This window comes from Protomyctophum parallelum, assembly GCF_964188405.1.
Source record: "Protomyctophum parallelum genome assembly, chromosome: 3".
Taxonomy (NCBI): domain Eukaryota; kingdom Metazoa; phylum Chordata; class Actinopteri; order Myctophiformes; family Myctophidae; genus Protomyctophum; species Protomyctophum parallelum.
The window spans coordinates 57657502-57945859 of record NC_139698.1 but is presented as its reverse complement, the minus strand read 5'-3'; the positions used below and the strand labels follow the sequence as shown (position 1 = coordinate 57945859).

Sequence of the window (288358 nt, the reverse complement as noted above, 5' to 3'; positions counted from 1 at the left end):
AGCTATTCCTCATTTACCAACATGAATTAAGTATTTGTTAATAGTTAACATATGCTATTGGGACGTTATTCTAAAGTTGCAACTATTCCTCATTTATTAACAAGAGTAAATGAGGAATTGTCGCAACTTTAGAATAACGTCCCAATAGCATATATTAGCTATTAACAAATGCTTAACTAGACATTAGTAAGTGATTTACTAATGGCTTGTTCATAATCATTAAGTATTTAACTCCATTATGAATAATTATCATACCGTTGATGAGTTCACTGATAGTCTGGGGGTAACCACCAGGCATAACTAACTGTTAACAAATATTTAACAAGACATTATTAACTATTTGACTAATGCTTTATTAATTATCTATTAAATAGTTATTAGACATAGTTATGAATCCCTTTTACTATTAGCAAATTATGAACTATTAACAATGAACTATTAATAGATGCTTAACAAATCATTAATGACTTGTTTAACAGTTTATGAATGATCTATTAACAATGTATTATATATATTCTATATTCTATATGTTATATATAGTTATTAATGCTTAACTAACTATTATAAAATATTTAACAACTCATTAATAACTTATTGACTAAAAGTTAATGATCTAGTAAAACTAGTTATAACGGATAGTTATTGTAAAGTGTTACCCATTATTGTGATGTCAGAACAGGCCAGCTCCATATATGGAGTTCTAGGGGTGATCAGGTGTGATCAATTGTGACTAAATTCGACTGAGGGACTGCCATTGGATTGTTTTGAATTTTCGTTTCGTTTTCATGTCATATGAAAGCAGGGAATCATAGCTTCAAATTGACATATTGGTTGTTCAGTTTGACCCACCAGTTTTGGAGATTATAGAGCTTATAGAGTAATGTCTTGCAGAAAACATCTGTTCACTTCTGTGGTCTCTAACATAACATTACACCTAGGTATACATATTTAAGCATTTATTTCATATTTACATGTCGATTTCAGCTCTGATTTCAGACATGCTCTAGTATGTGAAGAGTCTGCCTGTGCTATAAACTCATTTTGGGGAAGAAAAAAAAATCCTCTGGAATTTGCGCGATGGCAGTCACTCAGTCAAATCTGGTCACAATTGGCAAATTTGGGCCCTGTCCAGAGCCCGGACAGATCAAGGTTTTGTGCTGGTTCTGGACGACTCAAGGCCGGGCACTGCACTCCCTGTGGTGGTGTGGAACGCGTGTGTCAAATTTGAATTTTGGTGAACGGTTCTCGAGTTACGTGGATTGCAGACACACTACTGCACCCTGCTGTATACAGCCCCCCTTATGGGTGATTTATGAAAACAGAAAGCTTGCGTAAGCTTAAAGGTATATTCAGTGATTTCACTCAAAAAACATTAGGTTTCGTTTTTGGCTGTGGGACCCAGCCTTTCGTCCAATCAGGATAGAGAGTCAAAAACGAAACCTAAGGTTGTTTGACCCCCAGGGGTTAACTGGGGACAGGGAGGAACTCCTTATATGGCCAGCACACTCTATAGTAGGGAGGATTGTCACAACAAAACAAAAAAATAAGTGATATTTGAATTAAGTGAAATCACTGAATATACCTTTAAGGTGGCTTACAATGATGCTCTCAGGATTCTCCTGAAGAAGCCTAGGGGTGGCAGTGCTAGTCAGCTATTCTGTAGCCTGGGGTCCACCTCTGCTTTCTATGGCATAGGCAGCTCCCGGCAGGATGTGACAGAGAGAGAGGTGTGTGTGTGTGTGTGTGTGTGTGTGTGTGTGTGTGTGTGTGTGTGTGTGTGTGTGTGTGCGTGGTTGTGGTTGTGTGTGTGTGTGTGTGTGTGTGTGTGTGTGTGTGTGTGTGTGTGTGTATACGGATGTGCTTGTGTGCGTCAATTTAACAAAGGTGCAGACGATCAGAAATCTGCAGTGATTTGGCTCTAAATTAATCGCGTGACTGTTGAGCGTTTAGGTGCATATACCTCCATAGATTGATAATTTTACAGTTTGCAGAAAAAGTCACAGGAACTTAGCCTACAGTTCAATACAAGGTCTGCTAACAGGATTTTATAATCCAAGAAAGCACTATGGCTTGTTTCCATTAGGGTAAGGGGTCCTTCATATTAAATTAATCTGAACATTAAAGACACAACATGTGTCACCACAACAATATAATTATTGCAATGTGTACTGTATATTTAATACACAGTACAAATTGCAATATACAGTACAAACAACAATGATATTGTTGTGGTGACTAGCTGGTGGTGGTGGTGGTGAAGTTTAAATAATTGTGCCACCTCATAATTGTAAAGTGCATTGTAAAGTGCAAATTTGTGTTTATTAATTACTTGGTTAGGTTAGCTAGTTAATATAAGCATAATCTATGTCAGAAAAAAAGGGGAAAAGAATAATATTAGTATCCGTTAAGGGAACCGTTAGGAACCGGAACCATTAAGAAGGATCCGGTAAGGATCCGGAACCGTTAAAATCCTAACGAATCCCAACCCTTGGCTGGGGACTACACATAAGCAACAGACGGACAAGTTTAATTGTTTGTTAATCCATCTTTTTATTACAAATCATAAATTTGAATTTCATAAAGTACTTTACATTCACAATGTGTATTCACATATTTACACATCAAGGTCGCTCATTACAACCATGATCAATCTTGGTCTCCTCTTTTGACTGGCAAAACAATTCACACAAACACCAATACGTGTATATCCCATAAGACTGGAATTAAAACAATCAAGTGCTTACACATGAAAACAAGTGCATGCAGCACAAGCATACTAATACAGTTATTCACCAGAGCTAGAAGAGGCACGAGAGGTCCAAGCTACACTGTGCATAATCTCTGCAATAAGCAACAGTAACATATTGGTCCATTTTACACACATTCCCACAGTGTCTGCACCATAGGCATACTGCAGATTGTTCCCTTGTTTTGAGGAATTTTAAGAAGTTTGCCTCGAACATGAATTGCTTCTACCGGAAGCCCATGAGGAGAATGTCTGAACCAATACACCACAATCCTCAATTTACCCTTTTCAGTCACATAATGTGGGACATGCCACTTTAGCTCCGTTTATAGTCCTGACAACTGACAAAAAGCATTGCCATCGTGCTCAGCTGATATACTTTGTGTCCAGGCTCTGAACCTGGGTCTTTTGGAAAGACAGCAAGATGGCGGGGCTGGCACGCAAAGCCTTCTTCAGGTTGAGCAGGCGCAGGCACTGGGAGCGAAAGCGCGCGTCAAAGAAGGCGTACAGGAAGGGGTTGAGGCAGCTGTTGACGTAGGCCAGACAGGTGGCGTAGGGGTGAGCCAGGAGGAGGAAACGTAGGAAGGCACAGGAGTCCGGGGCCAGGTTCAGATAGGAGAGAGCGTCGGCACTCTTCAGCACGTGGAAGGGAGTCCAACAGGCGGCGAACACCACCACCAGCGTGGTGATGGTCCTCAGCAGTCTCCGCTTGCGCTGCTCTTCCTTGCGCAGCAGCTGGCCGTCGAAGTGGCGCGTGACGGTGCATCCGATGAACCAGTAGCACGCCATCATGGCCAGGAAAGGTAGGAGAAACCCCAGGACTGAGGAGCAGAGGCTGAGGCCGGCCACCAGCAGGCTCTCTTTGTACTTATCCGTCACCACCAGGCTGAAGTCCATGACGCAGGAGGTCCGGTTGCTCGTCTCCTCGTGTCTGGTGGTGCGGAAGATGAGAGTGGGCGCAGCCAGTAGAGCAGACAGGAGCCACATCACTGTCAGGGACGCCCTCATGTGGCCCCGGGTACGAAGCTGTGAGCTGGACATAAGAGGACACAGAGAGGGTTGTTATAGTTAAGTAAAAGTATAGCTAAAGGAAAATAACTGAATTTGAACTAATACACATTTTATATAAACTGAAATAATATTTAAGATACCTGTAAAATGGATTGTTTGTTTACAAAACTTAAAAAAAAGAACTAATCATAGAGAAAATGTGCTTATAGTTTTCTTCTTCATTTCATTCATAAAATAAACTAAAATAACTAGGAACCCCACGTTTAAAACGTTCTATATTGAAATTGAAAATAAAAAAGTCAAAAACCCAAATCAAGATGAAAGTCAAAAACTCTAATCACCTCGAGGAGGAGCGTACGATGGCCAGGTAGCGGTCGTAGCTCATACAGGTGAGGCAGTAGACGCTGGCGTACATGTTCAGGTGGACCACGTAGCTGCTGACCTTGCACAGGGCCACTCCGAAGGGCCAGTGGTAGCCCGTGGCCGTGTACACCGCCCACAGAGGCAGGGTGAGCACGAAGGTCAGGTCGGCCGCGGCCAGGTGGCCGATGTAGACGTCGGCGGTGCGCCGCCGCTTGTCGCCCTGCCGTGCCCTCCACACGGTGAAGATGACCAGTCCGTTTCCGGACAGGCCCAGGGCGAAGATGAGCACGTAGAGCAACGGGACGACGGAGTACGAAGGTCCCCACTCTGAGTAGTCGCACGACGTCTGGTTCTCCTCGTAGTCATAGTACTCGTAGACGCTTTCGTTCTGCATCTCCATCTCCATTTTTTTGTTCCTCTCTGATGATCCCGTTCTCGTATTTTGAAATCTGTATTTTTTAGTCTGTGTGTAGGTTCAAATTAACGAAACTTCAAAAACAACGTCCCGCCGTGTGAAGCTATACTTCTGATGGACGTGATCCCAGGAGAAGTTGTCAGCACTCTGAAGTGTGTCTCACATCTGAGTGGTCTGACCCTTATATACCCCTCCTAGCCTCACCTCCAACCTAGGACATGCCCTAGTCCCATCCAAGACATGTCCAAGCCCCCTCCCTCCTGACATGCCCTAGCTCCCTCCTAGGACATGCCCTAGCCTCCTCCCTCTTAGGACATGCCCAAGCCCCCTCCCTCTTAGGACATGCCCTAGCCTCCTCCCTCTTAGGACATGCCCAAGCCCCCTCCCTCTTAGGACATGCCCTAGCCTCCTCCCTCTTAGGACATGCCCAAGCCCCCTCCCTCCTGACATGCCCAAGCTCCCTCCTAGGACATGCCCTAGCTCCCTCCTAGGACATGCCCTAGCTCCCTCCTAGGACATGCCCTAGCTCCCTCCTAGGACATGCCCTAGCCTCCTCCCTCTTAGGACATGCCCAAGCCCCCTCCCTCCTGACATGCCCAAGCTCCCTCCTAGGACATGCCCTAGCTCCCTCCTAGGACATGCCCTAGCCTCCTCCCTCTTAGGACATGCCCAAGCCCCCTCCCTCTTAGGACCCATTGTTCCTCAATTGGGGGTAACCCCAGGGGTGCACAGAGTACTACAGGGGGTACTTGAGAATAATAACAATAATGACGTAACATTCTAACAAACGTTTTAACATGCTGATCTGTAAAGTGTTAAACCCCCCCAAAACAAACTTGACCAGCACAACTGTTATTGAATTGAAAGCAATAGGCCTAATTTATTAGCCATTGTGGACAAGTCCGCGATTGTGTTCTTTTTTAACCCTTTTGTTACACCATATAAATAAACACAGGTATATTTTACCCAATGCAGAATATTCCATAAAAAATATTTCTCATTGAATTGAAAGCAATAGGCCTAATTTATTAGCCATTGTGGACAAGTCCGCTATTGTGTTCTTTTTTAACTATTTTGTTACACCATATAAATAAACACAGGTATATTTTACCCAATGCAGAATATTCCATAAAAAATATTTCTCGTCAAAATATATTGAAGTACCATCATCCGTGCCCATACCCGAGGCGGGGTTGGCGAAAGGGCCTTTCTGTGTGGAGTTTGCATGTTCTCCCCGTGTCCCCTAGGGTAGGTACCCTCACAAAAAGCATGCAGTAATCCTGGTCTCTAAACTACCTCCCCCTGGCCAGCTGGGGGGGCCCGATGGAAGGGAAAGGAACTGGTCGGAATAACGTGTTCCTTCCACGCACTACGTCCGGCCGGGGAAACTCTCCCCTGTCAGGTGAAAATAAGCAGCTTGGACTCCTCATGCATAGAAGGAAGCATGAGGTCAGTCCGCTGCCCCCCCAGGTTAGCAGAGGAAGTGTAGCGCCCAGGATTGCATTAGATAATTGACACTGCAGGTGAAAAAATGGGTTACAAAATTGTGGGATGAAACATTTTAGGAAAATATATATACAGTATTATACAGCAATACATGGCAACTTGAGATACTCTTCTTTAATATTTTGTCATGGCTTTTCACAAAAATAACAAAAAAGATAGATTTCATGGGTGGGGCTCTCATGCATGCATGCATGCAAACCCTCCATTATGGGTGGGGGTGTGGAGGGATTTATGTCAACTTCGTGCTCTACACTGGGTGCCTCACTGAAACCCTCCATTATGGGTGGGGGTGTGGAGGGATTTATGTCAACTTCGTGCTCTACACTGGGTGGCTGTGTGTGTCCTACCCTCGGGGCCAGGGAAACATTTGAGGTTACATATTGGTGGACAACAGCCCTTTCCGGCACCAAAATGTAATGGATCTTACCTTTTACAAAGTTGGCATGGGGGATCTCTACCACCACCCCGTCTATGTCGCTCTCGAAGTTTAGCAGCTGGTTTGCTTCGCTTACAGGAACACAGACGGGGTGGATGGCAACGGGATCCCCCATGCCCCTGTGCACAAAGGCTTCCACGTCCTCATATCCCTCGGTTGTGGCCAGCAAATTCTCGTTGTTGTTAAACGCCGCCTCATTGTAACTCTCCATTCTGGGTGCGGGTGTGGAGGGAATTAGGAGAATTTCTGGTGCAGCGTCGTGCTCTACACTGGGTGCCTCACTGAAACCCTCCATTATGGGTGGGGGTGTGGAGGGATTTATGTCAACTTCGTGCTCTACACTGGGTGCCTCACTGAAACCCTCCATTATGGGTGGGGGTGTGGAGGGATTTATGTCAACTTCGTGCTCTACACTGGGTGCCTCACTGAAACCCTCCATTATGGGTGGGGGTGTGGAGGGATTTATGTCAACTTCGTGCTCTACACTGGGTGGCTGTGTGTGTCCTAGGGATGTGGAGGGACATTGGTGAAAAATTTGCATATTATTTTAGATAAATTAAATTGGGAACTTCTCCTTTGGTCAACCTATTCATAATGTGTGAGAATAAAAATATATAAATATATAATACAAAATATATACAAAAATAATAATCATTTAATATACAAAAAAAACATTTAATATGCGCTTGAGTGCATTCATTCACAGAAAGAACAGTTTGCCAGGCCAAAGTTAGGATCACAAGCGTACAATAATCAAGATATCACAATGATGCCGCAAACAACATACTAATCATGTGAGATTAAATGAGGTAATGAGATTCCATGATAAAATTCACTGCACTATAATTAAACTACATGGAGCATGTTGTGTGGACATGTAAAAATGTAAAATGATCATTACACTATAATTAACAGCATATGGAGCATGTGTGGACATGTCGTTGGTTGTTCTGCCAATGAGCTGTTTAACAATGGAGTGTTCTGTCCATAATGGCTCCTTCTCACACCTCATTGAATGGACTGCGACATCATTTACATTTCAATAGTTGTTGTGTCATGGCTGCCTACTGTACTGTACATGCTAAACATGCAGGCTGCAGAACAAACTAAATGCAATGGCTTGAGCCATGGTGAACTTCTCAGCAGATATAGCAGGTTGACAATTTGAATAGAAATGTGCCGTTACCATGAATATATTTATTTGCAGAGGGCAAGAGGGTCCACTTCAGAAAGGAACAGATATATAACAGATGTATAATATATATTTTTTTATTTTTTTTACTTTACTGGGATCCAGTGGAGAGAGGGGCCAGGATATGGGGTGACAACATGAAAGTTTGAGAACCACGTGCTAAACTAAATGGAGTTAGTATAAGGGCTAATTCTGCATTAAAGGCAAGCGTGTGTGTGTGTGTGTGTGTGTGTGTGTGTGTGTGTGTGTGGGGGGGGGGGGGTCAAAATCCCCTCTAAATGTATATAAAACACCATGCTATCATCATATCAGAGTATCTATCCATCTCTATCTAAATGTATATAAAACACCATGCTATCATCATATCAGAGTATATATCCATCTATCTATCTTCTCCTTCTTTGACCAACAGTAAACCAATTAATTTAACCCTGTCAGTTAACAGCACTGAGACTTCTGAAAATATACTGCCCAGTGGCCAACCCAATCAGACATGATAAATGGTGCAGATATGTTTTGGTATTTTCTTTTTAAATATATTGTCTAAAACTAAACATCCCCCATAACCTTTTGATTGGGTTGGCAGGCTGCACATTTGTGGGTTGATTGGGTGGGCATTTGTGTCGCAATGTGACACATTGTGATATTTCCAAATACTTGTAGTGGAGTAAAAGTACAATTAGTACAAATACCTCAAAATTGTACTTAATTACAGTACTTAAGTAAATGTACTCAGTTACTTTCCTCCACTGCCTGAGGGCCAACAGGATCCTGTAAAGTAATGAGGAGACAGATCATCTGAGGTGGGATATGATGACCTCTGACCTCTAGAGGCTGTTTTATGGCTACAGGTTGAATCACTTCTGAAAATGTCTACATGAACACAAATAACTACTGTTATAGCAATACATCTTACTGTATATTTTACTAGACTTTGAAGAAATATGTGCTCTTTCACACCATAAGTGAGTTCATAAGCAGATAGTTATATAGGCTAAATGTAGATCAAATGTAACTAACTGATCATTCTTGTTTTATGTTGTTTTTAAATGGAATTTTGCACTTTATCCTCAAGAGGTCGCCATTGTCCACTTTTGTTCCGATGTTTAGAATGATCTAATTATGATCTCTGCCCCAACAACAACTCCACTTTATTGAGAACGAATTAACAGTGCCTGCATCTTAAAGGGTAAGAACACTTTTTTGATGTTTGGGTTGTGTAGTTACCTTGCCATGATGTAACTCCAGATGTGGACAAGAAATGAAAAATAATTGCTCAGTGATTAGAAATTGATAACAAATAAAACAAATAATTACAAAGAAGAAAAACAACAAAAAAGTGTTGTAACCTGCCGTTTTTTCCTACTTTCTAATTCTTTGTTTGGCCCGGAAAATTGTGTTTGTTGTCTCATGATTGGTCACGACAAGAGTTGGCTTTGTCCGCGGCGTAAACCTCTTTAAATAAATACTTTCTGAAAAGTCTATGAGAAAAATGAACGGGGATTTATTTTCCGGGTCTCTCGAGGGGGCGGTACTGCAACGCTCTATATGGGCTTGCCCACTTCCAACCCATGCAAGTTAGCCCACATGTAGACCATGTTGGAACTACATGGGCTTGCCCACTTCCAACCCATGCCCAGTTAGCCCACGTGTAGACCATGTAGGACCTTCATGGGCTTGCCCACTTCAAACCCATGCCCAGTTAGCCCATGTGTAGACCACGTGGGACCCTCATAATTTGTCCAGTTCAACCCCATTCCCACTTGGTACCCATGTATCCCGCATTGAAACCACATGGGCACCAAGTGGGCATGCTGGCTATGTGTTCGCCAACGGCTCCTGTCTTGAAGTAATCTGTTCACTCTCCTCCCCTCCATTCATCGCTGTCGTTCAACAGACTCAAACTCATTATGGAATAAAGCAGTCAGGTGGAGGGTAAAATGCCTCATTTACTAATAACGTGCATGATATTCAACTTTTTACCATCATTTTTTCCACCAAAGCAAAACATTAGCCTTGATGCAGAAACAGTGTGGACTGAAACATGAGTATGGGAAAACAGTATCAAACCCGGTATCCTTCAGCCTCTAATAATCATACTGTAGGTTCTTGGCTCTGTGCAAGGTGGACAAAAATAAAAGAAACATGTCACGGGGGGTGCAGCACAAGTGAGACTTCAAGGCAGCAACGCATCACTCAGGCCCGGACTGGGCGGTCTGGCAATACTGGCATTTGCCAGAAAGGCCGCGCAAGGTGGGGCCGGCCCAAGCGCAGAAAAAAATAAACTAAAGAAACAAACAAGAAACACCGGCCTGCTGCCGGCCGGCCCAATTTGGGCTGGCCCAGTCCACTCAGTCCATAATCTCATAGGGGGGTTGAAGTGAATATGACATTGGTGGAGGGGTGGTGGAGCCTCTGTTCCCCCTCGGCCGCTGTAGTGGTTTGCTCCGTTTTACTCTGACGTATGCTAATTCAAAAAAGGCTGGCGTGGTGAATAATAAAATAATAATAAAACTTTATTTGTATAGCACCTTTCATGACATCACATGCAGCTCAAAGTGCTTTACAGAACAATGGAGAATAAAAGAAAAGCAAGGCAACGACATTAAAAAACAAGCAGTAATGCAATACAGTGAGGACATGAATAACAAAAAATATAAGATCACTTAAAAGCAATGTTGTAGAAGTGGGTCTTGAGCTGAGCTTTAAAAATGTCTACAGAGGCTGCCTGACGAAGGTACAGAGGGAGCTTGTTCCATGCCGATGGCCCGTAGAAGCAAAAAGCTGCTTCCCCGTATTTTTTAGTTGCCATTTTTTTAGGCAAAGCGAGCAGGACATTAACAGGTAACACAGTGGAAGAAAAAGTGAATGAGAAAGTGACATTATGGATTAAAAAAAGTGTTGTTGTCGGCGATGAAACTGCAGAGGAGCCGGCCGCACTAGCTCCGGTTCCACCACCCCCACTGTGCATTGTTATCTCCGAGGAGCCCGAGCCCAAGGACTTAATTGGACCGGGGGAGGAGAATCTGAGTCAGGATGAGAATAATAATGTTACGGCTGAGGCTGAAGTGATTGAAAAAGAAGCAGGTAGGCGGCCTAATGTTAGTGAAGTTGTCGCTGATCATAATTACGCAGTGCAATGTTGGTGTGTGCGTTACAGTATTTGTTTTTGGCTGCTGCTGTGCCATGCTCTTGCCTCTTTGTCTGCGTGCAAAAGAGTAACTATTCCGTTTGCATTATGTACAGTATAGGCTATTTGATGATTATGCGTTAAGCCATGCTCAGTGGTAGCCGCAATTTGCAACTCTAGATTTTTTTACAATGGGATGAATCTTGAGTTGCAATACCCTCCATTGACTCCCCTCATCCAATTGGGTTTGTGATCTGCTTGTCTTAAATTACATTAAACTCACCAACATTGCAGCTGTAGTCCAAGCTTGAATTATCCTTACAAATCCCCTGAAGACATGTTATGAGCTACTTTCTGTCCAAAATATTCCACAAGTGATATTCCAGGCCGCCATTTTGTAATTCTGCGACAGGCCGTAAAACAAGACGTGAGGGGGAGCGCTGGTTTAAACAGTTTGACTGATTAAAACGCGTAACCTGCATGTTTAACAAATATCCTACGCTGCCGAGATTGTTGTATTACCTTTAGAGCATACGCTGAATTATTTGGGCTTTTGATCCGTGAAAATCCGGCGAAAAAAGGTTCCTCCGTTTGTTATGAACCGCTCGCACCACCCGCCATCTTGGTGCCCCGTAAGACCGCAGCACAAGACTCTCCTCCATGAGGAGTTGCAGTCCGTTCATTTGCATTGGCCTCAATCACGTCACACCCACCAACACACCCTCTTTCTATTCCTGACATATTTCGGAAGGGACAAGATGTCACACTCACAGTTAATTGATGATATTGTTTTACCTTTCCCCCTGAAAGAGGAACAAAAAATTGTGCTGTTAGACCTGTTTGACCAGAACGTATTTGCGATTTTACCAACAGGTAAATCAGCTTGTTTTGGTCTCTTTGGAGGACTGATGGACAAGGTAAATGTTGAATACATACTAAGACAGAGTAAAACAACAAAACAATTATGACATTAGCACACACTATACCATGCATCTGTATAATTATTAATAGACTTTTTTGTGACAATTCATTTTATTCTTTTTTTTACATCTGAGCAACCCATTTAAAACAGCAATTTGGTTTACCGTGTATTTATTGCCTGCATATCTGCAGAACACATGCATGTAGAATAGACATTGTACTCTGCTGAAATACATATTATATTATAACTCAGAAAGAACCAGATAAAAAGCACTATGTGCTTGTAATAAGCCCCCTAAAATCCCCAATGATGGACCAAGTCCATCAATGGAAACAATATTGAGTCACTGCTGGGGCCATCATCAAGGACGCAGACAAGGACACTCTCAAGCGCGAGTATCACTTCTGACATACTGACAAAATTAATTAATGGTTTTGGAAGATGGTTTTGGAAGACCGTTGGATTGATTGGGTGGCATCTATTCCACAAGACATCCGTCTGCTTGTCTTTGATGAAGTCCATTGCCTCGGTTACACACCGGCATTCCGACGCATCCCCCATCCGACTCCTCCCCATTTCGACACCCCCCCATTCCGACGCACCCCCATTTCGACACCCCCCCATTCCGACGCACCCCCCCCCCCCCCCCCCCCATTCCGACGCACCCCCATTCCGACCCAACACACAACCCCGCCTCCCCCAGCCCCCACCAAGCACCCCACAGTGGCCCACACACCATCCGAAACGGCGTCCGAAACATAGGCTACACAATCACCCCCCCCTCCGGAATTTAAACACCGCCATTCAACGCACAGACAAAGGCGCACGTGTGTGTGTGTGTGTGTGTGTGTGTGTGTGTGTGTGCGCGCGCGCACGCGTGCCAATTCTCATCTTTGTCGAAGCATAGGCCTATTCATCTGTCATTAATCCGACCATTTTATTACATTAAACAAAGATCTGTCTCGGCTGATGATCTGTCCATGAAAGCAAACGGCACGGTCAGGATGACATGTGACATGATCGCACGAGAGAGAAAATAATAATAATTGACTCCATACGGTAGGCTATAATGAGTCCAGGCGTCCAGCACTGCAGGACACCCGCACCCTCCATTTGCTCGTGCGTACGTGTGTGCGTGTCGTGTGTGTGTCAAAGTCAGATTTTATTTTTTTAATACAGGTCATATTTCTATCCTTTTATTAAATACAAATAAACTTATACATGATGTACATCTGTCTCGCCTGTTATTCTTGCTTTGTCTGCCATCTGGAATAGAGAGATTCCGTTTTTTTCGGAACCGGTGGGGAATGTATATGTAAAGGGAGGCTGCCTTGCGCACAGCGAGAGAGCGAGAGAGAGAGCGAGAGAGAGAGAGAGAGAGAGAGAGAGAGAGAGAGAGATGAATAATTCCGGGAAAGTGACTTCTTTATATGATTGATACTTTGATAGGACAGCCCACTTAATTTCATATATTCCCACTGTAGGCTGCATGTCAATTGAACACTGTTCAATTTGAACAGTGTATAGGCTCTATCGTTTAATGTTTAATTTTTTTAATTAATTATTTGCTTAGCAAAACTGAACTTGTATGCATATATTATGCAACTACATGCTGGACATATCTGTTGCGTGTGTGACTGTGTGTGTGTGTCTCCAATTCTTGTGCCCACGTAACCACGTTATTGCAACATAGGTAGGCCTGTAACGGACCCACAGGGAGGTTTCCATGGTCAATTTGTGTTTTCTTTGAGCTTTTATTTTGATGTGTTTTCCTGCCCCAAGTCAGTTATCCATGGCTTTCATTGTAAGGGTTTCCTGCCCACAGGGCCAAATCAGTTTAATTGCAATGATCAAGTTCACCTGTGACTGTGAGGACAACGCCCAGGATGGGGCTGCAGATAGCAGCACTTGATAAATGCCACCTGCCAACCTCAGTGGTAAGAGGTTTGAGGAACAGATACTGCCATGAGAAGGAATGGCAACACATGGAGAAGTTTGTCAAGGAAGGAACTAAGGACGGATGGCCAAAAGAGCCCTGGAACAAACTGCACATGCCACTTTATTAGCGCCTTCATGGCTGGAAGGGGAACAAGGTTAATACCTTTATTTGTCATATCTTGTATTTTCACTGCTTATGAATTTGATGGGCTTATTGTTGTTTGTCATGGTTGATACAAAGGGGTTTTTTGAGTTATGTTTCACAGTCAATTCAATTCAATTCAATTTTATTATAGTGTCAAATCACAACAAGTTGTCTCAAGACACTTTACAACCAACAAAGATCCACCCAGAGCAAGCAATATTGCGAATTTGCGACAGTAAAAGGTAAACCGTGATTAACATTGATTATGGGTTCATGTGGACATTTATGCTGTTTGTTTAGGTTTACTATATGCATATATGTCTCAACCTTTGCTGTGTTTGTTTATGGATTTATTGATTTACTTATGTTATGTATATTTATCTTTTCTCAGTTTCTACTGTGAATTTTGAAATAATGTACCAGTCAAAATCATCAGTCAGTCTTCAACCTTATTGGCCAGCTGGGTCCGCTACAAGGCCTTAGTAAATTTGACTTGCGCACCAGAAGGGAAATGAAGAAAAGGATGACCAAAGACGGCGAAAAGTGGAAGCGCTCTGTGAAGTCCTATATGTGCCACACTGTAGGCCTTTGTTTCATTATGCAGCATAAGCCTCTAAGGTGTATCAGCGATACAAAATATTTGGTTCAAAGTCTGTGTGAACTAAACGGACCAAAATGCAACATATTTAAACATTTTGGTCTCTGATCCGGACCTTCTAAGCAAACGTTTGGGTGTGGAAGATAGGCTTAAGGCTGCGCATATTAGATACTAGGCCTACTCACAAGGAAGATAACATGAAAATATTGGATTAGTAGCCTACTCACAAGGAAGATTGAAAATAACAACAATAACAAGAATCATAGCCTAGGCCTATATAACAACTAATATTATACAAATAATAATAAGATGATGACAACAATGATGATAATGATAATGTTTATAATACAATATATGTGACAAGCATTATATTATTGCGTTTTAATATTCCCACTGGGCAACACGACTACGCAGCATGCAGGCTATATAATATCTTCTCGACCATTGAAGAAGACTCGCTGTCCGGCAATCATACTCTGTCATCAGTATAATAATAATAATAATAATAATAATAATAATAATAATAATAGAGATAGAGTCTGTCTGTCAGACAGACATCTCGACTGTACGTACACGCATGCAATGTGGTGGCGGGGTAATAATAATAATAATAATAATAGTCTGTCTGTCCATCAGACAGACATCTCGACCGTACACGCACATGCACGCAGTGGGGTGGTGGGGGGGCTGGATTGATGTACGTATAGGAGGCGGGGGGGGGGGGGGGGGTCGGAGTGGCGGGGTCTTTCCCAAAGTGGAGAAACCCCGCCATTCCGATCAATAGGGTTCGGAATAGCGATGTGTTTAATCGTCGGGTTGGCGGGGTCTTTCCCAAAGGGGATAAACCCCGCCATTCCGATCAATAGAAGTCAATGATCGGAATGGCGATGCGTCGGAAAGCCGCTCTGTTCCCCATTGCCTCACAACATGGTAAGTAGATAACAGCCAGTTATTTGGGTATAGTATTGTTCAGTTCAGTCTATAAAGCAAAATGTATACTAATTTATATTTCACATTTCAGGGGTAAATCCCCAAACTAAGGAGTGTAGTAAATGCACCAGTCCTTATGTTGACTGCCACTGCCACCGTGGAGATGGTGAAAGAAATATTGGAAAGATTACGTTTAGATCCGCCAGTGACCGTGAAGATTGTTGCCGTTGTTCCAGATCGGTATGTTCTCTATCGTATCAGAGACTATCTCTCCACCCAACATATTTCATATGTATGGGGAATGTCCCCACCTCACTTGTGACGTGGATACCTCTTTAAGACACACCAGTGCACTGGCACGCACGGGTATATAAGGCCCAGGTGGTGCGTGATTACACTGCTTTTTTGATCTCCACCGAGCAGTCCAAGACGTGGTCTCCTCAACGGAAGTGCAGAGCAAGTTATCAACAATAACTGCATTTTTTAGACTTTTTGAAAAGCAACTACTCACGAGTTCTGGCAGCCGGATTAATCCACTGCTGGAGGCAGGTTAGAGAGCTGGCGTGGATCGCTCCTCTCTGGATTGCTGTCACACAGCTCGTTTGTAGGTATAGCAAACAAAAACAGGGTAACACCAGCCAAAACACCGTTACAGGCGTATTGCTGACATAGTGTTAGTTTACGCGTCCTGTGGTGTAGCCTGTCTGTCGACCTGTGGGCAGGGACACAGACAGGACCATTGGCTCTGTAATCCTGTAAAGCAGCGGAATAATCGCACTATACGTTTGTATCACTGGCTTGGTGTCAGTTAACGCATCCGTGATGCATATTCCGTGGGCTGGAGTGGACCTGCGTTTGGCGCAGCGAAACATCAGCCCCGCTATAGGCTTATCATTTAACACAGCACACTATACACTAGTGTATAGTATACAGGCGTATTGTCGCTGGGGCGGCTTCCGCGTCTTTGGTGCTGTGTTCTTTTGCTTCGCCTCGTGAGAGACAGAGCTCCCTGGGGTGTATTGCGGCTAAAGCCGTTCACACACCCTGGTGTAGACTGCGTGGTAGAACCCGTACGGACGGGGGAAGCCACGGAGCAAGCTTATCCTCCGAACCGTGGGTCCTGTCAGTCATAGACAGGACGAGCTAATTCCACAACAAACAAAGTTTGGTCTCCAGTGCACGGTGATATATCGTAGGGTAAATTGTTGCCTGGAAAGTCGAGGGAGACTCTCATAAATCCCTGTTCTAGTGGACCAAACAGTGGAAATTGGTATACGTATATACACTATATAATGCAAAACGTTTGGAGCAGAGTGTTTGTCTCCAACTCAAACACTCTGTGTCTCAGTGCAGCTAGGAAATTCAGGTGCAACCTCCTCCAGAGAGAGAGAGAGAGAGACTATAGAACTCAGCTGGCTGTTGTTTAGTTATTTTTCTATTTGGAAAGATCCCCATTAGCTGATGCCATGGCAGTCAGCTAGTCTTTGGGGTCCACATGAAACATGTTACCGAGAAAAAAAAAAAAAACAACACATGAATATCAATATGTGACTGAGAGACAGCAGTGTAAATTGCACATAGGGTAAATTGTGCCCTCACTTCTCAAGCACATTACTATACTCCCCGTTTTTTGAGCATGTTTAAGCAATTAAATTTGTATATATTTAATATAACATATTAAAATAATAGTGTATATAGGTATTGAATTAAATGGAAACAGCAGGGGTTTCTCTGGGGCTGCGTGGGGCACATATGCCCACAGAGGATGGCCATGACCAGTGGGTGACCTGTGGGTTGCCTGGTCATGCTGATAGTAGCCTGACCTAAGCAGAGACATTTCTGGTCTAGAGGGGCGGGTCGCGCCTCAGAAATGCGCACACCCTGATTGGATCTCATCGATCTGTCCGTCACCCCCGGCCCCTCCTCTCCCCCCTAGTGCAGCGCTACGTCACATAATTTAGAGCGACGCCCACCCGGAAGGGTTGACTCCCACTTTTAGACTGGTTGAGCCCACGGCTTTTTCCAGGCTTTCATCTTTCGCGCAGACGAAATGAAAGCCTGGGTATCGAGGCTATGCTGATAGCAGCTCATGAAGATCCTGACTCCTGTATGTTTTTCTTCCTCTTGCCAGTTGAGGCTAGGAGGAATGAAGGAATCCGACGGCCATATAACACACTATACAGGGGTATTGCTGGCGGGGCGCCAGTTTACGCTCCTGTGGTGTAGCCTGTCTGTCGATCTGAGTGCAGTGACACAGACAGGACCAGTGGCCCGGTAATCCTTAAAGGCAGTGGAATACAACGCACTATATGGGTGTATTATTGGCATGGCGTCAATTCACGCATCCATGCTGCATATTCTGTGGGCTGGAGGGGACCTGCGAGTGCGCAGTGAATATAGTTGTGTATATTCGTACGTCTCTAAATGTTTTGATGAATTGAAGATGGTGGGCCCTATTGTAAACAAGTGTAATGCTTTATGGTATCGCCCACTCTCTGTTAACAGTATTTGTATTGAGTTGTACTCGAAATGTACTGTAATTCTGCAAGCTGTTAGTAAATCAGTAAATCAATCAATCAAAACAACAGCCCGGCCAGGCTATAGCATTAAAACGCACTATACAGGCGTATTGTCGCTGGGGCGACTTCCGCATCTGTAGTGCCGTGTTTTTGCCTCGCCTCGTGAGAGAGAGCTCACTTGAGTGTATTGCGGCTAAAGCCGTTCACGCACTCCGGTGTAGACTGCGTGGTAGAACCCGTGTGACGGGGGACGCCACGGAGCAAGCTCATCCTCCGAACCGTGGGTTCTGTCATAGACAGGATGAGCGTATGGCTGCCGTGGCAGTCAGCTTTCCGCGTTCAGGTGTAGTAGCGCACTATACAGTGTATAGGACGTGCTGAGTCTGCCAGGAGCAAGCCCTGAAATCACAGCCATTTGCACACTACTGTATATACGGCGTATTGCTGACCGTGTCAGCTCACGCGTCCGTGATGTAGTTTCGCCAATGTTGGCAACTCGAGTGTGCCGCGGCTGTCGGGCGGAATACTCTGTACGGTGTATCACGGCAAGGCCGTTCACGCACCTATAGGTGTAAACTTGCATGGTATAATCCGGTTACCGGTTCGAAACCACAAAGTAAGCTCCTTCTCATCCCGAGAATGCACTATGGCTATCTAGGCACAGCTAGTCAACACAGGGTTATTCTGTCACTGCTTCAGCACCGGCTTATATGTGGCACTTATGTGACCATTAGGGCCCGGACCTTATTGAGGAGCTGCAGCGACTGGCTTTCAGGCTCCCCAGGCAGTGGCAGCAGGCATGCTATTGATGCCCTTTGGTGAGGTGCCGTCTGTGGCAGCCCCAGGCCAAGCTGCGATAGGAGGACAAGCTCCCCCACGCTGCCTATTGAGCCACCGGCCATGTTTGGCCAAAAGGCCAGTGCTTTGCTACAGCATCCTAAGGAGGCTGTGGAGGTGCACAGGAGGTGCAGGAATGCTCCGGCAAGGCCATGAGTAGCCTGCCTCGGTCACCCCTCAGGCTGTGCAACCCCAGTCAGGTTTGGCAGTTCCAGGGACCTACGGGTCCGGTTACAGGCCAACCGGCAGGGTATGGCTAAAATGTGCTCGGCGGGCTAAGCCCATACCTCAGTCCTGACAGTTAAGGCCCCAGACCCCACCCGCTGTCTCTCGGGACAGCGGTTGTCCTGGAAGACAATTCAGGTGGACCCCTGGGTGGGTTCCACTATGTCTTCGGGAGGGTGGGGTGCTGCTTACAGCACTCCCGGCAAGGAAGGGCTGAGGGTCTTACAGGCCATCCTCCAAGGCGACTGGCTTGCCATGCTCGACCGGGGATGCTTATTCTCAGATCCCGGGTCTGACGCACTGACCGGCTTGTCTTAGATGACAGAACCTTCGAGTCCCGTGTCCTCCCATTCGGCATATGTCTAGCCCCCCGATTGGACATAGTCCTTGGCGGGAGGGCCTTTGCATCCTAAATTGGATAACTGAATGGTGTGTGCTCGCTCAGAGGTGCAGTGCCACAAAAACGTGGCCAGGCACCTGCAGCACTTTGGGCACCTAGGCCGGCACCTCAACAAGAGGCCTTGCAGGCGTCAACTCTCACAGTCCGCAGCGCTCCTCGGCATGTGTTAGAGGGCAAAGCAGGGACTCTGTCCCTTGCTCTAGTGAGTCGGGCCACCCTCAGGTTGTGCCTCCGCCCCTTAGGGCTGAGGGCAATCATGGTGCACTTTGTGCCTCCGGCTCTTCTGAACATGCAGCCAGTGCATTATCTGTCATTCACAGTCATGCACTACGTGGGCGTATCGTTGACAGCGTCAGTTTACACGTTCCACGTTGTTCCAGCGAATTCACACTGCTGTTCACACAGCAGAATGTGACGAGACTGTCAGGGGTGAGCAGAACCACCATAAGGTTGTATTACGGCATGGCCGTTTAAACACCTGGGTGTAATTCTGTGTGTTGGAGACCGGTTGAGCTCCCTCCTCATCCAGAGGTAATCGTGTGGCTAGGCCAGGGATCTGGCAACATGGCGGGCCGCTGTCCCACACAAGGGCGACACAATAGTCACCCAGTTGGTCCTCATACCGTTCATCCCTCACACAATAGGCCAGCAGTCCCTCCTCGGGGAGTGGTATTGTCTGCCTTACGGCATGAGCCAATTAAGCCCGTGGAGACTTGGGCTGCAATGGCTTCTCACAGGACAGCATTCTTGCTGTTAGCACTGCAGTGTCAGCCACAAGAATGTCTCTGTCAGTGAGGGGTGCTGCCGCTTCCTACATGGCAATGCTTAGGTGTTGTCGCCATCAATCCCTGCATTTTGCCTACGGCCTGATCAGAGTGTGAGCCAGTCAGTCTATTGATTTTCACCCTTCCCACCCTCCTATAAGCAGGGTGGTGGAGCAGGGTAAATGGGCCTAACTGTCTTAGGCAGATAGTCTCCAAGACTGGACTTCACTCATTGGCTTGTGAAACAATCCAGCAGGCATATAGGTGGGCAGGCAGGCCAGCCCCAACGGGAACATGTGCACATTCCACACAAGGCCTCGCTGCCGCATGGGTTTACGGCGAGATGCCCTCCAATCTGAGTTTTGTGGGACAGCCTCTTGATCGATGCTGTCAGCATTTATCAGGTTCTACCATTATGTGGTATCAGTGTGGCATCCAGCACCCTTCTCACTGGGTGTGTGCTTAGCTCCGCAGCATAAACGCGATGGGAACTATGCACAAAAACGAAGGCCATCCACTTTTTACTTGTAAAACCGTGATGTGACATAAGGATCATTCCGGTTCAGAGAACAGGGCTTCAACAGTCAGCTGACCGAGTGTTCGGCAGGCTGACTTGAGCGGGAGCGCAGGCCCTGCAGACTGCAGTAACCTCGTTACAAAGAAAGGAAGAGCATTTCCTGAAGGGTGCCCTGAGGCCCAGAGGAGCTCAGGTTAGGGACCCAATCAGGCCCATCTGGGGTTAGCTCCGGAGGCTCTACGACCTTTAGTCAGTGAGCGTGACATGCTCAAGACAGCAGTCTTGTCGGTGTCACATCTGCAAGGAGAAATGGGGGAGTTGCGAGCTCTGTCAATCCATAATGAGCTCTGCAGGCCTATGCCGGATGATGGTATAGTCTTGCCCCAAACCGGCCTTTCTCCCCAATGTTTTCAAAAGGGCACGTCTCAATCAGGTGATTGAGCTCTGTCCTACCATCGTCATACAGACAGTAGACATACAGAGACGGAGTCGGTCCTCACTCTGCCCTATTGGAGCATTAGATTCGTATGCCAGGGCCACACAAGGCCCACAGAGTAACGAACCAGCTCTTTGAGTGCTTCAAGTGAGAGTGCATGGATCACAGAGGTTATCCAGCACACAAACAGGTAGGAGTACCAGTGCCGCCTGGAGGGCAGGCACACTCCACCTGGGGACGCTGTGGAAAGGTGCGTCTCTGACAGACCTGCACAGCGGCGACATAGTCTACTCCGTCTAATGTACATTCACCCGGTTATACCGGCTGAACATGCAGCATTCGCTCCCTTCGGGGAGTTGGTCTCGCATGCTACTCAGCGGTGGGTGTCATTGTCACCTTCACCAGTCAAGCCAGCCTTGCGTCTAGTGGGCTGGCTTGGGCGGCCCTTCACCCCTGTGGTCTCTGGCCTTAGCGTCTTGCAGGGCCGGGCTCTGGGTGGCGCCTAGCGCCTGAGCATTTGGCGGCGGATGGCGTCTGGCTGTCCGGCCGTTCCAGGGGTTGTAAATACATTACATTGAACATACATGATGAATCATTCCAAATTCAGTATGTGCTGGGTCGAAGCCCACTGGTGTTGTCTTTGGGGTTCTGGGACTGCTTCGCTTCCTCACGAGGTGTCTTACAGAGTTCCCCATACATATGAAATATGTTGGGTGGAGAGATAGTCTCTGATACGATAGAGAACGTGTGGTTACGTGGTAACCTATGTTCTCTGAGTGAAGAGACTATCTCTCCACCTCGATGTCGCTCAGAAGCGGTGTCGATCAAGTAAACCAGTGTAATCACGCACCACCTGGGCCTTATATACCCGTGCGTGCCAGTGCACTGGTGTGTCTTAAAGAGGTATCCACGTCACAAGTGAGGTGGGGACATTCCCCATACATATGAAATATGTTGGGTGGAGAGATAGTCTCTTCACTCAGAGAACATAGGTTACCACGTAACCACACGTTATATTCCTGTAAGTATCAATAACAGTTGTCAGTACTTTAAACAATCTGCCGTTAGGCAATATAACACTGAGAACAATACAGTTCTTTCCATGCTCTCGTCTATGGGCCTTATTTGTCAAAGAGGCCGACTAAGGTGATACGGGGCAGGTGGCCATTATGGTAAGGTGGATTGTGATGGCTGCAGTGGCAGCAATAACCGCAGTAAGGCATACCGCATTATCAAATTCATAACTCTGATTATTATTATTTTTTGATTCCATGATTTTATATTTTTCACCCGGGGCATAGCCTGACCTAAGCAGAGACATTTCTGGTCTAGAGGGGCGGGTCGCGCCTCAGAAATGCGCGCACCCTGATTGGATCTCATCGATCTGTCCGTCACCCCCAGCCCCTCCTCTCCCCCCTAGTGCAGCGCTACGTCACATAATTTAGAGCGACGCCCACCCGGAAGGGTTGACTCCCACTTTTAGACTGGTTCAGCCCACGGCTTTTTCCAGGCTTTCATCTTTCGCGCAGACAAAATGAAAGCCTGGGTATCGAGGCTACCCGGGGCACTACTCTCCCTCTGTCAATCATAGGGAGAGCCCCGAACTGACCTCATGCTTCCTTCAATGCATGAGTGAGCAGGCCACTCGCCAGGCCGCTGCGCCACGTGCCCCTTAATAGTAGTAGTAGTAGTATAACGATTATTATTATTATTTATTATATATTGTTTTAATATATAACAACTTTGTTGAGGTATCACTCAATACCACGATACCATTGGCAAATAGTGATTTCTTACCACAATAACAAAACATCCTTACCATCTATGGCGGTGGTATACAGCAGTGTCCATTTCTGGCATGGAACTTATGGAAGGCCCTTTTTATGCCATTTCCTGAGTCCCAGATGTAGCGATGGATGTGTGTCAGCCGTCTCCCACTCCTGCTTCTAGATGCCACCAGCCAGGTGCCGTGTCATTAGTCAGAAGGTTCATTGTTCCGAAATGACTATCCCTATCTCTAACCCTAACCTAAACCTAACCGCAAGCACGGGAGCAGTGCATGTTCGGACTAACGGGACTTCGGATCTATGGGTAGTTCCCCACCAGCCATGGGTTAATAGACAGAGGGTAGGACAATTGTGTGGTGACATTAGTTTCACAAGAAGGTCTTGCACAAACTCTTGCTACTTGTAGGGAAGGCCGCGTAGAGACTGCCACCTTCCAGGGAGATTAGGCACTGTGCCTCTAAGTGTCTCTAACCCCCATAAATGGCATAAAGACGTGGGGTGGCCGTGGAGAGGTGGGTGGCATTGTTGGCAGGATGGGGGTGGCAACCCCAGTGGAGAAGAGGGTAGCATTGATGAGAGTCAAGCTAAAAGGAAAATAAGGGAAATATATATCATGTATTTATTATTATTCTTTTTTTGTTGGTGACAACTGTCAATACCAATTCCTGTACTTACATTTTTCAGGCCAAACATCCACTTATGAGTGGAAAAAATGCAAATCAGAAATCTTCACAGGGGTGGTTGCCTGGGTTACACACCGGCATTCCGACGCACCCCCGTTCCGACTCCTCCCCATTTCGACACACCCCCATTCTGACCCAACACATAACCCCGCCTCCCCCAGCCCCCACCAAGCACCCCACAGTGGCCCACATACACGCTCCGAAACGGCGTCCGAAACATAGGCTACACAATCCCCCCCCACACGCACAGGCAAAGGCACACATGTGTGTGTGTGTGTGTGCGTGTGTGTGTGTGTGTGTGCGTGCGCGCACGTGTGCCAATTCTCACCTTTGTCGAAGCATAATTAATCCGACCATTTTATTACATTAAATAAAGATCTGTCTCGGCTGATGATCTGTACATGAAAACAAACGACACGGTCAGGATGACATGTGACATGACAGCGCACGAGAGCGAAAATAATAATAATAATTGACTGCATACGTTAGGCTATATAATTAATATGAGTCCAGGCGTCGAGCACTGCAGGACACCCGCACCCTCCGGGTGTTCACTCCATTTGCTTGTGCGTGTGTGTCAAAGCCAGAGGTTTAGTTTTTTTGATATGTACGTTTTAGTAGGCTACAGGTCGGGACTCGGGGAGTCTGGATGACATGAGAGAGAGAGAGAGAGAGAGAGAGAGAGAGAGAGAGACCCCACTGGGCGAAAAGAGCAAGAATCCCTAATTTCCGGTTTTAGGATTCTTCTAGAATACGGACATTTCTTATGCATATCCTGAGTTTTGTTGATATGTGGCATATTATGAAAAATATGAACTCAATATACTAGTGATCGACCGATATGGTTTTTGGCCGATATTTCCGATCACCGATTAGTGGACAAATCAAAAAGCCGATAGCCGATTATGAGCCGATTATTTAAGTTAAAAAAAAAAGTTTTTACAGTAACATAAATTCCAACACAAGAATTCCTTGAAATGCATTATTGATATTTATCGCTTATAAGAAGCACCAACATCGTTTCAGTAACACTTCCCCCCCTCCATCAAATGCAGCTTTTTTTTAAATTGCATGTACTGTAGCAGCATATATATGTATGTATCTATCTATATATTTATCTATGAATGCACCAAGTGTGTGTGTAATTGTCCAGAACCGCCCCAAAAAGGCCTCTGCCCGGGATCTGGACCGAGCCCAGACAGAACTCCACAAGCTGGCTGCCTATACTCCCTATTTGGGCATGCCTTACAAAGAACTCCATATATGGGCATAAAAGGGAGACAGACATAATTACTGGGTGGGGCATTCATTTCCAACTTGCATCGTTCCAAGTAGGTGAGTGCCCAATGGGCTGTAGAGGCACTACTAGTTTATCAAAATTGGTGATCTACAAGCCCACAGCACATTGCAGCATAACATGTTGAGAACTTGTAGATCTGCTGCCCAAACTCTCCAAAGCCATGTGACCTTGTTTGCCACTTTCAAGATCACTGGCCACTTTTTTAATGCATGTAGAATTTGTTTTTACCATTCATTTTATAGCAATAAAAGACATGTCTCAAAACACTGGCCAACAATAAAGTTATTGGCAACTAATTATAGCCAACATGCAATAATCATATTAGGCTGGTCAGGATGGGGGAAAAAAACGTTGTCCTTCAGTTGGCTGACACGCGCGCGCGCGCACACACACACACACACACACACACACACACACACACACACACACACACACACAGACACACGGACACAACAGGCAATCAATACAACGTGTTACAGCTGTTGTTTGCAGCGTTAGCAGGCAGCAGCTAGCTTGGCTAACGTAGTTCTACCACTGCTCTCTGTGACTCTGTCCCTCTCACGTGTGGATTTTATTTTGGTTAATTGAAGATGAAAACAGCAAAGCTTTTTATCGTTACAAGGTTAGTAGCCTCCTCCCTGCAGTGGCCCTCTCTCTGACTCCGTGTGTGTGTGTGTGTGTGTGTGTGTGAGAGAGAGAGAGAGAGAGGAGACGTCAGTCTGTAGAGCGGAGCTAAGCCGTGTCTACTCCTCCGGGGGTGGAGCACTGGGAGAGTCAGACACGCAGCTATACATTTCCTTACAACCGTACTCTACCGGATTTTCAATGAAAGTGGTTGTTTCACCATGTTTGCGCATTTATGAGAAATATAATAATCGGCCGTTTTTTTTCCGATTATTTGTTTTTAGCACCGATACCGATATTAATTAAAATCATGAATATCGAAGCCGATAATCGGCCAATATACACTCTGGAACAATATATTGTACTAAGATATGAGCGTAATTTTATTTTTGTCATGTATGTGTTCCGAAAATTACCTGAGGGCAAAAATAGCAAAAATCCCTAATTTCCGGTTTTAGGATTCTTCTAGAATACGAACATTTCTGATGCATATCCTGAGTTTGTTGATATGCGGCATATTATGTAAAATATGAACTCAATATACACCCTGGAACAATATATTGTACTAGGATATGAGCGTAATTTTATTTTTGTCATGTTTGTGTTCCGAAAATGACCTGAGGGCGAAAATAGCAAGAATCCCTAATTTCCGGTTTTAGGATTCTTCTAGAATACGAACATTTCTGATGCATATCCTGAGTTTGTTGAAATGCGGCATATTATGTAAAATATGAACTCAATATACACCCTGGAACAATATATTATACTAGGATATGAGCGTAATTTTATTTTTGTCATGTTTGTGTTCCGAAAATGACCTGAGGGCGAAAATAGCAAGAATCCCTAATTTCCGGTTTTAGGATTCTTCTAGAATACGAACATTTCTGATGCATATCCTGAGTTTGTTGATATGCGGCATATTATGTAAAATATGAACTCAATATACACCCTGGAACAATATATTATACTAGGATATGAGCGTAATTAAATTTGTGTCTTATATGTGTTCCGAAAATGACCTGAGGGCGAAATACATATGCTGATACATATGCCAAATTTCATCAATTACAAACCCACTATACATCACAAGGACATACATCTCTGCTGTCAGGAAGAAACCAATTATTTCTTTCAGAAAATGAAGAAAACCATTTTTTTAAAACAAAACAATACTGCCTCAAAGTTGGAATTTATATATTGTCACTTACTTGCATGAGAGGTGGTAGTTAGCTTTTAACAAACAGTTTGAGGGTCCAATTGAGTTGAGGTTTAGTTCAACTTCAAAACACCCTTTACGATTGAATTGTGTGTCAATAGCATTGATTTATGCCAAAAAAAGAAAAATTATCTAAAACCTCCAAAATGGAGTTGGGTGGTACCTCCCGACAGTAACAATACTATAAGGATACCAGCAGCTACATCTTATTTTTGTCGTGCTCCAAAAACAACATTTAATAAAAATAACAAATCAGACCCGTCTAAAGTGAGTGGTGCTGTACTGTACTGTACTGTACTGTACTGTACTGTACTGTACTGTGCAACAGTGACACTTGGTGGTGAGCAAACGCTATATATTTTCGTGCTGACACAGCCAGGGACAGACCCACACACATAGCTGTCTATAGGAGTGGTTGCACCACTCAAATATCAGATCTACAAGCTCGTAGCGCGGCACTCGGTCCCACGCTATGAGCTTGTAGATCTGATATGTTTCAATAGCAAAAGTATAACAATGCTTAAAACACCAAAAGAGGTTCCTGTCCTGAATGAGTTAATATTGAATTCAAATGGGTGAAATGGGTATACACTAAGAAAATGTCAATTCAAGTCATTAGTAACAAACTTTTAATACAATACATTTATAATATAAATACATATATACAAATTTAGTCCAGTCAGTGAGAACACACATACAACATTGTTGTACATACAACCACAAATACATCTTAAGCCATTGAAAGGGGGGGTGGCACTCTATTGTTCTGCCCAACAATTGTATAGGTTAAACCAGGGGTTAAACTGTATGGTACGTGCACCCCTTGTGGTGCGCAAAGTGGTTCCCAAAGTGGGGTATGGGGACCCCACGGGTCCTTGAGGGAGTTCCAGGGGGTCCCCAGCTAAATTATAGTTTGGAACCAAATGGACCCTTATGTCTCTGTAACTCAGAGTGTACAAATGGAACCACGTGTACACTCAATTAACATTGATTTTACAATATAAATTGGGGTCCCAGAGATGGAAATGCCATTAAATGGTCTGTAGACTAATATGCATGTCAAACTGGGGGTCCTTGAAAAAGGTTGAAATCACTGCTAGAGCCGTACATATCTTCTCTTATGGGGTTCCTGACATATCTTTTCAAATCGGAGTCCGCAGGCTAATAAATGTCAATTTGGGGTCCTTGACATGAAAACATTTGGGAACCACTGCTCTATGTTTTATGTAGTTTAAACAGTTTTTCCTTATTTTTTTTTAAGTTTTGTTCTCAATTTTTGTCTTTTCTTTCAAATCTTATTTATTTTGCTTGTAAATATATTTTTTGATTGCGTTTTTAATTTGTTTTAATTAAAAATATTTTTTTGTTCTGTTTATATAATTTCCTTTGCTTACAAATTATATTTTTTAAGACACAAATGTAACTCCATAGATGCACGGACAAAAACGTTTGTGTACGGTTAAACACATCTTGCTGAAGGTAGTGTTACCAACACATTAACAGATTCCTGTCTTGCTGTAGAAAATGCTACTTCGAAAGTGCAGCATGCACACTGGCTGGCAATTCTTTTTAGTGGAAGGAAAGATGCATATGACCATGGCACTTCGTTAGTTTCCCAGACTGTGCAATTGCTGTTTTGCCCAAAATGCCACTTATCCCCATGCTCTTTGAACCAATTCACTTTTGCTACTGCATGTTCAACCTTTGTCAAACAATCATCTCTCCATAAAAACACTAACACTTTCCATATATGCGATATCTCTCCCGGGCGCATTAGTGCATTAGGGTCAATAATGGGATCTCCTGTGCCTCCATCAACACCCAACCATTTTGCAGTCACAAATGATGATGATCCTGTCCTATAGCGAGATGTTGAAAATACATCACCAGCTAAACTATATCTGCTGCTGTACATGTACTTTAAAGATACTCTCTCAATTCTCTCATTCTGATACATCACCTTAAACATTGACAGCAGATCTGTATTGTCTGAAATTGACATTGTGCTTTGTTTAACAGGTGGAAGCAAAGTTTCAAGAGTATTATCAAGCTCAAAGTTTCCATGGGAAATCTGAGCATGAGAGAGGTCATGTAGGACATGTAACTTCTCTGCCTGGATAGCTGTGGCGGTGGGGGTCTTATGGAATAGTGTTTCGACTTCTGTATGAAATCCATCCAAAAAACCTGGGCACATTAACTGTTTGCCTGCCACCTGCCATTCAGCGAGCCATTTTCGCATCATAATCACTTCAGTGTCTCGGTTATTAGTGTGATAATCTCCTAATGTACCATTGGCACGTTCAAATGCAAAGCACCAGAATCCATGAACAGGTCCAAAGTCTTTAACACAGGACTTCAAATGCAGATGTAAATGCATATTCATAGTGCACCACTGTTTACCATATCGGTTCTCAAAGGATCTACAAAACATTTTGAGACATCTATGGGCATCCTCAAGCTGTACATCATTAATAATTCTAGAGCATAGCAATTGTGTTGCTGCAACAAAAACTCTCCACAACCTGTAGTCCTCTTCTCCTATGACTCCTTTAAGGGCAAAGGTGGAATAGACACAAACCCAGAGTTTCCACTGTGCTGCAGTAAAACCTTCAAAAGCTGACTCAATCTTTGAGGGTATACCGGAGTCAATGTTACTTGGAAGTTTCAGTGAGTTGACCCTTTCCTGTATTGTGGCAAATCCTTCCTTGGAGATTGCACCTCTTTCTTTCCAGACTTGCATCACTCTTTTGGCTGTACCCTCCAGCAAGTTATGCATCGGATCAATAACATGCATTCGAACAACATCAAAATATGGTAATTCTTGTAAACTGCTGTATCTTGCTCCATATTCAGCCTCAATCTTGCTTTTGTTAGCTTTGTTTTTTGCCCTCTTAGCTTCTCTGGCATATCTGCAGTGGTCTGCGTTACTTCTAACTGGCCATGTATCATCAAACCCGGAGTAATTTACCTTATTATCTTCAGTCCGTGGAAAGTCTTTTAGGCACTTGCTGCAACCCTTATTTGCCATATGGCCAAGAAAGCCTCCAGTTTTCCTAGCAGCTGGAATGTCACTTGCTAAAGACAACAAAGCACCACGGACAAATTCTCCATCCACATGTAACCCAGCCCACAATTGTTTCAAATCACTGACCAAAGGTTCCAAAAACCCATTTATGTGTTCCTTTGGTTCATGGGGACCAGGTATAATTCCAACAACTATAATATTGTCCTTCTTAAACCTTTCCTCCCTTGCAAGGTTCATCACTGCTAAGTACATTACACCAACAGAGTCATTAACATTTTTATAAGGCTGGAACCAGTCAACATTGAGCATAAAACAAAGATTCCCAGACTCCTGTAAAAATGGCTTGCCTTCAAAAACCTGAAAGTCCTTCCATACCTGCCCATCAAAAATGTCAGCATATACTCCCTCCTCAACATTACGCTGCCTCCACTTTTCACAGGACTCTTTGAATCCAGGTCGCTTCATCATATCACTAATAGATTTGATCAAACTCCGATAACAGAACTTTTTTTTAGGGTAAATAAACTCTTTTCCATCTTTCCCGATAACAGATCTCATTAACACAGTGTCACAAATCTTTTTTGTGAATGTCTGGGATATGACACATGGCAACATTTGTTTGACTTCTTATTGATGACCTTCCCATTTGCATCATATGTTAACATTACGGCTTCTTCAAAGGTATATACAGAATGGCACTTTGGACATACAACAAATGTTGTAAAATCATTTCCATTTACAGATATAGCCTTCCTGAACATGTATAAAGTTGCAGGGAAATCCTTTTCTAAAGGCGTTAAACTAAATGCACTACTCAGTACATGAAACAGTATTCTGAACATTTTTAAGATTGACTCAAATGCCCGGTCAGAGACTGTGAAGAACGACTTCCACTTTGATAGTAACAAAAGCAAGAATGTGATTACGGAATGTTTAACACATCTACCAGTTTCCTCTGGATTTTCTTGGCTGTCTTGCTCATTGTTCAGTGACTCTTCATTCTCACTCCAAACTTCCTGGTCCTCAGAATGTGACTAAAATGAGAAAGAAACAAAACACAAAACAATCGGATCAGCAGAAGGAAAATTAAATGTGAATTCTGCAACCAGGATGGTTAACCAGGCTATGCTGTAGGTGTAGGTACAGCTGCACCTTCAACAGAAAGATGAAAACAATGGTAATCTTAATAAGATGTAGTCAAAGATTCTACAATGTGATTTCCTCTAAAAAAGAGAGCAATCCATACTTGGTTCAAGTGAATATCCATTATTATTATTTTTACACCAAATTGCTTCATCACCCAGTACTAAGAATAACATATATTATCTGTATACAGCATAATGTATTTTGACTTGAATAGACCAAGTCTATTCATGTCAATTATAGCAAGCATGTCGTGAAATTTGCATCTCCGAAAATGAAATGATGTGAGAACAGCTCCACTCCCCAGCTAGAGTCATGCCTCTGCGTACAGTTGCTTGTACAGGCGAGGCCCGTGCAGACTGCCTGTAGAAAATAACATATCTACAACCTTATGTGTAATAGTTTTTTGGAGGGACATCAACTGTGATTTAAAATGTGGAAACAGCCCAACATTAATGAACAGTGTTAATGCATATTTAATATTTCAGTCCATGTACCTGATCATCGTCTGAGGATTTTTCAGTGTTGCTTGAAGAGGCGCTACTGGTCACCTGGAGCACAAATTATTAAGACAATAACTGGATTAATAACAGGGTTGTGCGGTATTTATACCAAGTACATAACTGGGCATTTCCCCGGCATTTTCCCATCCTAACTATTGGATGAAAGCTAAGCAACATGAATCAATTTTAAGTGCAACAACAAAACCAACATAAATTACAAATCAAGTCATTAGGACAAAAACCCAGTTTACACATGTCATGTCACACCACTGTGGGCTAATAGTGATATAGTATGTAATTCCAAGACTTCAGTTACCTGTACATTGTCTTCAGATTCACCGTCTGTGCTGTCGTTTCGGTTCTCCTATTATGCAAGGAGAGCAATAGCTGCATTAAGGCATGTATTCCTATGTATGCCCTCAACATCAACAACTCATTTCTATACCGTCATCTAAGGTCATCACTTCAATTACCTGCTGCTGTTCATCTTCTGAAGAATCTTCAATGTGGTGTAATCTTCTCATATTCTGGAGGTCAAAATACAAAGAAAATATCCAATGTTATGTAGTCATTAGGGCAAAAGACGTTTACACATACACAATGCAATATACCAGTAAGACACCTGAGGGCGAGAAGCGTGCACTGGCCATATATGGAGCATGTCTTGAGTGTACAGGGTGTGATGAGGTCAGATCAACATATGGAATGTCAGAACAGGTAATTTAGCTCCATATATGGAGATCTAAGGGTGGCAGCGAGGGAAGTGTCTTGATGAACAGGGTTTGATGAGGGCCCAGGTAGGGCCAGGCCTTAATTTTCGGGCCTGTTGAGAACTCCAGTTTTCGCTGGCTGCCGGGCGTGGTTGCACTAATAACTTTGGGGCAGGCCCGTCTAGAGTTTAAATGGGCAGGTATCAGTCAACAGGCCCGTCTAGAGTTTAAATGGACAGGTATCAGTCAACAGGCCCGTCTAGAGTTTAAATGGACAGGTATAAGTCAACAGGCCCGTCTAGAGTTTAAATGGACAGGTATCAGTCAACAGGCCCGTCTAGAGTTTAAATGGACAGGTATCAGTCAACAGGCCCGTCTAGAGTTTAAATGGGCAGGTATCAGTCAACAGGCCCGTCTAGAGTTTAAATGGACAGGTATCAGTCAACAGGCCCGTCTAGAGTTTAAATGGGCAGGTATCAGTCAACAGGCCCGTCTAGAGTTTAAATGGGCAGGTATCAGTCAACAGGCCCGTCTAGAGTTTAAATGGACAGGTATAAGTCAACAGGCCCGTCTAGAGTTTAAATGGACAGGTATCAGTCAACAGGCCCGTCTAGAGTTTAAATGGGCAGGTATCAGTCAACAGGCCCGTCTAGAGTTTAAATGGGCAGGTATCAGTCAACAGGCCCGTCTAGAGTTTAAATGGACAGACTTCAGTCGAAAGGGAGACATCGAAGATGAAGGATGGATGGGGAAGAATCACATTCCCGTATATGGCCTTAATATCCCTGATGATGTCATAGTGATGTCACGAGACCTTGGCACAATTTGGGGGCTTTTTCCATGTATGGGGATTTTAATATCATCCCTGATGATGTCATAGTGATGTCACGAGACCTGTGCACAATATTGTGAGTAACGATTGTCACAGTGACAGATTGAATGACAGGACGGGACAAAGACGCAAGGTTTCATTGTTATATGCAACCTTCGGTCGCAATAATGTGATCTCACACCACTGTGGGCTTATAGTTATGATATAGTAGTTACCTGTACATTGTCTTCAGATTCACCGTCTGTGCTGTCGTTTCGGTTCTCCTATTATGCAAGGAGAGCAATAGCTGCATTAAGGCATGTATTCCTATGTATGCCCTCAACATCAACAACTCATTTCTATACCGTCATCTAAGGTCATCACTTCAATTACCTGCTGCTGTTCATCTTCTGAAGAATCTTCAATATGGTGTAATCTTCTCATATTCTGGAGGTCAAAATACAAAGAAAATATCCAATATTATGTAGTCATTAGGACCACGTACAAATACAGTTTACACACACAGTAGTTGACTGCATAATGTATACTGTGATCATACACTGTGGCCCAACAGTAATCACTTAAACCCTATAGATTTTAGGAGAGTTTTAAATGAATGTCTTTCTAAGCATCATAGTGGAAAGAATATGCTGCACAGTGATTTGGGGTACGGGCCTTAAAACAAGGCTCCAGACATCCCAAAACAAACTGTTCAGGGCAGGCTACTTCTTGGCCTCACACCCGGAACCCACTTCACCTAACTGGCTTCCAGAAATACTACTTCACTTGGTTCTCAAGAGCACAGCGTTACTTGGCTCTCTTAAAACCTTTTGTAGCAAATATATATAGTGCACAGTATATAGATAGATATACTTAGACAAGAAATACGGTAGATAAATACTGTAGATCGATAAAAAAAAAGACTCACATTTGACAGACAGACTAGTGTCCAAGCCCTCTCAGCGGGGCTGAAGAGTTTTCAGCGCAACATTATGAATCCGGCATTGCACAGGACATAAATAATACTAGCCCACAGGCAGACAGTTTGGACATTTCCGGAGACTACGGATAATAGTGACTCTGATAATGACAAACAAGCCATAAACGTGCACCAAAAGTTTACACAGAGGTGCTATAAAAGTGACACACTGAACCATGCTTAAGCTAAATCTCTAGACAGGAGAAGTGCACGTCAATTATTTACCAAAAACATTTTGCAAATATTTGCCCATTATTATCAGAATAGGGAGTCGGGGACACATGGTCAACTGAAATGTCAACACTTAAGTTAGGCCTACCTGCTGCTGCTCATCTTCTGATGAATCATCAATGTGGTTTGAGGACAGTCTGCTCTTCTTCTAGAGGTCAAAATACAAAGCAAGTATCCAATCTTATTTATTCGTTAGGACAAAAATACAAACTGTATTTTTGTCCCGAGTGCAATATATGTCATCTCAGACCACTTTGGGCTAATAGTTATGATATGTCGCTAACTAATTCCAACACTTCACTTCAGTTACCTGTACATTGTCTTCTGATTCATCATCTGTGTTGTCTGTGCTGTGGTTTCTGTTCTCCTATTGGTTGACAACATGGAAGTACAGAAAGAGCTGCATTAGAGCGTGTATTCCTATGCATGCCCCAGGCCAAACATCCTATATCATTTGTTTTTAGACACATGCACTTATATACTGCCCCCACATCTAAATTAATATTACTAATGCAGAGTGCAGACACTCCAATGTCAACAGAAACTATAACTGTCAACTTCATCATAAAACTTTACATGAGATTCCTGCAGCATCTAGAGTAGGAACATCTGTTTACAAAGTATTCACAGGAAACTCAGCAGGAGGTACAGTACACCCATCTATGGAAGCAACTATCTACACTTATTATAGGAAACAAGGGGAAACAGTCATTTCCAAATGCACTTGCCTTATACCTACAATAAGCTTCGGCTGCCTCTGTACATTAACAAGTTACAGGTCAGCCACTAGCCAGCCACAAGGTTATCTCTCCTGTACGTACAGACAGTGTAATGCACTTCTAGAAGTCCCCGAAAAAACACTTACCATTTCTCGTCTGTATTTCCCATGGCGGTAATATGTAGAATTGGAAACAGATTCGCCACAATGACCACAAAACATCAAACCACGCTTTGCACGCTGTCTTTTACACCTCCTTTGGTCCATACTGCCACGTAGGGTAAAACGGACGAAAGGAGTCACAGTGTTCGTCGGAGAGAGACAAGAGAGAGTGCTAATAATAATTAATTTTGGCCGAAAGTTTGTAAAATACACGGTAAAACAAGGCTCCACCGCTCCACGAGTATCTGAGTTTGCTTTTTGTGTCTGTGTGTGCAGTGCATTTCCGCGCTCGCTAATGTTATTCGCTGCGCGCGGGCCCTGGAAAAGTAACGCCCACCGGAAACAGTTGATTTACAAACTCTCATCCTATTTCATTGCGACGCTTTGTGAGCTTGTAGTGTGGTGTGATTGTGGTATGAGGGGAAAGACTACAGAGTCGAGAGGCGATGACGTCACGGGGAGCGACCGGGCGGGAGTTGGGCTCGGGATAGAGAAACAGACAGACAGGTTGTTTACATGTTGAGAGAGAGTCAATAAATACTATCCACGTTAATGTACAGTCGGACTCACGCGTATGTTATTCACAAACACGACAGTAGATCGGCAGATTGCCCTGTCCCACACTCAATAACCCTTGGCAGTCGACAGACAGACAGACAGACAGACAGACAGACAGACAGACAGACAGACAGACAGACAGAGTCTCTTGCGCGAGATGAGGAACGGTGCCAGACGCACATTATAGTGTGTGTGTGTGTGTGTGTGTGTGTGTGTGTGTGTGTGTGTGTGTGTGTGTGTGTGTGTGTCGCATGCGTGCGTGCGAACTTCGTGACAGTGGTGCATTACATTGAATTTTGATTTTAAATAACTAATAAATTATTATTAACGAAAAACATCTAATACTATTTTAAATTGGTCTAGTAACTAATCAGAAGCAGCAACCATGCAGAGCTATACCAATCAGATTAAATAGGCTATAAGCCTTAAACGTTTGACAAGCAATATTCAAAATACAACTATAGTTGTATTTTGCATATTGCTTGTCAAACGTTTAACGTTTGTTTCTGATTAGTTACTAACTTTACTTTACAGATCCACAATCTCGAAAACCACCTGACGGACCGCCAAAACGGGTCCGGGGACCCCCGGGCGGCCTTCCTACATATACCTGGGGGGGTCCCCGTGGACCCTTGGGGATCAAGGGGGGCCACGGGTGTCCACGTTTGCGGAGACGCTGCCTTCATATTAGCCTACTTTAATAACAAGCAGCTGATCTACAATTGACAATTTGACTTGTCATTGCGTCGTATTCTGTCTGTCTTTCACGCACGCACGCAGACATGTCACAGTGTGTGTGTGTGTGTGTGTGTATGTGTGCTATATATGTTATAGCTCTAGAGACGCAGAGACAGAGACATATTTATTTAAAATAATCCTGTCTCGCACGGCCTATATAGAGCCAATAAACGGAGCACATCCCCCCCCCCCTCTCTCTCTCTCTCTCTCTCAGCACACGCTGTGCTGTGATATCAATCAGTCGGCAAATGATCATTGAGTAACGTTAGCTCTGACTCGCACATTATGTGAGATATAAAAGGCCTTTATAGCCACAGATCATATAGGAATAGGCTTGGGCACTACCCTACCATCTCTCTATAGTGGGGCACCGATCGACTATCTGCAAGCTCACAACGCGCTGCATGTGGACGCAACACTGGAGCTTGTAGATGCGCACCACAGATCATACAGGGCGTGTGTTCCAGCTAACCCTAGCATAACACACACACAAGCAACAGTATAGACATCTATTCATCATTATTTATTTCAAATCAAAATACAATGTAATGCTGCACCACTGTCATGAAGTTCGCACGCACGCACGCGTGCGACACACACACACACACACACACACACACCCCACACACACACACACACACACACAAGATTCTGACAGAATGCGGCGGCATGCTATAGGTGCCCAAGTTGCATCGTGCAGGCCGCTTTAGACCTATGTAGCGCGTGGTAGAGCCCTGCAGTGCATGCACGGGCCCGTGGAGTTAAGGCCCGTCCGTCCTTTATTTAGTGTAATATTCCGCAGTATTTAATTTGTTTTTATCTCCTGAGATGAATTCTGTCAGAGGAGAGGCTTAGCCTAGGCTACGTAGTACATACATATATATATATATATATATGCATATCCTGAGTTTGTTGATATGCGGCATATTATGTAAAATATGAACTCAATATACACCCTGGAACAATATATTATACTAGGATATGAGCGTAATTTTATTTTTGTCATGTTTGTGTTCCGAAAATGACCTGAGGGTGAAGATAGCAAGAAACCCTAATTTCCGGTTTTAGGATTCTTCTAGAATACGAACATTTCTGATGCATATCCTGAGTTTGTTGAAAGCTTGTAGATCGGCAGATTTCCCTGTCCCACACTCAATAACCCTTGGCAGCCAGTCGTTATATATCTAGACAGACAGACAGACAGACAGACAGACAGACAGACAGACAGACAGACATTTTCAAACCCCTCTGGGCAGGTAGGAGACTGGGATGGGATCATATTATGATGGTGCCATTTACCAAAACACAGACAGGCACCTGCACATATTTTGTATGTGCCTGTAAATTATTTTGTAGTCCACTTCCAACTCTGTGTGGTCGATCATACGTCGATCTAACTACAGACAAATGATGAGCTGCAATGTTTTGGGAAGAATGTCCTGGAAGACAGTTGAAAGATATGCCAAGTGAAGTCATGTGAATCCTCAATGCCATTTGGGTCATGGTGTCATGGGTGACCTCCGACTTTAAGCCACAAATGGCGAGGGAACTGTATGTGCAGTTGATCACGTCATTTGACCAGTACAGTCCTCCTAATACCCTTTCACTTGCCATTCCTTATTATTTTAATAGAAACCCTAGCTTAAATGCTGCTGCACACTGGTATTGGCGGCAGTGCACCAGCTGATGACCTTTCTGAAATTTGTCTATATAGCAGCTAGTCAGCTTTTGGTCATCATTTCTCACCAGCTTTGTTTAAACAGTATGACTAGAATGGTTATACATATGGAGATTAACGGAAGTCACACACACACACACACACACACACACACACACACACACACACACACACACACACACACACACACTCACAGTCAGACTTGCCTGATCAACAAAAGGTCCTAGGAATCAAACAAATTGAGCAGCAGCAGCTGCTTACTGTTCCAGTGTGGCTATACAACACCAAGCATATCAGATTCAGCGTCAAAAAGTAAGTCAGAACAAGTGTGAAACAAAATTCTTTTTTTTAAATCGGTGCAGTCCGAATGTCGTGTCTAGTCTTCGGTGGTCGACACTTAGAAGTGTCGGAGAGACACGAGACCCGTTTCATCGGATTTGGCATCCTTCAAATATGAAAAAGTGTCCTGCCTGAAACAATTTTTAAGGCCCAAAGGTCGCTTCAAAGCCTCTTGGGTGACTGTTGACCTTTAGGAGTGTCCATTTTTGAGGAGACCTATATGTTTTCTCGTTACTCTCGGCGAGCCGAATTGCATAATGTGCATAGCCTACTGTACAGATTAGGCAAGCAGGGCTCAGACTCAGAGCATTATTGGTTGAATTTGGTTCCCAGCTAGTCCCTGTTGGCTCATTGAAGTCAGTCAGAAGGAGATAAAATATGTCCTCTGCATGCTCATGAATGACTAAGACCCCTGCACATTCTGTATCCAGCCGGTTGACAGGCCACTGAAGTCATGCCTGTGTGCCGTAAACCCCTTCAAACTGTTAAAGAGCTTCTACTGTACAGTTGGTGAAGAAGCCTGCATGTATGGGGGCTGAGGTGGCCTCGGGAAACCTTGATGTTGAGGCCTCTAGCATTATGGGCTCCCATGAGTCCCATAATGTACATTTAATTCATTCACCCACACATCTTCACATAGATTGTTCATTACATTCACCCATTCACACACACATTCACACACCTTTACATGGATTGTGCATTGCATTCATCCATTCACACACACACACACACACACACACACACACACACACACACACACACACACACACACACACACACACACACACAATTCTCTCTGTCTCTCTAATTAATTAGGAAAATCTGCAGCAGGCAAATGTTGAACAAAATAACACATTCTTCTACATTCTCTAATTGTGTAAGAGTGTAACATGAAAGAGTTAAATATCTAGTATGGCCTAAATCATGTATATCCAGTATCCACAGTTTAATATTCAAACTTTGTATATATATATATATATATATATATATATATATATATATATATATATATATATATATATATATATATATATATATATATATATATCATTGTATATGCTTTCAACAATTTAATTGGATATGTGACCTATAAGGCTATTACAAAGTGTACAAATCAGCCAGCAATGCATGTTCCTTCTGGACTGGACAAGTGCAAGTTAAAACTAGATGGTTACCAGGTTCGATATTAAAAACAAAATCTCCCCCCAATAGTCCTATGTGTCTAAAATACTTTGAAATGGAAGGTGGTTTTGGCAACCCGGTAAAGACCCAGAGTGCATTGCAACAGTACAGTCCCGCCTTGTCCCGCTTTAATGTGATTGGATGTGTGGTCATACTATGATTGACTGTGTGACGTTGGTGGCAGTGATTGGCTCCTGAGTCAACAGGCACGAATATCGAACGTGTTAGCGCGCTCTTTCTTTCTTTCTTTCACTGCCGGCGCTCACCGAGTCACCGCTCACTATCGACAGCCGACATTTAGAGGTGATATTAATAATAGGCTAGCTAGCGTTATAGTCTAGATATGGACGAGGAAAGGGGTCGTGCCAGAAAAAAGACGACCAGGGCTCAGACTCGGCGGTCTCGCTCTCGCAGCAGAAGCCGTTCTACCTCCGTAACATCTCCAACAAACCCGCCCGCCCGGAGAAAGGAGCAATGGCGAACTGCAGGGACAAACCAGGAGACACCTGTCCGTGTCCGGCCACGCTCACAGGCGAACCTCAACGCCACTCCGACTCGCGCTGATGTGTGGAGGTAAATTTGTCTTTCACTAGTGTGTGCTTTTTGCTTCATTGTCCAAAATGTTTTTCTTCCATGATGTGTGCACCTGCCTGCTGTTTCATCATGCGTTAAGATGGGTGCAGGCCGCTTTAGACCGCGTGGTAGAGTCCAGAAACGAAGCCCGACATATTTTTATTTAATATTATGTAAGTGCCGCCGCCGGTCGCTCTATTGGTGCACGGCCGCGGACGCAACAGCAGCAGCCAGCTACTAATTATAACTCACAGCTGCACTATATCGCTCTGATAAACCCACATTAAGGAACAATTAAGTGGACTCACGCTGCATTATAAAACCCAAATCTAACTTTGTTTAGTGTGGTAATATTGCTCCCGCAGTATTTAATTTGTTTTTATTGCTGCGGATCTCCTGAGATGAATTCTTTCATCTTTCGGTAAGGGCCCCGTCTTACAGGTCTCTAGCGCGTGGTTCATTTTATTATTTACACTCCGCTTTGAATGTTGCCAAACTAAAATGAATATCAGAACATGCAATGGAGCAGTATGGCTTTTTCTACAGATCCTACTGTACAGCCAGTAAACCATGGTATCCACAAGCTGCACGTTTTATTGCATGTTCGTTCATCATAAAGCTATGGAATAGTTGATATGCGGTCTGGTATGCTGGCTGCAGTGGCTGGCTTGTGTGGTGGACATTTTTGTCAAAATATTTTTTTTGCCACAGCCATACAAAATGAGTGGACAATGCATTATAATCAGAATCATAAAGATGATGATGATGACCATAGACCTGTATTCAAAATACTCAATTAAAAGTACCACAGTATTGGCATCAAAGTGTACTAATAGTAAGAGTACTCTTATTGCAGAATGTCCCATTTTCCCAAGTTCTAAATGTGTACAAATCTTTTGAAAATAGCCGCTCTACAAGCTCACAATGCATCAACACATTGTGAGCTTGTAGGTCTGCTATTTTCAAATGGCCAAAAATGTGTATATAGGGTGGTTAATGTATGTTTTTTAGTCAAAATTTAAATCTCAAAAGTAACTATAATAAAGTTATCAAATGATTGTAGTGGAGTAAAAGTACACATTTTGGCTCTGAGATGTAGTGGCCGTACAAACATCTCAAAATTGTACTGAAGTACTGTACTTAGTTACTTTCCACCATTGCCAATGAGACATTTTGGGTGATATCCGATATAATTAATTGCTGTTATGGCTGCTAACCAATGTCGATATGATCTCATTCTGTATTGAAAAAATCAGACTTGTCTGAAGTGAGTGGTGCTGTACTGTACTTATACTGTAGGCTACTGTACTGTATAAGCCCTCCTCCCTGGCCTGTCTGTCTGTGTGTTAGGCTGTGCAACAGTTACACTTGGTGGTGAACAAACTATTTCCGTGCTTGGACAGACGGACCCAGGGACAGACAGACCCACGGACACTCAAAAACTTTTTGTCCATTCTGAAAAATACATGAAACGGGGTTAGGGGTTAGTACCCTTGTGTACATTAATTTTGAAGCAATGTCTTATGTGTTTCATGTTCATATGTTGCTTCATGCTCATGTTGCTTCATGGTTGAGTTCACTGACTAGTAAGTAATTAAATCCTAACTTATTTATTTTCCCCTCACATTTGTAGAGCGGTAACACATCTCACCAAGAGGGTGGACTCCTTGACGGATGCCGTCAAGGAGTTGTCCAGCGCCGTCAAGGAGGGCTTTTCAGGGGTGACTGAGAGGCTGGACAGGATGGAGGCATCCATCCTGCAAACGCCTCCTCCTGCCAGCCAAAAGATTCCCCTAGAGTTGTCGGTATGTACTTAATCTACCCATTTATCTTTATCCTCAACATTTTTCAGGCCATGAAGGACCCCTAATATCTGAGAGAAATTAAGCATGGACGCCCCACTACATATTGTGTTGCAGATTAAACTTCCATAAAGTTCAAGCTATTTAGCTCTGCTCTTTTCTTATTTTATTAGACGATCTACAAGCTTGTACAACTCTAGAACCCCTTGTATAAATGTATGGCCGTGACCCTACCCAGAATATTCATATTTTACCTGACAAGCACTTGGAATTGTAGGCGTTACATTTAGTTTGACTCTGTTCCTCAAATGTTTGAAAGTAGCTGACCTACAAGCTAGCTCACAACTGGGAGTCGTTGTGAGCTTGTAGATCGTCTTTTTTCATGTTTTCTGCTTTCTTATGTGGGTATTGAAAAGGTCTTGAAAGTCATTAAATTGTGACTTATGCAAATACCCTGTATACACTTACTGTATAGGCTACTGTACGTTGGTTTGTTTATTGTTGAGTGAGAAAACGATGTGTGCACATTGAGCTGATCTGCATGGGGGATCCTCAATCATCTATATAACAGTATGTCCAATATTATCCATGTATAATGGCATTAAGCATGTACTGATATCTATGCCCTCTCCATGAAGCATGATTAGACACCACTGTATTAATGTCCCTACAGGCCGCTGTCCGGGACACCTACCGAGAGCTGGGGGCGGACTGGCACGTCCAGCCAACTGACTTGTACGTTTTGTTTTTACCTCTGAAATGCCTCAGTTTTGTGAAATAACAAAACCTATAGCCAATGGCAATTTGTATTTAAATTATATTTCTGTATGAGCGTTATCTTAAAAGTGTCATTATCCACAGCTTCAGGAATGATCACAATGAAAAGATCACCAAGGCGGTCATTCAAGCGATCAGGGATACAGAGCCCGACTGGGGCACCCAGTTGATCAGGAGTAAGTCTAACATCACATTTATTTGGGGACTCATGCTGCATTCACATGGGATCAGGCAGACGGCAAGTTTGGCAAGTCATTTTAGTGGATGGTAGCAGAACGGTAAACGGAACAGGACGGCACGGCAGCCAGAACTGGCCACGGTAACGGCAGACTGAATCAATGTTAAAATATTTTGCTGTCTACCGCTTGCTTGATCCTGTGTGACTGCAGCATCATTAAAGTGGTAATTTTAACAATTTGGTCACCTGGCTTACCATGTGATCCTAGTTTACTGAGGCACTACACTGTCTCTGCATTCTATGTATCTTTACCTTGCTTACTGTAAATCACTCTTGATAAAGTGTCAGGTGCTAAATGCCTAAATTGTAGATTAGTGTTGATTTGACACAGTTAAAGATGGCACACTGACCATCAAATATTGCAAAATGTAATATTGGTGTGTTTTTTGGTTAAATAGGTTAGTTTTCTATTCAAATAGTAATCATGTCTGTATGCGTTTGCTAAATAATAGGGGTCTCCGTGTCTCTTCTTGCTCTCAATAAACAGAAATGTTCGTCAGAGTAACCCCATTTAGTTTGACAGTTTACATTTTGGCTGCTACTTTCTATCAGCATCCTTTTGAGATGCCTTAATATAATACATTTAGAGATCATAATGCATTTTTGTTGTCATTTGTCATTCACTAGAAGCCTGTAACAGGGCCTTTGAGAATCTGAAGCAACAGAACAAGATCGAGTTGGCCGGGACACAGGAGGAAGTCAAACGGAGGAAGCTAATGACCAGCCGACGGGATCGGGTGAGTTATTGACTTGCTCTGCTGCAGGACACAATTCAAGTACAATACAATAAAAACAGTTGAAAATGAGGAAAGAATATACAGATGGAGGGGGTACAGCATTTTGTAAACGGAGCCATGTTGCATTGTTATATACAATACATAAAGCTTTTTTCTTTAAACAAATAGAAGCAATTCTTTGCAGTCACTTTGGGACAAATGGCAGCATTCTTTTCTCAGGACTATGTAAATAGTATACAGGGAAAAAATCTGATTTAAGCTCTGTTTAAAGATAGCAGCTCTGTTAGCAGCTGGTCCAGCGGTCTACTTGGCAAATTACGTTTCTGAACGTCTCATCCTCCATATTTCCGCGTGCTACAGAAAATAGCCGATCTACAAGCTCACAACTTGTTGCGGAGGTGACACGTTGTGAGCTTGCAGATCATCCATTTGTAGCCTACAACTTGTGCATCCTCGTTCCTGTCACTCTCCGTTAACTCTCCCTGTTAACTCCTTTCTTTCAACGTTTCTCTCTGCGCAGCAGGAGGCTACGGCAGCCTGTGGGTCATGAGTGCGAGAGAGATTACGTAAATACCCTAGTTAAAGTGAAAAACGATTTGTTGATTTTCATTTTTTTACATGGAAAAAATTTTAAATTTAAATTGATTAATCGTGCAGCCCTAGTGGCAATTTGAACTATTTGGGCATAATGGAGTACCCCATGCAGTATTTAAGCTTGATTCAGTATTCAGTATTTAGATATTTGATCATTTGATCAGAACCACCCCCTCCCTATGCCAACACGTAACTAAAACTATCTTAAAGAACCACTTCATCACTTTTCAACCTATCTTTATGTAATAGGTCCTCAGTAATCATGATAAAATGGCACTTTTTTTCCCTACTCAGTCTGTCTCATAGGAGGGCTGTGGGCAGTTCAGAAACCAGTCCACCAGTGACATCGATGGGGAATACAAGCTAATAGAAACGGCAGGCTTTCTAGTCATGAAACGTTGCAATGCGAAAATGGAAGCCATCGTTCTAATGATAAGAGAAACAAAAGTGAAATATTGTTTAAAAAACAGACCAGTTTGAAGCGAGTGGTGCAACAGCACCCCCTATTGGTACTCTAAACATAGTAACATGGTCCCAAAGCTGTTCCTTGGAGTGGTTTCACCACTCAAAAAGAAAATCTGCCTAACGATGTCACTGGTGGATGGGTTTTTGAACTGCCCACAGCCCTCATATGAGCCTTTTAAAAAAGAAAAATCATGATTATTAGTGAGGACCTATTATATCAAGATAGGTTGTGAAGTGGTCCTTTAACCATGTTAGATTAATTGAAAACACTGTCCTTGGTTCTGGTGACTGATTGTTCTGCCCTGGCAAATGCGTCCTAGCAAGACTTAGACAGACGGATAACAAAATGAAGGTCCAGTCAACCGTTTTCCTCAAAGTATGGCTTTACTGGGAGGTTCTTCATTAAATTGTAAAACTGTAACACATAAACAGAAAATACATACAGTGCCTTCGGAAAGTATTCACACCCCTTCACTTTTACCACATTTTGTTTTGTTACAGCCTCATTTCAAAATGGATTAAATTTGTTTTTTTCCTCATCAATCTACACACAATACCCCATAATGATGAAGTGAAAAAGGTTTTCTCAAATATTTTGTTAATTTATAAAAAATAAGAAGCTGGAAAAACACACAAGTATTCACACTCTTGACTTAGTACTAAGTTGAGGCACCTTTGGCAGCAATTACAGCCTTAAGACTTTTTGGGAATGATCCTACAACCTTGGCACACTTGAATTTGGGGTATTCTCCCACTTTTTCTCTGCAGATCCTCTCAAGCTCTGTCAGGTTAGACGGGGAGCGTCGCTGAACAGCTATTTTCAGGTCCTTCCAGAGATGCTCAATGGGGTTCAAGTCTGGGCTCTGGCTGGGCCACTCAAGGACTTTCACAGAGTTGTCCTAAAACCAATCCTTCGTTATCTTAGCTGTGTGCTTGGGATCGTTGTCCTGTTGGAAGGTGAATCGTTGTCCAAGTCGGAGGTCCTGAGCGCTCTGGAGCAGGTTTTCATCCAGAATGTCTGTACACTGCTCCATTTATCTTTCCCTTTATCCTGACAAGTCTCCCAGTTCCTGCCGTTGAAAAACATCCCCACAGCATGATGCTGCCACCACCATGCTTCACCGTAGGGATGGTATTTGCCAGGTGATGTGTGGTGCTTGGTTTCCTCCAGACCGAAGCCTCTCCTCAATAAAAGGCATATGACAGCCGGGCGTCACAGCGCACTTGGAGTTTGCCAAAAGGCACCTAAACGACTCTCAGACCATTATTAATAAGATTATCTTGTCTGATTAAACCAAAATTGAGCTTTTTGGCCTGAATGACAAGCGTTACGTCTGGAGGAAACCAGGCACCACTCATCACCTGGCAAATACCATCCTTACGGTGAAGCATGGTGGTGGCAGCATCATGCTGTGGGGAGAACAAGTCTCCCGGGAACAGGGAGACTTGTCAGGATAGAGGGAAAGATGAATGGAGCAGTGTACAGAGACATCCTGGATGAAAACCTGCTCCAGAGCGCTCAGGACCTCCGACTTGGTCAACGATTCACCTTCCAACAGGACAACGATCCCAAGCACACAGCTAAGATAACGAAGGATTGGTTTTAGGACAACTCTGAGAAAGTCCTTGAGTGGCCCAGCCAGAGCCCAGACTTGAAACCCATTGAGCATCTCTGGAAGGACCTGAAAATAGCTGTTCAGCGACGCTCCCCGTCTAACCTGACAGAGCTTGAGAGGATCTGCAGAGAAAAAGTGGGAGAATACCCCAAATTCAAGTGTGCCAAGGTTGTAGGATCATTCCCAAAAAGTCTTAAGGCTGTAATTGCTGCCAAAGGTGCCTCAACTTAGTACTAAGTCAAGAGTGTGAATACTTATGTACATGTGTTTTTCCAGCTTCTTATTTTTAATAAATGAACAAAATATTTGAGAACCTTTTTCACTTCATCATTATGGGGTATTGTGTGTAGATTGATGAGGAAAAAAACGAATTTAATCCATTTTGAAATGAGGCTGTAACAAAACAAAATGTGGTCAAAGTGAAGGGGTGTGAATACTTTCCGAAGGCACTGTATCACTGACATTTTTACCATAATAAAATATAGTAAGTCATTTGGCATGAGTGGGAATAATGTAAATACAAATCCAATACTGTTCTACATTATATTTTCAAGAGTCCAGAAAAGACATCCACCATAGGTTATCATTACCAGCGCAGCAATGATTAAACAAATAGAGTAACTGTGAGATGTGGCAACATAAACAACAATAATTCTCTTCAGTGAAACTCAATAACTAATATTTTACACTCTGAAACAATCCACATGTGCACATGTGTATCACACTCACGAATAAATCTGCTCCAAGGTTGGGACGCAGAAAACAACTCTGGGACCTTGTACACATTGCTTGTATTCACACCATGGCTGCGTCCGAATTCATTCCCTATGCCCCATATAGTGCACTACTTTGGCGTTCCGCCATTTTGTTGTAGTGTCCGAATGTGTAGTGAGCATTTTTGCACCCTAACATAGTGGACTGAAGTATCCCACAATGCACCGGGAATTGTAGGGAGCATCCGATGGTCACTACAAAAACACAGCGAAGCAAACTGCCCCATAATGCATTGCTCAAGCTCGCTCTTGAGCGCACATGCACGCGTTTGCGCACGTGCGCTGCTTCTGCATGCATGCGCTCATTGCGCTCCAACTCAGAAGAGGCAGAAGTTGAACCAGCGAAAGAACTCAACACAAATGTACTTTATAAACTTTCGTTTTCCCTTCCCTGGCGGATCTCGAAGCTACAGATCTCGAGACAAATGATCTGTGCATTTATTTGAAATTGTTTTATTTTATTTATAAATTACTCATTTGCAATAGTATTACTGATCCATTGTATCACCCAGGCCCAGCGCATGACGTTAGGAGAGGAATCAGTTGCTTGCTGTAGAATATATTTGTGAGATTCTTTATCACAAACGTAGGCTAAATACATGCATGTGAGACACATTAATTGTGTCCGAACATATGTTTTATTAATATTCATTAATTCCTGCCATGAAAAAATATGCTATCTAACATTATTTCATTGAATTGCGATAAATACATTAAAACTTCATTATGTATGCAGTCATTTATTGGACTGCTGTTTCTGTTAACACCAAACGTCCGTATTATTATTGTGAGCAGAGCTTGTAGATCGGCTACTTTTGGTAATTCTTTACCAAAAGTAGGCCTACCCGATACAAGCTCACAACACGGACACGTTGCTTATAGATCTACTAACCTAATGGGGATTTCATGCAAATAAAATGTACATGAACCCGCGGACCTACAGCGCCCTCTACCGATATTGACGTCAGAGTCGGTGCTCCCCATACAGGGAGTATTGTCCGAAATCATCACTATAGAGTCCACTAGAGTCTGGATCCCCGTATGGGGGGTAGGGAGTAGGGAACAACCCTAGCAATTCGGATGCAGCCCATGACTCAGAAGTTAATGGAGGATAAACAGGAAGTAAACGTGTCACCTCTAGTGCAGTGAGGTCTATGAGGGAGGTATTTGTGAGTGACTGACTGCCATCTATTGACAGGATTTGGAACTGCAGTAACAGCGTCAATAATATCAACGCCCTTAATAATCACAATAATCCATTGACAAGCATTATTGTGTACATATTATGTACACAATAATGCTTGTCAATGGATTATTGCACCAAACACTAGAATGATTTAAACATAATACATATTTCGTCCCTTTGTCTGTTTCTCCTTGATATTGTCCTAATACGTATGGAGCTGTGTTTTTTTTTTCTTTTCAATTTCTGTTCAATGATTTTATTTTATTTCCCCCAAAAAAGGATGTTGTCAATTATGAATCTAAGATGGTTTAAATAAAAAGTGTCTGATAACAGTAATATAGGCTAAAATGTGTAATTTACCTAGCACATTATGTAGACAGCAGTTAGTTTACTTATAGTATCACTGTACAGATTATACTCTTGGCTCTTAGAAATAGTAATTGATGATCAAAAGTCAATTTGTATTTATGAGGTTTCTAGTTTACTGTAAATTGCTCTGGATTAAGTGTCCTAAATGTCTCAATTTGAAAATTGCTGAATCAAGAAGTCTGGGTTTCTATTTTATGCCTGAGTAAATGTTAAAATGACCCCTAGCAGCATGTTTTTTTGATTGCTTTAAAAGTCTAACCTGCTCTTTTCCTTATGTTTACCCAGCTTTACAAAAAGAGAAAAGAGGTGGGAGAGACATTCCTCAGCGCGGAGGACCTGATCCACCTTAAAGGAGCCGACGCCAACTTCGTCAGTGACGAATACAGCGACGAGGACAAGACGTCATTCAAAGCCATCAAGCCCAAGTGGCGCTCTACACGTCTGACAGCAATCATGCAGCGGTGTCAGGAAAAGCTTGAGTCCAACAGAAGGCATGGCGTAGAGCCCAAAGAGACGCGCCACCGCATACAATCTGGAGCCTTCACGCTCAGATCCCCCCCTTCTGCAGAGAGCAAAAAGCTCTATATAAAGGAAGCCCAGCAGGAGGGTGAAGAGGAAGAGACTGTAGGAGGAGGGAGTGACAGAGAGAGTGACAGAGAGAGTGACAGAGAGAGTGACAACAGAGAGAGTGACAACAGAGTGAGTGACAACAGAGTGAGTGACAACAGAGAGAGTGACAGAGTGAGTGGCATAGTGAGTGACACTGACTGAGTGTGTGTGTGTGTGTGTGTGTGTGTGTGTGTGTGTGTGTGTGTGTGTGTGTGTGTGTGTGTGTGTGTGTGTGTGAGCCCTATATATCTTGCGCCACCGCTTATCCCTAAACTTATTTGCCATTTTTAACTATTTTAAAATAGTACAAATAGCCCATCTACTGACAAGCTAACAACGTGTAGATGTAGCTAGTTGAACTATTTTAAAATGTTTTAAGATAGTAAAAAATGGCAAATAAGTTTAGGGATAAGGGGTAAGTTGCGCAAGATGGAGCCCACAGTGTCTGAGTGAGGTTTCCCCTCCTGCACTCCATGCCCTCCCTGACTTGTGTGTGTGTGACTGACTGTTGACCTTGTTCAGGAGAGACTTTGTTGTTTGTTTTATTTTGACCAAAAACCTGTATCGATCACACCCTGTCGTTTTTATTGTTTTATTCAGCTACTCGGGGACCCATCCTGTCGTTTTATTGTTTTGTTTATGTGAAAAAAGGATGTTCAGTTTGACCCACCAGTTTGGGCTTATAGAGTAATGTCTTGCAGAGAAACGGCGAGTTGAGAAAACAGGCTTGGAAGGTTCACTTCTGTGGATTCTAACATTACACCTAGTTACATGTTAAAGCATTTATTTCATATTTACATATCTTCTGTGGACTCTAACATTACACCTAGTTACATGTTTAAGCATTTATTTCATATTGGCATGTCTTCTGTGGATTCTAACATTGCACCTAGCTACGTGTTTAAGCATGTCACATGTGCATGTGGATGATAATTAAAAAAAAACTTTCTCCTGACCTGACCAATTAGTTGTGAGCCTTTTTTGATGATATGTGGTGTACAGGAAAAAAGGAGCTGTACTGGGCCTAGTATCAAGTTTTGGGTATACTGATCAATTTGTGTGTGTGTGTGTGTGTGTGTGTGTGTGTGTGTGTGTGTGTGTGTGTGTGTGTGGTCATATTCTGACACAGGATACAATTAGTGTTTGGACTTGGGACATGGTTACAGGTCATATTCAGATCATATTCTGACACAAGATACAACTAGTGTTTGGACTTGGGACATGGTTACAGGTCATATTCAGATCATATTCTGACACAAGATACAACTAGTGTTTGGACTTGGGACATGGTTACAGGTCATATTCAGATCATATTCTGACACAAGATACAACTAGTGTTTGGACTTGGGACATGGTTACAGGTCATATTCAGATCATATTCTGACACAAGATACAACTAGTGTTTGGACTTGGGACATGGTTACAGGTCATATTCAGATCATATTCTGACACAAGATACAACTAGTGTTTGGACTTGGGACATGGTTACAGGTCATATTCAGATCATATTCTGACACAAGATACAACTAGTGTTTGGACTTGGGACATGGTTTCAGATCATATTCTGACACAAGATACAACTAGTGTTTGGACTTGGGACATGGTTACAGGTCATATCCGGACAAAAATGCGCCTGGTGTTAGGACTTGAAATATGGATAGTGGACATATCTTGACATTGCATATGACATGTATATTGGATCCAATTTACTCCAAATTCTACAAGAATAAAGTGGTCCCAATCCTGAGTTTGAATATTCTCCGAACATGAAATCTATTATGTCAAGAATCTGGAGAGTATCCATATGGATATCACCAGATTTGAATCATATCTGGTAATATTCGGGCAACGGATTCTAGGGATTCTTGCTCTTTTCGCCCAGTGCCCTTAAACTGTGTTTGGTCATGGCATTTTCTTGCGCAGCTCAAATCTCATATAGTTATTTTCAAACACTAAACACAAGAAGGTCTACATACTGCTGCCTTTCTTTAAGATGAAAAGGGGTAATTAAAATATTCACCTATATAGATAATAGACCGATATATTAGGGAGAGACAGCGAAATCCCAGAACGACGGACGACGAATGTCGGGGCTTTTCTTTTTACGTCACAACGTATTTTGAAGAATACGTCGCAACGTAAATAAGAATTCGTCGCAGCGTTAAGAATACATCGTGGCGTGAGGACTCGTCGCGGCAGAACGGGACTCGTCGGGGCTATAGCTACCCGTTTGTGACGCCCGCACGTGCTCGATAATGTAATAGGTTGCCGGTGGTATTTGCCGGTGGTCCCCGTGGACCCTTGGGGATCACGGGGGTCCACGGGCTGCCTTCATTAGTGTGGTTGCCCCAAAAGGGGCAACCAGACTCTAGTAATTGTAACACTTTATTATTATTGTGGGCTCGCCACAGCGAGCACACAATAGTTCTTGTCAGTTTATATTTATTCTTCTTTATTCCACCCTTTTTTTTGCGACCTTATAACTTCCACATACTTTACACTAGAAATTTAGTTCAAACTTCAAACTGTTCAGCTCTTTGCAGTGATGTGTGCTTGTTTTTTTCTTTTTACAAAGTTTTATACTTTTTATACTTTTTAACTTTTTAACTTTTTTTTACTTTCTTTATAGTGAGAGTCGATGGAAGAAAGGTCCCATTTTTCACAGTTAACTTTTTTGAGCTCTTATTACTCCGTCATACTTTCACTTTGAAACTTCATTCAAACTTTATAATGTTCATCTATCTTTGAACTTTAATTGGTGAAAAAGTTGTTTTGAAAAAGTTTATACTTTTTAAAATATTTAACTTTATTTATAGTTTTTTCCTCCCATTGACAATGTATGGGATTGATCTCTAAATCAACCTCACTTTTGCAGCCTCATTACTCTGGCATACTTTGTCGTAGAAACGTGATTTAAACTTTAGAAAGCTCACACGACTCTGGACTTTTTCGTGGTTCAAACCGTATTCGAATACGTTAAACGTTTTTTCCGAAATCGCAGTTCAATCACAGGCCGTTTCGCCTAATTAGTGCCAAGTTAGAGTGCAGGGCTTCTTTCACTAGAGTGCGTGAACAGAAAATCTTTCCTTGAAAATTTACCAAACAAATTGCCGTCCCGGCCAAAATATTCACTTTACACGCATGTTCTTTGGTCATTTTGTAGCCACACATGTCCTCTTTCACACAATGTGACCACCAAAACACAGAGACATACAGAATGTGAACTACGGCCTTTTAAGTGACACAAATACAGTCAATCTGCTCATTGACCTCCATAGTAAAATCCTTACGAGGAAATTATCGCGATGACAATTCTTAACTCGCTCTTATAACCACATTTTCGATCGTACCAACACCACAATCGCACATGGTGTACCTCGATATCTCAGGCCACTCACAGCGAAAAAAATATTTGCATTCGACTTTTACTTTTTGCGATAGAGCAATTTGTTCGGGCATAGTTTCCCCCCATTCAGAACCATTGTAAAATAAGAGATCAAGTTGCGTCATAGTGTTTGTCATAGTGTTTGTCTTTTACACTTCCACAGCTGAGACATATAAGGGCTTAATTACAGGGCTGAAATTAAAGTTACAAGATCTCAATGAGTTGCTCTGCGATACCTTGTGGGCTTGTAGGTCTGCTATTTGTGCAATTGGATGGCCTTTACACAGATAGATCAGATAGAGATGAAAAAGTATTTTCAAAAAAGTATTCTCAAAAAAGTATTTTCAAAAAAGTATTTTCAAAAAAGTATTTTCAAAAAAGTATTTTCAAAAAAGTATTTTCAAAAAATATTTAAAAAAAAAAAAAAAAAAAAATTAAAAAAAAAAAAATTAAAAAAATTAAAAAAAATTAATTTTAAAGATAGGCCTACATGCTATTTGAACCTTCTTTTTACATGTAAAAGTATGCTATTTCTGTTTAGCTCATGAATGCTTTTATATGTATACTCCTGTATACTGGATACTGTATACTGGATTGACTCTTTTTTTTCTTCTTTACCTTTTCTTAATTCATCAAGAATACATTGTAAAGCATTATTCATACATTACAAATCATTAGTAGACAGTAATACTTTACTTACTTTATTCTGCCACTTTTTGGGCATCGTACTACTTCCACATACTTTATTCCGCTTTATGCAGTTATTTATGCTTATTCTTTTTACCAATTTTTATACATTCTTTTTTAAACTTTTCTTTCAGCTTTAATACATTTTCTACTGTACATTATATACATTGCGTCTTTTGGCGAGCCCACGCAGTTTCTGCAGGGAACTGCTTTCTAGTTATTCGTAGTGTTATTCCACTGGAGTAGTCTTTTTTTTGTCGCTTTATACCTCCCACACTGTACGCTGTACGCACTTGAGCCATATGTCAAATTCACCGGAAAAATCGGGAATCGTGTGCTTGTATTTTGTTAAGAGAAATGTTGTATAGTTTAATTGATATGAATTTATTAGTGAATTAAATTTCCCCATTGACATGAATGGGAAAAGGCAAAAAATCACATTCAAGTATTTTTTCCTCGGAGACTGTAATCACTATAGTTACAAAACTTTTAGGGATATTTCTTAATTATGACTAAAATTAATTAAAATTATAATTTTATAGGTCATGGTGGCGCTATAACAGCCCACTTTACCTTTTGGCTTATAACTCTTGAACCGTAGGTCGTAAAATAAAAATTATTTTTTCCCTGGATTCCTTGGGTCATGACGCATCTCCCCATATAGGCCACGCCCATCCGCCATGATAGATTTTCCACCATTTTGAATTTTATCCAAAACACACTTTTTGCTTTTCCTCCTACAGATTTTGTCCAAATCTCACAGAAATCGGCACACATGATCTCTGGACCTATCCGATTAAAACACCAACTGCAGAATTTTGGTAGTGCGTATCGTTCGGCCGTAATCGTCGTCCGAAGTTAGTAGAAGGGGCCTATATCACAAAAGATGCCATAAATCAAGAACGGAATGTCCAATCCATCCCAAATTTGAATCACATGTCCGGGGTGGTTCAATCGACCAAGTTCTAAAAGCAATGCGGACGTCTCTGTCGTTTATAACAAACCAAGCCATTTGAAAATCGGTTGCAGATTGAGAAAGCTATGGTTATCAAAAACTACATCTAAGATGGCCGCCACGCATACGACGTCGCCGTCCATTGGCCAGAAGCAAGTCCTGGTTCAGCTATCTGGTGACGTAAGCTGCTTTCCTATTGGCCGAATTGGTATGGTGTGATCTTTGAAGCCTCTTCGTCCCACTTCTCTCTAAACACAGAACTGTACTGTACTGTATTCTGAGCGAAGTTTACTGAATTGTTTTATCTACTCCGGTATTATTGTTTTGGTGTTTCTCGTGTGCTTTTGTCTTTTTTGTATTTGTATCGTATCTACTCGGTATTAGTAGTAGGCCTATTGCTATTGTTTGTTTCCCTGCTTTTCCCTTTTTTTTGTGTGTTCCCCCCGTTTACAGGACAAGATTTGCAGGTATGGTAAACTCCATTCTAGCCATGTAATGGTATTCCATTCATATATTTTTTATTGTAAACGAACACGGCTTCTCGGCTTCTCCATGCATTAGCATCACTAGGCTAATTCATTAGCTTACTTCTACACAATGTGCTTACTTTACACTTACTTGACACAATGTGTGGACGTAATTGTTGAGATATTGGCTCTAAACTACCGATCGACACGACTCGCGTTATTCTTACAGTAAATACCAGCCAACGTACATTCAAAATGAACTTAATATTCAAGCAGGCTAAGGATAATCAGAAGGATTGATCGGCCCCGTCTATAGACTGAAAACCATCGTATGTGGTGGTATCAGGCGTGAGGCTTAATGAAAATAATAACAATAGCATCAACAATGCTAAAAGCATTTTTTGATGAATTGAACAATGTGGACCCTGTTGTAAACAAGTGTAATGCTTAATTGGGTCGTCCACTCACAGTTGACAGTCTTTGTATTGAGTTTGTGCTTAAAATGTACTGTAAATTCTACAAACTGTTAATAAATATTTCAATCAATCAATCAAAAACATATCCCGTGAGATTATGTCAGGGACATGAAGGGCGTTACGTGGCCATCTACAGGCGGAGAAAGGGTACTGCCCGTGGAAGAATTCCTTGGCGTAATGGTCTAGGCACCTGACTGGTAATCCAGTCGCAGTGCCGCGGGGTTGACTCCCGAGCCATGCACTTTCAAAAGATGCAAAGCTACAAATATGCTGTGTGTTTTTGTCCCCTCTTGAGAACAGATATATTATTAGTGTGGTTGCCCAACCAGACTCTTGTAATTGTAACACTTTATTATAGAATAGTTTGGAATATAACGTTTTATATTAAACACTATGTGGGAACTGCACAGTACGGAGCACTCATATAGTGTCCCTGGTACTAAATTACAACTAAATTACTGTCCATAATTACAGGTGTGGACATCCCATTTCCGTTGGAAGTAGCCGTCACGTCACCACAGGTTGTGGTGACCTGACTGGTCCGTCACTGCCTCTAGGTATGTCACTCAAACAATGTTATGTAATGTTAGCTAGGACCAAATGGAAATGCACCCTTATGGGTCCATTTGTACACATAAGGGTCTGTTTGGTTCCTGTCTATGCTGCCACTGTGCGCTTGTAGATCGGCTATTTTTGGCTATTCTTGAATGCTTGGGTACCATTAACATCCTATGGTAGTCAAATGTCAAACTTTCCTTTTGCTTTAAGTAGCATGTAACATGTCAGACTAGGGGGTTTTCATGATTCTGAATACATCAATCAAGGATTGGTAATAAACGGTCACTTCACTTGCCTAAAGATATTTTTTCCTTGACAATTCACAGCTGCTGACAGACATCTAGAGATTGACCGTGGACCCGTCCCTTCCCATCCTGGTCTACTGTCTGTAGTGTTCCCACACTCAGGTTTGTTTTTGTCACATTGTTTTAACATTTGAGTCCTGACGTATACACAACACGCATGGATGAACGGCAACTCTATATTGACCAGATGGATGTCAAAATGAGCAGATCTACAAGCTCACAACCTGTCGCAGGCTTGCAGATCTGCACATTTTGACCTGTACAAAAGCTGACCCCCCCCCCCCTTAAAAGCACATATTCAATCTGAGCGAATATACTGTACTGTATATTCAAAGACTTGCGACACATTTTTCTAAAATAGCACCATGTACAAGCTCGTAGTGCGGCTTCGGTGCCGCGCTATGAGCTTGTAGATCTGCTATTTTCCAACAGCTAAAGTAGAACTGAGCTTGTAGATCTGCTATGTTTCAACAGCTAGTATTGTAGTGTAAGCACACAGTCACTGGTTACTTAGACGTCAAAATGAGCAGATCTACAAGCTCTCAACCTGTCGCAGGCTTGCAGATCTGCACATTTTGATCTGTACAAAAGCTGATCATAAGGCAGAAGCATGGGGAGAGTATGTTTTGCCGTCTGTCCATGTGTCCTTGTGCGTGACATGACAAAACACAGTGCTGATTTAGGCCATGTTATCTGCATGGTGTTGGTCTACTGACAGTGAAAACTTAACAATGGTTTCAACACATCTTTTTAGCTTCAGTATGTTGACAAGCTTTATTCATTTATAAGCTGTATTCATAATGGGGATTTAAAAGCACACATGAGGACTAACACAGGGGAAAGCCCTTTACATGTACAGTGTGTGGCAAATAATGTAGTCAAAAAGCTGATCTAAAACGACATATGATCACTCACACAGGGAAAAAGCCCTTTACATGTACAGTTTGTGGCACATGCTTTAGTCAAAAGGGTAGTCTAAAAACACATGATTACTCACACTGGGGAAAAGCTCTTTACATGTACAGTTTGTGGCAAGGGCTGTATTCATAATGGGGATTTAAAAGCACACATGAGGACTCACACAGGGGGAAAGCCCTTTACATGTACAGTGTGTGGCAAATAATGTAGTTAAAAGGTAGAGTCCCGAGGGTATGCCCAACTCATTAAGGAGCCAACCACAGACAAGAACACGCTGTTGGATCACATGTACATCGACCACAGCGATGTCTCCAGTCTGGAGTGCTACGTACATACTATAGCTACCACAATCCTGTGTATTGCGTATTATCCTCCGAACATGACTAGTGTAGTGCAGGAAAACGCTTTGAGTTGGTCTTAAACTTGTTACTTACTTACTTATCCCCATTACGCCGGCTGGCGCATAGGGCAGCAACAATGTTCCTCCACTTGTATCTGTCTTTGGCCATCTTCTCTATGGTCCCTAGCTCTGATACTGTTGTCATTTTAGGCTTGCCTTTCGTTGTATTTCCTTCTGGGGTCCAGTGTAATGTGACTCTTGGTATTGCGTTGATGTCCATTCTGAGCACATGGCCAGGTCCACCTGTGATTATTGATTATACGGTGCATGTTGTCTTATTGGGTGACGTTGAGGAGGTTTTCGTTTGAGATGGTTTTGGGCCAGAATATGTGCAGGATCTTTCGCAGGCATGATGCGTGGAAGTTGGATAGTTTGTGGATGTCATTTTCTGTTTTCCATCATTCTTGGCGGGCTAGGGTACTAATTTAAACCTTCGTGTTCCATGTTTGTGGCGGGCCTCGTGTTAAGTTTGTTCTGACCTTGTGATGTTAAATGTCATAGCAATACAAATTTGATTATAATTCATATTATGCCCTTGTTTTGTTTCTAACACTTGCAGGTCTACATGTTTGTCGCTCTGGATCAAGAGAGTGCTAAATGCCAAAATTATAGTCTAGTCCTATGGAAAACGCTTTGGGTTGGTTTTAAATGTATATTATACATACACTTAACTGTAAACGTGTACATCACCTAAAGATGGTGGACGCCAGAGATGACACAGGTTAGTAGGATGAACTTCCATGTTTGTCTTCGACGGTGGCAGGCTCTGGTGCCATCAAGCAAAGGTCATATCAAACCAGTTCTTCATGCACTTATTGGTACAAATCCTGATATGACCTACTCCCCTTGAAAAACAACCAACTCATTGCTTTCCTTGAATGTTCTATACTACAATTTAAGCATTAAGCAGACTCTTAATCCAGAGTAATTTACACTAAGCAAAAACAAAGCATGGCATGGCATACATCACAAATATAAAAGTAGTTATCAAGAACATGTGTAAGCTAAGGACGTAACAGTGGAGTATCTATATCATGAAACAATATATGTAAGTTTAATGTTTGCACCACAATGAGCCACTCTAATTGTTTTACCTTAAGTGCAGTGTTTTGTGTGTGTGTGTGTGTGTGTGTGTGTGTACCTGTACCATACTGCAGGTGTGTGTGTGTACCTGTACCATACTGCAGGTGTGTGTGTGTACCTGTACCATACTGCAGGTGTGTGTGTGTGTGTACCTGTAGCATACTTGAGTTTAATGTATTAACCCCCTAGTGGCCATTGACGTTATTTGCGTGTTAAATCAACAAATCCCTCGTGGCCATTGATGTTATTGACGTAGTAGACGTACTGCCCTGTCAGTATGTCTTATTATAACAAAATAACGGATTTTTTTATTTTATGTAATCTACCAAAAACCGGCCGAAACCCGTGCGATCGTGCACTATCGTGCACACGCGCCGTCTCTATGTGATCCGCGGCAAAAAATGTGATATTTTGGGATGTTCCTGGCCGTTTTTAAGCTTGATTTGACTAAGTTATGAAAAAGCTAATGTTAGCTTAGCACTCTGGACAGCCAAGCTATAAGCTAGGGGTCAAATTAGCTTCCTTTGTTTACCTCGTTTGACAGGAAGTGATTTAGCCAGATTTAACACTTTTGTCAAAATCAGAATAATGGAACGTTCCTGCCATCTGGTGGCACTTCTGGGTATTAATTTGAAATTGAAAGTAAAACGTCATGTATTGTATTTAGATCGCTGATCCCTCTTATTGCATTAAAATGACGAATTAAGAAATGGGGCATTGGCCAGATTTGGCGACTTTTTGAATGACATTGTGGTCATATCGCACATTATTCTATTGTCATTCAAAAAGTCGCCAGATCTGGCCCAATGCACAATAAGATGTTATTAAATCTAGCAATAAGTGGGTTAATACCTGTACGCTATAGACATTTTTATAAAGACATTTAAAAGAAATTTACTAAAACTGGACTAAATCCTTTTAGGTTTTCCTCGACTAAAATTACTAAAACAGACTAAAACCCTTAGGAGTTTTCGCAGACTAAAACTATCAACGATAGATATGACTAAGGTGAGGATATCCAATGTAATAAGGGGTGTCAGTGTTATGGTTAAAGATGATGATCTCAGTTTTATACTATACATACTATACTATGTTATATATTATACTATACATGTGTACTTTAAAGTGCTACTACTGTATTGTATGTATTGTGTTGTATGCTTGTATTGTATGCTTTCAATAAATCAATCGATCAATACTGTAATGTTGTTTTTGACCCTGTGATGTTAAATGTGCTATATCAATAAATATTTGACTTGAGAGTATAGTTCATATTATGGCCTTGTTTTGTGTTTAACACTTTTGCTTTTCAGGTGTAGATAGTAAACAATGCATTTAAATTTATGTGATGAATCGTTTACATTTGTTAGAAAACTAACACTTCTTTCTCTGTTTTTCAGAAGCTGTTGAGTGATTCTGCAGTGCTGACAGATTTTTGAATTTTTTTGCCTTTAACCTTTTATACTTTTCAGGATTTTTTTATTGTTAATTGCATTCCATTTAGGTTGCAGCTCATGAACCTGTAGTAGTCAATTTGTTATACGCTCCCATAATATTGGCCATCTCTGAATGTAATAACAAACACACACACTAACATAAAATTATTTTCTCTAACAAATACTTAACACCATTTTGCATTGTATACTGCTTGTTCATGAGCCACTACCTTCTATTTGCATGTTCATGTCATGATGTTTTTACTCCCCATTTGTTTTTAGGGCTTTATTGGACTAGTAATTTGAGATTTATAATCATAACATGGTTAAAATAATTCTAAACTTTAAATAATTTATTCATAAAATAATGGGTTAACAGAATACCTAATTATTTCTTTCAAAAAATCCTATTTGGAAATTATAGACAAATAAATTACCTTTAAATAGGCTGAAGTGCTAAATTATACTAATACATTTTCTCAATATAGTTACAACTATAGTTTTTACCTATCATTCAGAAAGTTAGATTTATTAGCTTGTTTGTAGAATATATTTTCCAGGAGCATGCTTGATCGCCTTTTTTAACAAAGGGGTCGGTGCAAGAATGTTTCCCTGTGCACTCCTAAATTGGCTGAAATAGGAGGCAGGTTTTTTGCTTCACTCTGGAAAATGTTTAATTTAGTAAATGTTAAAATATAACTTTGGATAATAGTAGTAATATTAACCATTATAACGTCAATAACATAATATATTGATAATAAAACAAACTGTTTAATGGCATAATACTTACCATTATATATAACTATAATTTGCCTAATACTATATAAAGTAGTGTTTCTTTCATTAAAGTTACAAATAATACATTCTTGTTAATAAATAGCTTAAACTATAACGGCTGTGCTTGTAGTCAAATAAATAGCCTTAAGTGCTGAATTATGCTAATACATTTTCTCAATATAGTTGCAACCCTATAGTTTTTACCTATCTTTAAGAAAGTTAAATGTATTAGCTTGTTTGTAGAATATATTTTCCAGGAGCATGCTTGATCGCCTTTTTTAACAAAGGGGTCGGTGCAAGAATTTTTCCCTGTGCACTCCTAAATTGGCTGAAATAGGAGGCAGGTTTTTTGCTTCACTCTGGAAAATGTTTAATTTAGTAAATGTTAAAATATAACTTTGGATACTAGTAGTAATATTAACCATTATAACGTCAATAACCTAATATATTGATGATAAAACAAACGGTTTAATGGCATAATACTTACCATTATATACAACTATAATTTGCCTAATAATATATAAAGTAGTGTTTCTTTTGTCGTATCTGGACTCGATAATTCTGTACTATAGCATGCTATAATCAACTCTAAGTTGATTGTCTAGTCTGTCTGTCTGCAAGTTTAAAGGCAATCACGCATAGTCAAGTACCTTGGCTGGTCAGGTGTGACAGGAATTAGCATGCTCTATTGTTTCCACCAAGAGGCCAGTCTCATACGTCACTCTATCTGCATCTCAAAGACATTCGTATGTAAAAATACCGTCTGTCCTGCCAGGAACACCTCTGTTGTAGACCACATATATATGGCTGTAAATAGAATGTTGAGTGAAGCTTGTGGGGGCAGCCTGCCCGGACGGTCAGCTCTAGGGCTCCGCGGCTCAACTCAAGGGCCGCGGAAAGCCCTCTGTCTTTGTCTGACTTACTGCAAATAAATACATCGATGGATCTTTAGTTCACCTCTCTCTGCTTGTTTCCTTTCATCCGACCGCCTGAGACTTTGATGCAGACTCTTCGTCCTTATTTTGTCTATTTTAGTCAAGTTAGATAGTGTACTTGAAGTAGGAATATTTACTTCAGTTGGAGCCTGAAACAAACTGCTTTTGGGATGGTTTTCCATTCCAGGTAAAACGAACAATGGACCAGTGGACAATTTGGACAATTTGGCGTTGGGTTGAATTTTATTTTTTCGGCGGACGGCGGGCGGCGGAACAAAGGGATGCGGGGACCAACGGCACGTGCGGGGCTCTCCAGACACGCCATGCAGCAGCGGGACAAAGCGCCTCTACAGCGCAACGACGGGCGACCTGCGGATCTCCACATCTCGGCGGGAAGCGGCGGCGATCCGACCGGGGAAGGCGACACTACAAGCGGCGAGCGGATGCGTCTCTTCACGGCAAGCAAACAGCGGCGAGGAGGGAGGCGTTCTACAAGGCCTTCAACGAGTGAGTCTTCCACCGAGGGGGGTCTCCGACCAAGCGGCGACCGAGTGCTTTCGTCACGGCGTGCGGCGAGAGGACGGCACATCAGCGGTCGAGAGCGGCGACCACGTTTTTCATTCATTCTTCAAACAGAGCGGATCTGCAAGCTCACGTGTTGCGTAGCTACACAGAGTTCATATTTTTCTTTCCAGTCATTGTGTGATATTTCATTTTCACATAGTGTCTGGAAGGGGGGAGTGTGACTGTGTGTTGGATGGGACGAAGGACAATGGACACACACGTGAGTGGCAGTGCGCGGACAAAACATTGCAACAAGGTTTCTTCATAACATGATGCAGTTCTCAGTTTGACCACGAATGCCTTCAGGTACGTCACATGTGTAAAAGGGGAATTATATTTGAGAGGATTTAAAATACAGTATGGACAGTTTCTGTGTCGGAAATGTGGGCTAAAGTAACCAGAGCGAAAATGGTGGTCAGAATAGTTAAATCTATTAACCTTACTCGGTCTGTAGGCCTAGTATGGGGCTAAAAGTAACTGTGGTGAAAAAGTAGCAGGATATTGGGTTATCGCTTCATCTTGGAGCAGTGACTGTGTTTTTACGGTAGATTGACTTTTTCTCAAACGAATAATAGATATTAAACAAGTTAAGAGACAATGTTTTGCGACACTAAAAGAGTTCATTTATAACAGATGGAAGAGTTTCAACAATCTATCTGTATTCAAAACGTTTGTGTAATGTAAGTTTATTCAACATATATGTATAGGCATGTGTTGATATGTGTTTTGTCGAAGTTTAAATTAGTTAAAAAAGTTGATTAAAGAGCCTATGGGCCTTGGAAATGATTAAATAATGTTTAGCTTTACTAAAACAATTGTATGTGGCTGTGTCAGACGGACGGGAGCGGTCCTCCCACTTACGCGTCAGTACGTAATTCGTCTTGGTATTAATAGAGCTAATTATTGTTTTCTCGTATGAAATTTAGTGTGCGAATAATATTCAACTGAAAAGGCAGTTAGGTGCCGCGACGTGCGAGGTTTTGCTGTTAATATCGAGATAATTTAGCCTGTAAAGGTGAGATAAGTTAACAGTAGCAGCGTAGGTCGATTCGTCATTTACCAGGCCTTAAAGGGGTACGGAATAGTGAAGTTGCGGCGTGCTGTTATCAAAATCGAGGCTTTCGTCAACGGGACCAATTTCAAAATATATACGGGATTATTAAGCGTGTCTGAAAAAAAAACTTGTGTGTTTAAAAATGGAAACACAGGGTAAGACAAAGTTGTGGTGTGTTTAAATGTCAGTTAATTGTGAAGTGCAAATGTCAATTTTCATATATGCATGATGCCTGGAATTATTTTTTGGGAACTTTTAAAGTGGAACGTTCTGTTGTTTCTTTCCTAATGTTTAGTATAGTACATGTGATTGGGTCAAGGGGGGTGTAATAGAATTATTGTTCCATATTTTTATGTGACCATCATCATGGTAATGGTCAAGGGGGGAATGTCGTATCTGGACTCGATAATTCTGTACTATAGCATGCTATAATCAACTCTAAGTTGATTGTCTAGTCTGTCTGTCTGCAAGTTTAAAGGCAATCACGCATAGTCAAGTACCTTGGCTGGTCAGGTGTGACAGGAATTAGCATGCTCTATTGTTTCCACCAAGAGGCCAGTCTCATACGTCACTCTATCTGCATCTCAAAGACATTCGTATGTAAAAATACCGTCTGTCCTGCCAGGAACACCTCTGTTGTAGACCACATATATATGGCTGTAAATAGAATGTTGAGTGAAGCTTGTGGGGGCAGCCTGCCCGGACGGTCAGCTCTAGGGCTCCGCGGCTCAACTCAAGGGCCGCGGAAAGCCCTCTGTCTTTGTCTGACTTACTGCAAATAAATACATCGATGGATCTTTAGTTCACCTCTCTCTGCTTGTTTCCTTTCATCCGACCGCCTGAGACTTTGATGCAGACTCTTCGTCCTTATTTTGTCTATTTTAGTCAAGTTAGATAGTGTACTTGAAGTAGGAATATTTACTTCAGTTTCATTAAAGTTACAAATAATAAATTCTTGTTAATAAACAGCTTAAACTATATCTGCTGTGCTTTGTCCAGGTGGAGCGAAATTCCTTCACGACGGACGACGTACGTCGCGACGTATATTTTTCCGTCGCAACGTATATTCGAGTACGTCCTGGCGTAAATATCAATTCGTCCCGGCAGAACGGACTCGTCGCGGCTATATCTACCCGTTTGCGACCTAATAGGTTGACTATTATTTTACGTCGCGCCAGAACGGGACTCGTCGCAGCTATATCTACCCGTTGTGGCGTGAGCTGGACTCGTCGCGGCAGAACGTGACTCGTCGCGACTATATCTACCCGTTTGCGACGTGCGCCTCGCCGGTCCGGTCTCCAGGCGAGCCTGCGTCCTTCATATATATTTTTTTCTGCTCTCGTTGGACTTAACTTTAAAAGTCCAATGGAACACCTCTTTGTAACGGGCCGCTGTAGCATAGTGGTCTAATCCCTCGCCTCTCTATTCTTTTTTGCTGAGGACGCTGGTTCAATTCCCGCTCGCGGCAGACCAAAATTATTATATTTTAGACAGACACACAGACAGACAGACAGACAGACTGCCTGTCTGCCTGCCTGTCTGCCTGCCTGCCTAATGTATTGTAAATAATGTATTCATTCCATACGGCTATTTTTTTTTAATATAAAAACTTTTGTCTTTCGCGCGATTCGAACCAGCGTCGTCAGCACCAAAACATTGAGAGGCGAGTGATTAAACCGCTAGACTACAGCGGCCATACGTTACAAAGAAGTGTTTCATTGGACTTATAAAGACAATAGCACCCAGCTGCAGTCTCGCAAGGGGAGGGACCGGAAGTGCTTTTATTTCCGGCTTCCACGTGCACAAGCGCACATACACGCACGCGAAATATAATGCGCGTGCACGACACGCACTTGCTGGTGCGCGCTTAAATGCCGGGTGTATATAGTACCATCTGTGCTTAAACATAATTACGTGGTCGGTTTGGAAAAGTTTGAAGTAGTTTGTTGTAGGTAATATTTTAATTGAAAGCTTATTAGTTGGTGGTATAAGTGTGCATATTTGAAGAAATGCAAATCTAACAATAATAAAATGATATGCAATAATAGGCTAGGCCTATATGGTCGATTATAACATAATGATATCAAGGCATTTAAGTAATGTAATAAGTTGCTATAACCCCGTACCCCTGTCCCACACACACCATGTCCAGACCATAGACCACAGACACACGACCATATGCATTTAATTTACTATGAAAACCTGCATTTCCCGTCAGTCAGTCAGTAAGTGTGTCATGTCACGCCTCGTGTCATGCCTCCATATATGGTCACGCCTCATGACACGTCACACCACCATATATGGCCGTTTCCATATGATATAAGATCCCGACACTGACCTCATCAAACCCTGGATAGCCATACATTGAAAAGACTGGATCATCACCTAGATCTCCATATATGGAGCTGAGGCGGCCAGCAACTCTACATCTGACCTCATAATGTAATAATCAGCTCATAATGTAATTAAAAGACGAGCACATAACTTAATAGATTTTTCTATAATGTAATAATGTGTTACATTAAGAACCTCCACATAGGCGACTCATACTGTAATAAAACTTCATAATGCAATAATGTCTTTATAATGTATGAGCTGATTATTACATATTGCATTATATTTCGCGTGCGTGTATGTGCGCTTGTGCACGTGGAAGCCGGAAATAAAATCACTTCCGGTCCCTCCCCTTGCGAGACTGCAGCTGGGTGCTATTGTCTTTATAAGTCCAATGAAACACTTCTTTGTAACGTATGGCCGCTGTAGTCTAGCGGTTTAATCACTCGCCTCTCAATGTTTTGGTGCTGACGACGCTGGTTCGAATCGCGCGAAAGACAAAAGTTTTTATATTAAAAAAAAATAGCCGTATGGAATGAATACATTATTTACAATACATTAGGCAGGCAGGCAGACAGGCAGGCAGACAGGCAGTCTGTCTGTCTGTCTGTCTGTCTGTGTGTCTGTCTAAAATATAATAATTTTGGTCTGCCGCGAGCGGGAATTGAACCAGCGTCCTCAGCAAAAAAGAATAGAGAGGCGAGGGATTAGACCACTATGCTACAGCGGCCCGTTACAAAGAGGTGTTCCATTGGACTTTTAAAGTTAAGTCCAACGAGAGCAGAAAAAAATATATATGAAGGACGCAGGCTCGCCTGGAGACCGGACCGGCGAGGCGCACGTCGCAAACGGGTAGATATAGTCGCGACGAGTCACGTTCTGCCGCGACGAGTCCAGCTCACGCCACAACGGGTAGATATAGCTGCGACGAGTCCCGTTCTGGCGCGACGTAAAATAATAGTCAACCTATTAGGTCGCAAACGGGTAGATATAGCCGCGACGAGTCCGTTCTGCCGGGACGAATTGATATTTACGCCAGGACGTACTCGAATATACGTTGCGACGGAAAAATATACGTTGCGACGTACGTCGTCCGTCGTGAAGGGATTTCGCTGTCTCTCGCTTTGTCTCTACTTATTTCTACTATGTGTTTGTGTTTTTTTTTTGCGGCTTACGCCTTTTATTGATTTTTGAAGGGACAGACAGTAGGCTGACAGGAAACGGGAGAGAGATGGGGGATGACATGCAGTAAAGGCCGTGTCGGGTCCGGGAGTCGAACCCGCGGCACACTGCGACTGGATTACCAGGGCCTGGGCATCTATATGTTTGGTAATTGATTGACTATTCAGCATCATGAAAACGCCTTAGATTGACATTTCACATGCTACTTAAAGCATGAAGACATTTTGAATGGTTTGCCTTCTATAGGTTGTTAATGGTATGGTCACATATATACATGCCAATTATGAAAATTGCATGTGCAAGTTAGCATCTGGCAGTTTCTACATGCTGGGGACTCGTCCTTAACATTTCTAATATAAATGCCAAGTAAGTGAACTATAATGTTATTTGTCTATGATTCAGGTTACTTATCTGGGCTAAACGTACTGTTCATGTAACTGTACATTACCATGACTCCTATTCACTATAATATATAATGCTTACAATTATAACAACCATATATATATATATATACACACACAAAGTGTAACGCTATACTACTTATTTTTACCATGGGTTTGAAAAGTGCATATATATGTTTGGTTATATGTATTTTGTCTTACATTTACCATGAAAACTCATCGCAATAACCTGAATCGGAAGGGTTGGTCACCACTTTCAGTGTGAGCTGAACTACATTTGGAAGAAATGCAACATCTTGTTAATGCATATACTGTATATATATATATATATATATGCCTACACATTATAAAACATAACAGACTAAAGTAGTTGTTATTTCTGGCTTCTATAATCTGTTTATTTACACACTTATCCACATAACAGTTTGATTCTTTAAAGATTCTAAGCTTGTAATTGAAGGTGTTTGCTGTGCCTGCTGGATGGACTACACTTCAGACCCTATACTGTGTGCAAGATGGTGAAGCGATCAACAATATATATGGATTTATCCATAACTCATGCCTAGTGAAGGCACACACTTCACACAAAGTAGTCAACTTTACACCATCAATAGTATTTATTTCCCGAAGATTTGATCATACAATACACAAAATAAGCATTAAATCCAGCCATTGACCAGCTTGACATGGATAGACAATGGTTCCACTTGTATTATAAGGTGAGACATTCACTAGTACAGTTACAGACAAAACAATGGTACATTTCCATGCATTCAATAATTCCATTGTTTGAAAGGAAGGATGTAAGGACGCATCTTAATACAGGAAGCAGCAGCATCTTAATGATCTCCCATCTAGAACTGGAAAAACAACATTCCTCACCTATAGGCCATCCTTGAGGTACTGGGGAGGGGTGCTAATGTCATTGTTGCAGTGGGCAGCTACTGTAACTAGCCTATTCAAAGAAGTAAGGACGCATCATTAATTTCATGCAATGTTCTATAGATGGGGAGGGGTGCTAATGTCATTGTGCTGGGTGTGGTCAAGTTGATTAAATGGGCAGCTTAGCTACTTACTATATTGCCCTCTTTGGGGGGGTGGGGAAGCACTCATGATTTAATAGCTTTTCCTTTGTGTATCTTCATGTGTGTTTTTAGATTACCAGTATGAGTAGCAAATTTACCAGTAGGCCTATGAGTAGCAAATTTTACACTGAAAGGACTTTTCCTGTGAGTCCTCATGTGTGCTTTTAAATCCCCATTATGAATACAGCCCTTGCCACAAACTGTACACATGAAGGGCTTTTCCCCAACGTGAGTGTTTTTAGACTACCCTTCTGACTAAAGCCAAGTTAATGGTATGGTCACATATATACATGCCAATTATAAAAATTGCATGTGCAAGTTAGCATCTGGCAGTTTCTACATGCTGGGGACTCGTCCTTAACATTTCTAATATAAATGCCAAGTAAGTGAACTATAATGTTATTTGTCTATGATTCAGGTTACTTATCTGGGCTAAACGTACTGTTCATGTAACTGTACATTACCATACATTCCCATGACTCCTATTCACTATAATATATAATGCTTACAATTATAACAACCATATATATATATACACACACACAAAGTGTAACGATAGAACCCTAAAATAGTTACATATGATAACTCAAACTATTATGATAACCTATAACAGTAATTGATAATATATAACGATATGATGGTGTTCCTTACAGTAAAGGTACCAACAATACATTGTGTTAATAAACAATTTAAACTATACGCTATACTACTTATTTTTACCATGGGTTTGAAAAGTGCATATATATGTTTGGTTATATGTATTTTGTCTTACATTTACCATGAAAACTCATCGCAATAACCTGAATCGGAAGGGTTGGTCACCACTTTCAGTGTGAGCTGAACTACATTTGGAAGAAATGCAACATCTTGTTAATGCATATACTGTATATATATATATATATATATATATATATATGCCTACACATTATAAAACATAACAGACTAAAGTAGTTGTTATTTCTGGCTTCTATAATCTGTTTATTTACACACTTATCCACATAACAGTTTGATTCTTTCAGACCCTATACTGTGTGCAAGATGGTGAAGCGATCAACAATATATATGGATTTATCCATAACTCATGCCTAGTGAAGGCACACACTTCACACAAAGTAGTCAACTTGACACCATCAATAGTATTTATTTCCCGAAGATTTGATCATACAATACACAAAATAAGCATTCAATCCAGCCATTGACCAGCTTGACATGGATATACAATGGTTCCACTTATATTATAAGGTGAGACATTCAATAGTACAGTTACAGACAAAACAATGGTACATTTCCATGCATTCAATAATTCCATTGTTTGAAAGGAAGGATGTAAGGACGCATCTTAATACAGGAAGCAGCAGCATCTTAATGATCTCCCATCTAGAACTGGAAAAACAACATTCCTCACCTATAGGCCATCCTTGAGGTACTGGGGAGGGGTGCTAATGTCATTGTTGCAGTGGGCAGCTACTGTAACTAGCCTATTCAAAGAAGTAAGGACGCATCATTAATTTCATGCAATGTTCTATAGATGGGGAGGGGTGCTAATGTCATTGTGCTGGGTGTGGTCAAGTTGATTAAATGGGCAGCTTAGCTACTTACTATATTGCCCTCTTTGGGGGGGTGGGGAAGCACTCATGATTTAATAGCTTTTCCTTTGTGTATCTTCATGTGTGTTTTTAGATTACCAGTATGAGTAGCAAATTTACCAGTATGAGTAGCAAATTTTTACACTGAAAGGACTTTTCCTGTGAGTCCTCATGTGTGCTTTTAAATCCCCATTATGAATACAGCCCTTGCCACAAACTGTACACATGAAGGGCTTTTCCCCAATGTGAGTGTTTTTAGACTACCCTTCTGACTAAAGCCTTTGCCACACACTGCAAGCAAATGGCCTTTCCCCTGAATGAATTATTGCATGCTTCTTCAGATTTCCCTTTAGGCTAAACATTTTGCCTACATTTCTTACCTGTGTGAATCCTTCATGGAGTGACTTTCTTTTGGTGATTTGAGGTCATGGAGCAGCTTGTTGCTCAAAGACAAACTATGTCCTCCCATGTGAAACACATCTAGTGTCGAACATTAACTAGTGATTGATAACATTTTGCAAATGTTGTCACAGTACGATGCACACTATAATGTATTCAACAATCACTATCATCAAACTGGGGAATTGTGAATCTTATATTTGCAAATGATAAAATAATGCTGTATTGATGTGGTACCATAGGGAGAAATAGTATATTATATAAACAGTATATTCTGTAAAAACAAATGTATGTAGCCTATTGGCCTGAATATAAGACTACATCCCCCCTCCCCCCCATGGAAATATCCTAAAAAACAGGGTCATATTATAATCAGGGACTACAGTTCTAATTTTCATTTCTTTCATTTCTTTGTATTGTCCATCACCTCAACCCTAAAGTGATGGATTTGATGGTCCAGCAGGTCTTTAAAGGGGCACCTTGACAGTGATACCTTTGAATAAATAAATTCAAATGTGGAATCACATTTTCTTTGTGTATAAGCTAATGTCTAGGTTTACATTCTTACGTTAAAATGTCTAGTATAGCAACAGCATGGGACAACATGATATATATGATATAACTTGCATTCAACTGCCCAAATGCTATTGAATAGATTCTAACCTGTAACCTGCACTGAACCTAACTGCAAACATCAACATTTGCCTAAGCCATTAAATGGAAAGTTTCAAGTATTAAACAGAGGAGAAACCAAACCTACACCAAGCCCCTTTGATTGATAGAATTAACAAATAGAACTAGCCCCCCCCCCCCCACCTGCTGCTTCCTGGATCCAGCCTTCAATAAACACCATATTAACTCTGGACTGAAACCAGTGGTTTTGCGTGGACTTGAACGATGCAAATTGAATCCGTAGTGTGGACTGAAGCGATGACAACCGTACTGGAGCGGTGGCCTCTGGTGTAAAGTAGGAAGAACAGGTGTCGCTTCCTCCAACACGGGTTCTACTGGTCTGTGACTGGACTCCCCCTGGCCATCTGAAAGGCAACCCTGCGAACCTGATGACATAAAAATGTGAAATATTAAAAGTAGGTTCATTGTCATAACTCATACATGTTGTGCATCTTGGTTTAGACAACTGAGGAACATGACAAAGGACAATAAAACGTTAATATGTAGTCAGACAATGCATTCAACTAACTAGTCTACCACTTTAGCTTGTGTTATTTCACTGACTTTATAGGCCTAATGAATTATAACCAGCCCTTTATATGCCTCTGAACTGAAACCAGTGGTTTTGCGTGGACTTGAACGATGCAAATTGAATCAGTAGTGTGGACTGAAGCGATGACAACCGTACTGGAGCGGTGGCCTCTGGTGTAAAGTAGGAAGAACAGGTGTCGCTTCCTCCAACACGGGTTCTACTGGTCTGTGACTGGACTCCCCCTGGCCATCTGAAAGGCAACCCTGCGAACCTGATGACATAAAAATGTGAAATATTAAAAGTAGGTTCATTATCAGAACTGTATATGTTGTTGAGCAATTTTCATAATATGTGACCATATCATTAACAGAATACAATGCATGATCAATAAAGGGGTTAACAATAAAGATATTTTTTGTTTTTGTTTTAAATCACCACTAAATCACCTAATCATAGCAACATGAGTTAGACTTTGATTTGACGATGATTTTTTTTATAGGTTGTTAATCGTATGGTCTCATAAAAATGATAAAAACAGCTCAACATAATATGCAAGTTAGCATCCAGCATTTTTTACATTATGGTGTATTCAACATGGAGTTAGCATACAGATTAGCATAACAAATGAAATCCCTAACACTCGTCTGCAAATCAATACAACCGTACAAATAGAAAGCACTGAAATTAACGATTGTTTTTTACTTAGTGTGAAACAAAACAACAACATACCTTCTCAGGGAATCTTGCCTCGACATGGAGTCGGCCGCGAATGACTTAAACACGCGTCGAAAAAGTGTTGCATGTATTACACTAGTATGCAATTGCAGTCTTGCACACGATCGTTGTGTATAAAATGATAGTTCACGTTTTATTAATTCACAGCAGGTCAACAATAGATAACGTGGCTTCCTCTCTTTCTCTCCTTTCTCTCTTTCCGGCTGTGGTCGTGACTCCATACACGGCATTCCATTGTAAACTGGCACTGCCACCTATTGGCAGGTGGTGGAAACACCTATGGGACTAATATATCACAGCCAGGTATACTGTGAACACAATACTTACTTTCTTTTACAGACATGACATGAACTTTTCAGGTAGAATTAAACAAGTATGATGCCATTATACACAAGTATAGCCAAGCACAATCCTTGTAGGTACTACACATGGTATCCAGTCCTTATAGCAAACATCCATAATATTCCTCTATGAATGAACTACAACTGTAGTTCTCCCCGGAAGTGAATAAGTACAAGGAGGATGTGATAAGCATGTTGTGACATCGCGTTAAAAATGTGACCAACCAATGACAAAGCCAAACATGAGTATTGCGCCAAATTTGAACACTCCCATTAACTTCCTCTAAATTTCCCGCATAACCGTCTACCATTCTACCGTCACTACCAGTGCACTGCAGAAACAACACAATCGCTCTTCAGAAGCCTTCGTTCATCTTAAAACGTAAGTAGACTTGATTAAACATGATGCATAACCATAGGCAATACTAAATGTTCACTCAATAAAAAAACAAAAACTTTGAGCACCAACTTTGCGACACGGATGGCTGCAATTCGAAACTGGCCTCTGTAAAATCTAAATCCCCCTCCCTGCCCCATTTCCCCTCACTGTATATGTATCTTTTCCCTTTATGATGAATTCCTGTTCTGTTCTTTAGCTACATAGAAGTGTCTATTTGTATGTCTCAAAATGTTTTGATGAATTAAACAATGTGGACCCTGTTGTAAACAAGTGTAATGCTTAATTGGGTCGTCCACTCACAGTTAACAGTCTTTGTATTGAGTTTGTGCTTAAAATGTACTGTAAATTCTACAAACTGTTAATAAATATTTCAATCAATCAATCAACACAAACATTAGCTGCCTAATGCTACATTCACATGGACAAATGAAACGATGCAAAGACTGGGGTTCTATTTACACGTTGGCTCACAGTGCATTATGTACGTGTGTGACCTGTCTATTTGGCAGCCCGTTATCACCACCTAGCGACATTATAGCATAATAGCACATTAGAGCATAACGTACGTTCTCGTGTAAAGGGTAAGAAAAAATGAGAACGCAACGGGACTTTGCCGTTTTATATGAACACCATTCTGTCATTCTGATTTGTGAAATACCCAGGTTTACTTTTGCAAATGCCACTATTTAGAAGCTGCAAAAAACATACCTAACCCGATTACACTTTACTTGGTATAGGCTAAATAAGAACCATCTAAATGATTCTAAAAAAGTGCTGGCAAAGTAACCTCAATATACTTCTATTTGCCATATACTATAGATATACCATGATGGATGCAACTCCAACAGCAACACCAACAACACAAGATGTTTGTCCAGAAAATAGTAAGTTTGGTGAAATGAAAATGTAATTATCTGCCAAAACATGAACATAAAATATACACTACAAAAAACACAGTAGTTAATGTTCATTAAAAATCAATTTAACATTTTGTGAAGAATAATTGTATATTGAATTATAGATTGACTATATTATTTTCAATAACTTTATGTCTCTTTTCTTAACAGAACAATCTGTTTGGATCATCGGTTCGAGTTTAGTGGCCAGAGCTCAGCCAAGGGCCCAGGAGATATTTGGCAACAATTTGGGCCTGGCTGAATTCCAGATAAAGTGGATGGGGAAAGGAGGAATGATCTGGAGGGATGTTGTTCCAACAATCAAAAAACAACTACTGACAGAACACCCTCCACAAATCCTCATAGTCCACGCAGGAGCGAATGACCTAGGGAAAACCCCAAAATGGGATCTGGCCCAAATAATGAAAAGGGACATTCGATACATAAAGGACACATGCCCAGCCACCAAGTTCATCTTCTCCGGCCTGGCCCCAAGAAAACAGTGGAGAGGAGGGTTGAAACCAACACAGCTCAACAAAGCCCGGATAGCTGTCAATCAGCTGATCCTGAAGTTCCTGCCAGAGGTCCATGGGGAGATCATCCTTCACAAAAATATCTCTACATTTCCCCATGATGGCCACTTCCTTCCCGACGGGGTTCATTTCACAATTAAAGGAAATTACCTCTTCATAAACAATCTGAAAATGGGACTTCAGTCCTGCATTTAAAAAATAAATGGCTATACTACAATACAAAACATTGTCTATTCTTAACACATACTTAATGTAACTTTAAGGACTAGTTTAATTTAGTTTTACAATACAACAACAAACTCAGAACAGTAAAAACCTACAGATGTAATCTTGCACATTTTCAGTTCTTTAAATATTATAACTGCACTGTAACCTTTCATTCCTCCAGCAGTAATCTGTGACTTTAGGAAGCCTTTTCCCTTCATTCCTCCATTAGTCAACCAGCAGTGTTGCCATGTCTGCTTAATATAATTAGTTGGCCTTGTTTCTAAAGAAAAGTAATGCATAGGTCTACTGTACCAATAACTCTACACAATTAGAGAATGTTATCTTCATAGTTTGCCTGTTATCTCTCCTTTTTTAAATAGGCTACTGTATTTATTTGGCATTTTGTAGTATGAAAAAACGCCAAAAAACTGGCAGATAAATTATGCCTATGTAAATGTTCCACATGACTACAAATAAGAGCTATTTTTGTTTTCATATACCGGGTTGCTTATTTTTCGCAGAACCTAGCAGCCCTGCAACGACAGGAACTACATTATAGCTGCATTATATTGATATCAAATGTCAATCCTGTAGCTAAACAAGTACATTATCGCACTATATTACATATCGACGGGATCTGCATTAACCTATGGCAAGTACATTCCAAAGCAACTAATAAAAATGGACCATTATGTCTGAAATTAGCCTTTATCAATGCTGCCATTAATACAATGCACATACAAGTGAATTTCACAAATGCTTTATGTCAAAAAAACACCCAAATGGGTCCATTTGGTTCCATTAGTCATTGTGTGCAATTTCTATAATGTTGCCAATAGTCAAAGATTAATACATGTGCAGTTCCCACATAGTGTTTAATATAAAACGTTATTCAGAACTATTCTATAATATATCTGTTCTCAAGAGGACACAAAAACACACAGCATATTTGTAGCTTTGCATCTTTTGAAAGTGCATAGCTCGGGAGTCGAACCCATTACGTCAAGGAACACTTCCACCGGCAGTACCCTTTCTCCGCCTGTAGATGCAGCAACGTAACGCCCTCCATGTCCCTGACCCTTCTTCTGCTGAAGGAAGCAATTTCATAGATCGACTCTGACTATATTACTTCCGGTTTAACAACGTAAACATCCGGTACTAGCTTCACCCCGAGTCACACTATTAACTGTCCGGTATGCTAAGATATGATCGTAATGGTCATAATCAAACCCAAAATATCGCAATTTACGCAATGATGCAATGCACATAAAGACCGGATTGACTGCACGTCAATCACGGCAACAGAGATGGTTTGGATGTATTGATTGAATTGAAGTGTCGTCTAAGTAACACTGCCCTCGAACATTTTCAATCTTACATGAATTACACTACTAAAAAATAAATACAGTGTATATATATATATATACAATACAAACTCAGACACAAATCAATGAAACATCTGACCAATACATTTACATATTTCCCAATATTACGTCAACATGCCTATTTTAAAAACAAATTATGGTATTTGATACTGCAGAATGTACATATGTACTAAGATACCAATAATTGGACAAACAACTTCATAGTGTACACATTTTTATTAATAGTTTTCTCCTCCCGCATCCATATCCATCACTAAATAAATACAAATAGAAAAGGTTAGAATACAGCAATTAAAAATGTGCTTATGATAATAAAAAAATAATCATAAAAGTAGAAGTCTGCTAATACCTTCTTCCAAGTCCGACGAGGCCGCGTCAAGGGCACCATCATTAGGATTGTCCACGCCTAAATTGATATAAAATATATAGAATAAAAATGTGCTTATGATAATAAAAAAAAAATCATAAAAATTAGAACCTCTAATACCTTCTTCCAAGTCAGACGAGGCGTCCAGGGCACCACCATCATGATTGTCCAAGGCTAAATTGATATAAAATATATAGAATCATATCAAATGCATTTATTAAAAATTATTATTATTATTATTATGACAGTCAAATAAGCTATGACAAAAATGCTTAGCAATAACAGCAAATATAGAAGTCAGATGGTGGCATGGAATGAGTATTTTGAGAGTCTATTCTATGCTAAGGATGTAATATAGTTTACCTTCTTGCTGGAAAGATGGCTCCATGTCCTCGTCCAATGCTGAAGTTTAATAATCATAAAATAGAATAGTGTTAAGGTTGATTAAAATGATTAATTAACAACTAACCTATTCTAGTAATTACAATTTAGGCATTTAGCAGACACTCTTAATCCAGAGCGATTTACATTAAGCAATAACAAAAAAAAGCATGGGAATAGACATTTATCAAGAAACATGCGTAATTAGAAATATAACTTACGAAACAGATCTGAACATGCCTGACAGGCCGTCGGCTGTCGAGCTGGCCTCCTCAACTGCCGAATGATGAAATTATTCGCATCTGAGATGCGCTTGATTTGTCCCCTGAAGAAATCCAGCTGACAGTTGAGGGCATTGTGGCCCATAATGGCAGCTGATGTTAAAGATCCCAGGTTGGAAAGGAGTTCCTCCTTTCCAACCTGGGAGTCTTTCACCTGGTGCTATACAAGAAACAAACAAAAAAAAATTAGACCGCCGGCGCCATATACAAGAGCTCTTGTATGAATGTATAGGCCTACATCTTAATACCATATAAGCGTGGTCAACAGTCTCATCAGAATTACTAACATATTTGAAAGCAACTTTTACAGGATAAATGTTTAAACTTACGACGAGCAGCTCGAATCTGTCTGCCAAAATAGCAGATTTGGCCCGCGCCGTCGGGCTTGATGGGAAACCTCCTGCAGCCATTTCAGTAATATACTTGTGACTTCAGTAAAAATCCCGGGATGAATGAATAGTGTAGGCTACACGGGATTGGCGGCAGTTCTGTTCAAACCAAACTGCAGATGGGTGGGTCAAATAATGCTATTGGTTGTTTGTGTCACATGGCACACATGCTACGACACAAGACAGGAACGACCAAAAACGTATAGCTATACCAATGCAACTTTTTCCAATCCTTAAAGGGACACTTCACCCTTTTTGCAAAAATATATATGTTAATGACGTTTAGAAGCTTTAGAACACTTTCCTGGAGATCTTTATGTGTGTAATATGTGGTTTTAGATATTTTAGATTGTAGCAGTGAGCCTGTTGTCTCTGATGTCATGGACACTGGGCTCACTTCCTTCCTGGACTACATGTTGTCTCAGTAAGACAGCTCTCCCCCTATCCACAAGGAGGAGCAGTGCACCAAAGAATTATGGGAATTGTAGTCCAGGAAGGTAGTGAGACCAGTGTCCATGACATCAGAGACAACAGGCTCACTGCTACAATCTAAAATAACTAAAACCACATATTACACACATAAATACCCCCAGGAAAGTGATCTAAAGCTTCTAAACGTCATTTAGAAGTGTCCCTTTAATCACAAACATCTATGCCGATAATATCTAACTTGTCCACGGGCAACAGATCTTTCAATGTATGGCATTGCAAATACGTTTGATAATCGCTACTCTGCGCAATATTGTTTTGGAAATGTCGCAAATTGCATTGCAATGAACGAGAGCAAATCACACTTACCCTGGGGTTGGTGACTCCGCCCTGAATACGCGTTTTCGTGTCAGTGTAATTCTTTCATGTTTAGAATGCGTATAAAATTCAAAAATTCAACTTACTTTATAATGCATTGGGCAACTTGGGCTGGAATAACATTGTGCAGTGACTTAAAATGTTGTTTACTCAATACAATATTATATTTCAATGTTGGATAACATTATGAGGTAAAACAAATAAATGCACAAGTCATTGAATTATTTCACATTAATTTAAGAAACGTCACATTGTTTTATAATATCAGTATATGCTATAGAACTATAGAGCAAATATGTTTACAATAATATGTTATGACCTATGTCGAAAGATGCCATGCCTGGCACTGACACCTATATATGCACCCCATATAAACCCTCTATAAAGCTATATGATCTGCAACCAACACACCCATATTACAACAGCATTCGATTGAAGATACAGTTCTTATATTTCACATGGAACATTTGCAAACCTGTGGTGTGAGACTGTGGACTAACACAGGGAATGTTATTTGCAAAGTAAAAATATATGCCTTCCTACAACACAATTCCCAGGACTGAAGTTTAATTCACAGAGCATCTGCTTTGACAACTTCTCTGCCAGAAGAAAGACCTTGAGTTGTTCTGTCTGGACCTCCAAACAGCTATAGGAAAAATGATCAAGTGCAAAATGGAAATATATGATCTTGTAAATGCTTAATTAATGCAAAATGATAAAAACAAAAATACACACAAGCACATATTTACAATGTCGCCTTCACCTTGTATGTTAACCTGTATGGTTATGACAAACACAGACAGTCACACAGAGCTGAGACTATAGTACCAAAGTGTGTCTATATATGCAGAAATACATGTATGTGAAGTAAATATATGCTGGTGAACTGTACAATACTGTACTGGCAATCATACAATGCAATAGGGAAGTAATTTACACTAGACAGATTTGACTGTCAAAAGATACAATACAAGCATCTATCATGCGACATCCTGTAGGCTACACACTCATATGTGGCTTGTGCAATTACTAATTTGTGAAAGTAAACGCATTGATGATGGTCTACGGCTCTAACCTATCATGCACGTCTTACTATTTCTAAGTAGGCTATACAGGATAACGATGAATAATAGATGATGATGATAATGATCTTGACGAGAGATTAGATCAAAGAAATCTGTCTGCCTACAGCAGTGTTGAATGTGGTGAATGAAGTCTCACATTAACCCATTGACCAGTGTTGTTTTGGCGAATCTAAACTAGCGAATATAAGACTTCGGTGGACGATCTCTTCAAAATAAGACTAGCCTAATTCCTGCAGAGCGAAGTCACTATATTTCCAAAAACATTTCATACATTCTAATACATTCTGTATTAGGTGTATAATAAATAACAGACCAGAACATAATCTTTTTTGGCTCTTTTATTTTATCAGATGTTCCCAGCCAGGTTCTCCATTGGATCTGTAAAAGTAAATAAAAGACAAAATACAGTACTTATTGTATTAAGTTTTCAGACATACATTCATTATATTTAAACAAACTCCATTTATTTTTTTTTTATATAATGTTTTATTGGGTTTTTCATTTTTTCAAATACAAGACATACAAGAAACATAGTGCACAAAACAAAACAGAACAAAACAAAACAAAAACAACAACATCCAAGACAAAACAAAACTGACAATAACACTTACCCACCCACCCACCCACCCACCCGCTAGCCCTGAGGGGAGAATAGACTTATAGAGAAATGTACGATACTAAACAATACTTGCAAAAAAAAAAAAAAAAAAAAAAAAAAAAAAAGGAAAATTAATCAATTGCAGTTAAAGAATTAATATGTAAAAGAAAAGGGTCCCAGGTTCTAGAGAAGTTATTCAATGAGCCTCTAGTTGAGAATTTAATTTTTTCTAGGTGAATAAAGGATGCCAGGTCTTTTAGCCAGGATGTCGTGGCAGGGGGGTTAGGATTTTTCCAGTGAAGCAGAATGCGGCGCCTCGCTATAAGGGAGGTGAAGGCAACTGAATCTGCCTGAAACCTACTGAATCTGCCCTCCACAGGAGACACACCGAAAATAGCAACTAGAGGACACGGAGGAACAGGAAAGCCAAAGATTGCGGAGAGAGTATCAAAAAAGTGTTTCCAAAAATGAACAAGTTTTGGGCAGAGGTAAGAGGTGTGTGTATGGTCTGCAGGTGAGTGAAGACACCTGGTGCAGGAGTCGTTGGTGTTTGGAAACATTCTGCTCAACCTGGCTTTAGTGTAGTGTGTCCTATGAACCACTTTGAATTGGATAAGACACATACGGGCGCATAGACAAGACGAGTTTATTTTAGATAGCACTACCTTCCAAAAATCCTCGGGTAGCTCCGTCGCAAGTTCCCTCTCCCATGTACCCCTTACCCCAGAGAGTGTGGTTAATTTAGAAGAGATAAGAGCGTGGTAGATGGAGGAGATGTTATTCAGGGAGTCTGAGGGTGACATTATAGATTCCAATATAGTTTTTTCAGGTAACCTGGGGAAGGGTATAAAATGAGTGGATGCAAAGTTGCGTAATTGAAAGACTCTAAAAAAGCTAGGATTTTGTAAATTATACGTGGAGGCGATGTCTCCTAAAGATCTGAACAGTCCATCAGTAGACCTATATAAGTTGCTGAAGGACACTAGGCCCTTCTCCATCCATTTAGTGTAGGTCCTATCAGAAGCGGAGGGTAGAAACAGATGATTATTACAAATAGGGGTGAGGACTGATGGTGATTTCAACTGGAAATGTTGTCTAAACTGGTTCCAAATTTTAAGAGAAGATAAGACTACAGGGTTATTGGTATACTGAGAGTAGCGTGTTGGTAGAGGAGCAAACAGTAAGGCAGGAAGAGAGGATAAAGTGCAAGAGTTTGCCTCCATACTGCACCAAATAATGTCGGGGGAGTGGCACCACTTTTTGACCATTTGGAGGTTTGCAGCCCAATAGTAAAATAGCATATTGGGTGATGCAAAGCCGCCGTCTTGCTTGGGTCTCTGAAGAGTTGATATTGGGATCCTAGGTGACTTACCAGCCCAGATGAAGGATGATAAAATGGTATCTAGGGACTTAAAAAAAGATTTGGGCAAAAAAAGAGGGAGGGTCTGAAAAAGAAAAAGAAACCGTGGTAGAATGTTCATTTTGACTGTTTCGATGCGACCTACCAATGAAAGGGGCAGCTTATTCCATTTCTGAACATCAGTTTTAATTTTATCCAGAAGATTCCCGTAGTTATCCTTGTGGATAGAGCCAAAGGAGGAGGAAATAACAACGCCTAGATATCTAAAACTCTGGGAGAGTTGGAACGGTAGTGCACCAGGGGGAATGGATTTGGCCAGACTATTGACAGGGAAACATACACTTTTTGGAATGTTCAATTTGTAACCGGAAAATTCTCCAAACGTTTTTAACAGATTTACAGTACTATGAGCGCAATTAACTGGGTCCTGGATGAATAGGAGTAGGTCATCGGCATACAAGGCCACTTTGTGTTCAATACCTCCTCTGGCGATACCTGAAAACAGTGTGGTACCTTTCAAGGCAATTGACAAAGGCTCTATGGCTAGTGCAAACAGTAAGGGTGACAAAGGGCACCCTTGTCGTGTACCGCGACTGAGTACAAAAGGAGGAGAGATTTCATGGTTAGTTTTGACACTAGCTGACGGGGCAGAGTATAGAAGGCGGATCCAAGAAATAAATTTCTGACCGAAGCCGAATCTCTGTAGGACTGAAAATAGGTACTGCCATTCGACACGGTCAAACGCTTTTTCGGCGTCGAGTGATATAATTATCTCTGGAACTTCGGCAACTGAGGGGGACAGGACAACATTCAGGAGCCTGCGAACACTAGATGACAGCTGTCGGCCTGAGACAAATCCTGTTTGGTCCTGAGAAATAATACCAGGAAGACATGAGTCGAGTCGGCTTGACAGCACCTTTGCTAATAACTTCACGTCATTATTCAACAAACTGATAGGTCTGTAGCTACCGCAGAGATTTGGGTCCTTATCTTTTTTCAGAATGAGAGAGATCAAAGCCTGGTTTAAAGTTGGTGGTAAGGCACCTAGTTCTAATGAATGGTTAAAGACATCTAAAAGTAAAGGGGCAAGTTGTGAAATAAACTTTTTATAGAAAGCAGCAGGGAAGCCATCGGGGCCTGGAGCCTTGTTGCTCTGCATCTGAAGAATGCAAGAGGTGATTTCAGGTAGGGACAATGGCATATCTAGCCGCTGGGCTAAGGCTACAGTTATAGTTGGTATGTTCAGATTGTTTAAAAAAGAGTTCATAGCCTCAGAATCAGGAGGGGGTTGTGACTTGTAGAGATCAGAGTAATATGAGGAGAATTCAGAATTAATTTTAGCAGGGTCAGTAGTCAGCGTATTGGAGGAGTCACAGATTTGTGAAATTAACTGCGAGGCTTGTTGGTGTTTAAGCTGGGAGGATAAAAGACGGCTCGACCTGTCCCCGTGTTCATAGTAAGTAGCTCTGGACTGCTGTATCTGATGTTCTGCTTTGCTTGTAGTTAATAGATTAAATTCGGTTTGTAACTGTAAACGTTTAACTGCAAGGTCTGGGGTTGGTGAGACAGCCAGCTGTCTATCAACATCTAGAATAGCATCGAGAAGCTGTTGCTGTCTTTCTCTGCTGCTTTTGGCCAAGTGTGCATTAAAAGAGATAATACGTCCACGGATGAATGCTTTAAATGTTTCCCAAAGAAGGGAAGGTGATATCTGGTCACATCTGTTAGTTTCCAAAAAAAAGTTAATGTTTTCAGAGACATAGTCACAGAACTCTGTATTGGCCAGGAGTCCTGGGCTTAATTTCCAACTCCCCTGCTGCCTGTGGGAACGAGAAGGGAGGTTAAGGTCAAGTATATGTGGGGCATGATCAGAAATTACGATGGCAGTGTATTCAGAGGATTTAATAGCTGGTATAAGGGCCTTGTCAATGAAGAAGAAATCTATACGCGAGAATGCCTTATGCACAGGGGAGAAATAAGAAAAGTCCCTAGCAATGGGGTGCTGAAAGCGCCATGGATCAATACACCCTAAGTGAGACATGAGGTCGGTGAGAGTTCTAGCCATTGCAGTTGGAGTTAGAGATTTAGGATTTGAACGATCAATTTGGGGGTTGATCACACAGTTGTGATCGCCACCGAGTATTAAATGGTGAGTATCTAAATTAGGCAAACGAGAGACCAGAGTTGACACGAAGTTGGGATTGTCAAAGTTTGGCGCGTAGACGTTAACTAATACAACAGGTGTTTGATGGAGGGTCCCTGAGACAATTATATAGCGGCCTCCAGGGTCAGAGATTAATTGGTCTGAAGTAAATTTAAGGCGTTTGTTTATTAATATGGCAGCGCCTCTGGACCTACTATTAAAGTTGGAATGGAATATTTGTCCAACCCAGGGTTTGCGGAGCCTAATGTGATCCTCAGTGCGAAGGTGTGTCTCCTGCAGAAAGGCAATGTCAGTGGAAAGACTCTTAAGATGAGAAAGTACTTTTGCACGCTTAACCTGTCCCCCCAGGCCTCGAACATTCCAGGTAACAATCCTAACGGGAAAACCCAAAATCACCATGGTAGACAATTATAGGGTTTAGGACGGTTAGAAAAAAGATGCGTTTTAAATAGAGTAAGGCCTGTCATAGCAATAGGAGAATAACAGCTTAGTAATGAACCTACATAGTAGAAAATATAGTACATAGAGTAAGGAAATAGAAAAAAGAAAGTAGACAATCTCCTCCCCCCAGGGCCTCCCCACCCCCCACAAAAAACCCCATAAAAAACAGACACACTAGTCTGACTTGACATAACACATAACAGAAAACAAGACAAAACAGTAAAAAAGAAAACCCCTGTCCATCCCGCCCCCTCCACCCCCCGTGTACCTATGCTCATCCTCCTACCCTGATGAACTGCAGGTAACAAAAAAAAAACACTAACTTCCGGAGTAAGTGAAAGACCTCTTCTAGTGCTGAGAGGCTCCCGAGTTATTTGACATTTGTTTACATATATAAACATATAGACTTAAACCTTAGTGTAACGGATGTGTTTCTCTGTGAGTAATAGCAATTAAAGAGAAACAACAACAACACCAAAAAACAGCAATAGTATATACACACATATGCATACGTATATATACACACCGTATAATATGGTATATCCCATACACAAGAACAGAAGAAGACCTACTGGGGATTCCCTCAGAGCGTCAAATGTGGATCAAGAGAGAAACAATGGTATTGTTACTTTTTTTTTTTTTATATTTCCTTTTTTCCCCCTTATTTATTTTTTATTTTCCCCTCCCTCTCACCTTTCCCCTATTCTTCCCCTTTTTAAATTATAGTTAGCCTATAGAAGTGGAGTGAAATGAAGTTGAACCACTGGCGCCCTCTTGGGGTAGAAAGAGAACAATAATAAAGTAGATCAAAATTAGACCTCTTTATAGCATCCTCTCAGATTGAGAGGGGGGAAAACAAGAAAAAAAGAAAGAAAATCCATCAGGTATTTAATATTAGTAAATTAGTTCACTTTATTAAGTTTAAACATAGTAATATAGTAAGGGGATCCAAATTGATCTCTGTTGCACCTAGCCTCTCTTGCAGGCTACTTTATTTAAATGGGGAAAACGGGGAGGGGGGGGGGGCAACAACAGAGCAATGAAATCTCAGACATGTAAAATAAAGTAGAGGCACGCAATGTAGCCTCTATACCCACACACATATAAATCATATACATATTACACAACTTGGGTTAGTGGGTTTGGTTTGTAGACAACTGCATCTGATAACTGGTTCAACTGTTAATTCATGAGAACTGGGTGCACGGCCCACTTGGAACCCATAGCCCATAGCCCATGTCAAAACCCATGTGGGGCCCAGATGGACATGTTAGCTGGGTGTCTATATGTGCATATCGCGGATGCGTAGCTGTCTGTCTGTCAATCAACGACCGTTCGCCCGTCTGTGTGCATGTGTGTTTGATTGCGTGTGTCTACGCGCGCGCGTGAAAGAAAAAGAGAGCAGAACACAGAACGGTCACTCATTATAGTTCATGTGCCAAACCTTTATGAGGTTGACACATTATCAAAGTCCTGTAAACTGGGAATAAAATGACGTGTAGGCATATTAAACTAAATCGAGCAGGCCTAGCCGCTGCATATAATAGGCCTACATAGTGTGGAAAGGCAACAGCAGATAGTATATATATAAAAAAAAACAACAAAAGAACAAATATATATATGCATTTTCCTGGTTTGACCAGTGTATTAGTTTATGTGCATGTCGTGGTTGCCTGTTTGTGCACAAATGTTCATGTCATTCGCCGTCGGTGAACGTACACTGTGTGTGTGTGTGTGTGTGTGTGTGTGTGTGTGTGTGTGTGTGTGTGTGTGTGTGTGTGTGTGTGTGTGTGTGTGTGTGTGTGTGTGTGTGTGTGTGTGTGTGTGTGTGTGTGTGTGTGAGTCCATGTGCGAGCTAGCGTGCGCGCATGTGTGTGCGCTCGTGAAACTTGGCTCTTAAGTCAATAGGCTTCTTAGACATACCTTATAGCTTGCGTGTAAAGATCGGGAGTCCGGTAAAGGTATGTCAGTGCTGGGCAGCCTGGTTTGAGTGACCCAGCCCCCCCGGGGCCTCCGCTCGTCGTCCCCGCGCCCGGGACTTCTGTCCCAAATGCAGAGAAGGTAAACGAGGGATCCGAAAGGGGCCAGATATAGAGCTCGCTGCGTGAACAAAATTCAGAGTGTGGAAAGGCAGGGCACACACCACACACACCACATAATCATGTGTGTGCCGCTGTGCGCTCTGTGCGCTCTGTGTGTTCCAAGGTGGCCATGGTTTAATCCGTAGCCGATGGGACCTCAGATTGATCCTCCGGGTCTGCAGAGAAGTGTAGATTGTAGAATGACTGGGCGTCTTCGGGGGTATGGAAGACACTTCTCTGTCCGTCGAGGACCACCCGCAGACTGCCATCGTCTTGTGTAAACATCTTGACATTCTTTTTCCAGAGGGAATGTTTCACATCCGCAAACGAGGCAATCTTTTTAGCAACGCTGGTTGGTACGTCAGGGAACAAGAGAATATTATGATCACGAAACTTGTTTTGTTCTCTTCTTCGTTTCAGTGCACGCTCTTTATCCTGGAGGTAATGAAATTTAACAATAAAGACCCGCGGGCGCGGTGTCTTATTTCCAGGCCCTGCTTTGCGGGGGGGTCCGATGCGGTGAGCGGCGTCCAAGGTCGGGGGGGTGGTGAAGCAATCCCCCAGGGCCTCCACAAATAAGTCAGCCATGAACTTGATCGGGTCCGACAGTTCTAGCATTTCTGGTATCCCGACAACACGCAAATTCCGGGCTCTGGACCTTATTTCTAAATCTAAAACCTTGAACTTGAGGTCGGCATTATCAGAACGCAGTTGAGAGCAAGTTGATTCTAGCTCGATGATACGGTCGCTGTGGTCGGACAGTGCGGTCTCCACATTTGATAGCACCTCGGCGTGGGAGGCCGTTGTTTCTTTAATCTCCGCCAGTGTGGCAGAAATAGGCTTTAATGCATCCTCAATTGTTTTTTTGAGCGTTGTGGATAAATTGCTGCTCAGCTCCTCAATTAGGACATTGCGGAGTTTCTCCAAGTCAGGAGGCAGAGGCTGCGTTTGCAGTCTAGTGTTGCGGCCAGCCATGGTAAGAAAGTAGCCTAGCCCGCAGGTTCAAGTTCACGTTCACGGACTTTTTTGTTTGTTTTTAGCCTTTGTCAGTTTCCCTTGTTAAATGCGTTCACTCGCTGAGCATTATAGTATTTGCCTCGATTAGTCCATAATAGTGTATGTCTCGTTTAGTCTGTTTTATAACAAAAATAGTAAATGTCGCTCGGGAGCGTCTCTCATTGCGTCCTCACTCACATCCTCTACCGGAAGTCAAAGAAGAAAAAACTCCATTTAAACAAGTTAGTACGCATGCTATTTTGACTCACCGAAACCACACATTGGACAAGGAGGGTTTTCCAATTTCAGCTTCTCCAGCCGGAGGTGCTTGTTCTGAACCTCCAAGGCAGCAAGCTGAACTTGGAGACCCATGAGCTCTTCCTCCTTTGCCGTACACGAGCTGATGACTCGGCCACCCACCTCCGCAATATAGTCGGCGAATCGGGGAGAAGCTCGATCTCCGAGACGATACTAAAAGAATAAAACATAATTAACTTCACGTGAATCACGTCTGTATGTATGATTGATCGATTGAAGTATATGTATTAACAATATGTAAAATGGGTACATACATTATCTTAATTATGAAAATAAGCTTGATGCATATATTCAAATCTTACTGTGTTCACGTGATTGAAAGGTTAACACATGTGGTCATTATGATGTTGTATCATTTAAGATTTCCTCATCTGACCATTCTCTGTAGATCAGTAAAATGATAATTACTTACATAGATCAACTTCATTTGCCGGCGCAAATCCTCCCCCTCCTCCGACCGTGCCTTCGGCATTTTATTTGGTGAAGCCATGATAATGTCGTGTAGTAGTGCTTATGTCGGATCTCTGACTCATCTGTCTCATCTGTCTCTCTGCTCTCTCTCGAAATTTCCGCGCGTGAGTTTAAACCAAGGCATTACTTCCGGAAGGTACTTCACTTGACGTCAGTTGCTCTTCCGGGTTCCGGGTTTAGACATTGGTTGTAGGGGAATATTAATATTTGCCCTTCAGTTTGTGGCAAGGGCTGCAGTCAAAAGGGTAGTCTAAAAGTACACATGAGGACTCATACAAGGGAAACCCCCTTTAGGTGTACAGTTTGTGGCAAGGGCTGTATTCATGTGTCATTAAAGATGCACATGACTCATACAGGGGAAAAACCATTTACATGTACAGTTTGTGAAAAAGGCTTTAATCAGAATTGCAATCTAAAAACACACATGAAGATGTGTCAAAGAGGAAAAAGCTGTTAAATGAGTGTTCTTCAAATAAGGCATTATGTTGACACGTAATGTAAATTATTCAGTTTAGTATATACATTAAACATGATGGACTATATCAATTATTTTAATCAATTTTCAACTTGCATAATGACCTACTGATATTGATATAACAATATGAGAAGCAGTGTTTTCCGACATTCTTCAGCAATTACAATGACACATTAATAACCACGGACTAGTGGTGCAATTGTAACTTGTCTCTGTGTTGACATGTGTTGTTTGGACTAACATATTCACCCACCCCCATACGGACATCTAGTTATTTGTTTGGTCCGATGACTTGTTCAAAATGTTACAACCAATGGCATTTGAGGAACTTGACCTTGTGCTTCCCGCAAGAAACTTATTTTGTTCTTAAACGTAAGTATGACATTTACCCCATGGGTTGCTGTCTGAAAAGCTTTGAATTAAAATACTATCACTTCATTTCCATAATGTTGTTATCAAATACATATTGACATGCAGGTATAACCTCATTTATGGATATGTTCCATTAACTGCAGAAGGTGCAAATGGGCCAGGAAAATGAAAATGTTGTCACATTCAAATAGTCTTTATAATGTACAATCAATTGAGTAGGTGACTTGTGTGAAATGTAATGCAATTATATGATAGTTTGGAGAATGAACTACCCGTAATTTCCGGACTATAAACCGCAACATTTTACCCATGATTTGAAGTTCAAAAGTTCAACGGTGCAGCTAATCTGGATTTTACAGCTAACACAGATCTAATGATCTAAGTTAACGTAACGGCCACTAGGGGGCCTTCTAAATCTATCTATGACCAGTCCATGCATTCAGGCTGGTTTTGCAGCTGCCGTTCTGATTGGCCAAAATTCACAACAGCTGTTGTCAAAGTTACAAATCTACACTGCCTCACGGATGGACGCCTTGTGAGCTTGTAAATCTGCTATTTTTGTTGTGCAACACGATTCTACGGAGCAGCATAGCATTAGCATGTTACGTTACTTTGGAATGGAGTTATATATTATAGGCACGGAGGAGAGGCCAGCGCTGGTTGAAAAACGATGGGATGTTATTCATTAAATTCATACAAGCATACAGCAACATTGATATGTCTGTCAAACCATGACCAAGTCCTGTGTGTGTGTGTGTGTGTATCAATACCACGCCATGACTAAAAGTATACACATTAGTGTAGCCTACAGTACAGTACACTCTGTTTAAATACATACTGCATGTATACAAATGACTACATGCAGTGCATACAGTAGATGCATCTATATAAATTACAAAGTAAATAGGATATAACAAGCAAGCAATTTACCTGGGCCCTGTTGTGATTTTATGGTGTCCTCCAATCAGTTAACAGGTTTTTGTATTAACTTGTGCTTGAAATGTACTGTAATTCTGCAAATTATTAATACATACTTCAATCAATCAAATAGACAAAAAAAATGTTTATCTTCTTGAAGAGGTAGAAGTGGTTCATACCAATCCGAGAAGGTTACCAGTATTAACCCTTTTTTTAAATACAAAGGGCTAACCTATTATGTGGAGAAAATAGCAGATATACAACCTCAATGCGTCAAAGAACTTGTACCAGGTTTCACATCAACTGCTCTGTGGAAGAGAGTCTGCAGCGCTTTGAGGAGGTGATGAAGGCTGCTAAAGGGGCTAATATGCCAGTAAGAGGGTAAGGGCCAATTGACAATATAATCTTTCAGTTGATTATCGTTTTTTTTGTTGACATTATACGTTCTAGTAAAAATGACCCATTTTTCTTATTCCTACAGCTATGTGTCATGTGTGCTAGGATGGCCATATGAAGGCAAGGTGGCACCTGAAAAAGTAGCACATATGAGTGTGTGCATGTGATACAACAATATACTTTTTACTTTTTGTTATAAATACAACTCCCTTCCTTTTTTCTTTTTTTTAAACAATATATTTATTGCGTTTTTCTTTTTTTTAACAAACAGACAATACAACAAAACAATACATAATACATCAGACAATACAATTACTTAAAATGAAAAGCAAACAAACAAAAAGCAAAACAAGAACATACAGTACATACATAAATACAGTATATTTTTACTCCTACCCTGATCACCAGGTGGCAAAGAGCCTCTATGCCATGGACTGCTATGAGATCTCTTTGAAGGACACGATAGGAGTGGGCACCCCAGAGGGCACGAGGGAAATGCTGGAGGTGGTCACCAAGAAAGTGCCAGTCAGGGCCCTCTACCATGACACCTACGGGCAAGTACCTCTGATGAGACTTGTTTTCACACGAGAAAGGGTAAGTTGCACATCCAAAATGTAAGTAGGCCAGATGCTGGATAAAATAATATGTGCGTAAAAAGATAGATTATATCCATACACAGGAGTTGTGAGCAACATTTCAACCAGATATAATTCCAAAGACTGTGTTGAAGTCAACTTCTTTGTGACTTCTATGTTTGCTTTGTGTATTTCTCTGTGTCTTTGTGCGTCTCAGGGAATAGAACTGCACAAACACAAGATCGCAGGAACATTTATTTGTGCTTCCATTAACAGGCAGTAAATACTTTTATATATATATATATATATATATATATATATATATATAAGATATACATCTCATCTAATTTCTATATATTTGTACTTCAGCATTCTTTGTCATGTTTGACAATAAACAAACTATTCCTAACATCAGTTGTCTGATTTTCTGTGCAAAATCTGCATCCTCTTAACTTGAAATATTTTAATGCAAGTGAAAGGGAGGGAGAGAGAAAAGAATGCGACCGCCTCCTTCAGAAGCAAGCATAATGGGCTTCTTCAAAAGCAAACAGTGCTGTACAATTGAATTGTTCATGTAAAATAATGGGTACCGTCATTGATTGATAGAAAAGAATATTCAAAGTGACGTGACCTTATAATTAGCTAGGAATCTTACTGCCACAACCATCATAACAACACTCTGCAACCACACTCTGCAATTTTTTTAAATTGCGAATTTTCTAGTTTTGACATGTCATTGCGAGGTATTCTGTCTGTCTGTCTGTCTGTCAGTCAGTTGAGATGTATCACATGCTCTGCTCAGTTGCTCTGCCGCGGGAAGGAGGGAGCTCTATCGCCGAAGGCTAAAAGGAGAACGTCTTTCGGCAAGAAAAGATCACGACAGTTATGTCTGGAAAAAGAAAACATCAACATTGTGAATGAGACAGGGGGTGACCTTGACCTTACAAAGCGCATCGCTAAAGAAGCTGTCACTTGGAGAGAAGTTGATAGATGAGAATGGTGGCTGTTTGTGTTCACAGCAGTGGCTTGTCATTCACATCGCGCGTTTGAACAGATGATTACAGATTTTATTTGTCCTAATTGTGCAAGGAATGGGCTTCAAATCTGTATTGATCCAGTGAATCAAGGGTTCTGCAGCTCTCTGCTCCTGAAGTGCGCTTTGTGCACGAGTGATGATAAATACAATAAAAGTGTCTATACATCCACTCGCATCCACAATGAAAAGAGGAGTGACGTGGTGCGCATGGTGCTTTTAGCTCACGAGTTGGGACTGGGTTTTGCAGCCCTCAGAAAAATGAGCATGGTTTTGGGCATCCCTGGACTCCATCTGAAGACTTATCAGAAGCACAGCAAGAGAGTAGCAGGTATGGAAACAGGATTGAGATTGAGAATAGTCTGTCTGTCTGTCTGTCTGTCTGTCTGCTTATAATGAGAAGGAATTGGATAAAATAATGACCCACCACAATACAATGCAATAGCCATTTCATTTCGTATTATAAGCCTATATTCAGTGGTTGAGATGTCCTCCTGCTGCTTAACGACTAGACTGTTTTCAAATGATTGAATAAATAGTCATGTAGCCTATCAATGCCATTATAGACTGCATTACCATTAGGCACAACAATGTCATTGTCCCATGTCCTTTCCAAAACACATAGTCCTACTTAGGGAAGTTGCATTTATACAAGGCCAGATTAACCCCCATGAGTGCCCCTGTGCAGATATTTTTTTATGCTCCCCCCCATAGCGCACGGGCGTGCACACCCCCAAACACAATATGTGACACACACAGAAAGGATTGACTTTCTTGATGTAACAATCTTCAAGGGCCCAAACTTTAACACAAATGGGAAACTAGACTTAAAAGTATTCTATAAAGAAACAGACACTCACGCCCTATTACACAAAACGTCATTCCACCCGACACACTCCTACACAGGGATAGTCAAATCACAACTACTAAGATTCCATAGGATTTTCACGCAAAGAAGTGATTTCAAAATAGCTTGTAAAACTCTATTTAATGCTCTCAGACTAAGAGGATACACTAGGACATTCCTCCGGAAAGCTCAAAATACCTTCTTAGAAATACGAGTGCAGGATCCAGGCCCTAAATTGGCCCTGATAACCAGTTATTCAACACAGAGCACACTAGCCAACAACAGAATAAAAAGGAATTTTGAGAACCGAACGGATGATCTTCTAAAAGATTATAAATTTATATCGGACTACAGAAAAAACAAAAACCTTAAAGATTATCTAGTACACAGCAAGCTAAAAGAAATCAACACACCAGCACGCCAGGGACCAGAATACTTCAACCCCAAACAATTAGTCAAAAATAGAACTACAAAACGCGTGTTGGAGATTAAACAACAAATAACAGCCAGAACCAGCAACTGCATTTATTTAATCACATGTGAAAAATGTGGTTTACAATATGTCGGAGAAACGGGTAAAACAATAGGTACAAGGCTGGGACAACACAGATACAATATTAACAATGCAAAAGATTTGTGCAACATGTCATGGCTCATGGCATTGAAGCTCTAAAATGCGCTGGACTTCAACACAATCCCAACTGGACAGTAGGACAAAGACGTTTTAATGAAAAACAGTGGATTAAGAACTTCAACACGGATTTTCCTGGAGGCTTAAACATGCCTAAAATCAGATCTTGAACACAACAAAACTTAAACTCAGGATTAAACTGGAGAAATCTAAAAGTGATTGGATCAGACTTCCTTCGGATACATGGCGAATGCATTTATTCCTTGCACTGTGCCTACACATGTTGCGACTGCAACATGTGTAGGCACAGTGCACTGAAGCACTGAACCACTGAACCACTCCACTGAACCACTCCATACACTCTCAGAAACTGCCTCACATTACCCCTCTGACCTTGAAATGACTTTGGACAATTGACTCTGACTCTGACTGCAACTTTTGGGTTGAATTTACTTTCTGGACTTTCCGTTTTAAATCTCAAATCGAAATCAGACCAGCCTCTCCTCTTTGGCGTAAATAAAAAGAACGTTTTTGCTACTCACCAAAACAAAGGTGGGTTGTGTCATTAGAAAGCCTACTTTCCTTAGTGGACGCACTCTGAGCCCCCCACCACACGTATAAACGAAAGGGATTTGTTTGCACCGGAGCAAAAAGTACAGTTATCCCTCTACCGGGAGAGGGGGATGCCTTGGATGCCGCAGGTCCTGGACCGCATCCCAGGACATCACCTCACCGGCACCGACACCCAGCAGCACAAGAGGCTCGTCAACACCCTCGCAGTGGTGGCATGTGCAGGGGTGGCGATGAACAAAGGGTTCAGCAACTTCACAAAGGTCAGTGAGCTGATGTTGGGCCGGATCCTGTGCACGAGCCAAACCCTGATCCAGTGGAAGGTATTGAGCCGGTTCACCCAGGCTACCATTAAGGACAGAGTCCTCCACTCCCTGGCCGAAGACATCCATTTCAAGGTGTCATCTCCGGAGGAACGGAAAGCCAAGCCAGGCGAGGAGAAGGAGGAGCCTGAGGCTGGAGAGGTCAGGGACATCACAGGGGCGGAGGCTATGGGTGTTGAGGTGGAGGACACAAAGCTCGTCAACCCCAATGAGGACTTTCTCCTCCTCAGGGACAGGCCCTTCTTTCTCCCAAGTGGGAGCCGTAAAAGGTGGACGGAGGAGGAGGAAGGCCTCATTGCCCTTGTGGGACACAAGGAATTTTTCAGCTGTTGGTGAGAGCCTTTGAGAAATTCATAACATATATTCATAACAATATTCGGCCCGTGGGCCGCCTATTGGGGAACCCTGCCATACTCTGTATTGCATTTTATGCTATACAAATATATTATACATTGTTTGAATTGGATCCGAATTGGTAGGCTAACCGATGCCATATTATAGTTTATATGAGGGAGAGTTTATGTGGACACCGCTGGTCCCAAGTTTTCCATCCATCTAATGTTTCAACATGGTGCCCATTTAAGTGTTCTGGGTAAAGCATTGTTAACATGTACATACTGAATTAATATCAAAATGTATTATCGTCAGGTTATATCCAAATAACATTGAATTTTCAACTAATGTAATATTATTAAAGTTTTAATAATGCAGGAAGGAGGAAGCCCTTCTGCTCGCAGCTGTCCACTGTGAGGGTCTCACCTATCACCAGCATGGATTCCTCTTCCTCTCCTTCCAGAAGGAGGAACCTACAGAAACATGTCCTATGGCCTGACATCTAAATCATATGCTTGAGCAGACAAATCCCTCTGTACACTTTATTCTGTAAATTTACCCACACATTAATTGGCAAATAAGTTGTTGAGAACACCACCATTAGCTCAATTTTAATGAGTTGTAAAGAAAAGTCTGTTTTTATAATCTGTACAACCTCATTACATTTAAAAATATGACACTAGTCAACATTCTTATATCTTTATTCTCCTGATGCATGTCCAAGCAGTGTTAATAATACATTAGAATGCATTTGTATAATCGGCCTCAGGTCTTCGAGTGTCACTAAAGAAAAGGTCCAATAACTGACATGACTTGTCGTTTAGCATTCATGTATGAGTCACATCCAAAACATGTGCTTGGCTCATTCGGATCAACAGTGTTGCCTCTATTGCAGCCTTCAGTGTCAATTCCGACTCAGGAACAGTGACTGGATGCAACGTATCGGCTGAACCAACTGGTCCGTCATAATCGATGCCGAAGTGGTCCCCTCCCGTTTCCTGTAATGACATGAGCAATGAATCAGCTTTTGTTTTGTCTCGTCTTCATACCACACACGCCCAATATGTAACATAGCAAATATATTACTCAAAATAGCCTTCTCTTCTAAAGTAGATATGTTGTATGTATGTTGTTCAGAATAAGAAAGAAAAAAAGCTAATTATTTCTTGGCAGGCAATTGCATTCATGTGAAAGTTCCAAAAACATGGTCCATATATAGTTACACACCGTTACACAACATGATTTTAGAGATGACAATTTACCTCATCAGGAAGGTATCCTTGATTCACCATGAGACCGGAAATCCACAGCTGCTCGGGAGTTCTGTTTGACTCCGATGACAGGGTGTGATTGTCCCAGATGCGTCGAAAGAGGTCAAGGTGTTTGTTGATCCTTGAAAGCATAATGTAGTGAAGGCAGATCAGATCCACTTCATTATCTGGATCTAGGGCCCCAATGGCCTCCAGGTGGCGTAAGGCAGTGTAGTAATTCCCACAGACGATGCATCATGAATCTCTCCACAGACGTTCGATTCTCTGGTTATGCACACTTTTTCCTGTGATGTGGCTCCGCCGTTCTGTGTAGGAAGACAGAAAGAATCATATCATCCCCTAAACATTAAACTAATTCTGTCAAACAAACTTCTGCTGGTATTAATAAGTGACATACTCGTGCTCATGACCACTGATACATACATAGGTATACACAGACATTGCTGGTTGCACTCAAAAATAGCCGATCCACAAGCTTTCTACAACATTGTGAGCTTGTAAATGTGGCATTAAATTTTATGGCCACAAATGCATATGACAAATGCATTTGTGTCTCCTACCGGAATCAATGGGGACAAATTTATTATAATCAAATTATTGGCTTAGGAATGTGCCAAAAAAAAAGGGGCACGGTGGCACAGTTGGTAGTGCTGTCGCCTCACAGCTAGAAGGTCCTGGGTTCCTTCCACACGCTACGTCCAACCAGGGAAACTCCCCCCTGTCAGGTGTAAAGGAGCAACTTGGACACTCAAGCATGAAGGAAGCATGAGTTAAGTCCGTTGCTCTCCCCAGGTTGGCGGAGGGTGTGTAGAGCCCAGGATCACATTAGATGATTGACACAGGGGTGAAAAATGGGTTACAAAATCGTGGGATAAAAAATATATTAAAAAAAAAGGAATGTGCCAAAAATTAAAAAGATATATCTAGAAGACACCAACAACATAAATAATAGCCCTACCTGGTCCCCTGTCTGGGTGTTCCAACATTATACCGTGCCACATCCACGTTTTCCCCACCTTAAATTAAAAATGCAATACTTCAGATATCACATTCAATGGAATCAGACAAAAAGCCTGGATGGCCGTGTTTGCATTGTGTACAATTCATAGCATACCTTTGTCGGTCCGGGTACGAATTGGCAATCCATATTGCTGAACAGCTGCCAAAAAGGCACTGAAAACCGTCGAAGCCTTGTTGTTCGTGCTGGCTTTAAGGAACATAATCTTCCGACTGTAGCCATCTATGGCAAATAATGTCAGTCTTCACTGTTAGCTTTCAAGGTGTTGACAGTTTGCACCTGAATTCAATGATACTTGATAACAGAGACTATAACCTGCTTACCGTATTAATTTGTGGTTTCCATCGATATGCCAAAGTGAGAGAGGACCAGCAACGTTGTATTGTCGTCTTGGGATGATTCGTTCCTTCAGTCCACGCACAAAGGATTGACAGCTCTGAGGCCATCCATAATTCTGAACCGTGGTACCCTGTAATGCAATCACAATGTAATTTAGCAGTCAAGTCTGATGCCATATTTTCATTGAGTTAACATCCATAAATATAATGGAAGTACAACACCATAATGTGTAGTAGTCTCCTTTTAGACATGAACGTATTTTATGCTTTAACTGTTGAAAAATAGCAGATCTACAAGCTCACAGCGCGGCACTGCAAGCTTGTAGGTCTGCCATTTATTTTTATTTTTATCTTGATTTGCAAATCTTTAAATATATATTTTTAAAAGCGAATGTTTGTAACTCAAGTATTATCTTCTGGGGGTCCCTGGAACAAGGACTCATTGGATATAGAAGTGTCTATTTGTACGTCTCTAAATGTTTTGATGAATTGAACAAGGTGGACTCTCTTACAATTTACAATTTACAATGTAGGCATTTAGCAGACGCTCTTAATCCAGAGCGACTTACATTTAAGCAAGAACAAAAGCATGGGAATACATCACATAAAAGCATTCATCATGAAACATGCGTAAGCTAATAAAGTAACAGTGTAATATCTATATAATGAAACTATACATACACTATACATATAAACTATACATATTTACTACTATGCTATACATATGTACTATGGCGTGCTATGACTATATACAATACAATTATAGTGCTGTCTACATAACATGCTATAAGTCTGTGTCAAATGCTATCTAAGCCAACATAAATGCTATCTAAGGGGTTAGGGTAAGTGCTATGGGCCATGATGGAGTCTGAAAAGGTGGGTTTTCAGGCTACGGCGGAAGATTGGGAGTGATGCTGCAGTTCTGACTGCAATGGGAAGTGTATTCCACAGTTTTGGAGCCAGAAGGGAGAAGAGTTTGGGACGTGTGGAGCGTTGTCCCGGCGTTTTTAGTGAGGGGACTTCCAGTTTCCCTGCGTTGGCTGACTACAAGTGTAATGCTTTATTGGTATTCACTGTAATATGTGAGATACAAACTTTTTAAACACACACACACACACACACACAAAAAAGTGCAATATGGCAGCGCTAGTGCAGTGTCCATGGCAGGTGGGGCGAAATACTTTCGGGGCGGAGACGTAAGTCCCGACCTATTATCTTCCGTTGTGGCTTGTGGCTTTATTATTGAGTAGGTCGTGGCTTAAATATTAATTCGTCCCGACGGTGTAATAATTCGCCCCAGCGCTTTATTTTCGGCAAGGCTATTTATGAATGCGTCGCCGTTCGCGACGTATTTTCTAATAGGTCGCGGCGGTTTGATATAATTCGCCACGACTTAATAATAATTCGTTGCAGCGTTAAGAATCCGTTGTGGCGTGAGGACTCGTCGCGCATAGAACGGGACTCGTCGCGGCTATATCTACCCGTTTGCGACGTAATAGGTTGACTTTGGTATATTTGCGGTGGTATTGCCTTTTTCTGCGCATCGTGCCCGGGGCCGCGTGCGCCTCGCCGGTCCGATTCCGTGGAGCTCTCCGCCGTCTCCAGGCGAGCCTGCGTTCCGCACGTGTGTGTGTGTGTGTGTGTGTGTGTGTGTGTGTGTGTGTGTGTGTGTGTGTGTGTGCGTGCAACGCCGTTTCTACTGTTATGTCAGAAAGGCTACATGCAGCGTTTATAAGAGAGAGAGAGAGAGACAGAGAGAGAGAGAGAGAGGGGGGGGGAGTGACCGGATGCCGCCACCGCGCAATCAATCAATCAATCAATCAATCAATCACTCACTCCACACCGATCAGCAACCCCTCTCACTTCCCCCCTCTCTCTCTCTCTCTACCCCTCTCTCTCTCTCTCTCTCTCTCTCTCTCTCTCGTTATGTTTAATAGTTAATAGTGCACATTGTATTATATATTATATATATAGTAGGCTAGTATATGTTTTTCGTTAATAATAATACATGCTAATTATTATTGAACCATTTCAAATATTTATATTTCACTATACGAATTTATGCTCCATTTTACCGATCTAGCCTGTCTGTCTGTCTGTCTGTCTGTCTGTCTGTCGGCCGGCATCTGATCTACAAGCTCACGCATCACAGCGGACAGCGGTTGATTATCGCTGGGCCGCAGCGGGTCTATATCCCGGTCCGCGGGACACGTGGCACTGGTACGCAAGAGGGGAATTCTAAGTTTTGCGTCGTTTAAAAATGTCCAATCTTTGTATCTTTAGCAGCAGCAGCTGTAGGCTATTTTGTGACGATCGCGTTAATGAAACCAAACGCTACACGCGGTTCCGGTACAGGATTATTATTTCATGTGAATCATGTCAAAATGAAAAGATGATGTTATCCAGGTAAAGTAGTGGTATTGGCACACAGCGCAGCAGCAGCACCGAGAACACAATAAGAGATATGACATTATTATTCTCCTCCTCCTCCTCCACAACTCGATAACGTTCTCATTTGTTACTCATTTTCTGAGCCATGCAAATAAACAACAACCCGCACTGACCGGAGACGGAGAGGTTCATGTGCGCTGCGCGTAAAGCTTAGCCAGAAACAGACAGTCATTGCGTCAGCATGCATGTAGCCTCGGGAACCCAGACGTTATATTTCCAGCACGGAGGTGAGGGGGATATCGTTTGGGGGTAACGTTTGCGTGCTTCTATCTGTTACTTCTCTGACACAGCGCAGTTCAAACAGACTTCAGCCAGTCTCAATAGTGGGACACCGCGCGCTGAGAGCCACATAGCCTACACAGCTGCATTTGGTTTTTAATTAAGGGTGCGTTCTGAATGCAATGAAAAAAGGAAAAAAAAAAAAAAAAAAAGCTCAACTTTCGACTCGCGCTGCTGCGAGTCGACTCGTGACTTGTTTATCGATAAATCGATAAATCGTTTTTTTGATGAATGCCCTAACACACACACACACACACACACACACACACACACCGAGTACTAAGTAAGTAGCCTATAGGCTACGGCTCTAAAAACATTAAATACTGCGGGAGCATTTATTAGCACACTAAACAAAGTTGGATTTGTACATTGCAGAAACTGCAGAATGCAGGTTTATCAGAGCGATATAGTGCAGCTGTGAGTGAGTAGCTGCTGCTGCTGAGTCCGTGCACCAATAGAGCGACCGCGGCAGCGGCACGTATGCTTGAAATATTAAATAAAAATATGTCGGGCTTCCGGGCCGGGCCAGGGCCGTTTCTGTACTGTACCAACGGGCTTAGGGCCGGACGGGCCTTAACTCCACGGGCCCCTATATTTTAGGCCCGTGCAGGGCTCTAGTGTGTGTGTGTGTGTGTGTGTGTGTGTTAAATGTGGTCATTTAAATGTAGGCCTATTATATATACACGCACCATACAAGCACCTATATTATATAATGTGTTATACAAATGGGCAATCAACATATAGCAGCACCCCCCACCAGCAGATGTATATAAACATGGAATTGCGCTATGATATTAAAATTGACTGAGCTGTGATTGCGCCGTACTGCGCCGGCCGGTGGCCACTGGCCTATTATGCTATAAATGCATATCATGCCTGTTGGTGAAATATAAACATCTAAAATGGTTCAGTAATAATTAGCATACGTTATTATTAACGAAAAACATCTAATACTATTTTAAATTGGTCTAATAAAGTTAGTAACTAATCAGAAGCAGCAACCATTTTGTTTCAAACAACTATAGACCAATAAAATAGTAAGCTAGTATTTATGTTTTTCGTTAATAATAATACATGCTAATTATTATTGAACGCAAGTACGCTGGTATGTACGCTATGGTACACTATAAGCTTGTATATCTGTTTATTTTAAGCATGCACCGCATTCTGTCAGAATCTCGTGTGTGTGTGTGTGTGTGTGTGTGTGTGTGTGTGTGTGTGTGTGTGTGTGTGTGTGTGTGCGCGCACGCACACATGTGTCACACATGATGTGTGCTATATATGTTATAGCTAGAGACGCAGAGGCAGAGACATATTTATTTAAAATCATCCTGGCACAGGCCTATAGACAACAACTCTGCGGGTGCGCAAGAGCCGAAGCACCCGCTGGCAAAATAATAAACCAATAATAATAAGTTGCGGGGCGGGTGCCTTAAAATATATAGGCTACTCTAAGGTGGGCACCCACTGTCGTTATAGGAACCTTCTGCCCTTGATGAACGGAGCGCATTTATCTCTCTCTCTCCCCCCCCCCCCCCCCCCCGAGAAGGACGATCGTAATCACATTGCCTTGCGCTGTGCGTAAAATAGTCTTTTTTTCAGTATGAGGCTATACGCAGCATCTACACAAAGTGCAAAGGGACCCCCCCCCCCAAGGGTCCACATGGGGTGGGGGGGGGGGAGGCACACGGATAGGAGCACAAGCGCTCTCAGACTGTATAGGTGCGAGAATATAGTTGCACACACACACACACACACACACAGACGGACCCCCGTGGACTACCGTGATCCCCAAGGGTCCACGGGGACCCCCCCAGGGGTCCACAGACGGGTCTTCCCGTATGTAGGAAGGCCGCCCGGGGAGCTGGTAGATCTGCTATATTTTCGGTGGGCAAAAGAGGTGACAGCTCTGGAACGCAGGGTCGCCTGGGGACGGCGAAGGGCTCCACGGAACCGGACCGGCAAGGTGCACGCGGTGGTGCCAGGCCCGGGCGCGTGGGCCGATCCCCGGGCACGATGCGCGCGGAAAAAGGCCTGCTGGAACCCCAGAGAACCACTCCACAATACGTATTTTATAATACGTCGGGGCGGCCCCGACGAAATTAAACCGCGGGGCGAATTATACGTCGAAGTATTATAAAATACGTCGGGTATTATAAAATCCGTCGTGGCGGTTTGATCATTTGAATACGTATTTAATAATACGTCGGGACGGCCCAGACGAAATTAAACCGCGGGGCGAATTATTATTTAAGCCACGAAGTATTATTCAATAAGCCACGACGCAAAATGATTCAGTCACAACCTAGGTCGTCCGCCGTGAATGGATTTCGCTGTCTCTCGTCCATGGAGAACTTTAAGCCCTGAATGTCTTATCCCGGGATACCGTAAAAGTGTTCATGTGTGGTGGTGTCCTCTACAGGAGTGCGAATCGGGGTGGGCTGGACCGTGACGACCATGCTGTCCCGACGATTGGGAAAAGGGCGGATGTAAGGCAGCCTGCCTTCAAGCCTGCCTCCTGCCTGCGCCGAGGGCGGGAGGTCAGGTTCTGGGCCCCTGGCCCCATCTTCTACCGCCCCGTCAGTCTGTGAGGCCCCGGCCCCACTTACGCGCTTCCACCTTTTGTTGACCATGAAAGTGTCTATCTTGCGGCAAAACTCACACCATTCCACCAGACTTTCCACGTTGCTCTGGACGGCCTGCCTGTCCTGCACGGCCTTCCGCGCATGGTCCGGGGCCAGGCAATGGACACATTGGCTGTGTGTGTCCATTCCTGACATCAGGTTTTCACAGCCTGGCATGTCGCACAACTTCTGCTCGAGCTTGACAGTTCCTCTACAGAGGCGGCGGGCTGCTGCCTTTGAGACCGTACCAGACCTGCTCATGGCCGTGGGGCGTCTTAAGCTCCTGATAGAGACAGAGAGAGAGAGAGAGAGAGAGAGCGAGACAGTGGGGCGTCTTTGTCCACCAACTGACACAGAGAGAGAGAAAGACAGAGCGTGGGGCGTCTTTATCCACCAACAGAAAGAGAGAGAGAGAGAGAGAGAGAGTGGGGGCGTCTCCGTCCACCGACTGAAACAGAGAGAGAGAGAGAGAGAAAAAGAAAGAGAGCGAGAGAGAGAGAGAGAGAGAGATAATTAAGTGTATTAATTCACAATCAACTACATAACTTTAGTTTAACAGTATATTTGTGACGGGACAACCTGTACGTCTTTTAATTACCTCGGCCTCACAGATCTGTTCAGGGCTCAGATAGGACACCACAGCTGGGACAGCACGCACAGCAGATGAGAATAGAACTGAGAGAGAAATTATAAATTCATTAGACAGGCCCCCTCAATTAGAATATATATATATATATATATATATATATATATATATATATATATATATATATATATATACACACACACACACACACACACACACACACACACACACACACACACACACACACACACACACACACACTTTACGGGAGAGGAAACTATATACAAAGAAAGATAAATGTTATAACAAACAAAATTTAGCATCTTTTAGTCTTTTTTAATTTTTCTATGTAATGTACCAAAAACCGCACATGCATGCACGATCGTGCACGCGTGCTGTCTTTATGTGCATCGCAGCGTAAAATGCGATATTTTAGGATGTTTTGGGGTTGATTAGACCTTCATTTGACTTATTTAATAAAAACACGATGGTAAATAGCATTCTGAACAGCTAAGCTAGCTATTGACTCACTCAGGGTTCAAACTACAACTGGATGATTACGGACTTTGAACCGGAAGTGACTTCGCCACATTTGTCTATTTGTTTAAAAGTCAGCATAATGGTGCGTTCCCGCCAGCTGGTGGCAGTGATGGATATTACACTAGCATGGCGAAAAATAAACATAGTTTGCATATCTATCGCAGAGCTTTCGATTCAAAAAGTCGCCAAAGCTGGCCCAATGCACAATAAGAGGTTATTAAGGGCAGCCATAGGAGGGTTAATTGTAAACTAGCACGCCGAGCGAATGAGTTTTGCTTAACAACCTTCCTAGCAAGCCAGTTGCATGGCTAGGCCTACTCTGCGCTGCTAGCTAGCAAATTATTATTGCCCCGACGCGCCATGCTCATATGATAATTAATATATTATTCTATGTCGCCAGCTCGAGGAGTAATGCGCGACGTAGGTGTGTCGCAACTCGAGGTTATAGTTTCTTGTATAGCAACTGCTAGCTAGCGTGGTGTTAGCATTGGCTGCTGTTGTGCTACAGGGCCTAACGCAGAGAATGCATAGCTAGTATTGGTATATGTTTTGCTTGCGTTTGAACAATATTGGAAATTTAGATTCAGATAACAGATGACAGTTAGAAACGTAAAGCATTTCGTCCTTACCTTAGCTAAATTCTGTAATTCTGTGATTGACGGACGGATTCTGTGGTTGACGGAGTTGACGGCGAAGTTCGGTCGGTCGGAAAATGGATGACTGTCTCGATGTCCCCCCCACCCCACCAAGTGAAGATTCTAAGCCTACGGCCTTCAGCCAATCAGAGTGGGTCATGTGACTCATGTTGCCCATGTAGCCACAGCCACAGCCAATCAGATTTATCTTCACTAGTTGCTCGTTTATGCTTCTAAAACTGCTGTTGTTGCATGTTGTTATTATTAAATAAGTTTGAGAAGCACTGATTCAGATTGTAATATGGTATAAAAACTCTGTTTCGGCAGAGTAATAACCTACTCCACTCGTTAGTGTGTAAACAAATAATATAACATTAATATATTACCAAGTATTAAGCAATAACAATCACCTTATGCCTTTGGACATTCAATATCCTTGCGTGATCCTGTATCCGGTAGTTGGGAATTGGACGTGATAGTCTGCTATTTCCCTTCTTAGATCATTGTCCGTAATGTCTGTGTAATTTTCCTTGATTTTTAATCCATACTGTGTCATACGTCGTCTGATGGTTCTGACACTCACGTCTAACATGCTGGCAATTTGTGGAACACTGAAATGAGACTCTATGAGGTACCGAAGCTGTTCTTCTGGTATGTGGAATGCCTGTCTGCCGTTTTCATTTGTGTGAAATGTCAGACATCTGAAAGCATTTGCATTGTATTTCAATAGATCTAAGGCTTCACACAATTTTCTAAATATCTGTTCAGCGTTTTGTAGGACTGGAAGGCCTGACAGCAACTTCAGAATGTTTTCAACAATGGCCATGGCTTGTTCGTTGCTTTCCATTTCCAGTGGAGCTGGTTGTTCACTAGATTTTCGGCCAACTGAGTCCAGTACATCGGCCACTATATCCAATATGTTTTGGCCATCAGGAATATGTGGTCTGAAATGATGGAGGGGGCAAAAAGAAGGGGAGGAAAAAAGGAAAAGGGATTAATTACATGCTTCTCTATGGTCCTTAATAAATAACTTCCCCATTCTGGTGTTAATTATTCGATTAGATGTTAATGATATTGTTAAAATATATAGTAAAACACATCATAACTTCAACCCGGGCTAACTCATTAATTCATGGGTGTTAAATAGCGGATGTGGTTCACAAAGTTACAACTGGGAACTATATTGTCAGGATAAAACAGTAACCCAAAATATCAGATCGGTAAGTTCACAAAACTGCGAACAGTGAGAGCTTGTAGTTTGGCAATTTTACTAAAAAGATATTTGTTTACAAGACCAGACCAAGTACAGAGCTTAATGTCTACTTTACTTCAAGTATTGTTTTTCCAAGCAAGCTCATTACTATTATTGTTTGTTATACGCAAAAATGTTACCAAAGAATTCGGTGACTTCGGTCTGAGCATGCACAAAATGGCGCCGTCCGTGGACATTATAGAGATGTTTGTGTTTATAAGACGATTTATAAGTGGATTTTATTGTTTATAAAGTATGATAAAGTAGGATGGTGGTGTCCAAATTGGTGACAAAATGGTGGTGTCCTGTGGATTTGTAAAATACTCGCGGTAAAAAAGTCCATAGCACCATTACATTGACCAAATTCCCCAAACAAATAACATTAAACACGAAAATAACACCGACTATCAGCAACTTAATGACCTATTAAAACTTAACATTATTAAGTCACGGAATGAATTTGTCTTTGTATTACAAAGAAATCAATTTTACCTGCTTGCCATTGTTTGATGATGCACAGACACGTTTCTCTGGCTGTTTCACCTCACCAACTTCAGCTCAGCTTCTCCGAAGAAAAATGGATGCATAATATTCAAAGCTCTTTTAACTTCCTGCCTGCTGACCGGCGTTTACGACTATTGCCCCTTGGGTGCATAGCGCCACTTACTGTTCGGGAGTAGGCCTATGTATTTTTTCATCACATCAGATTTTACAGAGGCCAGTTTCGAATTGCAGCCATCCGTAGGTGCCCTTTGAGAGCGGTTTTGAAGGAGTCAAGGGATTCACATGTCTTAATGACTGTTGGTAGGGCGTTCCACATTTTGGTGGGTGTGGACTTCGTTTACATTAAGGAAGTATTTAGACAGGTACATGGGTATCTTGGTGGTGTATCGAATCTTGTGGACCAGACCGATTGCAAGATGCTGTACTCTGTCGTCGACCCTAAGCCATCCCAGCCTGTTAAAGTGGGCAGGGGTGAGGTGGGTTCGGGGGGGGGGGGGGGGGGTGAGGCCAAGAAGGAGCCTGACCAGTTTGTTTTGGGAGGTCTGGAGCCTTGTTTTAAGGGCCTTTGAGGTGATGTGGTACCAAGAGGTGGATGCATAGTCAAAGAAACCTTGTACGAGGGCTCCAGGAGTAGGCCTATACTATACTCATTAAGTGTTAGCTTTTTTAAGATGACATCCCCTTGCACACCAATCATGATGACATATAAGAGACAGACAGATATACACAACTATACAGTTGTGTACAACTATACAGAATGTCATACAATCAGCTTACAGGTTGCTGGTATGAAGTGTGAGAAAAAAATATATATACAAGAGAAGGAAAAGGAGTAGGGGGGGGGGGGGGTTAAAAATTAGACAGGGGCCATTTTCGAATTGCAGCCTCCTGAAGCTGTATTTTTAGGGCAGTTTTGAAAGTGAGTAGGTATAAACTATATGTGACAGTGCTGAAAACAGGGCATTTAAAGTTGGACACATTCATAATATCATTTTGGACTGCAAGATGAAGCAAGGAATGGTACCACAGGCAAGTTATAAATTTTATAAGCATCTTTCAGGTGGGAATATATGCTCTATGGACATTATAGCTATAATAGCCTATATGACTGTCAGTCCATATTGTAAAATAGCGTTTATGTTTATTCATTTGTAATTTGTATGTCAATAGTCATATTTCTTCATATATAATTATATATTATGTACAATATTCGAATATATTTGAATACTAGAAACAACATTTCAAGATTTTTTTCTGGGTGACTGAAGCTCGCCAAGTCTGTGCAGCGTTTGAGCCACAGACCTCTATTTGATGACATTAAGCCGCTCAGAAGGGTCCATTGGGTTACATGTGAGCCAGGTCTCCCCATTGACTTTCAATGGGGTATTTTGTCTTGGTTTATTGCGCATTACGTTGCCACCAATATTCTAATGCTAACATGCTAACAACCTAATACTAACATGCTAACATTTTAATGCTAACATGCTAATGCTAACATGCTAATGCTAACATGCTAATGCTAACATGCTAACATGCTAATGCTAACATGCTAATGCTAACATGCTAATGCTAACATGCTAATGCTAACATGCTAATGCTAACATGCTAATGCTATCATGCTAACATGCTAATGCTAAGATGTCTGAGCTGTAAGGGTCCATTTGGTTTCGTTCAGGGGGGCGGCCCGGTTTCGGCGAGCCGCCCTGCTTCTGAAACGGTCGAGAAATGACAGAGTTACGTGTTTCCCCGATTTTCCACATTGACTTTCAATGTGTGTGTGTGCGTGCACATGTGTGCATGTGCGTGCATGTGCGTTCGTGTGTGCGCGTGTTTGAGAGTTGGTCAACTTGACCTTGAATCATTAACAAAGTATCTATTTCACCTGAGCTAGGGCTAGTCTATGCAAATGCAAACACTATTTAAAGTTAAAACCACACTGACTCAGTGAGAGAACTTATGTCTATCGCAAAAAGTAAACGTCAAATGCGATTTTTGTTTTCGCCGTGAGTGACCAGAGACATTGAGGTACGCCATGTGCGATCGTGGTATTGGTACGATAAAAAACGTGGTTATGAGAGCGAGTTAAGAAATTCTGTTTGTGATGAAAAAATTGCTGACTCATTCATGCATTTAACATGAAGTTGTATGACACATTATGATGGTACACCTGTCGCTTTCAGGGCTGTAGTTCACGTTCCGTATGAATCTGGGCTGTGGTTGTGACATTGGGTGAAAGAGGACGAGTGTGGCTACAAAATTACCGAAACCCATGCGTGTAAAGTTAATATTTTGGCCGTGATGACGATTTGTTCGGAGAATTTCGCTACAGTCTTCACAATGTCTTGTCCCTCTGACCCGCTCTCTCTCTGGCCGTGCGACACTCTAAATCGAGATTTTTGCTCAGACCACACACACTTTGAAGTGCGGTAGCGGGCAAACCGTGCAACGTATTCGAATTCCGTCTGAACCACAACAAAGTCGATGGCCTCGTGTGCTGTTTGAGGTTTAAATCGTGTTTCTACGTAACATTATGCCAGAGCAATGTGGCTCCAAAGTAACGTGTCGTTTTCTGTTTTTACCCGCGTTTCCCCATTGACTTTGCATGGGGCATTTTTCGCGTCGTTTATTGCGAATTACGTCGGCACGGTAACCCGAAACGGAAAGAAAAGCACAAGCACACCATTCCCGGCCGAGCCGCACGTTTCGATGTATATATTGTGGGGCTTTGGTAAACCGTGCGGCCGGCCATAGACGTCAAAGTTTCGCGTCTTGATTATTTATGCGATTAAGTATTGGTTGCGGATTTCAACCTGTGTTTCTGCCATTGCATGGCAGGCACCCAGAAGGCAGGCACCCAGAATAATAATAATCAAGACACGAAACTTTGACGTCTATGGCCGGCCGCACGGTTTACCAAAGCCCCACAATATATACATCGAAACGTGCGGCTCGGCCGGGAATGGTGTGCTTGTGCTTTTCTTTCCGTTTCGGGTTACCGTGCCGACGTAATTCGCAATAAACGACGCGAAAAATGCCCTATGCAAAGTCAATGGGGAAACGTGGGTAAAAACAGAAAACGACACGTTACTTTGGAGCCACATTGCTCTGGCATACTGTTACGTAGAAACACGATTTAAACCTCAAACAGCACACGAGGCCATCGACTTTATTGTGGTTCAGACGGAATTCGAATGCGTTGCACGGTTTGCCCGCTATCTCAGTTCAAAGTGTGTGTGGTCTGAGCAAAAATCTCGACTCGCAGTGTCGCACGGCCAGAGAGAGAGCGGGTCAGAGGGAGAAGCCAATGTGAAAACTGTAGCGAAATTCTCCGAACAAATCGTCCTCACAGCCAAAATATTAACTTTACACACATGGGTTTCGGTAATTTTGTAGCCACACTCGTCTTCTTTCACCCAATGTCACAACCACAGCCCAGATTCATAGGGTACGTGAACTACAGCCCTGAAAGCGACAGGTGTACCATCATAATGTGTCATAGAACTTCATGTTAACTGCTTGAATGAGTCAGCAATTTTTTCATCACAAACACAATTTCTTAACTCGCTCTTATAACCACGTTTTTTATCGTACCAATAGCACAATCGCACACGGTGTACCTTAATGTCTCGGGTCACTCACGGCGAAAACAAAAATCGCATTCGACTTTTACTTTTTGCGCTAGAGCAATTTGTTCGGACCGTATGTCTGAACAAATTCTCTCATTGAGTCAGTGTGTTTTTTACTTTCAATAGTGGGTGCATTTGCATAGCGTAGCCCAGCTGAAAATGATACATTGTTAATGATTCAAGGTGAAGTTGAACACCTCTCACACACGCACGCACATGCACACATGTGCACGCACACACACACACACACATTGAAAGTCAATGGAGACAATTGGGGAAACACGTAACTCTGTCATTTCTCAACCGTTTCAGACGCGGGGTGGCTCGCCAGAACCGGGTTGCCCCCCTGAGCGCACACACACACGCACGCGCACGCACACACACAAACCCTGTCTTCCTATTGGCTGGCCTTTACACAGCTCCAACTATTGCTTACAACATGCTACAGCCTCAAACTTTGGTACATGGACGTAGACCATCAAGAGGAACAAGCTGTAATGGCTTAATTGCTTAAGCCCCGCCCCTCTGTATTCCTATTGGCTGGCCTTTACACAGCTATAACTTTTGTTTGCAACATGCTACAGTCTTGAAACTTGCTCCATGCACTTAGACCAAGTTGACCACCACTCGCGCACAAACGAACGCACATGCACACATGTGCACGCACACACACACATTGAAAGTCAATGGAGAAAATCGGGGAAACACGTAACTGTCATTTCTCGACCGTTTCAGAAGCAGGGCGGCTCGCCAGAACCGGGCCGCCCCCCTTAACAAAACCAAATGGACCCTTACCACTCAGACATCTATGCATTAGCATGTTAGCATGATAGCATTAGCATGTTAGCATTAACATGTTAGCATGTTAGCATTAGCATGTTAGCATGATAGCATGTTATCATTAGCATGTTAGAATGTTAGCATGTTAGCATTAGCATGTTAGCATATTAGCATGTTAGCATTAGCATGTTAGCATTAGCATGTTAGCATTAGCATGTTAGCATTAGCATATTAGCATTAGCATGTTAGCATTAGCATGTTAGCATGTTAGCATTAGCATGTTAGCATTAGCATGATAGCATTAGCATGTTAGCATGTTAGCATGATAGCATTAGCATGATAACATTAGCATGTTAGCATGTTAGCATTAGAATGTTAGCATAATAGCATTAACATGTTAGCATGATAGCATTAGCATGTTAGCATTAGCATGTTTGCATGATATCATTAACATGTTAGCATGATAGCATTAGCATGTTAGCATTAGCATGTTAGCATGATAGCATTAGCATGTTAGCATGATAGCATTAGCATGTTAGCATGTTAGCATTTTAGCTTGATATCATGTTAGCATTAACATGTTAGCATTAGCATGTTAGCATTAAAATGTTAGCATGTTAGCATGTTAATATTGGCATGTTAGCATTAGAGTGTTGGTGGCAACGTAATGCACAATAAACTAAGACAAAATACCCCATTGGAAGTCAATGGGGAGACCTCCTGGCTCACATGTAACCAAATGGACCCTTCTGAGAGTCTAAATGTCATCAAATGTTGGTCCGTGGCTCAAATGCTGCACAGACTTGGCGAGCTTCAGGCACCCAGTAAAATTTCTTGAAATTTTGTTTCTAGTTGTTTTACCTGTTTCTCTAACGGCTGAAACGGTTTGAAATTGTTGAATTGGACCAATTGACTCCCGCACCAATCAGCGCTCAGAATGTCAGTTTGGTATCTTACGAACACACATTGCACTACACAGGTCTTCGAAGAGAAACTTCTGCAGGTATGTCTGGTTTGATGCAATAATGTTTATTTACTACACCGTATGCAAAAACATGCCTTTTGTTTCATGTATTATCAGAATACCCCCACCCTGACAAGCACCTGGAATTGTAGGCATTACATTTAGTTTGACTCGCTTCCACAGATAGCCAGATAGCCATAGCCATAGCCATTTTTTCAGGTCATCACAAACCATTTTTTCTCTGGTGCCATTTTTAGCCAGAGTTCTGTTCATGGTGACAGACAAATGCTTGCAATGGATTCAGAATGGGGTATAACTCATAGTTTATTTTAGTACAGCCCCCTAATATGCAAAACTAACTAGTTAGTTTTGCAATTTAGTAGTTAGTTACTTAGTTACTTTTCCAAAAAAAAATCCCGTTATTATAATGTGTCCCTGTTCATTCTGTTGGCAAGATTTAAAAAATAATAAAGCCCCGACTGCCTGCAGAGTTTATTTCTCCTGCCTTCTGTGTGATGTATCCTTCCAAGCCCACTATACCATGTACTATACATCCTGCGTCTACTACATCCTGTAGTTCACTTAAGAAATAAAAGTATTGTTACATGCAGCTTTTATTTTGAAGAGGAAGAGGAAGTTGTTTCGGTTGTAGCCAGCTACCATGACAGTGGTAGTGGTGCCGGGTGGTAGTGTAATAACTAGAAACAAAATTTCAAGAATTATTTCTGGGTGCCTGAAGCTCGCCAAGTCTGTGCAGCATTTGAGCCACGGACCACCATTTGATGACTTTTAGCCTCTCAGAAGGGTCCATTTGGTTACATGTGAGCCAGGTCTCCCCATTGACTTTCAATGGGGTATTTTGTCTTAGTTTATTGCGCATTACGTTGCCACCAACATTCTAATGCTAACATGCTAATACTAACATGCTAACATGCTAGCATGCTAACATTTTAATGCTAACATGCTAATGCTAAAATGTTAATGCTAACATGCTAATGCTAACATGATATCATGCTAAAATGCTAACATGCTGCTAACATGCTAATGCCTAACATGCTAATGCTAAAATGCTAACATGCTGCTAACATGCTAACATGCTAATGCTATATCATGCTAACATGCTAATGCTAACATGCTAATATTATCATGCTAAAGTGCTAATGCTAACATGCTAATACTAACATGTTAATATGCTAACATGCTAATATGCTAACATGCTAATGCTAACATGCTAATGCTAAGACATCTGAGCTGTAAGGGTCCAATTGGTTTTGTTCAGGGGGCGGCCCGGTTCCGGCGAGCCGCCTCGCTTCTGAAACGGTCGAGAAATGACAGTTACGTGTTTCCCCGATTTTTTTCATTGACTTTCAATGTGTGAGTGTGCGTGCACATTTGTGCATGTGCGTGCGTTCGTGTGTGCACGTGTGTGAGGTGGTCAACTTGACCTTGAATCATTAACAAAGTATCATTTTCAGCTGGGTTAGTCTATGCGAATGCAACCACTATTGAAAGTTAAAAGCACACTGACTCAGTGAGAGAACGTATGTCCGAACAAATTGCTCTATCTAAAAAGTAAAAGTCAAATGCGATTTTTGTTTTCGCCGTGAATTGAGGTACGCCATGTGCGATCGTGGTATTGGTACGATAAAAAACGTACTTATGAGAGCGAGTTAAGAAATTGTGTTTGTGATGAAAAAATGGCTGACTCATTCAGGCAGTTAACATGGAGTTATATGACACATTATGATGGTACACCTGTCGCTTTCAGGGCTGTAGTTCACGTACCGTATGAATATGGGCTGTGGTTGTGACATTGGGTGAAAGAGGACGAGTGTGGCTACAAAATTACCGAAACCCATGCGTGTAAAGTTAATATTTTGGCCGTGAGGACGATTTGTTTGGAGAATTTCGCTACAGTCTTCACAGTGGCTTGTCCCTCTGACCCGGTCTCTCTCTGGGCGTGCGACACTCTAAGTCGAGATTTTTGCTCAGACCAAACACACTTTGAACTGCGATAGCGGGCAAACCGTGCAACATATTCGAATTCCATCTGAACCACAACAAAGTCGATGGCCTCGTGTGCTGTTTGAGGTTTAAATCGTGTTTCCACGTAACAGTATGCCAGAGCAATGTGGCTCCAAAGTAACGTGTCGTTTTCTGTTTTTACCCGCGTTTCCCCATTGACTTTGCATGGGGCATTTTTCGCGTTGTTTATTGCGAATTACGTCGGCACGGTAACCAGAAACGGAAAGAAAAGCACAAGCACACCATTCCCAGCCGAGCCGCACGTTTCGATGTATATATTGTGGGGCTTTGGTAAACCGTGCGGCCGGCCATAGACGTCAAAGTTTCGTGTCTTGAGGACGATTATTATTAAGTATGTGTTGCGGATTTCAACCTGTGTTTCTGCCATTGCATGGCAGAAAAACCCTTCTGTTGTAAACAGTGTGGAAAGAGGACGATTATTATTAAGTATGTGTTGCGGATTTCAACCTGTGTTTCTGCCATTGCATGGCAGAAAAACCCTTCTGTTGTAAACAGTGTGGAAAGAGTTTCACAATGTTAGGTAACCTGAAGGCACACCAGCATATCCACACTGGAGAAAAACCCTTCTGTTTTAAACAGTGTGACAAGAGTTTCTCTGTGTTAGATAGCCTCAAGACACACCAGCGTATCCACACTGGAGAAAAACCCTTCTGTTGTAAACGGTGTGGAAAGAGTTTCTCTGTGTTACATAGCCTTAAGACAGCGTATCTACACAGGGGAGAGGCCTTTCGTCTGTAAGCACTGTGACAAGAGCTTCAATCAGTTAGGCAATCTCAAGAGCCACCAGCGTATCCACACTGGAGAAAAAACTTTTCTGTTGTAAACAGTGTGACAAGATTGATCAGAACGTCGATGTTAGCAGCTCATTACTGAATCGTCGCTACCTCGCGGTTACAATATCCTCGCGGTTCTGATGACTTTTAAAGTCACGAGGCTCACATTAGCTATACGGTGATTTTGCTTCCTGATTTTTTGGGGGAATTGAAAGTGAAGGTTTTTCCTAAAATACCCATGCGTCCGGGCGGCGACAGACTGACTAGTGCCAGAGTCTTTGGTGGTTTCGGAGAGGCTGAATCTCATCCCAGATATTCAGAAGATGAGATTGGAGATGGATTGGAGTAAATCCTGGACACGCCTCAGTGGAGTAAGTCCTTACCTTGGAGAATGGAGAAGAATCCAATCTCCAATCTGGAGCAAGAATCCAATCTTCTTGAGCATGTTTGAATTGAATTGAATTGAGAGAGAGAGAGAGAGAGAGAGAGAGAGAGAGAGAGAGAGAGAGAGCACAACGTTGTGAGCTTGTAGATCGGATATTTTTTCGTAATCCCAATGTGCATCATATTGGTTTGAAGTGATACTGATTACGACTCTGTATCAACACATTTAGCTGGCGACCCCCTGGAGCCCCCTAAAGGACCCCCTGCATGATAGCAAGTCCACAATATGACAATCACAATTTAAAAAACAGTAAAATGTTTACGACACCATTTCAGATCCGTGGCTCAAAACACAGAATAATAATGATTTGCCTTGATATGAAAAGGGCCGAAAACTTTCATTCTTTATTTCTGTTTTGAGCGGTGCCTAACTGCTCCAACGGCTGGCTTGCGTGTGTATGTATGTCCTTCTGTTTAGAGTATGAACAGCTGCAATACCGGTGGCAGCCAGCCAGAGGTGTTTTTGAGCAGCCTGCACCGCTCAGTTCACAAAAGTGTGATTTTTTAACCACCTGCCCCCCCCCCCCCCGTCTTCTTTCCTTTCCTTTTGTGGAAACGATAAAAAATATAGCTGCAAGCAGTTATAAGATGGGGTCAAGCCCAAAAAGAAAAAAAGCTATACGCAAAATAGAAACAGAGATATCATATTGATGACGTCATTATTGCCCAAATATGGAGGGGCGGTGGCCTGCATGCGCACATCGGTGTAGTCAGGCATATGCACGGTAACGGGTTGTGTTGTGAGTGATGTCAGATCAGAACTCTGCTCAATATTATATTCAAACAAAAAAAAATCAATTCTACTTCATTCCACAGAGACCAGGACCTACCCCTTTTAGCTGGCTTTACTCAGTTCTGTGAGAGAAGCAGATAGAAAACATATTAAAGGGAGTCAAAGAGAGGATAAATAAAGTGACCATAAGGAGTCAGAAGAGAGGATAATAGGGAGACAGAGAGAGAAGATTGTCCATTCCCCGACAGAACCTACAATGCCATCACAGTCCATGTATAGATGATGAACCACCACTCCAGGAAGGAGTCTCAATCTTCCCAGGCTAAGGTCCACCGTTCTGGTTGTACATACAGATCGAGCTACGACGACCTCTACTGACAAATGCCCAGAAAGGGACCGATCCCCTCAGAATCCTGTCAGCAAATCACCAGCACTGTAATAACCAGCCAGGAACAAGGAGACGTAGATGGACCTAGATTGTACAGTCATCAACAGTTTACAGAGACTTTGACTCCACCAGGAGAAGTGAAGACACGTCATATGACCTATACAGGAATGAAAACTCACGTCTGTAAACAGTGTGAGAAGAGTTTCAGTCAGATGGGTCACCTGAAGGCACACCAGCGTATCCACACTGGAGAAAAACCCTTCTGTTGTAAACAGTGTGACAAGAGTTTCTGTCAGTCAAGTGATCTGAAGACACACCAGCGTGTCCACACTGGAGAAAAACCCTTCTGTTGTAAACAGTGTGACAAGAGTTTTAGTGAGATGGGTCACCTCATGACACACCAGCGTGTCCACACTGGAGAAAAACCCTTCTGTTGTAAACAGTGTGACAAGAGTTTCTCTGTGTTAGATAGCCTCAAGACACACCAGCGTGTCCACACTGGAGAAAAACCCTTCTGTTGTAAACAGTGTGGAGAGAGTTTCTCTGTGTTAGATAGCCTTAAGACACACCAGCGTATCCACACACGGGAGAGGCCTTTCGTCTGTAAGCACTGTGACAAGAGCTTCAATCAGTTAGGCCATCTCAAGAGCCACCAGCGTATCCACACTGGAGAAAAAACTTTTCTGTTGTAAACAGTGTGACAAGATTGATCAGAACGTCGATGTTAGCGGCTCATTACTGAATCGTCACTACCTCACGGTTACAATATCCTCGCGGTTCTGATGACTTTTAAAGTTACGATGCTCACATTAGCTATACGGTGATTTTGCTTCCTGATTTTTTGGGGGAATTGAAAGTGAAGGTTTTCCTAAAATACCCATGCGTCCGTAGTCTTTGGTGGTTTCTGAAAGGCTGAATCTCATCCCATGGTGGTCCGTGGCTCAAACACAGAATAATAACTAGAAACAAAATTTCAAGAAATTTTACTGGGTGCCTGAAGCTCGCCAAGTCTGTGCAGCATTTGAGCCCTGTTTTAATGCTAACATGCTAATATGCTAACATGCTAATATGCTAACATGCTAATGCTAACATGCTAATGCTAACATGCTAATGCTAACATGCTAACATGCTAATATGCTAACATGCTAACATGCTAATCCTAACATGCTAATACTATTATGATAACATGCTAATGCTAACATGCTGCTAACATGCTAACATGCTAATGCTATCATGCTAATGCTATCATGCTAACATGCTAATGCTATCATGCTAATGCTAACATGCTAACATGCTAATATGCTAACATGCTAATCCTAACATGCTAATACTATTATGCTAACATGCTAATGCTAACATGCTGCTAACATGCTAACATGCTAATGCTATCATGCTAATGCTATCATGCTAACATGCTAATGCTATCATGCTAACATGCTAATGCTAACATGCTGCTAACATGCTAACATGCTAATGCTATCATGCTATCATGCTAACATGCTGATGCTAACATGCTTATGTTAACATGCTAATATGCTAACATGCTATGCTAACATGCTAATGCTAATATGCTAACATGCTAATGCTAACATGCTAATGCTATCATGCTAACATGCTAATGCTAACATGCTAATGCTAATATGCTAATGCTAACATGCTAATATGCTAACATGCTAATATGCTAACATGCTAACATGCTAATATGCTAACATGCTAATGCTAATATGCTAACATGCTAATGCTAAGATGTCTGAGCTGTAAGCGTCCATTTGGTTTCGTTCAGGGGGGCGGCCCGGTTCCGGCGAGCCGCCCTGCTTCTGAAACGGTCGAGAAATGACAGAGCTACGTGTTTCCCCGATTTTCTCCATTGACTTTCAATGTGTGTGTGTGCGTGCACATGTGTGCATGTGCGTGCATGTGCGTTCTTGTGTGCGTGTGTTTGAGAGGTGGTCAACTTGACCTTGAATCATTAACAAAGTATCAATTTCACCTGGGCTAGGGCTAGTCTATGCGAATGCAAACACTATTGAAAGTTAAAACCACACTGACTCAGTGAGAGAACGTATGTCCAGATATATATATTCTGTCCAGTCCTACATGTATAGGCTGGCGATTGTGGCGACTTATATTCGTTATCGTTAATAAAGAGAGAGCTGTAAAGGGGATATTGTCTATGGTCAGTTCATGGTGTGTATCATTCTTGTTTTTAACCAGGCCGTGATAATGCGGCGCAATGGCGGTAGGCAGTAGCCTAATACAATGTAACCAACTTGCGCAAGCATAAAAAAATGGGTTTTAATTGTCTGGTAACGGAAAATAACAGAAAATAATCTAACTTGTTACTTTTCTCAGAAGGTAATCTGTAACGGTAAGGGATTCTTTTTATGGGCAGTAATCCAGTAACCTAACGACGTTACTTTAGAAAGTAACGATGCCCAACACTGCTAATATGTCTCTCTCTCTTCCAGAAATGCAGGCAGCCAACCTACTTGGAGAAATTGCTGGGGTTGTTAAGGCATCAGCAGCCCAGCTCGAGTACAACCCAAGTCAGTTTGTCCAGACTGTTCGAGCCCGCACGCAAGAACCGACGGCTGCAAACCCTTGCAGCTCGCAGCCAAATATCAGTTGCATGGGCTCACGAATTCTGCTGCCTCATGCAGCCAGGACAGAAGACCAAGCCGACACCAGTGGAATCTGAATGGCTGAAACGACGAGGTCTTGGGAAAAAACATAATCACGTTCACAGGAGACAGTTCACACATGGAGTTCGTCCATGTTCTGTATTCAGCCTTCCCCCCACTAGAGTTTGGGGGGGGGGGTCAAGTTATACAAAGCCAACAGAGCCGGTGAATTGGTAGACATTCAAATGCCACCGGGAGGTTACAGTGTCTCTTTCCTGCGTTGCGATAGTGAGCTAAATCGGGCTGTCGCATACATAGTCCCAATTCAACAGAGGCTTGAGCCGGAGGTGATACAGGGGCCTGTGGTTGGTGAGGAACAGGTAATTGCTTATTGTTTACATGTGGTTGAACGCATACAACTCTAACAAACTGGATATGAAATCATAATGACTTCATATAAGAAATGTCAATGATGAACAATTATTTAAATTCTGGTCACAATTGGGCTAAAATGGTAGTATACCCTCAATTCTTAATGTTGTCTCCCAAAGTTTCTTTCTAGTGCACCAAGGGCTGTATTTTGCGTGTCTTAAGTACCAGGTCTTATTCCCTAACTTGAGTAAACTAAAGACCTGGAGGCGTGATCAATGCTCTTTGGCCACTCAGAATAGCCAAATGGCATTGATCACGCCTCCAGGTCTTTAGTTTACTCAAGTTAGGGAATAAGACCTGGTACTTAAGACACGCAAAATACAGCCCCAAGTCTCATACAAAAACGAAAAGGAATGATTACTTATTGTATTGACCCTAAACCTGTTTGATCATTTAATCATTTCACCTTAATTGACTGTTTTATAAAACTTCTGCTCCACTGAGGGGGAGGCATACTATCATCCGACAGAGCATTGCTCCGAGGTGCGCTGCGGGTCGGGAGAGGGTTGCGGTTAGGTTTAGGTGTCTGCCCCGGCCCCGGGGGAGGTTAGGGTTAGGGTGAGGGAGGAGGTAGGTTGTCGTTCGGACCAATGCTCCGTCGGATGAAAGTACTGCACTCCCACTGAGGTCGTGAAGGAGATGTGTCTGAAGTGCCAGCAGCAAATTCCGCTGCAGTTTTTGGACATCCATGTGGTGTCCTGTGTAACTGGGTACGTAATTTATTTTTATTTGTGTGCTTTAGTCTGTGCCATAGCTGGAAAATAAATGTTTAATTACATTTCTGTCTGTCTGTTTTTGTACAGCTCACCTGCGCACACAGAGGAGATATGTGAGACACCACCTGCTGTACCATCTGTGTACGTACACAATCTAGTCAGTGGGCATGGTAGAATCTTTTTTAAAGTTTCTTTAGAGATTTTTAATCCCAATAGATTAGTGAACATTATGTTGTTGCATTGGCATGAACATGAGACCTTGATCACTTTAGCATTCAATATTTGCTGTGGCCCTAGTCAGCTGGTAACTAACATATGAAAAGCAGACAAAATGGCCCTACGGATTTCTGACTCAAACATGCTGCTGTGTTGTAGAAGTTTTTTTTTTTTTTAATCACTGCTTGGTGGGAGGCGTACTATCATCCGACAGAGCATTGCTCCGAAGGAGCAATGCTCCGAGGTGCGCTGCGGGTCGGGAGAGGGTTGCGGTTAGGTTTAGGTGTCTGCCCCGGGGGAGGTTAGGGTTAGGGTGAGGGAGGAGGTAGGTTGTCGTTCGGACCAATGCTCCGTCGGATGAAAGGCATGCACTCCTGCTTGGTCTGCATGTGTTGATCCGAAAAGTCTTGTTTGCGGTTGACGAAGAGTTGTTAAATAGCTGTTTAACCCGGATAATTGTGTATGTTTTGACAGCAACACAGTCCAACTTCGAGTGGGAGTGCTTCTGGAACCGGGTCTGAAAGTGTACTCTCATAAGCACTGTATTTGAATCTCTTTCAACACACACACACACGCACACGCACACGCGCACGCACACACACACACACACACACACACACACACACACACACACACACACACACACACACACACACACACACACACACACACACACACAAACACACATTACCTCTACAACTAAAGGATGAACTGAAACTAACCCTTTGAATGTGGTTTCACTTTCCAGCCTTAAAAGTCCAGAAGATCACAGTCTTACGGAGTCTAAAGCAGTCAGATTTTATGACAGCTTTAAGAAGCAACTTCCCCATCCTCTGAGATGGGCCGTTTGACGGGCCGTTTGATCCTCCGTGGATGGCCGCAAGAATGTTATTGTCATCAGGAGGGATCTGTGGACGCCCATGGGACTGCGGACATTGACACACAAGCGATACGCCATATACTGTAGATTCTACCCAAGGTACATTATGTTACATGCCATGTCCATCAGATTATGGAATACTGAAAAGAATTGCCAGAATAATTTAACTTGAATATCACTTGAAGCTGAGGTTGTTGTCTTTGTGCTCCCTCAACAGGATAAAATAAGACATCCAGAACTGCCAGAAATTGAGACTGACTCTGTAAGACATCAAAAAATACTGCTGCTGCTGTTGTGTTGCACTTCTGATGGTGTTGGTGCACAAAACGATGTCTGCCCATCAATGTGCATGTCACTTAAGCACAATTCTTTAAACGTAGCTTTCATACTGTCTTATGCCCTAATCTCAATTTCTGTACATACAGGAAAGCATGGAAACGGATGTGGACCAGGAAACCACAGACGATTATTCTTTGGTTGACTGTGATTCGTCAGCTGATACGATAGAGAGTTTGATTGAATATTTTATTAGACAGGAATGTAAAACTGTACAAGTACACACTTACAAGTACAACACTTAGTCTAAAAGGATGGCGCCAAAAAAGTAATTGCGGTCTTGTTTCCATTGGTGTCCTAGGTATTCAATTCATCAACATAATAATCACCAAAAAAACATTCATTATCGATCAATACATTGGGCTGTATTTTGCGTGTCTTAAGTACCAGGTCTTATTCCCTAACTTGAGTAAACTAAAGACCTGGAGGCGTGATCAATGCCATTTGGCTATTCTGAGTGGCCAAAGAGCATTGATCACGCCTCCAGGAATTTAGTTTACTCAAGTTAGGTAATAAGACCTGGTACTTAAGACACGCAAAATACAGCCCATTATGTACAAAAGAAACAGTGAGGTGCAGCTCCTGTGTTTCAAAGATGACCATCCTAATGTAGTGAAATCATTGGCTTTTATTCTCTGACACAATCTTATTCTGTCATTTGTAGCCTGAAGATCAACCGGGTGACGAGGTTGAGATGCACAACTGGGGCGACAATGAAAGGGGTGATGTGAGTAATGAGGCAGCAAAATTTGTTTGTTACTCTGAACATGTTATTGCAAATTCCTTTTGGTCGAGTCTTTTTAGCTCATGGTGGCACTGTTTAGATTATATGTTTTGTTTATAAAAAAGCATAGTTGAATCGTGTCCTGTCCTATCGCTGCAAATCACTCTTCAGATAAAATTATTGTAACTTTGGTGCAGCCACTGTTTCACAGATGACTGATTACAGTCTGCTAACTGCAAGTTCTGTATATCATTTATCTGCATGTCAGAGCTGCTGCACATGAAATAAATGTACTGTCCTGTTCAATGACACAATCTGTATCTGTGTGGGTCTTGTAGGATGACCTCATTGACCTGTGTGATGAGGAAAGCCACAGCCCACTTTCAGTTGACCACTTGGTGAGACTAGAATCCATACAACTAGAATGAAAATCGACTTATGTTACTGGACAGCCGATCATGATAATTACATCTGCTTGTTAATGTTACAGTATGACTTCTTCGGATTAATTTACTAACACCCAATCTGTCTGTTATTTTATAGGTCACCGTGGATAGCCCGACCGGTGGGGGGGACAATAACCGAAGCCATGAGTATGATCGCATAATGGTAAGCGCAGGACAATCTGTTTGAATCTCAACATGTTGTTGAAAAATACTTTTGGTAAACGTTTTTGGAGGTACATGCTAGGTGTTGGCTGATCATCTGTATCCTTAAATAATTTATGCTCTTGGTGGCACTGTTTAGATGTATATGCTATGACTATACAAAAGCATAGTTGAATCGTGTCAATCAATCAATGAAAATCACCTACATTTTCTTTCTTTGTAATCTAGAAATGACCTACATTAAAGATTGTGCTTGCTGGGTGTAAATTAAACATATCTATTCTAGTGTGGTCGGTTTAATGTTTATTGAATTATGATTTCAGGACGATCTACAACAGCGGCGTCTGCTCATCTCAGAGCAAGACTCTGAGTATAGCCAAAGCTTGGCCATTGACAGAGAGAGGGTATTGAACCTCAAACATTCAGTGTTTTTAATATAAACACACACACAGTTTTTCATTAACTTGTTTTAAATATATGCTTATAGACACGTGTTCAGGAAGAAGCTGTCAGGCTGTCAGCAGCCACAGAGAGAAGGCGTGAGGCAGAATCTCTCCAGGCAGCAAGAATTGCTGAGGAGGCTGAGACTAGGCGTCTGACTGTAAGTACTTGTATAATTAAAGAGCCACAAAGCATTTATGTTCACACATGTTGATGCATTTATTCCAAAACCTTGAATTCTAACTTGATACACATTAATTAATCATACCCTTAATGAACATTTCATAATGGGATAATACCATTATTCACAAATTGACTAATCTGCCTCTGCAATGACCTATTGAAATCCGTGTCAAACTTTATAGGTTGTCAGGAGGAGAATGGCAGAAGTGGCTAACCAAACCAATGATGGGAGTGGCACACAATCCCAGTTCCGCTATGCAAATGGGAGCGTTCCTAGAAGCACATTTGGGTTTGATAGTCCTGTACAGGTATCTAAAATATGCTGTAATCAATATCGCCATACTCTTTGTAATGACTTTGGCCACAAAATGGCAGGAAACCTTCATGTCACATTGCACAGGACAGTTGTATGCTATAATAACAATTGAACAAGCCTCACATGGTGTCAAAGAATATGAATAATATGCTAACTCCTTTCAACATTATGACCTCTATGAATCGAGGTGTGTTATTATGTACTTTATATCCAGGTGCTAAAAGCTAGTTCAGCATAGGAAGAATCACTAACAAGACATGATTTTAATAAAATATCAGACGTTGAGGGTCTGGTATTTGATCTGCTAACATAACGTAGCCGTTTCATCAGCGTACTCTTGTTCTTCATTTACAGAGTCTGATGTCCTACGCGGGAGTATTGGATGGAACGGAGTCATTCCTCCTGACTTCCCCATCACCAGTCTTGCGTCTCCACAGTGCCCAAGTTGGAAGCTTACAGGACTGTGGCTTAATCCTGCCAACAACGTTGTTTGTACAGTGGATTGACAACAACGTATGTTTACTTAAATTAGTTAATGACAATTTGTGTATTTGGAGTTTTCTGTAGCTCTTTTTCTAACAGTCCAGAATGTTAACTTTGTGCTGTAGAGCAGGGGTAGCCAACCTTAGGCATGGGTGCCTACATTGGCACAGGGAAGGGTGATCACTGGCATAAATGTTCGTAAAAGTTTAGTCTGTCCCTTGCACAAAATGTTACACTCATTCAAACTCCAAACTCTGATTGGGGAGGGAGTCTGGGAGATTGGTGGGTTATTGCTCTAATGATCTGAGTCTAATGATCATTAATGTGAAGAAAATATTCATAAGAATAAGAAAATATAAAGGTTGTCATGACAATCAAAATAATTTTGAAATATTACATTTTTATGTGGTGTCATAATTTAAACGTAATGTTGTGGCAGACTGACTATCAAGAAAATGAAAATTCATGTCAAAAAGGTTGCCGAACCCTGCTGTAGAGTCCCGGTTCATCAATTCACAAAAACTATCTATCCCACAGAATTCACCTGATGGTCTTCATACAGCGTCAGCCAGCTCGGATCCTCCATCTTCTCCTCCGCAAGCATCTCCTGATTTTCCGCCACTGGCAGCATCTTCACCACCAGCATCGCCTCCTCTTTCTCTCCCTGCTCCTCTCCCTGCTCCAGCTCCACCCACAAAGCACCAAGAACTTGTACACCCTGAGGACACTGCAATCGCAGCTTGATGTGATCTCAACGGCACCACCTGCAAACAGTATCAATGTCATCAGAGCTGACATCTTGGGGAGTGCTTTCAGAGCCTTTAAGAGAGGGAAATTCAACCCCAAGAAGAATCTAAGTGTTGTGTTTGTGGACGCCTGTGGTCAGGGCGAAGGCGCGGTTGACACCGGTGGACCAAAAAGAGAGTTCATCAACTTGTTAATGAAAGCACTGATCAACTCTCGCTTCTTCGTGGGTTCTTCAGGGAGCAGGAGTCTTAACCTGGACGCAGTAGGCATGTACATTAGGGTACACATGGACACACCTTGAAACAAATAAGAAATACATTTATATATCATCTGGGGATACTCCCCCAGTAAATGATATGGTTCAAATTTTTAATCTTAAACTAGAGTCAGCTCTTGATATAGTGGCTCCTTTGAAAACAAAAAAGAAACATAACACCAGAGTGACGCCCTGGTTAAATGAGCATACACGCTCACTGAAGCAAGAAAGTCGTAGAGCTGAGCGAGCTTGGAGAAAAAATAAACTCACCACCCACCTAGAGATTCTTAAAAAGTCAACAGTCGCCTATAACAAAGCCTTGCGTCTAGCAAGGCAGGCATATTTCTCTGGCATAATTAACGAGAACAAGAAAAATGCCAGATCATTGATCGACTTTTAACCCCCCCCCCCCAGTCCTACAAGCAGTCATTCCCGGCCTCTAAAGCTAAGTGTAATGAGTTTGCATGCTTTTTTGATAACAACATCTTTAACATTAGAACTGATATTATGAATGGTGCTGCTGCTAGCGCAAACCTTCAAACAGCAGCTAATGTTCCCAGGGTAGATCTCTCCAGGGGGAGCCTATTATTGTTTTGCGCAATTGATGAAGACGAACTCCGCAAAACCATATCACAGATGACATTTTCCTCCTGTTCATTGGATACAATTCCCAACACCTTTCTCAAAGAGGTCTTAGACAGTGTGATTGGAGATATCCTAACAATTGTAAACTGCTCTCTACAATCAGGCGTCTTCCCAGACTCACTGAAGACTGCCGTAGTTAGGCCCCTACTCAAGAAACACAATCTTGATCCCTCTGTTTTGGGTAACTATCGACCCATTTCAAATCTACCCTTTCTGGGCAAGGTTTTAGAAAAATGCATCTCTCATCAACTGGATGTATTTCTACAGAACAATAATGTGCACAACAAATTCCAATCTGGCTTTAGGAAAAATCACAGCACAGAAACAGCACAGTAAAAGTAATGAATGATCTTAGGGTGTCTGCTGACAAGAAACATGTATCCGTTCTCTTACTTCTAGATTTAACGGCTGCATTTGACACGATTGATCATTCAATTTTAATACAGCGTCTGGAGCACTGGATAGGCCTGTCTGGTACGGCCCTGTCCTGGTTCTCCTCCTACCTATCAAACAGAAGTTACTTTGTCAATCTAGCCGAGTTTGACTCAGACAAACACGACATCAGTTCCGGTGTTCCACAGGGCTCGATTCTTGGTCCTCTGCTGTTCTCCTTGTACATTCTGCCATTGGGCGAACTCATTACCAATCACGGAGTCAATTTTCATTTCTATGCTGATGATACCCAACTATATCTTTCTGTGGCCCCAGATGATCCCTGTGCTTTAGACCCGACCCGCTGTTGACCTGTCTGTCTAGCATCAAATGTTGGATGAGTGAGAACTTTCTCAAGCTAAATGAGGATAAGACAGAAGTTCTCATAATTGGTTCTAGCGAGCAGAAAGAATCAATAATAAGCAGACTTGGCAACCTGACTGTAGAAAGTAACAGTACAGTAAAGAACCTGGGGGTTATTATTGATTCTGAATTTAATTTTAATTCACACATTAATCATGTTACCAAGATTGCCTTTTTTCACCTTAGAAATATTGCACGAATCAGAGCCTATTTGTCCTTGGACGATGCAAAAACGCTAATCCACGCCTTTGTTTTTTCTCAGCTTGACTACTGCAATGCGCTCTTGTCAGGACTGCCTAAGAAAACAACTGACAGACTACAACTTGTCCAAAATGCAGCAGCCAGAGTTGTAACTAGAACTAAGATGAGAGAACATATTACTCCAGTTTTGGCATCACAAAAATACGGGGAAGCAGCTTTTTGCTTCTACGGGCCGTCGGCATGGAACAAGCTCCCACTGTACCTTCGTCAGGCAGCCTCTGTAGACATTTTTAAAGCTCAGCTTAAGACCCACCTCTACAACATTGCTTTTAAGTGATCTTTATTTTTTTATTATTTTTATTCTGCTTGTTTTTAATGTCGTTGCCTTATTTTATCTGTTCTTATCTTTGTACTATTGTCCTATTGTTTTAACTGCTTGCCTGTTTTAATGCTGTTTTGTTTTGCTTTTATTATCTTTTCTGCTCTGTTAAGCACTTTGAGCTACATTTATGTATGAAAGGTGCTATATAAATAAAGTTATTTATTATATACAGTTAGTAGGCTGAACTTGCCAGCAGATACACTGTCAATCGAGAAATGTGTGCAGTGACAGAAGTAAACGGTTTAGAAATTAGATTGTATACTTAACCTATAGCAAATATTTCGGCAAGGACGGGCGGCCTTAGGAATCTGGAGGCCCGTTTCAAGACCAAAATATGAGGCCCCCCATATATACCTATGACATAATTATTTTGTTGCCGTATTGATACAAATAGTTTGAATGTTCAATATCAAACCATTACTCTCGACAATTAGCAACATCAACACCTCTCATCCGGTCATTTTACCCAGGTTATTTAGATAAAATAGGTGTAATAAAATAGGTGTAATTGTGGGAGAGAGCAAGGCAGTGAGTGAGCGAGATAGAGAGGGCCAAGAGTGTCGGGGGTTGACTGACTGACGCCTGACGTTCAGTTGGAGCTTGGAGGCCCCCCTGAGGGTGGAGGCCCGTTTCAATTGAAACTGGTGAAACATAGCTAAGGCCTCCTATGGGCAAGGTACTAACATATACAGTAGATAGGTTAAGATAACAAGCACTGGGGGCTTGTGTCCATTGCGGTCCGATGATAACAAAGGAAATAATTGGGAAGTGTGTGTGTGTGTGTGTGTGTGTGTGTGTGTGTGTGTGTGTGTGTATATATATATATATATATATAGAGTCAAATGCATAGAGTACAACTGCATATCCCACATCCCCACGTACTGTATTGTTCATTTTTATCCTGCCAAAACAAAAAATCTCTATTCACGTTTCAGCACTAGCAAGGGGATACTACAAAGCGATAGGCTCCATGTTATCGGTGTGCCTGGTGCATGGAGAAGTGGGGCCCTATGTGTTCTCCCAAAGACTACTTTGCCAGCTGACTGGACGGCCAACTCCACCTGTTAATTTGTCTGAGGTAGATGAAGAACTGAAAGCTGGCTTAGAGAAGGCAAGTTTCATAATGCAATTTCTACTAAATAATTTTTTATAGAAGATAAAGGGAAGTATACTACACATTTCATAAAAATAAAACTAGGGAAGATGTCATGTGCCAATTTATTTAGTTAATTTGCTGAATAAGAAACTCATGGATTGGCCTACCTGCTGACATGTCAGTCTTTGTGAGACAGGCAAAGGCTGTTGTCGGGCAGGGATCAACAATGCTCTTCTTGACGTCAAAAACCTGATTCACGTTGGTATGTTACCTGATGAAAAGCGTATTTAGGTTGTCTATGCAGTCTTGAGGAACCTCTGGAGAGGGACACCAAGTTGATTGCATCGTACATTAAGAGCTGTATAATGTCAAAGTTGTTAATAACCCTGCTTTTACTTTGTGGTCAGAGGAAAAGTGTCACAAGGCTGTGGCTAACTTTGTTTATGGGATTACAATGTTTGTCTTCCATTGCAAGGAGCCATCATAATATTGAAATGTTACATTCATTCTCAAAATACCTTGTTGGATTTCTTACAGATAGAACAAGCAGACACATTACAGGAGGTCCATGCTGCTGTGGAGGATGCAAAACTGTCCCATATTGGTGGTCAGGCAACGGTCATCAGAAAAATGGCTGACCGTGATGAGCTGATCCAATCGGCACTGGAGTTTTCCTAAATGGCAGACTGTGTTTGCCTCTACAACAGTAAGTGTATGTTACACTGGTGCCTGTGTAACATAAATTGACACCTGCAATAGAGAAATCCAGTAGCACTGTAGTTATGATTATGATTTAATACTTTTACAACTAAGTAGACACTTGGGTTGTATGCCCATGTATTCATGACAGCAAATGACTGATATGAGCTTATCTAATGTTTTAAGGTTGCGTCACGGCATGGAGGACCTAGGGGTGCTCCAGGCACTGGCACAGAGTGCTGCCATAGAGAAACTCTTCGTTGGAGGCCCCCCAGCACCGCTCGATGCAGAGTCCCTTAAAAACCTCTTCCGAATAAACTACACGGTGGCAGGGAGCTCCCTAAGACATGCAGAGGAGATAGCAGTGGCTTTTTTCTGGGACTGGCTCTCTGATGTTGAAAGTATGCTACTGATAAACATAATTCACAATCAATGATGCAGTAATGCTTCATGAAATGTCTATGTGCCACTTTGTATGACCTTTACTATAATCTTGGGCACTTCAGTTCACTAATACATCACATCTTTACATTACAGCTGAGGAAGCAGTCCTACATCATGTCGACATGGAGGAGCCAGTAACCGTTTCTCTGGAATATGTTCTCCGTTTTGCAACCGGGGCAGAAACTATACCACCACTTGGGTTCTACCCACAACCTGCACTGGACTTCCTACATGACACACTGGATGGGAAGAAAATTATTTTTCCAGAGGCAAACACGTGTGGCCTACTTCTGAGATTGCCTCTACATCCTGTTTATGACGATTTCAGTGAAAACATGATTTCTGGCATAGTCCAAGCACCATGTTTTGGCCAAGCTTAAACCGATGGAGGTACAGTAGGAGAAGGAATAGGAAACCCCAGGGTTAGGATTAGGACGCCCCACTGGAGGTACAGTAGGAGAAGGAATAGGAAACCCCAGTACCGATGGAGGTACAGTAGGAGAAGGAATAGGAAACCCCAGTGTTAACCCACAACCTGCACTGCACTTCCTGCATGACACTGGATGGGAAGAAAATACATTTTCCAGCTAGTGCAACTAGTATAAAGTTATATTTATTCACGTAATGAAAATACAGTGACACCCGTAATCTCTCATTTATAAAGTCTAGTCGGTAAGCTATCTAAACATTAATTTAATAAACTATGAATTAAACTATTAATACATTAATTTAAGTTAAACATTTAATAAACTATTAAATCTGTATTGCATGCTTCTTCTGAATATTAGAAAAAATATACAGATATCTATTATATGTATATATGGCATTATTATTATTATTTATTCATTACACACGCACGCACGCACACACACACGCACGCACGCACGCACACACACACACACATGCGTGTGTGCTGTGAAACAACCCTTGTAACGCGTCACGTGTGCACACATACTAAGCACAGCAGCTCTGCACACACATGACCGCATCACATGACGCATGACAAAAAAAAAAAAAAAACAATCGTCACGCGCCACGTGTGCACACATACTAAGCACAGCAGCTCTGCACACACATGACCGCATCACATGACGCATGACAAAAAAATATTGACGCGATATTTGAGAAAAACGCATAAACGTGTTGAGGCACGCGTTGATTGATGCGTGCGCATGCGGGACGTTCCGCATGCGCGCGTTGCATGTTCCCATTGGAAATGAATGGGGAAAAAAATAAAACGTTCAGACGGAGCAGTGCAGAGCAGCGCAAATCCAACGCGTGCACGCAACGCCCGCATCGTTTGTAGTAAGCACCAACGGAGCGCCATAGTGTGTGTGTGTGTGTGTGTTTGCGTGGTGAAAAATGGGTTACAAAATTGTGGGATAAAAAATATATTAAAAAAGGGTGAGTGGTGTGTGTGTTTGCGTGACAACAAAAAAAAATCCCCCCACATGGACTCTGCCTTGACGCGGCGTGGGGGCTTGCGTGCGTCTTTGAGTCACATCACAGACATAACAGTCTGTGATGTGACTCAAAGACGCCAGACTAAAGAGTCCAACAATTGTTAACCACACACAAGACACAATCATAAGGCTTGCTGAGACGGCAACAGCAATTTCACCCATTTATATATTTATTTATTTTTCAAAAACCACTTAGTCTGACTCACTTTTTCACGCTGGAAATTTAAGTTCCAAAAACTGACTTTTTTAGGAAATTTCACACACCCCTAGTGGACGAACCAAGGGGCCTTCAGGGACGCCGAAGTATCCTATGGATTCACAAGCCTTTGAACTTCACTCTAACATGAGTTTGGTTTCTGTGGGATTCCCCTAGCCTGAGCTACAGGCTGATGAATGCGAAAATCTTGAAAATCATGATTTTCCCAATTTCGAAATGTTCGTCTTTTGCGTGATTCAAACTGTCATTAAAGGCTCAACTAAAGTCGCACATGGTTGTACCATAAACCAAAGAATTCAGCATGGAAAGATCTTTAAAATGGTACTTTGAGATCTGATGTTTCCAGGCCTTTACATGGCCAAAAGGGCACAAGATTAATTCTAAAACCGATTTTGACATGTCCTCAGTCTAACAACCAGTGTTGGGCATTGTCAAGCTATCTAGTATTTTTTGCAGTTTCCCTGCTTGAAAGGGATGGCACAGACCATATGGAGATTGTAACTGGGTTTCACTCAAACAATGACCACACAGTTTCCTTCTTTTTACTCTTCTTTACTTTTTAGTTGAGTAAAGTTGTACATTGTGTAAGTCAGTAAGTGGGTAAGGTGAAAAACCTTAAAGGGAAAATAAAAAAGAACTAATGTAAGTATAATGCACATTCAATCAATACACATACTTCACATGTTCTAAACACCTAAATATCATTTTTTCTTAATAGTGTCATTTCTAAATCAATTCATGTTTTGCTCAATTCGTTTTTAAACAGTTTTTTAAACATAATAAACTCATGAAATGTAAATTAAATAAACTGAATTAATTAGCATCATTGAACCGTTTTTATCAATCAATACTCAATTAAATGTATTTAATCAAATAATCATGTTCAATGTTAACTTCAAGGGTCATCACAAACAACAACAAACAATGTCCATGAACTGGCATGATCTGTCACATATAAACAGTTCTTTCTCACTGGCTGTCTCTCCAGCATGTATATGGCTGCATCCTTCTGCTCTGCTGTTGCAGTGTGTGTTGCTCCTCTTTGGATGCACACTGCTGTTTGTGTGGAGGTTTGTGTGTTTCCTGTGTTTGGCCAACGCCCTACTCTCAGGTGCAGTGAATGCACTGATGGTGATTAGTGAGGCAATTGGGGAGTGAGTGAGTGAGATTGTCAGTCAATGATTGTCAATGATTGTCAGTCCAGATTTAACCCCTTGCTCTCCATTTCTCCAAGTTGACTTCACAGGCATCGTTACTTTCTAAAGTAACGTCGTTAGGTTACTGGATTACTGCCCATGAAAATAATCCCTTACCGTTACAGATTACCTTCTGAGAAAAGTAACAAGTTAGATTATTTTCCGTTATTTTCCGTTACCCGACAATTACAACCCAGTTTTAATGCTTGCGCAGGTTGTTTACATTGTAGGCTATTAGGCTACTGCATACCGTCATTGCGCCGCATTATTACGGCCCTAATTAACTCTATGGTTAAAAACGAGAATGATACACACCATGAACTGACCATAGACAATATCCCCCTTTACAGCTCTCTCTTTATTAACAAATATAATTCGCCACAATCGCCAGTCTATACACGTAGGACTGGACAGAAAGGCTGTTGCGCTGAGCTCCAACCAGCCAACAGCGCACATGGTGCCCTCTCCACAGCGCGCACCGCGGCGCATGAACAACACCACCACCACCACCGTGGACCCACGTATGAACAAGATAGTTTATAAGAAATGGCACGGCGGCCATCCTTGCAGGCAGTAACGGAATGAGAATCCTGTAACCTGTTATTTTGGGGGGGGGGGGGGGGGGGGGGGGCATTGATGATGAATGTTACTATGAAACTTAAACAATGAATTAAACTAGTACTCACCCAGGGCTGCCATGTCTCACCCTTTGAGTGTGACAGTCACGCAATTTAACCCTTTACCACGCACCACGCCACACATGCCATTTCACACGCATTATTTTCCATTTGCACATTTGCACTTCCATAACTTTTGCTTTTGCGGCTTGCCGTAGTAAGTGAGGGAACGTCACACTCTGATTGACTGGCGAGTTAACCAACACAACGAAAGGAACCAGTTGCACCACGTATACAAACCAATCAGAAGCGACTTAGGGCGGGCCATAGCGCCTCAATGCATAAAGTAGGCAGGGCAGTGCTAAGACGCGCGGATTTTCTTCTCTGAGTGAGTTGTTTTTAGTTTTACTACGGTATACATTTATTTCAAGAGCCTGGAACAGAACGACGCAGCAGCCCCATGTCCTGCAGGAAAACGGTAAGCAACCACCTAATTATTTAATTTAATTTATCATACAAAATATTTTTAGGCTGCTCTGAGTGCTGGTGCCTGGTGAACTGAACGCACTTACTATGAGGAATGATCTATGAGGATTTGTAGTACTGTACGTGTACCCCTGCTGTTTGCATTTGATTTCTCATTTTCTGTCTAATGGTGCGTTCACATGGGCGGATGCAAAGATGAGTCTACCATTCATTGTCAATGTCAATTGTATTTGTAAGCCAGTGACATGAAGATGCAAAGATGCAGCCGACGTTTGTAGCTGCTGTAAAATATACAAAGCCACAAATAAGGTGACTTCAGAATAGATACAAAGATTTAAAAAAAATGACAAATGCTGACAGCTGTAAATCTTTTATTCTATCTTTGCCTGTGTGAACGCAGCATAATAAAGTATTCAATCAAACAGTAAGAGTAACATAGCTATCTTTTGAAAGATGTCAGGTTGGAAGAAGCAGCAGAGAGATCTGCTGTCATTCTGGGCAGTGAAGGGTCAACGACCCCCTGCCAAGCTTGCCAGGTCTGAGGAGGAGGAGGAGGAGGAGGAGGTGGTGGAGGAGGAGGAGATGGTGGTTCTCTCTCAAAATGATAGAGTAGAAGAAAAAAGTCCAGTGAGCACAGAAGATGAGAGGGAGCATGAGACTCGAAATGACACAGAAGAAGAGACAGATGGTTTGGCAGAATTAGTAGAAGAGGACTCGGAGGATGAGCCAGAATCAGTAGAGGTTGAGGACACAGAGCCAACGGTGGAGATGAGGGTAGAAACAGGGAAAAAGCAGAGGGCTAAGAGTGGAGCAGCCACCTACAGGTGCACCTTTAAAAGGGAGTGGACAGCAGAATGGCCATTCATCACTCTAGGCACAACCAACTCCTACTATTGGTGCTCTATCTGCCGACATGAAAACAGCTGTGCCCATCAAGGGAAGGCAGATATCAGCAGACATATCAAAAGCAAAGCCCACCAAACAAAGGCACAGGCAATCCAGTCAACATCTAGGATTGCACCATATTATGCCCCAGCCTCTGTTGGTGGCATGACAGCACAAGAAGCCAAGGTACATGGAATTCAGCTACTACCAGTGGCATGTACACTGGCAGTAGCTGAATTGCACTTGAAGGTTCTGTCAGCATGAATGATATTAAATGAAACAAATGCCTTGTCTAATGTCATTTTGTAATGCTGTATGTATTATGTAATTGCTTTTTTCTAAGGACCTTGAGTCTGCTTTAAAGTAATTTTTAATTCAATTCAGAAACACTTCGTTTTTACATGATTTTCTAATTGCCCCCTTTCTGTTGCAGACGAGGAGAGCCGAGGTGAAGATGGCTGTGTCAATGGTCGAACACAACGTGCCGTTTGCAGTGGCAGATCACTTCAGTCCCTTGCTAAAGGAGTGCTTCAAAGATTCCCCTACAGCGCAGAACTACAAGTGTGCCCGCACAAAAACATCGTGCATAATCAATGAAGCAGTGGCCCCTCACTTTAGAAAGGAACTGGTGATGAAAATGAGGACAAATCCCTTCACCTTGATCACTGATGGATCAAATGATACAGGTCATCACACTTCCCAGTACCATTTTAGATGCATTATGATCTCACTCACTTACTCACTAACTCTCTCTCTCTCTCTCTGATGTGTACCATATCATTGCAGGAAGAGAGAAGATGAATCCACTCACTGTGCGGGTATATGACAGTGACACCAGTAGAGTGGTACACCGGTTTCTGGACATGTGCCCAACCAGCGGGCCAAGTTGCGGCACAGCAGAAGTAATCTACAAGAAGATGGACGAGGCCTTGAACAAACACACCATACCATGGAGAAACTGTGTGAGTCTCTCTGTTGACAATGCACCCGTCAATACAGGAGTCAGGAATAGCATCGCATCCAGAATTCTGAAAGAACATTCCAATATCTACATCCATGGGTGCCCCTGTCACATCGTCCACAACACTGCCAAACAGGCTGGCCAGAGCTTTTTGGAGGTTAGTTGAATCATCTATGCTTTCTATGACCTACCATATCTGTTATGCCCAACAGGTTGTGGTGTCATGAATCTATGACAAAAATATCATGCGACTATCATGTATTGCAGGTTTGTGGATTTGATCCAGAGGATCTGACTGTGGATGTGGGACTCTGGTTTAAGGGAAGTACCAATCGTAAAGGTTACCTGACAGGTATGTGCAGTCCCAAATTATCCCAATGTAGTACAAATTAAATGCAGAAGAGTTTGATCAAATTTAAATTATTATAATTTGTTCTGTTCTTGTCACAGAGTTCTGTGATCTCCATCAGAGTGACTATATGGAGATACTCATGCACGTTTCCATTCGATGGTTGAGCCTGGAGAAGTGTTTGACTCGTATCCTGCAGCAATATGGGCCATTGACCAGCTATTTCAAGTCGTCAAGTAGGCATCATATTTCAATGATCCAAATGCACGATTATTATAACAAACTTAAAAGTATGTAGTATGAACAACCTGTTTTCTTTTCACAGATGACAAACAACCAAGGTTCAGGAGGCTTTTGGCAGCATTCTCCAGCCCAATGACAGAGGTGTACCTGCTCTTCTATCAAGCAATACTTCCAGTCTTCTCCACCTTCAACCTCCTCCTCCAGAGACAGAAGGCATCAATCTTCCTTCTACATGAAGAGGTAGATTGGGAATGTTGGGATACAGTATGCTATGTAATGTGTGTTCCTTTTTTCATTAGCACTAAATTAATGAAGATCTTTTCTGCATTTCTTTAGATGAGGAGTTTCATCCGCATGCTGCTCTCAAAGTTCCTGAAGCCTGCAGCACTGCAGAACAGGAACTTGCATGAGATCCTCTTTCAGGAGCCATCAAACCAACTGCCAGGTCATTCTCCCAAGTTTCAGCAGATGCACATACACTATCCACTCACTGATCTCACACAACAGATTGTGTATCCACTCACTGATCTCACACAACAGATTGTGTTTGTTAGAGGGCTGCAGAGGTTATGAGTTTTGAATTTGCTAATCATCTCATCACACACACAGGCCCACAATGGAAACAAGCCCCCAGGACGTTTTTGTGTTATCCTTTTAGCCTAAATGTGTGACTATATACCTTGTGCTGTTTTCATTTCTAATAAAGTATGCAATCACTGATGTGATGGAGATATTTAAAGGGGTGATGTCAAGTTTGCCATTGTGGTTGTTGATGGTTGCCAAAGTGACTCAACACCGGTCTCATACTGACATGTTGGGAATGAAAATATATTGCATCAATCTTTCTCCAGTATCACATACAGCACCTTAATGACTGTGAAGTTGTTGATTCATTGTCTCTCCTAGGAGAAAAGCTGTTGATCGGATTCACAACTAGAGCTACACTCAACCGGTTCCTTGGTGGTGGAGACATTTCAGCACAGCAAGTGCAGGAGTTCCAGAAGGCAGCAGTGGCGTTCCTGGAGAGGGCTGTGGAGTATGCCCTGCAGAAACTCCCAATGAAAGAGCCCCTCATTAAACACGCCATGTTTCTGGATGTCCAGCAGAGGGTAGAGTGTGGAGTGGAAGATGCTGTGTACTTTGTCAACAGGTTAGTTGGGGGTGTAAAGTACATTTTATCAAATCATAACAGATGTTAACTCAATATGCTTTACAAGTAGAGCAGCTTTAAGAACTGGCTCTTGTCACATTTTCTTAATAGTTTGAAAGTCTGATGACCAGTGACCACACCTGAAAAATAACCCCTGTTTCAGCTACATTACTTCCAGATCAATGCATATTGTGTTCTTTTTAGGTTTCCTGAACTTCTCCCATACAACGGACCTGAAGAGCGTGACAAACTGAGTGAGGAGTTTCTGGACTACCAGACCATGGACATTGCCATGCCCGAGGACCCAGCCACATTCGACTGCGAGAGCTTTTGGGGGAACATGGCAGCAATGAAGAATAAGGTAAGAATTATTCTGCACCCTTGGGAATAACTTGATACTATACAAAAGTACTTGAGAGTAATTAGGCTTCCTTTGTACATTTTTCAAAGGTGACCGGTATGAGCAGATTTGGGAGGCTTTCTCGTATCGCCAAGTTGGTGTTGGTCCTTCCACATTCAAATGCTGATGCGGAACGTGTGTTCTCTGTGGTGGGACTGAATAAAACAAAGACCCGAAACAGTCTGGCTCTTGAGGGGACACTGTCATCAATCATGACTGTGAAGATGGCGAACCTTGAGCCACAGTGTTACAAGTGGGAGCCCCCTCTCTCTGTCATCAAGGCATCAAAAAAAGCCACAAACGCCTACAAGACATGAGACTTAAAAGTGTTTCTTTCCTGCTTTGATGCAGACATGACAGACAGTTGACCAATGTTGACAGACTTGCATAACTTGTATAACTCTAAATCCTCAGTTTTCTGAAAAAACCTATGTCTATATCAGTGGTTCTCAAACTATTTCATGTCAAGGATCCATTTACATTTTATAAATAAATTTATTTATTTGTAAAAACAAAAAGGTACAATCTTTTTTATTTCTACTTTAAGCATGAGGAGGCTGTCAGTGCAGGGAGAGCAGCTGGCATGGAGGTGAAGACATCAGTGTTAAGGTTAAATATCAACGTTAAAACGGGCCAAATCAACATTAAAAAAGGCCAAATAAATTTTGCCGAACGCATTAAGACACTTGCCTAGAGTCTCACTCTTGACATTTTCTGAAATATGGCAGCCCTGACTCACCTAATGACGCAGCCACGGAGGATCTACCATGTATAACGTAATTCCAAAGTGTTTAGCCTACATTGTTTAAGTCAAAGACGCATGCGGTTTTTACTTTGGCTTAAAGCATGTTGTTAGTATTATTCCGCATAGAGTATATTCCACCACCACCACCACCGGCACTGTCATAGTAGCTGGCTACAACCGAAACAACTTCCTCTTCCTCTTCAAAATAAAAGCTGCTTGTAACAATACTTTTATTTCTTAAGTGAACTTACAGGATGTAGTAGACGCAGGATGTATAGTAGGCTATACTATGCGCTGTGCATTGGGGCTTGGGAAGATAAATCACACAGATATGAAGGCAGGAGAAATAGACTGCGGGCAGTCGGGGCTTTATTATTATTTTTTTAATCTTGCACACAAAATGAACAGGGACACATTATAGTAACGGGACTACTGTTTTGGAAAAGTAACTAAGTAACTAACTACTAAATTGCAAGACTAACTAGTTAGTTTATTCCGTTACCAATAAAAGTAGTCCCTTACAGAGCGCCACCATCGTGCCAGTGCCAAAAAAGCCAAATCCAACTGGTCTAAATGACTTCCGACCTGTGGCCCTTACACCTGTGGTGATGAAGTGTTTTGAGCGGCTTGTACTACAACACATCAAGAGCAGCCTGCCTGCAGACCTGGATCCACTACAGTTTGCATACAGAGCCAATCGCTCCACAGATGACGCCGTCTCGACTGCACTCCACCTCACCTTGTCACATCTAGAGAAAGAGAACACCTACGCCAGGCTCCTGTTCATTGATTTTAGCTCAGCATTTAACACCATTATTCCACAACAGTTGGTGAAAAAGCTGCGGCTGCTGAATGTGGACCATGGCACCTGCACCTGGATCCTGAACTTCCTGTCTCAGAGGCAACAGCGAGTCAAAGTCAACGGCCAAACATCTGGGACCATCACAGTGAGCACAGGATCGCCTCAGGGCTGCGTCCTGATCCCCCTGCTGTTCAGCCTGCTGACCCACGACTGCTCTGCCAAATTTGGCAGTAATCACATCCTCAAATTTGCTGATGACACTACTGTGGTGGGGCTCATTAGTAAAAATGATGAGTCTGACTATAGGAAAGAGGTAGATCTGCTTACAGAGTGGTGCAGTTCACATAACCTCTTTCTGAATGTGGACAAAACAAAGGAGATGGTTGTTGATTTTAGGAGGAGAGCCAGCAGCTGTCATCATACACCACTGACCATCGGTGGTGCCCCTGTGGAAAGGGTTAATAGCATCAAATTCCTGGGGGTGCATTTGGCAGACGATCTGACCTCCACGATCAACACCACAGCCATCATTAAGAAGGCTCAGCAGAGACTTTACCCCCTCCGGAGGCTCAAGAAGGCGGGCCTTCCCACTCCCCTCCTTACCACCTTCTACAGGGGCACCATAGAGTCGATCCTGACTTACAGCTTCACCTCTTGGTTCGGCAGCCTAAGGCACAGGAACAACACCAGCTGAATCGGGTGGTGAAGACAGCTGGAAGGATCATTGGTGCCTCTGTTCCCCCCTTGTTGGAGCTCTATAAAGAGCGCTGTGCCAGAAGAGCCACCAGCATCATTGGGGACCCCCATCATCCCTCCCACGGCCTGTTTATGCTCCTACCCTCAGGGAAAAGGTACAGGAGTATTTGGGCAAGGACAACCAGGATGAAAAACAGTTTTTTCCCAAGTGCAGTGAGGCTCATAAACGAACTGCGCCCCCTACCCCCCCCCCCCCCCCCTCCCCCGGCAAAACTGAATGAAGTGTTGGACTGAACTGGACAAAAAATGCACTTTGGATGCACAACAGCGCTTTAAAAAAAAAAAAAAACAGTGCTGGTAACGTTTCGTTTTTAAGGATAGCACCATGCCACTTTATTTATTTATTTATAGTTGTGAGTGGTGTTGGTAACTTTTAACTTGTCCATATGAATTGCACGTCATCATACATACTGGGGCTCTTTTTAAATGTTTGTCCATGTTTGGTTTTAGTTTTTAGCTTGTGTTTTTAAATAGGCTCTATGTTTTATGTTGCACTGCCAATAACTGAGGGGAAACGATATTTCATGTTATTTTGTATGCAAGTACATGATAAATAAAATGATTCTGATTCTGATTCTGACTTGTGGCGCGATTGGTGCTTCCTGGACCGAACGACAGCCTATACAGTTTCAAAACTTCACTTTTTAAAGCAATTAACCCAATTTTTCCAGTCCAGAGCTTAGGGACCCAAAATAAGTTCACTGGGGACTATTACCAGTCGATTCCAAATCACTTGAAACGGGAAAAAAAAAAAAAAAACTTTTTGATGTGTACTTAAGACTTGTATACACTAACTCTAACCCTAACCATGACTTGTATACACTAACCCTAACCCAAATCACTTGAAACGTGATTTGGGGTTAGGGTTGCGGCAATGGGGTTAAGCCTATGGCAAGCCGTTTTAACATTTAATCAAACCACCCTCCTATCTGTAATATATGTTTTAGATAAAACCATGTTTCTCCTAGTCAAAACTGCATTCTCACTAGCCATAATTGTAATTAAAGATATCCATAATAACATTCTTACTAGTACAAATAGTATTTCAAGATATCTAGAATTTAATTTCTCCTAATCAAAATTCTATTTAAGATATCTTTAAATAATTTAAATAATATAAGTGGCTGTTTTAACATTTAATCGCTAGACTGGATTCTGTATTCCAGATATCTGTAATTCAGTTCTTCCTAGTCAAAACTAACGTTTCAGATATCCACAATGACATTCCTCCTATCCAAAACTGTAATTTAAGATATCCACAAGGACATTTTCCTATCCAAAATTACCATTTGAGATATCCATATTGTCATTCCTCCTAGGAGAAATGACGTCACTTTTTCCATTCATGTACGTATTGGGCTTTTAGTTTTGGATATCCGTAACTGCATTCTGGATATCTAAAATCAACATTCTGGATATCTATAATTAAATTCTTACTAGGACAAACTACCATTTCAGATATCTACAATGCAATTATTACTAGGAGAAACTACCATTACAGATATCTAAAATTCCAAAAACATTCCAGACATCCATAATTATATTGTGTATATCCAAAAATACATTGTGACTAGTACAAATTTAATTATGGATATCTGCAATTCATATTATGACTAGTACAAATGTAGTTTTGGATATCTGTAATTAGTATTATGACTAGGAACAATGCAATTACAGATATACATAAATATTTGATGGATAGCTGGTGACAGGTAGATAAGACGCCATTTAACCCATTCTGACCTGAGATCAGATTCATACGAGGTTTCCGCCGGACACACACTGGTCTGATGAACCCATTCTGACCTGAGATCAGATTAAAAAAAATGTCAGTCGTTCTTCGATTCTTCAAAAATAGCAGACCTACAAGCTCGTATCGCGCCACTCGGTGGCGCGATATGAGCTTGTAGATCTGCTATTTTTGGATAGGAGGAATGTCATTGTGGATATCTGAAACGTTAGTTTTGACTAGGAAGAACTGAATTACAGATATCTGGAATACAGAATCCAGTCTAGCGATTAAATGTTAAAACAGCCACTTATATTATTTAAATTATTTAAAGATATCTTAAATAGAATTTTGATTAGGAGAAATTAAATTCTAGATATCTTGAAATACTATTTGTACTAGTAAGAATGTTATTATGGATATCTTTAATTACAATTATGGCTAGTGAGAATGCAGTTTTGACTAGGAGAAACATGGTTTTATCTAAAACATATATTACAGATAGGAGGGTGGTTTGATTAAATGCCCTTGTAGATCTGCCCGGTCAGAATGGGTTAAACATAAAAAGGCTCTGTTGACTATCTACAATTCAATTTTAGATATCGCAAATAGCATTTATCCTAGTACAAATTGTATTCTTACTAGTCATAAAGTAATTGCAGATATCTGTAATTACATTTTGACTAGTTAAAACTGCATTTTGACTAGTCAAAATGCCTATTACAGCTATCTATAACTTAATTCATACTAGTAGAAATTATATTTCAAGATATGTACCTGTAGAAATTAAGTTATTCCTATCAACAACTATCATTCTTCCTAGGAGAAATTAAGTTATTCCTATCAACAACTATCATTCTTCCTAGGAGAAACTAAGTTCTTCCTAGGAGAAATTAAGTTCTTCCTAGGAGAAATTAAGTTCTTCCTAGGCAAAATTAAGTTCTTCCTAGGAGAAACTAAGTTCTTCCTAGGCGAAATTAAGTTCTTCCTAGGAGAAATTAAGTTCTTCCTAGGCGAAATTAAGTTCTTCCTAGGAGGAATTACATCACTTTTTCCATTCATGTGTATTGGGCTTTTAGTTTCAGATAGTCATAACTACGTTCTTCCTAGGCAAAATTAAGTTCTTCCTAGGAGAAATTAAGTTCTTCCTAGGAGTAATTAAGTTCTTCCTAGGCGAAATTAAGTTCTTCCTAGGAGTAATTAAGTTCTTCCTAGGCGAAATGAAGTTCTTCCTAGGCGAAATGAAGTTCTTCCTAGGAGTAATTAAGTTCTTCCTATCAACAACTGACATTACTCCTAGGAGAAATTACGTAGTTTCAGATAGCCAAAACTGACAGCCAATCAGAGCACAGCTTGATCTGAGTAGGCGGGGATTATCACGTCATTCTTCCTAGGAGAAATTACGTCACTTTTCCCGTTCATGTGTGTTGGGATATTATATTGAGAGCTCCGTTACTGCTAGCCAATCAGATCATCAGAGTAGGCGGGGATTTCACGCTGCAGCTGTACCTATTATCGCCAGGAGATGGAGGCATGGCCCATTGGGCCGAAAGCAACCAGACGGATTGATACAGTAAGTTGTATGAAATTGCATGAAACATACCAGTCGTTACAGGCAGTAGCCTATTATCCTACGTGGCTTCCACCATGAAATAAAATAATACTTTACGTTCTCCATTGATTTCATTTCATTTAGCAAACATGTCATGTTTGCTAAATAGGGTACATATGATTCATACCTCTCTGACCTCAATGTTCACAAAGAAAGATAAAGTAGGCTACAAAAATACCGTTGCTAATGCTATTAGAATAGTAGGCCTATAGTTGTTTTGTTATAGGCTAGCTATAGCCTAATTATAAATGTGATTCTCAGGCTTTCATTTCAATGACAGTTTGATACATGATTTTATTTTTGCATTTTGCACACAACCCTCATGGGTTTATTAAACACCATTTTACACTTACAGGATGTTTGTTTCATCCCTATGTTTCATTGGGATGCATAGCAAGTGATTACCAAAGCATTAAACCCATATTCAACACAACAGTGGTCCCCCAGGTTGATTCTAAGTCAGGGTGGTGGTTCCTCGTTCACAATCAGTAATAAACCCCTGGTTTATAACCATTTTTCATACCTGGAAAACAAACATTATGAAAAAACTAAAACAATAAAATAAACATCTGACATTTGTGCAGGGCAGGGTTGGCCAAATCTAAAATGCATCATACCAGACCCCCACTGATATCATTTTCGTTATCAGTTCTTATAGTTTCTATTTATAGTGACTATGTGACAATAGACTATGTGACAACCGGGAATAGTCTGGTGACCACCTGAGAGATGGTTGGCAGCCGGAATGTAGACGGCACCCAGGTAAGCAGTTTGGGTAATTAGCACCCCGGCTGTGTCACCCGAGTGATGGGTATGATGTTGGAAGACCCGAAACCCTGATGACCTCTGGATACATCACTGAGGATACGTCCCAGTTGCATTGCAATGGCTTTAGGGTCGACGAGAGAGTACAGCATCTTGCAATGGGTCTGGTCCAAAATATTCGCTACACCACCAACTACCAAGATACCCATGTACCTGTCTAGATACTTCCTTAATGTTAACGAACAAACCATGACCAACCCATATTCAGCACAAACAAGGGACTAAATTATTTTTGCTCCTATGCCACCAAAACAGTCATTAAGACATGCAAATCCCTTGACTCCTTCAAAGCCGCTCTCAAAGGGCACCTACGAACAGCTGCAATTTGAAATTGGCCCCCATACAATCTGAATCCCCCAACCACCCCTTTTTGCCCTCACTGTATATGTTTATTTTCCCTTTTTGCTTCCTATATGATGAATTCCTGTTCTGTTCTTTAGCTACATAGAAGTGTCTATTTGTATGTCTCTAAATGTTTTGATGAATTGAACAAGGTGGACCCTGTTTTGAACAAGGTGGACCCTGTTGTAAACAAGTGTAATGCTTAATTGGGTCGTCCACTCACAGTTAACAGTCTTTGTATTGAGTTTGTGCTTGAAATGTACTGCAATTCTGCAAACTGTTAATAAATATTTCAATCAATCAATCAATGCTTGAGGCAGCCAGGAGGTTCCTGGGCGTGGAGGATATAAGTGGAGAAGAATTTAATGATACACTGAAAGAATAATTTGCACAGCCATCTCAGGCCTTAGGGTCTGGGATGTAGGGAATGGACAGAATATAACTGAAGGGGAGCTAGTCGGGGTTTTGATTTATTTTATTTTCGATATAAAGCTTACACACAAATCCAGTTGGTGGCGGTAATGCACCTTTTTAGGCATGCCAACCGCCATTAAATCCGAAAGAAGAAGAAGAACTAGGAAGAAAGGTGTCATGGCATTTGCAGTAATATATATAATTACCAGAAAATACCACGAAATTGAACGAGCCCTTCATCAGGGACTGTGTGGAGAGAAAGAACTTCGTTCAATTGACAGCTGTGTTCTAAATCTGGAAAGAATCGAACATTTACTATCGCAAGAAAAACAATGAACTGAAAAACAGTTTGGCGGAATTGAAATTGCTGATAAACAGTAATTTACAGACAGAAGAAGACCAACGTTTCTCTGTAAGGCGCATCAGTCCAGGTGAGTCAAATTATCACTGCATTCTATACTACATACATTTACATAGTTGTGACATGCATTTAAAATAGCTCGACCCCTGGGGGTCCTTGAGGGAGTTCCAGGGGGTCCCCAGCTAAATGATATTTAGGAAACAAATTGGATGGGTCTGTAACTCTGAGAGTACATTTGTACACTCTCTGAGTTAAATTAACATTGATTTTATAATATAAATTGAGATAGAAATCCCATTCAATGCGGGTCCGACGGTCCGTGAACTAATGCATGTCAAACTGGGGGTCCGGGTTGAGAATCAGAATCACTGCTAGAGCCGTAAAAATCTACTGTTATGGGGGCCCTTCCGTATCTTTTCAAATGGGGGTCTGCGGTTAATAACTGGCAATTTGGGGGTCCTTAACCTTGAAAAAGTTTGGGAACCACTGTTCTGGAAGATGGGATAGACTTATAGCATGTTATGTAGATAGCACTATAATTGCATTGTATATAGTCATAGCACGCCATAGTGCATATGTATAGTATAGTAGTATATAGTTTATATGTATAGTCTCATAATATAGATATTCCACTGTTACTTTCTTAGCTTGTTCATGTTTCATGATAAATGCTTTTTTGTGATGTATTCCCATGCTTTTTGTTCTTGCTTAATGTAAGTCGCTCTGGATTAAGAGCGTCTGCTAAATGCCTAAATTGTAATTGTAATTGTAAATTGGGTGTATCACTAGTCTAATGATCATTGCAATGTCCTGATGTGAAAGTGGGTGTATCACTAGTCTAATGATCATTGCAATGTCCTGATGTGAAAGAAACTATTTCAAAAGTGGAAATGTTATTTTATGTGATGTACTAATTAAACTTGCTGTTGATATGGCACACTGAATATAGATGGATTATTGATGTGGTTATTGTTCTAATTGTTTGCTTTTATTTTTGTTAGGGAGGAGAGGCCGGCCAGCCATTGATGTTTCCAGAGAACAAATTGAATTCCTGCTGAAGCAAGGCCATACAATTACAATAACTGCTGAAATACTAGGATGTTCTTCATCATTTCTTTACAAGAGGTCAAAGTTAATGGGTATACCCGTTAGAAGTTTGATTTCTGCAGTAGATGATCGTGAACTTGAACAACATGTGCTTAAAAAACTGAGTGCCCTCCAACCCCACAAGGCCACTGGCCATGACAATATTCCCTCCAAATTTCTCAGAGACTCAGCCTTTTCCATAGCTCCAGTCATCACCCACATAGTTAACCTCTCCATCAAACAGGGACAGGTCCCCCAAGATTTTAAACTGGCCAAAGTAACCCCCTTGTACAAAAAAGGGAGTAAATTAGAACCCGGCAACTACCGCCCTATTTCTATTCTAAGCTCCATCTCGAAAGTGATGGAAAAAATAGTCTATGGACAGGTTGAAAAGTATCTTGCCACTAATAAATTGCTGTACGAGTTCCAATCTGGTTTCAGAACATCCCACTCCACTGACACATGCCTCCTCTATTTGAGCGATCACATCAAACACGAGGTGGATGCTGGAAAATACTGCGGCATGGTCATGCTGGACCTCCAAAAGGCTTTTGACACCGTGAACCACTCCATACTGGTTAACAAGCTTAAAGCTATTGGTTTTGATAGCACATCAGTGAGCTGGATGCAATCCTACCTGGAGGGGAGAGAACAGATGGTGGAGGTGAACGGAACACTGTCCCCTCCCCTCCCAGTGAGCTGTGGTGTCCCACAAGGAAGCATACTAGGGCCTTTACTGTTCCTAATTTATGTTAACGACATGACTTCAGCTTGTGACTGCAACTTGTTCCTGTTCGCAGATGACTCAGCACTGCTGGTCTCGGACAGGAACAAACTGCAGGTTGAAAAGACCCTCAGCTCTGAACTCGGTAGAATCTGCACCTGGCTCGCTGATAACAAACTATCCTTACACCTGGGAAAAACTGAATCCATCCTCTTCGGATCAAATAGTAAACTCAGCAAGGCAGATGGCTTCTTGGTTAGAGTGGGTGACAATATTATCACACGAAAAGATCAAATTACCTACCTAGGTTCCATCCTGGAGGCTAATCTTTCCGGTGATAAAATGGCCACCAACGTAATCAAAAAAGTCAATCAAAGAACAAGATTCCTTTACAGGATCTCCTCACTGGTCAGCAAAAACACCTTGAAGACCTTAACAGGAGCCCTCGTACAAGGTTTCTTTGACTATGCATCCACCTCTTGGTACCACAGCACCTCAAAGGCCCTTAAAACAAGGCTCCAGACCTCCCAAAACAAACTGGTCAGGCTCCTACTTGGCCTCACCCCCCGAACCCACCTCACCCCTGCCCACTTTGACAGGCTGGGATGGCTTAGGGTCGTCGACAGAGTACAGCATCTTGCAATGGGTCTGGTCCACAAGATTCGATACACCACCAAGATACCCATGTACCTGTCTAAATACTTCCTTAATGTAAACGAAGTCCACACCCACAACACCAGAGGGAGTGCAACAAACCATGTACAACCCAGATTCGGCACAAACAAGGGACTAAATTATTTTCGCTCCTATGCCACCAAAATGTGGAACGCCCTACCAACAGTCATTAAGACATGTGAATCCCTTGACTCCTTCAAAACCGCTCTCAAAGGGCACCTACGGATGGCTGCAATTCGAAACTGGCCTCTGTAAAATCTGAATCCCCCCCACCCCCCCACCCCATTTCCCTCACTGTATATTGTATATTTTCCCAGTGCTTGTATATTTTCCCTTTTTTGCTTCCCATATGATGAATTCCTGTTGTTCTTTAACTACATAGAAATGTCTATTTGTATGTCTCTAAATGGTTGTATGTCTTTAAATGTTTTGATGAATTGAACAATGTGGACCCTGTTGTAAACAAGTGTAATGCTTAATTGGGTCGTCCACTCACAGTTGACAGTATTTGTATTGAGTTTGTGCTTAAAATGTACTGTAAATTCTACAAACTGTTAATAAATATTTCAATCAATCAATCAATCAATCAATCAATCAATGCGGCAACTTCAGAGCCAATATCCCAATTCTGGGATTGAGGTAGGCTAATTGGTAGTCTTTATCTTTAGAGGGATATTTTGTGCATATGTATGTATGTATGTATATATAGAAGTATGTATGTACGTACGTACGTATACCAGTGACATCACTTTGGTGTATTCTGCAGACAAAGCCCCATCTGCCGACGAAGCATTGAACCGAAATGGACATGGTGGCCGGAAGTTGGTACTGCAGCTTGGCCATACACAAACACACCGCGAGCCAATACACAACAGCGGCAGTGCTCGTTTATGACTCGCACGCACAGTGCTAGTTCATGTTTTCGGCCGGCATGTTCACTTATGGCCAAATTCCAATCCAGAATGCACTCTGTTCCAACTTCCAACAGAAGAAGGAGTGCAAAAAGTCGAAAACGCCTCATGCGCTGTGTGAGCAAGTGGATGGGAGGAGAAATCCGGTGCCGTCTCTATTATTTATAACTACGGACTGAGTGCACCAATGTCACTGATCACATGACCCCAAGATCTATACCTCCAGTTCTAGACTAAATAGAAGTCCAAGTTATATTAATAAGTTAATGACATAGTTCATTGTTGAAAATGAGTGGTGTTCCCCTTTAAGGCTGTAATAATTCACATTTGTGTGCCATTGTTTTGTGAGCATCATGGTAATTTGGATAATATTAAATTGAAAAATCTGTTTCAGATGATGAGAGGCCTGTTGCGTACACAGGGTGTTCTTATCACACGGTCCAGGGTGCGTGAGATGCTGACACGGGTGGATCCGTCTGCTGCTGCAAGGAGATGGAGCCAGACAGTTGCAAGACGTGTTTATCATGTACCATACCCCAACAGTTTGTGGCACATTGATGGGAACATGCGTCTCATAAGGTTATGACCAGTAATACCTATTCATATTTTTTTAAACTATTGCAAGTGAAATTCTGAAGTCTACAGTTATATTGTTTCCAGACTATACACACTAAACCCAAGCGTTTAGGTTATAAACTGTTTTAAACACATATTTGTAACACTTTTTAAACGTGTCAGTGTTTAGATTATAAACAGAAGAACATGTTTAATCGCCTGTAACACTTTTTAAACACATAAACGTGTTTAGTTTTTACAATCAAAGTCAGTCATATAGGTGTTTAGAATTTGAACACTAAGTGTTCTCGTGAGGTGTTTGAGTGAACTCGTGTTGTACTGTATTTTATGACCATTAATAAACATTTGGCATTTTATTATTACACACATGGTGTTTAGGTTTAAATGTTCCAGGGATGTTCCAGGGATTTACAGTGTACTGTCAATACTGTACATAACAGTATTATTACCATATTACCATATTCAATTGTATTGTATTGTATTGATTGTATTAATTAACATTTCTAGATGGGGCTATGTGATTCATGGTGCCATCGATGGATACTCTCGCCTGATTTACTTACCTCGGCTGCAGCACAGACAATCGTGCCACAACGGTGCTTTCTCAGTTTTTGAAAGCTACATGCCTATATGGACTTCCGTCTAGGGTCCGGTCTGACCATGGTGGTGAGAACGTGCTTGTGGCTTTATTCATGCATCTAGTTCAAGGACTTGAACACAGAGGTTTCATAACCGGAGAATCGGTTCACAATCAAAGAATTGAGCGTCTTTGGCGTGATGTATTTTTACATGTGTTGCAGCCCTTTTACCATATCTTCTACTCTTTAGAGGATTCAGATGTTCTAAACCCAGATACTGATGTCCACAGTATGTCACTGCATTATGGTTTATGTTCCTGAGATTCAGAACAGGCTGGAGCACTTTAGACAGGCCTGGAACAACCATGTGTTGCGAACAGAAAACAATCGCACACCAACTCAACTCTGGACAGCAGGCATGCTCACACACATTGGAAAAGACAGCACAGCAGTCAATAATGTGTTTGGGGAAAATCCCTACAATGACCAAAACATTGATGCCATGCTGGCTCGGTATGGAATTCAAACACTGCCCACAATTGATGAGGAAGAGTTCCCAGCTGTAACTGTAGAGCCACCTCAACAAATCCTTACGCAGCAACAACAGGCATCCGTGCACAATGCAATCCAACACATTTCCGATCTAAAGCTAAAATATCAGGCATGCTGTACTGAAATAGTCAGTATTTTGCATACTCAGGTATGAGCTAGTCTAATTAAAATGAGATGCGGGGGGTGCTGCGCTGCAGTGAGCCCATGGTTGTTCATGGCTTTGTCTATGTACTGTAGTATACCGGCTACTGCAATTGAAAACAAGTATAAGGTAGGCTGTTAATAATAATATCTCAAACTTATATAGCGCTTTTCTGAGTACCAAAATATGCTTTACATGGGGGGGGGGGGGGGGGGGGGGGGGATATAAACAACTTTATTAGGGAAAATAAATAAACACTATTAAATACCTAAAAACAATGAAAAGATTTAGATGGGGAAAGCAATGTTGAAGAGGTGTGTTTTGAGGCCGGTTTTGGGGGTTTGGAGGGTGAGGGCATGAGTGTTTTAGGGAAGGCATTCCACAGGGTTGGGGCAGCAAAGGCTCTGTCCCAGTTATTGTCTGATTCCTTTTATCAGCCAGCTCACTTAGGCCTACCCATTGACTTTCCATTGTAACGAAAATAAATGTATTTTGCACAAATCCCTGCATTATATATGGTTCTGTTTATTTTCAGTCTTTTTGTGAATGTATAATGTTTACATGTATGCTGTAATGATATAATCTATGGTAAAATCATGTCATGTTATGATGACCTTCACTGTCATGCTTGTGAGCCATAGAGACGAAATATAAGTCTGAAACTCAATAGTTTATTATGAATGTCATAGCAAACATCAGATTCGGTCATAATCTTTAAGCCTTCAAGTACTTCTATGCACATTAACTGCCTATGTGCTTGCGTTGGGGTTAAATGTTTTACATTTGGTTCCATTGCACAAGTTATGAGAGGTCTGGTCTTGCTACTTTAAGTATTCATCAGCTATTAGCCATTAGATGTACAGCCTTGTAAAGTGTGTAAAGCAGTATTTTATTTTTTATTAAAATATGTATTGATATGCTGTATATCAGTGACATGGCTATGACCCAGACCAGTAGGCTAATTGCTTAGAAGGTTAACCTCTTCAAATCTCTCAAAAAAGTTATTGTTTTCCAGTGAAGTGCAGCTGAAATGTGTGTTATGTGTTCCAAACTACTTGTACCAGAGACTAGATGCAGCAATATGGGTGATTTTTCAGATTTGGACTCTGATCAGTATAAGGCATTCGCCAGGCCAATTAAGAGTGGAATGCTTAATTGTGTCAATCGCACTATCATCCTTGGTCCTGAATTAGAAATGTGCATATAAGGCATTCATCAGTTAGGAATAAACGTAATTACAATATCAGTATTGTACTGAACTTGACATTACACTTCATATTTCCTTCAACCTCCACAGTTATGTAATTGTATATTTTCACCTTCTTGATGTCCATATGCTATATGCTTAATTTGTTTGTCCACAGAGTAGCCATTATCATTTTTCTAAGGTATTTATTTTCAAGTAGTATATCCTGAGTTCACGGGCCCCTTGGACCAGGCCTAGGGATCTGTATGGGTGATATTAAAGTTTCTGCTCTAGATTGAATATCTTTACTCACAATGCAACAAGCTCACAACAACTGGTGAAACGAGGCGTTGTGAGCTGGTTGATCTGCTATTTTCTGCATAGATTTCACCAGCATATGCTGGGGTTATAGTAGGTAACAGTGTATAAATCATTCATACTTTTATTTATTTGATGTTAATGGTTTACGTTCTTTCCAGAATATATGTGATATTTTTAACTTGCCTGGTAACTCTTTTTTTCTTTCTATTTACAACAATGTAAGTTAATTTGTAATATTCAGTCTTACTGTACTGTATGTCTCAGACCTTCCTCTTGACAATATACAACCTATAGATTATCTGTGGGGTTCAGGTCATACCAGTTGACTGGTCAGTTAAGCACAGTAATATCATGGTCACCACTCACCAATTACTGTACTAGTATAGTTTTGGCTGTGGGCAGGTGCCAAATCAAGCTGGAAAGGAAAATCAGCATAATATAAAGCCTGTCAATATACTGAAGCACTATACTCTAAATTGTCCAGCCAAGGTGCAGCGTGCTGCGGGTTCCCAATACTGACAGACTTTGCTGCGTGTCACCCCCCATCTCAGCCTACTGTACTGTGTTGTTCTCGCAATAAATGCAAAAATCTAAAAAAAGGAAAGAAAGTGGACAAACACCATGCAGATAGCATGGCCTAAAATTTAGGCCCTAAATCATCACCGTGTTTTATCAAGTCCAGAGTCTCAACACAAAAGTCTATTATATTTTACAGCACTGTGTGCTTTCGTATGTTGATAAGCTTTATGTTATAAAGTTTATGATGCTGATCTTCCTTTTCCAGCAGGACTACTAGCTACTACCACCATGGTATATTACTGTGCTTAACTGAACAGCCAACTGGCCTGACCTGAACCCCATAGAGAATCTATGTTGTATTGTCAAGAGGAAGGTGTACTGTTGTACTGGCAATAGGGTCTCCCGAGGGGAGGAAGAGACTCGATAGGACAGATTCAACGACAAAAAAAAAAAAAAAACTCTGGCTAATAACGGCCATAGCCGTGATGTCAGCACATTTGGGCAAGTGGGCACATTTAACCCAATGTGTTATGCTAAACTAATGCTTGGAACGGATTCAGCATCATGAACACATCATGTGACAACAGAATATCACAGGCAAATCTAGAAAATATTTGCCTTATATAGGATGCATTACTGTACAGGCCATTTTAAACACTTCCCTAAGACAATCCCAGGCAACATTTGTTATGCAGCAGCCTTCAACTCCAGAATGTCTCTCGCTCTGCGGCACACACTATAGCTGAAGTCATAGGTTGACATTCTCCACACCTGAATTCAAACAAAGACAAAAATAAATGTCACCTCACTGCAGTTTGAACTACTGCAGAGTGCTGATATGAAACCAAATGGACCTTAATTTGTTTCCATTTGTACAATGTCAGAGTTAAATTAACGTGATTTGGGGTCATTTAGAGAACTAAAAAACATTGCTAGGATGCAACTGGGACATATCCTCAGTGATGTATCCCAAGGTCTTCGGGTTTCGGGTCTTCCAACATCATAGGCTACCCCTCACTCGGGTGACCCAGCCGGGGTGATCAAGTGGGGGTGTTGGGTGTCCTCGAGGAGGACACAAGCTGAGGCTGTGGCGCTAACCCAAACTGCTTACCTGGTTGCCGTCTACATTCCGGCTGCCAACCATCTCTCAGGTGGTCACCAGACAATTCCCGGTTGTCACATAGTCTATTGTCACATAGTCACTATAAATAGAAACTATAAGACCTGATAACGAAAATGATATCAGTGGGGGTCTGGAATGATGCATTTTAGATTTGGCCAACCCTGCCCTGCACAAATGTCAGATGTTTATTTTATTGTTTTAGTTTTTTCATAATATGTTTGTTTTCCAGGTATGAAAAATGGTTATAAACCAGGTTCAGTTCAACCAATCAGTTTATAACTGATTGTGAACGAGGAACCACCACCCTGACTTAGAATCAACCTGGGGGACCACTGTTGTGTTGAATATGGGTTTAATGCTTTGGTAATCACTTGCTATGAATCGCTATGAAACATAGGGATGAAACAAACATCCTGTAAGTGTAAAATGGTGTTTAATAAACCCATGAGGGTTGTGTGCGAAATGCAATAATAAACCCATGAGGGTTGTGTGCGAAATGCAAAAATAAAATCATGTATCAAACTGTCCTTGAAATGAAAGCCTGAGAATCACATTTATAATTAGGCTATAGCTAGCCTATAACAAAACAACTATAGGCCTACTATTCTAATAGCATTAGCAACGGTATTTTTGTAGCCTACTTTATCTTTCTTTGTGAACATTGAGGTCAGAGAGGTATGAATCAAATGTACCCTATTTAGCAAACTTTCTAATAAACTATAGCACCTTTCATGACATGAAATCAATGGAGAACGTAAAGTATTATTTTATTTCATGGTGGAAGCCATGTAGGATAATAGGCTACTGCCTGTAACGACTGGTATGTTTCATGCAATTTCATACAACTTACTGTATCAATCCGTCTGGTTGCTTTCGGCCCAATGGGCCATGCCTCCATCTCCTGGCGATAATAGGTACAGCTGCAGCGTGAAATCCCCGCCTACTCCGATGATCTGATTGGCTAGCAGTAACGGAGCTCTCAATATAATATCCCAACACACATGAACGGGAAAAGTGACGTAATTTCTCCTAGGAAGAATTACGTGATAATCCCCGCCTACTCAGATCAAGCTGTGCTCTGATTGGCTGTCAGTTTTGGCTATCTGAAAATACGTAATTTCTCCTAGGAGTAATGTCAGTTGTTGATAGGAAGAACTTAATTTCTCCTAGGAAGAACTTAATTACTCCTAGGAAGAACTGAATTTCGCATAGGAAGAACTTAGTTTCTCCTAGGAAGAATGAAGTTATGACTATCTGAAACTAAAAGCCCAATACACATGAATGGAAAAAGTGATGTAATTCCTCCTAGGAAGAACTTAATTTCGCCTAGGAATAACTTACTTTCTCCTAGGAAGAACTTCATTTCTCCTAGGAAGAATGACAGTTGTTGATAGGAGTAATGTTAATTTTGACTATTACTAGGAAGAACTGAATTCAAGATATCCTGAATTACAATTTCTACTAGCAAGAATGCAGTTCTGACTAGTAGAAACATGGTTTTGGATATCTAAAACATATATTACAGATAGGAGGGTGGTTTGATTAAATGTTAAAACGGCTTGCCATAGGCTTGCTATATTAAACATATTAATGGATAGGAATAATTAGTATTATGGATATCCATAACATAAATTCAGATATATTGAACTGTATTTGTCCTAGGAAAATTGCAGTTGTACATATCCATAACTCGATTTGTACTAGTCACAATGCATGTTTGGATATACAAAATGTAATTATGGATGTATGGAATGTTTTTTTAAATTATGGATATCTGAAATGGTAGTTTATCCTAGTAGGAATGGCATTGTAGATATTGTGGAGTGTGTCAGGTCTCACCACAGTGGGAGGGGCGCGTCTCTATGGCAACCAGACAAGCGCCGTCGCGGCACGCCCACGGCCATGTCATAGACGCCGTCTACTATCCCAGAGCAATCCTAAATCAGCTGCGCCTAATCCAGCCACCGCCCGTGTTAGCAATTAACGACAGACGCAACCTGTCAGCCGCACCCTTTATAAACGACCCTCACGTCTAGCAGTATCACTCGCTGCTACACACCAAGACGCGCAGGCAGCATATGCCGTCCACTTGGCGTTGGATGGTAAGTTCACACTGCTCACCTTTATGGATCCAGACATATGACCTAAACACATTGTTTGATCGCTTGTACCACCACTCAATGTACGCTTGTATTCTCACCTCATCAGGCTTGTAGGAGTGGGGCTGAAAGCACACACGGGAGTGTGTGCCCCCCATAACCAAGTGTCGCTTGGAAAGCGGTGCATACCGGGAGACCCTCCTGACTCGGATCGGGGACGAGTAGCAGAAGACGGGACCCTAGTATCCACCGGCAGACCACCGCACGTTAAGGTCACAGTAAGACAAACGTTCTTTCACTATCACACGTTGACTAAGAAGAGGCACTTACCGACGCTTGAGAAGCTAAGGATAAGAAGAACTGTGAATGAAGAGCACCTCGTTGTTGTTAACTGAAGAGCACCTTGTTGATGTTAACTGAAGAAAAGACGTATAGTTACCTGTGTCACACTAGCACTGAAGAATGTGAACGAAGAGGATCTTGTTAATGTTTATCCAAGGCTGTACATTCTAGTTAAAATGTCACGGTAAACCTGTGAACGAAGACAGGCCGTGTTATGTTTAGTTCACCCTTTGAAGAGACTTTAAGTTGGCAAGAGCCCGCCTTGCACCGGTGAAAGAAGACCGCTAGAAAATAGAGTGCTCAGTTTTCTGTTAACCGAAGAATTGACTTCATCAATTGACAATAACAAATATGCACTAGGTATTTTTATAGACTTAAAAAAGGCATTCGACACAATAAATCATGAAATATTATTACATAAACTGGAACGATATGGGATTAGAGGGGTAGGGTTTAATTGGATTAAAAGCTACATCACAAACAGACAACAGTATGTTCAGATGGAGTGCAGTACTTTCATCCGACGGAGCATTGGTCCGAACGACAACCTACCTCCTTCCTCACCCTAACCTCCCCTGGGGCAGACACCTAAACCTAACCGCAACCCTCTCCCGACCCGCAGCGCACCTCGGAGCATTGCTCCTTCGGAGCAATGCTCTGTCGGATGATAGTATGCCTCCCGTTCAGATGGGCGAATATAAGTCAAGCAGCTCACCCATCACCTGTGGGGTACCGCAGGGCTCTATTTTAGGTCCCAAACTATTTATATTATATATTAATGACATATGCAAAGTTTCAAACATTCTGCAGTATGTTGTTTTTGCCGACGACACCAACATCTTTTGTGCTGGGGAGAACCTCCAACAACTATTGGAGGTTGTCTCTGCAGAACTAGAGAAACTGAAAATGTGGTTTGACACTAATAAATTATCACTCAATCTGAAAAAAACTATATTCATGATCTTTGGAAATAAAACAATACATTCTAACACATTAGTTGAATTAAAGATTAATAATGTAAAATTGGAAAGAGTTTATGAGAACACCTTTTTATGAGTAATAATTGACCACAAATTCACTTGGAAACCCCATATAAAGTATATCCGGTCCAAAATAGCAAGAAGTGTTGGTGTTCTTGGCAAAGCAAGGTATTTATTAAACTATAAGTCACTAATCACATTATACAATACGCTAATATTACCATATCTATCCTATTGTGTGGAGGTCAGGGGAAATAATTACAAAGGAAACCTCCAGCCACTTGTCATCATACAAAAGAGAGCCATAAGATTAGTGCATAAGGTAGGGTATTACGATCATACTAATGAACTGTTTTTAAGGTCAAATACATTGGAGTTTATTGATTTAGTTGAACATAAAACAGCTCTTATTATTTATAAAGTAAGAAATAGACTAATTCCTAAAACTATCTTGTCATACTTCAAGGATAGGGAAGGGGGGACTTAAATTTCCAACAACCCAGTGCCAAGACCACTTGGAAGAGTATGTGTATCTCTGTCCGAGGGGTTAAGATCTGGAATGCCCTACCAGAGGAAGTCAAACACAGTAGTGACTTTTCAAAATTAAAAAAATTGCTCAAGCGAATCCTTTTGGCCAAATACAGCATACTATAGGATAATTATGTATATGGTGGATGTTGACGTTATTGTATGATCAACTGATACTTTTTTGTACAGGTTTTTGATAAGTAATTAGTGCTGTCATTATTAATAATTAATTAACTAATATTATTGTATTTATGGTAACATAAAAAAAATTGTGAACCAAATGACATTACTCAGCAACAACATAAATGATAATGATCATTGGCAATGAGGGTAACGTGAATAGGGATAATAACAACAATTATAGTGTTAGTCGTTGACGCCAGTTCAACTTAGAGATGTAAAGATCCATCATTCGTCTGCTCCAATCAGATCTACGTTACCTTGTCCGCGCCCCTTTATAAGCACTCCTCTCCTTCCCCGTCACTCATATGTGCTTCCGTTCAGGTAGTCAGGTAACGCGCATCATGTCAGACGCAGACGACAGCACCACTCATCGCCGCAGCTCCAGGCTGGCTGCCGCCGAGTATGTCCACTGGCCAGACGAACTCATTTACGCCGTGCTCTCCGGCCACGGCATCATTCCCGAACGGGGCCTAACCCACTCTCAGCTGGTTGATCTCCTTCTCGCCACCATCGAGTCTTCGCAGACTCAGCAGAACGATTCTCCCAGCCAAGGCAAGAGTAAGGGTAAAAAGAAAAATACAACCCTGCGTTCAGCCGAGCTCGCCCAGGAAGAACTCGGCGGCTCCCAGGCCTACGCTGGCCCCGTTCAAAATCCGCATTCGCCGCCATCTCACGACTCCACCGCCCTGCTGCTGTCAGCTATGGCCACCCTGGCCAACGCAGTCGGGGCACTGGACTCACGGCTCTCTCAGCAAGCGCCCGTGCACCTTCCTCCAGCGGCCGCCAGCGCCACGCTCTCGTCCTCCTTTCCTCCTCTAAACAACCCGGTGCTTCCCCACCCGCGGTCCGGGTTCACCCTCTCCTCCGCCCAGCCAGTTGCCCCTGCCGGTAATTATTTCATTTCTCCCTTTTCCTCCATCTCTTCTCACCTTAGAGCCCAAATAAACGAAGGGAAGGACGTTAATCTAGCCTCTCTCATCCTCCCCACTCCCGAATGCGACAGAAAGCTGGTAGGCTCCGACCAGCTCTCTGCCGTGTTCCGCGCCGCCGATCCCCGCATTAACCGTTCCCTCGACTTCTGCGACTTTGTTACAGCCTTCGGCTTGTTTAGGGACACCCTGTGCGATGCCTTCCCAGAGCGTAGATCCGAGCTAGACTCCTACCTCGCTCTCATTAGCGAAATCAAACGTAGATACGGCGGTTCTATGTTTTACGATTATCATAAGGCCTTCTCAGCTAAAGCGGCTAACTTCCTCTCTCGCTTCAACTCAAGACTCAACTGGGCGTGCTTAGATACAGAGCTGCTTATTCTGCATGTAGGTGGCCACAGGGCCCTTACCTGCTATCTGTGCAATCAAGTAGATCACTCCGCCGAATCATGCCCTAGGTCAGTGTTCCTCGCTCCCTCGGTGAAAAAAGAAAACCGCCCAAAAACTCAGAATCCTTCCGCCTTCGACCCTCAAGATCCCTACCCCCAGGACCAGCCCCCCCCGGGCCAGAGGGACTCCCGCGGAAGAGAGGTGACCTTCTTTAACAACATGCCCATATGTAACAACTTTAACGAAAACGTCTGCACCTTCGGTAAATGCCAATTCTCTCACGTTTGTAGCTACTGCAAGGATCCCCACCCAAAGTCTGTGTGCCCGAGGCGAACCCGCCCTTCGAGGGACGCCAGCAGGGAGGGTCCACCTCAAAGCTCCTCGATACTCCAAACCATTCTAAGCAACCACCCCTCTACCCCCATCCACATTCATGCTTTATCCGCCGCCGCTCTATCTTCTCACCCCGACCCAGTATTCACGGACTATCTCCTCACAGGCTTATCGCAAGGTTTCCACGTCGGCGTTCTCTCGCCCCTAACCCACTCTCATGTGTTCGCTAATCTCCAATCCGCCCTGTCAGAACCAGAAATAGTTGCCTCTCTCCTGGAGAAAGAGGTCCTCAAAGGCTTCATGGTAGGGCCGTACCCCACCCCGCCTTTCAATCCGTTTCGCAGCAATCCCATCGGGATCGCTACGCGAAAATATTCAGGGAAAAAACGTTTAATCATAGACCTGTCAGCCCCCCGCTACGACCTGTGCCCCAGCGTAAACTCCATGATTCCGCTCGAAAACCTTTCTCTGCATTACGCCTCTATCGACGACGCAATCAAACTCATCAATATAGCAGGCCAAGGCGCGTGGCTGGCAAAAGCAGATATTACAGACGCCTTTAAAGTAATGCCAATCCACCCGTCTCAATGGTCTCTTTTCGGCGTTAAATGGGAGAAATCGTTCTATTTCGCCACTCGCTTAACGTTCGGCTGTAGAAGCAGCCCCCATATATTTAACCAGCTTTCGGAGGCTCTCTGCTGGGTTCTGCTGAACGTTAACCGCCTACCCTTCTCAACGACTTTCTGTTAATAGATTTTCCCTCCCAGTCCCCCCCCACCAGCCTCCGTTCACTAAAAGAAACGTTTAACGCCCTAGGGGTCCCTCTCTCGTCCGAAAAAAACAGTCGGCCCGGCCAAGTCCATCGAGTTTCTCGGCATTCTCCTAGACTCCGTAGAGATGAAAGCCTCCATCCCGTGTCAGAGAATTAATTCAGAGCGCCGCTTCACCCCGTACCAAGCGCCAGCTGCTTTCACTTCTGGGTCACTTTAATTACGCAATCAGAATAATTCCCCAGGGCCGTTCGTTCATATCCCGGCTGCTGGAGTTGGCCAGCAGCGTCGGTTTCCTCAGCAATGTAGTTGTTCTAGATGCAGGTTGCCAGTCCGATCTCCTGTTCTGGTCAAAGTTGTTGCAAGATTGGAACGGTATTTCCCTCTTCTATCACGACCCCGTAACTCCGGCCCACGAAATGCACTTATTCACCGACGCGGCGCCTTCTGTAGGTTTTGGGGGGATCTTCCAAGGGGAGTGGTTTTCCGACAGCTGGCCCGTCGAACTAACTCAGCCACCGGTTTCTATAGCCCACTTCGAACTGTACCCCATCGCTGTAGCCTGCAAGCTCTGGGGGTTCCGCTGGGCTCGCAAGCGTATAGTGTTGAACTGCGACAATGAGGCCACAGTTTTCCTCATAAATAAAGGCCGCTCCTCCTCCAATCAGATCATGCCCCTTATGAGATTCATCACCTGGTCCTCTGTCATGTTCAACTTCACGGTCCGTGCAGCTCATGTCCCCGGGCCACCTTAACAATATCGCTGACTGTCTCTCTCGTTTCAAACTCCAGGAGTTCCACCTGCGATGCCCTTCAGCCAAACCACTCCCCTTGATCTGCCCGGCGCACCGAGAGCTGGTTCTGTCCTGACGCCCCATATCCAATGCCTCCGTTCTCTCGCCGAGGTTTGGTGTAGGGTGAAATTCTCGTTAATGTAATGAGTATTACGTTTCATGTTCTGTAAGCTCAGCCTAGAGCAGAGGAAAGATTTGGCAGCAACTTGGGCCTGGCAGGAATACAAATAAAATGGATGGGGAAAGGAGGCATGTCCTGGAGGGATGTTGTTCCGAAAATAAAAAAAAATAACTACTAACACAGCACCCTCCACAAATCCTCATGGTCCACGCAGGAGCTAATGACCTGGGAAAAACCCGAAAATGGGATCTGGCCCAGGTCATGAAAAAGGACCTGAGATACATCCAGGAAACCTGCCCAGCGACCAAGATCATCTTCTCCGGCCTGGCACCAAGAAGACAGTGGAGAGGAGGGTTGAAGCCTACACAGCTCAATAAAGCCCGGATCTCTGTCAATCAGCAGATCCTAAAATTCCTGCCAGAGCTCCATGGGGAGATAATTCTGCACAAAAACATTTCCACATTTCCTCATGATAGCCACTTTCTTCCAGACGGGGTTCATTTCACCAGTAAATGAAATGACCTTTTCATAGATAATCTGAAAATGGGACTTCAGTCCTGCATTAAAAAAATAAATGGCTACTACAATACAAAAAAATGTCTATTCTTAACACATACTTAATGTAACTTTAAGGACTAGTTTAATTTAGTTTTACAATACAAAAAAAAATAAAAAAAACCTTTTTGATGTGGACTTAGACTTGTATACACTAACCCTAACTCTAACCCTAACCCTGACTTGTATACACTAACCCTAACCCAAATCACTTGAAACGATGATTTGGGTTGCGGCAATGGGGTTAAGCCGGAGGCAAGCGGCAGGTGCTGGCATGTGCCGGTGGCAAGAGGCAGGTGCCAGCAGCCGCCGGTCTGTGGCGGTTTAGGAGGCTTTGCCGGTGGCAGAGGAAACACTGCCACGGCTGTTGTCGGCAATTGGTGGCGGCACCGTGGCTGCTGCCGGAGAATGCACTCCGAGAGACGCTGTCTCTCATTTAACCCTCTAAGACCCAGCGTTGCTTTTTAGCAACAATTTTATTTTATTTTATTACTAAATTATTATTATTTTTTTCTGTTATTTTTTCACCTAAACGTCATCAGTGATGTTCATTGCAATGCCATTTCAATGGTCATGATATTTGCATATAAATACCCCCCACAGAGGCTGAAATTCACACAAATAAAAAATGTCTGGACTTGAAAGACTTTTGACCTTTACCCTAATAAAAGTAGGTAAAATAATTGTAATATATGTTTTTTTGTGATCATTAGAATGTCTAGAACATTTTTTATTCATTATTGTGAAAGATATCCCCAAAATGTAAATTATTAATTTATTATATTATTATATAATTATTATATATTTTTCATCAAACTGTATTTTTTTTATTTTTTTTAACATTTTTTAGTCTTAGTCCTAGTAGTACAAAGTAGTAGTAAGGTTGAAATCTATTTTTTGCAAGTAGAAATTAATGCGGGTGTTAGAGGGTTAAGGATTAAATTCCTTGACAGCCATCGACCCCTTGGTGCTTTATTCGTTTTTTATATTGCATGTGCAGAAATTCACAACGGAGAATATTCTGTTAATACACTCTCCAAGCTCAAATTCTACCGGCTGAAGCAAACTACCATAGAGATAAATAGACTGGCTGTGATATACTACACTTAATCATCTGTTTTCATTTCAGCAATAAAACCTTCCCGCCCTCCTGGATCCCGACCAAGGATGTCCTCCTTGAAGGCTAACTGACCTTTAATTTATTTTATTTTATTTTAGATTTTTTTGTACAAATAAAGTATGTGTTTGTAAATCACTGTTTCATCATTTGCTCAGTAGTTGGGTCAGAGCCCAGAATTTCATGAAAAGCAATAGATTCTGGTGGTTACCACCACTTTTATATGGGAAATAACCGAAATTATCATTCTTTATTCATTTTCACATCATATCCTTATAATATAATTGAATATGTAAAATCATGCCTGGAATTGATTGGTACTGACACATAAAACATTGTAATACACAAGAATGCCACTTAAAAATGCAAAAAGTTGGCATTCAGAGGATTTATTTAAAAAAAAATAGGCCACATTTTAGTGATTTTCGTTTTTTTAAGGCCACAAAATTTGTTATATTTTCCAAAATATTAAACATAGACACTTAAAGTGTGCACATAAGACTCCAAAATTTAAAAGAACAGAAAAACAACACAATGTCCAGTCACATAATGAGGCACATGCCACTTGCATGTGCATCTATGTGGTCTCCAAGATCTTCAGGGGCATTCTGGCAGTCCTTTAACCGACACATCTGGGTGCACTTCAGTCCATTTACAATGCAAGCACAGTTTGGAGCACTGCATGACTTGCGGCAGTCACAACTGAGCAGATATAGCACAGTTTCTGGAGCAGGTAATCCTGTCATCCATTTGATTACGAGGTTGCTATCATTGTCAACAGTCCACCCATGTCCAGTTGGTTCAAGGGTTTCCATTGGCCCGAAGTGTGTGCTGGCGTAAACTGTCACGGCATGGTTGAAGCTGTGAGGAATCGGCTTCTCCTTTTTTTCCCACAGAACATTAGGTAACGACATTCATTGATGTCTGTGCAATCCGTCTTCTCTGAAAGGTAGAGGCGGCATGTGAATGCCTCCATCTCTTTGAACTGTTGCTCAGTCATATCAAAGGTCTGCCCAAGTTCCCCAAAACACTGCCTGAAATTTGGCATATTCTTTAGGAGGTTCATGGGTTTCACTTTCCCTTTCCCAGCAAAGGCACTAACGGTGTCACAGCCTGTAAAAGCATGAATGCCAATGAGGGAGGTGCATAAGTAAATCCCATGTTGACTTGCAACTCCTCTGACGTCTATATATTGACAGCGTGCTATCTTCGTTGATAAATGGGGCACTGTAAATTGTGACCAAGGCTTAATGCCATGATAATAATGTCTGTGTCATCTACAGCTATGATTACTGCCTTATAGCCTTGGTCTGCTGCATGCTTGGAGTGAAGCAGAACCCTGGTATCTGCCTGTTCATGATCCGATGCCAATTCTGGTACAACTACAAACAGTGATTTCCCTCGTTATGCGAAAACATTCTGAGCCACTGGTGACATAGATAACTTTGTCTCCATATTTCTGCTGGAAAGATGGGGATCTCCATTCATCGACCAGGAACTTGATAACACTGGTCTTGTTTTCACCACTTGAGAGGAACTTTCGCCATTGGTGTATGGTCTGTCCCCTGTGTATATTTATGTATACGATGCCCTCATCTGTTCCTCGTCTTTGTCTTTCAGCATTCTTGATTGACGAGTACTTGTAGACATCAAATACTATGTCTAATCTTTTACTCTGCGAACCCTCCCGTAAAGCTGTGATCATGACCTGCTCAGATAGTTCCGCAAATGTCTTGCGTTCTGCCTTTACCTTCTGGAGCAGACTCATTCCATCCACAATGCATGCTGAGGGTGATGGGATATCATCAGCAACTGGCACATTTTGCACCAGGTATTTAGCAAGGGCTGATCCGTGGAGATCCATCTGTAGCAGCTAGACCAGGGCACTGGGCCATGGGGATGACACAAGAGTGACAAGACATTTCTTAAATCTAATGTACGGCTCTGTGCTGCTAAAATCATATGACCAAATATATTTATGTCTGCATGGAGAACGATATCCTTCCCCTTGGTCTTGATTTGGACCTTTTTACTCTTGGCAGAGAATGTTTTCAGCTTCATCTTGGGTAGTCTGTCATGGAATTTTACACCAGAATCTGCACTTTCTAGCCTTTCTGTTCGGAACTTCTGATATGATCTTTCACCTAAGTCATGTGCTCTCGACAGATCACGGATTACTTCTTGTGATGCCAGACGTATAGATAGATGTTACATCATTTGCTAGTAATGCCGCCCTGACTTCTTCCTTGGACTTCAAAATCTGTAACTCTTTCTCAATTCTAATCATATCACATAATAGTGTATCCATGGACAGATTGTGTGGGTATAATATTACTCTTCCATTGGGATCATATATTATCTCGATATCACTTTTAAACTCTGTCTTAAGTTTGGAAAAAAAGTTATTCTTTGTTGAGTAACGGTAAAAAAAATGTACATGTTCAAATGGTTTATCAACATTTTTCAGAAAAACCGCACGGGGATTTTGAATCATATCAGATCGTATGTACTCACAGACCTTATTGAATGCCATTGCTTCTATTTCTGAGTACTCATTAATTTATGTTGCATCAGAAGTTTGGGAAGACTTGGGGCCGATTCATACTCCTATTTTAGAGCCGAATAAAAGTCGGTTCGGCTCTGTAGAGCCTACAATTTGACGTCATTTGAGGTTCGGGAGGGGGGGGGGGGGGGGGTACCGTGCTAAAGTCGGCTCTTCGGTGCACTACAGCGCCGAAACAGCGGTAAAATAGGAGTATGAATCGGCCCTTGGTCTGATCTGTTTTGGTGTACAATCGATAACATGTTCTGTGGGCCGCATTACGGCTTAAGGCAGCAATGACTACTGTCCATTTTAGAAACAGCAACCTCGCGTAATGCACAGTCTGCTTCCTCTGTGACACATTTTATTAAAGTTTCCCCTGTTTTTGTGCCTTTGATATATTTCTGTACTTTTTCACATACAATACATACTTTCTCATAAACAGTTGAGCTTGACCCTGGTTGTCTAATTGATCGTCATATTTTAACTTCATCATTGGATGATGTTGCATTTTCGCTGGATTTTCGCTGCACAATGGTTAGCATGATATTTTATTTTGGGGATTTCATTTAATGGCAAGTTATGTGCAATATCCAGGAGGGGCTGAAATTCACGGATCTGGGCAGCTTGTAATAACGTAGCCCATGAATTTAAGTCCCTCGGTTCTACTAATGGGGCCATTGGAGATTCCAAATAACTCTGTAGTCAGTGGACTCCTGCCTATTGATTACTGGTCTCTGATCTGGTTCCATGCTTGCTTGCTTGCTGACTGGCTTGCTCACTGCTCTGTCTGAGTGGAGAAACAAATCTGAGCTCCAGTCAAACTGGGGCTTAAATAGGGCTGGCTTGATTGCAGGATGATTGTCTCCAGGTGGTATCCACCTGCCAGGCAGGAGGCCCAGACACACCCACTCCCAGAACTAGTTCAGACTGTGAGATGCTCAACAAACATCTAACATAAATGACTATCAGTGAAATGAAAGATATTAATTATATTTACATGTGAACAGTATATTGTAACTTTCTGCAGGGTAATTTCCCAGGGTGGGGGATCATTCTATGCCATACTTACATACTTTTTGTTTAATAATTGTTATATTTCAACATCAGGGAGTCTTTTGGGTACACTGTAATGCTAAATGCATGTCTCTAAGGGCGCTTTCACACCCAAAGTTCGCTTAGAAGGTCCGGATCAAGGACCAAGGACCAAATATTTGCATTTAGATTTTGGTCCGTTTGGTGTTCACACAGGACTTTGTAAAGCATACCAAATGTGTAAACAAATTACACGTGGACATGTTAAGTGAACCATAGTGAAAAAAAGAAAAGGTCATTTTACGATGGAGGGGAAAAGAACACGAGGGAAAATCACTGTCTACAATTGTTGGGCGCAACCTTCAGTCACACAGAGAGAGAAGAGAACAGAACAGCAACATGACAGCAACAACTTGCTATTGCATTCATTCTTATTAATTATTGTATTAAAGAGCAGCAGATGAACCGGAGCAGGTGTTTGAACAATAATGTGCTTGCTGCCTGCTGATGCCGCATACAATTCAAGGAGCCTACAGCAAGGTATCCCCGATAAAAATGACTTTTCTTCCATGTGTGCACCTTAACCCGATTAGATATGTTATTTCTGCATATCAAATCTGTGGGCATTTCCATGTCATCTTATGGTTTAAACTTGAAGTTGGTCAGTTAGTATTGAGCTCCAAGTCAGAACAGATCCGCTGCAGCTAATTGAGTTGACCTAGTTTTACGTCTTTTGCTATAGTGAGGTAATCAATTAATCATTTGGGACCACCTGGCTATATGTGCGGCCGTGCCCTATAGAGCGAGACAGGATGATTTTAAATATTTCTGTCTCTGCGTCTCTCCCATATAAATATATCGGGTCTCTCCCCCCATGTGCGCGCGCCCACACACACACACAATATTTTATGAAAGATTCTGACAGTAAAAAGGAGGGGACACGAGTGAAAGAAACTCTCACATGAAGGCTCATGCATCTGTCACAACTTTGCGTGGCGGCGGCCGCGCATGCTTAAAATAAACAGATCTACAAGCAATGTTCCCTCTAACGTGCGCCCGTGCGCGCTCGCGCACATGGCCAAATGCTCCCGCGCACATCTGAAATCTGTCGCGCACAGAAACGTTTGTGTGTAAAAATAAATAAAGTTTTTATAAAAATAAAAATAAAAAGTTGCCGCCTCCACGTCTCATGTATTAGTCTACAGTAATACCTAGCCCGACATTAATTTTGTCCACAAACAGACAGGTCACACACAGACAGGACCGAGGTCCCTCCTGTGTGTGTGTGTGTGTGTGTGTGTGTGTGTGTGTGTGTGCATGCGTACGTGCGTCTCTCAGCCACATGCTTGTCACGTGACCTTCGTTACAGCTGAGCAGAGCACAAACAAACACAGATAGCATCATAGCAGTTAGCTTGGATGCACGTACTCGCATGATAATTCACTTAATAAAATAATGACCAGTCAGCCTCCTAAAAAGACAAGTGACACGACTCAAACCGCCGCCGCTAACCCAGCCAAAGTAAGGAGGAAAGTGCTCTCTTTTAAGACTGAATGGCTGGCGCAGTCTGTGCAAATAGACGGACAACCTGTGCAACTGGGAGATGTTTTTTCTTTTTCGGATGAGAAAGGAGTTATCTGCAAAACATGTTGCGAGGCGAAAGTTTTAAGTGCACATCAGCACATTCTCACATATGGTGGCTGCAACACTTAGATGTGAGGAGCTGAGGAACGTCTCACAGCTTGTGGACATTTGTGGGACATTTCAAGCATCCAGTGCAGACTGTGAAAGAGGGTTTAGCTTGATGAATCGTATCAAAACAACATCAAGAAATCGTCTTCAAGTGGAACATCTAGACGAGTTGATGAGAATCAAGTCAAGGCTGCAAGCAGACAAAGACGGTGCCACCACCATCAGCCTGGACAAGGTGTACAACCACTGGAGAACTGAGAAGGACAGACGGCAAAACTAAGGTAACATTCGTTCCTGATCAGATATGTGTGTGTTATACTGTCTGTCACTCATTAGGAATTATCATCTGAATCATTAAGAGCTTGTTTTATTTTAACATTTTGTTTAGTCATGTTTGTATTTTCCAGACCAAGACAGTTTCAAGACTACAGTATTAAGTTTATTAACAGTAACACAAACATGTGTGTTTTGCAAAAATCTTATGTTAGAAGATTAATTACTAATTACTCTATTCTATTCTACTCTGTTTCCCAGAAGCGGACCAGACCAGAGAAGTGGCTTCTGCTGACTTTGGATAACTTTTTTTCCCTTTTTTTTTGAGGAGCAGAGTAAACCCAAGTGACTCTTTTCTGATGTGCAGTGTGACCAGACCAGAGGATTATTGGATTATTTTATTTATTATTTTATTATTTTATTTATTCTTTGGGGAACAGAGGAGTAAACTCTAAACAAGTGACTCTTTTCTGATGTGCAGTGTGCACACAGACTTAACAGGACTAAGAGCCTAAAACCAGACCAGAGGTGTGAGCTGCCTTTGGATTATTTTATTTATTTTAACAGAGGAGTAAACAAGTGACTCTTTTCTGATGTGCAGTGTTCTCATGTGCAGTGTTCTCATGTGCAGGTGTTGTGAATTCTGATGTGCAGTACGTTTTCTCATGTGCAGTGTTCTCATGTGCAGTGTTCTGATGTGCAGTGTTCTCATGTGCAGTGTTCTGATGTGCTGGTGTTATGCATTCTGATGTGCAGTGTTCTCACAGACTAACAGAAAGGACTAAGTAAGAGCTAAGAGAAGACCAGACCAGAGGAGTCTGGAAACAAGTGACTTTTTTCTGATGTGTATCTGACTAACAGAAAGGAGGAATGAAGCAGAGGGGAAGGTGAGAGGTTTAGGGAGAGAGGGATGGAGGGAGGGAGAGAGATGGGGAGAGAGAGAGAGAGAGAGAGGGGGGGGGAGAGTGGGATAGAGAGAGAAGAGGGATGACTTTGCTCTGTATCGTCAATTCAATGGTCAAATAAATATTTGGTTAAGCAATATAATATGCCTTTTTGTATTATTTCTGTGTATCAGCTAAATGTATAGATTTTTATGTTAGACATTGAGGGAAATTAAGATTCTCTGATTTTTTACAAACCGCCGCTTATCAACTAACCGTCACGGCCCGGGCTCACGGCAGGCAGGTGACGTATGTTGCTCAGTAGTTGCTGATGTCTGCTCAGGAGGGTTGAGTGTTTGCTCAGACCGAAAAAAAAATTAGAGGGAACATTGTCTACAAGCTTACATCGTGTACCATACCGTACACCATTCCGTGTCGATAACTTGTACATCTGTTATTTTTGCGCATGTGAACCTCGTACGCTGCCATTACATTTGCGCTGCGCCTCGACATATACTGTATGCGTCTACTATTAAAATCAGACTGTCAGCTGTCATATCAATAGTGATCCCCGTAAAAAATACATGCTTTTATAACTAATTATTAATGCAGGCTCACAACTGCCGACGCCCGACAGCTATTTTGGCTATCGTACTGTATTTGGTCCTCTATAAAGTCCGAATGCATTCACACCAGTAACGAACCGCACCGTGGTTCGTTTGGAAGCGAACCGAGTCCGGCCTTTTTTAGCGGACCATGGTTCGTTTCTTTGATCCGCACCAGAGTTCGGATGCACGTTCACACCAACCGAACCAAAGTGGTAAGCGGACCATGGTTCGTTTTAAATGAACCAAACATGTCCGGTGTGAAAGCGCCCTTAATTGTGTTCCTCAACTTCTTGTTTATGCCCCAAAATGACAGGATATATGCAGGTTCTGTAGCTAGCAACTGTGACTGTAGTCACACCAATTATTTTGTGACTGACATGAATAAAATACAGTCATGAAAAGGTTTACTAAAAGCTAGAACATTCAACCTACACTTTATTGTCACATTCACAATTATAATAGTAATATCCTTAGAATAATAATAATAATATATAACAATGATGATAAGAATAAATAAAGTATCTACACATGTACAGTATACTGTGCTGTCCCCAGTATTGGAAAAGTTACTTTAAAAATATTAGCCTACCTTACTTATATTCCCTGCCAAAGGGAACTTATTAAAGTTATTATTTTCCTTATTACCTTATTTCTGTCTGCCCCACACCTTTTTCTGCAGCCTACATTTTAAAATCCTCATTGTGTATTTAACTCTGAAAAGTGTAGGCCTACAGTACGCATGACATATGATGAAGTACAAATTAATATAAATAAATAAACTTTTGTATTTGTTTTTAACTTCACATAAAGAAATTTGCCCTGGCCAGTTTGTGGTATTTTTATGTATTTATTTAAACAAAACCTCCGTAAAGCTATGATCTAGAGGAAGTACATTTTCCAATTACACTTGGAGCCCCATATGTAATCCAAAAGAATCTTGCATCACTCTAGATTGTAGCTTTAAGGGATTGAACTATACTATCTAAAAATATATCATTTCCCAAAGTGGTAAAATTAACTCCATCAGGCAGAAATTGGCCAGGGCAGTCAAACCTTATGTGAAGATGAGCAACAATGCTCCCACCTAATTCCCTAACAAAAGCCATCTTACTGTTCACCCATTTTCTGGCCTTGTTTATCCTCCCAGGACTTGCAGCACCTCGCCACTGGCATCTCTGGGTGAGCTCCGAGAAGATGATCTTCATCTGTGGGAAGGTGGTGTGGAGGTGCTGCTCTCATTCATGAGATCAATGCTCTTCACCTTCGCCAGGTCGTTAGCACCACAGTGGACCAAGAGGACATCTGGGGCTCTTCCTCCTTTCAGGGATTTGTAGAAGAAGGGGACCAACCTTGCCCATGTCAGGCCACCCCAGCCAAACCAGTGTACCTTGGCATTGAGCCCAAGATGGGTCCCCATGGTCTGCCTGGCTCGCCCTTCCCCACACCGGATGTAGCTGCTTCCAATTATCCATATCTGTGTATCTGTGTTCATTACAAAAAAATAAAAAATTAGATATAAGTAATACATGTTCCATTACATAAACTGCATGGTCATTGTAGTTCACATTTCAATATTATTTTGTATTTAATTATATATAAACCTTTGTGTACAATTCACCAAGGGAACTTAAGTCCTAAAGAGAACTAAAGATCGATACCTTATTTATGGCATCAATATGTAAAAAGATCAGCCAGTTTACTTTTCTGTTTACTACATAGGCCTATTTCTCAATGGTCAGCGTTGATTATTTGTGATGCTAAGTATTACTAAGATATTGACGATATTTGCGAACGCAGTGATTGCGAACGCAGTGATTGCGAACGCAGTGAGCACTAACTATGAGACCTCTGTGTGTGTCTGTCTGTCTGTCTGTCCCGCTGTTACACCGCTGTATCACAGACACACACACACCTTAAGTTAAAACAAACTTAACTTAAAAAACTTAACTTAAAAATACTTAACTTAAAAAAAAACTTAAAAAGAAAACTTAACTTAAAAAAACTTAACTTAAAAAAAACTTAACTTAAAAAACTTAGGTTAACCTAACTTTAAAAAAACTTAACTTAAAAAAACTTAACTTAAAAAATGAAGAAAAAAAAAATACAAAAAAAAAACTGGCCAAAACTGTATGTGTGTCGATACTTAAAAACAAACTTACATAAAATTTAAAAATATATATAATAATAAAAAACTTAAAAAAAGAGCTGGCCAAAACTGTACTGTATGTGTGTCGATACTAGCCCAACATAAAAATAATAGTGTCAACCTTTACTGCTGCTTAACAAAGAGACTGTCGATCCTAGCCCAAAATAATAGTGTGCACCCCTGTATAACGTTAGCTATCAGTCTGTCAGTAACAGTCTGTTACTGCTGCTTAACGACGACACTGTCTGTAACTAGGTGTACTAGTTTGTGTAGTTTGTTTATGGGCTAAACCTTTACTGCTGCTTAATGATGACACTGTCGATACTAGCCCAAAATAATAGTGTAAACCTTTAGCTGCTTAACGACGACACGGACGATACTAGCTGGCAATGTCCCCCCTAACGTGCGCCCGTGCGCGCGCGCACATGGCCAAATGCTCTCGCGCACAACTGAAATCTGTCGCGCACAGACACCGACGCTGGTGTAAAAAAAAGTTTTCTTTAAAAGAAAAAGGTGTTCCCCCCGAGTATCATCTACATTACAGTAATAATACCTATCCCGAGTCGACATTTGCCCACACTTTATTTCTATTTACTTCACAGTTTATTTAGATTACACACACAGGCGAGGCGACAGACAGGTCTCCTCCCCTCCTTTTTTGACTCTTTGCTCTCCTCTCCTCTCCTCCTGTGTATAATATACTGCGCCCAGTGCGCCGTCTGCGCGGCGACTGGCGAGTGAGGACCTTATGTGGAGACGTAAGGAGCAGGCAGCACTGCAGTGCAGTCAGTGTGTGAAACCCCAAGAACCAGATAAGATCGCGTTGCGCCTTGGACCTGTGCGTTGATGGGACATTCAGATTTAAAAGGCGAACGGATGGAAGTGCTGTGCGCAACAAGGAGAGGGGGAATAACGTTAGCTTCGCATTAGCTGGTTAGCTAACGTTGTTGTTATCACTACAGCACAACAAGCCTCCGCAGTCCAGTGTACTTGTGAATGAAACAACATGTGGAAGTTAACATTAATCTCTAGCGGTCTAGTCCCATATGGAACCTCTCTCTGTAATTATCCAATCTGTTAATACAGCTTTCTTCAATCAATCAATCAATCCCTCTGCTATGTAGAGCTACATATAATAATAGATCATATCTGGCGTAGTAGGGGCTGCTGACGTTCGACAATCTGAGAAACTATAGGAGTTGACACACCAACAAACTCGGTCTTAGTGTGTGTGTGTGTGTGTGTGTGTGTGTGTGTGTGTGTGTGTGTGTGTGTGTGTGTGTGTGTCCCAATAAAGTTTTTACGGTTTCTCATGCCCCCCATGTAATGCACAATTGAGTAGGCTATTCATATACCAGTCGTTCTCAACCTGTGGGACCCCAGATGACAGTGAAGTGACAATTTAAGGACTTTTAAGACTTTTATAATGCCTCAAAGGCTCTAAAAGAAAAAATACCATTACTGCATCAAAAGTAATCAGCAAACCATGCTATAAAAACTGGTCAAACGGGTGAAAATAGCCGATCTACAAGTTCACAACGAGCTTGTAGATTGGCTATTTTCACAATATTTATCTGTGGAACCATTCTGTTGCTTGTCTGGGTGGGGGATCCCCAGTTCAAATATGATTACTTTGGGGGGTCACAGCCTGAAAAGGTTGAGAACCACTGATAACTGAATATTTCTAAAATTGCTAGCCTACCACCTTGATATAAAATAAAAATGTTGTAACTTGCGTAACCTTATGTAACTATTCATTGATTCACTCGTATACCAAAATCCATTTTGAAAAAAGAAAAAAAAATCACACCTGTGTGAAGTGAGGGGCGCTCACTTCGCATTATCTAACTTTGGATAGTTGGTGTCAAGGTGACGTATGTTTGCTCAGTAGTTGCTGCTCAGGAGGTTTGAGTGTTTGCTCAGACCGAAAAAAATTTAGAGGGAACATTGCTAGCTGGCCAAAACTGTATGTGTGTCGATACTAGCCCAACATAAAAATAATAGTGTCAACCTTTACTGCTGCTTAACGACGACACTGTCGATCCTAGCACAAAATAATAGTGTGCACCCTATAACGTTAGCTATCAGTCTGTCAGTAACAGTCTGTTACTGCTGCTTAACGACGACACTGTCTGTAACTAGGTGTACAGTTTGTGTAGTTTGTTTATGGGCTAAACCTTTACTGCTGCTTAACGACAACACTGTCGATACTAGCCTAAAATAATACTGTAAACCTTTAGCTGCTTAATGACGACACTGTCGATACTAGCCAAAACCAATAGTGTGCACCCCTATACATAACGTTAGCTAAGCAGTCACAGTCCTGTTTACTGCTGCTTAACAACGACACTGTCTGTAACTTGGTGTACTAGTGTGTGTATGGGCTAAACCTTTACTGCTGCTTAACGACGACACTGTCGATACTAGCCCAAAATAAAAATAATAGTGTAAACCTTTACTGCTGCTGAACGACGACACTGTCGATACTAGCCAAAAAAAATAGAGATTGACTCTACTATATCAAATAAATCTGTATACAACACAATTTCCCTGATTTCAGGGAGGTAGGGAAATACTACATTTACTGTTAACTACATTAACACTAAGCAGGGGAGACTTAGTAAAGGGGCAAATCACATAGCATAACATAGCATTTCAACATATCTATTGCCACTTCTACTCTACTGTATTTAACATCGACAGCATGTCACAGCACCAGCCCTCCACCAGCACATCACCATCAAACAGCCAAATGCCCTCATGTGCAGATAGGCCAGAGGAGAGTAAAGAAGACCGTCGCCGACGTCTCGCCAGGGAACGGAAGCAGCGTCAACGAAAAAAACACACAGACGAAAGGCTCGTCCAGCTGCGGCAACGAGATGCTGAGATGAAGCAGCAGCACTGCCAACAACTGAATGAGGACAGCCGAGCTTAGCTGCGGCAACAAAATGCTGAGATGAAGCAGCAGCACCGCCAACGACTGGATGAGGACAGCCGGGCCCAGCTGCGGGAACGAGATGCTCTTCAGCACCAGCAGTCGAGAGCCGCACCAACTCCTCTCACACCTCAGCAGGAGTTCATAGAAGCTAAATGCAAACTGACACTTCAAGAGTGTGCCTGCTGTCACCGCAAACGCCTGACGCTCATGCTCAACCGCCAAGGACTTTGTCTCAACTGCCACTCTGACAAGCAGCACCCAAAAAATGGAGTGCCGACATTGGGGCACGTTCCCATCCTCCTCTGGGGGAAGCCCACAAAGGGAAAGAGTGTCGGCTGGAACGCTGACATGCACTTTCCCTTTGAGTTGTACTGCACAAGACTCTCGTCTTGTTTGACGGATTACTCCAAGGTAGGTTAGAGCACAATATCCATGACATTGGTGCTGTATTATGTCCAGATGGAGCATATTTAAATGAGACATGCAGGACATGGGAGAGGAGAGCGAGAGAGTAGAGGAGAGAGAGATGGGGGCAGAGTTGGCAGGGGATGCAGAGGGTGGAGGAAGACATCGGTGATGAGGATGGACAAGGAGGGGATGTAGAAGGTGGAGAGATGGGTGAGGCCGGAGAAGAGGGCAGGAATGAGAGCAGGAAGAGATGGTGGAGGCAGAGGAAGTTGACACGGAGACGAAGAAGAAGGGTGGAGAGATGGAGGAGCGGGTGCTGCTGTTTTGCTGTCGCGTCACCTATGACAGGCTGTATGGTAGACTGGATGAAAACAGACCATGGGTTTATAATAATGCTAAATAACGGAGGATCCAGTAGCCGACAACGACCAAGACAAAATAAAAACGGGGACAATAATTAAAGAGTGAAGTCTCGGTTGTGTTGTTGTTGTCGACTACTACAGCAGCTCAGCCATCATCGCATCGATAAGAGCCGTGGCGCTTCGTTCATCATTGAATCACTGTTACGGATGTCGGGGAGCGGGTCTGCTATTATGTCTGTGTTAGTCTGTGTGCGCGCCCTGTTTTGTCTCGTCTCTGCAGATCCGTCCTGTGCAGCCATTGGTGGGGAGCGTTCCCTACGCTCCACCATTGGCCGCCTACTCCCAATCCTGCGCGTCCAGCCAGTGCTTCCACCCTGTCCCACCTGATGACATAAAGTCCCACTGAAGACTGTGTTCCGGGCCGCTGTCAGTCTGTCATTGTTTCTCTAAGAGTAGAGTAGCGACAGCGCACCCTACGTGCAGGGAAAGAGCGTTGAACCTGTACTAGTCTATTTACTGAGAAACCTCCTAAGAGAGAGTATATCACGGATTGTTACATAAAGACATTGTGCTTTTCATTGAACTGTGAATAACGAGGTAGTATAGTAAGTATTTTCCATATCAGTATTCTCACTGTTATCACCTTAGCTAGTTAGGCAGGCACCTTCACTTGTACTTTTGTTTGATGGTAGGCATAAGATTAGAGTAGTCAGTCAGTTAGCGTTTTCTTTTGTTTACCAGTCAGATAGTCAGTATTGGGAGGGGTTTAGTATAGGGTACAGTGATAGGATATTTTGTTGCTTTCATTGCTTTTGGTCCTGCTCAGCCTGCTCACATATTGTTCACAAGTGTTGCACATTTATTATTTCACCCTGTATGCCACCGAAAAGTAGAGAATAAACAACTTTTGGCATCTACCACCTTGCCTTTTTTCCACCATCAAACCACCCTAGGCTCTGTGAGCCGTTACAATCACAAACATGATGGAAGAAATCAACAGGTTCCAAGTACCTCCAGTCAACGGAGAGGGAGAGACAGCCTCTGGACCCAGCAGCCTCCTACACCTTGGAGGGCGACTCCGACACCAGGGAAGGAGAGACTGTGGCCATGAACTACAAGTCGTCAACACTGCAGGTCCAAATAGAGAAACAGAGGGATCTTGCCAGGAAGGGATCAGTGAATGGCAGTCCTGTCAACCAACAGCCCAAGAAGAACTCCAGGACAAGGTTGGTGGTGAAAAACAAAAGCTACTCCTCTTTAGACCAGTGCCCAGATGAGAAGCCTTTGGTAGCCCTGGACACTGACAGAATTACGCCGACTCCACTCATCCCAGAAGAACTCCTTGTCCGAGTTGAAATCACAGCTCCACACCATCGAGGACCTCCTCGCAGACATCCTCCGCAGAAAGTCATCAGTCCTTTCTCAACTGAGTGAACTGGAGGCAGCTAAACACTGATCGGATATAATAACCCACGGTCCACCTTCGCCCAACTCTCCCTCCTGGGCATCGGTGGTAAAGAAGGGGAGAATGCTTTCTCTCCCGCTGTATTCTCCCATACAAATATCCAACTGTTTCTCCCCACTTGCTTTGGCAGAGCAAGCTGCTAGCATAGAGCCACCACTAGCTAGCGAGATGCTAACAGTAGTGTCTTGGGTTGCCATGGACACACTCCCTTTTTGATACCTCAAAATGTAATGTCCCATCAGTGGACCAAGACTTCATCCTTGGTCTCCTGGACCGTTCAATTGCAGAGGTGTCGACCCCAGCCGGGATCAAAGTGATGCTCACTCTGACCCGGCTGGGGGACAAATGTCCATTTCCCTTTGTGGTTCAAGACCTTGTCCACCAACATTCACTGGACTGTGTCGAGGCTGTGTCCATCCATGCCGCTGTGAATGTCACTGACAGGGATGGGGCAGTGGACCTCCTGTGGTCCAGGTTCGGGCTGCACAGGGTCATTGGCAGCCAAAGCAAGGTGTACACCGCGTACACCTTGCATGAGGCTGCCAATGCCCAATCCCCACTGGAACATCACAGAGTTGGGGGTATGTCGGAGAGCTTGCTGGGTGTCTTCAGGGTGGCTGTACAGTTGAACTTTGTTCAACTGTACTGTGATGGGCCGCACCGACATCAGTCGCCTTTTTACAGGCACCCAGTAAGCGCCGTGATACTTTCTATGGGCCTTGTGAAAGTGACGGTGGGCAGGGCGCTACACAGGAATGCCCGGAATTACATAAGGCACTTCCGGGACCTGTGTGGCAAGATGGGGGTGCAGCTGAGCGCCAGGCTGAAGGGCGTGGTGCGTCTTAATAAAGGATGTCCACCGCCCCGGAGGACCTCATTGACCTGGCCCAGCTCAAAAATCTACTGGCTGAACAGCCAATGCTGGTACCCATGGCAAATGTGGCTGGAAAGGGTCTGTCCTCACAGGTCCGTGAGGTGGGGACACACCTGTGTCAGCTCCTAGAGGACCTGCTGGAAGCCAGTAAAGAACTGGGGGGGTACGATGCCACTTGGGGGGCGTTCCAGGCGGAAATTGCCCTGGAAGAACTCTTCCACGGACAGCCCAGGGAAAATGATGACCACTATTACAGCATCGCCCTGGGCTGCTCCTCTGTGGCAGTGAGGAGCTTGACCAGGGAAATGGGCTTCCTCGCACTGGCCCCGGTGACCTCGGCCAGTGCGGGGTAGCCCCCCCCCCCATGCATTTCTGCAGACCCACCTCTGGCACCAAGGACATAGTCCTGAGGATTTGGCGTCTGGTGGACAGCGTCAAAGCCCAGGACCATGTTCTTGGTGCCGAGCTGGTTAGGGTTCTCCTGGACGATGTGTACAGCAGCACCGGTAGGGAAAAGCCATACACACTATATATATTATATGCCAATGAAAGAAATAAGCCAGCCCCTGTTAAAAGAGTGGTCTTATGTACATGGGTCCACTCTAGGGTATGTGGACGGAGGGTGGCGGGTTTACCTAACCCTTGTACCCTCCTCCCAAACCCTACCCAGTGGAAAACTGACCAAGTTTGCGCAGGCCAAGAACATGTGCATTGATTTCCAGAAATCCCTGGCGCTGTCATTCAAGGACAAATTGATGACCCTCCCAATGGTCGACAAAGAGAGGCCTTCCATCCTCAAAAACGCACTGTTTGACACGGCAAAGTTGAACGTGCTATGCCAGGACCAGTACTTCATTCTTGGTTTCCTGGACCAGGCAATAGCAGAGGTGTCGACCCCAGCCGGGATCAGAGTGATGCTCACTATGACCCAGCTGGGGGACTAATGCCCATACCCCTTTGTCTTCCAGGACGTAATGCACAGAGGGTCACTGGACACTGTCGAGGCCATTTCAATACATACCGTGAACATAACAGCCCAGGATGGGAAAGTGGACCTCCTATCACATCTACCCAAAGGTGAAAAGTTCTAGATACAGTTGACTGGTGAATGCCAAAGAGGCAACCTAAAAGTTCCTCAGACAGATTGAGGCGCAGCTTCATCAGTGTAAGCAGAAGTCTCTGAGTATCAGTGACTGTGACTGTTTTGCAGGAGGTGGTAAACTTGGTGACACAACATTGAACAACAACATGAAAGTCTCTACATTTGGTAGTCCTGTGAAGAATTTCATTTTGCTGTCATCAAATTCTGAAGGATCAAGAGTACGATGTTTCAACTCACTTTCTAATTTGTTGACTTTATCCCTAAGTGATTGACATTCAGCAATTTAATCTGTTCATGTAATGAGGCAATGTCATTTTGTGTTTCCTCTGTCTGGACCCCAATGCCTGGGACTTCAACAACAGTCTGTACCTCTGCTGTACTTCGATCAGTGATGAAGGTGAAACCAAATAACCTTGGCACGTAGTCAGGATGTAGAGGATCATCACTCTTTTTCCCTTAAATAACAAAAACAAAAAAAACATTTACTAGAAATATTATATTAATTTGTTTACATATATGGGGTGTTTTCACATTATGTCCTGTTTCAGACATCAGCCTCAAAACAAACTCATCCGGGACGGGGCTGCCAAATCATTGTGAGATTTTTTTTTTTACATTAACCACTGGAACAATAGCATCCCTATTCTGGAGGGAACATTTGCAGAAAATGGCAGATCTACAAGCTCACAACATTGTGAGCTTGTAGACCGGCTATTTGGGCAAATAAGTTTGGTGTAGAGAAGGGGTAGGCAGCTTTAACCACGGGTGCCAAGGGTGACCACTGGCACACACTGGCAATGCCAGTATCTCACTCTAATGCCAGTCTGGCATTAGAGTGAGAGAGGATTAGCCTGTATGTCTGTAACTGAGTGTACAGATGGAACCATTGGACCCCAAATGGACCCTTCTTAGGCCTTAAGCCTGCAGGTCTGTGAGAGTGGAACCAAATGTACCTTACAGGTCTGTAACTCTGAGAGATGGAACCAAATGGACCCTTACAGCCTGAGTGTACAAATGGACACATGCAGGTCTGTAACTCTGACACTATGGGTCCAAATTTGTTCCATTCGTACACTCTCAGAGTAAGTTACAGACCTTAAGGATCCATTTGTGCAATAACAATCAAAAGTTATGTGGGTCCTTGAAAAAAAAACGAAAAAAAAGTTTGATAACCACTGTACTAGTCAGTGGACTCTTAATGTGTCATATAAATCAGTGTCATACGATATTCTGAGGAAAACCATGGAGACTTAACATTCAGTAACTGGGTGTGTTGATCAAAATAAGAACATTAACATCAAGGACAAGTCTTTCCACGGAGTCCGTGTGTGTAGAAACACGTAACAACATGCTGATGAGTGATTACTCTTGACCAGATCTCTTTCAGGGGAACGGACTATTGTTAATCCACTTTTTGGTCCACAAGAAGAGAACTCCGTTAGGTTCGTTTAAAACAGGACATTGTGTGAAAAGGCCCTTTTACATTGAACGTATGGTTTTACAAAAAAGCAACATACCTGACACAAAGTGAAAGTGGCAAATCTATGTGTCGGTGTCTGGATTCCAGTAGCCCTGAAACATGACTACAAGTGCAGCGATCCATTTACTTATTTTTTTGTTCGGCAGTCTGTAAAAAGATAGCTCCGAGTTCTTTTTTAATCTGTTTGTACTTTCAATCGCACAACAGTTCTTTCCCATTTTTTTCCGCGGTGTTTAGAGTGAATGAAAACAAACAGCGCCGCAACAGTGAGTTGCTATGGACAACAAAAAGCTCCTTTGCAAACTTCCGCATACGATGACGTCACACACATACTCAAGGGAATAAAGCTGTTACGCGATTGGTCCACGTGACCAAAACCACACCACTCCCCTTGCACATAATAGTATGCCTTGTAAGAAATAGTCCCGTCTTTGACCACTGATTATAAAAATACTACAGGATGGCACGAGTAGAACTTTTTTATTTGGACTTTCTACCTATAAATCTATTTTATGGAGAAAACATTGTGTAGTGACCTCACAATATGGCCTATAAGGCAGCATTATCTGTGACCAACTGTTGAGTGGTTGGTTAAACAAATACAGCTAGGTACTACTGATATGACAATGACAGTAGCCTAGCTATATCTATTCTATTGTGATAATATAGTAAATTAGAACTGCACTCTGTCGAGTGCATACTTGCTTGTTGCACACTACTACTAGTGGCCAACTAGTGTGCAAGCAGAGCGCGCAAGTACTTTAGACCGTTATAAACTGACACTTTTGATGCGTTTGCACCGTCCCTGCAAATTGTGCCTGATACGGCAGTGGTGCCAGATTACAAGTATACACAGGAGCATTACCTTTAATCCTCTCAACACTAAAACATATCGTCATTACGTCACCATCGAAAACCAATTACACTCAGGCATTGGGTCCTTTAATCCACATATTTCTTACGTCATCATTGAGAGCTAGTTATACATATACTATGTATATGTAATTTGTAAGTTGATTAGCGGTATACTGTGGTTACTTTGCGCCAAAAACCGTCCCAGCCAACCCGCTACTTTTGATGCGTATGAAAATAAAACAGCAAATTGTGCCTGATTTGCTGGGACCAGATTACATACATGACCATATTTCTTACGTCATACATATACTATATATATGTAATTTGTAAGTTGATTAGCGGTATACTGTGGTTACTTTGCGCCAAAAACCGTCCCAGCCAACCCGCCACTTTTGATGCGTATGCAAATAAAACAGCAAATTTGCCTGATTTGCTGGGACCAGATTACATACATGACCATATTTCTTACGTCATCATTGAGAGCTAGTGATACATATACTATAATTTGTAAGTTGATTAGCGGTATACTGTGGTTACTTTGCGCCAAAAACCGTCCCAGCCAACCCGCCACTTTTGATGCGTATGCAAATAAAACAGCAAATTTGTGCCTGATTTGCTGGGACCAGATTGCATACATGACCATATTTCTTACGTCATCATTGAGAGCTAGTCATACATATACTATATATATAATTTGTAAGTTGATTAGCGGTATACTGTGGTTACTCCGTCCCAGCCAACCCGCCACTTTTGATGCGTATGCAAATAAAACAGCAAATTTGTGCCTGATTTGCTGGGACCAGATTACATACATGACCATATTTCTTACGTCATCATTGCGAGCTATACATATACACACCATGTACTCTGGTCCCAGCAAATCAGGCACAATTTGCTATTTTATTTTACAGATTATATAGTATATGTATGACTAGCTCTCAATGATGACGTAAGAAATATGGTCATGTATGCAATCTGGTCCCAGCAAATCAGGCACAAATTTGCTGTTTTATTTGCATACGCATCAAAAGTGGCGGGTTGGCTGGGACGGTGCATACGGACCGGGCGAAAATATTACTTGCGCGCTCTGCTTGCGCAAGTAATTAGTAATGCATAATTTATGCACCTTTAGTTTACTTTATATACTTAATGTGCACCTATATTGTACATTATTTGCATTAAACAAAGATGGGTGCACCAGACTTAGCAAGAAGTTATAATTTGATTTACCATTATAGTCCTATGTTGATAACTTGCTATGTACTGTTTGGCTATTTAATCACAATAGTGTCAGTGATTAGCCCTAGTTGTATCTATTGTGATCACTGATCATCGTTATCACACTTTGCATGTGAACAATGCACACAGCAGCTAAAATAATGTAGGCTATTTAAACGCTAAGTAGCTCACCAATGACGATGTTCAGAACGCTGCAGTCCCTGTTATCGGTTGACTCATCAACAACCACCGCCAACTTCTTCCCACGCAGTTTCTCCAAAACAGCACTTATGTTGGTCAAACACATGGGGCAGATGCGTTTGGCGAAGGGTCGTTTCGTTCTCAGGCAGTGCTCCTCCCTACTTGCATTGTTTCACTAGAAACGGTCGTAGCTTCTTTAGCTTGTTCAAAGGGATGTCAGACTCGGCGCAATCAGCCACAAAGTCTTGAACAAACTCTCGCCTTGAGTCTGCTGATGAGGTACTTGCTGTTATGGTCGTTTGCAGAGCTGGTGTGCTTTGAGAAGCACGGTGTTTTTTCAGTCCACGGTATGTTGACAGCATTTACAAAAAAGCTTATCCCCTGAGACATAAAAGTCAGTGTAGGGGAGAGCCGCCACGATTGTAACGCTTCATGGTTGTAACATGAACGTTATCTCTTGATTGGTCAACGCCATCATGACGCCATTGCATTAGTATGTGTACAGCAACGTACTCTACGTGCCCAGGAAGTTTTAAGTGTTTACCTTCATCCTACGGGGAGTTATTGGCGAAAAACTGACTTTTCTCGAAAAGCGTAACATTTTACACCTGGAGTATATGTGTGCTACAATTTTTTTCTTTGATGTTGGTGAATAAAAATCCACATGGATGTCTTCATGCTTATGTTCTTCATTAGTTTGCATCGTGTTTAGACAGAATTCACGTTCATTCTGGTCTGTAAGCAACGCCAAAGAAAACTTACATTATATGTAATATTTACATATTTGACATATTGACCAATATTATATGTTCAGTCAGCTGTCTTCATTACAGAGTGTATTCTAAAATTTGTTTAGGGTTGTATAACATTATACAACTCAATCAATCAAACGTTTGTTTAATCAATGTATTTTCCCATTGAACTGACTCAAACGCCCAAACTGGTACACCCGATACTATTTAATATTTACCTTATGTTTGATACATTTTCTTATCACATCCATGCTAAGGAGTTGCTTCAATGAAATATAATTGTTTAAGCTGAAAACGATATGTTTAATGGTGTTTTTTTAGCGTTGTTACATTTATCATGCATAACGTTACAATTAATCCGATATGCGCAGCAAATGTAACACTGGAACAGCGTCCACGTTCGGTTTAATAACTCCCGACCTGTTTTATAAAAAAAAAACTTGAAGTGGTTTATGATAGCAGACATGTGTAGGTCCGTTGCCTGAAAATATTATGTGTAGATAAACGGATCTCTGAGTAAAAAAATGAAACGTGCAAAGTGTTACATCCGGAAACTGCCCATAGATCCGAAGTCCCGTTAGTCCGAACATGCACTGCTCCCGTGCTTGCGGTTAGGTTTAGGTTTGCTCCCGTGCTTGCGGTTAGGTTTAGGTTAGGGTTAGAGATAGGGATAGTAATTTCGGAACAATGAACCTTCTGACTAATGACACGGCACCCAATCCTTGACGGCTCTCCCCTACTGATCTGCTCTGTATTTAGCGCTTAGCATGGAGTTTTGTAACTTTTTTGAAAACGCTAAAGGGGAGGGAGCCGCTCGCTTGGACATGGTTGTGTTGTTGGAGCATTGTGGAAGTGACGTACACGTTGCAACGACATGCTTACTGCGTATGTGCACGTTTGCGCGTGTGGCTAAAAAGCTCGCTCCTCCGTCTTCACTTGATTTCTGAACAAACCTGACCACTGAATGTTCCATTTTCTCCCGAAAACTGAATTTCAGCCCAGGTTAGGGCCAATTCCGCAATATTCCGCGTTTTTTTCAAATTCCATTTTTATTGGTCATTTCCGCGATTCCGTCCGCGATTCCGTTAACACGGATTTCATATGGCTCTAGGCAACCTGCCCACAGAGCCAAAACTACTGGCCCAAACACACGCATGCACAGACGCACATGGATGCACACATGCACAGATGCATGCACATAGGCACGCACACACGCAGTATATTAAATATCTGAATGTTTGACTCCCTATTATGGGTATAGTTTAAAACTTTAACCCATGTAGGCCTGACGTCGAAAAATAAAAAAGTATTCTATAAGAATATATTATTCAAAGATTTGTACCACATTTTCAAGATTTTTCAAAAATAGCAGACCTACAAGCTTGTAGCGCGCCACTGAGTGGTGTGCTACGAGCTTGTAGATCTGCTATTTTTATAACATATATATAACATATATAACATAATGCTTAGTTAAAACACCAAAAGGGGTTCCCGCCCAGAAAATAAAAGAAAAGAGAAAAACAGGGGGTCAACCTCCAACAAATTGCAAGAAAGACTTTCAACTTTTTGTTTAATACATACAACATATCAAAAGTCCTAATAGCCTAGTAGCCAAAAAGTGAACCCGGACATGTTGAGTACACCAACGTATGTTAGAAATGTTTAGTATGGGTCCCCAGCATGTAGAAACTGCCGGATGCTAACTTGCATATCGTCGCTGTCCGATGAAAAACACTTATCTCCAAAAACATAGGTTTTCAGGAGCATGTAAAAACTGTTTTTCTCAGAAACGAACTGGTCAAATAAACCTAAAACACTGTTGTTAAACACATTTAGCACCACAAATAAAAATATAACTGTACAAAATCATCAGTCAACAGTTTAAGGATTTCAATGGACTTACAGGGTTTTCTTGTGAGATACGTGGAGATACGCAAAACTTTTCAGTTTTTATGGCCAACTCAGATGGCACACGCACGTCAATGAGCTGATCCTTGTTTCCCTACGTCGTACTTCTGAGTTCCCTCTGATAAATGTCACATGAAAGCAAGGCTATATCTGTCATGTTGCCATATAAACACATATTGGGACTTGAATCTTACGTTTTTAACCATAGAGTAATGTTTTTAACCCTGGCAAACAAGCTAAAAGTAACAGCATGCCGGTGCCGTCAATCGACTGTCGTAACTTTTAGCTGTTGTCATAATGGTTGCCATGCAACGTAAAATCCGACATGACGAGGTAAAATGCAGTCGGTTGTCAGTTTACCTTGCGTCACCAGGCTGTCAATAGATCATCTCAGTCGTTGCCTTGATGACATCTTCTTGGGACCGATTATTTTACCAGTAGCAATCAAAACAAGCCCAAATTGATTAAATCAATTAATTACCAGCTGCATTATTATTATTATCTGTGGGTCTGCTGCTGACGTTATGCCACTTTTGTGACCCTAAAGAATTCTGAGGCAACATGGCTGGAGACGAGGCAGCCAATCAGAACTGCTCGACTAGCCATTGACATGCAAGACAACTTTCAGCTTATCAGCTCATATTGGTTAAAAATCTAAAAACATCCAAAGCTATCCTTCTGAATTCCTAGCACCCATGAAAGTTAAAATGCACTATAGAAACCAACCTTTTTACCAAAACAATCTAGGATAAATAGTGTTTTAACTATTGTTTGGGATTGAATAACAGATTACAGTGGAAACAAGGCTTTAAATACCAATAGCATAACCTTTGACTGTACTGCCTGTATTATTGGAAATCTTGCAAATAATTCAATGCCTAATCTTGTTTACTATTTAAACCAGCTGATACTATACCCAAACTAAATTAGCATTAATGTTTCAATAATAATGTACAATAGCCTATCATCACAAATTTGTGCAGACAGTGTCGTCCACATTAGGAATACATGTATGTGAGTGAACTCTATTACTCCAACAGTCAAAATTGCCCAGAATTGTTAAGCCTTAACATTTAGGCATATCATTTATTTAATAAATTATTAGACACAGGCAGTTGGTGTCAAGTCAACTGCAAATAAATAAGTCAATGCATGAATAAATAAATAAATACTGAATAGATAAATACTGAAACATTGCACTGCCCAAAATTGTGTACAGTACAAACAGTAACACCACACAGACACAAACATTTTAACCCCTTTTGGTGTTTTAAACATTGTTATAATTTAGCTATTTTTGAAGAATTGAGCACCCCTAATACAGAAACATGTCAGAAAACTGTCAGAATTTAGATGATTTTTTTAAATTTCGATGTCAGGCCTAAATGGGTTAATAACGCAACGGGAGGAACATGAGAACCCAGTGGAATGGTGGTGGTCATCGCTCCTCCGACTGCTCATGGCGGAGGGCATCGTAGAAGCCGTGGAAATCTTTGGGCAACACCAGCTTCATTTCTTGCAGGTGTTTGAACTTTAGTGCCTTGATGATGCGCCTGGAACTGTACAGCGGGGCCACTGTGGTGACGTTGCTCTTCTTCCTCAGTGATGGGGACTCGTAGGGCTTCCAGGCATCCGAGTGGTTGATCTTGTACTCCATACTGCCATCCATGTTGTACCTAGGATGAACAGACACACCCATTTTTCTTTCCTCCTTTAACACAGACTCTCGATTCTTCCTCCCAAGATATGACTTGCCACTCATTCTCCTCCTCTTCTGGATGTTGCTCTTCCAGTTGTCTGGATTTATCCTCTTCCTCCCCAGACCAGCATCACCACATGAGGAGTCCTCTTCCATCTCAGCTCCTAAATATGGTTACAAAAAATTTCAGACTGTTAAGTGTGTGAGTCTCTCTCCCTCTCTCTGTATGTGTGTGGAGCCCCTCGTGTGCATTTATGGATGTGTAGTTGAACGAAGCATTAAATAGCCAACATGCACAATACCACATTACACACATGTGCATCAATGTGTCCATATTAATAATGATAATACCTTCATTTCCAGATTCAGATTCACCTGGAGAATCACCATTATGGTCAAGTTCAGGTGTCCAGGTTCGATCAAGTGGATCTGGGAAAGAAAGAGGAACAAAAACTGAATGCAATGTTGACATAATTCAGTGTTGCCAGCATTTTGCATTTCTTGCTCTGGCTAACTTAAGCCTAGTGTTCCACAAACCTTCTTCTCCCCCACTTGAGAAGTCGTCCTCAACTCCGTCTTCATCCTCCACATTTGAGTGATGCTCAACTTCTTCTCCTGAACAGAAAATAAATATTCAAGTGTGAGTGAGGGTCTCTCTCTCTCCCTCTTGTCATGTATGTTTGTCTGTGAGAGACAAAATTCCAACTAGCTAACATGCAGCATTCACATCACCTCTGTCATTTTACATAAAGGCTAATACCTTCATAGCCTGATTCAGCAGCAACAGGAGAAACACCACTTTGGTCATCTTTAGATGTCCAGGTTTGATCCAGTGGATCTGGGAAAGAAAGACAGACAAACTGAATGCAATGTTCACACACCTGTTATTCAGTGTCACTAGACTGTGCACCCTTTGCTCTGGCTGATTTAAGGCTAGTGTTCCACAAACCTTCGTCCCCACTTGAGTGGTGGTCATCCTCAACTCCACTGCTCTCCAAGACTCTACTCAGTCTACTGTGCTGCTCAACTCCTTCTCCTGCAGAAAAAAAATCAAATGTTCCCTCTCTCTCATCATGCATTGCTTTGCGTTCACAATATTGCAAAGCATCACATGATGTATTGTGCATCATGTGTGTGTACAGAATAAGGCTCTAAATAAATAATAATACCTCTGGATTCATCAGCACCAGGAGAATTATCCAGCTCTAATTGAAGTGTCCATGATGAATCAAGCACATCTGATAAAACAAAAAATAAAGAGGAACACAATGTACAATGAATGCAATTGCTCTTAATCCTCATTTTACCACAAACCTTACTTGGTGAGTCTTTGCACCGGTCAGCTAGGAAACACTGACCCCCCCCCAGCCATGACTAGCCCTGTGTGTGTGTGTGTGTGTGTGTGTGTGTGTGTGTGTGTGTGTGTGTGTGTGTGTGTGTGTGTGTGTGTGTGTGTGTGTGTGTCAAACCTTCTATCTCCCCTTCCCCAATTGATGAGTCTTCCACAGCTGCTTCTGAAGAAAAACAAGAAAACAAATGTGGTTAGCCCCCCCCCCGTGTGTGTGTGTGTGTGTGTGTGTGTGTGTGTGAGAGTGTGAGTGAGTGTGTCAAACCTTCCATCTCCCCAATTGATGAGTCCTCCATAGTCGCTTCTGAAGAAAATAAATGTGGTTGATCTCACATGAATGATATAAGTTGACATTATTGTGATGATATACAGCAGATATGTCCATTTATGTTTAAAAGTTGTTTTGTAATTCCACAAACCTTCCTCGCTGCTTTCACTGCTCTCTGCAGCCTCTGCTTTATCATGTCTGCCCCTGACACACTTGACGTTAACTATGGCACACAGCTCCTCCATTGAATACATCATCGATGTGAAATATAATACTGAAAAGTAGATTACAGCGTTGAAGAATTCAGTGTCCATTAGCTCCGGAGCTAAAATAGAGGGGTTGAGGTCCCAAACGTGGCTATGTTTAACAAAAATAACAATTCACATGAAGTCTAGGACAATCGTGAACATGGCATAACCTAACATACAGTTGTCAAAAAACACTTTTGGTGGTACTTTACCTTGTAAAAATGTCAAATTTCGTGTCCGCAAAAGTAAGCTATCCTGTCTCTGTGAAATGTTTCGCCCCTTTTTCTCCCGCGGTTCAATATGTGCGGTGTGATGGACAGGTCCCACGTCCAATGGGAATGATTGTTTCCGCGTATCTCCACACCCCTTTGCATACGCGATGTGATGGACAGGTCCCACGTCCAATGGGGAGTTTTGTTTCAGCGTATCTCCACTCCCCTTACATACGCGCTGTGATGGACAGGTTGAACGTCCAATGGTGATGCGTGTTAAATAGATTGTTAAATAAAACACCTTTTCATTGGCCATTAACACATCAACCGAGACCAGTAGAGAGAGCAGAACGCAGAGAGCACAACTATAGCAAAAAGTGAAAATCATAAAAAATGGACATAGCCTACGTGTTTTTCATCAGACAGCGACGATATGTTGGGCAATTTTCATAATTGGCATAATATGTGACCCCACACGATGTACAGACTGCCATCGCGCAAGTTGCAACTGTTCAGGACAGCTGAAAAACTTTTTTATTTTTCCTTTTTTATTTTTCTGTCTAAAATGATCTGAAGCTATATTATTATTCATTTAATGTTTGAGCAGGTCTGAAATAAATGTCAGAGCTTGACTATGCATGTAAACATGACATAATTGTATTAATGTTTAAGTGTAATGATGTTATTGACCGGATTATCCGTAGTCCTCCAGCCGTTAGCTTAAAAAGCTAATAGTATAAGCTAACCGCATTACTAAAGCCAATGTATTGCGGTAAATGCGTCATGTCCGCGGTAAATTACTTATACAAGTGAGTCGCGTTATATTTACCTTAAATACCAGCCAGAGTACATTCCAAATAAACAATTATTAGCCACGTTATGTTGCTATATCAGTTTAATTAATAAGAAACATTATTTTTCTTCTTCGTTTGTATAAGGGGAAATCCGCATTTTCTTCTTCTTTGTTTTTGTGAAATGTTGAGTGACGGCCTGAGATTGGCTAATGCCGTAAGACGCAGGCGCCTGTGATTGGCTTTGGCTGTGTTTTACTTCCTTATTGATCCTTATTTCAGCGACAGAAACAGCTGCTTGGGTGTGTGGCGTTTAATGAACATGGAAGCCGAAAAGAACACGATGGACCCTGCTGCTAGACGTGATTTTATCGCTAAAATAATTTGTACGCTACTTAACATGTTGAGGGCAGAAGGTTTGAGACCAAGCCATCAATTAGAATTGGATAAGGAGCTCGAGGAGTTTTTGGATATGGATGACGGTGATGTTGGAAGTCTGACAGAGGAAGATGATTCGGACGAAGAATCCAGTTTGCCAGGAGATATTGACGATGTTCGTGTATTTGAAAATGATGACACGGACTGTAACATTGTCACAGTGGAGGAAAATATCCACGAGGAGACATTAGCGAACGAGGTCGTCCATCCTATTAGAGAAAATGAACTCGATACAATCCGAAACTTCAAGTGTAGATGCACAAAGCGCCAGGCAAATAAAGAGAACAATTCCGCACAGTCGTGTATGCTAAAGTTAGATCCATTAGATGTCTATGACAGACGTCAGCAGATATCCATGTTGGCGGCAGACATGAGAGACATGCTGATTATGGGACATTATGACACTCACATAAGAACAACAGAGATGACTAGTAGCAACAAAAAAACGCCAACCAAACGGAAGACTCCATGGACAGAATACATCATCAATGACATAAAAATCTGCAGGACAACGTACATGTTTATGCATTGGTAAGCTTGTAGATTTGCTATAGCTAATTTCATGTAGCCTATATGATATTTCATTGTATATAAATTACAATTATATTCTGATTCTACTTACATTACATTATACATTAGACTACATACATTCATCATACATGCATGATGAACATACATTTTAGAATTCACATTTTAAAAGACCAGTCACATTATTGTTTGCATTTTTTTATATGCCAGGAATTGTTTGCTGTGTTGTTTGCTGTGTGGATTGTAATGTTTGCTGTGATTTGATTTTTTTTATTAATTATTCCTGGTGTAATTATTGTATATTGTGTGTATGTATATATATATATAAGGTAAATGGCCTTATCGACGTGAGTCACGTTATGTATTTCTACCTTAAATACTAGCCTAAGTACATTACAAAAATGTTTATTTAATAAACATTAAGGCCTCAATCTTCTTCCTTGATTGTTTTGTTGGAACAGTATGGGTCGCTGTTTTACCGAATATTTGCCGATGGGATTTCTCAGATTTGTTTGAGAAACTTATATTATTATTATGCTATTATGATTAACGTTAAAGCTTCATAAGAGTTAAGCAACCTCCGTTTACGTCATGGGGCCAGTCTGTCTGTTAGTCTGTCAGTCAATGGCAGCTCTTCTACATAGCCTTCTTTGTCCCTACTTGCAAGTACATGAACCACGTGACCGGGCTGTTTTCTGCCACCTCAATATCGCAAACCAACTTTTTTATAAGCTGGCTCTCCGCACAAGTGCATAATACTTGTTTATTAGGAGTGAACATGACAATGATTTAAATATAAATATTAACACGACTCCCGTCGATAATTTATTTAGCCTGGACATTTCCGCATTTAGCTGAAAACGGGCTTAGTAGCCTACTATTCGGCTAGCGGCAGGAGCTAACGGCTAACAGTCCAGTAGCCCTGGATGTCCCTTCCAAAGCCCGCAGATATTCTCACTCCCGTGAGAGGATTTTCAAATCCCAGCAAAAAAACTAAACGATTTGTAGCTGTTGCAAAAGACACAAATCTACAGAGCTACAAATAAGATGAACTGGTTTCAACTTCACCTACAAAGATTCAAAGCTACAAATACGCTGTGTATCTTTGTTTTTGTTCCCCTCTATTGAGAACAAAGGGACGTTTAATTAAAACTATGTGGTAACTGTATTATATATTCATCTTTGTCTACTATTTGAATCTACCCCAATAACATAATGGGTGCTAAAAACATTGTCATTTTCCAGTTACTATAGTTACTTTATAGATTTTGATAATTATTATAAAACATGCATTAACCACTTCAACCTTATATTCATTAGTATGAATAGGGTAGTAGTACTTAACTTAAGTAAATCAATTGGGTAATTTATAGTAGGTTATAGGCCTACTACTTTTTTAATTTGACACTTTTATAAAGGCTAATTTCCTTACTATACCCTGACCCAGAATTAAATATAATAGCTTCACTCTTGTTTTCGACTCAATACTGCCCCACCTGGGGGGGTAGAGTACCGCAGTTTAGCAATGAAGAGGAAACAGCGCCCCCAAATGCCACTGACCACGGAACTGCATCTTTGAAGACCAAATTCTCAGATTGCTGTAGCTCTGCAAGACATTACACTATAAGCCATATCTCAAAAACTAGTGGGTCAAACTGCACAACCAATATGTCAATTTGAAGCTATGATTCCCTGCTTTCATATGACATGATAAAAACAAAAATTAAAAAAATCCAATGGCAGTCTCTCGATCAAGACTGGTCACATATGTGACCATACCATTAACAACTTATTGAAGGCAAGATATTCAGAATGTCATCATGCTTTATATCTAGCATGTGATTTGTCAAACTAGGGGGGTTTCATGATGCTGAATCCATTCCAAGCATTCTTTTTGCAAAAAAAAACACTCATTGGGCTTAAAACAGCCATGACCACTTGCCCAAATGTGCTGACATCATCAATTTGTGATGACGGCATTGGCCGTTTTTAGCCCAATGAGTGTTTATTTGCTAAACTAATGCCTGGAATGGATGCCTTTCATGAGTTTGTATTTCTAGCTCATCTGGTTCAGAATTTAGAGTCAAACCTATGTTCTGGGTGCTAGTATTGTGGTGGCCATATTGGATATCATGGAAACTTCCAATACAAAAAAAATATGGTATTCATATCATTGATCAACCTGTGAAGTTTTGTGGAAATATCCCTCAGTTAAAAATGTTGCCCTATTCACCCGCATTATAGGCTAATGGGGGCTAATATTGTGGTGGCCATATTGGATTCCCAGCAAATAAATTGACCGGTGTGGCCATATAGGTTGTGATTCTATTGGGTCATAGATATTTCTGGTGGACAACCTTTGATGTTATGGCAAATGCCATACCATACCATACCATCTTTATTTCTATAGCACATTTCAATAACAACAGGTTGTTCCAAAGTGCTTTACAATAAAATAATAAAAATCACAACTTCATATAAAAACAAACAACATACAGTACACAGTGTCACTTTCAACATCAAAAAGCTCATACTATGCTAGGAAAAGCCAAAGAATAAAAATATGTCTTGAGGCGTGATTTAAACACCTGAAGAGTGGGGGCCTGTCTTATGTGCAGAGGCAGCTCATTCCAGAGCTTGGGAGCTGCGACTGCAAAAGCCCGGTTCCCTCTAAGCTTCAGCCTTGATTTAGGCACCACCAGGAGAAGCTGGTCAGAGGACCTGAGGGTCCTTGTGGGAACATACGGTTTGAGTAGTTCAGAGAGATAAATGGGTGCCAAACCATTTAAACATTTAAAAACAAAAAGCAAAACTTTGAAATCAATCCTGTATCGCACAGGAAGCCAATGGAGGGAGGCTAGTACAGGACTAATATGGTCACGCTTACGTGTACCTGTAAGCAACCGTGCGGCGGCATTTTGGACTAACTGTAAGCGAGATATGGAGACCTGGTTGACTCCAATATACAGGGCATTACAGTAGTCGAGGAGGGATGTCATAAAGGCATGGATAACAGTTTCGAACACAGGGCGGGAAAGACAAGATTTAATCTTTGCCAGCCTTCTCAGCTGGAAGAAGCTCTTTCTGACTGTTCCATTGACCTGTTTGTCCATTTTTAGATCAGAGTCTATTTTAACGCCTAGATTGGTGGCAATTGGCTTTAAGAAAGGCTCAAGGGGACCTAAATCACCCGGAGGAAACACATTGTTGTTTGGCCCAAACACCATAACTTCGGTCTTGCCGTCGTTAAAGTTTAAAAAGTTTAAAGCCAGCCATGCTTTTACATCCTCCAGGCAAGCGAGCAAGGGTTTTAAGGAGTCAGGGTTGTTACGTTTCAGAGGCAGGTAGATTTGGCTGTCATCAGCGTAACAGTGGAAGGAAACACCGTGTTTTCTAAAAATAGATCCTAGGGGGAGCAGGTACAACATAAACAAGATTGGACTTAAGATCGAGCCCTGTGGCACCCCGCAGTTGAGGGATGCTGTGGAGGATGTAGCGTCTCCTAGGGTGACACAGAGACTTCTCCCTGACAGGTAGGATCTGAAAAACTCCAGTGCTGACCCTCTAATGCCAACCCAGTGCTCCAAGCGAGAAAGCAAAATGCTGTAATCTACCGTGTCAAAAGCGGCAGTCAGGTCCAAGAGCACCAAAATGCAGGTATAGGCCTATCCTAAAAAGGAGTGGTTTCCCCCCCTGGGTAATAGGATCTGACAGGAAATGTAATGTCTTCTATTTCATGTTTGCAGCCATTTTGACAATATGCAAGCTCAAGAAAATATGTTCCTTCTGTGCCATGAATCTTAGCCAATTGATTAATATTGCTTGTGTTTGCCAAAACAATCAACAATCATGGTAAAGCGCTATTTCTGGTAGCCACCATCTTGTAAATAAGGGTCCAGACACACCCAATAATGAAAATAGGTATTCCATTGAGTCTCTCATGGTCAGAAACCATGAAATAGACACAAAGTTTGCATTTCTAGCTTATCTGGTTCAGAAGTTAGAGCCAAAACCTATTTTTTTGGTGCTAATATTGTGGCGGCCATATTGGATTTCATGGAAACTTGCAATACACAAAATGTTCGTATTCATATCATTGATCAACCTGAGAAGTTTCGTGGAAATTTCGTTGAAAGTTTAAAACGTTGCCATATTCACCCCCCATCACCCCCCCGGGGCGGCGGTGGCTCAGGGGTAGAGTGCCTGGATGGTAATCGTAAGGTTGCCAGTTTGAACCCGGGCTCCCCCAGAGTTACTGTCGAAGTGTCCTTGAGCAAGACACTGAACCCCTAATTGCTCCCGATGTGCTAGTTGGTGCCTTGCATGGTTTCCGCTGCCATCGGTGTATGAATGTGTGTGTGAATGGGTGAATGTAATGCACAATCTCTGTAAAGCGCCTTGGATAAAGGCGCTATATAAATGCACCATTTACCATTATAACTAATAGCGGCCATATTGGACTTTCGCAACAAAATGGACCGAGTTGTCCATATAGGTTGTGATCCTATGGGGTCATAGATATTATTTCTGGTGGACAACTTTGTATGTTATGACAAATGCAGGTTTCCTAAAAAAAAGGGTGGTTTGCCCCCTGGGTATTTGTAAGACTCGAGTTCATTCATGTCTCTTACCGTAAGCTGTTTCTGGTGTGTCCCCATTTAGCCTTATCATTACTCTGCAGTTCCTGGTCCACGTTGACTTGGCCTGGCGATTTCAGCGTTCTTTTTAATTAGATGTTCATTCATGAAGACGTCGCAGTCTAGCAGTTTCTTCCACTGCTTCAGTAATTCAGTTTTCTTTTTTCGATTCCAAAAGCGAATGATGATGTTGGGATCGGTGGGTTGCCCGGCCTGATCCTTTCGCGGGGGAGTGTGGCAAGCCACAAGTTCGCCCGGATCAATCGTGATTTCCTTTGACTCGAAAAATAGGATTACTTGTGATTCAAGTGATTGTTGGTGTTCAATCGCCGCTTCTTCGCCATCACTTGCCTACAGCCGCAGCTGCGGCGTAGGTTCTTGGCTTCACTTTCAGACCGCTTATAATCACGTACTCCATCCTCGTGTATCATGTAATCTATTTATTTTTTTGTCCCTCTCTTTGATGGCGTTTTTCAATGATTTGACTTCATTCATCAGATCCAGTAGCGTGTTGCTTGACCAGGGTGCTCAGCTCAGCCGTGACATAGTTGAGTGAGTTTTTAATATCCTCGATGTCGTCCTCCAGTGACTTTTGAACGACATTCGTCTTAGGTGGCATTGTATCTTCTTGCAGTAAGCTTTCACAAGATTTCGTGTTTACTTACAAGTTATAGTTTGAGTTTTCTGTCAACCAAACAGCAAACCGCTACCAGCGGTACTCTGACAGCTGTCAAACCGGCGTCTGACGTCACCGGTGTGACGTCATAGCATTGGTCTATGCATGATGGAACAATATAATTACCTGAAAGTCAAAACAGATAATTATGTATGATGAGTGTTTAATGAAGGGCATGGTGTGATTCATAGGAATGCAGTGTCACAATAGTTTGACGCAAAGGTGCCTAATCCTGATCGGAGGTGAGTAAGAGGTCTGATGGTGAGCCTGTGGACCCTCCGAGGGTCTCCATGAGCCTGTGGACCCTCCGAGTTCATGAGTTATGCTTGTTGAGTGTTATTATAATATTAGTTGGTGGTCCTTCTCAACAGATGACATGCCATGTTTTCATCTTTTCCACTGTGGTCACATACCGTTGAATTGACTCACACATACCGTACCACGAATCATCCTGACACAGATCTTTAATTACTTCATGACTATTATTAAATGACTCATACTTAACCCTTGCCCTGCCAGTCCAAATTTTTTTGTTTGGGTAACAAATTGGCATATTTTTAATTCATCGTTTTAACATACAAGAAAGATCTGGTGGATTGAAGAGATGTTTTTTTTCCATTCATTCATTGCAAATGTATTCTCTCGATTCGCCACCAGATGGCGGGAAAGCATCATTATGCTGATTTTGGCTAAAATAGACGGATCTTCCTAAGTCACTTCCGGTTGAACGATCAACAACATCCTGTACTATTTTGACCCTAGTCAATAGCTTGGCTGGTCCGGATTGCTAAGCTAATGCTATATTTTTCATAACTAAGTCAAATTATCCTCAAATCAACCCCAAAAGATCGCAAAATATCAAATTTTTTACAGCGACGCGTCACGATCACGCGGATTTCGGCCGTTTTTTGGTAAATTACATCCAACATTAGTGATATTAGCGAAAAAATATTAATTTTTGCTCTTTTGACCCCGCGATAACTGATATTGATTGTCATTCCGTTTTTTCCGTTAACGGGAGGTTTAGATTTTTCGATTAATTCAGTTTTTTCCGTGAATTGTAGGCCAAGGGTTAATGACTATAGTATTACAATGCTATTGTCTTTTTGTGTCCAATGTAGTTATGTTAACGGTTCATAAAGTTAACATAACTATAACTAAATGCATTTGAAATTCAATGAAAAGGTTACTTTTCAGGATTCCAATTAAAAAAATAGCAAAAAAATGCAACGCAAATGCGACACGTTTTGAGCTTGTAGATTGGCTATTTTTGTTACGACAGTAACATGCACTGTGGCCCCTCTGGAATGAGTGTGGAAATATATTGGCCCTCGCCATCGTCAATGTTACCCAGCCCTGGTTTAAGGAGTGCAGTACTTTGATCCGACGGAGCATTGGTCCGAACGACAACCTACCTCAAATCCTCACCCTAACCCTAACCTCCCCCGGGGCAGACACCTAAACCTAACCGCAACCCTCTCCCGACCCCCAGCGCACCTCGGACCAATGCTCCTTCGGAGCAATGCTCCGTCGGATCATAGTATGCCTCCCTGGTTTAAGTGGTTAAATCATCAATACTGCTATCAATATACTGCTATCAAACAAGTCTATGACAAAGTTTAATCTGCAACACAATACATATAATCACGCATATAGTGGGGGTCCCTGCTTAATTTCCTTGGTTTGAAAAACGTTGAAGATCGGGTGGTTCTGTTTTCACCACGCATGTAGGAACACAAGCTTCCTGGCCCACAACCCAGCAGCAACGTTACGTTCAGGACCTGTCCCTCAACGACGCGCTGCGACGCGTTGAGAGCTTTTTCCGGGGCGCAACCCAGCACTCTTTAGCTAGTGGAGATGCGGTGTGTAACGACATGGATTTCTAAACAAATGTGTTCAGCGCAAAATACTGTGTTCACGTCCTGGAGACTTCGGGAAAAAAAGCAATTCTCCTGAATGCTGCCTTCCAGCATGGCATGGAGAGGAGAGGAGAGGAGGGCATTTGCATTTCTGTCACCGTGTAGTAAATGCTGCATTCGTGGCCTGGAAAGGGCAGTTGTTTTACAGACGGGTAAAAGGGCAGGGGCTGAAGCCCCCTTTGATGTCTATGTGTGCACGTCCCTGACATGGTCCCTGACGCTTCCTCCACGCTATGAGTTTCGAGTTTGACTCTATAGGCAGCTTGGAAAGTGGGCGTAATTAGTTGCCGTGACAGACATACTAATCTAGCCAATCAGCGTAACAGAAAGCTGACGTCACCATAGTGTGCTAATAATCTGCTCCTCATGCTTGCAAGATAGCACGCTAAAAACAACAAGGTCCGTTTTCGAATAGGCTAAAATAGAACAAAATAAATAAATGAAAGACCAAATTTGGGGCGTGGGCTCCCCATGCTCAGTAATAATGTTACTAACTTGCTATCCTTTAAGATTAAGCCATTTAGGCCTGACGTCGAAATTTCTGAAAAACCTCATGTTTCTGTATCAGTGGTGCTCAATATTTCGTGTCAAGGACCCCAAAAATGATCTGTAATTGGCCGTCGACCCCCATCTGAAAATATGTTGTTCCAGGAACCTGCAAGAAGCTAGGATTTGAGTTAAAGACTCTGAAAGAATATATATTCAAAGATTTGAGGCACATTTTCACGATTTTAGCTAAAGCATAACATAATGCTATAAACACCAAGAGGGGTTCCCGTTCATGAGAATGTGTTAAGTGAACCTTTGCAGTGAAGTGGGTTAAGTGAACCTTAGTGAACCTTTTTCCACATCAAACATAAAAAACCCTAGTCTTAGCAAATGCATAGGGGCTCAACTCAAATGTATTGGGGCTCAACTCAAATGCATAGGGGCTCAACTCAAATGTATTGGGGCTCAACTCAAATGCATAGGGGCTCAACTCAAATGCATAGGGGCTCAACTCAAATGCATAGGGGCTCAACTCAAATGCATAGGGGCTCAACTCAAATGTATTGGGGCTCAACTCAAATGTATTGGGGCTCAACTCAAATGTATAGGGGCTCAACTCAAATGTATAGGGGCTCAACTCAAATGTATAGGGGCTCAACTCAAATGCATAGGGGCTCAACTCAAATGTATTGGGGCTCAACTCAAATGTATAGGGGCTCAACTCAAATGTATTGGGGCTCAACTCAAATGCATAGGGGCTCAACTCAAATGCATAGGGGCTCAACTCAAATGTATAGGGGCTCAACTCAAATGTATAGGGGCTCAACTCAAATGTATAGGGGCTCAACTCAAATGCATAGGGGCTCAACTCAAATGTATAGGGGCTCAACTCAAATGTATAGGGGCTCAACTCAAATGTATTGGGGCTCAACTCAAATGCATAGGGGCTCAACTCAAATGCATAGGGGCTCAACTCAAATGCATAGGGGCTCAACTCAAATGCATAGGGGCTCAACTCAAATGCATAGGGGCTCAACTCAAATGTATTGGGGCTCAATTCAAATGTATAGGGGCTCAACTCAAATGCATAGGGGCTCAACTCAAATGTATAGGGGCTCAACTCAAATGTATTGGGGCTCAACTCAAATGCATAGGGGCTCAACTCAAATGTATAGTGGCTCAACTCAAATGCATAGGGGCTCAACTCAAATGTATGTATAACATAATTATAAAGAATAATGACACACTTAATGTATTATTATGTATATATAATAATATGTCTTTAATAAATAAATAGGTCAGCAACCGATTTTATACACAGTATTTTGTTTAAAAAATAAAGTCATTTTCAAGAAATAGAAGCTTGTGTGAGCTACACGCAATTCACCCTTTGTCAGCCTTCTGATTGGTCCCTGACTGACCAACCAGCAGGCTCTTTCTGCCTTGTCCCGCCCTCATTCCGCCTTGTTCTGGGTGCAATGGCAGAAACACAGGTTGAAATCCGCAACACATACTTAATTGCAATAATCAAGACACGAAACTTTGACGTCTATGGCCGGCTGCACGGTTTACCAAAGCCCCACAATAGAGCACCGAAGTCTGACGTCACTTTCAGTAGAGGGCGTCAGTCCCCAGGTTCATGTATTTGTTTAGTTTCATTGAAATCCCCATTGAGGCGATTTGAGATTGCCTCATATAACAACTGTGTTTGAAAAATAAACATGTCACCCCGGCCGCTTCACTCATATGGATATGAAGAATCAACTGACTGAGAGAAAACGCTAATGTTACTGCTGCTGAATTAGTTAGATTTTCGCTAGAAGCAGATCATATATGAGTGACTGACTGTTGCAAACGATACAGAGACACCTTCCCGACAATAACGCAGAGACAGCTTGTTTATTTTTGGACCACAACGCTTATAGTAGACGATATTAAGATCACCCCATGTTATTCTCCATAGAGAAATTACTTCCGCGAACCAGGGGAATCGTCGGGATGAGCGAGTTACATCAGGACTTCGGTGCTCTATTTATACATCGAAACGTGCGGCTCGGCCGGGAATGGTGTGCTTGTGCTTTTCTTTCCGTTTTGGGTTATCGTGCCGACGTAATTCGCAATAAACGACGCAAAAAATGCCCCATGCAAAGTCAATGGGGAAACGCGGGTAAAAACAGAAAACAACACGTTACTTTGGAGCCACATTACTCTGGCATATTGTTACGGAGAAACACGATTTAAACCTCAAACAGCACACGAGGCCATCGACTTTGTCGTGGTTCAGACGGAATTTGAATACGTTGCACGGTTTGCCCGCTATCGCAGTTCAAAGTGTGTTTGGTCTGAGCAAAAATCTCGATTTAGAGTGTCGCACGGCCAGAGAGAGAGCGGGTCAGAGGGACAAGCCAATGTGAAGACTGTAGCGAAATTCTCCGAACAAATCTTCACCACGGCCAAAATATTAACTTTACACGCATGGGTTTCGGTAATTTTGTAGCCACACTCGTCCTCTTTCACCCAATGTCACAACCACAGCCCAGATTCATACGGTACGTGAACTACAGCCCTGAAAGCGACAGGTGTACCATCATAATGTGTCATAAACTCCATGTTAAATGCATGAATGAGTCAGCAATTTTTTCATCACAAACACAATTTCTTAACTCGCTCTCATAACCACGTTTTTTAACGTACCAATACCACGATCGCACACGGCGTACCTCAATGTCTCGGGTCACTCACTCATTTGACGTTTACTTTTTGCGATAGAGCAATTTGTTCGGACATACGTTCTCTCACTGAGTCAGTGTGGTTTTAACTTTCAATAGTGTTTGCATTCGCATAGACTAGCCCTAGCCCAGGTGAAATTGATACTTTGTTAATGATTCAAGGTCAAGTTGACCAGCTCTCAAACACGCGCACACACGAACGCACATGCACACATGTGCACGCACACACACACATTGAAAGTCAATGGAGAAAATCGGGGAAACACGTAACTGTCATTTCTCGACCGTTTCAGAAGCAGGTCGGCTCGCCGGAACCGGGCCGCCCCCCTGAACGAAACCAAATGGACCCTTACAGCTCAGACATCTTAGCATTAGCATGTCAGCATGATAGCATTATCATGTTAGCATTAGCATGTTAGCATGTTAGCATTAGCATGTTAGCATGTTAGCATGATAGCATTAGCATGTTAGCATTAGCATGTTAGTATATTAGCATGTTAGCATTAGCATGTTAACATTAGCATGTTAGCATGATAGCATTAGTATGTTAGCATGTTAGCATTAGCATGTTAGCATTAGCATGTTAGCATGATAGCATTAGCATGTTAGCATTAGCATGATAACATTAGCATGTTAGCATTTTAGCATGATAGCATTAGCATGATAGCATTAGCATGTTAGCATGTTAGCATTAGAATGTTAGCATGATAGCATTAACATGTTAGCATTAGCATGTTTGCATGATAGCATTAGCATGATAGCATTAGCATGTTAGCATGATAGCATTAGCATGTTAGCATGTTAGCATTAGCATGTTAGCAGCATGTTAGCATTTTAGCTTGATATCATGTTAGCATTAACATGTTAGCATTAGCATTTTAGCATTCAAATGTTAGCATGTTAGCATGTTAGTATTAGCATGTTAGCATTAGAATGTTGGTGGCAACGTAATGCGCAATAAACTAAGACAAAATACCCCATTGGAAGTCAATGGGGAGACCTCCTGGCTCACATGTAACCAAATGGACCCTTCTGAGAGGCTAAATGTCATCAAATTGTGGTCCGTGGCTCAAATGCTGCACAGACTTGGCGAGCTTCAGGCACCCAGTAAAATTGTAGACCTGTACTGTAAAGTGTAGGCTATATAATATTGTCGTTGTCGGGTGGAAACCTTTCATATTCCAAAACCATTTATTTTCCACAGGGGGAAATTTTTATTTCAATGGAGCTAATGTAGAGGTAGTTGTTATTATTTACTGTAGTCACAACAAAATAAAAAAATAGCAGATCTGTAAGCGACATGTTGTGAGCTTGCTTACTTTGAATGCATTGATTTGTCCCCAAAAGTCGTAAAAAAACAATGAGGTATCTAAGATGTCACAATGCGATTCTAGTACAAAGGCCTCCTAAATCCTGACAGTTTTCTGAAAACCTCATGTTTCTATGTCTGTCGTCATTTCCATGTCAAGGACCTCCAAGATTATTATGTAATTGGCCACCGACCCCCATCTGGAAATATGTAGTTCCAGGGACCACCTCCCAGAAGCAAAGATTTGAGTTAAAAAAAACGTTCGCTCTGAAAGAATATATATTCAAAGATTTGCACCACATTTTCACGGTTTATCAAAGATAGCAGACCTACAAGCTCGTATGAGCTTGTAGATCTGCTATTTTTTTCAATAGCTAAAAGTATAACATAATGCTTAACAGATTTGCGTACATCATTTCCCATGAGCTCGTACAGTACAAACGTACCTCCTCAAACTTATAGGCGATCATTGCAAAAGCCTTGAAGATGGCGTCCGTGGGCCCTGTGATGGTCACGATCCTCTCTGGACAGTTGCCTTCAGAGATGTTGATGCGCGCTCCACTCTGAACAAACGGAAACAAAAACATCACAACTTCAAAGAACAATATATATATTCTTTATATAAATACAAATTAAAGTATTTCTCCCTTCACAAATTCATTTTAAAATGGCGTGACGTCTTCGCCTTCAGCGTCTCTATTACGTTCTCTATATAATAAGCTGCTCAACGTCAACGACATTTGGGGCAGGGGCTGGGGTCACCGGGGAGAAGAGCAGGGGCTGGGGGCACCGGGGAGAAGGGCAGGGGCTGGGGGCACCGGGGAGAACATGCAAACTCCACACAGAAAGGCCCTTTCGCCAACCCCGCCTCGGGGGCGTCTGTCTATGTGTGCACGTCCCTGTAGTCTGACATCTCACACAACTGAAGCTGATGTCAGCTTGTTGCCTAGCAACTATACTGTATAACAATGGGTCATTGTTTCACACTTACTTTTACTCGGTTCTCGTTCATTACAGAGAAATGGTGGTCTGAATGTCAATATACATATACAGGTTTATTGCATTATTACTACTAGCCCTTACGGTAAGGGCTAGTAGTAATAATGCAATAAACCTGCGATAAAATGCGATTATCTCACAACGGGTAAGGCTTACCCGTTGTGAGATAATCGCATTTTTTATTCGCTAATAAATTCATTATTCATTTATAATTTGATAAATTGGAAAAAGGGCTTCGTTAAGACCTCCGTATTATTATGGTCAATGTGAAAAGTGGCAGCGATTGGTGCAGGCGGTGAGGAGATACGGCGGTGTTTCTGACAGACAGACACTCAGACATTCAGACATTGACTGAATTATAGTATGATGATCATGATGATATGATGATGATGATGATGATGATGATGATGATGATGATGATGATAGTATGATACATATATCTGTACATTGCATTAGACACTGAAACCTACCTCTTCTCGCATCTTCTTTACCGTTTCTCCTTTCTGGAACAAAAGTGAAGGCAGAGCATCCATACGGAGGAGGAGTATAAAGTATAAACTCAAGGTATAATGTTCAGTATACTTCTTGACAGTTGAGAGTCACAGGAGGTGTACTATCATCCGACAGAGCATTGCTCCGAAGGAGCAATGCTCCGAGGTGCGCTGCGGGTCGGGAGAGGGTTGCGGTTAGGTTTAGGTGTCTGCCCCGGGGGAGGTTAGGGTTAGGGTGAGGGAGGAGGTAGGTTGTCGTTCGGACCAATGCTCCGTCGGATGAAAGGCATGCACTCGAGAGTCACAAACAATACGTCTTTCCCCAAATCCCTCTGACAGTGAATGAACACAAAGAGCTGGCACAACTTTACCTTTCCAATTATGCTTCCCACCTCCTGCAACGGAAACAGACAGGAGAAAAACTATTTATTGTGAAGCATTTCTTGAATCATTCATGAAAGTTGAATGCCTTTGAGTCCTGTTAAATAATCTTTCCTGCTCTGATTGTTGTTGATGTTGTTATGTGCATCGTGTGAATAGTACAGGACAGACTAATGAGGGTCAAACCTTCCATATACACGCCATCACTCTACATGAGAGGAGCGGTGTTTGGTTGGTGAGAGAGACACACAGGGAGACTTATGTAGCCTTATAAAAATAACATTAAATATTCCAACAAAAATGAACAAAAATGTGACAACTAATGAGTCTCATGAACCCATTCTGACCTGAGATCAGATTCTAAAAATGTCTTCTACGTCCCGACAGTTTTCCATTCTGACCCGAGATCAGATTCTAATTTTCTTTAAATTAAATTTAAATTTAAAAGATTTTTCAAAAATAGCAGACCTACAAGCTCATAGCGCGCCACCGTCTGCTATTTTTCAATAGCTAAAGCATAACATGGTGCTAACACCAAAAGGGGTTCCCGCCCAAGGAATACTTGCACTGCGCGAAAAGCATGGAATACGGATGTGTATATTATTACAGGAAACTCCCGTTAAACTTTCCAACAAACTCCGGTAAACTCCTGGATTGTACCATTACACCTGTACATTACCGTATATTAACTGTATATGCTGCTAAACTTGAGGTTTACGGGCAAAATACAGTGCTATATAATTGCCCGTTAAACTCCTTTTTTCACGCAGTGTTGCGTGTAGGTACGGTAGATGATTAGACGACACGATGAGCAATGAGCAAGAAAAAAACCTGAATTAAAATATATTTTTAGCCACTGTATTTTAAGGTATGTGTTCACCTAGAGAGGGAGACCTTTAATTGGTCAATTCAATTCAGGTAATGTGATTATGTAACAGTAGGTTTTCCTCTAATAGCACTGTTGTGAACGATTGTGGTCCGCAAGGTATTCTAACAAGGTTAACCCATTTAGGCCTGACGTCGAAAAAAAAAAAAACGTTAGCTCTGAAATAATACATAGCTATTCAAAGATTTGTGCCGCATTTTTACGATTTTTCTAAAATAGCTAAAGCATAACATGATGCTAACACCAAAATAATTTCCGCCCGAAATGGGTTAAACTGGCATGAAAAGCCCTTAAGCCGGTTATGTGGTTCCCAAACTTTTTCATGTCAAAGGACCCCCAAATTGATATTTATTAACCCACGGACCCCCCATTTGAAAACACACAGCAGGGACCCCCCCCCCCCCCCCCCATAAGGGAAGATTTTTACGGCTCTATCAGTGATTCTCAACCGTTTAATTTCAAGTTTGACATGCATTAGTCTACAGACACCCATTTAAAATGGCATTTCTATCTCTGAGACCCGGATTTATATTGTAAAATCAATGTTAATTTCAACAAGCTCATATCTACAAGCTCAACAAGCTCAGATCTACAAGCTCGTAGCGCTACGAGCTTGTAGAGCTTGTAGAGCTTGTAGATCTGAAAAAAATCATGAAACAACGTTAAATTCACTATGTCACTCACTTTGCCATTTACTTTATGCATGCGCATACCCTATCTATTCTTTCACAGCGTACGTTTTTAACTCAAATCGTTGCTTCCGGGGAGGTCACTGGAACAACATATTTACAGATGGTGGCCGGCGGCCAAATACAGATAATGTTTGGGTCCTTACCGTCCTTGACATAAAATATTGAGCACCATGTGATACAGAAACATACACTGTAGGTATTTCAGAAAACTGTCAGGATTTAGAAGACTTTTTTTTTTTTAGCTCTAAATGGGTTAACACTACGACGTCGGAGCAGCCGTTCTGACCGGATTTGAGATTTAAAAGTTTATTTTCTTAGCCCATGGTTTTTTTTCCCATTTGAAACGTTTTGTAAATATGATTTTAGGCATATATCTCTTACTCAGTCTGGCTATAATCGGCACAATCGACCGCCGTCCCCCTTTCTCCCCCACTCGCCTTTTGTTTGCGCTGCTTGATAATGGTGTTAATGGTGATTCCCCGACATTTCCTTTTCACTTGATATCGTTTCGTAGAGAGGGCCTAGGAAAAAAAAGAACACACAACACAGACAGCTGGAGACGGCATTGTTCAAGCCTGCATTCCATGTCCAACGAATTAAATCATATACGTTTGGCTGGTTAATTAACTTGGAATTTGTTTATTATTTTGATAAGATAATAGGAATAGGAATACAATGATTATTAATATCCATGATGAGGGTGGGATGTTATTGAATGCATGCTCGGTTAGACTCGACCCGACATTTACTTTCCATGAAGCGAGAATGCTTGCCGATGCGCGATACAAAATAAAAAGTGTTTGAAATAAGGGCCGATTCATACTCCTATTTTACCGCTGTTTCGGCGCTGCAGTGCCGAAATGATTTCGGCTCGTCAGAATTTTTCAGTAGCACCGAAGTGCCGACTTTAGGACGGTACCCGCCCCCCCGAACCTCAAATGACGTCAAATTGTAGGCTCTACAGAGCCGAACCGACTTTTATTCGGCTCTAAAATAGGAGTATGAATCGGCCCTAATTCCAACCAGATAGACCTCCCGAACCTCTAAATGTTTTGTCAGTCAAAAGAACAGTTCTTTCTGCAAGCGACGTGGAACGTATGTAGGCCTGCTGCTGTGGATTAATTTGTTTCACAGCCTATTCTGGCATATAGGCTCAATATCGCCAGCTCTTTGTCAGTCAAAAGAGTTCAGCCTGTCCGTCCTTCTTTATCTGTAAACTTTTCTGCAAGCGACCAGACCTGTGGAACTTTCCTGTTTCTCTCTCTCTCCCTCTCAGGGAAGCATGTAAATGTTCATGAATTCAATAACTGTGCGATGTTATAAACAGCAGCTGAGCTGGGGTTTCTTTATTGTATCACCAGGCTGCAGACTGTAGCCTATATTTTTCTATTTAGTGTGCAAGGCTTACATCCGGTCTAAAGCCCACCCACTGTATGCGCTGATTTCCATACACAATACATACACGATCCGTATCCTCCCCTCACCGGATGTTGAATTCACAGTGCTAACGGCCGTATTTGAACGACAAAGAAATGCGATCTTTTTATGAATTAAACTGATATAACAACATAACGTGGCTAATAATTGTTTATTTGGAATGTACTTTGGCTGGTAATTTAGGTAAATATAACGCGACTCACTTGTATAAGTAATTTACAGCGGACAGGCCGCATTTAATGCAATACATTGGCTTTAGTAATGTTGTTAGCTTATAATATTAGCAACTGTAAGCTAACGGCTGGAGGACTACGGACAATCCGGTCAATAACATCATTACACTTAAACATTAATACAATTATGTCATGTTTACATGCCTAGTCAACAGAGTTGGGTGTAACGAGTAACGGCAAATCTCGTTACTGTAACGACACTACTTTGGTCGGTAGCGAGTAATATAACGACACTACTCCTCCAAAATTGATAATCACACTACAGTTACTGGTCGCTTTAGTGCTGCAATTACTCGTTACTTAATTGCGTCATGTGGCTGCTTTCAGCAGTGTTGCTTTGGACTAATGCACACAACGGAGATGAGTTGAACATGAACAGTAATGGTGCGCTGGAGTCGCGGACTAGAACATGTCAAATTTACGTCGTTTCGGTATTAAAATCTCCGCAGAAGCACTGCTCACAGCGAGCCAGTCTCCCATTGTCACAGAGACGGAGCAGTTGGGGTGTTGCCATGTCCGCTTATTATAAGCGACTTTGGGCTTGTTTTATAATAGCGTAGTCAGGCTTCTTTTGGGCTTGTTTTCATAGACATGGCTGCTTGTTTCTCTTCCAAAACCTGGCAAAACTGCCAGCTGGGAGGGTCTTGTTTGTTGTAGAATGTATGTGCTCTCAGAGTCACAATCACTAGTTAGTTAATGCAGAGATGAATAAACCAAATATGCCGACATGAAAAACTACATTTAATGAGCATGGAGCAGGGAACTCCACATCATAAAGAAAGGGATCCTAAAGCACTGTGAACATATAGGCTACTGATTTCTCTCAGTCTCATTATTTTTATTTGAATATATTTGATTTGATTGATTGAAGAATTGATTAGAAGTTTGCATAGAAAATGTTTTACAAGGTCAAGGGAACCACTGCACTAGACCGTTTTGGAAAGGCCCATTTTGTTTTATTCCTCCACAACCTGGTAAAGAGCATAAAGAAAGATGTTGTGTATGTCCTCCTTATTAGGATTATAAAGATTTGTTAAGTGGTAAATTATGTGACAATGCGACATGGGATTTTATGGAGTAACGCAAAAGTAATGTAACGAGTAATGTAACTAGTTACTTTCTCCAGGGAGTAATAAAGTAATGTAAGGCATTACTTTTTTCAAAAGTAATATGTAATATGTAGTGCCTTACTTTTATGAGTAACGGACCCCAACTCTGCTAGTCAAGCAGTCTGTACATCGGGTGGGGTCACATAATTAATTACATCGATAACACACAAGAAAAGATCTTGGCTCTTTTGGAAGGAAAAAAAGAACAACAAAAGGCAGCAACGCGACACTCTTCCATGGCTATGTTGCAATATAGTACTAACGGGCAACGGCAAAATATATATTTTTCACATGTATTATTAGTTTTATACATTTTAGGAGTGAAAACATGTGTTTAGAAACATATATGATTGAATTTGTTGGAAATGGGATGCAGGCTTGAACAATGTCTTCTCCAGCTGGAGAGGGACGAGTGGGGGAGAGAGTGGCCAATCAAATCGCACCAAAAACACGGTCCCCCTGACCGTTCAGCCGACTGAGTAGTAGTGAATGTTTTTCAGACTTTCTAGTGTTAAAAACGACATACAAAAAAACATGAAAACATGGCAGGCTGACCTTATATAGTACACTGTGATGGGGGGGGTGGGGGGGATAAAAATAAGAATGTGTGTCGTTACTTAAAGAGAGGGTAACATATTTTTATTTGCTAAACTGTTGACACACGTCTCTCAGAAAACCTTTACGTTTTCCAACGATATATAACAAATGTCTGGGGGAAAAATACACATTTGACATTTTAGGTTTATAAAATAAAATCATTACATCCACCATTTTGGGGAAAATCTTCGGAATCTGTTGATGACGCGGTTGTGTGACGTCAACAGTGGACGGCAGAGAGATGTCTTTTTGTCTTGTTGCAATGCTAACTCGGATAGACACGCCCACTTCCTTATCACCCACTTCCTTATCAGACCTCCAGCAGCGCGGGGGAAAAGGACTGCACAGAAGTTCTTGACGGATTTGACGACGTTCACTACTTCACTCTTGTCTTGGCACAGCACACACTACGCACGCACAAACCCGGTCCCATGAGAGAGAGCTTGGCGCAATATTTTTTTTATTTTCTCTAAAAAACAGTATGCCAAAGCGGTGCGTGATCGGTGGGTGCAGCAATGTCGCTGTGGAAGGCCGACCAATACATGTTTGGCCCAAGAACGACAAGACTGCCAAGAAGTCACCTTTGTACGCATCAAACGGTCAGATTGGAACAAGGGAGTCCCAGGCGTGTCCAATATATGTGGAGAGCACTTCGTCCCTACGGATTACGAAGCATATGGGCAGTGGAAGGCTGGTTTTGTGTCGAGGCCACGACTAAAAAAAGACGCCGTCCCTTCTGTCCATCGATCCACTGTTGGTGTCTCTGGCCAGTCCGCTGCGACAGTAGTTCGGCCGAAGTCGAGGGCCTTACACGTTATGGAAGTAAACAGGGTAAGAATCTTGTTTTGTGTTGTTGTAGAATACTGTCACCGAAGTAGTCTATTTGATTACTCTCCTACCAACGTGGTTTAGAATATCCCGCCATTGTATTGTAATTATACTTATAATAATGTCGCGGTTTATAATAATTTAATAACGTCTCAGGTAGCTTTACTAATGTAATACCGAATAATTGCTGACATCCCAAGTAGACTGAATTGCAAATAGACCTGAACTCGGTAGCTAACACATAATGACACAGCAGTGGTTCTGGTTTCTCAATATTTCCCAAAGACCCCCAAATTGACATGAATACTAGACCACCATTTAAAAATATATGTCGTGGACCCCATCCCTATAAGGGAAGGATATTTGGTAACATTTTGATCTTTGGGACCCCACATCTATCATCCGTAATAATTTAAATCTGATCTTGTACACATGGAACCAAATGGACCCTTGTTCCATTTGTACACTCAGAGCAACTCACGTTATATTTGGAAAAAATGACTCACAGGTTCTATGGTTAATTTTACAGGGGACCCCCTGACCCTATTTGAGAAACACAGGACCACAGTAGAAACAAGCCACTGTGCCTTTTTTGTTTTCCTTTTAGCGTCATTGTAAAATTATACCACTGTACTAATTGCAAACTGTTACTGTATTCAGTTTCAGTCAATCAAAATCATAGGCCTAAATGTATATGAATGAACATTTGATTAGCATAATTATGTAATAGTACAGCAGATAATAGGAACGATCTTTCACTCGGTGATACAAGCGTGAAATTTGGCATGAACATGCCTCTGGGTCACCTCTTTAACTTTTTCAACCGAGCCAACGCAAATTCCAAAATGGCGGCCATTTTTCAAGATGGCCGCCAAATAAAAAAAACCTTTTGTGGCGGTTCTGGACAACTGTGGGTGCGGCCGACTCGAGACCCGGCACTGCACTCCCTGTGGGTGTGTGGAACGTGTGTGTCGAATTTGAAGTCGGTGGGGCGAACGGTTCTCGGGTTATGTGGATTACAAATGTACACACGCACACAAAAATCGTGAAATATAGAAGATCATTGGAACGGTTGTTCGCTTAGTGATACAAGCGTGAAATTTGGCATGAACATGCCTCTGGGTCACCTCTTTAACTTTTTTAACCGAGCCATCCAAGAATCCAAAATGGCGGTGCTATTTCAAGATGGCCGCCACATCTAAATGTTAGCCTATGTCTACATTTCTTACAAATTTTAGGAAAAAATTCACCATTATAGGTGGATGGATAGATAGTTTTTTAATTTTTTTGATTTTTTTTTGTAATTCTTTTTGTAATTCTTTATATATATATATTTTTTTTTTTTTTTTTTTTGTTATTTTTCATACTGAAGTGGCTAGAGCCATATTGGGAGAGAATCTTTCACAAGGTTATACAAGCGTGAAATTTGGCATGAACATGCCTCTGGGTCACCTCTTTAACTTTTTTAACCGAGCCAGCGAAAAATCCAATATGGCGGTCATTTTTCAAGATGGCCGCCACATATAAAAGGCCTTTTGTGGCGGTTCTGGACAACCGTGGGTGCGGCCAACTCGAGACCGGGCACTGCACTCCCTGTGGGTGTGTGGAACGTGTGTGTCGAATTTGAAGTCGGTGGGGCGAACGGTTCTCGGGTTACGTGGATTACAGATGTACACACGCACACAAAATTTGTGCAATATAGCTGATCATTGGAACGGTTGTTCGCTTGGTGATACAAGCGTGAAATTTGGCATGAACATGCCTCTGGGTCACCTCTTTAACTTTTTTAACCGAGCCAGCGAAAAATCAAATATGGCGGTCATTTTTCAAGATGGCCGCCACATATAAAAGGCCTTTTGTGGCGGTTCTGGACAACCGTGGGTGCGGCCGACTCGAGACCGGGCACTGCACTCCCTGTGGGTGTGTGGAACGTGTGTCGAATTTGAAGTCGGTGGGGCGAACGGTTCTCGGGTTACGTGGATTACAGATGTACACACGCACACAAAATTTGTGCAATATAGCTGATCATTGGAACGGTTGTTCGCTTGGTGATACAAGCGTGAAATTTGGCATGAACATGCCTCTGGGTCACCTCTTTAACTTTTTTAACCGAGCCATCCAAGAATACAATATGGCGGTGCTATATCAAGATGGCCGCCACATCTAAATGTTAGCCTATGTCTACATTTCTTACAAATGTTAGGAAAAATTTCACCATTATAGATATTTTTTTATATATATATATTATTTTATTCTTTATATTATTTTCTTATTTTTTAGTTTTAGTTTTCATACTGAAGTGGCTAGAGCCATATTGTGAGAGAATCTTTCACAAGGTGATACAAGCGTGAAATTTGGTACAAGTCATCTTTGAAGGTCAATCTTCGACTTAAGAAACCGAGCCACTTGAAAATCAAAGATGGCGGCCATATATTTCAAGATGGCCGCCAAGATTCTACTGATTCTACATTTCAGCTTATCTTTGCCTATACGTTTGTGATGGCAATCACCAAATCACCAAATAGCACTCCTATAGTGTTTTGAACATTTGCAAACAGGATATGCAAATTAGCGCATATAATGCATAATTTGCATATTTAAACATATAATTTCAGAAAACTTGTAATACAAAACATCTTAGTTTTAATATAAGTAATCAACTGGAGAAGTTTCATTGTGATAGCTATTATTTAACTTTTTTTCCCTATTCACCTGGGGTGTCTCGCCTTAATCCCTGAGTGTCCCTATGGCGTGTTTTTTAATGTTTTGTTATAAATGTTAACTCCTGTTTGCAAATGTTCAAAACACTATAGGAGTGCTATTTGGTGATTTGGTGATTGCCATCACAAACGTATAGGCAAAGATAAGCTGAAATGTAGAATCAGTATAATCTTGGCGGCCATCTTGAAATATATGGCCGCCATCTTTGATTTTCAAGTGGCTCGGTTTCTTAAGTCGAAGATTGACCTTCAAAGATGACTTGTACCAAATTTCACGCTTGTATCACCTTGTGAAAGATTCTCTCACAATATGGCTCTAGCCACTTCAGTATGAAAACTAAAAATAATAATAATAATAATAATAATATAAAGATAAAAGAATATATATATATATATATATATATATAAAAATAAAAATAAATCTATCTATCCATCTATAATGGTGAATTTTTTCCTAAAATTTGTAAGAAATGTAGACATAGGCTAACATTTAGATGTGGCGGCCATCTTGAAATAGCACCGCCATTTTGGATTCTTGGATGGCTCGGTTAAAAAAGTTAAAGAGGTGACCCAGAGGCATGTTCATGCCAAATTTCACGCTTGTATCACTAAGCGAACAACCGTTCCAATGATCTTCTATATTTCACGATTTTTGTGTGCGTGTGTACATTTGTAATCCACGTAACCCGAGAACCGTTCGCCCCACCGACTTCAAATTCGACACACACGTTCCACACACCCACAGGGAGTGCAGTGCCGGGTCTCGAGTCGGCCGCACCCACGGTTGTCCAGAACCGCCACAAAAGGTTTTTTGTATTTGGCGGCCATCTTGAAAAATGGCCGCCATTTTGGAATTTGCGTTGGCTCGGTTGAAAAAGTTAAAGAGGAGACCCAGAGGCATGTTCATGCCAAATTTCACGCTTGTATCACCGAGTGAAAGGTTCTCTCACAACATGGCTGTTAGCCGCTGTACTATAAGGGATTACACCTTCTGAAAAGTTATCTGGATGGAAAGATTTTAAAATTAAAACTGCAAATTAATTAGATATGAACCTAGTTTAGGTATGTAAACTTTAGGTATGTAAACTACCAACAGCAGCAAGTGTATGTTACAGTGTAATATATTATAGTTTCATAGATTCAGTACTGGTAGTGTACTGGCCGCCCCCCCATATCCAGTTATTACATTGGCACTGCATATTGTAATGGTTATGTTCTGTGCTTTTTTTTATAAAGTGCCTGGCAGCCGTGGTCACACAAAAGGTAGAGGCTCCTTCGACGTCTATGTCTTCCTCTGTGACCCCAAGTCAGCCCGTCGAGCCCGAGCCAATATCCATGGCTTTACTTCCTGAAGTTCCTGCTGTAACTCGAGGAACGCAGTGCTCCTGGATAGCTACTCCACATAAGACCGTTGGTGAGTAATGTAAACAGTGTCAGACTTGGCCCTGTGTGTCGAAGTGTCTTTGAACAAGACACTGAACCTCTAATTTATCACATTTGCCTTGCATGGCTTCCTGTGGCATCGGTGTGTGAGAATGGGTGAATGTAATGTTCAATCTATATAAAGCGCTTTAGTAAATTCACCATTCACCATATAACTACAAGTACTCAATTGACTATAATTGCAGGTTTTCAATGCTCGCCCAAAATGGTCGACATTGGGGTACAATGTGAACTCCTATGTGAGCTAGAGGTCATGGAGGTGGAGGAGGAGGAGGAGGAGAAGGAAGGGATGGATGATGATGATGATGAAGATTATGTCCCATCAGAGGATGAAGCGGATGAGGAGATGACATCTGTGACTCGGTCAGTGGCCATTTAGTTTGGTGCCACATTTATGCTTTGCCAAAACACATCATGTGGTGTGTTGATGTTCAAGCCATCGTTTAACAGCTCTAACTGTATTTTCCAATACAATGAAATCACAACTATTCAACCCATAGCTGATAGCTCTAAATCTGTACTATCTGAGAGTTCTATCACTTACCCTTTATACTTTATGAAGTTTACCATAATGTATTGTATTTCCGTATGATAGTCTATTTGACATCCTCCAGTGTCCCTTGTACAGGATATCTCTACGCAGATCTACAAGCTCACAATGTGTCGTAAATGTTACAAGTTGTGAACATGTAGATTTGTTATTTTTGGAGAATGTTTGTCCCAGAATAAGTGGTTAATATTTAATTTATTCTTTATTTTCCAGAGAGCCAGCAACCGCATACCGAGGTCCTGTGGAGGACCAGAAATACATTGTGTTTGAGTCGCAGCTAATGACCCTTTTCCAAACCTGTGAGTTGTGTTTTGAGAAGACACCTGGCAAAGTCAGAGTAAATGGAACAGCAGTCTACATCACTCAGTCTTGCACATCGTGTGGCCATGTGAAGCAGTGGAACAGCCAGCCAAAGATTGGCAAGATTGCTGCTGGGAATTTGCTGCTTTCCGCTGCCATTCTTGTTTCGGGAAGCATGCCGACCAAAGCTCTTCGAATGCTCAATATTATGGGACTGGCAACAATCCATCGCAACACATTATTCAGGCACCAGAAAGCACACCTTCTACCTGCCATTGTCAAACTGTGGAAGGATGAGCAAAGTGACATCATCAGGTCCCTTGAAGAGATGCCTGGACCACTGGTGTTGTCAGGGGATGGAAGGAGTGACAGCCCTGGACACTCGGCAAAGTTTGGAACAGTCAGCGTCATTGAGCAGAGAATCAACAAAATTTTGCATGTTGAGATTGTCCAGGTATGTTCTGTTGTGTTCATTTCAAGTTGTAAAATGCTCAATGATCTGTAGTGGCTGATCCATCTGGTTTCTCCTTTGCATGTGTTTTGTTTTGTTTTGTTTGTTCTCCATCTTAGAGTAACGAGGTCAAGAGCTCATCTTGGTGTGAACTGGTTGGACTGCAGAGAACCAAGGTGTTCCTAGACACTGCTGGATTACAAGTGGGAACACTCATCACTGACAGAAATCGTCAGGTAGCAAAGTGGGTTCGGGAGTTCTGGATTGGAGTCAACCATCGGTTTGACATATGGCACATTGCCAAAGGTATGATCTAATGTGTATTTACAGTGCTTGTGCTATTTTGTATTTATTTTGAATGAATAAACCAACAAACTCACCATTTCTAATCAATAACTAATATTTAGTAATTGTAACTAACAATTAAACAACCGTGTTTATATTGTAGACTAATTACATATACTTATGTATATACTATGTGTAGGCATCGCCAAGCAGATCGACTTGCTGGCCTCCAGGAAGGAAAGCGTTGATGCGGGGCTTTGGCGGAAGTCCATCATCAACCACCTGTACTGGTCTGCTGCATCAAGCACAGAAGAAGAAAGAGACATGATTTTGGCCAAGTTCTCTTTCACCTTCAGAACCAACACACAGACCTCCCAATTCCACTGATGCCATCGTGTCCCCATGATCCACTGGAAGAGGATGAAAGGACAAAAGTGTGGCTGGAACCAAGTAATATATAATAATATAATAAAAAATAATAATGTAATTCATTCCAGAATGTCATTATGTCATTGTAAACTAAAATTGACATTACCGAGTGGAATCGATGTTAACTGTCTGTCTGACGTGTGTGTGTGTGCGCCAGACTCTGCCAGCTCAGTTGGGCTAGAGAAGATTCTCCATGGCACTATGATCTCGAAGGACATTTCACTGCTGTCCACAGACCACCAGACATCCAGTTTAGAGGCGTACCATTCACTGATCCTCCAATTCCTCCCAAAGCACACAGCCTTCTCCTACACAGGAATGCATGCCAGGTAGGCAATACATTTTGAAATAATGTTATGGTATAAACCAAGGGTCTGCAAACTAATTAAATTAAGTGCCATGTTTTTTATTTTCTAGATAAGCAGCGTGCCGTGTCAACATTCATTTTAATGACATATTTAAAACCAGAAATCGTCTCTCTCCGAAATATGCCAGTTTGCCAGTGATAACCCTCATTTGTGCCAATGGAACCGGTGCCAAAGGTTGCTTACCCCATGTATTACGATTGTATGTATGGCTTTACTATTCAGAAACATGCTCTATTTTTGTTCTCGTTCATTAGAACATACCTTGCTGCCATGCACTACAATGAGAACAGTGGCCGCATGCAGGCAGTTCGAAAAGATGGTAGGCTCAAATGGTCAGTTGTGTTCCCGAAGGCCAAGAAGGGAGAGTATTCACTTTGCCCAGTGAAAACTGAAGCCACTTATGGTGAGTGTCTACATTCTACAATATAATTTAGCAGCCTTGTAGCAACTATTGCTGCTGTAGCAGTTATCTTGAACATATTGCCATTTGGTTACAGAATACACAGCTAAAATGATGCAGATGGTTGTCTGCAAAGTGTCGGGAGACATTGATGGCACCCAGATGGCAATGCCTCTGTCCCCACCACCCTTGTGCCATGATGCTACTCGCCCTGAGATGAGCCATGCCGTAGCGTCCTATGTGAGTCGCTTCAAGAACAAGTAGCAATCTACGGTGAGTTTCTGCAATATCATTATGTTGTCTCACGCAGTTATTACATTGATATATCCCTATATACTATGCATACTTCGTCATTGTTATACTGCTTTTGTGTGTGTGTGTGTGTGTGTGTGTGTGTGTGTGTGTGTGTGTGTCAATGACAGAATTTACGGTGGTGAGGTTGATAGGACAGCCCAGAATCATCCAGCATCGAACCAGGGGCGCCCACACTTGAGATCAAATGACCAGCTCTACCCTAGATCTACCCATCACAACAAAAACTAAAACAAATGAATACCAAAAGAATACACAGTTTTCAGGTCTTCCAACATCATACCCCTCACTCGGGTGACCCAGTCGGGGTGATCAAGTCCCGACTTACGTCCCAGTAGCTACCCTCGATCAGTCCCATTAGGGAAAAACAAGGGACACACAATCCGCTGCTCCAGAATTACTCTGCCGGTACTGGGCGGGCCATCCGGTGCATGGAGGGACTTAATAATAAACTTTGCATTTTTCTACATTTAATTTGTGTACTAATCTCATTTGTTAGTCCTTCCTTCAGTAGTGAAAATAGAAACGGGGAAAGAGTATTGATTGATTGTATACTTTATAAACAGGCTTTGGTCCAAGCCCCTAGGGCCTAGGCTTGTTTCCATTGTGGTCATCTGTATAATATCTGAATCGGTATCGGCAGATATGATCCTGCAAATAATCGGATTTCATAATCATGCACCCGGCATGTCATATGGTCTACCTGCCCCTGCACCTCCAAGCAGACAAGTCTACTAGAAGACAACACGCATTGTTTTCTTTTAATGATGATCTTTTGCATAGTATTGTATACAGTATTTGTCTATCAAATGTTTTGATGAATTGAGTACAAAAGGACCCCAACGGAAACAAGCCATAGCATTTATTGGATTCATCCTTTTAGCAGATTGTACTTCCCTGTGCTTATCCATCAAAGCTGTTAGTTAATAAATTATAATAATAAGTACATCTGAGATCCAGGAAATCGTTTCAATGTTTACAATCTACTATTCCTGCAATGTGATCCTGCCGAAATGCCTACGATCTGGATATTTATGTTCAAGAATCAAAATATGAAGGGGCACAAAGACATTTACTACAAGCACAAATGAAAGCACCTGAAGCCATTATTGGTAATATGTAGAGGAGCCATTTATTGTAATTAAAAGGTTACATTGGGATTTTATGGCAGCCTGAAGCCAGTGTAGGGAATTCCGGGGTCATTAGGAAAAGTCTGTCTAATGACATGGACAGCACATGAGGGAATGGGGATTCTGTTGCGTCTCCCAAGTCTGTGCCAGTTCCACCAAATAAACTGTCTGTAGGCGATGTAGCGGAACTTCCTGAGAAAGAAGAAATAAAAAAATAGTTTTCTGGTTTTGGTGAAATATTGTTTTTGACATTGTGTTATGTTGTGGCAACTAAATGAGTAATGTGTTGGTATCAATTACTGCACTGCAAGGTAAATTACATGGTGCAAATGTCAATTTGGTAAAAAACCTGTAGGCCTATAAGGAGATGTGAGTAGTATAATGTAACATAGCCATTTGGTCAGTGGGGTCCTCTAGAGATGTATCATCACTTTTACAAGGTTTAAATGACGATTTAAAAACCACTAGAAGTATTGGCAAGCAAAGCAATGTATGAGGCGTGAGCTCCATTATTATGACTATGTATGTATATGACACTCACTCATGCTGAGTGTGAAGTTCCTCAGCATCATCTCTGTGGTCGTAGAACCAATGATGGTATGCTGTTCTGAGGACGTTGACATCCAGACAGATAGTTGGGAACCCAGGGTGGTCTGTGATGCATCGAATCGGCTCTTGAGTCTCAGCCATGGTGCTGAGTGTCTGTGCGTAGCTATGGCAGCACTTACACTCTACATGGGTTGGCCTCACAGTGCACTTCCCACAGTTACACCTGCAACAGCAATATAGATTTACGGTTACCACTATTAATCTACTTGATATGAAAATGTAATTGAAAAATCGATTTTAAACTATGCAGACTATATTATTTACCAATTGGTGTAGCCCACTCTTGGAGGAGATCCTCTAGCTGGGCCTGGCTGAGGCTGAGCTGCAAGTGCAGCTGCTACAGGTTCAAACCTAAAAGGTTGGACGTGAGCAGCTGCTGCACCACCAATCGCCACATCATCATCATCATCATCTTCATCTTCACTTGAACTTGCTGAGGAGGCCAGCACGCTGTTGTCACTCTCACTGTCAGACATGTTCATTTAGTTGTACTCCGGGTCACGGGGTCATTTAGTTACAGGTAGTTGGGTAATGGTTATGATTGCGCAGTTGTGACGAAAATAGCAAATCTCCAAACTTACAACTCAGCTTGTAGATCATTCAGTACGTGTCCGTAAAACTCGGGAACTAAACCACTATAAAACCTGCACTGAATTGACATGGAGACAAGACGTCTATCTAAATATGACGAGTAGACTAGACTACTATACATAAATAATATATCAATATATATATTTACCCAATTAACATGGTTTAGGACATCAATCATCAACCTGCTTATAGATATTAGCTGCTCAAACGTGTGTTAATGTTGGCATTCATTTTCTAATAGCCCATGGAGACAGAAAAAGTTTGCCATATTGCAATGAGAGAGCAGCCAATATAATAAAAAATATTTTTGATCGATTTGACATTAAATTGGCCCACTACAAATTGTATCAGGAACGATACCGGTACATTTATTGTGGATGTGTATTCCAGTGAAAAACATCTTGTCGGGTGAGTTATGATTCACATGCCAATAAGTGGTGCAGGTGCTTTATATTGTGAATGTGCATGTCCACCGTGGCATCTGTATGAAAATACTAATTTCCTGTTATCTCACTTATAGCCTACTTGAGAAAGACCATAAGGGTCGAAACGTTGCTGTGTTCGTGAATAAAGTCACCTGGAGCATTAACAAATGGGAGGCTGCGAGGCGCGAGCCCTTGTTTTCGATTATGATCTGTTTGGCTCAGCACCAAGACCGGAGGATGTGCGTTATATTATCGTATTCTCCACCGTGGCACCAACCATGCCTTTGTACCGAATATGATGAATAATGAATTAATAAATCAATCATTGTGTCCGGCTGCCTCAACACAGCTCATCCCTTACAGACACATTTGAAAGAACACAGTATTTACACCAGATTTCAAATTATCCCATATCGGAAAACAACAGTTGTAATGAAAGAATAGACACACGTAGCTGCCAGCCAAGTCAAGTTTATTGAAATGTTATTGTAATATGTACAGCTGGACACAGACAGAAAAATGACCAGCGGACTGAACTGTGTGTGTGTGTGTGTGTGTGTGTGTGTGTGTGTGTGTGTGTGTGTGTGTGTGTGTGAAACGTTTGTGTGTGGGCCTGTGGGGAGGGGGGACCTCCATAATCCATCCACCGAGTCTCCAAGCTTGTCTACCCGCATATAGCAACTAATCGTCGGCTTGGTGCCTCAGTCAGAGTCCCGCTCTAAGCCTGGAGCGGAGTGAAGACACGCCCCTCGCGACTGCAGCTGCAGAGATCTATATAGCCACCTATGCTAGCTCTGTTTCACTATGGATATTGCAAAAACGGTCTGATCAATTATTAAGAAAACATAACGTGTGATGGCCGAAATATCGCCGGTCATGGTCGTTAAGAAAGTTATGTATTTACTCCCTTCGTAGAGTGTTTAATATGGTAATTCCCACAGCCACTTTTCAATGTAATCCTATGGGGGCCCGACAATAACCCCCCTTGATGACGCGCCATATTGACTCGTGACTTTCCGAGGTGAATGGGCGGTGCTTCAGGAGTTGTTACCTCCTTCTTCTGACAGCTCCCAAAGTACACACAATGACACTATAGTTGTATTGACCATTGTGTTCACAATTATTACACAATTAAATTGGAGAAAGTAGTGCCAAAAATGTTACCTACGCTTTAAGATTTACAGTGTGGCAAATTCTACAGTACATGAATGTGGAATGCTTTATTACACACATCCATCAAGGTGTGCTTTAAGGTCAGCCGGACATTTTTTCGCCCCTTCTAATTTCTTTAATCCATTCTGGGCGGGAAAACCCTTTTGGTGTTTTTAGCATTATGTTATACTTTAGCTATTGAAAAATAGCAGATCTAAAAGCTCGTAGCGCGCCACCGAGTGCCGCGCTACAAGCTTGTAGGTCTGCTATTTTGTTTAAATCGTGAAAATGTGGCGCAAATCTTGTTTGAATATATATTATTTCAGAGCGAACGTTCCTGGAACAACATATTTTCAGATGGGGGTCGGAGGCCAATTATTACATAATGATTCTAGGGGTCCTTGACATGAAAATGTTTGAGAACCACTGACAGAAACACAGGGTTTTTCAATCAGAAAACTGTCAGGATTTAGAGGACATTTGGTAGAACCGTTCCCAGGTCAAAATGGGTTAACATGTACAAGAAAACGAATTAGAAAAATCAATCAATGTATAGTGTTTAATTTCAACAAATTACATCCCCAGTCCTCAGTAAACCTCCTGCAATAACGTGATTACCTGGATTGCATCCACAACGTTTGGCGTCTGTTGTCAGTGGTAAGTAACTACAGGTAAGTATACGTTTACTCACGCACTGTCGGGAACCCCTTTTGGTGTTTTTAGCATTACATTATACTTTAGCTATTGCAAAATAGCAGACCTACAAGCTCATAGCGCGCTATGAGCTTGTAGGTCTGCTATTTTTGAAAAGTCGTGAAAATGTGGCGCAAATCTTTTAATATATATTCTTTCAGAGCGAACGTTTTTAACTCAAATCTTTGCTTCTGGGGGGTCCATGGAACTACATATTTTCAGATGGGGGTCGGCGGTCAATTACAAATCATTCTGGGGGTCCTTGACATGAAGATCCGGTCCGTAACACGACATGAGGTTATTCAGAAAACTGTCAGGATTTAGAAGGCATTAATGTAGAATCGATAGACTGTTGCCCCCGCGACCCGAGTACGGATAAGCGGTTGAAGATGGATGGATGAATGGATGGATAATGTAGAATCGTCCTCAGGTCTAATAAGTACAATTTTGAGGTATTTGTACTTGTGTATTTCCAATTTTCAATACTTTTAAGTACATTTTGATGGCAATACTTTTTGCTTTTTGCTCATGCTAATTCTGAATTCCGTCATTTTACTTGTGAGTTGCAACAGAGTATGAGGTTTGGGTTGTGTAGTTACCTTGCCATGATGTAACTCCAAATGTGGAAATATAATTGCAAATAATTGCAAATAATTGCTCAAAGTGATTAGGAATTGATAATTAAAATTATTACATGGCTTGGTTGAACGCTTGATTCCGATTGGTCAATCGCTGAATTCAGCTGTGTGTTATTTCTTGATAACAGACCGCTCCGCTCTATAACAGACCTCTGCCTAATCAAAACCCTGAGCACCGGCTGTGCCCCGCTTGATTTACTGCTGTTTCCAACATGACAGCCATGTAAACACACACACACACACACACACACACACACACACACACACACAAACAATGTAATTTACAGCTAAACGTTGCATTTGAGCGAGAAATAGACATAGCAGTATACCCGAAAATGGATGCTATTGGATCAACTCATTCATCCTTCAACTCATCCTTGTTTTCCGACAGTGTTCCAGCCCTGCAGCTGGCCAGACGCAGCCGTGTTAGGTAGCCGTGTAATAAGCGTGATAATATCTGGTGGTTAATCACCTTCAGGGTGATTAACCCATTCTGAACGGGAAGCCATTTTGGTGTTAGCATCATGTTATGCTTTAGCTATTTTTGAAAAATTGAAGAACGACTGACATTTTTAGAATCTGATCTCAGGTCAGAATGGGTTCATCAGACCAGTGTGTGTCCAGTGGAAACCTCGTATGAATCTGATCTCAGGTCAGAATGGGTTAACCACCTTGGCTTCGCCTTCAGCCTCTCAAAGTAACTCTTTCAGCACGTAAACCAAGACAAAGAAAGTTGATTCAGACAATAGGAGCTATATCACCAGTACAGTTTTTTTTTTTAATACAAATGTTAACTTCCTGTTGATTTTGCCACTTTTATTAATAATAACCCTGGTTCAGTGGATCCAGATCTTCCAATAGTAAAATCAACAATAAGTTAACTTTTGTATTAAAAAAAACAAACAGTGCTGGGTTTGGTGATGTTCTATACCAGGGGTGGGCAACTGGCGGCCCGGGGGCCACATGCGGCCCCCTCCTTCACTTAATCAACTTAACTTTGAAATTACATAAAAATGTTAATTTTCAGGATTCCAATTAAAAAAAGATTTCAATTTGAATATAGCCAAAAATAGCCGATCGGCTATTTTTGCTACGACAGTAATATATGACCCTAGGAAGTGAGTGTGGAAATATATTGGCCCTCTCCATCGTCAAAGTTGCCCTCCCCTGTTCTATACAATTGTCTGAATAAACTTTATTTGTTCGAGAGCTGTTTCAGCGTACAATGTAAGTCAATGAGGAGCATATTTTGAATTATCAATTTCTAATCAATAGAGCAATTATATATTTTTTTGTATATATGTCTTGTCCACCTTTGGAGTTGCATCATGGCAAGGTAACTAACTAACTATACTCAACTAACTATACTCAACTAACTATACAACTCAAACCTCAAAAAAGTCTTGCCCTTTACCCCATTTAGACCTGAGATCAGATTCTACAAATGACTTCTAAATCCTGACAGTTTTCTGAAAAACCTCATGTTTCTATGTCAGTGGTTCTCAAGTTACCTTTTTCATGTCAAGGACCCCAGAAATGTATGTATTTGGCCGCGGAGCCCCATTTGAAAATATGTTGTTCCAGGAACCCCCCCAGAAGCAAAGATTTGAGTTAAAACGTTCGCTCTGAAAGAATATATAATCAAAGATTTGCGCCACATTTTCACGATTAAAAGAAAATAGCAGATCTACAAGCTCATAGCGCAGCACTCGGTGCCACGCTATGAGCTTGTAGATCTGCTATTATTCAATGGCTAAAGTATAACATAATGTTTAAAACACCAAATGGTGTTCCCTTGTCCTGAGGCTCCTGAATGGTCTTAAGTAAAACTACTTTTTTTAAAGTACTTTTTCTACCACTTAGTATAGTGTTTCCCAAAGTGGGGTCTGGGGACCCCTAGGGGTCCTTGAGGGAGTTCCAGGGTGTTCCATTTGTACACTCTCAAAGTTAAATTAACATTGATTTTACAATATAAATCGGGGGTCCCAGAGATAGAAATGCCATTAAATGGGGGTCCGTAGACTAATGCATGTCTAGCCTCTGTACCAGGCTTTCACTTTGTTGGTGCAAAAATTGAAAGCCTGGAGGAACGCATTGGCCGCTCTGGTCTAAAAGTGGGAGTCAACCCTTCCGGGTGGGCGTCGCTCCAAATGATGTGACGTAGCGCTGCACTAGGGGGGAGAGGAGGGGCCGGGGGTGACGGACAGATCGATGAGATCCAATCAGGTTGCGCGTTTTTCTGAGCCACGACCCTCCCATCTAGGCCAGAAATGTCTAGCGTTAGCTCAGGCTAATGCATGTCAAACTGGGGGTACTTGAAATTAAACGGGTTGAGAATCAGCCGTAAACATCTTCTTATGGTATATATGCCCTGCAGGCATATATACTGTATTCCTCAGGCTCAGACAGAGTATATCCATACATATACTGTATTCCTCATATATATACTGTATTCCTCAGGCTCAAACAGAGTATATCCATATATATACTGTATTCCTCATATATACACTGTATTCCTCATATATATACTGTATTCCTCATACTGTATTCCTCATATATACACTGTATTCCTCAGGCTCAGACAGAGTATATCCATATATACACTGTATTCCTCATATACTGTATCTGTCATATATATGATTGCTTGAACCCAGGTACAGACAGGAGACAGACAAGACGGAGTTGCAGTTTTAGAATATAGATTTATTTATAATTATCCTTCTGACAAGAGGAGCAGAGCAGAGGCAGGTGAGGCAGGCAACTTGGCAGGCGTCCGAATCCAGGAGTGGTACAAGGTCACTGTGAAAACAGGAGGGTAGATATAAGTAACAGAATAGCACACTGAGGTGGAAAGATGCTGCTAGCCCGGGTGGTGGAACAAGACTGACTAGGTCCAACAGAGACGGATGATCTGGCAGGGCATGAAGGGTTGAACCAGGCTTTATTGCGAACGCAGTGAGCCACTTACTATGACAGCAGGGGCTGAGTGTCTGTGTGTGTGTGTGTCACGCTGTGTGGTGTCACGCTGTTACACCACCGGCCCGCCACCAGAGGGCGCAGCTGTGGCACGCACGCACGCACGCACACACACACACACACACACACACACACACACACACAGGGCGCAGCTGTAGCACACACACACACAACCACACACACACGAGCTGCGTTCGCTTCACGCGTTTGCGCGTCTTACTTGTAGTAGTGCTGATCGGTTGTGGTTGCCTCCGCCTCCTCTCCTGCACCTCTGTCTCCACTCCTATAATAGAGGATAGATTTAGTAAGAAGGGGAGGAAGACCGGGTAGGTGTGGCAGACGTGACAGTATCCCTCATATATACACTGTATTCCTCATATATATACTGTATTCCTCATATATACTGTATTCCTCATATATACACTGTATTCCTCATATATATACTGTATTCCTCGTGGAATGAACTCCAAAACTCATTAAAACTGAGTTCAAAGGAATGCTCCAGACATTTTTTCACCGTGATTGCTCCTGCTTCAATTGAGTTGTTTTACTGATGATTGTTCTGTGTATAAAAGTTCCGTATCCTGATTTATAATGTTATGTTTTGATGTATTGTTTTTTTACTGTATTTTGTGTATTGTAACCTCGGCTACATTGAAAATGAGGGTCTCGCCCTCGAATACTGGATAACTCACCCCGGTGCTTGCCCGTTTTTCCTCCCGGAATTGTCACCAGTGAGGGGGATAACTTTGTAATATGCTATTGGCTGTTTGTATTATTTTTGGAAAAATATAAAAAGATACTCCTGTGGAAAGGCTATATTATTTTACTTATATTGACCCAATAAACAATGTAGTATTATTTAGTATATGTAAGGTTTTGCCCACTCAAATGGTACCTCGTCAGATAATCCCCACATATCCTACAACAATATATTTGTACTTAGGCTGTCTGCTGTCATGAAAGTTTATAGTTAGATAAATTCAAAGTCCAGCCGTCTGCTGTCCAGCCTCTCCCACCCCTCACTGGGGAAAATTCTGGGAGGAAAACAGAAAAGGGGTGAGTTGTCTTGTTACCTTGCCCTCAACTGTATTTCCGAGCATGAATAAAAGGTGATGATGATGATATCTCTTCAAACGGGGGTCCATTTGGGGGTCCTCGACATGACAAAGTTTAAGGAACCAGTACTGGACCTTTTAGCGTACTTACTTTCCCGTGCATGAGGAGCCGGATGGTGAGGGTGACGTTGAGACCACCGCCCTCTGACTGGACCTTGTTGGGGTCCATGCTGGGAGGAGGAGGGGGAGGGGAGGGGAGGGGGGGAGGGGAGGTCCCGGGACGGGAAGGCCTCGGGGTGGTACGGCAACCAGCCAGTCACCTGCCGACACACACACACACACACACACACACACACACAATAAGTTAGTTTCAGGAGGTCATTTGGAACATAGAGAGAGAGAGACTTCGTTAACATAACATTTCATGTCAGGGACACCAGGGGGAGCACTTCGATTGACTGGAGCAAATCCCCGGCTGTGTCTGCGGAAATAAATTGCTTTCATTTTGACTTGAAATAATTGGCTACCGTCTTTTGCCAAGAACGCGTCCTCAACCGGTAATGGTCTGGTCCAAAATACACCAGTGTTTACCGTTCCCCCAAACAGTGCAGACACCACACTCCATGCCATGACAAATGAGTCTTAGTGCAAAGAGGTAGATTTAGTTGGGGGGTTTTTTTGCACTACCTAGCAAAAAAATAAATCAAACACATATATCCCATGTAGGCCTGACGTTCGCTCTGAAAGAATATATATTCAAAGATTTGTGCCGCATTTTCTACGATTAAAAAGAAATAGCAGACCTATACAAGCTCGTAGCGCTACGAGCTTGTAGATCTGCTATTTTTCAATAGCTAAAGTATAACATAATGCTCAGTTAACCCATTCTGACCGGGCACCCATTTTGGTGTCAGCATCATGTTATGCTTTAGCTATTTAAAAATAGCAGATCTACAAGCTCATATCGCGCCACCGAGTGGCGCGATACGAGCTTGTAGGTCTGCTATTTTTGAAAAATCGAAGACACTTTTAGAATCTGATCTAAGGTCAGAATGGGTTAATAATGAAACTGTCAGGATGTAATAGACATTTTTAGGATCTGATTTCAGGTCAGAATGGGTTAAAACACCAAAAGGGGTTCCCGCCCAGAATGGGTTATAGCCGCAGCGGTGACAGTACCACTGGCATTGGCTAAACGTCATCAGTGTTTGTAAGAATAGACTGTGCAGCAGCAGAACTCATTTGGGTCGTGACAGGCCTAATGCATCAACTGTACTAACTCCTAACTTTGTGTATGCAGTGTCTTTGAACACCCCCACCATGCGGAGCGCAGCATAGTGACTTCCATGAATCTTAAAGATGGAGTGCTGTGATTTTTGTACTTTTTTATGAATTGCATTTGTGTCCATGTGGAGTTAACGTTTCTCTAAGAGGCCCCCCCAGTCTGGTTATTAGTGGCGCTTTTTCCACTTTGCTGGTTTATGAGTTAAGCCATTTAGGCCTGACGTCGAAATTCAAAAAATGTGTTTTTAAAATGTATTATTTTCTGAAATTCCTCATGTTTCTATATCAGTGGTTCTCAATATTTCATGTCGAGGACACCCACAATTATATGTATTTGGCCGCCGACCACCATCTGAAAATATGTCGTTCCAGATTTGAGTTAAAAGATTTGAGTTAAAAGCGTTCGCTCTGAAAGAATATATATTCAAAGATTTGCGCCACATTTTCAAGATTTTTCTAAAATAGCAGACCTACAAGTTCGTAGCGCGGCACTCGGTGCAATTTCTTTTGTGTTTTTGGGGCTCCCATATGTGTTTTCTATCTCCACAAATAACCAATTTTGAACAATCATGGCTTTCATATCATATTATAGGTGCTTTAATGGAAATTGCTCTCAGGAACAGCTCAACTGATTTTGTCCTCATCGTGATGTCATCAATGTCACCCTACTTTGTATAATTCCTCCTCTTCTTCAGTCTTCAGTTACACATTTGCATTTCCACTTTGTTTACAATGTCCGCCATTGTTGATTTTCCAAGCTGGCATGGAATGGAAACAAGCCTGTGTTTATCTAGCATCAGTAATATAATGACTCAAATATTAAATAATCTGCATATCAGCACCCCCACCACCTCAGGACATTGTGGTACTGCATCTAAAACTGCTTTCAAAGTCCAGAAAGAAATGACGAGGACTGGTTCTGTCAGAGTGGTGATTGCTCAAACCATTAGAAATAACTTTGAGGGACAATTTACAATTTAGGCATTTAGCAGACGCTCTTAATCCAGAGCGACTTACATTAAGCAAGAAGACAATAGACAATATGATATTAAATATTAAAAGCAGTTTTTAAATGCATGTTATTTGCATAACATGCAGGCAAAACTGATTTGTATTTGATTGCAAAATAGGACAATACGGAACAGATTGCCTTGGGCAAAATGAAATCACTGTCCATGGTGCTGAAACACCATTACTGTCTCCTTATTTAATATACAGTACAACAGGGGTATTCAACTAGATTAGGCCAGGAACCACAACTGTAGAATGATTGTGTGTGTGTGTGTGTGTGTGTGTGTGTGTGTGTGTGTGTGTGTGTGTGTGTGTGTGTGTGTGTGTGTTGTGTGTGTGTGTGTGTGTGTGTGTGTGTGTGTGTGCGTGTGCAACCCCACACACACACACACACACACACACACACACACACACGCCAAAGTGACTGTAGTCTCATGTCTCTCCAAAAGCCCTCGAATATGATGCAATTATTAAGGATAATTGTCATTATGGTAATCTCACACTTCATATCGCACACACCATACCTGTAACTTTCATTAGCCCTCTTATTATTCTCAATTTTCCGCATTTGGGGCAGGCCGCTAGTAGAATACCACTGCAGTGGGCTACAACATGATGATCACTCTATAGTACTATGATGACAGCTGGTACCACTGCCACATCTGACCCCTCAGTACACATCTGACCCCTAAGTACCCATTGACCCCTCAGTACACATCTTATAACCACCATCCTTATACTTTCTTTCTATGCTGTAAAGAAAAAGGAGTCCGTGTTGCAGAACTGGTGATTTAATAAACAAAATAATAATTCAAAAGGACAAATGTGATCAGCCAAGGGTTCTAATTCTGTATCCAATCTCTGTGGTGAACAAACACAATAATATCTCTCTTCCTCTCAATAATGCGCTCGCTTCCCTGCACACCAGAACAGAAAGTAAACACAAGATATCCCATAATACTTACAGTTAAAGGAACAATCCCCCTGTATATACCTTAGGGTTACAATCTGACCCCTCCGTACACATCCAACGGAATTAGCCGGAAAACGCTCTCACTAAATCCCGCCCACGTCCAACTTTCCGTCTTAGTTTTAGTCGACAAAATCAACACTGCATCTGAAGTGGACTCCGGAGCGAGGCTTCTGTACCTATTTAAACAATGTCAGGCTGTGGTGGAGAGTCATTGAGGGAAATTAATGCAAGCGCAATTTGAGCGCACACACACACACACAATTATTAAGCAATTTTAAGAGAGAAAGAGCTTCATGACTCATTTGTTTTAATGACATTGGCATTTCAGTGGCATCCACCAGCCAGAGTATTATACTGTCAGCGCCTGGAGTAGAACCTCTGATCTTAGTTCATTAACTTTGCCTAACCCTAATCACCTCCCTCTCTTCTTTTAGAATGCCCAAATGGGTCTTAAATGGCCCACTTTCAGAGCTCCAAAAGTTAATGCCAACCTTTTGACACAAATATGCACGGTGCCAATTTAAGAGGCTTCTGGGCCAAAACAAATGAGTGGAGGTGGAATGCACATCACTTTAACCCATTCTGGGGCGGGAACCCCCTTTTGGTGTTTTAAGCATTATGTTATGCTTTAGCTATTGAAAAACTAGCAGATCTACAAGCTCGTATAGCACGGCACCTGTGTTATAATTTAGTCTTAGACTTAGTTCCTCCCGTTCCTGTTGGAACATTGGGCGGGACCGTACCTATGTTCCCTCAGCTCTATGTTCCCTCAGCCTACGACAACCTACCTCCTCCCTCACCCTAACCCTAACCTCCCCCGGGGCAGACACCTAAACCTAGCCTGACCCAGAGCGAGACATTTCTCGTCTAGAGGGGCGGGTCGCGCCTCAGAAATGCGCGCACCCTGATTGGATCTCATCGATCTGTCCGTCACCCCCAGCCCCTCCTCTCCCCCCTAGTGCAGCGCCACGTCACATCATTTAGAGCGACGCCCACTTGACTCCCACTTTTAGACTTGTTCAGCCCACGGCTTTTTCCAGGCTTTCATCTTTCGCGCAGACGAAATGAAAGCCTGGCTATCGAGGCTAACCTAAACCTAACCGCAACCCTCTCCCGACCCGCAGCGCACCCCCGGGGCAGACACCTAAACATAACCGCAACCCTCTCCCGACCCGCAGCGCACCTCGGGGCTGAGGGAACATAGGGCTGAGGGAACATAGGTATGACCCCCATTGGGCGACGAGTCCCCTCCATTTGCTCGGCGACCCGTCTTGCTCCATGCCAGCTGACACCCATCTCGCGTAGGTCTGTCTCTAATGTCTTCTTTGGCCTCCCTCTCGTCCTCTTTCCACCTTCTGGCATCCAGTCCTTTGCCACACTTGCTGGTCTCTCTCTTGGCAGACGGAGTATACGTGCCCAGCCATTCTCCTTCTCCTTTCAGAGACGATGCCAGACAGTGGTGCTGTCACCATCATTTAGTCACAAGCTCTTATAATACTTTTCATTGGTTAAATATTCATAAAACTCAGACAGACTTAACCACTTTCATCCCGTTGAAAGTGGGCATATAGGACAAAAGTTTCCAAATGTGTCAAACATTGTCAAATGAGTCCATGCGTATAACATTGTGACACATTGATTTATTTCTCCTTTATTTCTCCTAATAAAAGGCTGCTACTTGTTTTTCTTTCATTCAGACGGGAGACACTCCGAAATGAATATAAAAAAATAAACAAAATAAAGAAATAATAAACAAAAGGATTGTGGGATAGAAAGGCTGGGAGCACTCTTACCAATACAACAATACACAACAATTCTCCTAACACCAGCATCTAACTGAGATAATTTCAAGTGATATTGAATGAAATAGCTTTATATTCCAATAGTAAGCGTTGACATAGTGTTTGTTCAGTAAGCGGTAGAGTAGGGGTCTCTAAATTGTCTCTGACTATTTAGTAAAAGCAATGTGGCGGGGGTGGCTCAGGGGTAGAGTGACTGCATGGAAACCGCAAGGTTCCCAGTTCGAACCCTGTGGGCTCCCCCAGAGTCAAAGTGTCCTTGAGCAAGGAAATACGCACTCAATGTCATGTGAATACAAAAGCTACAGTGTCTCATAAACAACTGAGCACCTTTGCATTTACCGAAAGGGACGTTTTCAGGGCAGAGTGAGAGAAATAAATAACTTCCCTCAAAGCGTTCATATCGTTTTCATCTTCCGCTTTTTGTGACTTTAACCTTTCCAACCAGTCGTACGACGAAGTGTCCTTGAGCAAGACTCTAATTGCTCCCGATGATCAGGTTGGAGCCTTGCATGGTTTCCTCCGGCATCGGGGTGTGAATGTGTGTGTGAATGTGTGTGTGAATGGGTGAATGAATGTAATGCACAGTCTCTGTAAAGCGCCTTGGATAAAGGCAGCCATTTGAATGCACCATTTACCATTTTTATTTTAAACAGAAACGATACACTTTCAGGTTTGGCATATCGATGTTACTGCTGGTGCGCAGATTAGGGAACACCTGGTCATCTCTGGTCAAAGCACTGACCAGTGATGCTCTGGTCAAAGCACTGACCAGTGATGCTCTGGTCAAAGCACTGACCAGTGATGCTCTGGTCAAAGCACTGACCAGTGATGCTCTGGTCAAAGCACTGACCAGTGATGCTCTGGTCAAATCACTGACCAGTGATGCTCTGGTCAAAGCACTGACCAGTGATGCTCTGGTCAAAGCACTGACCAGTGATGCTCTGGTCAAATCACTGACCAGTAATACTCTGGTCAAATCACTGACCAGTGATACTCTGGTCAAATCACTGACCAGTGATGCTCTGGTCAAATCACTGACCAGTGATACTCTGGTCAAAGCACTGACCAGTGATGCTCTGGTCAAATCACTGACCAGTGATGCTCTGGTCAAAGCACTGACCAGTGATGCTCTGGTCAAAGCACTGACCAGTGATGCTCTGGTCAAATCACTGACCAGTGATACTCTGGTCAAAGCACTGACCAGTGATACTCTGGTCAAAGCACTGACCAGTGATGCTCTGGTCAAAGCACTGACCAGTGATGCTCTGGTCAAAGCACTGACCAGTGATACTCTGGTCAAAGCACTGACCAGTGATACTCTGGTCAAAGCACTGACCAGTGATGCTCTGGTCAAAGCACTGACCAGTGATGCTCTGGTCAAAGCACTGACCAGTGATGCTCTGGTCAAAGCACTGACCAGTGATGCTCTGGCTGGAGTATAAAACTGACCAGTGATACTCTGGTCAAATATATATCATTTTGGGGGTCCTTGACATGAAACAGTTTGAAAACCACTAACATATAATATTAGAAACATATGTTTTTCAGAAAAGTGTTAGGATTTAGAAGACAATTTTTGTAGAATCGGCCTGAGGTCAAAAATGGGTTAATGGACAATGATATGCACTCAAATGTCATAAACAACTGAGCACCTTTGCATTTACCAAAATAAAAGGGAAGCTTTCAGGACCGAGTGAGAAATAAATAACTTCACTATTCCCTCAGAGCGTATCATTATCGTTTTCATCTTCCGCTTTTTGTGACTTTAAACTTTCCAACCAGTCGTACGACGAGCGCAGTTCGACCATCGACGAGAATGGGTGAGGACATGCAGCGGTGTGCCAAGCCGTATCTGACCACCAACGCCACGGTCAGATATGGCCCAGGGCCGGCCAGAGGAGACCGAGGAGACTGGGAAGACAGAGTAGTGGACATCTACATGTCTGCAGACTACCCTGACCGCAACAACCCCAACCATGTGGCACGGAACAACACAGCACAACAGCAGCATGGAGGTATATATATATACATACTGTATTCTACCAGTACTGTATTCTACCCGTTCTATTAGATGTTTTTAATGGTGTGTTGTTTCTTCTGTTTTTATTAATTTGCTGTAGCACTTTGAGATTCTGACGAATATAACCCATTTAGAACTGTTGAAATTTGAAATTTAAAAAAATATGTCTTTACTTCTAAATCATGAAAAAATTCTGAAAATGTTTCTATAGCAGTGGTTCTCAAACAGTTTCATGTCAAGGACGCCAAAAAATATATGTATTTGGCCGCCGACCACCATCGGAAAATATGTTGTTCCAGGCCCATTCATTCATACATTGGGAGGTGAAGTGGCGACAAGTCCTCACTTCCCACCCCCAATCCAACCCTTGATGCTGAGTGTCAAGCAGGGAGGCACTGGGTCCCTTTTTTTACAGTCTTTGGTATGACCCGGCCGGGGATCGAACCCCGACCTCCCAGTCTTAGGGCGGACACTCTAACCACAAGGCCACTGAGCTGGTTACGCTACAAGGTTGTAGATCTGCTGCAAAATCATTAAAGAAAACATAAGGTAATCTATCATGTGTTTTTCAGGCGGTGGAGAGTCAAAGCAGAACGGTTTCAATGCTGTCGCGGCGTGCGTGGGGCTGCTGTGTCTTCTCCTATTGGCTGGCATCATTGTCCTGCTCATACTCGGCGGCGGTGGCTCAGGGGTAGAGTGCCTGGATGGTAACCGCAAGGTTGCCAGTTCGAACCCGGGCTCCCCCAGAGTTACTGTCGAAGTGTCCTTGAGCAAGACACTGAACCCCTAATTGCTCCCGATGTGCTAGTTGGTGCCTTGCATGGTTTCCGCTGCCATCGGTGTATGAATGTGTGTGTGAATGGGTGAATGTAATGCACAATCTCTGTAAAGCGCTTTGGATAAAGGCGCTATATAAATGCACCATTTACCATTTTACCATACTCTGTGAGTAGCATATCTATACACACTAATACACTATCTGTAACAGCCACGGTTTGGCTCACAAATATACTGCTGATGGCTGTTGTATTTCCAATTTTACATATTTTGACTTCTACTCCGCTACATCTCAGACGCAAATATTGTACTGTTTACTACACTATAATTATTAAAAAAAACTTAAAATTAATGTGTAGATTTTGTAGACAATTTGAAAATACCAATCTACAAGCACACAACCTGACGCTTTGTGAGCGTGTAGATCTCCAATTTTCAAAAGAGTTTTTATACATGTTAAAACTTTTTAAATGGGACCTCCTGCATAATAAGTGCTTTTACTTTTGGTACTTTAAGTACATTTTGATGCCAATACCTTTGTACTTTTTGCTCAAGCAAATTTGTAATGCCATAATTGTACTTTTATGTAATACTTTAAGTAAAACAAAACAAGTAAAACACATAAGTAATTCTTCCATCACTAGATCAGAATAAAGTTGAATTGTGAACTTTAATATGTTCATTAATTCTCCTTCTTACAGATTGTGCGTTGATTAAAGACAAAAACATCCTGCAGTCCAGTTTTGATGAGTTAAAGACCAGACATGATAACATGACTGAACAGAGAGACCAGTGGAAGACTAGCTTAGACCAGTTACAGACCAGACTTGACAACATGACCAGACTGAAAGGCCAGTGTGAGACTAGCTTAGACCAGTTACAGACCAGACTTGACAACATGACCAGACTGGAAGGCCAGTGTGAGACTTGCTTAGACCAGTTACAGACCAGACTTGACAACATGACCAGACTGAAAGGCCAGTGTGAGACTAGCTTAGACAAGTTACAGACCAGACTTGACAACATGACCAGACTGGAAGGCCAGTGTGAGACTAGCTTAGACAAGTTACAGAACAGACTTGACAACATGACCAGGCTGGAAGGCCAGTGTGAGGCTAGGCTTGACAACATGACCAGACTGAAAGGCCAGGCCGTCATGAACGAACAAGACCAGCATCAGACTAGACGTAACATGACATGTAAATCGAACACCACTGTCGGAACCAAAGTAAGATTTACCCTCATTCTTCTACTCTTCATTTCATCAAACATTTTAACATTTCACATATTTCCTCCCAACATTGTTTTTCTAAATGTTATTAAACGCGATAGAAAATCACACCTGTGTGAACTGAGTGGTGCAACTCCCCTCTCTCCCCGTCTCTCTCTCTCTCTCTCTCTCTCTCTCTCTCTCTCTCTCTCTCTCTGTAATTAGCACTAGGCAACAGTGCAACACTATCTCTCTCTCTCTCTGTTTCTGGCACAACAGTGCCACTTTTGCCCCTACTGGTACTCAGTCACATAGCCACACAGGTTAACACGGACATTGCCGTTCCTTGGAGTGGTTGCACCACTCAAAAATACAATTATGCTGTGCCTCTTTTTTCGTAAATTAGTTTATGAAACACTGTAGCATATGCATTCACATATCAATGAGTATGAACAGTTTTCTGAAAAACGTATAATTAAATGTATATATTTTATACTTCTACAGGTACTGCAGGTGAAATGTTCCCAGGCCAGCTGGTGGGCCTGCTTCACCAAACCATCCGAACTTTGGATTTGTGAAATTGTTGAAAAATCACACGCGTGTAGAGTAAGTGGTGCAACTCTGTGTGTGGGTCCCCAGGGGGGGGGGGGGGGGAACAGGAACGCACCCAGGGTGCCGGCCTGATTCCGGCGAGCCGCCCCCCATCCGAAACGGTTGAGAAATGAGTTACCGTGTGGGGGTCCCTCTACTGTACCCTCTACTCTACTGTACTGTCACTGTACTGTACTGGCACACCTGAAATCACCATATATACAGTTAATATGTGCGTATGTGTTTGTGTTAGGTTGCGCACAGGTGGTGAAAAACAATCCACCCACACACATAGCTCCGTAAAAAATACCCAAAAGGTAGTTATTTCAGGTTTTTGTTGGTGTGTGTCAGTAAAAAAAACGGTTAGTCCCAATACTTGATTCTGATTGGCTGGTTACCGTCAAGTGACCGTTGTAAATCTCACCGATAATCCACACCTTCCATCACTTTGTATCATTCCCAGCTGATCCCACAGCTGTACTAGGGAAGGGGAGCGCTTGATTGCCTTCAATTTACAATTTACAATTTAGGCATTTAGCAGACGCTCTTAATCCAGAGCGATTTACATTTAAGCAAGAACAAAAGCATGGGAATACATCACATAAAAGCATTTATCATGAAACATGCGTAAGCTAAGAAGGTAACAGTGGAATATCTATATGATGAAACTATACATACACTATACATATAAACTATACATATTCACTACTATGATATACATATGTACTATGGCGTGCTATGACTATATACAATACAATTATAGTGCTGTCTACATAACATGCTATAAGTCTGTGTCAAATGCTATCTAAGCCAACAGAAATGCTATCTAAGGGGTTAGGGTAAGTGCTATGGGCCATGATGGAGTCTGAAAAGGTGGATTTTCAGGCTACGGCGGAAGATTGGGAGTGATGCTGCAGTTCTGACTGCAATGGGAAGTGCATTCCAGTTTTGGAGCCAGAAGGGAGAAGAGTTTGGGACGTGTGGAGCGTTGTCCCGGCGTTTTTAGTGAGGGTACTTCCAGTTTCCCTGCGTTGGCTGATCTGAGTGCGCGGGAGGGTTTGTAGGGTTCAATCATACTTGTAAGATATGGGGGAGCCATACCTTTGGTTGCTTTGAGCATCAGAGTTTTGTATTCTGTGCGGGCAGCGACCGGGAGCCAGTGGAGGGAGCGGAGCAGGGGGGAGACATGTGAGAATTTTGGCTGGTTGAAGACCAAGCGAGCTGCTGCATTTTGGATCAGCTGGAGAGGCTTAAGTGCACATGCTGGTAGGCCAGTAAGGAGGGAGTTACAATAGTCGAGTTTTGACAAGACTGTTGTCTGGATTAGGAGCTGGGCTGATTCCTGGGTGAGGAACGGTCTAATTCGTCGTATGTTATATAGTGTGAACCTACATGATCGAGTGACAGCTGTGATGTGAGCTTTGAACGAGAGCTGACTGTCCAGGACAACACCAAGATTCCTGGCTGTTGGGACAGACGTTACCAGGGCGTTGTCTACGGAAATAGTTAGCTCCCGCATAGGGCAGGACTTAGCTGGGAAGAAGAGAAGCTCAGTCTTGTCTGGGTTCAGCTTGAGGTGGTTGGAGGCAGAGTGGCAGAGGGGGGGAAGGATAGGAACAGTTGTGTGTCATCGGCGTAGCAGTGATAGGATATATTGTGAGCAGAGATGATAGTGCCAAGGGATTTAGTGTACAGTGAGAAAAGGAGGGGACCAAGTACAGATCCCTGTGGGACCCCAGTTTGGAGGGTTCGGGGGGATGATAACAGACCTTTCCAGGAAACCTGGTAGGTCCGATCGGTGAGGTAGGAGGAGAACCACTTTAGTGCCGTTCCACCGATGCCTAGCTCCGCTAGGGTGTCTAGGAGCAGCTGGTGGTTCACTGTGTCAAATGCTGCTGATAGGTCTAGGAGAATCAGTACTGCAGAGTGGGAAGCAGCTTGGGCAGCATGTAGTGCTTCTGTGACTGCCAGCAGGGCAGTTTCTGTGGAGTGGGCCTTCTTGAATCCGGACTGGTTGGGATCCAGCAGGTTGTTCTGTGAGAGATGGAGAGAGAGTTGGTTGGAGACGACGTTCAATGGTTTTAGAAATAAATGAAAGGAGTGATACCGGTCTGTAGTTCTTGACATCTGAGGTGTCAAGGGTTGGTTTTTTGAGGAGTGGTGTTACTCTGGCTGACTTGAGGGCAGATGGGACGCAGCCTGAGGTTACTGAGGTGTTGATGATGGAGGTGATGAAGGGGAGCAGATCAGGTGCGATGGTCTGGAAGATTGGAGACGGGACAGGGTCAAGAGGACAAGTGGTAGGTCTAGAGGATGTTACTAGTTGTAGAACCTCGTCTGGGGAAAGAGGAGAGAAGGAGGACATGCATGGTATGTTGGGGTTGGTGTTGGTTGAGTCAGATGCCACTTTATGTGGGAGGGGAGGAAAGGAGCTGCTGATATCATCAACCTTCTTCTCGAAGTAGTTGACAAAAACATCAGCAGTGAGGAATGAAGGTTGAGTGGGGGGAGGGGGTTTAAGGAGGGAGGTGAAAGTGGAGAAGAGCTTCCTTGGGTTAGAAGTACAGGATTGGATTTCGGTGTGGTAGAAAGAGGTTTTAGCAGTGGTTAGTGAGTGGGCAAAGGCAGAGAGGAGTGAGTGAAAGTGTGAAAGGTCATCTGGTAGCTTCGACTTGTGCCACTTTCTTTCGGCTGCCCTTAGAGGTGTTCGTTCAGATCTGAGAGTTTCAGATAGCCAGGGAGCCGGTGGACATGAGCGAGCTGGCCTGGATGAGAGCGGGCAGTGTTGGTTGAATGCAGATGAGATAGAGGAGAGGAAGGATGAGGTTGCAGTGTCAGGTGAGAGGGAGAGGAATGACTCCAGGGAGGGTAGAGAGGAGAGAATAGAGGATGAGAGGGAGGAGGGGTTTAGGGATTTGAGATTGCGTCGGGAGGTGACGTTCGGGGGGTTAGTATGTTTAGGCGGGAGGGTGGAGAGAGAGAGGGAGAAGGTTATGAAGTGGTGGTCAGACCTAATTAAGGGGGTAACAGAGAGTGTGGAGGGAGAGCAGGCTCTGGAGAACACAAGGTCCAAAACATTACCAGCCTTGTGAGTGGGAGGGGAGGGAGATAGGGAGAGGCCTTCCACACGCTGGCCGTGTGGGCGTCTATAAGCACCGCCCGCGCTCATATGACTGTGAATGTGTGGCTCCAGGCAGCCCCGTAAAGACATCAAGTGCTATTCTCCGTCGAAGACATACTGCACCTACCCCTCTCAGCTATTGTAAAATCCACTGTAACCTAGCTGAGACCTCTTGTGGCTCATTGGCTTATTGGTTTAGTGTGTACTTGAGTCAGTACTTTGTCCCCCATTTATTTGAATGGATTCCTACTTTTTGATGTAGTTTCACTGAAAACCATGTGATATGAGCTTGTAGATGTGCTATTTTGTTAGAGCTGCCCCCCCCCCCCAGAATAGGCATGCTAGGGTTCAAGACGATATTTTATATTTGTGTTTTCATTATTTAGTTAAAGGAGAGACTATGTAATGTAACATATAATGAAGTAATAATAGCAATCTTTTTCATTTTGATACATAAGATAAAGTCGATGTAGCTTGTCTGTATGTATGCACAAAAAAAGAAAATAAATGCGTCAAAGTCAGCTAACAACAGTGACATGTGAAAACAAATTTGAAAAGAAAATGGATTTAAGGAATTTTTTGTACATGAATTGTACAAAAGATAAAGTCTTTTGCATTCTGTGTTGTGTTGTGATGGAACTAGGCATGGTCCAAAATCAGTTTGTTAAAACGGTGAATGTTGTAAAACGCACAAAAAATAAAACAGATGCATGGACACAAATTACTGACTGCACTGTAAATTACTGTTACAATGTACAATTTGATCAAAACAATGTTCTGTTTTGTGACACCAGGGGAGTTGACCCCGTTCTGACCTCCTCCCACGGGGGAACCCGATCCGGGTCATGGCACCATTGGTACCACCCGGGAATCAGACCTCCATGGGTCTCATGCCAGCATCTTAAAGGACCACTTCACCACTTTTCAACCCATCTTCATATAATGGGTCCTCACTAATAATCATGAAAATTAAAGGGCTGTGGGCAGTCAAGAAACCGTTTTCCAGTGACATCATCGATGGGGAATACAAGCTAATAGAAACTGCAGGCTTTCTAGTCCTGAAAAGTTGCAATGCGAAAATGGAAGCCATCGTTCTCACGATAATGAAAATCAAAAACATTTTGTAAAAAAATCTTGTTTAAAAAAAAATATCTAAAGATGATGTCACTGGAAGACGGTTTCTAAACTGCCCACAGCCGTCCTATGAGACACAGACTGAGTAGAAAAAAATCGTGCCATTTTTTCATGATTATTAGTGAGGACCTATTATATGAAGATAGGTTGAAAAGTGGTGAAGTGGTCCTTTAACCACTAAGCCAAAGGCAATTGCCCATCATGGCTCGGGGGAGATATTAGACTTTGCCGAGGCCATGGGAAAGAAAGGAAAGGTACTATGTTTTACCCAGGGTAACTGGACTAAGCTCAAGAACTTGTTTACAGCCAGGCCCTGCCGGTCCGGGGATAGGCTACGAACTATAGCGACCTTCCGATATCAAGACCGCTTCGCAAACCGTTCGGCCAACCGCTGCCTGAGTGAGCCACTCTGCTACACTTGCAATAAATGTACAGTATGTGTAATTGAATATTAAACATGCATGGGTTTGACCTTCCCTAAATGTAAGGCAACAGATAAGGAACTACTATATATATTTACATACTGTACTAGTCCATATCTAGACAATATCCAAGTTCTGAAAAGGCAGCGGTACAGAATGACATTACCAGAGGAGGAAGTTATTAGTTATACAAACTGTAATGAATGGTACTTGGTATAATGTTGTTCCATAAATGTAGACTACATTGTAAATATCTAGCATTCTTTAACCCATTTAGGCCTGACCTCGACATTTATGTTATGTAATATGCCTCCGCCCCCCCCCCCCCCCCCCCATCTGAAAATATGTTGTTCCAGGGACCTCCCCAAGAAGCAAGGATTTGAGTTAAAATGTTAAAACTCTGTAACAATATATATTCAAAGATTTGAGGCACATTTTCACACTTTTTCAAAAAAAGCAGACCTATGAACTTGTAGATCTGCTATTTTTTCAATAGCTAAATTATAACATAATGTTTAAAACACCAAAATGGGTTAACTCTATATGCAAGGCTCTTAAGCCTTTCTCTAATATCAGCAACTAAATGTATGTTGATAATAAGTATAGTTATATGTGTTCATACAGTGTGTTCCGGCAGAGGAAATGAAGGGTTTTGAGTGGACCCTGTTCATTTCATTTGTTGAAGCATTACGTTGTGTTCTGACAGCAGCCACCTGCACCCCCCCCCCCCCCTCCCCCCGCCAGCCCGCCACCCCCCGCCACCCCTCTGCCTGTGCCCAACATAGGTGTCTGTAAACCCATCATCACTCATCGACCCTCCTAGACGAGGCCTCAGTCAGTCAGTCAGACAGTCTGTACATAACAATCGATTGGCGGTGCACACGTGTGTGCTAATCGGCCGTGATTGCATAGCATAGCTCTCTCTCCATGCATGGCTGAGATCAAGACGTTGAAGGAATGTTCATTCCGCGTGTACTGTACAAGGTGTTTGTAATAAATATATAAATAAATATAGTGGACATAAAGCAAGAACAGCTCAAACAGATGATCCATGAATATGACTAAAAGGCATTGTATACACTCACTCGCTGGGGGTCATGTTTGATCACATCTGCCCCTTTGATCTAAAAATACAGTAATGGTTGACTGTGCTCAGTACAAGATTATGCAGTTGTTTACCATTGCGCGCGCGCGCACGCACAAAGTTACACAAATAAATGTTCCCTTTATAGCTTTAAATATGCCAAAGATAGAAAAAAACACTCAATGTCTTATGTCTGAACCTCCTAGCCGACAGGAGATTTTCTCATGGATGAGCGGTATAGGGTTTGGTGTACCAGATCATGTGATTGAATCCCGGGAGTGTGACAAGTTGTACCTCTCTGGTGGGAGAGGACATAAAACATTGTGGACTGTAGCTTTAAGGGAAAAGGGAATGGGGAATTTGGCAGAGGTTAAGTGGCCTTTAATCAGATTTCCGTCGGCCTTGATGCAGCAATTAGTCAAGAGTGAGAGGGAGTGTGTGTGTGTGTGTGTGGCAGAGAGGGGGGGGGGGATGTGATAGTGTATGTACTGTACATGGAATACCAAACGACTCGCCCCTTTACCAACTCGCCCCCGCAAAATGTTTTAATTAACAGTTAATTTTGTATTTCTCTCCCTCCCTGAAATCTGAAATTATCTTGTATACAGATTTATTTGATTGTATAGTAGTCGATCTCTATACTCTATCTCTATACTAACATTTAGAAATGTCACAGAAACGGTGACTGCTTAATTAAAGGTGTAGTGAAATGAAAAAGACGTCAAGTTTCTAACTATAGTTCAACTCAGAGCTGCAACGCTCCATCATTCGTCTGCTCCAATCAGATCTGCGTTACCTTGTCCGCGCCCCTTTATAAGCGGTCCTCATTTCCCAATCGCTCATCTGTGCTTCCGTTCAGGTACCCGCCACCTCCCCGACGACCGCCCAGCAGCAGGCTCCACCAGGTCGGCCCCAGGGGGGCAGGCTCAAGAGCCCCCCCTGCCTCCGCCAGGCAGGATCCGAACCGAGGCTCTGGTCCGTCCCCAGGGGGCCCACGCCAAAGCTCCTCCACTGTCTCCTCCTCATACTGTCATCATTCTGTTATCATTCTGTATCATACTGTCAGTCACTTCTCTGTCCATTCACTCAATCCCAGCTCCATACTGTAATCAATTCATCTGCAATAAATCTCACCTCCAACCTCCGCCCTCCGTCTTAAGTGTAAGCTCGTAAGAGTTGAAGTTTTTCACACTTTTAGACCATATCCGTGGTCATCATATGGGCATACCTAACAATGGATGCCAAAATAATGGGAAAATTCTCATTTCTGTGTGTTTTTATAGCAAAAGTCCATAAAACGATTGTATTATTTATTTATTAAAACGAAAATGTGCTGCGTGATGACGTGTAGAGATACACATCGATAAAAGCCAATAAAAATGAAGCTCACCCGTTTAATTCCCCATATCTGCGCAATCGTCCAACACAGCTGCTTCTGATTACAGAAATCCTCAGTTTTTATTCCCATTCAAGATAACATCCAGACAGTGTATTACTCGGTTTCAACTTAATCATCACGCTAAAATATGTATCTGAAAACATTCTAGGGTAGAAATAAGCCACATAACAGTAAACTGGTTGTGCTGCCCGACCATATGATTTATAAACAAACACACACCACGCTGTTGCGCATAGCATAGCTACCGTCCCTAGCTACCGTCCCATCGCCTGAAGGGATGCGACACTCTGATTGGTTCAGAAACTTCAGACCGGTGTTTCATGTTGTTCACCATTTCCGTTTCACTACACCTTTAAGTTAATTTAGGACCTTCTAGCAGTTAATTTCATTTTATTAAACACATTTCTTCCATGATGTAGCCCATGTTTTGGAATGGCATCATCATGATATTATGCCCGTGGATATACAGAGTGAACTTAACAATGATAAATTAATATGATAATACTTTTTTTAAATAATAATCAACATGAATTATGTTTATTTACAGCTAGGTAGAGTAGTGGGGCGAGATGGAAAAGGGGCGAGCGTACCTGTTACCCTCTACATGTTACTATGCAAATAATATTTCCGTCTGTATGTGGTGGCATGCATGCATGTGCGTGTATACCGTGCATGCTGCAGTTAAGCGTGTATGCACACACACACGCACCGCACGCACGCACGCACACAACACACACATTTGCTTGACAAAGAAGCAAAGTGGAGTTGGTTCAACTCCGTTGCGTTTGCGATCACGTCCTTTGCAGCTTTATAACGGATGAATATTGGTTAATATACTCTGTCAGAAAATGGACCGGTCAACATTTTGTTACCGGTCATTTATCAGATTTATTAAAGCTGACATCTCTCATCTGCAGAAAATAAATGTTACTTAGTCAGGGGGGAAAAAATCAGCTGTGCAATTTCCATGAGACATCTCGTGGTGCAGAAAACTAGTTTGGCTGACTTTGTATCTATAGAAATTGTGATATATTGGACAACTTAACCCGTTCTGACCTGAGATCAGATTCATACGAGGTTTCCACCGGACACACACTGGTCTGATTAACCCATTCTGACCTGAGATCAGATTCTAAAAATGTCAGTCGTTCTTCGATTTTTCAAAAAATAGCAGACCTACAAGCTCGTATCGCGCCACTCGGTGGCGCGCTATGAGCTTGTAGATCTGCTATTTTTCAATAGCTAAAGCATAACATAGTGCTAACACCAAAATGGGTTCCCGTTCAGAATGGGTTAATAACCCACGTTACACAGCGTCCCCCTCCAAGTCCCCAGTGATCAGAACGCTATCAACGTGTGAATCAAAGCCCGGGATGGACTTTTAGAAATGATATTATGAGGATTTATTAGAATCTTGTTTTTTTTCCTGTATGTCTGTTGGATTATGCTGTGGATTAGATTAATGCCACTGATAAAGTCACTGATTAACCCATTCTGACCTGAGATCAGATTCATGAGGTTTCCACTGGACACACACTGGTCTGATTAACCCATTCTGACCTGAGATCAGATTCTAAAAAAATGTCAGTCGTTCTTCGATTTTTCAAAAATAGCAGACCTACAAGCTCGTATCGCGCCACTCGGTGGCGCGATATGAGCTTGTAGATCTGCTATTTTTCAATAGCTAAAGCATAACATGATGCTAACACCAAAAGGGGTGCCCGTTCAGAATGGGTTAATGCCACTGATAATGGTTCCTTTTTGTCGTGGGCTTGCAGTAATATAGTTATTAGATCGAAAAGACTTGAAAGGATGTTGTGGATGAAGTTTCAGGTTCCAGTTTATTTAAGGTAAAAAAAGCGTTACAGGAAAAAGGCAATAATATATGAACGTATTTTAGGTATCACTGGTCATAAGAGGTTTCTCTCGGCTAGTCTGCTAGTTAGCTCGTATCTCGTCTCACATGTAACGACAAAACTAAAGAAAGAGCGGCTCCTTGACCGGATATCCGGCGCTTTTATCAAAGGCATTGTGGGAAATGCGTTCCAGCAAAACCCCGTGAATTAATATAGCAACAGAAAACGGCTATTCTAATTCTAAATCAATTCAATCCTTTTAACTCCCAGCTGGTTGTTTTTAAACTGTAAATAATAATACTATTTGTAAACGGCGTTATAAACATTATGAAATGTGAAATATGAATAACTATATTCCAAATAGTTATAACATGCAGATCTGCTGTTTTCCAATAACTGAAAAATTGGACTTGCATGTTTCAACTAGAGATGTCCCGATACTGTATTGGTATCGGATCGGCCCTTATTTGTCATATCGTGTCATATCGGTATCGGTGAATATGCCAGTCTAACCACCGATCCCACACAGGGGTAAGGAAGGGGTTGACACTATGGCTGGTAAATATAATGTTGGTACATGTGGAGTTTCCTTTGGAGTTGCCCCAAACTGCACATTTGAGTGAGGAGTCTGCTATAAACACAACATGAGTTCACGACACTGGTATCGGGTAACACAGAAATTGAGGTATCGGGATCGGATGTGAAAAAGTTTCAACTGTGCCTCATTTTTTCCTGGGGACCCCCTGGAACGCACTCCAGGACCCGATTGGTGACCCCAAAACCCCTCTTTGAGAACCACAGGCCTACTGTACTGTACTGTACTGTACTGTACTGTACTGTACTGTACTGTACTGTACTGTACTGTACTGTACTGTACTGTACTGTACTGTACTGTACTGTCCGTGCTTCTCGTTTGACCTGAGGACGATTCACACAAATATCTTCTAAATCCTGAAAGTTGTCTGAAAAACCCCATGTTTCTATGTCTCAGACATTTTCCTGTCAAGGACCCCCAAAATTATATGTATGTGTAGGGCGACCCCCATCTGAAAATATGTTACAAATGTTCGCTGTGAAAGAATATATATTCAAAGATTTGCACACGTTTTTTTCAAAACTAGCTATTATTCCACAAGCTCGTAGCGTGGCTAGATCTGCTATTTTTCAATAGCTGAAGTTTATAATAATGGTTAAAACAGCAAAAGGGGTTCCCATCCCAAAATGGGTTACACAGGTACTTCACCGATGCCATAAAGGACAGATTTGTTGGAGCACCCAGCATGAAATGTAATTTGTAATTTGTAATGAACACAGATGTGTAACGGACCATAACAATAACCAGAATATTGTCCCAGGCTGCAGCCACTAGTCTGTCTGTGTTTGTTTGGCCTTTGGTTAGCATTAACCCACTAAGACCTCCAAGTCACCTTAGCTTTTAAAGGAGAATTCCATGCTAGAAGGCTTTCTAACCTTTATTTGTAGTTGTTACGTCCCCACCAAAGAGGTCCAGGTGTTATTTTGTGCAAAAGTCCATTATTGGCTATTTCCCCTAAAATTAATTGAATTTAATTGAATTTAATTGAATGGGGCATTGGGGTGTTGTGCTAATTTCTTCATAATGTAAATAGTTAAAAGCAATGTTGTAGAAGTGGGTCTTGAGCTATGTGCTATTTTTTTATGTCGTTGCCTTGCTTTTCTTTTATTCTCCATTGTTCTGTAAAGCACTTTGAGCTGCATTTCATGTCATGAAAGGTGCTATACAAATAAAGTTTTATTATTATTATTATGATGAAAGCATTTATAGTTTACTCATGACAGCTCTTCCGTTGCTCCAGACTGTATGATGGAAGCGTTTGGAAATTGCGAGAGGCAACAGTCTGGTAATGCGAGACTATGTTTCTAGCAACATGGCTACCGGTGTGATCGCTGTGCTGTTTACCAATACATACACCCTTCTGAAGCCCAATTAAAAAAAAACCTTGTTGGAACAAGAAAGATTGTTTTTTTTTGATGATTGCACAACAGGGGTATTGGAAACAGAAAGTGTAGCAAAAGGGGACGGTCAATGTACGGATATAATTAAACTTTGCTGTTTCATAACTTTGTTCAACTATTGATTCAACCCTCCGCATGGGGGTGTAACAAACAGGATAGTAATTGTGATTTAAACACACACCGTTATATTACTCAAACACACACTTCCTCCAAGTTGTAATAAGGCTCTCAAACATTCACTTATTTTCCGGCCATTTTATTACTAATAACTCATAACACACTCACACACGTACAAACACACTTCTACTAAACTTGTGTACAGTAAAAGCCCTATTTGCTTTGTCTGGCCCGTGTTTAGATATAGTTCAAATAGCTTCCACAACTAAATGTTCTTCAATCAATAGCACAAGATTCAGAGGTCGCGACTGTAGTCGCGTTAGTAGCATTAGGTAATAAACTGAAACACACAAAAGAAACACAAACACATACTATTAATTCACAGATCTAACGACTGCACAAGCGTATCACTATGACAGAGTATTTACCGTACTTATTAACACATTATAAAGACTCACGCAAACGCCATGTTCCTGCTTTGTCACATTGCTTACGAATGAATAAAACGGGTACGCGTATCTGCATTGTCTCTGTGAGAGCACGCCTCTTCGACATCTGACACTTCCTTCCTCATGCAATTGTCATCACTTATTGACTTGTGCCCCACTAGTATGCGTCCTAACATTCCTTCTAGCAGTAGTTAGTACAACACATTTTACCCCCCAATTTACTGTATTAATATCTACATCCCTGAGATACTGTAATTGGTTGATAAGAGGATTTCTGTTCTTATATAACACAGAGTATTCTATATAGGCAGTGAACTTCCTTAGTAACACTAACATCTATACATATACAACACAACATGTAGTTACATATATAAGCTGGGTCGGCACTTAATATTATAATGAGCCCACCACCCGGAATAAACGCGGCAGTCAATGTTCTATTCAATTCCTACCCTGAGTAGGTAATTAAGTGAAAGAGTACTCAGGCAAGTCGTAATTAAAGGCAATGTCAATGTCCATGTCCAATGTCCAAACAAGTGGGTGGCCACCAGGATCTGCTGCTGGTGGTTTGCGTAGTCTTTGAACTTCTCGTAGCATTCCAATGTCCATGTCCAATGTCCAAACAAGTGGGTGGCCACCAGGATCTGCTGCTGGTGGTTTGCGTAGTCTTTGAACTTCTCGTAGCATTCCAATGTCCAAACAAGTGGGTGGCCACCAGAATCTGCTGCTGGTGGTTTGCGTAGTCCTTGAACTTCTCGTAGCATTCCAATGTCCAATGTCCAAACAAGTGGATGGCAACCAGGATCTGCTGCTGGTGGTTTGCGTAGTCTTTGAACTTCTCGTAGCATTCCAGTCTACAGAGGTAATGAGGGGGAGGGGGGGATGAACAACAACACCAGTTAGTTAGTTATTTACTTTATTGACACAAATGTATAAAACATTGGGTCCAAACAATAATAAAAAAATCATGAATCAAAAACTTAAAAGGTGAGCAGATGAGTATTGTTCACAGTTCAGTTCAGGATACATCCGTTGCTCACCTTGTCAATACGTGTCGGTGAATATGTACCTGACCATTGCACTGAGTCCATGTGACCGCTGTTCGAGTTGCCGATGCAGGCCAGGCTCCAACATGAGAGAACATGTGCCGCTTCAGGGCTCGAAATTAACTTTTTTTCTTGGTAGCACCAGTGCTCCCAAATTAAAAAGTTAGGAGCACTAGCAAAAACTTAGGAGCACATACCAAAAAAGTAAGGAGCACAGACAATATATATAACGCAATATTAATATTAATATTAATAAAACAGTATAATGTAGCACTGAGCACTGCAGAGTTCATCACATGCCGGGTTGTCCCCACAGGTCTCATCAAATGTCCACCAAATGACAAATTTAACCAACCAATCAACATTAATTCAGTTCTTTGTGAGATGATGTATAACGATAAAGAGCGCCTCACTTCACATGGGTGTGATTTTTAAGTCATGCATTGTCCTGGGGCCAGGATTTAAAATTTGGTCTCCTGACTCTGAGTCAGGAAAATGTTAGACACTTGGCCGCATAGTGCTGATATGCAGCCAAGAGACTCCCCTCAACATCAATGAGGGCCTCCTCAGCCTCGGTCCAGGGTTTCCTCGATCCGGCTGGCAGATAAAATGCCCTATCCAGCAGTGGGATTGACTCCGCATTTGGGTCAAGGAGCTGCGGATCCACCTCCTCGAGTGGTGCTGGGGTTTCTGGCAGAAGGTCTACAACCCGGAGCTCCCTCTCCGCCTTCTCCTTCTCCTTCCTCTTCTTGTTTTTAGCCACCTCTTCTGGGGTCTGCATCTTGTAGGGGATTTGGGGGCCAAACCTTGGCAGGTCCAAGTTGCCAAAGGTCCTGATCGTGTATCTCCTAAAGATCCCGAACGCCTTCAGCTCACCAAGGCTCCAGCTTGCATTCAGGAGCAAACGCCTCGTCATCCTGTCGTCGACGAACTCCTGGTTCATATATAGCCCAACACATGATATGAGGGCAAGTATGTGCACCAGTCTTCCCTGCTTTACCGGGGAGGGGCCATTTACAACTAAGCTGGGGAACCTCTGGAGCACGGCTGCCATCCAGGGGAACCCCAGCTCTGTCCACTTGGCAATTTTAGATTGAAACACCCCTTCCTGCTGGAGCTTCTCCAGGACACGAGTTGTGAAGCTGTCCACTTTGAGTACTGTCATAAAGGGAGCTTCACCCTCGTCGTGAATTGTCACGTAATTTGGGGCGTCCCAGATGGCACTGGTGTGCCTCTTGGATGTCCAGTAACGGACCTTCGGAAAAAACACCGGCTTGATGACCCTGAGCCCGGCCAGGAGCACTGCTGCCGGGTCCTTTCCTGGACAATCTGCACAGCCCGGCCAAAGCATAATCCAGACTGGTAGTGCTTGTGCTTGACCCTTGCCATGACCTCCTCGACAACAACGGTGTAGGATAAGGTGTCTTTGAAAGACTCCTGGGCATGGGTTGCTGCCCTGCCCAAAGGAGTCATGTCAACGTCCACCTTATCATACAGGTCCTTTAGCAGGACCATGAGCAGCTCCCTCACCCCCTCGACCTGGAGGAACTGTTCCAATGGACCGACGAACAGTTCCTCCAGGGCGAGTTCATACTGGTAGGCCGGCTAGGTCGCGTCGAATCCCCCCAGGAACCTGTTAGCCTGCATGCAGGTCTCCAGGGTTCTCAGGAGGAATCGCCCCACTGCCTGGAAGACAGACATAAGACCCTCCCCGCCACGGTTCTCAAACGGAACCAGCATGGGTTCCGTGGCGAGGAGGGTCTTCAATGCCTCCATGTCAATGAGGTCAGAGGCGACAAGGCCTTTGGGGATGTTTCCCTTCTCCAGCCGGAGAACCCCCTCCAGCCTTGCCGCCATCTGGACCGTCATTTTGGATACCAGATCCTTCCAGTGGGCAATGTACTGGATCGCCCGCCTCTGCATCGCCAGGTTTGTCTCTTTCTTGGCAAGCATGCAGGTAACAGGCCTTTCTTCAAGCATGCAGCTTGAAGAAAGGCGTCTGATGCTGGTGGGGCCCATCGACATAGTTCTGAACAAAGTTCAGCGTCCCACCAACATCAGAAGCCCGGAAAACCCAGCTGAGTTTCCTGTCGATTTGGGCAGGTTTGTGGTCTAGGGGGCTCTGGAAATTGGCCGCCTCGTGCAGGGTGAAGGCGGTAAACACCCTGCCACGGTTACGGCCAATTACTCTCTGGAGCCCAAACCTAGACCAAAACAGGTCAACCGACTCCTGTCGATCCACCACGGACACTGCTGCGTGCACAGAGACCGCTTCTACGTCTTTTAGAAGGGCCTCGTGCACCATGTCCGTGAGGAGGACAGGAGTCGGCGACTTCTGCCCAAATCTAGTGAGGGTCAGCATCACCCTCAGACCAGACTCCATTTTGACCAAATGCCGACGGCCTTGTCGAGCATGGTCAACATGAAGTCTTGGTCTTCGGCCACGATGCTGACCCTCGACAGGTCGCTCAGCCGGTTTTTCATTATGCTTGGACGGCCCATGTCCTCCCTGCTGAGATCTTGCAGGGTGCCCTGTAGGGCTAGGGCAAGCTCTTTTTCAAAAGACAGGCCAATGTTATTCGCTGCCTGCCTTGTCCCCAGCCAGCCGCTTGGCTGGGTGAGGGAAGCTGGCACAACGGTCCACATTAGCCTAAACCCTCCGTCCACATATGCTAATGTGGACCCTCGTACCCTCGACCCTCTAACTACCGCAGCCTTCATCTTCAGTAAAGGGACATGTTTTTTTAAGAATGGGCCAGTGGTTGCCCAGCCCACCTCTGGCCCTTTCCGGCACTAACAGGTAGTGGATTTTCGCTTTGACAAAGTTTGCATGGGGGATCTCTACCAACACCCCGTCTATGTCGCTCTCGAAGCGTAAAAGCTGTTCTGCTTCGATTGATGGAACACAGACGGGGTGGATGGCAACGGGATCCCCCATGCCCCTGTGCACAAACGCGGCCATGTCCGGATAGCCCTGGGCTGAGGCCAGCAAGTTGGCCGTGTTGATTACGGCCGCCTCACTGTAACCCTCCATACTTGGTGGGGGTGTGGAGGGAATTACCAGCATTTCTGGTGCAGCGGCAGGGGGAGCGTTCTGCTCTATACTGGGTGGGGGTGTGGAGGGGCTTTCTAGCACCTCTGGTGCAGCGGCAGGAGGAGAGTTTGGCTCCATACTGGGTGGATGTGGGTGTCGCACTCTCGGGGCCAGGGAAACATTGGATTGGTTATATTGGTGGACCACCAGTGTTGCCTCCTCCAATAGAATGGACATTAAAAGGTCAACAGACTCCATTTCAATTTAAGGGAAAAAAGCCAAGGGCTTCGCCGCTAAAACCTTATTATTTTTTTACAAACAGTCGCAAAAATAACAACAAAAAACGCCAAGGGCTTCACCGCTAAAACTATATATATATAATCTTTTTAAAACAGTCGCAAAAATTACCAAAAAAAACGCCAAGGGCTTCGCTGCTTGAACTATTTTTTTACCCCAACAGGCGAACAGGCTTGAAAAATTGTGAAAATGGGTAGAGCATTCGCTAGAATTGTTTTTTCATCCCATCCATCTCTTCACGGACACCGAAGCGTCAAAGCTCTCCTGCGGAGGACCCTCTACACTAATTGGAATGAGATCTTCCACGGTTCTGGGGTTCAACGAAGACCTTATGTCTGACTTGATTCTCTTCTGTGTCGAGAATCCCCTCTCACACTGTGCAGAGGACAAAGATTCGTCCCGGCATTCCCACCACAATGTGACAATCCTTCAGGACGCCCTCCTCCTCTCCTGGAGGCCAGGAGAGACCTGGAGAGCTGGGCAGGGTCTGGGAGGCTGGCATAGTACTTTTTGGCGGTCTCCGGGTGGTGGTGCATAGCCTCTGCCACCGCCTGCTGCTCCTGGGAGGCATACTATCATCCGACAGAGCATTGCTCCATGCTCCGAGGTGCGCTGCAGGTCGGGAGAGGGTTGCGGTTAGGTTTAGGTGTCTGCCCTGGGGGAGGTTAGGGTGAGGGAGGAGGTAGGTTGTCGTTCGGACCAATGCTCCGTCGGATGAAAGTACTGCACTCGCTGCTCCTTAGGGCCCATGTTCTTTCTTACCTGTGAAAGGAAGAAAGAATATCTATGTAATACTTTTTAACTTTCTGATTTAGGGTTATTGGTTGCCCAACGTCCTATCCGTTAATTCTCACCTTCCCCATCAGAGACTAGCATACAACATTCGTCCAGGATGATGTATTGGATGTTGTCCAGGTCGAGCAACTCCTTGCGTGCCAGGTACAAGATTCGTCCCGGCATTCCCACCACAACGTGACAATCCTTCAGGACGCCATCCTCCTCTCCTGGAGGCCAGGAGAGACCTGGAGAGACACACGTGGAGATGGGATGCATTACAAAGGATCATCGCCTCGTTAGACAATAGCATTGAGAATTAAAGTATTGACTTACATAGACGACATGCTCCCCCTCTACCTCCTGTGCCTCCTGCAGCTCCTTCTGCAGCATGTTCCGGAAGACGCCAGACCTGTGCCCACTCAGGACACACAAGTAGCCCACCAGCAGGCCCTGGAGCCTCTTGAGCGTCGGAATGTCAAAGGCTTCGTCCAGCTGAGCTAAAAAGACAAGAGACAAGTTTATTGAATGTCCCTTCTTGTACGTAACTTTTTTTTTTTTTCACATGTTTGTTTTCTCGTGGGCCAATTACACAAACCTCCGCTCACTGCCCGAGTCCAGTTCCTTACCTTTAGCCAGATATACATACAATTAGATTGAGATAGAAGTCTTAGTGTGTGCTGCGGCATTGTTTTTGATATATTTGTTTTCCAAGACAATGTATTCTTGCTTAAGGGTCAGAAAGTATACTCACTCGTTTTTGTCTTGAGAGTTTCGTAGCGGTTCGTAATCTCCTTGAGCTCTCCGAGCTCGTCTGGAAGAGGGTGGAAGAACACCTGGATTAGAATCAATATACTCACTCTGTGGCTGGAAAAAGATAACCTGACTCTGCCAGATGGGGGCGGTATTGAGTAACCATGTTCCCCCAAGACAGCATCCATCTGAGATCTCTCAGGGAGTTGAGCTAACACCGAAACCGCTCCCGGTTCGAACCAATCAGCGTGAGCTAAGGGCGGGATATGTGCGAAACCGGATGTGACGCTATATAGAAGCGGCTGTCCGCTGTTGTGTTGTAGTTTTTTTTCGGGGCGCCGCGGCGTCGCGTTGTGACCTAATTTTTGTATAATGTTTTAGTTTACGTGGCACAGAGTCTCGGCAGAACTCACGCAGCAATTTTATTGTCTTTGTTTAAAATATTCGATTATTCTTTTTATTTTTTTACATTCGGATATTCATTGGAATATATATATATATATATATATATATATTGGCAGCACTACTCTTCTGCTCTCACCACACGTGCACGTAATACGTATGTGGCTACGCAGCGAGCTAAACATAGCTTCTGTTAATACGTATGTGGCTACGCAGCGAGCTAAACATAGCTTATGTTAATACGTATGTGGCTACGCAGCGAGCTAAACATAGCTTCAGTTAATACGTATGTGGCTATGCAGCGAGCTAAACATAGCTTCTGTTAACAAAGCAGCCGAGACAGGAGCTGAACTGGACAAATCTCTGTCAAATTATTAGGTTATTTTATTTATTCGAGTTTGCTCACTGTTTTTGTTCAGTTTAAGTTTTAGTTTAGAGGACTATGTTTATTTTCTCAGCTGCTGTTACTAGTCATGGCTGCCAGTTCCCACCTGATGTCGTGTGTGAGTTCAGACTGCTCCAGACCGTACTGAATAACTGCTAGCTTGCATAATGTCTTGAGGCTAGGACTGAAGTCTAAGACATACAGGTCACCTGGTCTGTTGTCTGCTCCAAAGAGGATGACCCGATCTACCAGCATGCAACAGCACATATTCTTTATCCCATGTGGGCGTTTCCCCTTGGGCTCGACCTTCTTCCAGGAGAAGGTTTCTGGGTTGAATGTCCACAGATCATTGAAGTAATGTTTTTTGTTATTACGGCCACCAAATATGTACAGCTCTCCATTGTAGGTAAAGGCTGAATGACCCCAGCGTCCTTCTGGTAGAAGCTGTGTAGAAGGTGTGATCATCCAGTGGTTGGTCTGTGTGTCAAACACTCTGATGGTGTTGTAGTACTGACCCAACCTCCAGCCCCCAAATACAAACATCTTTGACCCGATGATGGTAGCAGAGTGAAGGTATGAATCAGGAGGTGGAGTTCCTCTGGTGTTGATTAAAGACCAGACCATTGAGGTGGTGTCCAACTTGTAGATGTCATTAGTGAGTCCAGTCTGGGTCCATCCTCCATGGATAAACATGACCTTCCCCAAGACACAGGCTGAGTGGTAGTACCGCCCCTCTGGAATGGTCCCAGAAACCTGTGGTTTGAACCATGTGTGGGCGTCGACATCAAAGGCATAAAGCACGTTGCAGTAACCTGGGTTAGTCCACCCTCCCCAGAGGTAGACAGTGTCTCCAATCAGCACAGCTGTGCTGTCCCGGCGTCTGGAGGGAACCTCAAGGTGAGGTTCTCCTGTTCCAGGGGTCCCTGGGGTCACCTTCCTCCAACATAAAGATGCTGTGTTGAAGACGTGTACTTCAATGTGATCTCGTCTCCTCTGGTTTACGTCTCCTCCAAAGCAGTAGATCTCGTGTCAGGCCACCACAGCAGCCTGGTCCTTTCTATGTTCTCCTTCCAGATGTATCGTCCAGTGAAACATTTCACACAGCAGCTCCACCGTCAATGAGCGTTGACAACTAACTTACAGACTAACTAGTTAGGATGAAGGCAGCTCAGGTTTCCTTGTTGCAAATCACTAACTGATGTTTATTGCATCGCACTGTTATTTATAAAGAACAATGATATGGTTGTGATGTCATTCCATGATTACGTCATATTGCAGGATAGCTATTAGCTAAAGACAATACTGCTGTCAATACTATGACGTCATTCCTCCATATTTGGGCATGGAGATGAATAAACACAGACAGGCAACATCCGGAACCGGACTGTTTGTGAGGAAGTGGACTGGCATGAATAGGAAGCGTCTCAAATTGCGCCTTATTGGTCGTCTAACAGCACCTATTAACTAACCCAAACCTTATTGGTCGTCTAACAGCACCTATTAACTAACCCAAACCTTATTGGTCGTCTAACAGCACCTACTAACTAACCCAAACCTTATTGGTCGTCTAACAGCACCTATTAACTAACCCAAACCTTATTGGTCGTCTAACAGCACCTATTAACTAACCCAAACCTTATTGGTCGTCTAACAGCACCTATTAACTAACCCAAACCTTATTGGTCGTCTAACAGCACCTACTAACTAACCCAAACCTTATTGGTCGTCTAACAGCACCTATTAACTAACCCAAACCTTATTGGTCATCTAACAGCACCTATTAACTAACCCAAACCTTATTGGTCGTCTAACAGCACCTACTAACTAACCCATTGGACTAGTAACTAAACGTTCAAGCGGTTCAAAAGGGTTTATTGGGGCACCTGAGGTGTAAGATCTCATTCTTCTGCCCTTTGTTTCAGTGCACACATGTAAAAGCATTGGTCTAAAACTACATAGCCTATATCCATTGAAAACTCTGTTAGCCTACTAGTTACTTTTTAGATTGTATTATTACAAAACATACACTAAACAACTTCAGTCCTATATTCGTTTACTTTAACTCAAGTACTCATGTACTTTCACACACCTAAGTGTCCACTCAACTGTGACAGTTGAGTGGAACTGTCATTGACAGCTAACCTAGTGGGGGAGTGGTTAGTGGGTGGGGGAGTGATTATGCAAGAAATTAGGGGTGTGGACAAGTATCTATTGTCACACCCATTCAAGTGGTGCTAAAGGTTCAGGATTCTTTGAATGGCTTATTCTCTACTTTGGGGTTTCTGTTTCAACAAGTTTTAGATGGTCATATCTCCTTCAATTATTGTCCAATTTCATTGAATGATACATCATATGAAAGCTTACATTCTGTACTTTAATAATCTGTAACAATCTGTAATTTGTAAAAATCGAGTTGAGGCATTTTTCGCTGGAGTTGGTCACAAATATTCATCATCACTGAATCAAAATGTGACAACAATAAAATGTATCAACGCTGAATCAAAATGTGACGACATAAGCTCCAATAAATATGTATCAACGCTGAATCAAAATGTGACAACATAAGCTCCAATAAAATATGTATCAACGCTGAATCAAAATGTGACAACAATAAAACATAAGCTCCAATAAAATAATGTATTTTCACTATGTAGTCCCGCCTGTATTTGAAAAGATCTACACAGCAAACAGGATGAGGAAAGCCACCAATCAGCCGCGTCGTTGTGAGCTTGTAGATCGGCTATTTTCACTACTTCTTCTGCCAGAGTCCTTTTCTGACAGTGACCAGCCTCTGCTAGCAATTTATCATTTGTCTTTAAACATCTGTATTCTACTTATTGTGATTTCTTCATGTAAATACTCGGGAAATTTATGGAAATGGAAATATTTGCTTTTTTTAAATGTTTTGCAATGGTAATAATTAAAAACTAAATGTAGGACACAAAACAATAAGGGGGCCCATGAAGAAAATGTGCCCGTGACCCACACATGGGAGAGAGGTCAAAATGTGCCCGTGACCCACACATGGGAGAGAGGTCAAAATGTGCCCATGACCCACACATGGGAGAGAGTCAAAATGTACCCATGACCCACACATGGGAAAGTCAAAATGTACCCATGACCCACACATGGGAGAGAGTCAAAATGTACCCATGACCCACACATGGGAGAGTCAAAATGTACCCATGACCCACACATGGGAGAGAGGTCAAAATGTACCCATGACCCACACATGGGAGAGAGTCAAAATGTACCCATGACCCACACATGGGAGAGAGTCAAAATGTACCCATGACCCACACATGGGAGAGAGTCAAAATGTACCCATGACCCACACATGGGAGAGAGTCAAAATGTACCCATGACCCACACATGGGAGAGAGTCAAAATGTATCCATGACCCACACATGGGAGAGAGTCAAAATGTATCCATGACCCACACATGGGAGAGAGTCAAAATGTGCCCGTGACCCACACATGCAGGGACCCACACATCTATAGCATGAAGGCATGATATGATATATCGTACTGTATTGCCAGTTCACACTGAAATGTGTCTTGCGACCCAGCAGCCAAGTATGCAGAACACATATACACACATTTGACATAACACAAAGAACAAGACAATTTACATACATAAAGACATGAAGACAAGAGCAATATCCACCGCCTAGATTACCCCGTGGCCACTACAACTCCTGATTAAGCCTCAAGGGAAACTGGTGGACAAAGGACCTCTTTAGTCTGACCTTATTGTATGCTGGAACACCATATCTCTTTCCTGAAGAACATGTGACACCGGAGCACAAACTGAGCCTATTATTAGTCTGAAAACTGTAATGGGAATTTTAGAATGCCACATAGAACGATTAGACATACACATGATTCATCCTTCCTGGACAGTCTATTGTCACCATTGCTCATTCTGACTGAACGGCAGCTGTCAATTTAACAGCTGAGTCTCCATGCTCACTATACCACTGTATTTGTGTAACTATCCCATTTACAATAGAAACAAGTCTAGCACCTATGGGTGCTAGTAGGTGCCACCTATGCCTTGCTCTCTCAACCTACAACCATGAAAGGACATGTTGAATGACCACCTGCTACTGACTGTCTATTTTATTGTTGTAAATGTGGATCTGGGAGGGAATAAATTTGGGGTGATTTCATTGATGCAGAGGGAGGACTGGAACGCAGTAATGCTGTACTGACTGAGAACTCTGAATAAAGATGACGATGCCTGGATCTTGAGCCGGATTCCTGTTTCTGATGCTTTTCTTCTGCTTGTGAATATTGAGACGATTGATTACCACTGCAAATCTCACCTCTTCAGACTCCACCGTCCTCAGCCCGTAGCACTTGCCCTAATAATAATAATATCTTGAATTTATATATATATATTTATATTTATATAGCGCCTTTCATGAACCCAAGGACGCTTTACAAAACAATCAAAAACAATAATGCCATAAGCCTGAGTGTCTTTTCAAGGCGGCCTTAAAAGAGTCCAGTGTTGGAGCATGGCAAATCTCTATTGGAGATAGAATCTCGAAGACCTCGCAGGCCTATGCAAAGGCTATACATTATGTGAATGGAATAGCATAGTACGTAGACATATACAGTATACAGTACAGTCAGTAGTTTATACTATATGATCCTTTATGATTATTTCTATGCATTAGATGTATTATTATCATGCGTTGTTCTTGTCAATCGCTCTGGATTGACCCATTTGGACCTGAGACCAGTAAACCTTCTAAATCATCACAGTTTTCTGAAAGACCCATGTTTTTCCATGTCAGTGGTTCTCAAACATCTTCATGTCAAGGACCTCCAACAATATCTGTATTAGGCCGCCGACCCCAATCTGAAAATATGTTGTTCCCAGCGACTTCCCCCCCCCCCCACCCCCCAGACGCAAAGATTTTTGTTTAAAAAAATAGCTCTGAAAGAATATATTCAAAGATTTGCGCCACTTTTTTGCGATAAAAAACAAAAATAGCAGACCTACAAGCTCATAGCGTGGCACTCGGTGCCGCGCTATGAGCTTGTAGATCTGCTATGTTTCAATACCTATAAAGTATAACATAATGCTTTAAATACCAAAAGGGTTCTGGCCTGATTGTGTTAAGAGCATCTTCCCAATGCTGACATTGTCATTTGTAACTTGTATTTTTAGCACATAGCTCCTGACCATAGACCACTCACTTCACGAGAGAATTGTCATTTAGTCTTTTGTATAACATTTCATTCAGTTCTAGTCATGTTTTAGTGTTGGTCTAGTTCCAGTCGACTAAATATCGTGCGATTTGCAATTTTAGTTGATTAAATATCATGCGATTTGAGTCGACTACATCTGCAGTTGATTTAGTCAACTAAAATGTATTTTGGCGGTGCCTTGATGGCGTCACACTGCCTTATTTTAAACACTAGGTTGCATGTTGAAAATAGCCGATCTACAAGCTCACAACGTGTCGCAGCGTGACACGTGGTGAGCTTGTAGATCTGCTATTATCAGAATGCAAAGCAAGCATTCCAAGCATGATTTGTCTTTTAGTTCTACCGGATCTCTCCTCCTCTAGTCCCTCCCTAGCATCTTAGTCAATATAGTTATAGTTTTATAGTTATCATATCTTAGTTTTTATCCATGAGAAAGGATATACAGTATATACAGTACATATCGCGCCACCGAGTGGCGCGATACGAGCTTGTAGATCTGCTATTTTTGAAAAATCGAACGACTGACATTTTTTAAATCTGATCTCAGGTCAGAATGGGTTTAATCAGACCAGTGTGTGTCCAGTGGAAACCTCGTATGAATCTGATCTCAGGTCAGAATGGGTTAATCCATTTAGACCCGAGGACGATTATACAAATGTCTTCTAAATCATGACAGTCGTTCTGAAAATATGTGTTCCAGGGACCCCCCCCCCCCTCCCCCAGAAGCAAAGATTTGAGTTAAAAAGCGTTCTGAAACGCTCTGAAAGAATATATATTCAAAGATTCGCGCCTCATTTTCACGATATTAAAAAATAGCAGATCTACGAGCTGCTATTTTTCAATAGATAGAGCATAACGTAATGCTTGAAACACCAACACACTGTTAGACAATTTGCTGTGAATTCACAGTAAATTACTGGCTAATAATTGCCGTACTTTCACAGTAATTATCTCACAGTAAATTACTGTAATTGAATTACTGTAATTTACCAGTATGTAGTACAGTTATTTACTGTGAAAGTAATTTAATTGACTGTGATTTACCAGTATGTAGTACAGTTATTTACTGTGAAAGTAATTTAATCTAGCCTACTGTGATTTACCAGTATGTAGTACAGTTATTTACTGTATATATCATTACCATTACTGTGAAAGTAATGCCATTTACTGTAAATTTACATACAAGTATTGTAAAATTTACTTTTTAACTGTGATTTTACCATACATACACAAACATGCTTTGTGGATCTGCTCAATACAAAAGAAAACAAGGAATATTAATTAACTTTTTATTTAACAATTAGTTCAGTGCAACATTTCAAGGACATTTGAGGATTCCAGGTGGTCCCCAGCTACAAACCAAATACACCATTATAGTTCTTTAACTCTTGAGCGTAAAGTGAAAGTATAGTTGTGAAGTTTAATTTTACAGTCTCAAGACTGTAAAATTTTAAAGAGGCTCAAATAGTAGTAGCCTCTAAACAGGCCCACTATTTATTCAGCACACACACACACACACACACACACACACACACACACACACAATGAGGTAGTATCCAACATTTGCCCAACATACTTTTGCACAGAACTAGCAAGGTGGACTTTTCCTTCAGTGAAAACAATATTTAAAATTATTTAACACACACACACACACACACACACACACACACACACACACACACACACACATATACAAAACATTATTTTGCACATATAGCAATGTGGAATTTTCCCTCAGTGTAAACAATCTTTAAAACAAAAGATTTTTGTGCAAAGGCAAAACATAAAACCTCTGATTAAGAACACTTTGAACATACTTTGAGTTCTTCTCAAACAAACAGTTTCATACATTCAATCATTTTTAGTACTCATGCAGTTAAGGGTGCAGCCTCTTTCATAAGTTTCATTATGATGTAATTTCAGGGGTCAGAAGGTGCCTCTAAAGAGGCTCAAATGCTGAATAAATAGTGGGCCCTGGTATCAAAATGGTTGAAAACCACTGCTTTAAAGGAACAGACAAAACTGAACATTCTTTCATCTCACCCTTCTGACGGTTGGAACAGAGGTGAAAAGTGTCCATACACAGGGAGGTTGCCTGCACAACTCGGGAGAAAATGGTGACTGGTTTTCTCTGGCAACCTTCCTGTGTGTTATATTATGAACATTATAATTATAACACACACACACACACACTATGAGGTAGTATCCAAAATTTGCCCAACATACTTTTGCACAGAACTAGCAATGTGTAATACATTTTCCCTCAGTGTAAACAATATTTAAAACAACAAAATATTTTTGTGCAAAGGCAAAACATAAAACCTCTGATTAAGAACACTTTGAACATACTTTGAGTTATACTCAAACAGTTTCATACATTCGATCATTTTTTAGTACTCATGCAGTTAAAGGTATATTCAGTGATTTCACTCAAAAAACCTTAGGTTTCGTTTTTGGCTGTGGGACCCAGCCTTTCGTCCAATCAGGATAGAGAGTCAAAAACGAAACCTAAGGTTTTTTGACCCCCAGGGGTTAACTGGGGACAGGGAGGAACTCCTTATATGGTCAGCACACTCTATAGTAGGGAGGATTATCACAACAAAACAAAAAAATAAGTGATATTTGAATTAAGTGAAATCACTGAATATACCTTTAAGGGTGCAGCCTCTTTCATTATGTCATTTCAGGGGTCAGAAGGTGCAGCGACCTTTCAATTATTTTTTTCACATTTAGCACAAGGTTTCCATCTAATCTTTTTCTTTGAAGCATGTGTGACAAACCACATTATTGACTGTGTCTTCTCCTTCCCTACATCGACCATTCAAAGTCCACCAGTTTCCTTGTGAGTGTGCCCACGTGTGGGTTGACAGTATGACGCTTTGCAGATTTGGAGCCTCTCTCAGGGTTAATGCCCAAGAAGCACCTGTAAACAATAAGCCAAGACAACAATTATTAGTTTGAAATAGATGTATATATTGCATCGTTTATACAAGGCACATGCAGTGGCAACCCTTTCCCATTCAGGACCCCTTTGAGTTTAAGAATTATTATGTTATACTTTAGCTGTTGAAAAATAGCAGATCTACAACCACATAGCTACTCAAATCTTTGAATATAAATATTCTTTCACAGCAAACGTTTTTATCTTGTATCTTTGCTGCTTGGAGGTTGCTGGAACAACATATTTGCTGATGGGGGTCCATGGCCAAGTACAGATAATTCTTGGGGTCCTTGACATGAAAAAGGTTGAGCACCACTCCAGAAAACTGATTTAGAAGAAGACTTTTTTTTAAATATATAAATCGGCTTCAGGTCTAAATGGATTAAGTAAACTAGAATTCGACCGCCCTTCGGCCGGTCTCACTCTAGCGCCGAGCCACGCCATCCAGGTGACCAATGTTCTGTACTCTACCAGACTGTACTGTACTGTAGCATACTGTACTGTACTGTAGCATACTGTACTGCAGCATACTGTACTGTAGCAGACTGTACTGTACTGTAGCAGACTGTGCCGTGATGTACTGTAATACTGTACTGTGCTGTACTGTAGCATACTGTACTGTAGCATACTGTACTGTACTGTAGCAGACTGTGCCGTGATGTACTGTAGCAGACTGTACTGTGCTGTACTGTAGCAGACTGTACTGTGCTGTACTGTAGCAGACTGTACTGTACTGTACTGCACTGTACTGCACTGTACTGTACTGTACTGTACTGTACTGTACTGTACTGTACTGTACTGTACTGTACTGTACTGTACTGTACTGTACTGTACTGTACTGTACTGCCCAATACTATACTGCTGTGCCCTGTGTGTGTATGTGTGTGTGTGCGTGTTGTCTGGACAGGCATGCAGTAGGTGTTGTGCATGGAGAGATGTGTGCCAACGGAGTGGTTTGGTAGGAGAATCGGACAAAGGCACGGGCGCAGGCTAAGTAACATTGATACAAGCAAGTATCAATGTCACAAAAATCCAGTACAATGTTAATTTAAATAATTTAAATAAATACCTTTGGATGAACTCCAGGGTGCATGCAACATCCGCAGGATACTGCAGATTGAAGTTGTAATAACTTGCAAAAACTGCAGCTATTCCATTGATGATGCCCTCGTGTGGTCCCATCACCACCTGTTGTTCGATGGACAGCATCCAGGTCCTAGGGTTCATCAGATCACCTGGACAGAGATACCCATTATGTTATATTGTAAAGAGTAAATTGCTAAATGAACAAGAGAAGAATTTAAATGATCAGCAACATCAAACTGTGACCCACTCACTGACCATCATTGATCTAATTGATAGTCTTTTGCACACCTCATGCCAGAGATTATTGAAGGGATAGTTCAACATCTCCAAAGCACTCCTATGGACAAGTTGTTACTTGCATATTCAAAATCAAATCCATAGCCGGAAACAACTGGAAGGGGGGTGCGGAGGGTGCTCCAGCACCCCCTGCTGGTGGAGAGGATAATTTTTTGACATGTCTATCAGAGCATGCTGAATGCAGAATGCACAGCGAGTGAGTTGACAGATAGACACAACATGACGAGACAGCAAAAACCTATTGTAGTTTTACTTTCACCTGCACCAGGTTTAAAGAAATCTAACCCAAACAACAACACAACAAGAGTTATTAGGCCAATTATTAGGCCAATACATTATTAGGCCAATTATACCTGAATAAGACCCTCCCACCCTTCATCTCCCCCTGGTATAAATACCTTCCAGCGCCCCTGCAGGTGGGCGCAGTGTTCTAAAGCAAGTTCTGCGATGGATTTTCCCTGGAATAGTACTGTCTCATAATGTTATGTCATTCTTTTAGCTTGTTCAATTTGCAGGAGCATGTTTTGAGTTTTTGGAGCATGTATTTGATTAGTTTTGAGGGAGTAAACAAGCGTACCATAGGCTTCCATTATATGAGCTGAACAGCTGGCCTGTCTATCTGTTCTCCACATTACAATACAGGCACAGCTGATTAACGGCAAATATTGGAAAAATACATGTCAAGACACCGATCTGCTTATTTATACATTTTTGGGTAGCTAGAAATAAATATAAAATCCAGATATCAACAGTACCTATGACAATCAAGCAGGGGGTGCTGGGTAATGTCTCGGTCCTCTGCACATCAGCGGCTGTGGCACATGCCTGTAAGATAAGACTTAACTGTAACTTATCTATGGTAGCATAGATTCAACATGGTGCATAAAAGACTGACTTAGAGGTTAATCAGAGGGAATGTTGTGTTCTGTCAACATGTAAATGAATGTGATTAAATGTATACAAGTGAACTAGTCTAGTGCAGTCACAATCTGCTATTTATCTTTTAAACTTACATCAGTCCCAAGCATGATGGTGTTGTTGGGCTCTTTGAAGTATGCCATCAGGAGCAGAAGGACACATGCAGCCTTGTCTGAAGCCTCTGGGTCATATTTAGCCAGGACATCCGCGATCCCTGGTAGATCCCTGGTTCTTGGTTCCTGGCAGAACTGAATAAGTGTACAGCCTTTGTTGTTCAGGGCTTCTTGTAACTTGTTGAGGATGGAGACGTCCGTAAGGAGACCAAAATGGGTGAAAAGGCATCTTTGCGAGAAGAGAAAAGGCCATTCGTCCTGTATCTTTGAGATGGCTGGTGAAGGCACACTATTAAGGTACCGGCGCTGGCTGATATAGGTCGTCTCCATTAGAGGTTCGGCTCTAGCTGCCCCACCCATCCCTTCCTCTGAGTAAATTTTGTGCAGTTGATTTTTCATTTCTTCTAAGGTTGCCTCAGTCTCTCCAACAGGAAGTTCTGCAGGGCACCACCTGACACATCCATACTGATCCAATGGACCCTTTGCCATTACTCTGGCCCCATCTGCAACCCCAGTGCGGGGTCTTCTCTCTTTGCGTCGCCGAGCAAGAGTATTGTTTCTGTTTTTATATTCCACTCTCGTTTTAATTTGCTGAATAAGAGCATCACAGCCATCTCCAAAAACGTTCTTTTTCCCAATATCAGCAAAACATTTTGGATAGTCTCTTACAATGCCCTTTGCAATGCTGCAACATGCTGCTCTGGTTGGGTTGAGATCATGTTCCAACATTTGGTTCACCACTTCCCTCACCATATCGTTTCTGTCCACTGCTGATGGCCTTCTTTGATTTTCCACTGCATTTCGAATTGCTGCTGGCATCCTGTCCCACCTGACCCTGAAGTCTGCATGCCATGGCCTGCCAGGCAGTGTGGGTGGAGACAAAGAAGAGCTCAAAGAAGAGCTTGGGAGTTCCGATGCGGGAGGTTGAGAATTTGAGATGGTTGGAGAGGCAGCAGCAACACTCGCTAGTTCAAGGCGTGGAAGTCCTACAAGTAAGGAGACAACAAATTATAAATACTAGATAGAGAGGGGAAGAGTTCGATGAAGTATACTCACTCACTGGAGAAAAAAAAACAACTTCAGTTTGTCAAGCTAAATTATTAAATGGTGTACCATTCTGCTATTATAGTCCTACTTTCCATCACCACCCACTAATGTTCAGATGAAGATACAAATTCTACAAATTAATCCAAACCAGTATTTAAACCTTCCCATGGGAGTGACAAAATATGGATTTACCTTCATTCGTAATGCCATTCACCAACCTTCGACACTGCATTGGTCGAAGAATTTTCTCCAGATCCGACTCTTTAAGCATAAGAAGGTCTGCCTTGCTCTCCACACCAAGTTCCTCGAACCTGTCCAGCAGGGCAGCCATTGTTTCAGTTGAAAGGCCCGGTACATATGCTAAGATGGCGGTCAAAATGTCTTCATTATTCATGATCTAAAATAACAGAGAATGTCAAGAATTAATCAATTACTATTGCACAGTACCCCCCCCCCCCCTCCCAATAATAACAATAAATAAATACAAATAGAATGAAAACAACAACATAATGTCACAAAATCTGTAATAATCTTAAGGGATATGGCGGGCATTTTTTATGCATTGCTTACAGCTTACAGTTTTTTTTTGCTCTACTCCCATTCATTTGACTTCCCGCATACTGTTTTTAACCATCAACCCAGAAGTAATTGGCTCCAATTGTAAGCTAGAAACCTTAAAATACAACTCAAAGACATAGTTTCCATTTGTTAAATCCTTTAATCCAATCCAAATCCAATCCAACTATATAGCAACTTGTAGTGACTCATGACTATAAGCAACATTTGATAAAATTAAGTTTGCTATTTTGATGAGACATTTGGATCAAAGTAAAATATCAAAAAGACCACTTGATTTTCACAGATTGTTTTTCTTTTCTTGTTTTTGTCCATTTGGGTATGTGGTCATTTTACATAAACAGCCTGCTTTTGTCACCTGCCTGTTTAAAACAACTCTGAAAAAGAATGGTGGAGAGCAAATAGTAAAAGGCCATGTACTTTGTAAGCTGGAAGAGGGCAGTAGTCAAGCGAATCCTCATGCTTGACGCAGACAAATTCCTCTTGGGCTACTCCTAATTCAGAGTAGATACCCATGTCTATCAACTTAACAAAAGTATGTTTCTCTGTCACAAAGTGCATAGAATCATGGTGAACAATGACCAGGTTAAGTTTCCCAACGTAAAGTTCTTCATCACTTTTCCCAAGCAAAACGAACATCCCTTTTTTGTACACAGTTCCCTTCACTGTGACAGTGTTACAAGCCACTGCAGACAGTGACTCAAACTTGTAACTGGCTACAGATGCCCTGATCTTTTCATAAAACTCTGTTTCCTTTTCTACTTGTTCGTATTGCAGGAGGGAACAAGTTGCCTGCACTCAAGTAGGCTTGCAGAAGTTGGTGTCTCTCTGCCAGAGTTTTGCAGATATTTAAGCCGTGGCCCGTGGGTGTGCCTACAGTGACGAAGAACACACACTATGGCGCTCCGTTAGTGCCAGGCTTAACACAAGACGCGTCGCTTGACCGCGTTAGATTTTTTTAATGCGTGCGTGCGTGCGTTCTGCGCAAGTGCCACAAAAACCATACAGCATTTTGCACTGCGCATGGCCGCGTTGAGTTTTTTTAATCACGCGTGCGTGCGTGCGTGCGTCCGTTTCGCGCAGTATGGCACCGCTGCTTTGACGCATGCTTTGACGCATGCTTTGTGGCTTGCAGCTCTGCACCGCGTCGCAGAACGCGTGCGCGTTCGCGTACGCATGCTTTGTGGCTTGCAGCTCTGCACCGCGTCGCAGAACGCGTTCGCGTTCTGTGTACTGTACTGCATCGCGTCGTGTTGTCGCGTCGTGTAGCCTAAAAAATATTTAAAAAATATTTAAAAATATTTAAAAAATATTAATATGAATTATTAATTATTATTATAATAAAAATATTTAAAAAATGAATAAATAAATATATATATACATATATAATAATAATAAAAATAATATAATAATAAAAATAAATAATAATAATAAATATTAATAAATAATAATATTATTATTTAAAATAAAAAAGAATAATAATAATAACCGCGCAATCAATCAATCAATCAATCAATCAATCAATCAATCAATCAATCAATCAATCAATCAATCAATCAATCAATCAATCAATCAATCAATCAATCACTCACTCCACACCGAACAGCAACCCGTCTCACTTCCCCCCCCTCTCTCTCTCTACCCCTGTATCTCATTTTTTTCTTTCAGTGTGTGTCTGTGTGAGAGTGAGAACGGAGTTCAATGGACTTATCGCCGAAATAAAGGTTTTTTGTAGCTCACTTTAGACTGTTAATGTAGCCTACCTTCCATATCATTCTAATGGATTCCATTTCCAGTGGTGGTGACTGGTGAGTAGCTCCCCGTTTCCTCTGAAGTGAAGCTATGTCCAAGACCCCAAGTATCGTCCCCGTTTGGTGTCCAAAAGAACAAACATAGCCTACATATATATCCATGCACCCGCTCATGGCGTGTCTCGAGCTTAGAGCTTAGAGACAGCTCTGTTATTTTAAATCTGACACATATAACGAGGAGCGCCGCTGCCGCACTGAGGGACGGCGGTTATAATACTAATCATTTTGTAAATCAAATAGCCTGCAGTGGACTGTAACATTGCGTGGTCAGATCATACACTACAGAATTATATGGATCGGTTGGTGACTATATGACGTTGATTAGGTCTAATGATTAGGTTATTCATCGCAGCCAGCTGGGTTTAACGAGATGGCTCAGTGCAACTGTTTTTGTCATGTTGCAGTCTATCGTTTGATAATCCGATTGATTTATAAAACATTTAGCATTATGAACTGAAGCAGACGCTCATTTGGTGCGCCGCAAAACAGAGGCCAGCCAGCGGTACCGTGACCACACCGTTCACTTCTCTCTGCCTGCACAGTCAGTAATCCATTCCAAGCCCCCCGCCTCCACTCACACAAGTGAATCGCCATAGCGCAGCCCTCTTCATAATAAATACATACTTGTAGGCTATATAGCCTACACATTACACAAATAACAGAATTGCTATTTTTATTGTAATAACGTGTGTGTGTGTGTGTGTGTGTGTGTGTGTGTGTGTGTGTGTGTGTGTGTGTGTGTGTGTGTGTGTGTGTGTGTGTGTGTGTGTGTGTGCGCGAACTTCGAGACGAGTTGGTGACAGTGGTTTGTATTTTGATTTGAAATAAATAATGATGAATAGATGTCTACTGTTCATGTGTTTTTTTTAGACAATAGACCACTTAGCAATTGCTTTAACTATGAAAGAAATGAAGACGATGAAGGATATCGATGAAATGTATGTTTCACTATATATAAAATATATACCTTGACTCTCCCTCTGAATGAAATAAAAAATCGGGTCCTAATAATTAACCCTAAAAATCTATAGACCTACCCTTAGGTTTAGCTGGAACACACGCTCAGCATCGCGGGGTTAATGGTAGGCCTACTTGGTAACTATACTTAAAAGGTCTACTTTATCCCATCACAACTATAGTGATTTTGCAGCTATTTTCAATGAACAGTATGGTCTATTGTTGATTAATGTGGTCATTTCAATCTAGGCGCCGTAATGCGCAAAATGGAGTCGACCGGTGGCCACTGATGGCCTATTATTCCTATAAATGCATATCATGCCTGTTGGTGAAATATAAACATCTAAAATGGTTCAGTAATAATTAGCATAAGTTATTATTAACGAAAAACATCGAATACTATTTTAAATTGGTCTAAAGTTAGTAACTAATCAGAAGCAGCAACCATTTTGTTTCAAACAACTGTTTGAAAAAACTGTTTGTTTTTCGTTAATAATAATACATGCTAATTATTATTGAACGGTAAGTACGCTGGTATGTACGCTATGGTACACTATAAGCTTGTATATCTGTTTATTTTAAGAATGCGCCGCTGCATTCTGTCAGAATCTCGTGTGTGTGTGTGTGTGTGTGTGTGTGTGTGTGTGTGTGTGTGTGTGTGTGTGTGTGTGTATGGCGCTCCGTTAGTGCCAGGCTTAACACAAGACGCGTCGCTTGACCGCGTTAGATTTGCGCTGCGCTGCACTGCTCCGTGTGAACGTGTTAATTATCTCCCCATTCATTTTCAATGGGAACGCGCAACGCGCAACGCGCAACGCGGGCATGCGTAACGCATCAATCAACGCACGCATCAAGCAACGCGTGCCTTTATGCGTTTATGCGTTTTTCTCAAATATCGCGTCAATATTTTTTCAGTCAGTCGCACGCGATGCGGTCATGGGTGTGCAGAGCTGCAGTGCTTAGTATGCGTGCACGCGTGGCGCGTGACGATTGGTGTTTGTTTTTTTTGTCATGCGTCATGCGATGCGGTCATGGGTGTGCAGAGCTGCAGTGCTTAGTATGTGTAGCGTCACGCGCCACACGTGGCGCGTGACGATTGGTGTTTCACAGCACACACGCATGTGTGACCGTGTGCCCGTTATGTTGCTCAGCACGTACGTGTGCGTGAGCGTGTGTGTTCGCACGCTTCACAGCACACACGCATGTGTGACCGTGTGCCCGTTATGTTGCTCAGCACGTACGTGTGCGTGAGCGTGTGTGTTCGCACGCGCGCGCGTACGTGCGTGCGCGTGCGTGCGTAATAAATAAATAATAATAATAATAATAATGCCATATATACATATAATATAGATATCTGTATATTTTTTCTAATATTCCGAAGCATGGAATGCAGATTTAATAGTTTATTAAATGAATTGAATTAATAGTTTTTAAATTAAATTAATTTCAGTCCCATTCAGTACCATTCACTCCCATTCAGTGTCAAATGTCTTTGTGCTCTGATATTATTTTAAAGACTCTGTGGCTGACCCTAAACCATGGTCTATTAAAAATAATAGGAATAAAACATGTTGCCTAAGTCACTTATTGCAGAAGTCATTTGGCCTAAATAACGTTTATAATTGCCTAAGTTAAAATGACATGTTCAGATATTGGCCTAAGTCATTTGATTCAGATATTGGCCTAAGTCATTTGATCCTTACATGTTACATGATTGACATACACCTTTATCTGTATGTCAATAGTCATATTTTTTCATATTTTTTGGAATTGAAATAATTAAGAAATATAATATATTCTACATTTGGCACAGTTTTTTTTCCGCTGTTCCAACACCGCAATGCCGTGCGAGCGTGCACAGACAGACAGACAGACAGACAGACAATGTAATTCATTTTACAATATGGACTGAGGTGGAATCAAACCGCAAACTTTTATTCGCCGTTGCCAACAGTGGTGTCGGCAATGAAATTAAAACGAAGGTGTGGACTCGCATCACCAGCCAGGTGAACAGCGTCTCCCAAGTCGAGAGAACAAGAGCAGAGGTTTGTTTGACATGCTTCAATATACGGTACTTGAATATAGATTTGAATAATAAATATATATGTGATAACCTAGCTTTGGAAAAGCGCTAATTTATACCGTTCATTAGGTCAAGAAGAAGTGGTCGGATATCAAAATGTGTACGGAAAAAAAGCGTCCCAGCTCCGCCAGGCTCAGCTGCTGACTGGTGGTGGCCAGGTATGTTTTAAACTAAACTAGGTAGCCTGCATGCCTATATCATATACCAGTAACCAAAACCTATTATTGGACCATATAATTAGTACAATATTCACACATTCAAATACGGGTTGAAATATTTATTTATTATAGGCCAATCCAATGTCATTTCAGAGAAGGCTATAGCAGCGGTGAGCCGCGCCAGCTCACAGCAGCGGTGCGGGATCCTGCATGCAGCGCCCCTCTGCTCCTGCAGGACGGTCCCCCACGCCAGGCTCAGGAACGAGCCCGGTGCTCAACGACGTGGTCCTGGCCAGGCAGCGTGACATTGTCCAGGCCCTGAGGGACATAAATACAACATCCATAGTCAATCTCACGGCGAGTGTGGATAGAGTCGGCAGGCAACTGCAGAATAAATACAACATTTTTTGGGAGTAAACATTGTGCAAAGAGTATTTATTAAACGAGGGTCTTTTTTTGCTATATGCCTTGATTTTACATCGAGCTTTATAGGTGCATGCCCATATTTCAATTCGTTGCCTTTGCTGTTATATGCCAATGTTTTTAAACCATCTTTGAATGAAGTGAGAAAAAAGTGAAGTGCATTTTAACATGTGTAACGTATCTGGGCCAATTCCAAACTGTAGGCTATACTTTACTTACTTTTTTAGAACCGCCTTATGAGGTCCTCTCTCCTCTGTCTATAACCCTCGGGTAGGGGTTTTCCGGTGTGTGGTCAATGGGCATCGGCTCATCTGGTGGGAGCTGAAGGTCTGAAGGTCCAGGGGCACGCCATTGACCGGCAATATTGTGCAACACCGCACAGGACAATATGATGTTGCATGCCTTCACTGGCTTGTACAATATAGCGTGCCCCCATTGCTGCTCAAGCAAATCCACCTGCCTTTGATACAAATTAATGCATGAAACGTAAATATACAAATAATAAATGATGTCAGAAAATAAAGAGCTAGGCTACTACACATGTGACCAAAAGCATCTCACCCTTTAACAGGCCAATGCAGCGCTCTACTGTACCACGGGTTTTAATATGCGCAGCTTGGAACTGCATGCGCTCCTGGGCAGTCGCTGGATCCTGCAATGGCGTTACTAAATAGTCAGCCATTGCTATAGCCTTTGTCACCTACAACACAAGTCCCACCGAAAATTTGGTAAATATAATACATTACAATACATTCGATTTAACACAGCCTATATACTCACCACTCACCCACAAGGTCGCTCCTGCCGCCCAATGCACCTAACCTGACGCTGCCAAATGAGGGCGGTATTGGTCTGGCAGCGTCAGGTTACAATGCACCAGCCTCGAGTTGGATTCCTATATTCCGTTGCGGAATATATAGAAGTCATGAGACTCTCATGACTCCTTTCATGCCTCTCATGACTTCTATATATTCCACAACGGAAATATAGGACTAGTTATATATTAAGGACTAACTAGTCCTTAATATCTACGGAAAACCCACCAATAAGCCCTTATCCGTTTTTCTCAAGCAATGACAATTTCACTGGAGCGCAGCGCTATATGCACGCAGACAGCACATGATACAGGCCTACATCCCGTCCCAAACACTGAGGACAGTGAGGAGGTAAAGTAAACTTGTTTATAATGTGGCAAGAAAAATATATTCCAATTACTTTTCGGTGCGCACTCACCATGAATCCAAGCAGAGGTCCTCACAAGTATAGGTAAAACACCGCCGCCACAGTCCCAATGGCCCGTCGCGCAAAAAGTTGATATTTAACATTGGCTATAATCTGCCAAATCTCAACCGATTGGTATAATTCCAAATGGTATACACTCAATGCAATTTATATTTTCCATTTTTCATGGGCGTATAAGTCATAGAGCCAGAGAAAGGAGAGATATGGTATAGGAAGCACTAAGCCCTGTTAGCCATGCAGCCTATTATGTTTCATGAGCTGTGGTGGCTTCACTGATATTATATCAGTGAAGCCTGACGTTATAAGAAGATAACGCCCCTGCATGACACCCCCCTGGCCACCGTATAGCGCATTGACAGGTCTGTCTGTCTGTCTGTCGTAGCATGCAGATAGACAGATAGGGGGGGGGGGGGCAGTTTGACAACAGCGGCTGACACATGTTCATTGATGATGATTAATAGGCCTACTGTATATGCTACTGTGCTGCTGGATCGTCGATAAATGGACTATAGGCCTACTGGACTTTGATGTTATACTGCACGGATATAAGCGAACCAGTTTATCAATGTTGGATAGTTGGATACCTGCATGCGCTCTTTGCATGTGCACGGCAGATGGAGAGAGAGAGAGAGAGAGAGAGAGAGAGAGAGAGAGAGAGAGAGAGAGAGAGAGAGAAAGAAAGAGAGAGAGAGAGAGAAATGAGCTCCGTTCATTGGCTTTATAGGCAAGTGCAGAAGGTTTATAACGACAGGTGCCCACCTTAGAGTAGCCTATATATATTAACTTATTATTATTGGCTTATTATTTTGCCAGCGGGTGCTTTGGCTCTTGCGCGGAGTTGACGCCGTTGTCTATAGGCCTACGTGCCAGGATGATTTTAAATAAATATGTCTCTGTCTCTGCGTCTCTAGAGCTATACAATATATAGCACACATCATGTGTGACACATGTGTGCACATGCACACACACACACACACACACACACACACACACACACACGAGATTCTGACAGAATGCAGCGGCGCATTCTTAAAATAAACAGATATACAAGCTTATAGTGTACCATAGCGTTATACCAGCATACTTACCGTTCAATAATAATTAGCATGTATTATTATTAACGAAAAACAAGCAGTTTTTTCAAACAGTTGTTTGAAACAAAATGGTTGCTGCTTCTGATTAGTTACTAACTTTACTAGACCAATTTAAAATAGTATTAGATGTTTTTCGTTAATAATAACTTATGCTAATTATTACTGAATAATAGGCCATCAGTGGCCACCGGTCGACTCCATTTTGCGCATTACGGCGCCTAGATTGAAATGACCACATTAATCAACAATAGACCATACTGTTCATTGAAAATAGCTGCAAAATCACTATAGTTGTGATGGGATAAAGTAGACCTTTTAAGTATAGTTACCAAGTAGGCCTACCATTAACCCCGCGATGCTGAGCGTGTGTTCCAGCTAAACCTAAGGGTAGGTCTATAGATTTTTAGGGTTAATTATTAGGACCCGATTTTTAATTTCATTCAGAAGGAGAGTCAAGGTATATATTTTATATATAGTGAAACATACATTTCATCGATATCCTTCATCGTCTTCATTTCTTTCATAGTTAAAGCAATTGCTAAGTGGTCTATTGTCTAAAAAAAACACACACAAGCATGAACAGTAGACATCTATTCATCATTATTTATTTCAAATCAAAATACAAACCACTGTCACCAACTCGTCTCGAAGTTCGCGCACACACACACACACACACACACACACACACACACACACACACACACACACACACACACACACACACACACACACACACATGTTATTACAATAAAAATAGCAATTCTGTTATTTGTGTAATGTGTAGGCTATATAGCCTACAAGTATGTATTTATTATGAAGAGGGCTGCGCTATGGCGATTCACTTGTGTGAGTGGAGGCGGGGGGCTTGGAATGGATTACTGACTGTGCAGGCAGAGAGAAGTGAACGGGTCACGGTACCGCTGGCTGGCCTCTGTTTTGCGGCGCAACAAATGAGCTTCTGCTTCAGTTCATAATGCTAAATGTTTTATAAATCAATCGGATTATCAAACGATAGACTGCAACATGACAAAAACAGTTGCACTGAGCCATCTCGTTAAACCCAGCATGGCTGCGATGAATAACCTAATCATTAGACCTAATCAACGTCATATAGTCACCAACCGATCCATATAATTCTGTAGTGTATGATCTGACCACGCAATGTTACAGTCCACTGCAGGCTATTTGATTTACAAAATGATTAGTATTATAACCGCCGTCCCTCAGTGCGGCAGCGGCGCTCCTCGTTATATGTGTCAGATTTAAAATAACAGAGCTGTCTCTAAGCTCTAAGCTCGAGACACGCCATGAGCGGGTGCATGGATATATATGTAGGCTATGTTTGTTCTTTTGGACACCGAACGGGGACGATACTTGGGGTCTTGGACATAGCTTCACTTCAGAGGAAACGGGGAGCTACTCACCAGTCACCACCACTGGAAATGGAATCCATTAGAATGATATGGAAATGGTAGGCTACATTAACAGTCTAAAGTGAGCTACAAAAAACCTATATTTCGGCGATAAGTCCATTGAACTCCGTTCTCACTCTCACACAGACACACACTGAAAGAAAAAAAAATAGATACATAGGTATAGAGAGAGAGGGGGGAGAAGTGAGACGGGTTGCTGTTCGGTGTGGAGTGAGTGATTGATTGATTGATTGATTGATTGATTGATTGATTGATTGATTGATTGATTGCGCGGTTATTATTATTATTTATTATTATTAATTTAAATAATAATAATATTTTTTATTAATATTTATTATTATTATTTATTATTATTTATTATTATTATTTATTATTATTTTTATTATTATATTATTTTTATTATTATTATATATGTATATATATATATTTATTTATTCATTTTTTAAATATTTTTTATTATAATAATAATTAATAATTCATATTAATATTTTTTAAATATTTTTTAATATTTTTTAAATATTGTTTAGGCTACACGACGCGACAACACGACGCGATGCAGTACAGTACACAGAACGCGAACGCGAACGCGTTCTGCAACGCGGTGCAGAGCTGCAAGCCACAAAGCATGCGTCAAAGCATGCGTCAAAGCAGCGGTGCCATACTGCGCGAAACGGACGTATGCACGCACGCACGCGTGATTAAAAAAACTCAACGCGGCCATGCGCAGTGCAAATGCTGTATGGTTTTTGTGGCACTTGCGCAGAACGCACGCACGCACGCATTAAAAAAATCTAACGCGGTCACGTGTCACGTCTTGCGTTTAGGCTGGCACTAACGGAGCGCCATAGTGTGTGTGTGTGTGTGTGTGTGTGTGTGTGTGTGTGCACACATGTGTCACACATGATGTGTGCTATATATTTTATAGCTCTAGAGACGCAGAGACAGAGACATATTTATTTAAAATCATCCTGGCACGTAGGCCTATAGACAACGGCGTCAACTCCGCGCAAGAGCCAAAGCACCCGCTGGCAAAATAATAAGCCAATAATAATAAGTTGCGGGGCGGGTGCCTTAATATATATAGGCTACTCTAAGGTGGGCACCTGTCGTTATAAACCTTCTGCACTTGCCTATAGAGCCAATGAACGGAGCTCATCTCTCTCTCTCTCTCTCTCTCTCTCTCTCCATCTGCCGTGCACATGCAAAGAGCGCATGCAGGTATCCAACTATCCAACATTGATAAACTGGTTCGCTTATATCCGTGCAGTATAACATCAAAGTCCAGTAGGCCTATAGTCCATTTATCGACGATCCGGCAGCACAGTAGCATATACAGTAGGCCTATTAATCATCATCAATGAACATGTGTCAGCCGCTGTTGTCAAACTGCCCCCCCCCCTATCTGTCTATCTGCATGCTACGACAGACAGACAGACCTGTCAATGCGCTATACGGTGGCCAGGGGGGTGTCATGCAGGGGCGTTATCTTCTTATAACGTCAGTTATCCCCGCGGGGGTTTTTCCTTCGTTTGGTACTTTATTTACAGTTTGCTAATGAAGAGTATACTCTGAATATATTCTTTCAAATGAGGTTTGGCCTTATATCAAACATACATGCTCAGTTTTTTTATTAATACATTTGCAACTATTTGAATAAAGGTTGTATATCAGTGAAGCCACCACAGCTCATGAAACATAATAGGCTGCATGGCTAACAGTGCTTAGTGCTTCCCTATACCATATCTCTCCTTTCTCTGGCTCTATGATTTATACGCCCATGAAAAATGGAAAATATAAATTTCATTGAGTGTATACCATTTGGAATTATACCAATCGGTTGAGATTTGGCAGATTATAGCCAATGTTAAATATCAACTTTTTGCGCGACGGGCCATTGGGACTGTGGCGGCGGTGTTTTACCTATACTTGTGAGGACCTCTGCTTGGATTCATGGTGAGTGCGCACCGAAAAGTAATTGGAATATATTTTTCTTGCCACATTATAAACAAGTTTACTTTACCTCCTCACTGTCCTCAGTGTTTGGGACGGGATGTAGGCCTGTATCATGTGCTGTCTGCATGCATATAGCGCTGCGCTCCAGTCAAATTGGCATTGCTTGAGAAAAACGGATAAGGGCTTATTGGTGGGTTTTCCGTAGATATTAAGGACTAGTTAGTCCTTAATATATAACTAGTCCTATATTTCCGTTGTGGAATATATAGAAGTCATGAGAGGCATGAAAGGAGTCATGAGAGGAGAGGAGTCTCATGACTTCTATATATTCCGCAACAGAATATAGGAATCCAACTCGAGGCTGGTGCATTGTAACCTGACGCTGCCAGACCAATACCGCCCTCATCTGGCAGCGTCAGGTTAGGTGCATTGGGCGGCAGGAGCGACCTTGTGGGTGAGTATATAGGCTGTGTTAAATCGAATGTATTGTAATGTATTATATTTACCAAATTTTCGGTGTGACTTGTGTTGTAGGTGACAAAGGCTATAGCAATGGCTGACTATTTATATTATTATTATTATTATTTTATAGCCTACAGTTTGGAATTGGCCCAGATACGTTACACATGTTAAAATGCACTTCTTTTTCTCTTTTTCTCACTTCATTTAAAGATGGTTTAAAAACATTGGCATATAACAGCAAAGGCAACGAATTGAAATATGGGCATGCACCTATAAAGCTCGATGTAAAATCAAGGCATATAGCAAAAAAAGACCCTCGTTTAATAAATACTCTTTGCACAATGTTTACTCCCAAAAAATGTTGTATTTATTCTGCAGTTGCCTGCCGACTCTATCCACACTCGCCGTGAGATTGACTATGGATGTTGTATTTATGTCCCTCAGGGCCTGGACAATGTCACGCTGCCCGGCCAGGACCGCGTCGTTGAGCACCGGGCTCGTTCCTGAGCCTGGCGTGGGGGACCGTCCTGCAGGAGCAGAGGGGCGCTGCATGCAGGATCCCGCACCGCGCTGCTGTGAGCTGGCGCGGCTCACCGCTGCTATAGCCTTCTCTGAAATGACATTGGATTGGCCTATAATGAATAAATATTTCAACTCGTATTTGAATGTGTGAATATTGTACTAATTTCCTATATGGTCCAATAATAGGTTTTGGTTACTGGTATATGATATAGGCATGCAGGCTACCTAGTTTAGTTTAAAACATACCTGACCACCACCAGTCAGCAGCTGAGCCTGGCGGAGCTGGGACGCTTTTTTTGGCGCTTTTCCAAAGCTAGGTTATCACATATATATTTATTATTCAAATCTATATTCAAGTAGGCCTACCGTATATTCAAGCATGTCAAACAAACCTCTGCTCTTGTTCTCTCGACTTGGGAGACGCTGTTCACATGGCTGGTGTCCACACCTTCGTTTTAATTTCATTGCCGACACCACTGTTGGCCCCGGCGAATAAAAGTTTGCGGTTTGATTCCACATCAGTCCATATTGGAAAATGAAAATGTTACATTGTCTGTCTGTCTGTCTGTCTGTCTGTGCACGCTCGCACGGCATTGCGGTGTTGGAACAGCGGAAAAAAAACTGTGCCAAATGTAGAATATATTATATTTCTTAATTATTTCAATTCCAAAAAATATGAAAAAATATGACTATTGACATACAGATAAAGGTGTATGTCAATCATGTAACATGTAAGGATCAAATGACTTAGGCCAATATCTGAACCAAATGACTTAGGCCAATATCTGAACATGTCATTTTAACTTAGGCAATTATAAACGTTATTTAGGCCAAATGACTTCTGCAATAAGTGACTTAGGCAAAATGTTTTATTCCTATTATTTTTAATAGACCATGGTTTAGGGTCAGCCACAGAGTCTTTAAAATAATATCAGAGCACAAAGACATTTGACACTGAATGGGAGTGAATGGTACTGAATGGGACTGAAATTAATTTAATTTAAAAACTATTAATTCAATTCATTTAATAAACTATTAAATCTGCATTCCATGCTTCGGAATATTAGAAAAAATATACAGATATCTATATTATATGTATATATGGCATTATTATTATTATTATTATTTATTTATTACGCACGCACGCGTACGCGCGCGCGAACACACACGCTCACGCACACGTACGTGCTGAGCAACATAACGGGCACACGGTCACACATGCGTGTGTGCTGTGAAGCGTGCGAACACACACGCTCACGCACACGTACGTGCTGAGCAACATAACGGGCACACGGTCACACATGCATGTGTGCTGTGAAACACCAATCGTCACGCGCCACGTGTGGCGCGTGACGCTACACATACTAAGCACTGCAGCTCTGCACACCCATGACCGCATCGCATGACGCATGACAAAAAAAACAAACACCAATCGTCACGCGCCACGCGTGCACGCATACTAAGCACTGCAGCTCTGCACACCCATGACTGCATCGCGTGCGACTGACTGAAAAAATATTGACGCGATATTTGAGAAAAACGCATAAACGCATAAAGGCACGCGTTGCTTGATGCGTGCGTTGATTGATGCGTTACGCATGCCCGCGTTGCGCGTTGCGCGTTCCCATTGAAAATGAATGGGGAGATAATTAACACGTTCACACGGAGCAGTGCAGCGCAGCGCAAATCTAACGCGGTCAAGCGACGCGTCTTGTGTTAAGCCTGGCACTAACGGAGCGCCATACACACACACACACACACACACACACACACACACACACACACACACACCAGACAATTGGACTCGAGTCATAGTGACTCGACTCGAGTCTGACTCGAGTCGCATATTTGACGACTTGCGACTTGACTCGGACTTTGAATGTAAAGACTTGCGACTCGACTCGGACTTGGAAGGTAAAAGACCAACGAGACTTGAGACTCGACTCCGACTTGCTAGCCAATGACTCCCGACTCGACTCGAGACAAGATGACTCGTGACTTGTTTTGTTTCCGAGCATACGGTATTTGAATACAGCGTCGGTGGGCAGCGCATGCTGCGCATATGCAAAGCAACTCCACTCGCACACTAAGGCAAAACATTTATTTTCACCACACAGCTGCAGTAGATTGAAAAGTTGCTTCCTACCTTTGAGTTAGTGTTGCTGAAAGACACCCAGATCCAATTGTATATTCCATATTTCCATATGTACTAACTAAGTGTGAACTATAGTGTCAACATGGAGGCATACAGTGACAGTTGTGAGCATGCGCAGATTGCACTACCTCTGCTATAGCGTAAAGGGTACAAAACGGCCATTAGGGGGAGCCATAGTACAGTGAAATACAGTGGGGAATATCTATTGATTCATTGATTGAATACTTTATTGGCAGAAATGTATCAGTATAGGGTACAGTCAAACACTGATCAAAAAGGGATCACTGAAAAAAGTCCTTGCTGTCTTGTTTCCATTCGGTCCTGGGTAATCAATTCATAATCATGACAAGTCACATGACAAATAACAAAATTCAAATTATCATAAGAAAATAAGATATGTATGCCTGCAGGTTGGGGAACAAAGAAGGGCTTATAAGGAGGTGGGGGTAGTCACTAGACATGGGTGGGGGGGCAATCTTTTTTTTATTGATTTTTATTTAATATAAATACAGTGGAATACAGAGGTATAGGTTATCAATACCGGCACCGTACCGTACTGTAAAAGCTCATACCGTGGCATGCCTAGACTTGACAACCTTGTGACTCGGCTTGACTTGCCCACAACAGAAAGACTTGGGACTCGACTTGGACTTGGGACCAAATGACTTGGGACTCGACTTGGGACTCGGACCTGAGGGTTGGATTGACTTGGGACTCGACTTGGACTTGGGACCAAATGACTTGGGACTCGACTTGGGACTCGGACCTGAGGGTTGGATTGACTTGGGACTCGACTTGGACTTGGGACCAAATGACTTGGGACTCGACTTGGACTCGGACCGGAGCGACTTGAACAATTGTCTGACACACACACACACACACACACACTTTTGTTTATTTATTTCTTCAGACACATTCCAGTATGTTCTGCCTTTTCAAGGAAAAAAAATACCTTTAGCCAGGGATGGCTTTACTTGTTTTCAACCTTTTTCATATCAAGGCCCAACATATTCAGCATTTGGGCCACCATTGGATGACATTTAGGCTCTCAGACCCAAAACTAAAGGATAACAAAATTGTTATACAATTTTGAAGTGGTACCATAGTACAGCTTGAACAGGTTGATCAACAAATGTAAAACTCTACATTCTCTAATAATGCAAACTCTCCATTATTTAGCTGGGGACAACCTGGAACCCCCTCAACAACCACTGATGGTCCCCGGACCACCAGATTAAAACCACTGCATTACTTTATTTTCTGCTATTATTATTCTCGAGGGGGAAAAATCCACCCTATGTCTCACACACCAGGGGAGGCCAGGGGAGATTATGTCAAAGCCAAAACAAAAGTTTAATTTACGGAAATGAAAGATTGGAATTTCATTCATGCATAAGGATTTTAGGACATTATACTTATAATGATTTACATGAAGAGTTCCTACAGTTATGGATTATTTTATTGGGACTTTATAAAGCTACTGCGAGTGGTCTGGTCAGCACAACAACCTCAGGTAGGCTAATAATCAATATGCTCATGCTCATGCAAGTGTCACCCCTCAAATATAGACGATCTACAGGCTCCTGTGTCGTAATGCTTGCATGTGGATCGGCTGCTTTTACAACAGTAGGCTAGTATAATTATAAACGTTTAGCCCCACTGGAGCAGAAAACCTTCCCCAGTGTAATTATTATCATTGATGACAGTTAAGAACCAAACGGACTCGTATGGAACAGCCAAGGATTGTCCGCGGTCTAATGCGCATTAGACCGCGGACAATCCTTGGCTGTTCACAACCACTGAACCACCTGGTTCTCACAGTGGGGTCCGCCGGTCCGGCCGTCCGGGTGAGGCAGTTCCAGAGGGTCCACCACAGCTAAATTATATAGGAACCAAATGGACTCGTGTCTCCGAGCTGGATTGACTCGTGTGTCACGGGCCGGGGACTCCTCCCGTCACGGTCCCGTGCGTCGGGTGTATTGAACCGACCCATACTGCACGTAGCCTTGGTCCTGCACCCAGGCTTAGTACTGCTAGTAAGCTAGCCGACATGGCACAAAAAGCCCCACCGACGTGTGCCTGACTGCCTGTGCGCGGCAGGGATCTCACACACACACCGGCTTGGCAGGCGTCATAACGTTAAAGTTAAGGTGTGCGAGGGAAACACATTTAAACTTATATACAGAGTCTACAGACATTAACAGCACACATCATTTGTTGGAGCAAGACTGAACGACAGCATGCACAAGTTCACAACTAAACTACGGTAGTTATCATTAAAATGGAGGGGAAAAATAGAGAAGAAAATACTGACTTACCTCAGAGATAGCCTACGTACGTTATGAACTGTCTGCTTCTCCCCATAGCATTTCCCTCTCAAAATTGAGAGGGAAATGCGCCAAATCCCACAATGCAGAGCGGTTCAGTACTTAAAGTAAATAGTTGTGATATCACAGAGGATGGTGTGATTTCACAGTAACGTTCTGGAATACTGTATTTTATTGTGAAATAATACTGAAAGAGTTGTGAAATCCTTGTACCAATTTTTGCGCCAAATCCCACAATGCAGAGCGGTTCAAGTAATTAGTTGTGATATCACAGAGGATGGTGTGATTTCACAGTAACATTCTGAATACTGTATTTTATTGTGAAATAATACTGAAAGAGTTGTGAAATCCTTGTACCAATTTAAAGTACAGTAATTTGTTGTTATATCACAGAGGATGGTGTGATTTCACAGTAACTTTCTGAATACAGTATTTTATTGTGAAATAATACTGCAATTTATTGTGAAATCCTGTTATAAATGAACAGTGCAGGGGTTCCCATCCAGTCTAGTCTTTAACTTTCAGTTAGATGAAATAGAAATGTAGAAGAAAAATGCAAAGAACAAAATAGTTAGAAAGACTCCACCTTCGTTGAAGGAGTTACCGGTGATAGTTAGTAACTTCAAACTCCATTTTAACGTTCTGAGAATCATCAAAAACAGCTGTCCTTGGTTCTGGTGACCTCCTAATATATATATATTTTTTTATTATTGATTTTGACGTTATTCGTGATTTTTATGGACTGGTGTTTTCGATGAATCTATCATGATTGAAATGGAGTTTGCCCAGAACTGGCTCAAAGAATGAAGTGAACTTAATGTTGAGGTTATACATGTGGACCCAGGAGGGGGGGGGGGGGGGGGGGGGGGGTCTGAATAGCAAGATTGCAGCTAACATTTAATTTGCCGACCAAGGAGGTAACCCGGCACCAATATCAAACCTTGGTTATTTTTTATTGCAGGCACCTGGTATGTAATCAAGGTCACATACGTCTTACGTATGGTACCAATACTTGTGTGGGCAAGGTTGAAGGTGTGAGTTACCATTCCATACCACGGTACATATTAATAGGCATTAGATGGTCGGTGATTTTATTAGGGTCTAGCCTCGATACCCAGGCTTTCATTTCGTCTGCGCGAAAGATGAAAGCCTGGAAAAAGCCGTGGGCTGAACCAGTCTAAAAGTGGGAGTCAACCCTTCCGCGTAGGCGTCGCTCTAAATGATGTGACGTAGCGCTGCACTAGGGGGGAGAGGAGGGGCCGGGGGTGACGGACAGATCGATGAGATCCAATCAGGGTGCGCGCTTTTCTGAGACGCGACCCTCCCATCTAGGCCAGAAATGTCTCTGCTTAGGTCAGGCTAATTAGGGTCTAATAAAACCACAAACAGAAAATGCAAGTCAGCTGAACACCGAATAGAAATCCTTTTAAAGGCATGTTCCTACGTATGGCAGACGATGGAGCTCAGTATAAAGGAGGCCGTTGATGGTTTGATGGCAGGAGGATTTCAGAGTGTCATCGAGGAGGTGAGTGAGACTTGTTTAGCTGTCGTTCACAATAGTGAAATAGACGTATACGATGCTAACTGCCTGACATGTTTCATGTTCAGCTGTTAAGGGACGGTATTTCAGACAATAGTCCGAAACTGTCGGACTATTGTCCTGTCGGCTAAAAGAGTGTCGGAAAAAAGACATGCACCCCCAAGGGAGAGACGTCTTGACGCCCGTGGCATCCATTACAAAGACGTCAATTAGACGTCTTGACGTTTTTGGCTACTATATGGGATAGCCCTGCCTAATGCATGTCCAACTGGGGGTCATTGAAATGAAAATGGTCGAGAGTCACTTTGGGAGTCCTTGGCATTAAAAGAGTTCGGGAACCACTCTTGTGAAGGGCATCGAACGCCGGCCTTTCTTTCATGTCCACGCGCAGAAAGCCGCCACCATGAGCACGGACGCGGAGATGGAGCAGTACGGCAAGGCCGCCATGTACCTCCGCAAGTCGGAGAAGGAGAGGGCCGAGGCCCAGGCGGCGCCCTTCGACGCCAAGACCGCCGTCTACGTGGCGGACGTCAAGGAGCTCTACATGAAGGCCAAGATCCTGAAGAAGGAGGGCAACCAGGTCACCGTCAAGATTCAGGACACTGAGGAGGTACGTTCATGAACGCGAGGAGGTACATGGACACTAATCAAACACCAGATTACTTTTTAACAGTTATTAAAATCAAGTGACAGGCCCAGGCCGTAGCGTAACGGTCTGGGCACCGGACTGGTAATCCAGTCGCAGTGTGCCGCGGGTTCGACTCCCGGACCCGACACGGCCTTTACTGCATGTCATCCCCCCATCTCTCTCCCGTTTCCTGTCAGCCTACTGTCTGTCCCTTCAAAAAAATCAATAAAAGGCGTAAGCCGCAAACAAATATCTTAAAAAAAAAAAAAAAAAAAATCAAGTGACAGACTTAATCATAACACCAGAATTGCAAACCTCGGTCATTTATCACTCCCTGCTCCAAAAACAAACCTCCTTAAACAAACAGTTATGTATCGATCAATATATTTTTGGAACATGTTACCACCTCACATTAACATAACACAACACAACATAAATTATCTTTCAAATATGCTTTAAAGGAACACTTGCTACAGCTGACCACATGACCATAATGTTATTCTTATTATGTTGCATTTCATTTTATAGAATAAATTGTAATTATGTATTTTCATTTATTTGTTGAATGTATTTGTAATTACCGTATGTATTGTATACCGTATGTATGTATTTTATATGGACCCCAGGAAGATTAGCTGTCGCCACGGCGTCAGCTAATGGGGATCCATTCAATAAACAACAAACGATAAACACTGAGGAGGTGCGTTCATGGACGTGCCGAGAGAGTTAGAGAGAGGCAGGGACTGAAATCCTGTAAGAGGGCACTTTTGGACAAAGAAATAAGCAAAAAAAATAGCAGATCTATAAGCTCTCAGCGCGTTGTGCTGCGACGCGTTGAGAGCTTGTAGATCAGCTGTTTTCCCCGGGTGCAGCCACCCAGCACTCTTTATCTACGGTAGTACATGGATATCTAAAACAAATGTGTTTAACACAAAAATACTGTGATCAAGTTCAGGAGACTTGAATGCTGCCTTCCGGCATGGCATGGAAAGGAGTGGCATTTTGCATTTCTTTCACCGTGGGCGTGTAGTAAATGCTGCACTCGTGGTCTGGAGAGCGCAGTTGTTTTACAGACGAGGGTAAAAGGGCAGGGGCTGAAGCCCCCTTTGATGTCTATATGTGCGCACGTCCCTGGGTGCGTTGCATAATAGGTAGAGGTGTGTCTACAGTACGTCTAGGACCAAAGAGTGCGACTGTATATTAAGTATATGTTAGCGTCATGTTATGCTTTAGCTATTGAAAAATAGCAGATCTACAAGCTCATAGCGCGCCACCGAGTGGCGCGCTACGAGCTTGTAGGTCTGCTATTTTTGAAAAAAAAAGACACTTTTAGAATCTGATCTCAGGTCAGAATGGGTTAATAATGAAACTGTCGGGATGTAATAGACATTTTTAGAATCTGATCTCAGGTCAGAATGGGTTCAATCAAAGGTATAATCACGAAGGCATTCTGAAGTTGTGTTTCCTGCGTTTTGTTCATCGTCTCTAGGAGAGGACGGTGAAAGAGGCCGACGTGACCCCCATGAACCCCCCCAAGTACGACAAGATCGAGGACATGGCCATGATGACCCACCTCACCGAGGCCACGGTGCTGTATAACCTCAAAGAGCGTTACGCAGCCTGGATGATCTACGTAAGACGCTGACAACACTATATATACACAGCAGGGGTGTAACCGTACACTTCAACAGCGATACGATGCGTATCACGACATGGTTGACGATACGATAGACAGACAGACAGACAGACAGACAGACAGACAGACAGACAGACAGACAGACAGACAGACAGACAGACAGACAGACAGACAGACAGACAGACAGACAGACAGACAGACAGACAGACAGATAGATAGATAGATACAATTTACAATTTACAATTTAGGCATTTATCAGACGCTCTTAATCCAGAGCGACTTACATTTAAGCAAGAACAAAAGCATGGTAATACATCACATAAAAGCATTTATCATGAAACATGCGTAAGCTAAGAAAGTAACAGTGGAATATCTATACAATGAAACTATACATACACTATACATATAAACTATACATATTTACTACTATGCTATACATATGTACTATGGCGTGCTATGACTATATACAATACAATTATAGTGCTGTCTACATAACATGCTATAAGTCTGTGTCAAATGCTATCTAAGCCAACAGAAATGCTATCTAAGGGGTTAGGGTAGATAGATAGATAGATAGATAGATAGATAGATAGATAGATAGATAGATAGATAGATAGATAGATAGATAGATAGATAGATAGATAGATAGATAGATAGATAGATAGAGATACAGACAGACAGACAGACAGACAGACAGACAGACAGACAGACAGACAGACAGACAGACAGATAGATAGATAGATAGATTCTTTATTTTTGTGTCATGCACCAAAGGCGCCCCAGCCCACATGGACTTATAGGACACACCATATCATTGCTTCAATATTGCATTGTGTACAAGAAACAGGTTTGTTTTGTTGTTGTTGTTGGGTTTTTTTACACAAACAAAACATTCTGCCTTTTTTTCCACGCTTTGCATAAAAAGTCTGCTAAAGCAAAAATACCTTTCCTAAAACAAAATTCCAGTTTTTCATATAGTCCTCTAACCAGAAAAAGTTAGCACAGAATGGCTGTCATTTTACAAAACAATACATGTCTTAATTCTTCATATAATGGGCAGTGAAACATGGCCGATATTGGTTCATTATGGCGATACGATACGATACGATTCAATGATTTGAAATTGATACAGCAACTATTTTAAATACATTGAATTTTTTTTAATTAAGTAATTAAACCCCTCTTTTTCATTTTTCTTCTAAAAATTGTTAAATGCCACACACAGAAATGTAGTATTGATACAATTGATTATTTGCATTGCAAAACGATACGATACGATACATAGTCAATGTTGCTGTTTTCATTTCGATATACTTCGATTCTTGAAATTAAAATCGCTGAATTGAGGCTGAAGTGATGAATGTATGTTTCATGATAATAATAACACATGTACAAAGTAACTAGTAACTAAATGTTTTCAAATAATTGTGGTGGAGTAAAAGTACAGTGTCTGCCTCTGCGATGTAGTGGAGTAGAAGTAAAAGTAGCCTACTGCCATTTGGAAATACATCAAAATTGTACTCAAAATTGTACTCAAGTACAGCACTTGTCAAGTGCTGTCAAGTACTCAAGTACTACTTGAGTACAATATACTTTCCAGCAGCAACAGCGACTAAGTACAATGTTGAGGTATTCGTTTATTTTACTTGAGTATTTCCAATTTCCAGTAATTTTACTTCTACTTTTACTACTAGTTACTAGTTACTTTGTAGATTTCGATTATTACTGAAAAACATACATTAACTATGTCAGCCCTATAGTATATATATATGCCTATATACATTTGAAAATAGCCGATATACAGGCTCACAATGCGTCGCAACGCGACACATTGAATGGCCGGACCGGCTATTTTCAAAAGACGTTTAATAAACATTTGAAACCTTGAAATAGGACATGCTGTGACAGTATTCTTACTCAAGTATATTTTATTTGTCTTTGTGACCAAACTAGTCACCACCCAG

At 42.2% G+C, this 288358-nt stretch overlaps 1 protein-coding gene across 1 annotated transcript; it reads right to left on the bottom strand.

Annotated features, from left to right (window-relative positions):
* Window positions 1-3112: 3112 nt before the first annotated feature.
* On the bottom strand, window positions 3113-4520 carry LOC310856770 (apelin receptor B-like; the record flags this gene model as incomplete). Its single annotated transcript, XM_083762245.1, has 2 exons — window positions 3113-3779; window positions 4099-4520. 2 exons carry the CDS (start codon window positions 4518-4520, stop codon window positions 3113-3115), a joined length of 1089 nt encoding a protein of 362 aa, XP_083618371.1.
* Between the last annotated feature and the right edge of the window lie 283838 nt (window positions 4521-288358).